This window comes from Haliotis rubra, unplaced genomic scaffold (genome assembly GCF_003918875.1).
Source record: "Haliotis rubra isolate DU_JTF1 unplaced genomic scaffold, ASM391887v1 Scf107, whole genome shotgun sequence".
NCBI lineage: Eukaryota > Metazoa > Mollusca > Gastropoda > Lepetellida > Haliotidae > Haliotis > Haliotis rubra.
The window spans coordinates 641,052-882,320 of record NW_025764970.1 but is presented as its reverse complement, the minus strand read 5'-3'; the positions used below and the strand labels follow the sequence as shown (position 1 = coordinate 882,320).

General features: G+C 40.7%; 5 protein-coding genes, 1 long non-coding RNA gene and 1 other non-coding gene across 10 annotated transcripts; 3 read left to right on the top strand and 4 right to left on the bottom strand.

Moving 5' to 3' along the window:
- Positions 1-8,029: 8,029 nt before the first annotated feature.
- On the bottom strand, positions 8,030-8,101 carry Trnae-uuc. The gene has a single exon. It is a non-coding gene; the product is annotated as a tRNA-Glu (tRNA).
- Positions 8,102-15,919: 7,818 nt separating this feature from the next.
- On the bottom strand, positions 15,920-68,471 carry LOC124279522. 2 transcript variants are annotated; one of them, XM_046715349.1, is made up of 8 exons: positions 68,254-68,471; positions 24,453-24,874; positions 22,052-23,170; positions 21,531-21,684; positions 21,307-21,370; positions 20,725-20,829; positions 16,693-16,778; positions 15,920-16,202 (listed from the first exon to the last, which is right to left on the bottom strand). In XM_046715349.1, the coding sequence occupies exons 2-8, from the start codon at positions 24,802-24,804 to the stop codon at positions 16,082-16,084; spliced, it is 2,001 nt and encodes a 666-aa protein (XP_046571305.1). In that variant the 5' UTR covers positions 24,805-24,874; positions 68,254-68,471; the 3' UTR covers positions 15,920-16,081. The 2 variants fall into 2 exon arrangements, with proteins under 2 accessions (XP_046571305.1, XP_046571311.1); XM_046715355.1 differs by lacking the exon at positions 68,254-68,471 and adding an exon at positions 44,644-44,725.
- Positions 68,472-74,732: 6,261 nt separating this feature from the next.
- LOC124279505 (unconventional myosin-Ie-like) lies at positions 74,733-150,673 on the bottom strand. Of its 2 annotated transcripts, XM_046715338.1 has the most exons (30): positions 150,325-150,673; positions 145,302-145,427; positions 133,242-133,331; positions 129,007-129,101; positions 126,108-126,195; positions 124,616-124,705; positions 122,127-122,204; positions 121,635-121,719; positions 121,230-121,333; positions 120,249-120,381; positions 119,297-119,493; positions 112,234-112,401; positions 111,545-111,715; positions 110,761-110,841; positions 110,055-110,140; positions 109,598-109,679; positions 109,280-109,386; positions 108,443-108,541; positions 105,582-105,726; positions 105,149-105,263; positions 100,007-100,176; positions 99,091-99,150; positions 98,724-98,809; positions 97,679-97,828; positions 89,165-89,313; positions 88,355-88,531; positions 81,532-81,706; positions 79,797-79,835; positions 77,180-77,370; positions 74,733-76,244 (listed from the first exon to the last, which is right to left on the bottom strand). In XM_046715338.1, exons 1-30 carry the CDS (start codon positions 150,325-150,327, stop codon positions 76,168-76,170), a joined length of 3,417 nt encoding a protein of 1,138 aa, XP_046571294.1. In that variant the 5' UTR covers positions 150,328-150,673; the 3' UTR covers positions 74,733-76,167. The 2 variants fall into 2 exon arrangements, with proteins under 2 accessions (XP_046571294.1, XP_046571299.1); XM_046715343.1 differs by lacking the exon at positions 79,797-79,835 and having other exon boundaries at positions 150,325-150,671.
- A 5,470-nt stretch (positions 150,674-156,143) lies between these two features.
- On the bottom strand, positions 156,144-174,513 carry LOC124279494 (kelch domain-containing protein 1-like). Its single transcript, XM_046715319.1, has 8 exons — positions 173,940-174,513; positions 173,224-173,376; positions 172,828-172,967; positions 162,512-162,596; positions 161,119-161,271; positions 158,340-158,495; positions 157,774-157,948; positions 156,144-156,175 (listed from the first exon to the last, which is right to left on the bottom strand). The coding sequence occupies exons 1-8, from the start codon at positions 174,145-174,147 to the stop codon at positions 156,172-156,174; spliced, it is 1,074 nt and encodes a 357-aa protein (XP_046571275.1). The 5' UTR covers positions 174,148-174,513; the 3' UTR covers positions 156,144-156,171.
- A 1,390-nt stretch (positions 174,514-175,903) lies between these two features.
- On the top strand, positions 175,904-181,701 carry LOC124279477. 2 transcript variants are annotated; one of them, XM_046715301.1, is made up of 3 exons: positions 175,904-175,952; positions 179,098-179,172; positions 180,145-181,701. In XM_046715301.1, the coding sequence occupies exon 3, from the start codon at positions 180,162-180,164 to the stop codon at positions 181,467-181,469; it is 1,308 nt and encodes a 435-aa protein (XP_046571257.1). In that variant the 5' UTR covers positions 175,904-175,952; positions 179,098-179,172; positions 180,145-180,161; the 3' UTR covers positions 181,470-181,701. The 2 variants fall into 2 exon arrangements, with proteins under 2 accessions (XP_046571257.1, XP_046571264.1); XM_046715308.1 differs by having other exon boundaries at positions 175,916-175,944.
- Positions 181,702-182,787: 1,086 nt separating this feature from the next.
- LOC124279499 lies at positions 182,788-188,014 on the top strand. Its single transcript, XR_006899387.1, has 2 exons — positions 182,788-184,896; positions 184,945-188,014. It is a non-coding gene; the product is annotated as an uncharacterized LOC124279499 (long non-coding RNA).
- A 29,387-nt stretch (positions 188,015-217,401) lies between these two features.
- On the top strand, positions 217,402-226,497 carry LOC124279943. Its single transcript, XM_046715826.1, has 3 exons — positions 217,402-218,070; positions 222,885-223,116; positions 225,907-226,497. The coding sequence occupies exons 1-3, from the start codon at positions 217,741-217,743 to the stop codon at positions 226,302-226,304; spliced, it is 960 nt and encodes a 319-aa protein (XP_046571782.1). The 5' UTR covers positions 217,402-217,740; the 3' UTR covers positions 226,305-226,497.
- The last annotated feature ends 14,772 nt before the right edge of the window (positions 226,498-241,269 follow it).

Below are 241,269 nucleotides of genomic sequence, written 5' to 3'. Positions count from 1 at the left end.
ACACACCACCCAAATATCCCTGCATCAGCGTGGCTTGCTTTTTGACTGGATTTTTGGAAGAATCGTCCACACTAGCGGACTTGTATTTCATGTTAAGATGTTTTCTCATTGAGCTTGTTGAGCTCCCTGCATAACTCAGCATAATGCTGCTAAGGCGACACGTGGTTTTGTGTTTTGAAGTGTCAAGATCAAAATGGGCCCATACGTTCGACCTTTTCTCATCCATGACTGCACACGTGATCACGTTTTGTTTAAAGAGTTTGGAAACTCTTTGAGTTTTGGGCCATGTTTTGGTACTAGGGTTCTTTTCTCCAAATCATTTTCTGCCCCAGAATTCCCCAGAATTCAAGCAGGGTTTTCATTAACCTGTCCCATTTATCTGGCCAAATGCATGACTGCAAACAGACATGGTAGACCGTGTGAAAACCGTAACCCAGGACAGCTACATTTAGGTTCGTCACCTACAGCAAGAGACCACCACGACAACCTATTGAGCATCCACATTACCATCGTTGTTAGCCTAGATAGGGAGGCAGGAACAAAATGGTTCAAATTTAGCTGCACAAAAGTACCGAGATGAAATTCTACATACACATTATGCAGAGGGCAGTAGGTTAGCATAGCGGTTACAGCAATTACTTGTTACACCGAAGCCAAGGTTCAATTCCCTACATGGGTACAATGTGTGAGACCAGTTTCTGGTGTCGTTCCCCCCCCTCCCTTGACATTGCTAAAAGCAGTGTACAACCAGCTAACTCATGCAGACTGCAAACACTGATAATGCCAGACCACACATGACACAACTGATTACATTACATGACAACATTATTCAGGACAGATTTGTGGCAGGGGTTGGACAGACGTGACAGTGTCACCCACTGCTGCAGATGCAACAAACAATACAGCAGATTCAGCCAACACTACTACAGATTCAGCCAACACTGCTGCAGAATCAGCCAACACTACTACAGATTTAGCCAACACTGCTGCAGATTCAGCCAACACTGCTACAGATTCAGCCAACACTGCTACAGATTCAGCCAACACTACTACAGATTCAGCCAACACTGCTGTAGATTCAGCCAACACTGCTACAGATTCAGCCAACACTACTACAGATTCAGCCAACACTGCTGCAGAATCAGCCAACACTACTACAGATTTAGCCAACACTGCTGCAGATTCAGCCAACACTGCTGCAGATTCAGCCAACACTACTACAGATTCAGCCAACACTGCTACAGATTCAGCCAACACTGCTGCAGATTCAACCAACACTGCTACAGTTTCAACCAACACTACTACAGATTCAACCAACACTACTACAGATTCAGCAAACACTGCTACAGATTCAACCAACACTACCACAGATTCAGCCAACACTGCTGCAGATTCAGCCAACACTGCTGCAGAATCAGCCAACACTACTACAGATGCTACAAACACTGCTGCAGATTCAGCCAACACTGCTGCAGATTCAGCCAACACTCCTGCAGATGCAACAAACACTACAACAGATTCAGGCGACACTGCTACAGATTCAGCCAACACTCCTACAGATTCAGCCAACACTACTACAGATTCAGCCAACACTGCTGTAGATTCAGCCAACACTGCTGCAGATTCAACCAACACTGCTGCAGATTTAGCCAACACTACTACAGATTCAGCCAACACTCCTACAGATTCAGCCAACACTGCTACAGATTCAGCCAACACTACTACAGATTCAGCCAACACTGCTACAGATTCAACCAACACTACTACGGATTCAGCCAACACTCCTACAGATTCAGCCAACACTAATACAGATTCAGCCATAACTGCTACAGATTCAGCCAACACTACTACAGATTCAGCCAACACTAGTGCAGATTCAGCTACAGATTCAGCCAACACTGCTGCAGATTCAGCCAACACTGCTACAGATTCAGCCAACACTGCTACAGATTCAGCCAACACCCTACAGATTCAACCAACACTACTACAGATTCAGCCAACACTGCTACAGATTCAGCCAACACTACTACAGATTCAGCCAACACTGCTACAGATTCAGCCAACACTACTACAGATTCAACCAATACTGCTACAGATTCAGCCAACACTGCTGCAGATTCAACCAACACTCCTACAGATTCAGCCAACACTGCTACAGATTCAGCCAACACTACTACAGATTCAGCCAACACTGCTGCAGATTCAGCCAACACTACTACAGATTCAGCCAACACTACTACAGATTCAGCCAACACTCCTGCAGATTCAACAAACACTACTACAGATTCAACCAACACTACTACAGATTCAGCCAACACTCCTACAGATTCAGCCAACACTACTACAGAATCAGCCAACACTCCTGCAGATTCAACCAACACTACTACAGATTCAGCCAACACTACTACAGATTCAGCCAACACTGCTGCAGATTCAGCCAACACTACTACAGATTCAGCCAACACTACTACAGATTCAGCCAACACTCCTACAGATTCAGCCAACACTGCTGCAGATTCAACCAACACTCCTACAGATGCAACAAACACTACTACAGATTCAGCCAACACTACTACAGATTTAGCCAACACTGCTGCAGATTCAACCAACACTAATACAGATTCAGCCAACACTACTACAGATTCAGCCAACACTACTGCAGATTCAGCCAACACTACTACAGATTCAGCCAACACTGCTGCAGATTCAGCCAACACTGCTACAGATTCAGCCAACACTACTACAGATTCAGCCAACACTGCTACAGATTCAGCCAACACTACTACAGATTCAGCCAACACTACTACAGATTCAGCCAACACTACTACAGATTCAGCCAACACTGCTACAGATTCAGCCAACACTGCTACTTCACAGATTCAGCCAACACTACTACAGATTCAGCCAACACTGCTACAGATTCAGCCAACACTACTACAGATTCAACCAACACTGCTACAGATTCAGCCAACACTGCTACAGATTCAGCCAACACTACTACAGATTCAGCCAACACTACTACAGATTCAGCCAACACTGCTGCAGATTCAGCCAACACTACTACAGATTCAGCCAACACTACTACAGATTCAGCCAACACTACTACAGATTCAGCCAACACTACTGCAGATTCAGCCAACACTCCTGCAGATGCAACAAACACTACTACAGATTCAGCCAACACTACTACAGATTCAGCCAACACTGCTGCAGATTCAACCAACACTAATACAGATTCAGCCAACACTACTACAGATTCAGCCAACACTGCTGCAGATTCAGCCAACACTACTACAGATTCAGCCAACACTGCTGCAGATTCAGCCAACACTGCTACAGATTCAACCAACACTACTACAGATTCAGGTGACACTGCTACAGATTCAGCCAACACTACTACAGATTCAGCCAACACTCCTACAGATTCAGCCAACACTAATACAGATTCAGCCAACACTGCTACAGATTCAGCCAACACTACTACAGATTCAGCCAACACTACTACAGATTCAGCCAACACTGCTGCAGATTCAGCCAACACTGCTACAGATTCAGCCAACACTGCTACAGATTCAGCCAACACTGCTTCAGATTCAACCAACACTACTACAGATTCAGCCAACACTACTACAGATTCAGCCAACACTGCTGCAGATTCAACCAACACTACTACAGATTCAGCCAACACTACTACAGATTCAGCCAACACTCCTACAGATTCAGCCAACACTACTGCAGATTCAGCCAACACTACTACAGATTCAGCCAACACTGCTACAGATTCAGCCAACACTACTACAGATTCAGCCAACACTGCTACAGATTCAGCCAACACTGCTACAGATTCAGCCAACACTGCTGCAGATTCAACCAACACTCCTACAGATTCAGCCAACACTGCTACAGATTCAGGCAACACTCCTACAGATTCAGCCTACACTGCTGCAGATTCAACCAACACTACTACAGATTCAGCCAACACTACTACAGATTCAGCCAACACTCCTGCAGATGCAACAAACACTACTACAGATTCAACCAACACTACTACAGATTCAGCCAACACTCCTACAGATTCAGCCAACACTAGCTACAGATTCAGCCAACACTACTACAGATTCAGCCAACACTGCTACAGATTCAGCCAACACTACTACAGATTCAGCCAACACTCCTGCAGATGCAACAAACACTACTACAGATTCAGCCAACACTACTACAGATTCAGCCAACACTGCTGCAGATTCAGCCAACACTACTACAGATTCAGCCAACACTGCTACAGATTCAGCCAACACTGCTACAGATTCAGCCAACTACTACTACAGCCAACACTGCTACAGATTCAGCCAACACTGCTACAGATTCAGCCAACACTACTACAGATTCAGCCAACACTGCTACAGATTCAGCCAACACTGCTGCAGATTCAGCCAACACTACTACAGATTCAGCCAACACTACTACAGATTCAGCCAACACTGCTGCAGATTCAGCCAACACTGCTACAGATTCAGGCAACACTGCTACAGATTCAGCCAACACTACTACAGATTCAGATTCAACCAACACTGCTACAGATTCAGCCAACACTGCTGCAGATTCAACCAACACTGCTACAGATTCAGCCAACACTGCTACAGATTCAGCCAACACTGCTGCAGATTCAGCAAACACTACTACAGATTCAGCCAACACTACTACAGATTCAGCCAACACTGCTACAGATTCAGCCAACACTGCTACAGATTCAGCCAACACTGCTGCAGATTCAACCAACACTACTACAGATTCAGCCAACACTGCTGCAGATTCAGCCAAACACTACTACAGATTCAGCCAACACTACTACAGATTCAGCCAACACTGCTACAGATTCAGCCAACACTGCTGCAGATTCAGCCAACACTGCTGCAGATTCAACCAACACTGCTGCAGATTCAGCCAACACTGCTACAGATTCAGGCAACACTGCTACAGATTCAACCAACACTGCTACAGATTCAGCCAACACTGCTACAGATTCAGCCAACACTGCTACAGATTCAGCCAACACTACTACAGATTCAGCCAACACTGCTACAGATTCAGCCAACACTGCTACAGATTCAGCCAACACTGCTACAGATTCAGCCAACACTGCTGCAGATTCAGCCAACACTGCTGCAGATTCAGCCAACACTGCTACAGATTCAGCCAACACTGCTGCAGATTCAGGCAACACTGCTACAGATTCAGCCAACACTGCTACAGATTCAGCCAACACTGCTACAGATTCAGCCAACACTGCTACAGATTCAGCCAACACTGCTACAGATTCAGCCAACACTGCTGCAGATTCAGCCAACACTGCTACAGATTCAGCCAACACTGCTACAGATTCAACCAACACTGCTACAGATTCAGCCAACACTGCTGCAGATTCAGCCAACACTACTACAGATTCAGGCGACACTGCTACAGATTCAGCCAACACTACTAATTCAGCTAACACTACAGATTCAGCCAACACTGCTACAGATTCAGCCAACACTGCTGCAGATTCAGCCAACACTGCTGCAGATTCAGGCAACACTGCTACAGATTCAGCCAACACTGCTACAGATTCAGCCAACACTGCTACAGATTCAGCCAACACTGCTACAGATTCAGCCAACACTGCTACAGATTCAGCCAACACTGCTACAGATTCAGCCAACACTGCTACAGATTCAGCCAACACTACTACAGATTCAGCCAACACTGCTACAGATTCAGCCAACACTGCTGCAGATTCAGCCAACACTGCTGCAGATTCAGCCAACACTGCTGCAGATTCAGCCAACACTGCTACAGATTCAGCCAACACTGCTACAGATTCAGCCAACACTGCTACAGATTCAGCCAACACTGCTACAGATTCAGGCAACACTGCTACAGATTCAGCCAACACTGCTACAGATTCAGCCAACACTGCTACAGATTCAGCCAACACTGCTACAGATTCAGCCAACACTGCTACAGATTCAGCCAACACTGCTGCAGATTCAGCCAACACTGCTGCAGATTCAGCCAACACTGCTACAGATTCAGCCAACACTGCTGCAGATTCAGGCGACACTGCTACAGATTCAGCCAACACTACTACAGATTCAGGCAACACTGCTACAGATTCAGCCAACACTGCTGCAGATTCAGCCAATACTGCTGCAGATTCAGCCAACACTGCTGCAGATTCAGCCAACACTGCTGCAGATTCAGGCGACACTGCTACAGATTCAGCCAACACTACTACAGATTCAGGCGACACTGCTACAGATTCAGCCAACACTGCTACAGATTCAGGCGACACTGCTACAGATTCAGGCGACACTGCTACAGATTCAGCCAACACTGCTGCAGATTAAGCGAACACTGCTACAGATTCAGGCGACACTGCTACAGATTCAGGCGACACTGTTACAGGCACTATGAAGATGGCAGGCAGTTTTTGACCCCCGTGTAGACATGCATGTACAGACTGCTCATGGCCTAGACTAGCTAATGTCAAGTTGGTACTGTGGTAACATGATTTATTCATTGGGATACACAGTTCTTTATATACATTTATTTAACAGTTCAATTTCATTCAAAGTATACATTATTAATACTTTTACTTTGAAAATGAACATCATCATAATTTACTTTGAACAACTCTCATTTGGTATAAAATAGTTCATGGAAGACGTTATATCGAAAATCTAAATGTTTGGTGCCATAGGTAGATTTTGTACCAGGTAATATGGATTTCCAGATGCCTGTTTCATGTTTTGGGTTTGATACTGAGATGAAACTATCATAAAAAGTCTTAATCCTTTGCTTGGTTTGAGCAATTCATTCAAAGGAGAATACATTGTTAATTCTGATATATTTACATTTATAATGCTTCATACATGTGTAAGATGTTTCAATGCTTTTTTAATATTAATTAAATAATCAAGTGTGGCAGACTCAAATATATATATACATAGTTTTATACATGTATGTATATAGTTTTTAGTCAGGAAGATTATGTTAAGTATTAAGGTGGGTGGCATTGTTTCCATTTAATTACTTAATCTATTACACAATAAAAACATCTGCAGGAATATTAGGAATGTTTTATATGGTAGAATGATAAAATCTTAGTTATGTTTTATACTTTTTTTTACTCTTAGTCCATAGCTCTACATAGTAAGCCTTGTGACTGTCAGTCTAACCTCCACTAATTGTCACACTGCATGCTTTAAACACTCTTTGCTCCAGCTCTCAGTCATTTCTATTGCTTTACTGATAGGCCAAGCTGGCCACAGCTTAACTACAATGTTCAGATTTTAAACTCAGATGACGTCTTGTACTGTAGAAGGAAAGATATAGCCAGAGTCAGGGGAATTTTATGACGATTTAAGATCTGTGAGTGTGATCATTCAGAAGAATATCCTCCATTATGATCAGCTAGGGTTCAACCAACCTGGCTGCTTAATAAATAAACCAGAAATAAATGTATCGGCCTCACAACCCACAGTCGTTTGTATTCTTTAACGGACGCAAACAAGGCGCTGTTATACAAGTATAGTACCTTTAACATCAAAACTTTGTTTTATGTTCAACAAATGGAATAAAACTGTGGTCATTACAAATATCTTTTACCTGAACCAGTTGATGATGAGATCTGGATGGTGAAAGTGATGACTAAGCCAGAGTGCTTGCATAAGGTTTCTCTAATGTCTTCATTGTTGATTGTGTAACCCTGTACATATCTGTGACAAGCATCAACAGTCTCTTTCAAAAAAAGATTTGTTAGTTCATAGAATATTGTAATATCAGCCCCTAAAAGAAGTAGACAATCCACACGTTTACTCATGTACATATATTTTGGGATGTTTCAGTCAACAAGTGCATGATTTAGAAATGAGTTATTTACATATGATAATTATTTTATTTTATTATGATGATAATTTGTAGAACTCCGTAAATTTGGACAACAATTACGCGATTTTATTATACTTCCAAAATAAAATTTAAAAGTATGTTCCATTGCCGGGAATCGAACCCGGGCCGCCTGGGTGAAAGCCAGGAATCCTAACCACTAGACCACAATGGAAGCTGACAGAAGTTGGGCAATTTATGGAATATAAATTAAAATGAGAACATCAGTCTCGCTCTTCAAGTTTACACTTCAAGATCGTGTTGGTAAATTTAAATGAACGTATAACATAATAAATGGCTCGTGTTTCAATTAATGTAGCTATAAAAATTACTGGCCAAAATTACTACATGCTAATCGTACAGCCTACAGGCCCACATCTCACCTGTTCACTTCGAATCGTACGATGAAACAACAATATCGTGAAATATTGATCGAGGCCAATGGATAAATTTCAGTTTTTCATAATTACTATCAAGGCAACTGAATACTCGAACGAACTCTCACTATTTTAGTGATTCAAAATAATCTCGGTTAAAATCATAAAATCGCGCACCTTTTGTAAAGGGAGTTAACTCTGTCGAGAGAGCTGACCGTGGTACCTCAAAACTCGCCCAAACGAGAGCGAGATCAAACCTCATGAACATAAACCGTTCTCCAGCTGTTACGTCTCTTCCAAATGTTTCGATTCAACGAGAACATTTGATATTTTGTTTGTGATCTTATATCTGTTGAATCAGAACGTAAAATTATGTTATTTTCAAAGGTCTGTTTGCCAAATCAAATTTTCTTTAGATCAATGAAATAATGTGACCAAGTTAAAGACGGTATTTAGTTACTAATAATTTCACATTATAAATCAATTACGAGTGTAGGAAATTTCCCCATCAGGACAATTCCCCACAGGACATTTCCCCATCTTGACATATCTTTTTATATTGAATCGGCAGTCACGAAGCTCTGGTATGGTGTTGAGCAACTGATGCCTGTCATCATCGTCACACGTTTATTACTCAAAATAATCCACCATCGGTGGTACATGAGTATAACAAAGGAGTACATACGATATGTACAACAAGATGACTAAATGATGCATCAATTAAAGTGTTTACAAACAATCTTAATGAACTTGGATACAATTTTAAGGGTAGATATTTTACTTGAAAAAGTTGACGGAACTTTGACAAATTTGGCCAGGAACTATAAGGTTCTTTTAACAACGATTTACGTATGTCTGCAAAATAATTACATTTAAAGAAATAGTGAAACTCATCTCCAATCAAACGTGAGTCACAGAAGTTACAAAATCTTTGTTCTTTGGGGTATTTTGCCATCTCCCAGTTTCTATGGGAAGTTTATGGTTGCATGTTCTACATTTTAGGATCGGTTTAGAAATATCATATGAGAGAAGTAGGTATTGTTCAAAGTTTGGAGAGCGCTTCAGAACTTTATAATATATTCCTTTGGAGGAATTTTGCATATCGCTCGTCCATGATTGTAAAAATTGGTCTTTTAAAATAGATTCAACATTTGAAATGATCCATGAATTTGAGTATAGATGAGGGTTGTCAAAACGTCAGGCAATCCGCATTTACAGAGAATATGTTTAATATGACTTAGCCAGACACAGTTATTTGATGTTTTGTTTTGTATAGTAATATATTGAAGAATGAAAGCTGCTATTTTGTTATTTGGATGTGATAATGTCAATTTACACCAGTACGAAATTAGAAGTAGAACTAGCAGTTTTAGATAAATAATAAACTCATCATTATTTGATTCTAATTTAATACCGATCTAGGTGGGATTCTAGGTCATTTAGAAATAAGGAAAATAAAAGGGGAAACAAGTTTTCTCATTGTCCAACTCCTGAAAGACAATCAAAGAAATCTGATCTTACAGATTCTACCATAACGCAGGATTTTATATCATTATACATATTTTGTATTAAAGTCAGTATTTTACCCTTGATACCAGTTTGTCTTAATTTGGTCCTTAGTCCATTTCTCCAAACTTTATCAAATGCTTTAGACAAATCAATAAAGGCACAAAAGAGTTTCTTTTTACATTTCTTCAAATGATTTAACAAATTATGAATAATAAACACATTATCTGTTGTAGAGGAGCCTTTTCGGAAACCGGATTGGGCATGCGATATTATATCATTATCATCACAAAATTTATTTAATCACTCGTTTAGGATGCTAGTAAAAAGTTGACCAAAGCAGCTTATGATAGAGATAAGAGGCAACTAATTTGACTGAGTGGTTTGGCTCACTGCCTAGGTTGAGGCACAGGTCAGTCACTGGACATCATAAAAATGTAATATTGCTGATAATAGACAAGAAGCGAACAAAAAATTTGATCAGTCATTGTTACTGATACACCATATTCAATTCAAGTGCTAAGAAAATTGTTTGAAGCAGGGACACTTATTGAAACGTAGTTCAACAGCTTGTTTCTGCATACCCATGAAAGTGTCAAGTCATATATTAATCTTTGTGGAGGAAAGCTTATAATCATTACTTTCTGACTGGTGTAGATGTGCGCCAGTGTTTACAGAAGCAGGGCACTTAGTATAAGGTTTTCTGCTGAAGTAATAGTTTGGGATATTGACTGCTGCTTAGAAACTGAAACTGACATAAGCATTAGAAACTGAACACAGGACACTAGGGTCTAGGACAATTGCCATCCGGACAATTCCCACCCCAAAGTAAAAATAACCTGAAGAACATAGTTCAGTTTCAACACTTATTCATTTTGACATAAATACCATATAACAATATTCCATATAGAAACAAACATCAACTATTACTTTCTTCATGACATGCTTTTGTATGGTTGCACTAATCAGGTTTTATTGATCTTATTTAATACACAACAAATAATAGCTAAATTTTACTGATATTGACATGTTTACTGATATTGACAAGTACTATAGTGTGAACTGATATTGACATGTTTACATGTTTACTGATATTGACAAGCACTATAGCGTGAACTGATATTGACATGTTTACAGATATTGACAAGCACTATAGCGTGAACTGATATTGACATGTTTACAGATATTGACAACCACTATAGCGTGAACTGATATTGACATGTTTACTGATATTGACAAGCACTATAGCGTGAACTGATATTGACATGTTTACAGATATTGACAAGCACAATAGCGTGAACTATTTAAGACAGTAGCACCTAAGCTCAAATAAATTGGTTTTATTAACATTTGATCTGCCAAGCACATGCTCACAATACAAATTCGTCAATGTTATTTGAGTAAATAGGTCTTATGTTTGCACTTAAGTTCAAATTTCATCAAGTTGATATTTTATCAAAGTCAATATTACATCAAAGTAAAAAAGTCATCGAAGTCTAATTTCTTTAATGTCAAAATTTCAATATTTTATCATTTTCAATATTACACCAAAGTCAATATTTCAATATTTCAAAGCCTGGGTGGGAATTGTCCTCATCATTACAGTGAAAATAACTGAGTGGGAATTGTCCTAGGTGGGAATTGTCCGGGTGGGAATTGTCCTGCTCCCAGGACATTAGCCTATCCAGTCTGGGACAAATGGAGAACAACACTATCATTACAATTATGGTTCAAATTTTATATCATAAAATAATTTTCTCCATAAAGATAATCCTGACAATTGCCTTTCCCAATAAATCCAAAGACTTTTGAATTATTTCATCTTGTTTACTAACAGACATCCATGTCTAAACCTGTGTATTACTTACCGATACATGCAGAATGTGTAAGCCTGCTTATCAACACAGATGCAACACGAGTAAGAGTCTTTATGAAACATACCACTTGTTTACTAATAGAAATCAGCCTGTGTTAGAAATAGTCTTCAGCAACCCATGCTTGTAGTACAAGGCAACAAGTGGGATCAGGCAGTCAGGCTTTCTGACTTGGTTGATATGCCATCATATCCCATTTGTGTAGATCAATACTCATGTTGTTGATCACTAGATTGTCTGGTTCAGACTTGATTATTTGCAGACCACGGCTCTATAGCTGCAATATTCCTGAGTGCGGTGTTAAACGAACAAACAGAAATCCATGTTAAGGTCTGTTTACTACAGACATGTAGCATCTTGTGTACTTCCAATACAACAGAAATAAGACACAATTCCACTGTGGGAAAGAGGACAAAACAATGTCAGATAACTGTTGTATGTACATCTTTAATATGCAGACACAATAACACAGACATTACATACCAGTCTACAACATAACATTCAACAACACTTCACATAGCATTTGTATTTTATCATGAAACAGTTACTTCAAAGAAACATATATTTATACATACATGCTTAAATCACTGTATAATTTCCTTTGCTGCAGATTCCTGTTGCCTAAATGGCTTATTTCCATGTCAAGATATGAATCATGGGTATTGCAGTGGGTAGCTATGAAATCAACATGATTGTACTTCAGATGAATGGTATCCTTATTGTGATAAAACAGTTATCCATACCATACAGAAGCAGACAAATAAAATAAAATGTTTTATAGTTTCAATATACATCTTGAAAGTAACATATGTTATATTTGGGATTACACTTTCTGAGTAAAGTACAGATTCTAGTACTTTTTGGGTTGAGTCTCATCCAGGATTCAAACCCACACCCTCAGAGTCAGGCACCTAATCGCCAGCACACAAAGTCAGACGCCTAGACCGCTCAGCCACTGCTGCACTTACTTTGTACATAAATTTTAGGGGTGTCATTCAAATTGTACATGCTTCTCCATAAAAATCATCACCCGCCCCTAGCCATAACTGACAGTACACTGTACTCCTGTCCTGGGGGAAGACCGGGTGAATAGTTTGGCATGGTAGATAACAACTTACACACAATATAAAACAGGAAAACATCATCTATTCTGCGACCATTCTCTCAAGTTAATGTGAAAAGTCAACAGGAAGTTCAAGTTATTTCTAGTATTAGCACAAGTGATAAACCAGATTTGTGACGTGATGTTATTCTTAACAAGTCAGTGAATGTTCCTTCACTGTCAAAGGAAACTATCAGTGAGTGACTTACCAGTATATATATAATGATAAACATGCCTTTGTGCTCATAAACAGCAGTACTCAGCAGTACTCATGCTGGCCACGAGGTCCGAGTCTCTGTTCCTAATCTGGAATATAGGCTGTTTGATGCCATATTGTGTATAGTGAACACTAAGGTATAATTGCTATTTGTGTTCTGTGTGCCGTCAAAAACTATATTGCATAACTTCAGGTGGACAAACAGGAGCTTATGATTATAAAATACAACATCACTAGATATGATGATTTACAATTTCATTTAATTGGATTTGTTTATTAAAATATTGCTACTTTCTATTTATATACATGGTATGAAGTAATGGAACTTAATCAACCTGTTAGACTGATACTATGGTTTTGAACCACTGAGTTTCATTTTCAGTTCAGAAAGAGCATATTCACTCTGGTACTTACACAGTATGAAACTCCCAAATATTTCAGCCAGACCACAGGGCTGGTTAGATGTAAAACTTGCCAGCCCTGACAATAAACTTACCTGCCCACAAAATATCTTCATATATATGTCTAAATTTTAACCCAACTGTCGGGCAGGTGAATGTGAGAATCTGTCAGTCCCGCCCTGGGCGGTTGGGCAGGCAGGTATTTCTAACGCTGGTCCTAAATCAATCCATGTATTTGACAGTCACAACATCCAGTAACACCACTGCTACAAACATTGTGTCATTCTGGCATAATATGGTCAGCAGGAGAGATTTCAGGCTAACTCAAAGTTTAAGACAAACAATTTGTAATCAGGTACGAAATATAAATAGTAAGTAAAAATTATTATTCAGACACAACAGTTGGGTGACAAATGCTTAAAATAACTTTTGATTATATTCTCAGGAAAGTAATATACAAACAATATTATTGAGAGAAATGTGAAAGATTTGTTTGGGCTTAAATTGTCATAATACATAAAACATTGTACAAAATGACACTGGTTACAAAACATGTATTTAATACTTGTGATTGGGTCTGTACTATTGACTGGACCAGGTAAAGCAGTGGGCAACAGACTGACCAACAAGTCCTGTCACAATGATGTACAGTCATCCAGCTTAAAGTGTTCACTTCTGAAAGTCCTATTCCTACTCAGCAGTCATTGTAGCAGACAAATGTTAATTCTAATGACAACACACTGGACAAACCTTTATCCACAGCACCTCCAACAAGTAAGTTGTATGCTTTAGTGAAGTGGAATCTCAAAGCATGGGAGACAGTCTTACATAATATAGTCAGAGCTTTTTGAGTGAGTAAGTCAGTATGGTTCTACACCGCTATTAGCAGACTTCCAGCAATATAATGGCGGGGGACACCAGAACACCATGGGGGACACCATGTGGGGAATCGAACCTGGGCCTTTGGCGTGACGGGCAAAAGCTTTAACCACTAGGCTACCCTACCGCCCAGAGCTGTTTGATCACGTCAGGCAGTGTGTATAGATAAGGAAGAGAGCCCCTATGCTGTCACCATCACTGTGCTGGCCGAGTCAGATTGGGCTTGTTCTTCAGATAACGCAGTGAGGTTGTGTATAGTTCAGGAAGAGAGCCCCCATGCTGTCACCATCACTGTGCTGGCCGAGTCAGATTGGGCTTGTTCTTCAGATAACGCAGTGAGGTTGTGTATAGTTCAGGAAGAAAGCCCCCATGCTGTCACCATCACTGTGCTGGCCGAAGTTAGATTGGGCTTGTTCTTCAGATAACGCAGTGAGGTTGTGTATAGTTCAGGAAGAGAGCCCCATGCTGTCACCATCACTGTGCTGGCTGAGTCAGATTGGGCTTGTTCTTCAGATAACGCAGTGAGGTTGTGTATAGTTCAGAAGAGAGCCCCCATGCTGTCACCATCACTGTGCTGGCGAAAGAGTCAGATTGGGCTTGTTCTTCAGATAACGAGTGAGGTTGTGTATAGTTCAGGAAGAGCCCCCATGCTGTCACCATCACTGTGCTGGCCGAGTCAGATTGGGCTTGTTCTTCAGATAACGCAGTGAGGTTGTGTATAGTTCAGGAAGAGAGCCCCCATGCTGTCACCATCACTGTGCTGGCCGAGTCAGATTGGGCTTGTTCTTCAGATAACGCAGTGAGGTTGTGTATAGTTCAGGAAGAGAGCCCCCATGCTGTCACCATCACTGTGCTGGCCGAGTCAGATTGGGCTTGTTCTTCAGATAACGCAGTGAGGTTGTGTATAGTTCAGGAGAGCCCCCATGCTGTCACCATCACTGTGCTGGCCGAGTCAGATTGGGCTTGTTCTTCAGATAACGCAGTGAGGTTGTGTATAGTTCAGGAAGAGAGCCCCCATGCTGTCACCATCACTGTGCTGGCCGAGTCAGATTGGGCTTGTTCTTCAGATAACGCAGTGAGGTTGTGTATAGTTCAGGAAGAGAGCCCCCATGCTGTCACCATCACTGTGCTGGCCGAGTCAGATTGGGCTTGTTCTTCAGATAACGCAGTGAGGTTGTGTATAGTTCAGGAAGAGAGCCCCCATGCTGTCACCATCACTGTGCTGGCCGAGTCAGATTGGGCTTGTTCTTCAGATAACGCAGTGAGGTTGTGTATAGTTCAGGAAGAGAGCCCCCATGCTGTCACCATCACTGTCCTTCAGTGACATGACTCTATCGTCTCGCCAGGTTCTCCTTTTATCTGGTAAACCTCTACAGGCAGGGTCCCGGGGATTTCTTTCATAATTGCCCGAGGATTTTCTTCATAACTGCCCAGGGATTTTCTGAGGAATAGCCCTTGACTTTGAATTATTTTACTTGTACAATTGTGAAATATCACATTAATAAAAACTTTCAATATATTGTGCCGATGCCTGATTTCCAACCAGCAACCCTTCGCATGCTAGCTTGGTGGTTTTATCCACTAGACTATGAAGGATCACTGTGAAGAATGTTATTGTATGTCAGTATGACGGGTAGTGCAGGCAGCGCACGTTGCAAGCCCCATCCCAGCTGATTTCAACAGTAATTACCTAATATGATAATTATATCTAAAGTACTAGTATATCTTCGGTCTTTTTCAAACAAAACAGAGGAGGAGGTTTTGATCCTTCACAGTATGCAATGAGGTTGTCTGTAGTTTCAGGAAGAAAGCCCTGATGCTGTCATCAATGACGTTGCTACTGTCACGGTGCTGGCTGAGTCGGATGGGGCTTGTGAGGTCTGCACCAAGTTCTTTAGGCGAGACAGGTGTACCAGAGCCCTGAAACAAAAGGACATGATGTCTGTCAGCTGTACTCGTCTATGATGAGCTGATAACTTCAAGTGGTTAAATGGCTCTTTGATCTTCCAAACTTCACCAATATTTTTAGCCAATTCAGGAAGTGATGGCAAATTATCCTACCACATACCCTCAGACAAAAATTCTGAATGCATGAAAGTAAAGTATAAAACACTAACAAATTAATGCCATGTTTCAAAAGTGTCTGGAAAGAGAATTAGTATGTATTTATTGATGAATCATATTTATTGGAAAATATTTAATTCATTTTTATTTGGAGTTAAACATCACAGATGTGGCACATAGACTTCATCTGCCACACCAAAACATCAACTTCATTGTGTCACTCAGACAAAAATGTTAATTGACAAGAAAAGACAATATCTTCTATATATTTTCCATGGCCCTAAGGGTTTGAAGTTTTCCCAGTTTCCTTGTATATACTACAGGTTCCTGCCTGTGGTGTACATACTTCTCCAGTGACTGTCCCCCGGGCTCTCCCTGGAAGTTGTAGTCCTGTAGAGCCGGCAGGTCCAGAGGGTTGCTCATAGTCTTGCTCTACAACACATACACCACTCTAACATGCCTAGCTTATGGAATACATGAATGTCTGTGGAACATTCACAATTTGAATACAGATCTACGGTATTATCAGTGTATTTAAAACACTGCTTCAACCAGGATGAACTATCAAAACCTGGACATCATATAATGATAAACAGCAAAAGCATCAGCAAAATTATTAAAATCTAAATATTTTAGATATTTAAATACTTACCTTACCTTAGGTCTTATGCATATTACCTCAAGCTTCGCTTAAAAGAGATCAGACAGTAGTTGATTCGCCATTCACTTGAATGGCTGCCTCAAGTATCGACGAGCGTACAGGAACGGAAGTGATGTGATCTCCCTTCCCGCGCAAGCACGGACTATCCAAAAATCACTTTTACTGACCAGGTCCGAAGAGCCCAGAGAGGGGAGGAGCATCCAGCGTTGGGAGTGAGTTACCGCCCTATGGTAAGGTAAGTATTTAAATAACTAAAAGGCGCGACCAAAAGCAGATGAATCGTCTCTGTATGCTTGACCTTTGCTATCACTGCTGGCAGCAGAAATGGTGGTGGAAAGGCGTATGTGTCCAGACCCTCCCACGACAAGGACATTGCGTCGACTGCCCATGCCGCCGGATCTGGAATCAGAGACACATACAACGGAAGCTGTTTGTTGAACCGAGTCACAAACAGGTCGATCAGAGGGCGGCCGTGACTGTGACATAGAAGGTTGAAAGCTTCTGGATGTAGCATCCAGGCGGTTGGCGACGGCTTGCCTGGCCTTGAGTGAGCGTCTGTTAGGACGTTCTTGCACCCTGGGATGTGCCGGGCTCTGGCTCTGATGCCAACAGGAAGGTCTGCTCCAACAACTGCTTGGACCTGGTCATTCCCTGGTTGCGAATCAACGACACAACTGTAGAATTGTCCGACGCTATCAGGAGCCTGGTGTTCCGCAGCAGAGGCGTCCAGTGTCGAACCGCTAGAATGACTGCTTGGAGCTCCAAGTTGTTGATATGCCAGCCTAGCTCGGCGTCGGACCACAGCCCTGAGGTGGTCTGGTCGTTGAGGTGTGCACCCCAACACTGAAGAGACGCGTCTACGAAAAGTTCGTGATCGTGAACAAACTCTGTCAAGGAGACTCCTACGCAGACGTTTGACTCTACAGTCCACCAGCGTGGAGATGCAGAGGCAGAAGGAACCCAGACTGGAGGTCGTCTGCCTGGATGTAAGGCAAGAGGAAGCGCTGTAACAGCCGGAGCATCAGACGACCTCTGAGCGTCAAGTCCTGGGCTGAGGTGAGGAGACCTAAGAGGGACTGCCACTCCCTGAGCGTGAGGGCTGAGATAGACCTCGGCTGGCGAAACTGACAATTTTCCTCCAGCGATCCTGTGGAATCATGACAAGGTCGCAGTGAGTCAGGAACAAGCCTCCTATGAACGTCAGTTCCTGGGACGGCTCCAGGTGGGACTTGTCTGTGTACGACTGTCTCTACCCCTCGTAGTCGATTTGTCACCTCAGTATTAGTAAGCTCTGCATGTTCCTTATAAACCTCCGGAATCTGGTCATCAAGAGGAAGCGAGACGTGAAAGGGGCTCTCAACAGCTTTCTTTTGAACTCTTCCTGCCAAGGGCAAGGCTCAAGGAACACCATCCACCGAACGACAGTGTGTTGGAGGTGTGCCAATAAATCACGTAACACTTTACCCTGCCATTGGAACAGGGTGGTAAGGTGTTCTGTCCTCGACGTGTTGTCTTCAGTCAAGTCCCATGCTGCAGCCGAAGTTGCAGAGGCCAACGCCAAAACAGGCTTCAACATCCTCTTGAGCTCTGCGTCAGTAGCCAACATCTTAGAGTCCTGCACTCGGTAAGAAGGCTGTGGAGAACCTGATAAACGTTTGAGGGATTCATCATGAGCCACGCCTCCATCAGCGAAATCCAAGCTATGTATTTTGTAGTCCCCTTTGCGCGACTTAGGAGCCTTAATAGTAGTATTGAGAGACAGTTTAGCAAAGTCAGCATCCAAAGAGGCCACAGCATCGGCCACCATCGGGTGATGCGGTAGGAGTAACACGGGAGAAGACCTAATAGCTCTTGGGTCATCAGAGCCTGAAGAGGGACAAGGACAATCTGGCAGTCTGTCGGCAATCCAGTCAAACACAGCAGATAGGGGGAGGTAAGTACCCCCATCATCTTCCTCTTGTAACATCTCCTCGTTATAATCGGGTGACAAATAGCGCTCCTCAGTGTCCTCCCAGGACGTGGTAGTAGCATTATACTGTGGGCCAGAAGCAGCAGGCGTCGGCCGCTCAGATGACAGCTGAGAAACAGCACTAAAGGTAACTGTAGGGGAACGTGGTCGTCACGGTGAGTGGTGAAAAGGAGGCGACCTTGAACGGGACCGACTGCAGCGAGTAGGTGACCATGAACGCCTCTCCCTATCATTGGAACGTCTGGGAGAGCGAGACCTGGAATCAGACCGACGATGGCGATGATTAACATCAGAACTAAGACGAGGACTCCTAGAACGATGGCGCTGTTGAGGAGACCTAGGGCGAGATCGCTTAGAACGACGGGAGCGCTGAGCTTTCTGGAGTCGGGAACGATCTTCCAATAACTGACGCTGTAAATCCTCTTCTCTAGACACCGTAGACACAGGTGCCTTCTTGGGGGTACGGTAGTCGGCGTCGGCGTAGGTGTCGGGGAAGGTGCTGGTTGATGCAACAATCCAGCAATGTCAGAGCTAGGTGCCACGGCCGTCGGCGCTGGAACTGCACTAGGCAACGCAGAAGTGGGTGCTGGGACGGCGCTAGGTAACGAGGGTGTCGGCGCTGGAATGGCGCTAGCTTGGGCTACAACTGCTGCAGGCAAGAGGAGCGTCCTTAGAAGCTTCTGCACCTCCGGATGCGATAAGGCGTCTGGCTGAGATAAGTCAACGAAGGCTTCAGACTGGCGTTGGGCTTCAGGCGCAGGAGTAGACGTCTGTTCTGCTAAAGGAGAGGAGCGTCTGTCCGGCGTCCGTGGAAGAGTAGATCGGGAGCCCAAAGAAGAAGCAGGTGAAGACATCTTCGACAACCGTTTCTTCTTAGCAGCGGTATAAGCCTTAAAATCAGCGACGGACAACGGAGTGCAAAAATGACAGAACAGGCAACTGTAGCGCAGTCTGGGCACCAAGGGTGGGGATCCTTAGCAGACTTCTGCACCTTGCAGATGCAGCAAAACTGACAGGTCAGGCACACAAAAGCTGTAACACACGGAAAAAGTGAAACGTAAATAATACGTAAACACACAGAAAAAAAAAACCTGCAGAGAAAATGGAAACACCCCTGCAGCAAGAATGGGCACGCCCAAGCAGGTGGAACAGTAAAGTAAACAACCAAGATGGCTGCCCCCACTGAGCCGAGAAGAGCGTGAAACAAGCACAAATAAGGCAATAATATCAAGATACACAAAACCAAGCATGAACATTATGGTGAAGAGACATAGGAGAATACAATACACCAAACATGCCAAGTGGAGTGACTCTCGCGACGTGGGAACACACCCCACACCGAAGTGAGAAACACGAGGCAGCCAGGTAAGTGAAGTTTACTTTAATTATGTTCTTCACCCACACAGAGAAGAATATAGGATATAAAAAGCATACATACCAAAAACAAACAAGAACTTTAATATCTGAAAGTATCTGTGGGTAGCAACCTAGCGAAATAAAAAACGTCTGACAAGCAGTACGCTTGAAGTAAAAGTGATTCTTGGATAGACCGGCTATGCTGGAGGGGAGATCACGCGTCACTGTTCTGTACACTCTACTTGAGGCTGAATCAGCAACTGTCTGATCTCTTTTAAGCAGAGCTTGAGGTAATATGCATAAGACCTATGGTAAGGTAAGCTAAAAATTACTGCTTTCTATAAACACCTTCTAATGTCTCCAAGATATATTTATTCTTGTGTAAGTCTCACCCCTGTTGCAGAAGTGGACTCCTCTGCCTGGAGTTTGAACAGCATGTTCTTGAGGGCCTCGATACTGCCGGGCTGTTCACTGCCAGTCAGGGTAGGAGAGGGAGTCTGTAACACAGCAAGAAGACAATGTATCAGTTTACCTCAAGTATTTCATGAATCAGAGTGATCAGATAGTGTCTAAACTCTTGATTATCAAGTACTACAATTTACAACACCAGTGATGCTTCATTTGAAAATCAGCAAATTCAACATGACCATTGTTCAATACAGCTAAATAGTATACTGAGGACTTTGAGACTTTCTCAGGGGACTATGGTATTTCTATATAGGAACCCTATAAATCCTTAAATTTCAAAATTAGGGCAATGATAAGGATGTACTGACTTCAATGTTAAATTTCAAATTTACCATCTCCTTCAAATTAACCAAGCAGTGAAGTGAATGATGTTAAATGCCATATTCCACAGTTGATCTTCACTTAGTTCCTACTTAAATCATGCTCATCCCCCAAATAATGCTATCAGATCCTGCGTAACCCAAACTAAGTCCCTACTCAGATGCTGCTAAATAAGAAAAACTTACCTTCTTCACGCTACGCAGTGCACTGCCAATCTGTTTTCTGTCATCAACATATACTGGGGATTTACTGAAACAAACAACAGCACCATGAATCTGTTTTTAAGAACAAGTTACTCTGACATAAAGTAAACTATACAGAAGTATGCTATTACAAAGTACAAAAATACTGAATGCTTTCACTCTTATACTGAAATAAGATCCTAATGAAAGGCGTAATCAAGACCTACTATGCTCCAACAGGGTGTTCCCAGGACCGGTCGCCATCCAACACAACATCCGTGCTGGGGCTCTGATGCAGGTCTGCACCAATGTCTGGTTTAGTGGGGCTGAACCTCACACGGGCTGGGGTGAATGTTGGCTCCTCACTGAGACTAGACATGTCTGCAAGAACAGAAGGGATTGAGCATGACCCCTCATATTTTTTACTCAATACCAACGCTCAAACCAAACATAATAAAAACAACCCACAAATATTGAAAGGTTGTGTGTTGCCAATAACCACCAGCCATGTCAGATCAACTATAGATGTAAATATGTAGGTAATAAATAGATAAATATGACAAAATATTCCTCAAGGGCGAAAAACCAAAACAAATGTCATTTTCAACAATATTAAAATCATTCATATCAATGTAATCTAATAATTATCATCTTTTGCCAGAATTGTTGAAATATTTATCTTTTTTTATTTACTTCAATTATTTACTTCGGTCACACAAGATTACTCAGGGTAATCCAGTAAACTTACTGAGGTTACTGTCTTTGAGTATAGGACTAGCACCGGTAATATCAGAATGAGGTTGATGCTTCCCATCCATTACATGGGACCCACTCTCCATGCTGGAGCATCTTGGACCAGCAGCCATCTTGGACTTGCCTGCCCTATGAGGAGAACTCCGAGTTTCTACCTCCAGCCTCTCCAAGTACCTGTCCAGTGAGGTCTTCAGCTGGTCACTCTCAGCAAGGATCTCCTTTCCTAAAGTCCTGTCCTTAGAACTGGTGGCGGCGGAGTAAACTTTAAAGCCAGGATTCGAATTCTGCAACGAGTTATCACTTTCATCCAAAGATCTTGCTCTTGGAGCTAGCTCTTTCCCTCCACCAGTTAAGAAGCTGTGCTTGTCAGAATACTTTGAAATTCCACTGGTTGCCAGATCTGAGAAATTCAGGCCCGGCCGAGAGTCAGTTAAATTTGATTTATCATGACCTGATTTGTTGAGGACAATATCTCTTCTCCCATTCAAAAGCAGTGAATCAACAGTGATATCTGATTTCTCTGCATCATGAACCCAACTTGGAGCTGGTCGACCACCAGACGTCTGTCTCCTCAAGTCTTCAAGAGAAGCATCCAGAGTATTCACCCAGCTGGGTATTGACTTACCAGAGGAGGCGTCAAGTTCACCCACCCAGTCTGGAGCAAGATGACTAGATCGAGGATTGCCATGTCTTAAATGCACGGGTAATGGAGAAGCTGAACGACTCCTCAAACGTTTGAGAATTTCTGTAGGTTCTGCATGTCTAGATGCTAACCCAGAATTGGAACTGGAAGATCGTTTACTCATGTGTTTGAGGATGGAGGTAGGAATGGCACTATCAACAGATGACCTCCGGGATGACAAGGCTGGTTTGTTAGTCTGGACAGGTATACTACTAACTGTCCGTGTTCGACTGCGAGGGGTGTGATATGAGTAAACATGTTTCCGTTTTCCATCTTCATCAACAACCATGTTCCTATTGGTGTCTGTGGGCTTGATGCTAAGGAGGACGTCTGTTGTCATACTTCCGATATCGCTCACACAATGTGTTACAGTTGAGCTGTCATCGTTGATCCTATCCAGCAGGTCAGCAGATCTAGACAGGGCATCCTCAACTGAAAACATGATAATGTATTATAATAATAATAATAATAATAATAATAGTTCATTTATAAAGCGAATATTTCCATGCACAATGCATGCTCAAAGCGCTGATGTCAGGACAAAAAGGCTTTTTGGAAAAGGTGGGTCTTTAGCGATGTTTGAAAAGTTGAAAGTTCTGTCATTTCTCTCAAATGTTGTGGGAGATGATTCCATTCTGAGGCTGCAGCATAAGAGAAAGTTCTTTGACCAAATTTAACTGTTGTGACTGTAGGAATACACAGAAGATTATGTTTCTTGGAGCGGAGGGATCTTGTTGGTTTGTATGGAGAAAGGAGGTTGAACAGATATTGAGGTGCACCAAAACTTACTAAGTAACATTTGTACATTATACCTGTTTTACACCGTTGTAAAGGTTAGCATTAAAACAATGTGTACATGCACACTTTGTTCAGTTAGGGACAATGTTCTCAGTGACATGTAGGAAATCATTATGTTTTTACAGTGTATGAAATAAGCCAAAAACCTAGCCAGACATCAAATGGATTTTACCAGACCAGACAATCCAAAGAAAATTACTGAGATGTATGGAGGTGAGGTGAAATGGGGTTTAACGTCGTACTTGAGAATATTTCTCTCATATGATGACATGCATGAGTGTGAACTTGTATGTGTGGCTGCTTGTACTAGCCCAGACTTAAGTTGTTTTTATAGTGCTAGCCCACTGAGATACCATGCTGCAGTTAAGCATGAATACCCCACTCACATTATACTGACTCCGAGCCAACCAGTCCTTGTTGTACCCATTAATGTCGAGCGCCAGGCAGGGACCAACAAGTACCACATTTTAAGGTCTTTTTGGTAAGACGCGGGTGGGGATTGAACCCGCGACCTTCCGCTCTCCGGGAGGACGCTCTAACCACTACACGGAGTTGGTTTTGAGATGTATGGAACATGTTTTCTAAACAAAATTACCAGACCATCGGGCTGGCTAGCTGTAAATGTAGACTGTCCGTCAGAAATCTAGCCCGTCTCCAGTGGTCGGAATGGCCTTATTTCATACACTGGTTTTGATTAGAGGATGGGACACCAGGAATGAGCTTCTTAAATCAGGCAAATTTGGGGAGTTGAACTCAAGACTTCATTTTAATAGACAAACACTTTGAATAGAAGGGTAGGTTAGTAGAACAGAGATTATACTGAAAGCCTGATGCAAGTTTATAGCAGTATTGTCACAGTACTGAAAATTCAGAAGATGAATGACAACAACCTGTGATCCTGAATGTATTTCCTTACCTTCCCGCTTTAGACCTGTCTGCTCCATTTTTTTCTTTTCTAGTAGTTTTTTCAATTTTCTATGTCGCAGCTCTTGCAAGGAGTCCTTCAGGTCATTGTCTACTGCTCTTGATCTGTGGGAAGCCATCTTAGATCGCACAAGCAGAAGTTCATAGGCATCTTGCTGCTGTTTGGTCCGTAACTTGCCATCAAACTGTTGTAGATAAGCAAGAAGAGCCTCTGACGCTGACATGAATTCCCTGTTCCCAACCAGGATCTTTCCAGTAGAGCAGTGTATTCTTCTCTCAGGAAGAGAAGTCAAATCACCAGGGCTGGCTGCCATGTTGGAACAAGGGGAGATAACTGTTATCATCAAGCACTTGCAGATTATCTACAAGCTGTGATCTGCTTCACACCACTGCTCCTTGTGTGTTGCAACCAGACTGAAAAGAAACAGGTATTTGCACTTATTAACAAAGTTAACATAGTAGTGCAGTTATGTCACACAAATGTACACAATACAAATCATTGCATTGTGTGCTTATTTATAGACTGTTGACATTTGACCACTTTCTACATGGCATTGTGTATTCATATAGATTGCTGGATTTAGCAAAGTTGTATGTTGTACATGGGACAGCAGGAATGGACTTTAGATTGGGCATCAAACCATGATCTTGCAATGTTTTACATGTTACCACCAGGTTAACTCACTGCCCTTTAACACAGTCTAGGGAAAGACCAATGACAATCTGATAAACTGCTGGACATGTTTAAGCCCTAAACACAAGAGACTGCATGGTACAAGGGTGTGTTCTTGCGTTCCTACAACTGATATGATAATCACTGTTTGTTTGTACATTTCAGCAGGGACTAAATATTCTCAAGAGCCCTCAGTAGTGTTTGCCAACAGTTAACTTGTGTGAGATCTCATCTCCCCATCAACACCAGTGCTGCCTTCTGTAATGATCCATTGACCTCTGTCCAGAGATGCCAACCCTAATTCAGCCCAATTAGTATTTTGGCCAAAAACTGATGCAAAAACTAGTATTTTGGGGCAAACTGTCCACATGATCACTGATACACTCCACGTTTGGAAGTCATTATCTGACAGTCCACTACACCCTTTCAATACTTTACAGGGCCCTCATAGTACCAGCCAGGGCCTGTCAAATTCCACTTTGGAAAGTGAAGGTAAAACCCTGTATGTAACACAAGTGTCAAGGTAAAACCCTGTATGTAACACAATTGTCAAGGTAAAACCCTGTATGTAACACAATTGTCAAGGTAAAGCCCTGTATGTAACACAATTGTCATGGTAAAACCCTGTATGTAACACAATTGTCAAGGTAAAACCCTGTATGTAACACAATTGTCAAGGTAAAACCCTGTATGTAACACAATTGTCAAGGTAAAACCCTGTATGTAACACAATTGTCAAGGTAAAACCCTGTATGTAACACAATTGTCATGGTAAAACCCTGTATGTAACACAATTGTCAAGGTAAAACCCTGTATGTAACACAATTGTCAAGGTAAAACCCTGTATAACACAATTGTAACACAATCACAAGGTAAAACCCTGTATGTAACACAATTGTCATGTCAAGGTATGTAAAATTGTCAAGGTAAAACCCTGTATGTAACACAATTGTCAAGGTAAAACCTGTATGTAACACAATAACACAAAACCCTGTATGTAAGGTCAAAAACCCTGTATGTAACACAATTGTCAAGGTAAAACCCTGTATGTATGTAACACAATTGTCAAGGTAAAACCCTAAAACCCTGTATGTAACACAATTGTCAAGGTAAAACCCTGTATGTAACACAATTGTCAAGGTAAAACCCTGTATGTAACACAATTGTCAAGGTAAAACCCTGTATGTAACACAATTGTCAAGGTAAAACCCTGTATGTAACACAATTGTCAAGGTAAAACCCTGTATGTAACACAATTGTCAAGGTAAAACCCTGTATGTAACACAATTGTCAAGGTAAAACCCTGTATGTAACATAATTGTCATGGTAAAACCCTGTATGTAACACAATTGTCAAGGTAAAACCCTGTATGTAACACAATTGTCAAGGTAAAACCCTGTATGTAACACAATTGTCAAGGTAAAACCCTGTATGTAACACAATTGTCAAGGTAAAACCCTGTATGTAACACAATTGTCAAGGTAAAACCCTGTATGTAACACAATTGTCAAGGTAAAACCCTGTATGTAACACAATTGTCAAGGTAAAACCCTGTATGTAACACAATTGTCAAGGTAAAACCCTGTATGTAACATAAACCCTGTATCTAACATAATTGTCACGGTAAAACCCTGTATGTAACACAATTTCAAAGTCTACTGTTTATTTATGAGTGAGCGTTGTTTACACCACACTCAACAGTATTCCGACAATAAAACAGCATTCCCTAAATAATCAAGTCTGGTCAGGCAGTTTGGTTATTGATAGCAATGATCCAAATCAACCAGGATGAAAGCTGATCAGCCATGTCACACATTAGATTCTCATTTACTGGTTTAAATGCCAATCACAGCTACCAGGGATCCACACCCTAGGAATCCCCACTACGGTTGTCCATTAAGAAAACATACCTGACAATTGTTGTACAAGACATTTATGTAATATGTATTCAGTCGTTCAGACTGTACAGCAACTGTAAACATTACTGGCAAATAATATCTACTGTCAAATGAATTCCTGCAAGTGTCTCCAACATTCAACAGGTAATGTAACGTGAAACTAAGTGATAATTCACCGCAGGTGCCCTCTGTGAGACAGGTATTGCACACGGAAGGTATCCCACTACATGGAATGTGTAATCTACAGCCTCACAGATGACTGACTCCTCTGATCCCACGGTAAACATAGTAAAGTGAAACTCTTTAACCTTCAACGATCAGTAAACCATGAAATGTTATCATATTATCTTACAACTGCTTACTGTAGTTAAAAACATGAGATAACACAAAACAAAAAGGAATTTGATCAAAACAAAAAGGAACTTTCTTGTACAATTCCAGTATACCTGTGAGCAAAAATAAAAAAAGAAATAAATACTGTGTAGACTAATAGATAGTCTACTGAAATGTTTCAGAACACTAAACATCCACTCTTTAAACACTCTCTCCAATAAAGAATATTTTCTTTCTTATACAGATTTTGGGAATCATTATAGAGCTGCCTGGACTTGCTTTAATACTCTAGACTTGTTTTGCTGTCATGAAATTAGTTTACATATATTCCACAGTCATGTTGTAGGACTATATGTGACATACTGCAATCACATTACTGAATTCATTACTGACAACTTAAATCCTACATAAAATATATTTACGTATTTGCATTAACACATAACGGATATATTAACATGATTGACCAAGACAAATACCAATCAATTACAAAAGGAGCTTACTTAACTTATTCATAAGGAAAAGATCAATCTGTTGTAACCACGGTTATTGTCCAGACACATAATATTTTAAAAACATCATTTTTGCAGACACAATTATGAAACAATAAAGTTATAATATTAAATGTATTGAAAGCAATATTATACTTATTTGATGGCTCTTCAAACAATATAAACAAGTATTAGCATTAATTAAATAGCAAGTATTACCGGGGTTTTCCGAAAGCAAGCCCAAGGCTTCTATACAGAAAATAGGGGTTTTGACAAGTCGACTTTGACACCAAATAGACGTTTTTGTTGCCAATAAAATCCATCTTTGTTCCTGTCGTCATGTCTATATAGCATGGCGTTTCATCCATGTTGAGGATATGAGCAGCATCATAACCCAACGTAAGCTGTTCTACGCCGCGAAGGTGATCCTGTATGATTGTCTTGATAACAACATGATCTCGGTTGTCTTGCTGACCCTGATGTGTGACACGTCTGCTTTTAATGTTGTGGCATTGACAGAAATTGTAGATCCACTTGTCACTAAAACTAATCGAACTGGTGCCAAGTTCAAGTTCACGTTCAAGTTGGAGAGCTTGTTACCGAATTCTCCAATAGTTTACGATCATTCTCTCCTTTCCCTGTTCCTTGAACCACGCATACAGACATTGTTTCAGTTCACGGAGTGCTGGTTTACGCCCTGCGTCAAGAAATCTCTTTGACGACTGTGCAGGCTCCACAAATTTTGACTCGTTTTTAGTCCATTCTCTAAGCTGTTTCCTATCAATTCCCAGACTCCTTGATGCAGAGGTCAGATTACCACCATACTCAAGCTTTACCTTCTTCACAACATCAAGTTTTTCTTTGATAGTGTAGGACCTCCGCTTGAACATACTGACTAAAGAGATGAGACAACAGGCAAAATACGAGACAGTTTTTCAACGTCACTAGTAACGCCAGTGAATATGTATAATGCTTGTATTTCAAGACCACCTTGAGGTAAATAAGTCCTTCGGTATCACCTGTATAGTCAGATCGCCACCTCTCTTCAGAAAGTAGTTACACACTTTGCTCTGTATTTTAGGTACATGTCCAACTATGAGATGACCACGTTTTACGGCTACAGCGTAACGATCTGCATAATTTAGATCATCACGTTCAGTTTTCAAAATTTCATCCTCTTCAGGTGTCAAAAATGTTCTATAAACGTGAAAATCACGAATAACACTTTCAACAGCGAAAACAGATATGTTCGTCATGTCAAATATAGGAAGAAATAACATAGACTATTTGTCTTGTAGAAAGGGAAAGCTACTCTCATTTTAGTGAGTGAGTGAGTTAATATTTAACATCACATCGGCTACTCTCATTTGACACACTTTGGAATTAAATAGAAGCCCAAGTGCTTCTATTTAGAAAAAAATTCCGAATAGTAGCCCATGGGCTTCTAAACGAGAGGGCTTGCTTTCGGAAAACCCAGGTACATGACATTTCACAATTTAAGTTGGCATGCTTACAAGGACACTCCCCACTGATATATACTGCTGATGAAAATGGTAGCAAACATAATTTTCACACTAACCAAGCTAACTATATAAACTCTACAAACTTTGGGTACTTTCCTTGTGGTCTGTACTGCACCCACAGCTGCCTGAGTTCTAGTTTAGTCTGTCGAACCAAAGAACATCTGGGTATGCCAGCTTGTCTACAAGCCCGCTATCAACTGTCTCCCCTCAGTCATACCGATATACACATGATAACACGTTCACTCACACACCTGACAACCACTGTCAACAACTATCAATAAATTTTCACCTTCAGAAATGTAAAATCAAATAAAATATTACATCCATTGATGAATCCAAGGCACTAAAATTTCACTTTTGTCAGAACAAACATACAAAAAACATAAACATACAATTTTCCTGTAAGCAGAGGTGGAGGTGATCCCCTCCAGCAGTTCTCATACTGCCCTGATAGCGGTAGAAACGTCAGATGTCCGAGCATGCCATTCAGAGCTATCTACCCAGTAATAACAAGTTAATCCAGGGGATTAGAGACTTCCATAGAGCGTACCGCAGCTAAAATGGTGCTTCATTTTATCAAGAACTGCCAAGTGGACAGGATTATCTGGCCTCTCATAGCAGAAGGCAACTGACACAGCATTAACCTTACGATAAGGGAATAAGTTTGTCCACGTGCATTCACCCCCGGTTAGAAGTTAATCCCTGGACATAGTGCACGTTTGATGGCAGTTTACTTATTTCTGTATGGGATCTCCCACACAGGTACCACGACAGAAGACATGCATACGAAATGTACACACACTTTTACAGCCATTTGTGAAGAGTGGACAGATCAACAGAGGCCTTTACACTGCATATTGAGGTGACGGCACTCAATGAACATGTATTCTGTATGATAGATCACCCTTACCTTATGCTCGGGAGTAAGGAGTGTTTTTCAGTTCACAAGAGTTCATGCTGCATTTTAATTGCATTAAGGGACCGTTCATAATTTAAGGCTAGGGGTGCTGTTTTGTTTTGTTTTGCTTTTTGTGTTTTTTTGCAGTAATTTTGTACATAAATAATCTTAAAACTTATGCTTAAAAATTATGGATAGGGGTGTGTGTGTGTTTGATTTTGTACATGACATGCAGGAGGGGTCACTTACTTTGTACATAAATTTTTTGGTGTGTGTGTGTGTGTGTGTGTGTGTGTGTGTGTGTGTGTGTGTGTGTGTGTGTGTGTGTGTGTGTGTGTGTGTGTGTGTGTGTGTGTGTGTGTGTGTGTGTGTGTGTGTGTGTGTGTGTGTGTGTCATTCACACTGTACATGCTTCTCCATAAAAATCATCATCATCCTAAGAAAGGCAGATTTAACCCCTGATAACTACATATCTTGAATACAGATCAGTCTTTCTCATAACATACTCTATTTGCTCTTTCACTTACTCATATTCTTCAATAAAGAAATAACAAAAAAACACTGAAAGCAATATATATATTACAGCTGGGTTAAAAACTCAACTGAGCTTATTAAACCAATTAAAAGTTTACTAGACTCAGGCTTGGAACTAGTGGCTAAAGCTGCAGATAGTAGTAGTTTTGTAGTTTTGTCTACTGTGCACATCATATGTACATTAGTACATAACACTAGTTTTGTCTACTGTGCACATCATATGTACATTACTACATAACACTAGTTTTGTCTACTGTGCACATCATATGTACATTACTACATAACACTAGTTTTGTCTACTGTGCACATCATATGTACATTAGTACATAACACTAGTTTTGTCTACTGTGCACATCATATGTACATTAGTACATAACACTAGTTTTGTCTACTGTGCACATCATATGTACATTAGTACATAACACTAGTTTTGTCTACTGTGCACATCATATGTACATTAGTACATAACACTAGTTTTGTCTACTGTGCACATCATATGTACATTACTACATAACACTAGTTTTGTCTACTGTGCACATCATATGTACAACATTACTACATAACACTAGTTTTGTCTACTGTGCACATCATATGTACATTACTACATAACACTAGTTTTGTCTACTGTGCACATCATATGTAACATTACTACATAACACTAGTTTTGTCTACTACATATGTACATTAGCACATCATAGTGTTGTCATTGCACATATATGTATTAACATAACTAGTTTTGTCTACTGTGCACATCATATGTACATTACTACATAACACTAGTTTTGTCTACTGTGCACATCATATGTACATTACTACATAACACTAGTTTTGTCTACTGTGCACATCATATGTACATTACTACATAACACTAGTTTTGTCTACTGTGCACATCATATGTACATTACTACATAACACTAGTTTTGTCTACTGTGCACATCATATGTACATTACTACATAACACTAGTTTTGTCTGTGCACATGTGCACATCATATGTACATTACTACATAACACTAGTTTTGTCTACTGTGCACATCATATGTACATTACTACATACACTACACACTAGTTTTGTCTACTGTGCACATCATATGTACATTACTACATAACACTAGTTTTGTCTACTGTGCACATCATATGTACATTACTACATAACACTAGTTTTGTCTACTGTGCACATCATATGTACATTACTACATAACACTAGTTTTGTCTACTGTGCACATCATATGTACATTACTACATCTACTGTGCACATCATATGTACATTACTACATAACACTAGTTTTGTCTACTGTGCACATCATATGTACATTACTACATAACACTAGTTTTGTCTACTGTGCACATCATATGTACATTACTACATAACACTAGTTTTGTCTACTGTGCACATCATATGTACATTACTACATAACACTAGTTTTGTCTACTGTGCACATCATGTACATGTACATTAGTTTTGTCTACTGTAACATCTAGTTTTGTTTTGTCTACTGTGCACTGTGCACATCATATGAACATTACATACATAACACTAGTTTTGTCTACTGTGCACATCATATGTACATTACTACATAACACTAGTTTTGTCTACTGTGCACATCATATGTACATTACTACATAACACTAGTTTTGTCTACATAACATCATATGTTTACTACATAACACTAGTTTGTCTACTGTGCTCATATGCATCATATGTCTACATTACTACATAACACTAGTTTTGTCTACTGTGCACATCATATGTACATTAGTACATAACACTAGTTTTGTCTACTGTGCACATCATATGTACATTAGTACATAACACTAGTTTTGTCTACTGTGCACATCATATGTACATTACATAACACTAGTTTTGTCTACTGTGCACATCATATGTACATTAGTACATAACACTAGTTTTGTCTACTGTGCACATCATATGTACATTAGTACATAACACTAGTTTTGTCTACTGTGCACATCATATGTACATTAGTACATAACACTAGTTTTGTCTACTGTGCACATCATATGTACATTAGTACATAACACTAGTTTTGTCTACTGTGCACATCATATGTACATTACTACATAACACTAGTTTTGTCTACTGTGCACATCATATGTACATTACTACATAACACTAGTTTTGTCTACTGTGCACATCATATGTACATTATTACATAACACTAGTTTGTCTACTACCTCTTCCAGCCTTGAGTGTTTAACATGAACTGTATAACCATATTGCCCATAAAGTATATATCTAAGCATTAAAAAACATTTGCTGTGCAGACAAAACTGGGACTGAAATCAGCCCTTTGACTGACAGCAGGGTTCCAGATGGCTTTGTTTGGAAGAATGTCCTGCAGATATTTTCCAAGTATCATAAGTCATGATAACTGAGTGGCCTATCAAATGTTGCTGTCAAAATGTCCCAATGATTTTTGTTTCCAGCAAAGTCACTCCATCTAGTAGAGTGTATTGCCAAGCCTTCCATGTACCACAAGTAACAGATTGGTTCTAGATCACTCACTGCATGGATTTCACACTGAAATCGGCCTTGTTCAATAATCACGGTAAACGTAGGTTTTAGACTAGGATTTGGACAGATGTATCACCTGGATCACCGTGAGGAGATAGGCCACTGATCAGCAACATGAATACCCTTCCTATTTACAGAGACAAGACAGAGCTACCATGGGCAGGATCAAGACAGAGTACAAAACCTCCATCCCGCGAAGGGATCCCAGCACTACAATGATCAAAAGTCTATGCTATGTATGGCAGTTACTATCACCATAGCGCAAGATCGCTGTGGGGAACATGGCCGTTATGTACATTGCTGAGATCCTTCACTGTGTCAAAACATTTTCAACTTTACTATCTCAAACTTGTCTTTTTGCATCACTTTTAGTGTTAATACATGGGCAAGTATTAGTTCACCTTACCAGACTAGCATCACTTTTAGTGTTAATATATGGGCAAGTATTAGTTCACCTTACCAGACTAGCATCACTTTTAGTGTTAATATATGGGCAAGTATTAGTTCACCTTATCAGACTAGCATCACTTTTAGTGTTAATATATGGGCAAGTATTAGTTCACCTTACCAGACTAGCAACTACAGTGACAGATTAGTCCTGCCATAAACACACGTCATTAACCACCCTATCGTATTAAATAACACAACTATGACATATCTGACAACTGTGCAGTGCATCACAGATACATACAAAAGTAGAGTTGCAAGATTGACCAATATGGACTATTTGTCAGGTACACACTCTCACCTGTGCATTCAACCTGCCTTCATCCCAGACTACAAGAGGCAGAGCAAGTAAGACCTATCGCCGTGACCACCATACCCGACTACCTTGTGCTCCACCCAGTACGGACATACCAATAGCAGTATTCTACAGATCACCAGCCATGTTATAGGAGTTCAATACACTAGCATGTATCTCCGCACACCTCCTTTCACCATGCCTGAGCAGCCAGTCCCAATAGCGAATTGCTCTCCCTATTGTCAAGCTGTCTTCAGCATAAACCAACTGCCACCCCCATGCTGGGGCAATATAGGGGTGCCTACCCACTCTCAGCTTACACCACGCAGTCCCTATATGTATAAAGTTAGTGCTGCTACAATAGCTGTTCCGTGACCACCACTAGAACTGTCTTGATGGTTCAACTGATATGTCATAGATTCTTAGATTGAGTTCAATCATAAAATCGTGTGTAGGTTTATGACTCTCTGCTGTGGAGTGGGCCATACCTTATGAATTGTATTTGTGGAGGCTGCCTAATGTAGCAGTAGTGGGTTTATTCATTGAAGCTGGACTCCCTCTGAAGGGGCACAATATATCCTGGGATAGCATGAGGAATGAAGGATGTCGAGATAGTTATCTGAACAAGATTTATGGTATCATCAAAGTAAAACAGACTGACCCGAGCAAGCTGTCCTTGTTCAAACACTCCTCACTTTGAGGAATAAAACAAGGTGACCGGTGTTATGGTATCATCAATGTAAAACAGACTGACCCGAGCAAGCTGTCCTTGTTCAAACACTCCTCACTTTGAGGAATAAAACAAGGTGACCGGTGTTATGGTATCATCAAAGTAAAACAGACTGACCCGAGCAAGCTGTCCTTGTTCAAACACTCCTCACTTTGTGGAATAAAACAAGGTGACCGGTGTTATGGTATCATCAAAGTAAAACAGACTGACCCGAGCAAGCTGTCCTTGTTCAAACACTCCTCACTTTGTGGAATAAAACAAGGTGACCGGTGTTATGGTATCATCAAAGTAAAACAGACTGACCCGAGCAAGCTGTCCTTGTTCAAACACTCCTCACTTTGAGGAATAAAACAAGGTGACCGGTGTTATGGTATCATCAATGTAAAACAGACTGAACAGAAATCCACAATATACAAGGTTTAGTAACGTATATTACCTTCTAAAAGCCAACCCCCAAACTTGACCCTTAAAATCAGTGTCAAAATGGTATGTTTCGTACATAAGCCGATCCCCCGCATTGGGGTCCTAATTGCGGCAAACACAGACCACAGACAACTGGAAGTTGCTAATAATTATAATTTTGGTCCACATTATTCAAAGAATTCACAATCATATTGCATCTACTCATGCATCGAAATGAAGTGTACTTGACAGAAAATGGATAACATATTTTGTTTCGCTAAATATCATACTTATTGTAGCTGGATGATCAAATGCCAACAAACTGGCTTGCTTATTTTACCCCATTCAACAATCACGAACTGATTACCGCCTTGTTTTCCATGGACTGCTAGTTTACAGTAACATTGGTAAAAGTGTGTGAGTTTAAATGGCTTGCTTATTTACCCCATTCCTTGTGCGTACAACTTCCGCTTACCACGTTCATGAGGGTCCGTATAACCTTTAGTGTTGATTATATATATTTTACATTTATAGAGCAAAAACTGTAATTAAAATTACACAATGCTAGGATATATTTCTTTGGGTTAAATAATAGTATTCTGTATTATATTTTACTGATGACTGCATCAGAATTCATCCCATTATATTATTGTGCATGTCTGAACTTGAACGCCGGGAAACGTGTGCACAGCTGATTGCTATTTCACGGTAATCTTACATACACACGGTAATCTTAATCCCTGCAAATAATACAATGCCCAGCAAAAACAACTTAGAACTTAAAAGGTAAATAATCTTGTCTAGTGATGTTTAATTGCAAATTTGATTGTCTTTACTGACAATTTGTAGTCGTCTCCTGTTGTTTGTTCACACGAAGTGATACAGTGTTGTTTTCTTACCCCTGGAAAAAGGTTTCATGAAAGCGTAACCCATAGATAAGTCAACCCGTTCTACAGACTGCTTCTTTTGGTCATCAAAATTCGGCTTATAGATGGTAATATAGGGTAACTAGATTCTTAAACCTGTCAATAAATTTAGCTAAACCTGTAGAGGTTTCCAATTCTTTGAAGAGAATCGTCCTTGGGGTACATATATGCATTTTCTGCAGCTGAAAATGTCATGTGACAGTTGTATCAATGTTTTAATAAAAATAAATAAAAAAATACAATAAATAAAATATTTTTTATCTATTATACGGCCCCCACCATGTGGAGTTACCTCCCTGCTACGCATGCGCAGCCAACCATTCCTTCTGCTGGATAAATCAGTGAACAGAATTGCGGGTAGGTGGGAGGCCCTACCCCAAGGACGATTCTCTTCAAAGAATTGGAAACCTCTACAGGTTTAGCTAATTCTTTTTCATAGAGATCGTCCATGGGGTACATATATGCATTAACTCAGACTCCCAAAGGCCGGAGGCTAGGGAGGAGGGAATTCTGTCAAAGTCCACATAAATAGCAATCATTAGGAACAAAGTAACAGACGCCACAACACTCACCTGTCACGTGTCCCGAAAGCTTCCGCAAGAGGCATGATGGGAGGGTAACCGACAGGGAGGAAAGTACTGAGACCCGACCTCACAGGTTAAGCAAAGCAATTCACACACAGTGTGAAAGTAAAAAATCCCACCCACATCGTGAATCTATTAAAGAGCACCGTAAGGGGGAAAACCAACTCACAACTGACTATAATCTCATGAGAGAAATCAAAAGTAGTTAGATATGATAACAGCGGATATATCGATTATACACAATTGAAAGCAGCGTCATCTGTCCAGATAACCAAGACTCACAAGGTCAGAGTGGTAGGACACTGTCCACTGGAGAGAACAGAACGGCCAAAACGCGCTCGATCACGAGAATGTGTATCGAGCTGATAGTGCCTTATAAAAGTGCTAGGCCTGCTCCAAATATCGGCAGAGCATATCTCTTCAATCGGCAAGCAGCACAATTGACCGATACAAGCCAGCATGATTGGGTCTGTTTGCTAACGTAACAGCAGAACAGATGGGTACCCGTACGGATCCCTTGTGTTCGTTTGATATAGACCTTGAGGGTCTTACGGACATCCAACGGGTGAGTGCTCGTTGCAGAGGTCCCCGATGTGGAAGTCTGGGTAAGAGTGGGAAGTTCGATAGGAGCTGTCACATGGAAAGCGTGATCGATCTTCGGACGGTAAGTATCCGGGAGGTGAATACTGACACGATCTGGATGGAACACAGTCAGCGCCGGGTCTGCCGACATAGCATGTAAGTTGCCAACCCTTCGCCCAGATGTTACTGCCACCAGAAATACAGCCTTCCATGTTAACAGCTGAATGGAAATAGCCGATAGACGTTGAGAACGTAGGACCGGACAGCCAATCTAGCATGATTGACAAATCCCAAGGTGGGCTGGTTCGCCTGACAGTAGATCGAACCCGATCCACGCCAGCTAAAAAGCGCTGCATAAGAGGGTGCTGCAGAGGAAGAGCACCATCGACAGGGGTGTAGGAATGAAATAGCGGTGGAGTAGCCACGAATGGTCGAAGCCGCCAAGCCTTCTTCTAAACGAGTTTGCAGAAACTCCAATACTCGTACTAAATCCGCAGAAAAGGGATCTGCAATCCCCCTATCTGAACACCAGCGCGCATAGCGGGACCACCTATCCTCATATTGAACGTCTGTTGAATCCCAGACTGCCTCCGTGGTGCAGTGGTTAGAGCGTCCGCCCGGAGAGCGGAAGGTCGTGGGTTCGATCCCCGACCGCATCATGCCAAAAGACGTTAAAATATGGTACTTGTTGGTCCCTGCCTGGCGCTCGGCATTAATGGGTACAACAAGGACTGGTCGGCTCGGGAGTCAGTATAATGTGTCTGAGTGGGGTATTCATGCTTCACTGCGGCATGGTATCTCAGTGGGCTAGCACTATAAAACCAGCTTCAGTCTGGGCTAGTACAAGCAGCCACACATACATATGCATGCACGTCGTCATATGAGTGAAATATTGAACTAAGATCAGTGATCGTCTGTGTGCGCATGTGTGCAGCAGTGTGTATGTGGGTGGGTTGGTGTGGCTTTGGGTGTGGCATCGAATGGAATCCATATGCTGCTGAAACAATTGTGTGATAAATGACATATCAAAACCACTGGATGGAGACGGAGAGTCAACCTATGCGAAGTAGACTTTGATTTAGTTTGCTTAGCCTTTTTGGCCTTGGACGGGAGAACCTCCTGGGTCAAGTCCCCTGCCGCCTCACGCAATTCCTTGTAAAAGAAGGAAGTCAGCCGCCCGTCTCTTCTGGGCCTTGGGGGAGAAGCCCATACACAACTCAAAGATGTCAGGGTTATGCCCTGCCTTCTCCAGGCAGCATAAACATTTATCATGCTTATCTGAACAGGGAATATTTTGCCCACAGGCAGCACACCCCCTAAACGCCTGAAAGCAAACACGCAAGCATGTAGCTAACGGCGTAACACAACAGCATAAATATACATGTACAAAACATTGAAAATTATGTGAATGCGACAACGCGACATGAAAACTTGGTTAATAATGCAATATTTCAACCACGTGGCACGCTAAACTTCCCGCCATGGAATAGCAACACGTGCATAAACCACGGGAAAGCTAGCGTAAAAGTTTAATACAAAGTCACATAAATGAGAAATGACAGACTGCAAAGTCCATACATACAGTAGTTGAAGTCTCAGACATTCTTCTACAAGAAGTAAATCAGCTTGTAACTCTTGGGTAAATACGTGTGAACGCTAGAGTGACAGCAGAAGCAATGAAGATACGGGCCTAGGTGCTTACCTGGTTGGCTTTGCATGCGTAGCAGAGAGGTAACTCCACGTGGTGGGGGCCGTATAATAGATAAAAAAGATTTTTATTTATTGTACAATATTTTTATTAAAACATTGATACAACTGTCACATGACATTTTCAGCCGCAGAAAATGCATATACGTACCCCAAGGACGATCTCTATGAAAAAGAATGAAACTGGTCTGTCTATCAAATGTGATATTGTTCTGCAACTACAAAATATAATTATGGTTACCTGACTGGTTATTTCACCTGTGTTGACATAAAATGTAAACCAAGCTTTATCACTATCAGTTAGGGATGCCACGATACATCGATTCAAAACTGTATCAATATTTAGTTTTGAAAGTAACGGTAAATATGTTTATGTATCGTTTACATTTTGCAATTGTATTATGGTTTTTTAATGCTATGAGAGTTATAAATGATTATTTTTCATGCACAAAGATGGGAAATAAGAACTTTTTAATCTCAAGGAATAAAAAATGTTGATCTTTTCAAGGACAATAATAAAATATGAAATATTAATGTTCAAAATGTAACAAAAATTTACGCAATATTGAATAATGCCACGAAAATAGGTATCGTGATATGTATCGATTCGTGACATGGGTATCGTGATATGTATCGATTCATGAAACTTATGTATTGTGACATCCCTACTATCAGTATTGGTTGAAGATATGCCATAAATGAATTCTTGTTTCATTTATAAACAGTCATCTCCTGCTGATCCTATTTCATTTCTGTAGACTTTCTTCTTGTTTGTATTACCCACTTCTTGGAATTACAGTAATGGCTGCCCACATGTGTGTGTTTTTCTTTGTCTGAATCTGTCTAGGTTTGGAGCCTAATTATGCCAACCAACCACGCTATCAACATCTCCTACCACATTCAGCATGTTCTTGACATAAAAACACATCATACTGTCAGCCCTGAAAGAATCTTCATCGTGAGTGAGTACTCCGGTCATATGACAGTGTGTCAATCTGATGTGACAAGAAAACCCAACACCATGGAGGTCTCAGATGTGTACCATTTTGGTAAACTCCACAAGTACCGGTATGTTTCTGATAAACCAAGAAACAATTGTGATGAAACAGGATTCAAACCCACAACATGGCATGTCCAAGGAACACAAGAGAACTGTGGCACCTAAAATTTCAACCACACTGAAATTCTCCACTGAGGGAATCAATGTAACAATAATGAAAGCAAACAGTCATCAAAATATATGGGAATAGACTGCAATAATGCTCAACCAATCTAAATTTTTTAAAATCATCATGTGATGCCATAATTTAGAATCACTAAACCTGGACTCTGGTAGTATATATTAACAGACTACTTTCAGGATCAATTTACATTTTGTACCAGAGGAAGGATGTTTTGAGATTTTATCACTACATACTAATTACAGGTTTAACAACACAACAAGGCCGAGAAAAAAAATAAATTAAGTGGTACCATTCATATCCCCATGCAGTACTTGTACTTCCTAAGTTTATATTCCCTCCCGTATTGCAGGTGAATTACAACCCTGAACAGTTAGTCTTCAGATGTTAGATAGCAAACATGGGGAGAGACATGTAAGCTTTGGGGCACTGAGCAGATACTGGTTAATTCTTTGAGACAAGCAGACAAGCATATGATTACTGGTACAATCAACCAGGTACTAGTAAGTCACACTCCGGCACAGTGATGACTGATCATAACATCACTGCCACAGGCTAATTTGCATATCACGTGACCGGACTTTTCTCTTGTTTGTAAACAAGCGCGCATATTCATAAGAAGAAGAGACTGGTCTTACGCAAGCTTTTCGGCGCGCTCTTCACAATGTTTTACATTGTTACATATATATTCTTCCACAACTGCGACAGTAAGGTTTATGACAGTACATATTTAGATATCAATATGGTTGCATCGTTTGCTCTCTGTTGGCTTCGATGACAGAACGTGAAGCCGTTACAACCTATGTAAACAAAGGATCGCTACGCAAATCGAAACAGTGTTACATGTTTTAGGATATTTTCTTAGTGAAACTACACCACTCTATCAAAGATGTTTAATTAGATGTGTAGACACATCAAAAATAAAAGAGTTTCAGAAATATGTACATTTCATGGACTGTGTCAGATGTGACGAATCGTCACATTTTTCTGGCCTGTGGCAGAGGTACTATGGGTAGGAGAGTGCAGGTAAGTGTCACCTTCAGCTAGAGAATCTGCATACATGGGTTCTTGAGCAGTTTTAGTTACTATTCTTATGTTTTTATATCAATATAAATTGTAACATAATGAATTGTATGTATTATGACACAGGAGTTGTAGATTGATATATATTGTATCGTGATCCTTGTATTGCTGTATCGTTACACCACTATCACAAACACACAAAGCCATGATCTGTGCTCTATACGATATATATTGTATCGTGATCCTTGTATTGCTGTATCGTTACACCACTATCACAAACACACAAAGCCATGATCTGTGCTCTATACGATATATATTGTATCGTGATCCTTGTATTGCTGTATCGTTACACCACTATCACAAACACACAAAGCCATGATCTGTGCTCTATACGATATATATTGTATCGTGATCCTTGTATTGCTGTATCGTTACACCACTATCACAAACACACAAAGCCATGATCTGTGCTCTATACGATATATATTGTATCGCGGATCCTTGTATTGCTGTATCGCTACACCACTATCACAAACACACAAAGCCATGATCTGTGCTCTATACGATATATATTGTATCGTGATCCTTGTATTGCTGTATCGTTACACCACTATCACAAACACACAAAGCCATGATCTGTGCTCTATACGATATATATTGTATCGTGATCCTTGTATTGCTGTATCGTTACACCACTATCACAAACACACAAAGCCATGATCTGTGCTCTATACGATATATATTGTATCGTGATCCTTGTATTGCTGTATCGTTACACCACTATCACAAACACACAAAGCCATGATCTGAGCTCTACACCTGTCATAAGTCTATGTTGAAGTGTGGGAGTTGATATTTTCCAGTAATGTCCCAATGTCATCTGACATTAAATAAGTCAGCCTGAAATACCTAACTGATCAACTTGTATTTATACTAAAACTGACATTAAAGAGTACAGGTTTTCTTTGAACTTTAATATGAAGAAAAGTAGATAAAATCTCCTTGCTCAATCATATCAGTGACATGTTCTAGTGTCATCATATAAGGTATGAAAGAAAACACCTTAAGCTCCATTTCAAAACAATATCACAATGGGGACACCAGAAATGGGCTTCCTACATTCTACCCATGTGGGTAATTGAACCCGGGTCTTTGGTGTGACAAGCGAAGCTTTAACCACTAGGCTACCCCACTGCTCCGTATATTCGAAGCTTCTTCACATTTTCTATTCCTTTCATTATCAAACACCTAACTATTTCAGTTGGTCCAAGTGGCACAAACATTCTTTTCTCCACTGAGCATCCACTATGCCTAAACTCGTCTAATGTCCCTTCCATTAAGCACAATATGTCAACTATCAATACCTCTTCAGCAAGGAGCTAAATGCCTTCATTCCATCACAAAGTGATAAAACTTGAATAATATCCCCCAATCAAACCCAGAATACTCATAGATTACACCCAGAAAACCATTAGGCTTGATAAGATTAATGAAATATTAATTAGGTAAAGCCATATCTTACCTGGTAGCATACAGTGTACAATATGTCTGTAGACGACAAGCCTTGCCGCCCCTTGCCAACTTAGAGCGACTAAATGCAAGTATATCGTCTGGATTAGGTGGGATTATAGGAATAAAGCTGGGGATTAACCCGACAACATTAGCTGGTCGTCAAACCAATATCATGACAGGCAGGGTGAAGAAGTCACTTATCAACCTCAAATAAACACATAGTTTGAAAAGCTTTTATACAATTCAATTTCTCCACCTATGACTGTAAACACTCATGACTGGATTAACAACAACTGAAGGATTCAGAGTATAATTACACATCATTATGCACAATTGTGACATTAATGAATAAGCAGGGAATTGACTTTGTACAACCGGTTTTCAGAAGTCGCCAATGATAATAAGTTTTCTGGTTAATGTGCCAAAGGAACACCGAAAGTCATATATCAGTCTATGCCTTGTTGGTCTCGGACATAGAAAACAGCCATGCATGACTAATAGAATCCCTGCCCCCTTTACAAGGCAGAACCCCTGCCCCCTTCAAACATTCAGATCACCACACTAACTTCAACAAACTGTTTCAGAAATACACAAATCTGTTATGGCAACACCCTGAGAAAACAAAACTTTCTCCAGAATGTTGCCCGACGTGTAGTGCTCCTTCCAGACTTTATGCAAATGATTATATGTACAAAGGGATGCCTCAAATATGCTACTCACACTTTGATAAGGATCACAAAAATTCACAACTTCACTTAAACATAGATTTATAATTTGAAATTGTATCCATTTGAAACTGGATAAATAATAACATGATAACCTCTCTTTAGGCAGACAGCCACTTTATTCTAACCTTATGTACTTGATACATGAGTAACCATAAAAATGGTTTTCATGTCACCAATCAACCATTTTGCAAATCATGGAACGAGTCATTGACAAATAAACAAAACCTGTCAATAGTAGGTATGGGATCCACATGATGCAATGGCATACTGAAACCTAGAATCCATGCTTACAATAAGCTTAGATATTTAAACCAAATTTGACCTCACATTATAGTTTTCTGTTGAATACATGATTTGAGCCTTAGTAAAATGTGAATAGTATATATAATGAACACAGGTTTGTCAGGTCTGATATGAGAGCTGAAAGCACAGACACTCGAGAACTAAGCAGGGGCATTTGCTATATTATTACCAAATAAAGTATCAGATAATAAAACAAAAGTATACCTATACCTATGTAAGCAAGTCTGTTTCACAGTCCCTCAGTGCATACCACAAGTGAAATCTTTCAAAGTCTTTTGACATGAAGAATCCAGGGGTTGAACCACCAACTTCTGCTCTCAGGCAGATGCTCTATCCACCAGACCACAAAGGCAGTCAGTCTGATCAGAGGAAGTTCATAGCATGGCTAAGTGAGCTTCTGTTTGTGAACACAACTCTTAAACATGGTGTATCACAAATAACCGCATATCAGAATAAAGGCAGCCCGGACATCTTCTCACTCACAGTTGAGCTAAAACATGATTTGTCAGCTTCAACCAGCTACTAGCCCTCTAAAACAAACTCCCATTTAGCAGGAGAGCATTAAGATAACTACATTACAGGTAATGTTATACGCACACAACATGCACAAATATAACAGTACACTGTACAGACCCATCATGAATTGCCTGTAATTCTTTTCAGTGTGGGTGAATGCTGCTCATGTTTATGTCTTCAAATGTACAACTATTTGATTACAGTGATGGACATTAACATGAGAAATAATATATTCTTCAATGTCTTTATATCAACTAGATGTCAGACGGAAAATATATATACAGTCAAGCCCCGTTTACTCGGACCCCGTATATCTGGAAACCCCGCCTTCTGGACGATTTTTAGGTGAAACAAAACTTACCTTACCTTAATTGTACTCGCTTTGCTGGAACCTGTGCTTCCAAACCCGGATGGATAATTTTCAAATCATTCTCATAGATTCCCACTGAAAAAAGATACTGTTATCCGGACGGAAAGATCTGAAACCATCCGTGCGCATGTACATGTGTATGTATCTGTTTACCGCACGACTAAGTGTATTCTTTAGTAATCTCTCTCATGAAGGCGTTTGATATGAGTTGATTAATTACCCATCAAAACACTAGGGACGCATGTCACTTCAGTTGATTATTAGGATTTGGCAGGTGTGAGAACATCTCATCAGTAACGAAAACACATGTTAATTAGGATTAGGATTAACTACATTGTAATTGTACTGGATATAACATCTCATCAATATGCATCGTCAATACGTTTTGTTTGTTTGATCCAGTTAACCGGATGCCTCATTATCCGGACGATTTCCGAGTATAACCAAAATGTCCAATAAAACGGGATTCGACTGTAAATGTACACATTAACTGCTAGTGCTAGTGAAAACACATTGAAGCACTAGTTGATTAATGTGAAAGGTACTGACTTCAAACTTCATTTTTCAACTAGCACACATGCACATAATACCTTAGGTTGTTCACCTAATTGTTCAAAAGTGCAGCACCTGTTTAAAAAAAACATGCTTTATAGGAACTTTGTCTACGTTTATACATGGAATTTCTGAGGATTTGTGAATAAGTGAGTGAGTTTGGTTTTATGCCGCTATTAGCAATATTCCAGCAACATCACGGCGGGGGACACCAGAAATGGGTTTCACACATTATACCCATGTGGGGAATCGACCCGGGTCTTCGGCGTGACGAGCCAACGCTTTAACAACTAGGCTACCCCACCGCCCCATTTGTGAATAAAATAACTCTCTTTACTAGATATTTGAATTAAATAAAGTTTCAAGTTGCACTCACCCCATGTTTAAAGTTATAATCCCCGAGTAGAAATTTAAGTTGAAATTTCTTGAAATCTTCATCATTCTTTATTTAAGCGTTTGAACTGAACCCCTCACAAATACAAGGTGTTTGCAGTATGTGTTGAGGCCAGCAACTCTCAAGTGTAACAACTATGTGATCTCAGCTACATGGCAAACTTGAAGTGCTGACAAAACACCAGTCAACTCAGATACCCATAGACTACGAGACCTGGCTCAATAACTACAGTCAGGTGCCAAAATACCCATCGAGCTGTCGGAACATGTCCACCAGAGCTGATAGCTTCATTTATGTGGTATTATTTGTGTCACGCTAAGCAAACCTCACCAGGGACACTGAGATCAAGTTGAGGATTCAGGGACAGCTAGATGTGACGTGATATGACCAATTCACAGATATGTGAGGCTGGAGTCTCAGTTGGCAGGTTTACTTACATAAAATAGTCTCATAAACCCTGGAGATAGGAGGCAGTGTCAACAATCACTATGAAACGAGAGCGTGCGAGTGTTGTTACTTCCAGACAATATCAGTTGGTTGGTTTGTTGTTAAAGCCGCTCTCAGCAATATTCCAGCTATATTGTGGCAGTCTGTAAATAATTGAGTCTGGACCAGACAATCCAGTGATCAACATCATGAGCATCTATCTACACAATAGGGATGTGATGACATGTCAACCAAGTCAGCAAGCCTGACCACTTGATCTCATTAGTCGCCTTTTACGACAAACATGGGTTGCTGAAGACCAACTGTAACCCGGATCTTCACAGGTCCGTAATATCACAGCAACATTTAATGGTAGTGTGAAAATAGGCACACATCCGGACCAGACAAACCAGAGATTAATATTGTCAGCAATAACCCACTCTGTTTGGGGGTTGGAACAAATGCTATCAAGTCATTGAACCACCTGATTTGTCTGATCAATTGTTGGGAACAGTATAGGGAGCTGGGGACATAACCTGGAATCACCTACGGGACTATCTGTGAAGGACTTCATAAAGGTTCTTCACACAATGTCAAGTTCAGTACTAGATTGAAAGGCCTCTGAGCAAGTAGGGTACCAGAACCCTGATTCTTCAATCAATGGGATGGAGATGTGATAGGTGCTATTTCTATACAATTTTCTGTTCAACGGTCCTCAGTCCTCATTTTTGGTTAAAAAAAGAATCCTAAATCTAATTGAAAAATTAATAAATGTCAGCTATAAACACTGATCAAGCGAGTTAGAAATGAAGAATGTCTTGGGTCCTTGAGTGTCTGTGTAACAGTTCAAACTACAATAATCTTGGAACTCCTTAACCTTTCTTATTAAACAAGTTCAACAAGGCTCTGACACAGACACTTTGACATTCGATCTTGCTTTAACACACCAATTTATAAACATTACAAAACTCAAACCAGACTGAATCGTCCCACAAGCACAGAGTTCCAGGTACAGTGTGTATTTGAGGACGAAACACAACATGAATCATGATAATTTGGTGCTGCTTGTATACAAATATGTATTAATTGTTTGTATTTAAATTACAGAATAGGGCAACAATTTTCTATTGTATCTTTTTCAACTTGTGTACATGTATTTCTCTCCCAATCCTAATACTTTCTGATTGAGTGAAGGCAGCATACATACATGAACTACTGTAGTGAACAACACATTATAAAGCTATGTCCAGCGTATTGTTAATTAGACATGTGTATCGCTGTTGTGAGTTTATGCAATGTTTCATACTTGGTGCAGTTAAGAGATTACGTTTATTGCATAACCAAAGAAATGTATGAACACCCAATGAGAAAGATGTCTCCTCAAAGGCTCAAAATGTGACCTGGAAAACTGAAGATACTCTTGATAAAGGACCCTTCCTATACCTATTACTTGTACTACCATACTCTCCACCACACAGAGGTGGACTGGATATGTGGACCCACAAAGTCAACCGTCTCTACCTAATTTATAGACTCTCCAAGCCACTATCAGTCTCCACAAATCACTGGGTTATCACAGCAGGGCAAGAGGGTTATGCCACTGTGTACAACGTGATGTATGTCATACTACTGCTGGTCCCTCTGTGCTAAACCTCAGCCATCTAACCATCTTCATTCTCAAAGTTAGTGAGTTTAGTTTTATACCACTTTTAGCAATATTTCAATAAACATCACGGCAGAGGACACCGTATATTGGCTTCACACATTGTAACCATGTGGGGGATCGTGTTCTCAAAGACTACGCCATGCTAATCTGTGTTTGTGTCTGTATGAGAGCTGTATATGAAGGGTAAGTTCAAGGTGACACTTGAGGTGAAGGTGTTGAATACAGGCTTGATGAAACCAAGGCTCATTATCCAACTTACAAACTGGTCAGCTAGCATTTCCAACAGGCGATATTTAGTAAGTCACTTTCTATGCCTGGATCAAAATGATTGTGATGATGAAATGGATGGATAGGAAATATCACAAAAATAGATATATATAAACTTGTCAGATTATATGGGCAAACAGTTACCATGGTTATGCTATGCTGCAATTAAAGTCTAAATAGAAAATTATTTCAAGATTTCCGCCTACATTAGTCAAATATAAACTTATATTAATTCATAGTCATGACAATGGGGCACTTTCAGAGCAATCAACAGGCTTCTCCGAATTACACAGTTTGACAAATAAACAGAAGAAGGACATGTCCAATGTCACTCCACCAGAAAACCTTCATGATGGAGGTCAGCCTATTGTTTACTAGGGCTGGGACGGGTAGGAAAAAAATGGAATCGAGTACCCGCATGTACTTACCCGAATCGGAATCGAGTACCCGGAAATGTAAGGAATACAGCGCTTCCGTCAACTTTCTGAATATTCAATCACGATTTGACAGAGATTATTATAGAAAACTTGAAAGGGTGGCAATAAGACATTAAATATGATCTCAAGCTATATAACATACGTCTGGTTAACCAATATGAGTAACACCATTGCTTACATTGCTCGTTAAAAAAACTTTTCGTTCCTACTGTTACTGTAACTTGACTACTCACTGCTCATGCGCAGATAAATTACAGTCGTTAATAATAACCTCCATTAATCGGACAATACCAATGATGTAAATGTGTGTTACGTCAATAATGAAAAAGACAAGTTACTATCTGCCCTTGTCATTACAGAATTCTCTCCCTTTCCGGGTACTCGATTCCCAGAAATAGGACTCGATTCCAGCTGTACCCGACCCGGATTCGAGTACCCGAGTACCCGTCCCAGCCCTATTGTTTACATGATGTAATCACGGTTAAATATAGTGTCAGTGGAAGATCTGACAAATTTGTATTGCTTTAAACAAACATGAACACATTGTATGTTAAAAAGGTCAAGATGCCACAGATTTACGTCAACAAACCTTACTCCTGTTTTCACCCTCATTCCATCATCAAATCTAACCAGAAAAAAACTAAATCCAACATACACGTCAACATGAAACATTAAATGCAAATATGGACAGAATTAACACATTGTTCTTAATCTAATTACCCAAAGACCATTCAGATGTTAACTCATGGAACAATACCTTCAGGTGGATTATCCTGCAATGAGATTAGGATGAGGAAGATTATACTGATGAAGAAACTAGAAGGTATGTTGTTTACACTAATCCCTTAATCACAGTCCTTCACACATCCAGGATTCAAAGTGTGGCACATATTTCAGTGCCAACCACAAATCTATCCCATACTTTGTTAGGTTCCACAAAAACAGATCATTCAGCTTTTAACAACATTAAAGAACAAATAAACTTAGTTTTTTGGTCATCATTTTAACTATTACATATGAAAGATTTGTGGTTAGTCTTATGCGGAACACCAAATTCATTCTTTAAAAACTTGTGGTTAATTAATACCGAGTGATTAAAAGTTACCAAAAAGTCGCCTGCTTCACTCTCACCCGCCAACGAAACCACAGACAGGTTACGTAACTCTGTCGCCAGAGCACTGCAGTGATGTCATATGAGGAACGATTTTCAGTTAGTTGTATATAAAGTGTGTAGCAAGCTCGTCATTTTGATGATTTCTCGACATCAACGAAGACATGCCGAATCATTGCCTTGTCGTCAATTGCTCCTAGGGGTCGGGCGATGGTGTCACCATGCACAGATTTCCACAGGACCCCGCAGTTCGTGCTAAATGGGTAATGTTTGTGAGTGCGAAGCGAGCGTTGTGGAAGCCTGAAACAATATCTTACTTGTATTCAGATCGCTTTACGGAAGTTAATGAATCAAAACTATTTACTAGTTGTAGTAAAATATGTATATGATTGATGACCATAAAGATTTTCCATGACACAACTTGTAACATAACGATTTCTTCCTCGGAAGCGAGGTTGTGATCGAAATAACAATAATACTGTAAGTAATATCATATTGACACCCACCTCGCTTCCACGAGAGAAATTGTTATGTTATAAGCTATGTCATGCAAAATCCTACTGGCCATCGATCTAATACATATTTTACTACCAGTAGAAAGTAGTTTTGATTTTGTAACTCGGTGAAAACAAACCTAAATAGCATTTATCCTCAGACTGGCAGATGTTCGTGACAGGGCGCCGCCATTTTTTAAAATCGTAAAGTCACGGGCTAAAGTCTGTTAGAATTAATGAGATTATGGTTTGTTTTCATCAAGTTAGAAAATCAAAACTACTTTCTACTCGTAGTTAAATATGTATTTGAAAAAAGGATTTTGCATGACACAACTTATAACATAACGATTTCTTCCACGGAAGCGAGGTGGGGGTCTAAGTGACAATACTGTGCGATAAATTTCTTGCTACATTTCCGTGGTTAACGTCCACTCACCAGTACGTAGATACTAGTGAATGTACGTCTTTATATTTGGTCTTATAATCCTAATTAGTTTATTATCATACTTGTATGCATTTTGAAACTAAATAAAAAGCAGACGATCTGATGATACTTATAGTGAATTCAAAACAGGACTGTAATATCTAGACATTTTATAGTTTGCCAATGTGGATCATAATTCACACACACGCCCTAGTGTATATTGTCTGTCTCATTACACTTCGTGGCGAAAACAATGATTCTGTTGAATGCTACGACAAATGAATAAAAACAAAATGCAAATATTCAAATTAAAACAGACTTAAGTTATAGGATCAATGTCGGGCTATTACCTTGTTCGAGGAATGTATCCATTAATATCCACAAAAACGAGTGATATGACATTCATCTGCAGCTGTTCCAAGTGATGTGTCTTTTAACAGTCTAATATACGAAAGAGTGATATATCGTTTCAGGTATTTCACATTGGTGTATAGTTTCATTGGTCACCCAAGATAGCACACCTGGCAACTAATTGCATAATATCCGCCATTCTTTTAAAAAAAGTAATTTAGTTAGCCAAAAATGAGCAATCAATCAATGTATTGGCGGTTAATCCTTTGAGTTTGAAAAAAGGACTTTGTATTGTTTATTCCGCAGACACAGACACGAAAGAGTGTATTCAGTATAGATTAGTAAATCTACATACATAAACACTACCTTTTGACAAATCCGCTGAGCAAGATAAAAGTAATTAATCAATCAGCGTGTTATCGGTTAATCCTTTGATCGATGTTTATAATGTTGAGTATTTACTCCAGACACAAGAAATGCCAAATGGGAACCTTTGTCGGGTAATCTAAGTGGTGTTACCACTAATTATACCTGTTATAAATTCATTAACTGACCATCAAGTGAATGATGACAAATAACATGTGTAGGTTTATACCACCTAACGCGGGTTACAACAAGGGAGTATTAATTGCTGTATTGCATGCAATTTTAATTGCATGTGAAAACTTATGGACCGACACTGTTTTGAGAATACAAACAGAACTTCATTGTTGCACAAGAAATACATATAACCATTTGCCTGTGTGCTAAAACTGTATGTACCTATTTACCTAAGTAAATTTTCAGATTCTTCTAGCAATGGCAAAGTAGGGTTGTTTAGTTTACGGATTCAAATAAATCAAATGTCAATTTTTAATACCATACGTAATAGATGTCATATTTTTACATGACATGATTAAAAATCGAGGTAAAAAAACACAGAAATGGGATCAATGTGGATCAGTCATTATACCATCCAGGCATTAGAAAACCTGAAAAAGCCCACACTGCCTTGATACTTTATTACAATCAGACAAGAACTACTGGGGATATTTTCAAATAACTGCATCTGATGGGCATCCACCCTTCTTAATGTCGCACTGTTTAGGTTGAAGAAATTAACTGTAAACCGTGATGAGCGAGGCTGATCTTCCTTTTCGGCTATCACTAGCGTCTGGCTCGAACAAATAAGTCCTAGCGACACCAAGCGATTTTGACAGAATCGTCCATGAAAATAAGTTGTAACTCGGAAACTAGGCAAAGCAGGAGACAAAATTATATGACAGTAGATTGTGAGAACATATAGCTTTTATTTTTCACAACAGTTGCCACGATTTCAGGTTTATACAAACCTGTAAACAAGATAATTTACCCCCTGAAATGTACATGAATTCTGCATCGGCCCTCAAAGCTATTCCTCATATGACGTCACAGAGACGCACCGCTCTGACTGGTTGAAATTTCGTTCGCGGGTGAGAATTGTGCACTGTTGTCAAAAAGGTCGATTTAAGTTAATTAAAGATCGAAATGAGTAGTTTTAATGACGGGGTTTCATTTATAACGATGCCAATTAGTGATTTATGTATTTGTACCCCCCTAGAGTATATGCGATCTTTAAACAAAATACAAAACCACTAGATTTTTCAGACTTTGTTAGGTTTCAGAAGTAATAAATAGATTGAAAGTGTGATTCCATGGCATTTTATACTATATTTTAAATTAGCCTCATTTCTAGCACTTGTTTATCACATGACCCCTCTAAGAAAGCACATGGTTTGGAAAAGCATGCACATCAGTCTGTACCTGACCACCATGCTGGAAAGTTGCTTCACCTCACTGTCTGCGAATCACTGCATGTCAAGGAACAAATGTAAGTTACTTTCAACTCATATCACTTCTAACCTTATTGCATTATTATCATTTGTATTTATAATGAATTATTGGTAAACAATTTTGATAACAGTTCAACGAAATGTTGTTCAAATGTTCAGTCATCCAAATGTCCTTGTACAATTTCAAAACGCATTGTAGAGTTTATTAATGCCAAAAGTAAATACAGTGTACTCTGTCAATACCGGCACCAGTTGGGACCAAATTAAAATGCCGGTTTTGACAGAGTGCCGGTTTAGCTAGGTTCGCTTATGACGCCTGCGCACACGGAAGTTCGCTGTCGTACTGTCACTTTAGCATTAACGAGATGTTTGAATAAGAAACAAGGCAGTGTCTTAATGCACATTCATGTTGTTTAAATCAAATAAAAATGTCTGAAATCTCTTATTAAATTTCACCTGATCATATATTATCGACAGAATTAAAATTATAAACTATTTTTCGCAATGTTATTGGAAAAAACGATTCTTGTTTATGCTTCGGCAGCGGGTCTACAATAGCATTGTCAAAGAGCAAAGTAACGATGTTTCAAACATCGAGGAAATCATTAAATAAACTGAAATCAACAATAACATTCATAAAAATTGTCAAACGTACATATAAAATTACTATTTCCATACTTTTGTGCGATCATGCAATGTAAGTCAAGTCACTGACAAATTACATCTCGGCTTTCACCGCCTCCGTCTTGACGCCCGGATACGATGCTTAATGCGAAAGTATATGCATGAAGCATTTTTGTCATAGGCCATAACCCAGCACGATATGTCCAATACGTTCCATAATTTACTTATAGGTAGCGATGTCTTTCTTAATATGTTCAGAATAGCATTATTTTACCCAAAACCTTTCGTCTTAATCTAAAAATTTTCGTTTACGAGGACGGTATCCATTTCCATAATATGATTGGCTGCTTAGGTCACGTGTCTGATTTTGACCAATCAATACCCTGATAAGCAGAGTGTAGTGGAAAAAGCATCGTTAGAAACCAATCTTTATCCAATAAAATCGCTTCTTACAAATGTGAAAATACTCTCGGCAAGAGTACAGTGATATTGTTGATGTTCAGAGCTTTCGAACGATACCCACCATCAAACGATTCGCCTCTATGTAAGTGACTCGTGCCACTCACTAATTAACAAGAAACTGATTGACACTTCCCGTTTCTGAATAATCTCGGGGGTCAATACCCGCGAATCAACAAAATATAAACACTTGATTGTTTATACAGTCAAACTGCCCATTACATGTATTAATTACTCAGGGTAAGTGTTACGTACCACTCACTGATTAACAAGATACTAATTAACACTTCCCGTTTCTGAATAATCTCGGGAGTCACAGCGAATTGTGTTGTTACATCATTTGGACCTAACTGCATCAAAGGGTTGAGGCGTCTTTCATGTGCCGGTTTTTACAGATTCATTTTCATAACAACTTGTTCGTTGGGACTGAAAAACAATGCCGATATCCTGAATAGACAGATGCCGATGTTTACAGAAGTTTCTAAATGATAATAACGTGCATTTCTGCCGGGACTGAAACTTTGTGCCGATGTAGACAGAGTGCCGGTGTTTACAGAGGCCGGTATTGACAGAGTCCACTGTAAGTTTAAAGTGCATTAATGAGTGAAGATTATGGAATTGTTTTTGCTTCTATTGTAGTTTTTATTAACCTCATCAGTTTTCATCGATGCTCATCAGTTGTGAAACCGTTCTCAGCCTGATTCGTTGTACAACTGTTCACCAGCCTATGTAAACGTTTAAAGGATATCATGTGCATGTTTCAAGGATAAATTGTAACCAGACAGTTATAATAAACTCTGATGCGAGTATCGGATCTTTTTGTTCTTGCATCTACAATATAATATGCTGACTAATATATTTCTAAGAATTTACTTAAATATATTTTCAGGCATTGATGGACAGAAGAATGAAATAAATGGTGTACAGGTTCTAGTTGCTGTGGAAGTTGCTGTAGAAGCGGCAGTGGCTGAGTGGGTTAGATTGCTGACTTTATTGGTGGCAGTCAGGTGCCTGACTCTGTGAGTGTGGGTTCAAATCAAGAGTGGGACTCAACCCAAAAAAGTTTCTAGAATCTGTGCTTCACTGAGATTGTGAAATCCCAAATATAACATGTGTCACATTTGACCACTTTCTAAATGGCATGGTGTATCCATGACATAAATAAAGTGAAATATTGGAAGTCTAAAGTGTGAGGATTATCCTAGACGAATGTCTTAAGAAGGAGGATTATAAGCCTGATTAACGAGACAAAATCTTCACTCAAGATTGATCAATCTGACTGTATTGATTGTACTGCACTTAACACCCCCACAGATTTTTCATTAGTTCTTAAAATATACTATGAATTGTGAACACGAACCTAGTAACAAATAGCTGGGAATAGATACAGACAAACATTGGGATTGAGGCGATATCTTGTTGCTTCACAGCCAGTGCCGAGTTCGTTGTTTTAACACTTACTCATGTCTAAGCAACTGGCAGCAAAGAAGTGATTTAAAGCAATCTATAATTCTCTGGGCATGTAGAAGTCTTCCCTCCTGGCACATGTCTCTATCGTGAGCCTGTTGGCTTACACACACACCGGGCAACCAGCACTGGGTTTACAATCTCACAGCCCAAGTTCTCCAGTAAGGTTGCTCCAGACTACAAACTTTAAAAAGCAGAGCTGGGTGGGCAGATTAAATGTTGTCACGCATCTTGAAGCTAAGGGTTCAAACACAGTCTTCAATATTAATCACCTTTTTAAGCTTAAGAATGACAAAACTAACAAACTGTTCATCTTTCCATGTTTAAAATCCCTTTTTCAACTTGAGCTATCTTTAATGCCAAATACAATCAACTCAACACCTTCACATGTCTTCTCCATAGCCCCAAACTAGCCATATTCATCGGACTGAAATCTTTTGATATTTTCATTCAACATAACTCCATAGTTTCTGGTTACAAAACTTAAAATATAACATCAGGACATATTGCCCTGGTCTGGTGAAGTTTGGCTACTTATACCTACTTTTGGTTCATTGCTATTGGATACCTTGGCGAAACATAATGCTGTTCAGTATTTTTCAATAACCTAAATCATCTAGCTCAAGAGACCAGCTCACCACTAGACTGATGCTAGAGCAAGTTTCAAACAAAATATTCAATGTTTGTTCTGGAAACAGAAAATGCGCAACTAGCAGACAGACAGATCTCATAGAGCAATACATGTATGGATGTGTGTGGCTAATATGCCAGGTTCAGAGTACCATGCAATCAAAATACCTTGCCACAGATGTAGTATACACATCCTATTCAGACAGAGTATATTGAGTGTAAGCTTGTTAGTCAGTGTTTTATCCTCTCAGTGACCAGTAACACACAGGATAACTCCCAACAAGCACCATCTTTTAACATCGTTTGGAAACATGTGGCCTGGAGATAAAACCTCCACCCTTCACCTCTCTGGCACAAGTTCTATCCACCCACCTAAGAACTACAGAATGTACACACAGTAAAACGTAAGAAGAGAGATATGGATGAATCTCATAATCCAAATCTTGTTTGACACTAAATGGGAATAGAATGCTTGGGTTCTTGCGATTTTCCAGCGCAACTCTTTCAAAGAGTTCAAACATTTCTAAATATGTGTTATTTTAAGTAAAAGTTAGATTCCTCCACAAACAGAACCTGAACATCTATTTACACTGTTTGGGTTTTGCTTATACATGAAAGTTACATAACTTATCATAATGATCATTATGAGTAAACAGCTTACCTCCCCCTGTCTGGCATAACTTATAACAAATGACAATTGTTTGGTTCAAGGATCATCAAAGTCTCTATTATCAGAGAACAAAAAACAATCATCATGACTAGATCAGACAATAGACACATCATGTCAAAAAAGAAATGAAAGAAAAAATTCATGATATTCCATGACAAACTTTAACATCAAGCCGATTATGAATGAAGACATTTCAAAGTAAGATCATTTTTCTGATAAACATGCCAACACACACATTTACCCGCTTCAGGGATTGTATTATCCTTTATTGAAACCCAGTCAAAGGTCCTCCTGAGGTATGCCGACAGAAGAATACAAGAGATTGTAGTCTAAAGTTATCATTCTACACCATAATGATTAATAAGTCATTATCTGTGATCCAAGGTGACTCCAGCGTGGGTTCCACCTGGGTGACTGTCTGATGGTGAAACATTACCCCTAATGAGTATTCTGAGTCAGGGATCGTGGAGGAGCCACAAGTGTCTCCTGTGAAACATTGACAGGGTTTGTCAGGTATTGTAGGAGCATTTAATCCTCTCTGGATCATATTCATAATCTATCCAGAAATGGGACACTAATTATATACATTAACCATGTTTATAGGTACAATATTCCAAAATATTCTGAATACTGTGTTTAGGTAGCCACAGCATGACTTAGTATTGACTAGACTTAGTGTTGACTAGACTTAGTGTTGACTAGACTTAGTATTGACTATTGACTAGACTTAGTATTGACTAGACTTAGTATTGACTAGACTTAGTATTGACTATTGACTAGACTTAGTATTGACTATTGACTAGACTTAGTATTGACTATTGACTAGACTTAGTATTGACTAGACTTAGTATTGACTAGACTTAGTATTGACTATTGACTAGACTTAGTATTGACTAGACTTAGTATTGACTAGACTTGGTATTGACTAGACTTAGTATTGACTAGACTTAGTATTGACTATTGACTAGACTTAGTATTGACTAGACTTAGTATTGACTATTGACTAGACTTAGTATTGACTAGACTTAGTATTGACTAGACTTAGTATTGACTAGACTTAGTATTGACTAGGTAATATGTTACAATTCGAGAAAATACCAAAAGATGTTAAATTATGGTACTTGTTGGTCCCTGCCTGATTCCTGGCATTAATGGGTACAACAAGGACTGGTCGGCTTAGAGTCAGTATCATGTGTCTGAGTGGGGTATTCATGCTTAACTGCGGCATGGTATCTCAGTGAGCTAGCACTATAAAACCAGCTTAAGTCTGGGCTAGTACAAGCAGCCACACATACATATGCATGCACGTCGTCATATGAGTGAAATATTGAACTAAGATCAGTGATCGTCTGTGTGCGCATGTGTGCAGCAGTGTGTATGTGGGTGGGTCGGTGTGGCTTTGGGTGTGGGTGGAGACATCGAATGTCACTCATTCAACAGATGACAGGAACAAAACATGATAAAAAAATCCCTTCATTTTTAACCCAAACCACTGTAACCAAAATACGCTAGAAGAGCTTTATGAGTGTTTTTAAAAAATATTTTTAACAATAGCTATCTCACAGTGTGTCAATGCCTTAGGAATGTCCCATGTGATGTAGCTCATATCACATAGGTACAGTCTTGGCAAACCTCAATCAAGACACGGCCATCAATTAATGTATGCAACTCCATGTTAGAACATGCAGTCATGCAAGAATGCATACTCTTATGAACATTTGCCCTGACCATATGTACACTGGCATACATGATAGTCACATCAACATATGTGTGGTTGATATCGCCAACAGCAGCAGCAGTGGGCGGCCACCATCTGTACCTTAAAGTGGGGAGAATTCATGAGAAATATATAATATTCAAATGAAATAAACAGGGCTGGCTACTGACTTAGATCATAGAGACTGATCGAGACTAAGAATCGATAACTGTTAATAATTCTTCCTATAGATGATATTTCTGATTATTGATTTATTTAGCCAGCAATAAGAAAGACAATCAACTATTTTAGCATTTATTGAATAATGTGGAAAAAGCAACAAACAAAAAAAGATATTATCGAACACACAGTTTTAATGACTCTTCCTATCGATGATATTTTAGATTATTGATTTATTGAGTTTAACTTTAAAGGTCACATGCAACCAAAAAATCAACATAATTAAAACACAATTATCACTAATTCATGACATATAATATACATTGCTGGTTATGAAAAAACATAAACAAAATTATAAGCGTACAATCGCAAATCAAAAGTGCAATATTGTGTACTTCGTTTTACTTCCCAAGAAACGAAGCAGCCGGGATACTGAACCCAGTCAGAGCGGGGGGGTGTGCACTCAAGTGTAACGGCTGGTTCATTTGCAGAAGCCCTCACGGCTCATTGTGTGTGTATATATAGAGATGTTGGGTTTTGTAAATACATGCTCATTTTTTGTGTATAAACATTTTACAATCAACAGACATCATAACATGTCAAGTGTTCAAGTATCACACCTGCCTGTCTGTGTAATTACATAATGTGACAGAGACCGAACTCGGGCCATAAATCAATGCATTTTGTTTATGGTGTATAGCCTGATTGGTGTTAAGTTCAAATTGCATGTGGTCAGTGATAGCAGCTGTGTATTGAATATTGTCATTAGCAGACAGGCAGGCAGACACACAGGTGTCAATAAAACAAGACATTGTGTTTTGTCTGTGACAACGACATATCTATATCACAGTTAGAAATTCTGTCAACGCTAAATAATGACATTGCTTTTAAGTATCGAACTGAGAAAGTGACTCAGTAAGAAGAACGTTTGGTGAAATAGACAAATGAAATTATATAAACAGTTAATTTATTGTCATAACATATAAAAAGCTCGTGCCAGTGAGATATCAACAAAACATTAGAAAAATAGCTCACACCAAAGCCTTCACCGAGTATTTTTACCGGACAACCCGCTTCCAAGCTGCGTGAACCTATTTCACTGCGCACGCTGTTGAAACCAGTTTACCACATGTCTGTACTTTCATACAATAACTATTTCTCTCTATGTCAATCACTTGTATATGTTAAAAAGTGATCAGTGTCATCAGTTACACATATATGTAAGAAAGAAACCGCTGTCAGCAATGGAGACAAAAGTTTCATATTATAGATATAACAGTAACTTAATAATTCCGCACATGACACATTTCTACACTGACTAAGATGAAATCCTCAGCTGGGAAAGTATTGGAATTACTTGGTATCCCCTGAAACAATCACATTCAAATATAAGGTGGCTGCTAAAAGGGAGGGATTTACAGCTAACACCCCACACCAAGGCAGATAATCTGACTTAATCCACACTGTCTCAGGTGGGCATTCCACATGCTAGCAAATTAACACACCTGTTTGTTACTTCACTGATATATGTCCATGCCTACCTATATCTGTAATGATATAACACTGCTCTAATACATACTCAGTGAATTCACTCTGAATATAAACATTCAAATGTTAAATGTCAGACGGTCAGCAAATGAGGTCCATTTTGAAATACATGTGCTTAGCTCATAGTTTTAGCTTAGTCAAGCAAATTAAATTTCAAATATACTTTATTTAAATGAAGTTAATTATATTGTCAAGATTTTCCAGTACTGCTGAATAATTTTTATAATGTTTTTACTGTCTACATGGACTTGAGTATTATTATAGCATCAGTGTCACTGGAATATTCACTTATATTTATGCAAATTTTCAGGTTACAGTGACAGGTTGATACAAAGCTCATTCAATAAGTCCAAATATTCTGTCCTGCAAAGACAAGAACCACAGAAAGGTAATCTCACAACAAATGTCATGTCAATTTCACTTATATGTGGGTGGGGATAATAGAAAGATACACATTTTGTCTTATCAGGCTCATATTATGAAGAACATGGGAGATCCTTCTCTACACCTGCACCTCCTATTGTTTTTGTTTTCATAATATTTCTAGTTAGGCAAAGAAAGTGAAGGAATTTAGCTGACGTAATTTTTTAAAAGATGTCACCTAATACTGTCCATATGCATTAAAGAACAAATAAACTTTGTTTTTTTGTACTTTTTTAACCATTACATATGAAAGATTTGTGGTTAGTCTTATGCGGAACACCAAATTCATTCTTAAACAAGAGTCATCAGAAGATGACATATCCCCCCGGCCCCCACATCTTTGAAAGAACAAATCATCTGACAGTTACTCAAAGTCCAGCTTGATTTTACACTAAGTGCAAATCGTTTCCATGGAAATGATGAAAAACATAAATGACAAAAATCTGCAAATAGCAAAAGGCACCACTTCAAGATCTGCCTCACATAGCTGCCAAGTTTTACTGAAAGATATTAAGAAGTTTTTGAAACGAAACCCACCCCTCCCTTTTGAGACTAAGTCTAAATCGTTTCCATGGAAACCTAGAAAAATAAAAAAGACAAAAATCTGTAAATAGCAAATCGTTTGCATGGAAACCGAGAAAATAAAATTCACAAAAGTCTGCAAATACCAAAAGGCACCACTTTGGGATCTGCCTCACATATCTGCAAAGTTTTGCTGAAAGATATTAAGAAGTTTTCGAGTTGTGCTCCGGAAACGAAGCCCAACTCTCCCTTTTGGGACTAAGTCCGAATCGTTTCCATGGAAATCGGGAAAAACAAAAATGACAAAAATCTACAAATAGCAAAAGGCACCACTTAAGGTTCTGTTTGATATATCTACCAAGTTTTGTTGAAAAATATTGAACGGTTCTTGAGTTATGCTCCGGAAACGAAGCCCACCCCTCACTTTTGGGACTAAGTCTGAATCGTTTCCATGGAAATCGGGAAAATAAAAATGACAAAAATCTACAAATAGCAAAAGGCACCACTTAAGGTTCTGTTTGATATATCTACCAAGTTTTGTTGAAAAATATTGAAGGGTTCTTGAGTTATGCTCCGGAAACGAAGCCCACCCCTCTTTAAGACTAAGTCCAAAACGTTTTCATGGAAACCGAGATTAATAAAAATGACAATAATTTGTAACTAGCAAAAGGCACCACCTTAGGTTATGTTTGACATATCTACCAATTTTTGTTGAAAAATATTGAACGGTCTTTGAGTTATGCTCCGGAAACAAAATGACTACGGACGAGGCGACGACTATATCCCACTGCATTACATGCCGGTGGAATAAAAACTTAATTAATACCGAGCGATTAAAAGTTGCCAAAAAGTCGCCTGCTTCACTCTCGCCGAATCGTTTTGCTGTCGCAATTGCTCCAAGGGGTCGGGCGATAGTGTCACCATGCACAGATTTCCACAGGACCCCGCAGCCTGAATCGTTTCCAAGGAAATCGGGAAAAATAAAAATGACAAAAATCTACAAATAGCAAAAGGCACCACTTAAGGTTCTGTTTGATATATCTACCAAGTTTTGTTGAAAAATATTGAAGGGTTCTTGAGTTATGCTCCGGAAACGAAGCCCACCCCTCTTTAAGACTAAGTCCAAAACGTTTTCATGGAAACCGAGATTAATAAAAATGACAATAATCTGTAAATAGCAAAAGGCACCACCTTAGGTTATGTTTGACATATCTACCAAATTTTGTTGAAAAATATTGAACGGTCTTTGAGTTATGCTCTGGAAACAAAATGATTACGGACGAGGCAACGACTATATCCCACCACATTACATGCCGGTGGGATAAAAACTTAATTAATACCGAGCGATTAAAAGTTGCCAAAAAGTCGCCTGCTTCACTCTCGCTGAATTGTTTTGCTGTCGCAATTGCTCCAAGGGGTCGGGCGATAGTGTCACCATGCACAGATTTCCACAGGACCCCGCAGTTCGTGCTAAATGGGTTATGTTTGTGAGTGCAAAGCCTGAAACGATATCTTACTTGTGTTCAGATCGCTTCACGGAAGTTAAAAAATCAAACCTACTTACTAGTTGTAGTAAAATATGTATCTGATTCATGACCATAAACATTTTCCATGACACAACTTGTAACATAACGATTTCTTCCTCGGAAGCGAGGTTGTGGTCGAAGTAGCAATAATACTGTAAGTGGTATTATGTTGACACCCACCTCGCTTACACGAGACTGACTGACTGACTGAGTATGGTTTTATATCCGCTTTTAGCAATATTCCAGCAACATCATGGCAGGGGACACCAGAAATGGGCTTCACACATTGTGCCCATGTGGGGATTCGAACCCGGGTCTTCGGCGTGACGAGCCAACGCTTTAACCACTAGGCTACCCCACTGCCCCCGCTTCCACGGGAGAAATTGTAATGTTATAAGCTATGTCATGCAAAATCCTACTGGCCATCCATCTAATACATATTTTACTACCAGTAGAAAGTAGTTTTGATTTTGTAACTCGGTGAAAACAAACCTAAATAGCATTTATCCTCAGACTGGCGGATGTTCGTGACAGGACGCCACCATTTTTTAAAATCGTAAAATCACGGGCTAAAGTCTGTTAGAATTAATGAGATTATGGTTTGTTTTCATCAAGTTAGAAAATCAAAACTACTTTCTACTCGTAGTTAAATATGTATTTGAATCATGACCAAAAGGATTTTGCATGACACAACTTGTAACATAACGATTTCTTCAACGAAAGCGAGGTGGGGGTCGAAGTGACAATACTGCACGATAAAATTCTTGCTACATTCACGTGGTTGATGTCAACTCACCTGTATGTAGATACTAGTCAATGTACGTCTTTATATTTGATCTGCTGATACTTATAGTGAATTTACAACAGGACTGTAATATCTAGACATTTTATAGTTTGCCAATGTGGATCATAATTCGCACACACGCCCTAGTGTATATTGTCTGTCTCATTACACTTCATGGCGAAAACAATGATTCTGTTGAATGCTACGACAAATGAATAAAAACAAAATGCAAATATTCAAATTAAAACAGATTTAAGTTATAGGATCAATGTCGGGCTATTACCTTGTTCGAGGAATGTATCCATTAATATCCACAAAAACGAGTGATATGACATTCATCTGCAGCTGTTCCAAGTGATGTGTCTTTTAACAGTCTAATATACGAAAGAGTGATATATCGTTTCAGGTATTTCACATTGGTGTATAGTTTCATTGGTCACCCAAGATAGCACACCTGGCAACTTATTGCATTATGTATGCCATACTTCAAAAGAAAAGTAATTTAGTTAGCCAATAATGAGCAGTCAATCAATGTATTGGCGGTTAATCCTTTGAAAGAAGGACGTTTTTACACAGACACAACAGAGTGTATTCAGTATACATTAGTAAATCTACATACATAAACACTACCTTTTGACAAATCCGCTGTGCAAGATAAAAGTAATTAATCAATCAGCGTGTTATCGGTTAATCCTTTGATCGATGTTTATAACGTTGAGTATTTACTCCAGACACAAGAAATGCCAAATGGGAACCTATGTCGGGTAATCTAAGTGGTGTTACCACTAATTATACCTGTTTTAATTTCATTAACTGACCATCAATTGAATGATGACAAATAACACGTGTAGGTTTATACCACCCAACACGGGTTACAACAAGGGTGTATTAATTGCTGTATTGTATGCAATTTTAATTGCATGTGAAAACTTATGGGCCGACACTGTTTTGAGAATATGAACAAAACTTCATATAACCATTTGCTGTGTGCTAAAACTGATGTACCTATTTACCTAAGTAAATTTTCAGATTCTTTTAGCAATGGCAAAGTAGGGTGGTTTAGTTTACGGATTCAAATAAATCAAATGTCAATATTTAATACCATACGTAATAGACGTCATATTTTTACATGACATGATTAAAAATCGAGGTAAAAAAAAACACAGAAATGGGATCAATTTGGATCAGTCATTATACCATCCAAGCATTAGAAAACCTGAAAAAGCCTACACTGCTTTGATACTTTATTACAATCAGACAAGAACTACTGGGGATATTTTCAAATAACTGCATCTGATGGGCATCCACCCTTCTTAATGTCGCACTGTTTAGGTTGAAGAAATTAACCGTAACCCGTGATGAGCGAGGCTGATCAACGTTTTCACTATCACTAGCGTCTGGCTCGAACAAATAAGGCCCAGCGACACCAACCAATATCATGGAGGGGCACACCTGAAATTATCTTTACACGTTGTACCCATAAGGGGAATCGAACCTGGCTCTTCAGCTTCAGAAGGAGTGCTTATACCCCACTGCTCCCAGAAGCAGCTATATAATGTTTTCCCATGACCTAATCCTAACCCAGAGACCCTATAGAATATGCTCGGCCCAAACCTAACCCTAACCCACTACCAATGTGGAAAAACACATTCTATAGTTACACCAGAATATGTATGTTGGGCTTAAAAAAGAATGTTGTGGTTCCGATTACCTGACACAACCCTTGAATTCTGGTGCCGACCCTAGATTTTTTAAGAGGTACCCTGCCGTCATACGATTCCGTGGTACTCACGTTTCCATGGTATTTTTTAATGACATAATTTCTCGCGAGCCGCTCACCAAATCGCGCAACCTACCGATTGTTTACATATATCAGTTGATCGTCACGGCTCCGAGCAAAAAAATGTTGAGAGTTTCGTCAATTTGCGTAAGTACAGCCATCTAATATTAAAAACTTTGCACTTTTTGTGCGATCTTTACAAACATTTTCTATAAACTTCTTCAGCTTCAAAGTTTTCCAAACATCGCTCGTCTGCTAGCTGACGTAATAAATAAAAATAATCACGTGACCTAGTAGGGGAATCCTGCTCTATTTTAAGAAGTATGAAAGCCTGATAGGGTCATCTCTTAAGTTGTTTTTTTCACCATTGTAGGGCATTCCTGCGCGACGAAAATGGCAGCATCGATCTTACAGCCCTACTCAACTTCAAACTGCCTACCTAGAAGTAATTGAAAAAGGGGTTTCTGTGTATAAGGCTGCTAAGATACATTCTGTACCTGAACAAATTCTTAGGGACCGGGTGAAAGGCATCACTTCGCCAGAATGCTCGTCTTCAGGTCCAGGACCGCTATTAAGTCAAGAAGAAGAGGCTCGTCTTGTCAGTCATTTGAAACTTATGGCGTCTGTCGGATATGGCTACACCAGGGCACAAGTTATCTCCCTTGGGACGGAGTATGCTATCACTTTGCATAAAAGAACCAAGCAAGACAATAATCTGTCTTTGCAGTGGTTTTATAGCTTCATGGGCAGATGGCCAGAACTAAAACTGAGACGTCCTCGTTCACTCACACAGCTTCGAGCTACAGCAACATCAGAGGAAAATGTAGAGAAGTATTTCTCGCAGCTGGAAGAAGTCCTTGACAAGTACCAGTTAAAGTCAAGCCCAGAGATGATCTACAACGTTGACGAGAAGGGGATAAATTTAACACACTCAGCACCCCAAGTTGTTGGATCGTCTACTGAGGTTCCCATCGAGATCTGCCCTGAAAAATCGGCTACTGTAACAGTTCTTGGGTGCAGTAACGCTATCGGCCAGAAGATCCCACCCTTCTTCATTTTTCCTGGGACTCGTATGTGGGATGACTTGCTCGAAGGATCCACCGTTGGTACATCTGGAACAGTCAGTGAGAGTGGTTGGTCCAATCCCGATATTTTCCAACGTTGGATGGTTGAACACTTCTCAAGATACGCCAATATCGGAAACGAGAAGAAAGTCCTGCTAATCTATGATGGACACCGTTCACATATAACACCAGCACTCATTGATTTTGCTGTGTCAAAGGGGATTATCTTATTTGTGTTGCCACCGCACACAAGTCATGTACTTCAACCCATTGATGTTGGTTGTTTTGGACCATTTACCAAGATTTTCAGCGCCGAATGCAGGAAATATAAACGCTTTGAATTCGGAACCGTCCAATAGGTACAGCGTTTGTGGACTTGCATGCAAAGCATATGAACTCTCTCTCTCTTCATTCAACTTGCAGAGCTCATTTCGAAATGTGGGATATTTCCTTTCAATCCAGCGTCTATTGACAGATCTTTCCTCAAGCCATCGACCTATGCTAAGGAACAAGCGGAAAAACATCAGAGGAATCACACACAGACCTCGCCGATCCCGATTTCTTTGATGAACATCTTCCCGTAGTCACTCTTAAGTCTCAGAAACCACGCCGCTCCATACACAAGATCGGGCGGTCAAGCTATCACAGAGCCTGCTATATCTACACAGGTCATGTGATTCATGGAGGAATCACACACAGACCTCGCGCCGATCCCGATTTCTTTGATGAACATCTTCCGTAGTCACTCTTAAGAAGTCTCAGAAACCACGCCGGTCCATACACAAGATCGTCGGCGGTCAAGCTATCACAGAGCCTGCTATATCTACACAGGTCATGGAATATGTAAATCAGACTAAAAAGCCATCTGCGACTCATGTGAAATCTTCAGCTGCCCGAAACGAAGAAAACATCAAACAGAAGAAATCTACTGCCAGGAAAAAACAACAGAAATCAGGTCGCTCATCAGTCGCCAATAAGTCTCATTCTTCCCCGACAAGCTGCTTATATCCAGCGACGATGACCGATCTGATTCAGATGTGACTGACAGCGAAGACGAGAAGTGTTGTGTTTGTGGTAAATTTCAGCCCGAAGAATTGCGTCGTTGTCCACAAGTGGAATTCACCAAGTGGGGTCAGTGCACGTTTCGTGACTGTGAGCATTGGGTGCATCTCAAGTATTGTTGTACCACCTCGTTCCTTCGCCGTCACGACGGATTTTACTGTCCATGTCATATTGAAGAGTAATCACAGTGTAAATTGTGCAAACCTCATGAAGAATTCATTACGTATTCCATTGTTCAACAGTACATATTTGGAGAACAGGAAATTTATGCTGAAGATATATGTGACTATTGTGTTAATTCTTTAAAATTGGTGACTGTGTTACAATTTTCCAACTTCGTTTATTATTGTAAGCCTACATTAACTCTTCTGGATTGGATGTCACCAACACATGAGATTGTGGCATGTGCTGTGCGCCCGTAGTTTCATCTGTGAGGAATACCACAGAAACATATGACGTCACCGTTGTGCACATTGTGCACAATGGCCGCCTGTCGTCTGATACGGTTTACAATGAAATTCAGAATGACACTAGGGTTTTATTGACATTAAATGATACACAGGTATGTAGTTTAACACTATATTATGTTTATATGACTTGTCAATGTCAGCGATCCTACTCATTGTCGTACATTTCTTAATACCACGGAAACCCATGACGCCAGGGTATGAATAAAATTCGGATACCATTGTTTTTGCCTGGCACCAATGGACATCGTGGTCATTCTGATAGAGAAAGTTGACATGATGGCCGCAAGCTTGCTTAAATAACAATTAGACATTGATAAATGTGTTATTAGTTCATACTTTACAGTTTACTTTTTAAAAACAAAATGTAAAAAAAAAGAATTCCTACCTACCCTAAATTTAAAAGAGGTGTAATTGGAACCACATTTTTTATTTGGCCTCAGTTGTAGTCAATTTTCAATTCGCCTTTAATATTTTTTTTATGCTTAAAGGCACACACTAAGTGTCCCTGACTCAATGTACTACTCTTGGCTTGCTGACGCCGACACTAGTGACAGTGTCGCTGTTTCAGATTGATTAAATGTCAGAAACTGTTGATGTCTCTCCGACATTGTTTGCAAATTCGTGCAAAACCACGCCACCTAGCCAATGTAAAGAAATGACCACAAACATACGGGTGAATGTGCACAAAATAACTTTAAAGGCAGGTGTGAGCGGTCAATGACACTGAAATAGGGCAAGATATTAGAAGAGTAAAATGTGTTTGCTTACATGTCAAAACACGCGTTCCCAAGAGCATCTTGACGTTTGTTCGCTAGCTCGGTTGTTTGGGAAGAAAACGCCATGTCCCATCATTCCAAAGGACCAGTATTTGTATCAGTGTTCAACTTTTTAAACCCAACTGTTTACAGTTGTGTAATTACGTCCCTCTTCCTTACTTTCCATTCACTGTCAACACATATTTCATATTGTCAACACAAAACGGATATTCAAACATAGCGCACTTCCTTGTGCGCATGTCACATGATACCGGAAGTACCATGTGCTTGTTTCCAATGTAAACAATCGTTGGACTCTCGCTATGTTACAGAGCGATATCTTTCCAAGCTATGAGGGTAACCATCTGTGTTAAATATAGTCGAGATTCATTTTATTTAAGGGTAAATGTAATCAAAGAGAAAACGGAGACCATGTTTATGAAAGAAAACATATGGTCCGCATTTGTCCTTAGCTTACATTTCACTACTGCAGTAGTTAGCGAGATCTACACGTTGCGTTATGCGACTTGGCGTATTTCAAGATCAAGTTGTCATTCACCAGTTTGTTTGTTTGTTTGTTCGTGAACTACGAATGTTCCTTAAGCGCCCTGAAACCCATAACAGGAGGACATACATGGAGTCGATTTACACCCAGCTTAGATTTTACCTGTCAGTGATCCACGTCATGGGACGTTTATTAGGCAGATTTTGAATAATTATGTCCTAATGGTTTTGATATTTGCTCATGTTGTCAGCAACTGAACTGTCTTGTTCACATTCAGTTAAGCCTATTCTTAAGAATAAGGCAAACTATAGCATTTAACCACAGGGAGGCTTAGATTCTAGCTGAACTGAAAATGACATGTAATTTTCATTGACCTGTTTCCTATTCAATAACAATAATTATGTGTTACTCCGCCCTGATGGTATGGTTTATATTGCCCACTTTTTCAACCAGTGGTCCAGACACATTTTTTTAAGCTGTGAAATAAGTGACATGCTGTTGACTGGAGGTACCACTTATTATATTTCCTTTTAGAATGGACATATTCAGAAACTACAGTCTGTATTTTTTTCATAATTGTTTTTATGAAACATATTCGTGAAGATAAAATATGGAAACCCAAACAAGTGATTTTGTCATGTTTTGTATATTTCTGGTTGTTTGCTTTCCATTACACGCATGCTTATTCTGCTTCAATGTACAATATGCCCAAGAATTTCGGGATAAAAGGGTTCTTCTTTACCACGAAACAGAATGGCAAATCCATTTGAACAGAAATCACAAACACAACCATTTCTATTGATGTTTATTGAAAATGGGAATGCATAATGAAGATAATATAGAATGATATCAAAATAGGCTTAACAGGTGTACATAGTTTAAATAGTCCAAGCCAAGCATATACACATATGTATAAAGAACTGAAGCTATAATATACAACTTGAAAGTGGTCATGGTGAGTAACAATAATAATGTTTACATCATGATGGGTAATATCATGTCCAGTGTTCTATACAAACCAGGAATTCATGGGACAACAATCACTCATCAATATAGAACTTTACACAGTTCTTGCATAACTGTTCTTTACAGTTCTGTCAAGATTTTCTATGACCAAGATGTTTTCCTACGATTTTATTCATTGTCAATCATCTGTACTTGTCACTTCATTAAGCAACGTTAAGTGAGATGGGCATATATTTGATAGAATCTAAAATCATAGAAATCATGACTAGCTAGTAAACTATTTCAGCAAATAAACTGTACAAAAGCAAATCCCATCTAAAACAATATAACCCAATCTAAAACAAACAAGTGAAGCAATTATCATTCCTTATTTCATCTTACAAACCCTGCTAAAAAAGAAAGAAATGTATCACTTACCGCCATGTATCATCTGGGGATACACGGCCATGTCGTGTGGCATGTCACACCCATTCCTAACACACCCATTTCTGGATTTTTCCTGAATAGCTGTGAACCCTGTTTCTAGTAATGATGTATACAAACAATCTCTGAACTGCACAACAGTTGTTTACAGGAAGCGATAACCGGGTCTAACATGAGACTCCTGAGTTTGAGATATCAAAGTTTCAGACAAACCTCTTATACATATATATATATCAAGGTGAGGTAAACATTATCATAATAACCCTGTCAAAGATGTTTCAAGTACCTAATGAGAAGGTACCCATTATTCATAACTGGGTACCTGAGAGATGTAGTCTGATGGGACAAGTTGTCTATACAAGTTGTCTAGTTGTCTATACAAGTTGTCTATATACTAAAACAATGATTAGTCATTAGTACTATATGGTATTAATGGACAAGGGACTTTTCACTTTTCCAATATAGTCTCTAATAGTGTTACACAATAAGTTCTTAAACACGTCACAATGTCACCTTAAAAAACACCTCTTTAACCTTTACTTTGAAGAGAGGCATATATAATGATCAACTGGTAAAGGTCACATGGTTTAAATTGATATCATACCACACAAAAGAATAATTTTACACTCAAACACCCCCACTACATATTGTTTAACAGTCACAATGAAGGGTGAATTTTTTAACTTATAAATTGTAAAAGTTAGTTCAATGAAGATCTCAGATCTATACAGAAATATGTATTGGCATAGCAACCCTGTTGTCAGGTATTGGGATTCCGTTTTATCGCAGAATACACACAAAACAAGAAATGTAACAAAATAATTACCTCCTGTTACCATCATACATTTACTGTATTCAACAGTACATGGGAATAATTATTAACATATACTATAAACATTCCCTGGGCTCTGGAAAGACAATTTACACTGCTTGATCATAACAATACGGCAATAAAAAAACAAATCGTAGCAAATATACAGAGAAAGGTATATACATAGGAAATATTCACTTATATGAATCATATATTTTGTACAAAATAAATTTATATCTACTAATTATAATCATAATACACGGTGTATAGGAAACAAAATAACATTTACAGATGACTGTAAACACTACACAATTTTATTGCTGTCATTTCTGAGGCTAAATGCATCAGACTGGTAGTACAGGCAAACATGCACACAATCAGCTGTATATTATTATTTGCTTGGTAGATCATATTTCCGCTTGACTTCAGAATGAATACAGACAGGTACATGTTTGTATATGAGTACTAAGTGGAGAAACCATGGTGGATGTAGCTGAGATTGTACATGCATTGAACACATGAATAATTCATGTCAATGTGACAAGAAACCTATTTCATAATCTACAGTATGATTGTCTCTCCTTGTTCATGCCCACTGGAAATGGTTGATCACTTAAGATCACAAGACTTGTGATTTAACATAAAAACAAAACAATTACATTGTATAGTGATATATATAGTGATAACTGTTACAAGTTTATGAATATCCATACTTATCAAATATTAATGGTCCAGAAATGTTTACTAATATTGAAATGACCATGGTTAGGTAAGAAGGCAGAAAATTCAATATTAACATTGGATGAATCAGACCAATTTATTTTTAGCACACAGCTGATATCTTAAGGCCCAGACAGGACATTTGTATCAAAACACATACAGAATTAAAATGTTATTAATCAATATATTGACATATCTTGATACTTTTGAGTTGACATATTGACACTAAACTTGTCACTCAATAAGGGACCGTTCATAAATTATGGCTGGTGTGTGTGTGTGTGTGTGTGTGTGTGTGTGTGTGTGTGTGTGTGTGTGTGCACAAAATAAGTGACCCTCACCCTGCATGTCATGTACAAAATCAATGACTCCCCCCCTCCCCTTCCCATAATTTCTAAGCATAATTTTAAACATATTTTTATGTATAAAATTGCTCTTTCCCCACTAGCTCCCCAGAACAAAATGGGTGAGCCCCTCTTAAAATCATCATCACACTTTCTAGCCATATATTATGAATGGTCCCTAACACCTGTGTTTTAAAGCGAAGCAAAACATTTTTACACTAAAAAACACTTTGGATCTAACACTGGAAGGCACAGTCAACATGTTCAGAATTGTACATTACATGCAAACATTCACTATTGATCTCTTTAAAATATTTTCCAAAAATATGCTCATCCATATTTCAATATACACCGTGTTCAGTCATATGGGCGGAACAGACTTGTCTTGTATAAAAAAAATATCTGAAATAGGATATTTACCTTTTGTAGTGTGCAAAACAAAATATACAGAACATGACCCATCTAACATTTCAAGGCACAAAAATATGGATGGAAACGTTAAGAATATAGAAGTGATTTTCTGTAAATGGTTGTAAATATGCAGTGTTTCAGTTGAAATATAATATATATTCAACATACATACATCAGCCAGATCTATAACATCACAGACCATCTCATAACAAATACAGCTGCAAGTTATCTCCTTCCTAGCCATAAGTTATCACTTGGTCAAAGAGATCAGATAGAGTGGCTTCCCTTGAACTGACCTTCACCTGAGTTGGACTGAAGGGGATTTGACAGGCTTCTGAAGTTTCTGACGTCCAATCCTATCTATGTGACTTCTCGTCAATTTGTGTTCATATTATCTAGTGAGAACATCACCTGTTACATGTGTGTAGGATAATATTTGTAATCATCTATGTAATACTTTGGGGAACAATTCCGGTATCACCCTTTCAAGAAATTAATATTGAGATCATTTGACTTTCATCATTGTCAGATATCACACACGCACATTGTTTGTAAATATGAACAAAAAGACAAAGTCATCAATATCCCCCGCAATGGCAAAATACTCTTCATGATTTTGTCTACGAGTTATGATTATGTCAAATATTTAGGTGTGAATATAGAAAATTGGAAGGAGAGTATTGAAAGGTTTTTTAAAGTTCTGCTCCAGAAAGGAGCACTATCACCAATTTCAGGCTAAGTCAAACTTGTTGCCATGGAAACGCCAAAAATATTTTATTAAGAATTCCAAAACTACCAAAAGGCACAAGTACACTACCAGATCTATCTATGTGCCAAGTTTGGTGAAGACACATTGAACGGTTTTAGAGTTCTGCCAAAAAAGAGCACAACCAAAAGGCAAACTTGTTGCCATGGAAACGCCAAAAATATTTTATTCAGAATTCCAAAACTACCAAAAGGCACCAGTACACCACCAGATCTATCTATGTGCCAAGTTTGAAGAAATAGAACAGTTTTAGAGTTCTGCTCCGAAAAGAGCACTACCACAATTTCAGGCTAAGTCAAACTTGTTGCCATGGAAACGCCAAAAATATTTTATTCAGAATTCCAAAACTACCAAAAGGCACCAGTACACCACCAGATCTATCTATGTGCCAAGTTTGGTGAAGAAATAGTGAACGGTTTTAGAGTTCTGCTCCGGAAAAGAGCACTACCACCAATTTCAGTCTAAGTCAAACTTGTTGCCATGGAAACGCCAAAAATATTTTATTCAGAATTCCAAAACTACCAAAAGGCACAAGTACACCACCAGATCTATCTATGTGCCAAGTTTGGTGAAGAAATAGTGAACAGTTTTAGAGTTCAGCTCCGGAAAAGAGCACTACCACAATTTCAGGCTAAGTCAAACTTGTTGCCATGGAAACGCCAAAAATATTTTATTCAGAATTCCAAACTACCAAAAGGCACCAGTACACCACCAGATCTATCTATGTGCCAAGTTTGGTGAAGAAATAGTGAACAGTTTTAGAGTTCTGCTCCGAAAAAAGAGCACTACCACCAATTTCAGGCTAAGTCAAACTTGTTGCCATGGAAACGCCAAAAATATTTTATTCAGAATTCCAAAACTACCAAAAGGCACCAGTACACCACCAGATCTATCTATGTGCCAAGTTTGGTGAAGAAATATTGAACGGTTTTAGAGTTCTGCTCCGGAAAAGAGCACAACCAATTTTCAGTCTAAGTCAAACTTGTTGCCATGGAAACGCCAAAAATATTTTATTCAGAATTCCAAAACTACCAAAAGGCACAAGAACACTACCAGATCTATCTATGTGCCAAGTTTGGTGAAGAAATAGTGAACAGTTTTAGAGTTCAGCTCCGGAAAAGAGCACTACCACAATTTCAGGCTAAGTCAAACTTGTTGCCATGGAAATGCCAAAAATATTTTATTCAGAATTCCAAAACTACCAAAAGGCACCAGTACACTACCGGATCTATCTATGTGCCAAGTTTGGTGAAGAAATAGAGAACAGTTTTAGAGTTCAGCTCCGGAAAAGAGCACTACCACAATTTCAGGCTAAGTCAAACTTGTTGCCATGGAAGCGCCAAAAATATTTTATTCAGAATTCGAAAACTACAAAAAGGCACCAGTACACCACCAGATCTATCTATGTGCCAAGTTTGGTGAAGAAACATTGAACGGTTCTAGAGTTCTGCTCCGGAAAAGACAAATGTGCACGGACGGACAGACGGACGCACGGACAGAGTCCATTTTAATACCCCCCGCAAAACGCTTTGCGGGGGATAATAAACAAATTCTAGTCCTACAGTACCTCTACTTCCAAACAAACAAGATGTAACTCGAATATTCTTCCTGCACGTACTAAATCCAGCATGCAGTTATTGGTGCCTATCAGATTGGAAATCAGCACAGCAAGACATGTCTAGTTGTTCATGACTTGTTAGTCCATGTTGAAGTCTAGTGCAAGGCAGTAGTTGTTTTGTAAATGGTCCAAATACGATTTGAGCTGATACTATCTACTCAATGTGGTTCTCTGTTTGACAAGGGAGAACAAACATTTCTTAGACAGAGATTGTGACATTTCTCATTTCATGTTCATCCCCTTATCAATGTGGGACTGGGAACATATCCACCAAGGTCACTGTTGTTTATCCTCAGCTAGAGACAACTCGATACAAGACAATACCTCATCAGCCTGCAGACTAAACCATATATGTATCTTTAACATAATACTGTTCAATATCACCATGTTCTGGACATCAAGGGAACCATGGACATGGCGTGCCTGATAGATCATCACTACATCGGGGATGGCAACAGGAATATCTATTTTCAGCTGAAAACATAATATTGTGTCTTTGAATGGGGGCTTCAGAATGATCAATTTGACATAAAATCGGCTTCCACGGATCAGCGGAAAATTACCATCCCTGCTAAGTGCTATGTTAAACGGACAAGCCCACAGAGGCGTTTTAGTGTCAGAGGTCTGGATAAGTGAAATTTTCAAAGACATGGTGTAGCAATATGAACATACCATATCAAAGTAAATCTTTATAATTATACTAGGTCTTCAGCCGATGGCCAGGGGTTGACCTGGATCTCATAGTAACAGATCTCACTGAATGTTGTAGTTTATCTCATATGGTGGCAGACAATGGAGATTTCTCTTACACTCTCATAATGACTAGCACTGTTACATTTTCACAAATCTTCCCTGTCTTACAAAGGCAGGGAACATGTGGGCAAACCCTGTAGGGGAATCAAACCAGTGCTACTGACCAGTAAAGCTTGCACTCTCTCATGTGAACTAAATTTCCTGAGGCAGTACCAGCTTAACATTTCAATTCCACCCAACTCGTTACAATATGGTGATGCAACATGAATGCATACCTCAAGCCCTACTCAGAAGCAAAACACATGCACATTGTTTGTGAGTCAATGAAAATTACATTGTGAACCTAAGCTTATTTCTATCAGGTTCCAATTTGTTTCAGTTTTTTACAATGGCGAAAGATAAATTCCGTGTAGCGGTATCACAAGGGGAATAATCTGGTGGTTTCATGCACCCCTTGTTAGGTTTTATACCACTGTTATGTTCAGTCAGAATATCACATGGGGTCACATCAGGTCTGTATGGGGTATTTCTCCAGCTGTTGTCTAGCGGTAAAGGGACCTGTCCACCTGTCTGTTCTGAGCAGTGAATGAGCCTGTGTGTTGATGTGTAGTTACAGCTTCTCTACATAGTTGGCAGGGAACAGGCCATCCTTCCCCCTGAGCTTGCCATGCCACCAGCCAGCTGGGTCTGGAACACAACATGGAGTTTGTCAACACATCTCACTAGCTGACGGCTGCCAGTCATGCACCAACAACACACAGACACAGCCTAATTGATTGAAGCTTACCTCACTCATAAATGTCATTTTCTGATTGGCTGAGCCATCAATGTACCCCGCTTACAAGAGAGTAACATTTTCTATGTTACCGACTGAAAATGCCGAACTATCGGAATTCGTTTGGCACTTTGTGTTAGCAGTGTTTGGACTGTTGCTTAAACTCCAGTACACCTTTTTATGATCCCATACCTATGTTTCAAACAGTTCAAAATTAACACGGAGGTGTTCGATAAGGAAAATACGTTGTTCACTGGTCCCTCAGGGCCCTTCGGGCTCAGGGAACATAAACAAACATCGAGGGTACATCAACCAATGTCCCCCTCATGACCAGTGAACAACTTATAATGTACATATTATACTCAAGATGTAGATTATCACCTTGATCTCTAAAATAATATTGACTTCATTTTCAAACACATTTTCAGACACTCTAGATGACTTCTGCTCTCTGATCATAACTGTTTCTAGCAGAAGTTGAACTCTTATAACCTTAGAGTGCAACTTGAAATTTCAGATGTAAGAATAAGTCCATCAAAGCATAAATTTGATTTCTAACTTCTAAGAACATTGAAAACATGATGTCTAACAAAAATAATCACCTTATTTTGATTATTTGTTTAAAAGTAAATAGTGTTTGACAAGGGTCTAGGGTCCCACGTGCCCACAAGAGACAAATATAGTGCTGACATACCAGGACACAAAAGAAAGGCAAACTTTGGATTCAGATCCCAAAGGTGCATGTCTTGCCAAGGGACATAACTCTGCATAGAAAACTGTGATGCCTTACACAACAGGACAACCTTGTAAGTGAAATATTACTTCAAAACCTCTGTAGAATTCTTACCTTCTTTGACCAATTCTATGATATCTCCCTCGTTGAAGCTGAGTTCATCTGTGTCTTGAGCATCATAGGCATACAAACACTTGCATTGAGGCAGTGCAGGTTTAGGCTTCAGGTTGGGCTTGGGGCGGGGGCGGCCTCCACCAGGGTTGGGCTTGTTGGTTTTACTCTTACGTTGATTGCTGCGTAATATCCTGTAAAATGAGAAAAACAATTTGAATACCCAACTGAGCTGAGATTGAAAAGTGCACACTAATCTAGTGACCAGGAAAATAACAACATCTATCATGGTTTAAACACATATGAGCAGTTATGAACTGGAAAGTGAGTAATATGAATTCATAATTAATAGTAACATAATAATGTGTAAAGTATACAAGATGTATAAGTGAGTAGAGGGAGTTCAAATCTGCTTTAACATGATTCTCTTATTTCTACATTCGGCCATGTTCCAGCTATATGTCCACAGCTTATAAATTATCGGGACTAAACAATCCAGTGATTGACAGTATGAGCAATGCTGGGGAATGTCGAACCAAGCAATCATGTCTGACTGCATCATCAATTAAGTTGGTTGGTTGGGACCAATTCTAACCCAGATTCTTCATGGGAGCTTCGGTATATAGTCAACTCTTTATGACAAGAAGTAGGGTGCTGGAGACACACATTGAGCCTAGGGTGCTATCACATGGAAGTTTACAGGTCCATTTACCATCAGAGACCATCTCCTGCACAGCAGAGGAAATACAACTGAGGTTGGGACTCAGAGATACACATAGTACTGAAAGATCATTTCCACGCTGCTTCTTATCTATGCTTTATCATAAATGACTCTGGATTGTCACGACTAAATTCTCATTCTATGTTGAACATTGTGCCAGTAACAAGAACATGTGCAATGATGTGTTGAAACGACACAGGTGAACCTGAAACAAGAGACAACTACAGTGAGTTAGTGGTGTACATACACAACACTGAGCAGGTTGAGATGAACTAGAACATTGCTGGAACCACTTTCACTAAACATAACAGCTTGGATGAAAATATAATCTCCTTCAAGGGGACAATGTTAATCCTCTCCACCACTATTTGGTTTAAAGTTTGGTCTAATGACTGACTGACTGAGTTTAGTTTTACACCGCTTATAGCAATATTCCAGCAATATCACGGCGGGGGACACCAGAAATGGGCTTCACACATTGTGCCCATGTGGGGATTCGAACCTGGGTCTTCGGCGTGACGAGCCAACGCTTTAACCACTAGGCTACCCCACCGCCCCGTTTGGTCTAATGCCATTTTGTACAGTATTTCAGTTATACACTACAACATGCCCACTTGATGAAGGAGGAAAGTCAGAAGTGATGGTTACCACTCTGGTAACATCCAATATACATGGGTATGGTGCTGATAAATTCAGAAATATGACCAAGATCATCTGAGATTTGAACTCATGATCACTGGCTCCTGACATGTCAAAGGGACACAACTACGCATCGCCCAACGAGGTGCCTTAGACAACAGGGCTATGTGTGCCCTTCCCTCTTATTGATGTTGTATGTATAGATGCTTGTTAATGCTGCAGTCCAGCTATATTTGGATGTCCTCAAAGCATGATTGAAGGATAATCATTTGGGTACAGTAACACAATCAGCCAGGTAACAAGTCATGGAATCCTCATGGGAAGCATGCATGGGGTACTGGGGACATATCCTGCTTGGGTATCCTTCACAGGGGAAGAAAGCATGGGTATTGGGGGTACATACCAGGAATCCTTAACAGGATGATCATGCTGTATGCTACCACATCTGTATTTATACATGGTAGTCTGAAGCATACCACTAGCAGCTAACAGTATAAGCAGAGAGAGTTTGTGTCTTGAGGTGTTACCTGCCTAAGCACTACCTACAATCAGGGTGTGTGTCTGTCACCTGTCCAAGCACTACCTACAATCAGGGTGTGTGTCACCTGTCCAAGCACTACCTACAATCAGGGTGTGTGTGTCACCTGTCCAAGCACTACCTACAATCAGGGTGTGTGTCACCTGTCCAAGCACTACCTACAATCAGGGTGTGTGTCACCTGTCCAAGCACTACCTACAATCAGGGTGTGTGTCACCTGTCCAAGCACTACCTACAATCAGGGTGTGTGTCACCTGTCCAAGCACTACCTACAATCAGGGTGTGTGTCACCTGTCCAAGCACTACCTACAATCAGGGTGTGTGTCACCTGTCCAAGCACTACCTACAATCAGGGCTGGTGTTTGCTGTACTTCAATTCATGATGATTTTCACAAAAGTGCTCAATACAGCAGTCTTAATTAAGGCAGCATAAATAAAAATAACCGTGTCCAGCTATGTCACACTGTAACCACTCCACTCTAAACAGCCTTTATAACAAGCATAATGGAGGGCCCCTCAGACCTGCAATCCCCAGGTGCAATATGACCAACATGGCATCTCAATATATAACCCAAGTACAGGCCTGTATGATTAGGAAGTGTGGTTGAAGCACATGGAAAAAGAAATACAAGCACAACATCATGCATCACACCAACACCACAACACAACATTAATACCACCGTTCTACTGCAAGTGCTTGTCGTCTCACTTGCACAACTTACTCATTTTTCCTATTCTCCTGACTCAACTTAGTAGCTTGCCTTAAATGGAGAACAGTCAGGGATCAAATGTGACACATTTTTCATCATACATCCACACACAAGGTCAAGGACATGTCAAATATACAGATGTAAAATAAGTAAGATGTGCGGCAGGCTATGTTAGCATCAAACTATACAACAGTTGCCATTATGGTTTCTTCCTGGTCAGGGTCATTAAGAAATAGTTGAAATTTGGATTAGTACTGTCATACTGAGAAGATGAAACCAAAAACAAACAGTGATAATTAAAATAATTATTAATAGCTGAGCCTTTCTTGCACCCCATGCAGTGATTGATAGTGAAAACTTCAATGCCAAGAGTTGAAACTGGAGAGCACAAAGACATGCACTAACATAACAATAGCACCAAATCTCTAATCTAATCTAACCAAATCGGATGTTACAATATCGGAACCCTCTACCTATATCTCAATCCTACCTATCTACCAATATCTCACTACAATGTTTCTACTGATATCTCACTGACCCCTCTACCAATATCTCAGTATGATCCCTCTCTTGCAATACCTCAATCTGACCCCTCTACCAATATCTCAGTATGACCCCTCTCTTGCAATACCTCAATCTGACCCCTCTACCAATATCTCAGTATGATCCCTCTCTTGCAATACCTCAATCTGACCCCTCTACCAATATCTCAGTATGACCCCTCTCTTGCAATACCTCAATCTGACCCTACTACCACTATCTCAGTATGATCCCTCTCTTCAAATACCTCAATCTGACCCCTCTACCAATATCTCAGTATGAACCCTCTCTTGCAATACCTCAATCTGACCCCTCTACCAATATCTCAGTATGGTCCCTCTCTTACAATACCTCAATCTGACCCCTCTACCGATATCTCAATATGATCCCTTTCTTGAAATACGTCAATCTGACCCCTCTACCAATATCTCAGTATCAACCCTTTCTTGCAATACGTCAATCTGACCCCTCTACCAATATCTCAGTATGACCCCTCTCTTGCAATACCTCAATCTGATCCCTCTACCAAAATCTCAGTATGACCCCTCTCTTACAATACCTCAATCTCACAACTCTACCAATATCTCAGTATGATCCCTCTCTTGCAATACATCAATATGACCCCTCTACCAATATCTCAGTATGAACCCTTTCTTGCAATACCTCAATTTCACAACTCTACCAATATCTCAGTATGAACCCTCTCTTACAATACCTCAAACTGACCCCTCTACCAATACCTCAGTCTGACCTCTCTACCAGTATCTCAATCTGACCCCTCTATCAATATCTCAATCTGACCCCTCTCTTGCAATACCTCAATGTGACCCCTCTACCAATGTCTCAATCTGACCCTGTCTTGCCTCTCTACCAATACCTCAATCTGACCCCTCTTGCAATACCTCAATCTGACCCCTCTACCAATGTCTCAATCTGACCCTTCTACCAATATCTCAATCTGACCCCTCTCTTGCAATACATCAATCTGACCCCTCTATCAATATCTCAATCTGACCCCTCTCTTGCAATACCTCAATCTGACCCCTCTACCAATATCTCAATCTGACCCCTCTCTTGCAATACCTCAATCTGACCCCTCTATCAATATCTCAATCTGACCCCTCTAACAATATCTCAATCTGACCCCTCTCTACCAGAACCTGTACAGATGCCCCATGAGGTAGTTTGGTATCATAGAGCCACTCACCCAGCAATCCCGGCATCAGGCGTGGCCAGAAAGTCATTGTTGTTGTTGTTCGCCTGCTTGAGATTCTTAGCCAGATGTTGAGCCCCTTCCCGGGGCAATGATGGCGTCTTGTCCGATGAGTTGGGCCTCCGACTCAGTATCTTCTGCTGTATATCAGTGCTAGACTGACGTTTTACTGCAGCAAGGAACACATATATTGACACATCACATCAAGAACACCAAATAACCCAACAAAAACGTATTTACCAAAATACCCAAAAATGTAATTTTTGGAGTAAAATTGATATTTTATACTTATCCTGACTCATGCTCTTTTTGCTTGTCTTCTTCTTCTTGCGAACATAGTGGAACACTTGTATCTCCCTAATTGAAGCTCCCTTCAATTTAAAATCACTAATTAGTATTCACCACGAGTTACCTCCTTTCCACAAGCTGGGAACGAGGGCCACCTCCACCCATGTGCCTCACTCTCTCCCTCATATACTGAGCCCAACATTTGAATTTACAGGGAAATCCAAAGTGTTATTTGGGAGGATGGGAGGGCTGACCTCATGAGTCAGGATAAGTATAAAATATCAATTTTACTCCAAAAATTACATATTTTCCTTATCCTGACTCATGCTCTTTTGCTTGTAGCATCCTACGGAACGGAGGTGGGAATACTAATACTTTGGATTTTTAATAATTAGTGATTTGAACTGTGATGATTGTAATAACCCTATGGGAACTTCATAAAGGCACTGAACTGATGAATTCCTGCTGCTAACTTATCAGCTGCCATATAAAAGGTTATTACCATGTACTTTATTATGATAAAGTATATATAACATTAATACAATGCTTAAGACTAATAGACTTAAGCTTGTTAATATGCTAGTATAAACTCCTTAGAGTTTGTTAGCTAAAATACTTTAAGATATAACATAGTACTAAGCTTAAGATATGATTAAACTTAAGCTAATTATATAATAGCAAACTCTTTAGAGTTTGTTAGTTTATATACTTATATGATATAGATATAATGCTGAGCTTAAGATATGAATAAGCTTTAGCTATATATATAATAGCAAAAACTCTGTAGAGTTTGTTAGCTAATATATTTTTATAATATGAGTATAGTACTGTGCTTAAGCTATAATTAACTTAAGCTACATATATAATAGCCAAACTCTGTAGAGTTTGTTAGCTAATATATTTATATAATATGAGTATAGTACTGTGCTTAAGCTATAATTAACTTAAGCTACATATATAATAGCCAAACTCTGTAGAGTTTGTTAGCTAATATATATTATAATATTAGTATAGTACTGAGCTTAAGATATAATTAACTTAAGCTACATATATATAGCAAAACTCTGTAGGGTTTTGTTAGCTAATATATTTTACAATATGAGTATAGTAGTGTGCTTAAGATATAATTAACTTAAGCTACATATATAATAGCAAAACTCCAGTGAGTTTGTTAGCTAATATATTTTACAATATGAGTATAGTAGTGTGCTTAAGATATAATGAACTTAAGCTACATATATAATAGCAGAACTCCGTAGAGTTTGTTAGCTAACATATTTTACAATATGAGTATAGTATTGTGCTTAAGATATTATTAACTTAAGCTACATATATAATAGCCAAAAACTCTGTAGAGTTTATTAGCTAATATGTTTATAGTGTAACCATAGTACTAAGCTTAAGATAAGATTAGACTTAAGCTAAATGTATATAGCAAAATAAACTCCTTAGAGTTTATTAACTAATATACTTTTTATGTTAAAAACATAGTACTGAGCTTAAGTTATGATGAAACTTAAGCTATATATATATAATAACAAAACTCCGGTCGAGTTTTGTTAGCTAATACCTTTATAATGTAAACATACTGCTTAAGATATGATGAAAACTTAAGCTAATTGTATAATAGCCGAAAACAACCCTTTAGAGTTTGTTAGCTATGATATAAACCTAGTATTGAGCTTATGAAGGAAAACTTAAGCTACATATATAATAGCAAGAACTCCGTAGAGTTTGTTAGCTAATACATGTTATAATGTAACCATAAAGCTTAAAAATATGATGAAACTTAAGCTTAAATATATAATAGCAAAACCCTCTTTTAGAGTTTTGATAGCTAATATACCTATATGATATAAACATAGTACTGCGCTTAAGATATGAATAAGCTTAAGTTACATATATAATAGCTAAAACTCTGTAGAGTTTGTTTGCTAATACATGTTATAATATAACCATATTGCTTAGAAATATGATGATACTTAAGCCAAATAGCAAAAAAACTCTTTAGAGTTTGTTAGCTAATCTACTTATATGATATAAACATAGTACTAAGCTTAAGATATGAATAAGCTTAAGCTACCTATATAATAGCAAAACTCCTTAGAGTTTGTTAGCCAATATATTTTAATAATATGAGTATAGTACTATGCTTAAGGTATAATTAGCTTAAGTTACCTATATAATAGTAAAACTCCAGTAGAGTTTGTTAGCTTAATTAACTTAAGCTATGTATAAAATAGCCAAAAACTCTGTAGAGTTTGTTAGCTAATGCATTTATCATGTAACCATAGTATTACTCTTAAGATATGAATAACTTAAGGTAAATATATATAATAACAAACTCTGTAGAGTTGTTAACTTATATATTGTATGATGTAATAATCATAGTACTGTGATGATAAAAGGAACTTAAGTAAATTATATATAGCATGAAGCTATTTAGTATTGTTATAAGATAAGTAAAAATCTGTTAGATTGACTTATCTTCTCCGAGGAACTGTCAGCTGTTGTGCGAGGACCATGGGATCGAATTGGTGTATACCTGAGACGTCCTCGGTGGTGATATCTCTCAGATAATGGTTTGCAACCACCATATCGGATTTCCAGAAATAAACCCTCCATTATTTCAATCACATTTGTGTAGAACAATTCTAGAAGTTAGCTTATAATATCATGAGTATTAAGCTCATGGAGGGTCGGAATAGGTCCATCCGCGATATGCACGTTAGTATGACAGTTCTGATCCAAATGGAGATATAGTACATGAGACTTCACTCTCACGTAAGTTGATGATAGAGGAAATAATCTGTTGCATTTTTCCTCCTGTTTGGTTTGGTGGAGATAAATTTACAGTGCTCTTGCTGGCCATCTTGATAGAATCATCGTATCATGGGGTCCAAGTATGTCATCCAGAAGCGTGTTCATAAACCTCACTTGTGAGGTGTTGGAGCACTATATTCATATCCCCAGGTTGGTGAAATTTCCGTTTTATTCTCCAAACAGAAGTTTAGTAGGTTTACTAACCATCTAGTTGTGTTAGTCGCTTGATGAAATTCAGCTGTAGTCTGAAACGCTGTGAATTTAGATCCACTTGTATCTTTCGTCTAGGTAATTCGCTCTTAAGTCCTTGACGATGTAGGTGCACAACCAGGTGTGTCTGTCCTCGTTGAACTTTATGTAAATCGCTTCTGACTGCCGATCCCTCGTCTTAACTTGACAGGGGAGGTCTCTAACTTGAAGAAAGGCAGTCTAATCATGAATGTTCAGGTTAACTGGACTGTAATGAGGCTTGCTCGCTTCACTGATATATAGTTGTCACTTGTGACGTAAGTCTTGAACTGTGAACAGAGATCGACCTCTGTGTAGGTCGTTGTCCCTCATGGGTCCAATCAGAACAAGGCATTTTGATTCTGTATAAATACCCGCTGTGATGTCACCGTGTAGCGGAAAAAACCCACCTTGAATAAATTCTTGTCGCCGTTGATATTAGCATAAACGCCGGTCTTCACCGTAGCTTCCCGGTTATCCGAGTGACCACGCGTTTCGAGGGTTAATGGTAACCGCTGAAACCTCCTAGCAAATATCTCGCTCTGTAATTTTATGCTGGGTAGGTTATTTTCCTGGTTGTCGTGAAAATAATTTCAGTTTTGAATATAATTCCGACTTCCCCTTATATATAAGGGTATAAACAACTTGCAAGTTGTGAGCTTGTAGACTGTATACATGAATGTATCGTCATAATTGTAGAATTAACGTTGAACTTGTTGTACATATTTCTTCTCAGAAACTTTGATTATTAAGAGTTATACTCGCTGTAACAAGGCTGCTGTTCAATTTCGATATTGAATTGTCTGCAGATATGCGTAATGGTCACGCATGTAGATAATCGTGATCGTCGTCCGAGATTGTATATTAGCAATTTATACGGAATAGTTGATTTCTGTGAAGATCTATGAAATGTCGTTGACTAATAATACAGCGGCGTTCTGTGTTGTAAATAGCCTAAGCAATTATCTTCGGCGTAGGCTTATAGACGGCATCTGGCATACAGTTGATAATCAACTTATGCGACGTCTTGAACGGACTGACGAGTAGCTATATATGACGAAAGTGGCTAGTATATGGAAACCTTGGAGGAGACTTCCTCGGTGAACGCCGAGACTTCGCGGTTCTCGAAGTATCCCTTCTAGATCTTCTGGGTGAAGTAGACTTGGAGCCACTTAGCCTTCGCGACCATCGCGAAGGTGTCGAATCAAAGCCCGATTAGTATATATATATATATATATAAATATATATATGAGCTTTGCTTCGCGTGAACAGCCTCTGTGTTTAACAGGATGTGGGATCGTGGCGCTTGCCTAAGTAGGGCTGCATGGATCATCTTATCATATTCAGAAGTCGTGTTACTAAGTCTGGTGATAAGTGTCTAATTGATCGTTCTAGATCTATTTAGGCCAGCTTAACATACGCCTCGTCCATGGATTCAACAGAACCAATATACGATTGTAGTTCTTATACTTGATATCGATGATCAACTTGTCTATGGGTTGATCTTCGGGAGACTTGTGAGGGGAACGTTGATAGTTTCTCTGCTAAGCTCTTGTATAGTCCCTCGATGTCCTTCTAGATGATGATGATCTGGATTCAGGTGTCCTTTCAAGCGCATGCCTTCGCGAAGCTTCCTCTGCGTCGGTCGGGGAACGACGATATGACCTTCAGCGAAGGCTTCCGTGATGTCTGATGGTCCGAGTCCACATCTAGGGATGAAACCGCATAAGGTGATGATCTATCCTGCCTGTACATCTAGGTTCTTCTAGGTTCTTTCCGCCTTCGAAGGCTGTACATCTAGGTCCTTTCCGCCTTCGCGAAGGCCTTCGCGAAGAGCTGTACATCTAGGTCCTTCGTCAAGGTGGTCCGTGGACTTCCTTCGCTAAGGTGACATCGTCTGGCTGCTCTACGTTGACGGGGGTGCCTCTGGGGTGCTGTCTACGTTGGAGCCTTCGCGAAAACTTCGGACCCTGCTACCGCAGATATTGGTCCTCCATGATGTTCATAATTTGTCGCATCATGTCTTCTGGGATGGTCTGCGGCGAGGTCGCCGGTGCTTTATCTGCGGTGTTAATGGAGGGTCCACGGAAAATCGTCCGACATCAGTGTAGAGGCATCAGGCTGCATGGTGATCTCTGCTGATGTCGTTATTAGCTGTCACCGGTGCGTTTCTTGTGGCGACGTCGGGATGATGATCAGCTGATCATCGTAGAGTCCAGGTCATCGGTTGGAACAATCTCGGTTGAGAAAGTCCTAGTAGACTTCGTTGATTTTCCCTCAGAGGTCGGCTGCTGCCCTGGGTGTGCAACGCCTGCGTTGAGTGTTGGTAATGATGGGACCCTCAGGACGATCATCGCATATCTGCGTTGGTACATCAGGCTGCATGCTGATCTGTGCCGACATCGGTCAATCTTTGATGTACAACCGGTATGATGACCGGCTGATCATCATACAGGCCCAAACCCGATGGGAGCGGTCTCGGTTGTTGAGATGTAGTAGAAAACCCTCTAGTCTTCTGCTGCGGCGATGGGATGTCTTGGGAAGCAGGATGCTTCTTGGAGATGGCGGACTCACGTCCACACACCTCTCCACCACTCTAGCGGAACACCACATCGGAGGGAGAGTCGGCCAACAGCAGTAGACTGGCGAGGGTTCCGTGTATCAGTCATACTAGACTCTGCATCACGACCTATCTGCTGTGCGTGCCAAGCGCCAAAGTAAATATTAATAAAAGGTAGAATTGGATAAATTAGTACCGCAACTGCAGTGTGAATATAATAAACATGGGGCCGTTACATCATATTAAAGGCGGATCAGCAGCAGCATAAAAACGTAATCTGCAATAGTACAGAATTTTCATCAACGTAATCCACTGGAAACAAACACGGGCCCGTGAATAAACTGTAGAAAAAGCGACTAAATATCAATATATAATCGTTGAAGGATACTAGCTAAACCTCTATAGATGTCTATACGAGGTAACTAACTAAATATAAATCAAAGGATATAGTGTGTCGGGAGACACAGGCGCTCTCACGTCCAGCTCACTGGGCGAAGAAGGAGAGAGTGAGGCACATGGGTGGAGGTGGCGCCCTCGTTCCCGCGCTTGTGGAAAGGAGGTAACTCGTGGTGAATACTAATTAGTGATTTTAAATTGAAGGGAGCTTCAATTAGGGAGATACAAGTGTTCCACTATGTTCGCAAGAAGAAGAAGACAAGCAAAAAGAGCATGAGTCAGGATAAGGAAAAATAATGACCTTTCAGATCCTAGTGCTTCTCAATCTGTTCCCTATGAACCATCTGTATTAATTTGATCAAAGATACTAAAAGAAAACAAACTACATGATACATTTCTTCTTGAAACAAATCAATAATATCATGAGTATCCACTATTTCTTAGCAACAATATCTGTAGCATACAGCTAGGCAGTTTGGATTAACAGATGAAACATTAAAGTATCCTGTTTCTCCAGCTTACCTTGACTTCTAGATGGTGGCGTAGATGTAGGTGGTGGCGGGGCTGGCCCTGAGGGCATACGCGGAGCAGGTCTACCAGGGGCAGGGCCTCGTCGCGATGCAACACCTGAAGGTGGAGGAATGTGGGAGGGGGCAGGGCGCCTTGGGTTGCCGTTACTCACGTGCTTCCTACCAGGGCCTGAAAGTCAACATCATGCATGTACAGCACAAGGCACAAGTACATCAGTTAATGTCTTTAGGTAAGATGTGGCCAGGGCCTAGATTTTTGAAGCTCTCTTAGCGCCAAGATAGTCGTAAGTGCCATACATTAACGTTAACTTACGACTATCTTAGCTAAAAGAGCTTCGGAAATATAGGCCCAGGGCCTTGAAGCACCAAACTTCCCCTCTCAGGCACACTTACTCACTACATCACTGAAGCAGTCATGTGCTAAAGTTTATGACTTTTGCGTGAACTTTGTCTTCTATCAATCCTTTGAAATTGTTTATAATTTGATGCCAACAGACGAACACAAGTAGACAGCACTTCAAAAGAAAAACAACCATGTGAAATTTCTACGGGAAACAAGTTTCAAAGCTGATAGTTTACAATTAATTTAGTCTCAGTAATGCAAGTACAGTTCGAAATGATTCAAATATTTCACAAACTCTTGTACTGCACCGAAAGATTTAATAACCAAATCCTACTGCGTTAAGTTCAGGACAAAATCATGTCTGTAACAGTTTTCCTAATCCCAAATAATGAAATCTCATAAAAGCTTCTGATGAGTTTAGGAATCTGGATGTCAAGCCAACTACCCCTATTCACTTACGAGAATCACGAGGAAGTCCCTGTCCTATGCTGACTGTGAGCACCTTGGACGATGGCTTGAGAACAGCTTCATCTCCTGACCCACGAACAAACCGAACAGATCGAGTTCCTCCTCCACCCCAGCCTTCTTTCTTCACAGGAAACTCCAAGCTACAACAATACAAGATGGCATAACGTGACTATACAGAAGCTACAACAATACAACCTTGTTCCAGCAATGTGACAGTGGGGGACACCAGAAATGGACAGAGATCATAATCCAAAGCAAGGAAAGTTATGTATCCTTGAGAGCGTCATGAAGGAAAGTGTTAGACATTTGAGATGGGAACTAATAAAATCATTCCAAAGAGTAGCTTTTTTTGACAATCAATTATATAAACTAAATTAAATCATGAATCTGTAAAAGGACTTCCAAGTTTAACTGTTTTAGACCAAAGGATATCCACATTATTACTCCAGGCAATGCATCAATGTTCACTTGATTTTGATTCTCAGCTCCTTGGGGAGTAAACAACCCAAACAGCCTGTGAAGCCCAAGATGGTTACCATCTAATCCTACTGGATACCCATTCATTGCCTATTTCAAATAGTGAGTGAGAGAGTTTTACGCTGCTTTTAGCAATATTTCAGCAACATCACAGCGGGTGACACCAGAAATGTACCCATGTGGGAATCAACCTGGGTTTTCGGCATGTTAAGTGAACATTTTAACCACTAGGCTACCCCACTGCCCCCATAAATAAGTCACTTGCCTCTGGAGACACAACATGTTATTGTATGTGACCAAAATGAAGCCAGAGAAACTCCTTGGAATCAAGCTACAAATACAGGTAACCATCTTACTACAATCCACAACCAACGTGAGTGAGTGAGTGAGTGAGTACGGTTTTACACAGCTTTAAGCAATACTGTAGCTGGGGACACAAGAAATGGGCTTCACACATTGTACCATGTGGGGATTAGAACCTGAGTATTAAGTGTGAGGAATGGACGTTTTAACCACTAGGCTACCCCCACAAGCAATGTTGCTTAACTTCGCCTGACTAGTTATCTGGGCAACATATACAGTGAGTGAGTTAAAATTTAACGTCACAATTTTATACATAGTAATTAATGGTAAATTGTAAAAACCTGTCAACGAAGGACAGTAAAATAACTAGATTATCACAGAATTTAAATTTAAAAATTAAATCTAAAACAGTTTAACTATAGATGACAATACAAGGTAAAAACAGGCTATATATTGCCAACAACTGAAGGTAGATCACCATACTAGGGACCATGGGGACTTACAGTACATTTGCTTCCTGCATGGACCCTAGCTGTATTTACACCATCCCTTCAGCTATTAGCAATTTTAGATAATCTAGCCACAAATTAAACGAACATATAATCTAAGTTACTAATCTAAACTACATATCATTAAAATACACATCTATCTACAGAACATATTAATCAAAATTCATTACCGGTAATTAAATCAATTTCTTTTAACAAACCAAGAATTAAATGAAAATGAACAGTAGTAAAAAGATCCTCAACACTTTTAACAGTGAAATACTTATTCCTTATCATGGAGAATTCAACACAGTCAAGCAGGACATGCTTGACCGTGGTTCTCTCATAACAAGGGATACAAAAGGAACAATTACATTTATTGTTAGTAATTGTTAGTAAACTTACCTCTGGATTATGGTTGCCTTATTCTGTGGTTTCCACAGACACATACAGAATGAAATGAAAATTTTAACACTAAGTCATAGCTATCCCTTGTGGTATGCCCTTCCAACTGACAGAGTTACCTCCCCCTGACCTAGATGTCACTGTATAGTAGTTTGAAAATCCTCACAAATTTTATGAATACAGTTTACAAAAAAACACTTATCTTCTAGAGGAAAGGAGGGAGGAAGGTGAAGTTTATACCCCATAATCCAGAGGTAGAGTTTACTAACAATTACTAACAATAAAATGTAATTGTTCCTAATTGAGGCGCAAACATTCCCTCTGGATTATGGTTGCCCTGAATCCCACATACGGATGGAGGGCTATCCCTAGAAGAATAGTCCTGAAGCATACCATACCACTAGTGAGTTATTCTCCATGATCAAAATCCTCTAAGGATAACTATGACTTAGTAGTAAATAATTCACTGGTGAAATATAATATTGGATCATTGTCCACTGGACTTCCGTCAAATGTTGAGTAGTCTCTAATTATCAATCGAATTATACTACTCTTCAGATGAATTAATATTGATAATTTCCAATTGACAACTTCCCGAATTCTGTCATCTCATGACGTAACTTCCCATTTATGGCGCCACTTCGGTCAATATTAGGTCTATGACGTCACTTCGGGTCTATGACGTCACTTCGGTTTATGGCGTCACTTCCGGTTGATTCTCCCAATCCTTAAGATTAATTCCGTAATAATTAGAGACTACTCCTTTCAATACTCAACCACCACCTGAGTTCGGTTAGTATCTATAATAGGGATAATCGTAACTGTGACCTACCTGATAATACTTCTGTCTGTCTCTATCTTCTCTCCATCATCGTATAATCCAGGTGTGTAACATGCTTGACACATGATCCAATCCCTGCTACCCTTTTAATAGGTACTAGGGAGGAGGAAAGGTGTTGTGCAGCTACTAACGGACCCAGGGACTTAAGGCCTTCCATTGAAGAGGCTACATCTCTTAAATAAAAATTTATAAATGTGTTTGATGACTTCCATTGACAACTAGCCACCACTGTTCAACTGAAACTGAACCCCATGCCGCTACTGTTGATGCTAATGCCCTAATCTCATGTGGCGAGAATCTAACATTAACTGATTCTTGATCCAAGTCTCCATAAGCATAGGCGATTGTCTTCCTGAGCCATGAAGAAATTGTATTCTCAGATATGTCCTCAGTATTAACATTTGTTTTACAGGAGAGGAAGAGATGACGACGATTCCGCCTAAAACTAGATGTGCGTGTATATACCATCTGAGAGCTCGGATCGACAAAGTAGTCTTGATCTGTCAGATCTAGAGGCAGGGCAGGCAGAGCTGGTATTCTGTAGACTCTGTGTCCCAACAAACCATGAGACGTCGACTGATTCTTGGCTGTAAATTCAGGCACTGTCCTACAAGTCATCATCTTATACCCTTCCGAATGCAATAGATTTAAAGTCAATAGCGTGCAGTTCTGACACTCTTGAAGCCGTGTAGCAAAAGCCAGTAGAAAAGCAGTTTTAAAACTCAAGTATTTTAAGGAAGTGTCTTGCATAGGTTCAAACGAGACTTCTGTAGAGCCTGTAGTACCAAACATAGATCCCACTTAGGGAAATAATGACGCGGCGATGACACATCCTTGATCTGGAAAGATCTAATAATCCTGTGTAAAGAATGATCAGATCCTACAGATAGTCCCTGTAAGTCCATGACTGAAGCAATCGCTGATCTATAGCCTTCAATAGTATTGTGTTTAATCTTTTAACCATCCTGAGATATATAAAGAAAATCTGCTATGATAGGTATGGTGACTGGAATATTGAGTAGTCGTTGCTCTCTTCTCCACTGGATGAAGACATTCCACTTGGTGTCATACAGTGCTGCCGCTTGAAGGTCTGATAGACTTCGGAGATAGCGAAATTGCTTGTTCATTGAAACCCCTGCTCCTTGAGGGAACTATAGATAGTCTCCATGCACGTGAAGAGCTAGTAGGTTTACATTTTGTGGTATCTGTCCGACTTTGGCTGACTGAAGAAGATTTTCCCAACAAGGCAGTCGTAAGGGTTTGTCCGTCAATAATTGAAGAAGGTCCGTGAACCATGTTCTGGCAATTACGGCCATGCTGGAGCTACCAGATAAACTACACAGTTGTGTTGGGCTTATCTTGGCTAGTACTTCCGGTATCAATTTGAGCGGGAGGAAAAGCATATGCTATCAGATTTTCCCATGAGATTGACAGGGCATCCACTGCCCAGGCTGTCGGATCGAACAGGACTCACAAATGTAGGTAGACGATTGTTCCTTGCTGTCGCGAAGAGATCTATGGATGGTGTTTCCCATTTCTCCTTGATGAGTTTGAAAGCCTCCATATTCAAAGTCCATTCTGTTGATATCACTCTGTCCTGTCTGGAGAGAGTCTGCCAAAAATATTCACCTTTCGGGATGTGGCGAGCTTTTATATGACTTTTCATGGAATCTGCTATTTTGAAAAGTTCCTTCGTAATCTGTAGTAGAGCGATGAGATTTGGTTCCTTCCTGTTTGTTTATATAGGCTACTACTGTGCTGTTGTCTGTCACTAACATAATGTTCTTCTGATGCAGGTTCCAAGACCAATGAGACAGAGCTTTTACCAGCTTAACATCTCCAGACAGTTGATATGGAGATTGCTTTCCTGTTGAGACCACAGCCCCTGAACTTGATGTTACGTTGACATGGCTATCCCGAAGTTTGAGGTCCGCTGATATAGAGTGACGTCTGGAGGAGGAAGACAAAATGTACTCCTGGAAGCACGTTGCTGTCCACCGTCCACCACAAAAATTCCTGACCGAATCATGAAGGAGGAGATACCATAGTTTCTAAGTCCAGATCCCCTGAACCCATTGATCCATATTTGCGGTTCGGTTAAGATGAATCCTGCCCCTCATCGTGAAATCTTGGATAGACGTAAAGAGATCCCAGCAGGGACATCCATGTCCTAATTGATGGCCTTTGCTTGCTAACAGATTGAAAATCTTGGTCGGATCTTGTACCAACGATCCTGAGGTGTAAAAATTACCGTGCCGTTTTGGCATCTAGGATGGCTCCCAGATACTTGATTTTTGATGTGGGGACTAGTTCTGACTTGACCGGGTGTACAACAAGGCCTAGATGTGTGAACACGTGGAGTATAAACTTGGTCTGTTTTAAAAGAGTCTGAGTAATTATATTCCGTGCAGGAAATCGTCCAAGTAACCCGTGGATAGCTATCTGGCGATGATGTAGGAACGCCTAAAATGGGATTGATGATCACCGTGAACAGCCAAGGAGCTAGAGAAATTCGAAGGTAGAACACGGAATTGAAATCTCCGTCTGTTTACCCATGAAAACGAAGGTACTTCTGAGACCAAGGATGTATTGGTACATGAAGATAAAGCGTCCTTCAGGTCTATGCTGATGAATTTGGAATTTGGTTGGATAAGAGTTCTCAAATTGGTCAGGGATTCCATCTTGAATTTGGGAGGTTTCCTTAAATATTCCTTGTTTAACACTTTCAAGTCTATGATCATCCTCTTCACCTCCGTGTCTTTCTTGGGAACTAGAAATACGGGGAGTAGAACCCGCATGACTGGTCTGATGGTGGAATCTCCACTATGGCCTGCTTGTCTAACAGTTGTTGAATGGCCGTTACTGCTCCCGCTAGAGGCCATCCCCTTGCAGGAAAAACGTCTCCCTACCGGGCTGGTAGGTTACTGGAGGTAGACTCTCCCATGGTAGCATGTAACCTTTCTCTATGACTGATAGAATCCAGCTGTCCGAGGTGATCTCGCGTCCAATTCTCCACATATTGTGCTAGCCGAACCCCTACGGGAGATTGGGATACCGGTAGAATAAATTCGAAGTCTGTTTCCAAATCGAGGGGGCATTTCCAAATCGTAAGGCTGAGTAAACTGGACTATTTGATTGGAGTCAAAACTTCCTAGATCCCGCTTCTGGTGCCACGAAAAACCTGGTGCCTCTACCCCTGCCCCTAGAGGATGAGTAGCCCGAGTTGAAGATGGTGCTGGCGAGGAGAAATTCTGACCTAGAGTCTCCTGCCCTGTCAAATGCTGAGCGTTGCAGTGGCTCCTGGCGTCTGTGAGAAGGTTGGCGGGAAATAGTAGCAGATACATCCCTCCTCGGTCTGGACTGAGGTTTATTCCTGCTTTGTGACAGTAAAGCTGAAGCCAATCTCTGATTCAGATTACGTGATGTAAAGGCATCCTTAACTTGAATAGCCTGACCACATTGTCCATGAAAAGAGATTCTGAGTCCAAGGGCTGTTGAAATAAAACATCTTTAGCTGTCTCTGGTAGACTTCTAATTGAATCTAACTTGTGAAGTCTCTCCATGGCTGTTAAGCGTCCAAGTGTACACAGCTGATTGTGAGAGTTCGTCGGCTATAGATTGATATACCACATCTAGGAATGAGTGCGCCATGGCTACTTCTTCGGCTGACATGGATACTAATGTGTCCTTCTTTACTCCTTCGTAATCTTGGAATAATGGTGGTAATAATGCTCGGACTCCCGCAGCAAACCAGTTGGTATAGGATAGTATGTCCAAGGATGAACGGGCGGCCCCATCCATGTCCTTGAGATCCTTGGATGAACAGGAAAATGGAAAATCCCTGGCAGCTCTAGCATCCTGTAGCTGTGCGAAATCCTTGTCCATATCACGGAGCATAAAGTGGAATCAGTCTATTGTGAATAGCATACACTGGCTTTTGAATAATCTTGGGTAATGCATTAAGTGAAGTTAAGCCTTGGAGAGGTTCAAATTGTAAGAATCCAACATGACTTAAGTGCCGATGAATGAGGAAGAGATAGCTTGGGAACCCTTTCCGTGGCAGACATCCTGACGATCCCAGCTCCACTGGTAACTCCCGTTCGGCTCCTCAGGCTGTGGCGGGACCGTGCTTGGATAAAGTCCATGGATTAATTCAACCTTTTCCCTAAGAGACCATCCAGGAACAAAATCTTCGGCCGTATCCATAGGCTGGACTGTCAATAATCCCTCCTTCATAACGTAATTCTGGTTGAGAGAGAGGATAAATAGAAGTAGCTTCAGAATCCGAGAGGTCCGGTACAAGCGGTAAAAACGGTGGCTTATCAATGTCAAAATTATCCATGGCTCCCCGTGGAAATCCCGGCTTTGGCACGTGGCTACTGGACTGCTGGTCCTGGATACCGCTAACCCCGTGGCAGCCGTGGCTGGATTGATTAAACCCAAGGTGGGAGGCGCAAGCGAGGGGCATGGAGTCAGTCCCGCTAGGATATGACTGCAGCACATTCCCGCGTGGGATAAGGTAGCAGGCTTTGAGATGACTGGGATCAAGCGTGACAGCCTTTCTCCCAGGGACAAGGGACCGCGGCTTGTTTTGCCTGGAGCGCCAATTAAAGCCTGCCTGGGGTCAGCCAGGTTGACCCGTCCCTGTCACATGAAGCCCGTGGCTTCTGCCCTGTGGGGAACGGCCTTCTGATCGGTTAAGTAAGGTGATACCGGCTTTCCCAGGTAGAGCACCCCGAGTTTCACAGAAACTGACTCTTGCCCCTCGCTCTTGCCATCGTCAACCCAGTCAGTCGACCACCGGTCGTCTTGCCGTACATAATGCCATCATGAAACAGATTTTGTAATGAATTCATCTTGGTCTCATTTCTCATTTCCATATCATACATGGACTGACTAACTGAGGCTTGCAACTCTGATTTAAGCGATGCAAATAATTCGAGATAGCAGAAATGTCCAAATGGGATGCATCCGATTTAGATCTAGATCTAGATTTGGATTTTGATTCAGATCTCTGTGAAGATGGCGGGGGATCCCGGCCGGATTTTTACTTTTGCTAGCCTCCGACGACGGGAGCATTTACGTTTCTTAGTCTGAGATCTTGCAGAATCCATACTTAACCACTCAACCTCTGATAACTCTGAACACAGAAGGCAGCGATCTTGCAGGGTACAATGATTACCAGTAAAACAAGAAATGCAGAGAGAATGGGGTCTAAATCCGACATGAACTTCTGACATTGCACGACTTATTCTTAGCCATAGCTTAAAAGTTAGACAAAGGAAAAGAGGCGGAAAATATATATCAAGTACAAGCGTAAAATAATATAAAATCTGATGTCCAAAGGACGAATGTCGACAACACTAACCTATATAGGGATGGATCAGTGTAGAAAACAAGCTGATAAAGTCAATTTCTCACTCCACTCTATACACGTGTACAGTGTATACCATACAGAAAATTTGTGAGGATTTTCAAACTACTATACAGTGACATCTAGGTCAGGGGGAGGTAACTCTGTCAGTTGGAAGGGCATACCACAAGGGATAGCTATGACTTAGTGTTAAAATTTTCATTTCATTCTGTATGTGTCTGTGGAAACCACAGAATAAGGCAACCATAATCCAGAGGGAATGTTTACGCCTCAATTACAGCGGATCTTCACCTTTTAACAGATATTTGTGAGTATAAGGCGTATGGCCAATGCGACATCGTCGCATAATGACCTCCTCAAATCTGGACTGACAACCCAAGTAGGTGTAACCAATATAAGGTTTTATTTGATGTAATTTATTGATACCTATCTGGGTGTCCCACTTCTTCTGCATCAAATCACGGATGTAGGTTCTAATGCTAGCTTTGTAATCAGAGAATGGTATAAGAAGTGGTGTCACAGATTTATTGAGTGCTGCCTTGGCAGCAACAACATACAAAGAACCTCACACCATCCAAATCCTACATCCCATCAATTATGTTTAATGACCGACTCACCTGTCATTGAACTGGGGCTGAAGGGTTTTGCCAGTTTTGTCTTTGTATCGCTTGGTGAGAACGGTGAGAAACTCGGTCTTGAACATGGACTGTAACAGGCTGCTGTAGTCACCCTGGATGTGGAGGATGAAGAAGTCGTCCTGCATGGTGCTGCAAGTGAACAACACATCAACATATCACAAATGCAGGACATTTACCATACAACCATTTACCAGAACCACAGATACGGTGCTCACAAACCATATATCATATCAAGTTAATCAGGGATTCAAACCTACTAACATAAGGAAACTCTAGCCTTCTTAGGGATGCATCTATACATACAAACCAGGAACCTTGTACCGCTGTGCCACTCCCTCAACACAGTACATTTTAAAGATGACATAGTTCAATGGTTTTCCCTGGAGAATTTAGTCACTAACTGAGGTCCTTATTGTTCTATCAGTCCAATATTGTAAGATACCAATTAAATATAGCTGTTATGATACATATTCCTGCTAACAGATCACTTAGCTTTCCTGTATCTGTGACAATAGACAGTGTAGGAAACAACTGGCAGCCCAAGCACCCAAGATGGGTTAACCCTGGGGAGGGCTGGCAAGAAATATATCTTACCAGCCTGGGCTCATACTTATGGAAGATTTACAGTTACACATAACACATTCTTGCTACAATGGCATAATATTGATAACTCTAGTTTTGAGACTATTGTTTACTTGTTTCAAAGCACAGTGATGAAACTGTTTCTTTTGTTGGGCATTTCAATAATTTTGAAAGCAAAGATACTTAATAGGTTTTTGTAGTATTGCTGAGCTGAAATGTGAAATTAAAGTTGGTCTGGCAACCTTTGGGAAGGGCTGGTAAGTTTTCAGTGTCTGGTAGAATTTTCTGTTAAGTTTCCTACTCTGCAATAAATACTGTCTATAGAAAGAGATTAGTTAAACAAAAATAATCTATTATTCTCAAAACAATGTAGAATGTAAGTTTGCCCTTCCTTCCACATAATGCAACTAACACCCCAAAATTACACAGATGTCCTTCGTACCTGAGAGACACACCCGAGATTGCATCTATTGGTAGTTCCCGCTTCTTCACCAACACCTTCTTCCCCTTGTCTGGCCCCTTCTTCACCTGAAGCACAGTTAGTCAGTGAGTGAGTGAGTTGGTTTAATGCTGCTATTACTGGTATTAGTTAAATCAGAGCATGTTGGGTTTATAGAAAGGAAAGAAAGAACTGACGAAAGTGTGGTATGGGCAGGTAGCCAAATGTTTCTGGCTGGAAGCAACTCTGGACAGCGTCTGGACCACCTGTCCCTTGCATGTAGAGAAAGGACATAACTCTTGTCTTGTTATTTTGTTAAGGTGGCAAAATTAACACAGAAGCAGTTCACTGTGTCCTGAAAGCTACTCACTGTTTCTAACCCTATCAGGTAAAAGTTCTTGGTGGTAAGGAGCAGGTCTCTCTTGACACTCTGAAACATAACGGAAAATCTTGATATTATGTGCTGTAACTACCAATCTTCTGCTGTTGGAATCCTGACAGTGACAAATATTACAAACACTGGCCTCTTGGTGTTTCAGATATCATTTTTTCACATGAATTCTGAAAGACCGAGAAAGGAAAACTGGTGTACACTAGTGGTGGTCCGATTAATTGAAAAAATCGAAGATTGGTTGCAGTGACTAAACGACCAAGCAATCGATCATGTTTTCTCATAATCGAACACAAAAAATTCTGGAACCCTTTTTGCATTAACAATATTTTTCACACGGTTGGTTTTGTCTGTTACATTTCATGAACACTACATGCTCGTCCCAAGTCACAATTGAATTTATTTTAAAGCCGACAAGAAATTTATGTTCCTAACATACTAGTCATCCTTTAAAGATGTGCAATTTGCAAAAAGCGCCCCAAGGAACTGCATCTTCTTTCTTTATTTTTTGTGCATTAACAAAAATAACCAGGAAAATTTCATAAATGATGCTAACCAATTATTTTCGCTGATTGATCGGTTGTAATGAACCAATCATCAATTATGAGATTTTAACCAATTCCCAACACTAGTGTACACAAAAATGGATTTTTATCAGTATTAAGTGTGTGAGTGAGTGAGTATGGTTTTAAACTTCTTTTATGAGTTTAGGAATATTCCTGCAATATTACATTGGGGGGGGGGGAAAGAGAGAGGACCAGAAATGGCCATCACACATTGTACCCACATCAGGATTCGAACCCAGGTCTTTGGCATGATGAGTGAACGCTTTAACCACTAGGCTACCCCACTGCCCCTGATCAGAAAGACACAATACAGCCTCTAAACCACATACCTTAAACCTTCTGTCATACTTCACGACTTGGTGAGCAAATTCTATTCTCTCACGCTTGCCAACAAGAGCCCGTAGTTCAGGGGAGTCATCAAGTCCGATGTAGTCCCCAACAAAATTCCTGTTGAGACTGTACTTTCGTCTCTCCTTCTTGTTCAATAGAATATCAGATGCTGAAAATATAGGTAAAATTCACCTCTTTAAATAAATGCACACAAAAACCTGCATACACAGACATGAACAAAACCTAGACAAACCTATCCATGGTTTCTCACAAGGATCTCCGTACAAGAAGAGTGCTTCTGCAAATTGTACAGACATGGTTTCCATAAACATGAATCTGATAACCTGATCATCATTGATAAAAACCATTCATTGAAATTCATTTCATTTCTCTCCAAATATTCTATACAAAAAAAACTCATTGAAAAGGGTAGATCTAGTTTTCTGAATGATTTGTGTATCCTCAGTAACAAGAACTGAAAAGAACATTATGCGGCCTGTATATCAATAATAACACAACATCAAAACACCATTTATGGATTGACTGTGTATTTTCCCCCCAGTTCACTGAGGTATAAATAAAAAACAAAACAAAAAAACCCCTGTAGGAATCGGCGTAGCAAATTCTTATCAAAGGTTGAAAGTACTGATATGTTTTATTCGGCCTCTGACCTCAAAGGATGATTTGGACAAATCCACATATGCATCAGTGTCACTAAAAGTCCTGTGACTGATGCTACAGACAAGCAGACAGGGAATGCTAGACTAACAACTAGTCTCTGAAATGAACATATTTTACTGAAAAAAGTTCATAGTAAAAGAAAATATATATAATGAAAAGGAGCCCTGAGACTTTCTTCATTTTCAGAGACTAAACAAATCTGCAGAGGGATAATTTCTTGGAATTTCACAACACATGCAAAGATTCTTATCACCCATTACTGCTTTAATTGTGTGTGACAGGAATATTTACTGCCCCACCACCTCTGGGTCCCTACTGCCAGTGGTGTGGGCCGATTTAAAAGGTAATGAGTATCAAGTGTCGCCAAATCTATTTTGAGAGCAAGCAGGGATACCAGCTAAGGGTAGCATCTCTTGATATTCCTAGGCTGGACAACTGGATCTCAAAAAAAAATAATCCAAAGTTATTTATATTCTCCAAAATCAAAGGTTGTGTCTGCACTATATGTAGAAGTTTAATTGATGTGCATATATATAATGTAACAAGCAGAAAAATCATCAATATCCCCTTATTGGCAAAATACTTTCGTCATGTATATGTCAGTTAGTTATGACTATGTCTACCACTACCACCAATTTCAGTCAAGGTCAAACTTCTATGGATCATACTTGACATATGTTCCAAGTTTGATGAAGCTTGCATGTATAGTTTGGAAGATCTGATGACTGACTGAGTTGGTTTTAGCAATATTCCAGCAACATCAGTGAGGGGACACCCGAAGGGCTTCACACATTGTACCCATGTGGGGATTTGAACCCGGGTCCTCGGCGTGGCAATAGCGCTTTAACCATTAGGCTACCCCACCGCCCCCCGGACAAGATGACATCCTCATGGTCACAACAGCCTAAGTCATGTTTCCATGGAAACAGGACAAAAAAAAAACTTCAGTATCTAGGTTCTAACCATCAAATGGCACATTTATGGATCATGCTTGATTTGTGTACCAAGCTTACCATGTGTACCAAGTCACGTTTCCATGGAAACCACAAAATAAAATTCATATCTGGGTCTAACCGTCACATGGCACATTTATGGATCATGCTTGGTATGTGTTCCCAGTTTGATGAAGCTAGCATGTATAATTTAGGAGCTTTGCTTCGGACAAGATGACATTCTCATAGTCACAGCCTAAGTCATGTTCCCATGGAAACAACAAAAATAACATTCATATCTGGGTCTAACTTAAAAGGCACATGTAGGGATCATGGTTGACATGTGTACCAAGTTTGGTTAAGCTATCATGAATAGTTTAGGAGATATGCTTCGGACAAAGTGACGGACGGATGAATGGAACTTCGTTTCTATATTCCCGCAAATTAGATTGTTTAGGAGGATAACAATATGCCATCAGATCCCCATGACAATGTCTTTTTAAAGTTTATGGGTAAAGTCACAAATGCCTACATCGTTGAGGTACACTGCTTTGAGCCCTAATGATTTATATTTCTCTGTTTGTCTCTTCATCATGCAAATCAAGGATGACACAACACCAACACTAGCATGGCTTGTATTTTTCTACTGACTTGTCTGAATAGGGAGAATTCCTGGATGGAGAACAAAACAATACATTTTCACCACTTAAGTACTTTTTCAATCATTGTATTCAGATTTGGACCCGAATGCTGTGTATATTTGCTTTCATCCTCATCAAAGTTCCAATTCATTTTACCCTGAGATGGAAAACTTTTGAAATGATCCCTCTCTAGCCAGTGTAAAAATGAAACAGTTAAAGAAAATACTCAAGATTTTATAAGTCATCAGGTCTCTAGTGTAATCACACATGTATATCAGTGAGGCAGTTTGGAACAGCAGACAGGGAATTCCTGTGACTGATGCTACAGACAAGCAGACAGGGAATTCCTGAGACTGATGCTTCAGACAAGCAGACAGGGAATGCCTGTGACTGATGCTACAGACAAGCAGACAGGGAATTCCTGAGACTGATGCTACAGACAAGCAGACAGGGAATTCTTGAGACTGATGCTACAGACAAGCAGACAGGGAATTCCTGAGACTGATGCTACAGACAAGCAGACAGGGAATTCCTGTGACTGATGCTACTGACAAGCAGACAGGGAATTCCTGTGACTGGTGCTACAGACAAGCAGACAGGGAATTCCTGAGACTGATGCTACAGACAAGCAGACAGGGAATGCCTGTGACTGATGCTACAGACAAGCAGACAGGGAATTCCTGAGACTGATGCTACAGACAAGCAGACAGGGAATTCCCTGTGACTGATGCTTCAGACAAGCAGACAGGGAATGCCTGTGACTGATGCACAGACAAGCAGACAGGGAATGCCTGTGACTGATGCTACAGACAAGCAGACAGGGAATGCCTGTGACTGATGCTACAGACAAGCAGACAGGGGAATTCCTGTGACTGATGCTACAGACAAGCAGACAGGGAATTCCTGTGACTGATGCTACAGACAAGCAGACAGGGAATTCCTGAGACTAATGCTACAGACAAGCAGACAGGGAATGCCTGTGAATGATGCTACAGACAAGCAGACAGGGAATTCCTGAGACTGATGCTACAGACAAACAGACAGGGAATTCCTGTGACTGATGCACCACAGACAAGCAGACAGGGAATTCCTGCGGGACTGATGCTTCAGACAAGCAGACAGGGAATTCTTGTGACTGATGCTACAGGCAAGCAGACAGGGAATTCCTGAGACTGATGCTACAGACAAGCAGACAGGGAATTCTTGAGACTGATGCTACAGACAAGCAGACAGGGAATTCCTGAGACTGATGCTACAGACAAGCAGACAGGGAATTCCTGTGACTGATGCTACAGACAAGCAGACAGGGAATTCATGTGACTGGTGCTAAAGACAAGCAGACAGGGAATTCCTGTGACTGATGCTACAGAACAAGCAGACAGGGAATGCCTGTGACTGATGCTACAGACAAGCAGACAGGGAATTCCTGTGACTGATGCTACAGACAAGCAGACAGGGAATTCTTGTGACTGATGCTACAGACCAAGCAGACAGGGAATTCCCTGTGACTGATGCTTCAGACAAGCAGACAGGGAATGCCTGTGACTGATACTACAGACAAGCAGACAGGAATGCCTGTGACTGATGCTACAGACAAGCAGACAGGGAATTCCTGTGACTGATGCTACAGACAAGCAGACAGGGAATTCTTGAGACTGATGCTACAGACAAGCAGACAGGGAATTCCTGAGACTGATGCTACAGACAAGCAGACAGGGAATTCCTGTGACTGATGCTACAGAACAAGCAGACAGGGAATTCCTGTGACTGATGCTACAGACAAGCAGACAGGGAATTCCTGTGACTGATGCTACAGACAAGAAGCAGACAGGGAATGCCTGTGACTGATGCTACAGACAAGCAGACAGGGAATGCCTGTGACTGATGCTACAGACAAGCAGACAGGGAATTCTTGAGACTGATGCTACAGACAAGCAGACAGGGAATGCCTGAGACTGATGCTACAGACAAGCAGACAGGGAATTCCTGTGACTGATGCTACAGACAAGCAGACAGGGAATTCCTGTGACTGATGCTACAGACAAGCAGACAGGGAATTCCTGTGACTGATGCTACAGACAAGCAGACAGGGAATTCCTGAGACTGATGCTACAGACAAGCAGAGACAGGGAATGCCTGAGACTGATGCTACAGACAAGCAGACAGGGAATTCCTGTGACTGATGCTACAGACAAGCAGACAGGGAATTCCTGTGACTGATGCTACAGACAAGCAGACAGGGAATTCCTGTGACTGATGCTACAGACAAGCAGACAGGGAATTCCTGAGACTGATGCTACAGACAAGCAGACAGGGAATTCCTGTGACTGATGCTACAGACAAGCAGACAGGGAATTCCTGTGACTGATGCTACAGACAAGCAGACAGGGAATTCCTGTGACTGATGCTACAGACAAGCAGACAGGGAATTCCTGTGACTGATGCTACAGACAAGCAGACAGGGAATTCCTGTGACTGATGCTACAGACAAGCAGACAGGGAATTCCTGAGACTGATGCTACAGACAAGCAGACAGGGAATTCCTGTGACTGATGCTACAGACAAGCAGACAGGGAATTCCTGAGACTGATGCTACAGACAAGCAGACAGGGAATTCCTGTGACTGATGCTACAGACAAGCAGACAGGGAATTCCTGAGACTGATGCTACAGACAAGCAGACAGGGAATTCCTGAGACTGTAACTGGGATTCCTCTGCAGTCTGCAGTAGGGAAAATAGTGCCCACTCTTGGGGAGTGGATTCATTCTTTGTGATCACTTGGAAATGAAGGCAATGAGAGCATTGTGTGCCATGTGACCAGTTCAGTAATCAGAAAGTCTGTTGTTCTGATGCTGTCAAGGAAAATTAACAGAAACAGAAGACATACCTTCTTCCCTGAGTTTGAGATACTGTTTGACGGCATAGTGTTTGCGGTACGCTTTCTGAATAACCCTGGCGAAGCCATCATACTTCCTCTCTCGCACCTCTTCCAGAAGAAACAACTGAAAACAAACACAGCAGAGGGGTAGTCAGTGCAGAGCTTACAAACATTGTAAACACAGTAGTAAATACAAAATTCACCACACACAGAACACAGATGCATCAAAATTACATGTGCGTCACTCTTGGAGGCTGGTCAATCATCATCATAAGTTCATATTACGAGCAACGATCCTCGGCATCTTGGTATGCTGACATGCCATGAATCAAGTTACTTAGAATGACCACCATTGGGTCACTTCTCATGACCTGCATCGGTTGTTGTGTACCGATTCCTACCTGGAACTGTCAACATATTTAACAGAGAAGACTAAACTCACAGATTCTGGATTCTTGATGAATACTTTAGTCTTCCCCATCTGAAACTGATCCCGATCCATGTTGACGGAATTCATGAGGTGTGTGATACCCTGACGCGGATCTCCCCGCCATGACGGGTATGTCTCTGGCGTCAGGACGTTGTATCTGAAAAACACAACAGTGAGTGAGTGTCGCTATGTTAACACGGCTATGATACAGACAAAGTGATCTCCCCGCCATGACGGGTATGTCTCTGGCATCAGGATCTTGTATCTGAAAAAACACAACAGTGAGTAAGTGTCGCTATGTTAACACAGCTATGATACAGACAAAGTGATCTCCCCGCCATGATGGGTATGTCTCTGGCGTCAGGATCTTGTATCTGAAAAACACAACAGTATCTGAAAACACACACAGTGAGTGAGTTGTTCTGGCGCCATCTTGTTAACAACACAACAGTGAGTGAGTGTCATGATACATGTCTCTGGCGCCAGGACAAAGTGATCTCCCCGCCATGACTCTGGCGGTCAGGGCGCCATCTGAAAACTCTGGCGTCAGGGTGTATCTTCTGTATCTGAAAAACACAACAGTGAGTGAGTGTCGCTATGTTAACACGGCTATGATACAGACAAAGTGATCTCCCCATGCCATGACCATGCAGCCCAAAGTGATCTGGCACAGGATGCTTGGATCTGAAAAACACAACAGTGAGTGAGTGTAGCGTCGCTATGTGGACACCCTTGCTCTGGTGTCCTCTAAGAGAAACTGCAGTGCCTAGGATGACATGGACACCCTTGCCCTCTCAAGAGAAACTGCAGTGCCTGCGAGTGCCTTGGATGACAGTGCCTAGGACACCCCTTGCCCTCTAAGAGAAACTGCAGTGCCTAGGATGACATGGACACCCCTTGCCCTCTAAGAGAAACTGCAGTGCCTAGGATGACTAGGACACCCCTCTGAGAAACTGCCCTCCCTCTCTAGAGAAACTGCAGTGCTGCAGGACACCCTGCCTTGCAGTGCCTAGGATGACTAGGACACCCTTGCCCTCTAAGAGAAACTGCAGTGCCTAGGATGACAGTGCCTAGGGATGACTTGGACACCCCTTGCCCTCTAAGAGAAACTGCAGTGCCTAGGATGACTTGGACACCCTTGCCCTCTAAGAGAAACTGCAGTGCCTAGGATGACTAGGACACCCTTGCCCTCTAAGAGAAACTGCAGTGCCTAGGATGACATGGACACCCTTGCCCTCTTAGAGAAACTGCAGTGCCTAGGATGACTAGGACACCCTTGCCCTCTAAGAGAAACTGCAGTGCCTAGGATGACTATGGACACCCTTGCCCTCTAACAGAAACTGCAGTGCCTAGGATGACATGGACACCCTTGCCCTCTTAGAGAAACTGCAGTGCCTAGGATGATATGGACACCCTTGCCCTCTTAGAGAAACTGCAGTGCCTAGGGATGACTGGGACACCCTTGCCCTCTGCAGTAAGAGAAACTGCAGTGCCTAGGATGACTTGGACACCCTTGCCCTCTAAGAGAAACTGCAGTGCCTAGGATGACTAGGACACCCTTGCCCTCTAAGAGAAACTGCAGTGCCTAGGATGACTTGGACACCCTTGCCCTCTAAGAGAAACTGCAGTGCCTAGGGATGACTTGGACACCCTTGCCCTCTTACATAAACTGCAGTGCCTCTTACATATGCAGTGCCTAGGATGACTGGACACCCTTGCCCTCTAACATAAACTGCAGTGCCTAGGGATGATATGGACACCCCCTGCCCTCTAGAGAAACTGCAGTGCCTAGGATGACTGCAGGACACCCTTGCCCTCTAACATAAACTGCAGTGCCTTGCCCTCTGGATGAGTGCCTATGGACACCCTTGCCCTCTAAGAGAAACTGCAGTGCCTAGGATGACTTGGACACCCTTTGCCCTCTTAGAGAAACTGCAGTGCCTAGGATGACTGGGACACCCTTGCCCTCTTAGAGAAACTGCTGCAGTGATATGCACTAGGCCTCTTAGAGAAACTGCAGTGCCTAGGATGACACACCTTGCCCTCTTAGAGAAACTGCAGTGCCTAGGATGACTGGACACCCTTGCCCTCTTAGAGAAACTGCAGTGCCTTAGGATGATGTGGACACCCCTTGCCCTCTTACATAAACTGCAGTGCCTAGGATGATATGGACACCTTGCCCTTGCCCTCCTTAGGATGAACACTGCAGTGCCTGCCTTGGATGACTATGGACACCCTTGCCCTCTAAGAGAAACTGCAGTGCCTAGGATGACTAGGACACCCTTGCCCTCTAACATAAACTGCAGTGCCTAGGATGATATGGACACCCTTGCCCTCTAACATAAACTGCAGTGCCTAGGATGACTTGGACACCCTTGCCCTCTGAGAGAAACTGCAGTGCCTAGGATGACTAGGACACCCTTGCCCTCTGAGAGAAACTGCAGTGCCTAGGATGTCTGGGACACCCTTGCCTCTTAGAGAAACTGCAGTGCCTAGGATGACTTGGACACCCTTTCCCTCTTAGAGAAACTGCAGTGCCTAGGATGACTTGGACACCCTTACCCTCTTAGAGAAACTGCAGTGCCTAGGATGACTTGGACACCCTTACCCTCTAAGAACAGCCCTTATGGAGAACAATGTCTTTGTAACACATGTTAGGGCATGCACAATTCAGATCCACCCTCTCGAAGTAAGGCAACTAATTGCCAGCACATGATATCTTACACAATCAGCCACCATTGCTTGTACATCAAGTATTCATAATAATGTCTCTGATGTTTTCTTACTTGATGTCCCTTAACCTAGCAATCTGTTCATGTATTTATGATTAACTTCTAATTCTCTCACAAACAGATGTAGATGCATCAACCAACCTCTTGATGAATTTTGCGAACTCTCTCCTGAAGGCAAAGCCCGCTCTTCTGACCCGGATGTTTTCCTTCAAGCCCAGGTACTCCACCTGATGTTTAACCCTGGAAGACAACATTGCCACATCAAGTCCAAATATATGTGACAATGAAAGACCATTGATTCATTGAGACATGTAGACTAACGAATATTTTCAGAATATATTTGACAGAACTGCTATAAAGGTGATTGAAGAGAAACTGGCTTGATACTCCTGCAGTGACAGCTCAGCAGTTGACATCATATATCATATTGAACATCAAACACACCTATCACAATCACCAGCACAATTCATGCAATACTGTTTTTTTCTAATTTGGTAAATCTTCTATTCTGATAAGTCAGAGGAATCAAATCACAATAACCTCTGCTGACATAAACATACAAGAAAGAGGCAACTAGCGGGACCGGGTGGTCAGGCTCGCTGACTTGGTTGACAAATGTCATCATATCCCAATAACTTAGATTGATGCACATTCTGTTGATCGCTGGGTTGTCATGTCTGGACTCAATGATCTACAGACCGCCACCACCATATCTCCATACTATGGCTGACTGTAGTGTTAAACTACAACAACAACAACAACAACAACAGCCTAACACGGACAATGGCTGCACTGCCATGATGCAGTTAACATTGGAAACCTCATATTGTGAATTTGAATCAAAATTCAATTAAATCTCTAGGTAACCTGGCTGTGCACTGAAACCACAGTAGGTAAATCACCTAATTCATAAGCAACAGATTTGGAATCATACCATAAAGTAAAAGTGCTCTACTAAGGGGAGATAACTATTCTGACCTGCTTTCTTCCCAGTCTCTTGCTTTCTTTGTTTCATTTGGCTTGATACATCGGATGTAGTGAGGTGTACACTTCATTAGTGTCGTAACTAGCTTATTGGCCTGAGTCTGTGGACGAGAAACATGATAAATAATTAATAATGAGACAAGGATCAACACTGACTGGAACTATGCTAACTAAAACCTGACTGGTCCGATGTACGTTTAGACATTGTCAGAGGAATACAGATTTTGCCTTTCTGATTGATGAAATGTTTTCACTTCTGTCATTTTTCACAGAAACTCAGAGAAACAAGAATGTAACAAATAGGAAACTCACTCTGATCTTGCTGCCTGCTGTGGTCGGACGACCTTTTGTCTGAGAACTCACATCCTCAGGAAAGAGACTTGCAATAAATGAGCTGGAAAACACACAAAAACATTTTATGTCGGCTTTGTTGGTTTCTTAGATGATTAACGCCACAGTCAGCAATGTTCCAGCTATAAGAAGCGGTCTGTAAATAATCGAGTCTGCCGTGATCGTGAGTGTGTTAGTATTGCCGTGATCGTGAGTGTGTTGGTAATATAATCAAGAACACAATAAAGTATTGCCGTAACCGTGAGTGTGTCAGGGGGAAACAATGCCACTTTGAACAGTACTCTAGTATCACAGTCAGTCGGCTGAATGTGGGAGGACAACAAAAAGCAGGTCTCAGTTGTTTATCAGTGTGGTAAAACCCATGAGCACAGGTAGAGTGCTGATAAATCTAGAGACATAACCATGTACATGTACTTACTTTTGACTTGATTTCATCAGCTGAATGAGATCAGTGAACAGAACATCACGATTCCTTTCACAGAAGCCGTTTGCTTCGTAAGACACCTGAAACAAAAGAACTTAAGTTGACTGGCTTTGTTAGCTCAAAAGTGAATCAAATTTACTGTAGTTACTATGTATCTATGAAGAATGTATCAAAATGAGAAGAGAATCTTTTCAGAAAGCAGCCCACATCCCTATGTTTTCCTTACAACTATAACGTATGCTCAACCAACCTGACAGTGACATATTCAGTAGACTCACAATACATTCCTTTGGTACTATTCTGTAAATAGTATCCCTTTTTGTTTCAACTTATATTATTTCATATATAGAACATTATAGGGAGACAAACTGACCAGTATAGGCCTTAACGGGAACAGGTAAAGTGTTTTGTTTTTGTTTAACGCAGCACTCAGCAATATTCCAGCAATATGGTGGTGGTCTGTAAATAATAGAGTCTGGACCAGGCAACCAAGTGATCAACATCATGAGCATCGATCTATGCAATAGGGAACCAATGACATGTATCAACCAAGTCAGTGAGCCTGACCACCTGATCCTGTTAGTCGCCTCTTAGGACAAGCATGGGTTACTGAAGATCAATTCTAACCTGGATCTTCACAGGTCAGATCAGGTAAAGAATGTTTGACAATATTGGTATAGTCCGGGTATTATCTGCTCACCTTGCCAGCATAGTGATGGATGACGAACCCTGTGTTAGATCCCTGATAGTGCTCGTGAGATCCTACAGCACCTTGGAGTTTCTGAATGAAACAACCTGACTTCAGTCTAGCAGAATCAAGCAGAATGTCAGGAGAAAGAGACACCACATTGACCCCATCTAGCGTACTAGTTCAGGAACATAGATGATTTCCACATTCAAATACAAAACAATGCCATATTATAAGACAGATGAACATCATATGTGAACAGATAATTCATAGTGAGCAAGTGAGTGAGTGAGTTTAGTTTTACACTGCTTTTAGCAATATTTCAGCAATATCACGACAGAGGACACCCGAAATGGGCTTCACACATTGTACCCATGTGGGGAATCGAACCCAGATCTATGACGTGACAAGCAAACACTTTAACCACTAGGCTACCCCCCGCCCCAGATAATTAATAAATAATTCATATTAAACAATGGGAAATTCTAATAAATACTCTTCATTTATTCATCAATCATCAATACAGAACACATCACTCAACAGTCAGTACAAAGCAAATGAACATGATATGGTTTGATCAGTTGGATTACTTACAAACCCAGTTTTCCTGGAGTTAAATAATCAGAATTTCAACGTAAAATGTTTCAGATTTCGGAATCGTGAGATAATACTTCATGTATCTAGGAGTAGAGTTTCTACTGAACTATTCCTAGGAATCAAAAGTTACTATTCAAATGATAATAATTATGAGGAATCAAATGGTACATCAATCTCGACTTCAGAGAAAGAGTCTAACCATGATCAGTTTCTGATCGGCTCCCTCGGACACTGCGTGCATGGTGGCACAGATGTCATCCACCACACACATGAGTCCCGGGGGGCTCTTGGACTCAATCAAGTCACACACAATCTTGTTGTTGAAGTAGTCTATTGGCGTCCACTTGATGCCCTCCTGGACATACTCCTCCTGGAAATCAAAGAAAGGTCAGTGGTGTACAGGTTGCCAAAGTGATGACACACAGATAGTATAATGAAGGGATCTGACAACACTTCAGTCTAATGTCACCTGAAGAACAGTGTGGCACATGAAGAATGAGCTACATATATTTCACCAAAATGCTTTAATTAGACAATTTTCACCTGTATACCTGTTACCTGTAACTAGTATAGAATAAGGAAGAACTTAGGCTACAGGTTTGCCTAATTGTAAGTACTTAATGGAAATAGTAGTAGCAGTGGTAGAAGTAGTAGTGATGGTGGAGGTAGTAGCAGTAGTATGGACTGAGGACAAATTAGGCCATCCCTAACCTAATATATAGTAGGTACTGACTCCCATGTTCTTCTCTGTGTATCTAGCTTGCATAAACAAAACATTTGTCTTGTATCACAACTTAGACAAGCAAGGCAACACCCTCTCACTGTACTTCATCAACACACACGACACACTATTTGAAGCATGCACCAAGAAGACAAGGCCTGCTGTACCTGTTCTGCCTTCAGGGTGAGTTCTATGAAGATCTGCTGCAGTTTCTCATTGACATAGTTTATACAGAACTGCTCAAATCCATTCTTGGCAAAGATTTCAAACCCGTATATATCCAAAATCCCAATGTTGACCTCTTCTGTCTGCTTCTGCATAGCACAGTTGACCGACTGAAACAGTGAGTGATGATAAGGTACAACAGTGTCGAGGATGACAGAGAATCTACCAATTTATCTGGTTACCTGTACTTTTTACACTTAAGAACAGCTTTTTACTGCTTACAAACCCGAAAGATTGGAGGATATTCTGGATGACAAACAGCATCTTTGTGTTGTTTGACACCAGATATATCACCATGAGCCGGTAACAGTTGATGCTTCACAAGGTTTTACTGTTTAACGACGAGCGTTGATATATTTGATATCAAAACAATGCAAGGGAGACATTCTATTTAACACCCAAAATAGATATTAAGTGATTTCAGATTGTTCATAGTAATGACCAGTGTCCTGTGTAGAACAGATAACCAGCTTTAGTGACTCAGAGATCAGTGATGTCATTTGACTGTTATATTATGGCAACAAATGAAATCACAATGCTTCACAAAGCACCAAGTTTAACTTCATTGTAGCAAGATATCTAAGGAGATATAACTTGATCTCACTGAAGCAATACCTTACATTGTGATATAATGTAATTTTTCAAGTAAAATTGATATTTTTATACTTATCCTGACTCATGATCTTTTGCTTATCTCCCTTTCCTTTTTGAATGGTAGTGGAACACTTGAATCCCTTGAAGTTCCCAAAGCAGACGTAAAAATACACTCACCAACGAGTTACCTCCCTTCTGCCCTTTTCACGCGCAAACAGTCATGTGACCAGCCTTACTTGTCTCTCCTGATTTTCTGCCCATGCACTTGGATCTGCTGTGAAATCCAAAGTGTCTTCAGCGGTTGGGAGGGCTTCTCGTCATGAGTCAGGATAAGTATAAAAATATCAATTTTACTTGAAAAATTACATATTTTTTCTTATCCTGACTCAAGATCTTTTGCTTATAGAAAGATCACTCATGCTAGCCTGTCCTAGACTGTGCGCATGGACTTTCAAACTAATACTTTTCCTTAGTAAAAGTTATCAACAAGTCAACGTGATAAAGGGTGAGATTTTCCAACTCAACGCCTTTGAGGAACCGTTAGTTGCTGTGCTACGAGAGGCCCAAATTGGTGAATGCCTGAGATGTCTTCAGTGGCCATGTCTCGGATGTAGTGGTTGGCAAACACCGTGTCCGATTTCCAAAAGCAGCCTTCCATAATTGCTGGTATAGAGCAATTTCTGTGCAGAGCCAGTGTTGACACCAGTGCTCGGACTTCGTGTGGGTTGGAAGCTCTAGGAGGTTCTAGTCCTCCTGCTGCTGCAATATGACGGCTCTCATCCAGAACGATATCGTCAATCTTGAGACTTCTGCTGATGTCTCTGTTGATAATGGGATGAACAGGCGCTTGAATTTTCGTCTCCTTGTCTCAGTCTTTTGAAGATATATCTTCAGGGCTCTGACCGGACACAAGGATAGGTCTTCTATATCCTCTGGGCCGAGGATTGTAGATAGCGCTGGTACGTGGAACTGTCTATCTGGCTGACCAGGTAGTTGGTTCTTGGCAATGAAGTCCCATCTAAGTCCTAGATGAACTGCAGCATGTTGCCCCTTGTCGAATCTGGTTCGACCAAAGTCCAGCGCATGTATCTCTGATATTCGAGCTGCCGTGGCTAGCGCAAACAGGAATAGAGTCTTCTGTGTCAGCAGCTCGAAGGTAGTCTGGTCTAGAGGTTTGCAGGCATCACTTGTAAGATGACATAGAATTACATTCAGATCCCAGGCCGGAACTCTGAACTTCTTTTGCTGGTCCTCCAGTTTAAAAGATCTCAGCAGAGCAAGTAATTCTGCTACTTTCGTCAACTTGATGCCTGTTATCATGGTAATCACTGTACTGATTGCAGCGAGGTATGTCGAACCTTTCAGATGTCTGGTCTGTCTAAGATGACACAGGTATTCCGCCACTTGAGGATGAGTAGCTTTCATCGCAGTAAAGCCTTTCTGTCTTGCATAAGTCTCAAACTTCAGCCACTTGTCATCATACAGGTTACGAGTAGATCTGCGTAACGCTAGCGTTACTGCCTTGGCTGCCCTGGCGGAGTATCCTCTTTTCTTCAAACATGTTTTGATACGGTCCACACGTGTAGCTGGAACGCTGTCGGGTTCCTGTGGACTTGCTTGATGTGCGGACGTACGAGTAGGTTCGGCCAATCTGGTAACTTGATTGTTGGACATCTGAGATCTTCTATTAGGTCTAGGAACCATACTCTCGCTGGCCAGTATGGCGCGACCAAAGTCAGTTGTAGCGTCTGTGTCTGTTTGATCTTCAACAGTACTTCCGGTAGTAATATCGGGGGTGGAAACGTGTAAGCGTTTAGTCCTTCCCAAGATATGCTCAGTGCATCTGTTGCCAAGGCTTGAGGATCTGGAACATGTGAGACAAACGTCTGTAGTTGTTTGTTGAACCTCGTGGCAAACAGGTCTATGCAAGGGGATCCTATTTCCCTTATGATGAGCCGGAACACTTCTGGATGGAGCATCCATTCCGTAGGTGACGGTGCAGTGGTTGGGATAGAGCGTCTGCAAGTACGTTCTTGGCTCCGGTTATGTGACACGCCTTTATCCAAATGTTTGCTTCCTCCGTGATGTGGAACAACTGGAATGTGAGCTGTAGCAGGCTTGGAGACCTTGTGGATCCTTGCCGATTTATGGAGGATGCCACTGTAGAGTTGTCTGTGCTGATCATCAGCATTTTGTTGTTCAGCGAGCTTGACCATAGTTGTAAGGCGTTGATCACGGCTTTCATCTCCAGCAGATTGATGTGAAGATGCTGCTCTATTTTGGACCACCTTCCTGATGCAACTTGATGTTGAGATGCGCACCCCAGCCTTGCATCGAAGCGTCTCCGTAGAGATGTGAGTCGAAGGCCGGCTCTTGTAAATAGGTCCCTCCGCAAACGTTTGACCTGTGCGTCCATCATAGTAGATACCTCTTGAGGTTGTCTGGCAGCAAGAAAGGGTCGACGCTGTTTAGATGTTTTGTCAGGAACCATTGCAGTGGTCTTAGTTGTAACCTTCCTGTGCGAGTCAAGTCCTGCGGCGAGGTTAGTAGACCGAGTAGAACTTGCCATGATCGTAGTGTTAACGGAGAGATGATTGCTGGTGGAATCATGGCTTGTATCTTGACCCAACGATCTTCTGGGACGACAATACGATTCTGTGTTGTGATAAACCTTATCCCCAAAAATTGCAGATCTTGTTTTGGTTCCAACTCTGACTTCATAAGGTTCACCAGACATCCTAGTTGAGTAAGCAACTTGATTGTGAAGTTCAGCTGTAGTCTGAGTTGACTGGCATCTTGGTGAACCTGAATACCGTCGTTCAAGTAGAAGGCATTGCGTAGACCTTGATGATGTAGATATGTGGCTATAGGCTTGGTTATTCGTGTGAATAGCCACGGAGCTGAAGATATTCCAAACGGTAGGACGTTCCATTGGAAGTGATGCCCTCTGAATAGGAATCGTAGATACTTTCTTGATTCCTGATGTATCGGGATGTGAAGGTACGCATCCTGCAAGTCTATGCTGGCCATGCAATCTGCTGGACGGATGAGTAGTCTGAGTTGAGGTAGGTGGATCATTCTGAACCTCTCTGGTTTCAGTAGATGGTCTTTGTGGAATTTGAGCATGTTGTAAATCAGTCTGAACTTCTCCCTGGAGTTCTTCTTGGGTACTACAAAAATTGGGGAGTAGAAGCCTGGGGTGAGATGATGCTGATCTATTATCTCTACCGCCTCCTTCATAAGTAGTGAGTTGATGGCATCTTGTAGTTTGTCTGCCTGTTCCTCTGCATAGTCGAAGACCATCGGTGAGGGTTAGCGGAGGTGTGGCCTTTGAGTTGTACTCTGTATCCTTCTCTTAGTACTTGGGAGACGTAGTCGGCCTCTAGTATTCCTCAATTTTTCCAGTACCTTTGTAGACGTCCACCCACTGTTGACAGTTTTACAAGAACGGCTGGGGGTGGAAGACTCCAGTTGTTCTGGATCCTCTTGGAGTGCGGCCTCTCCCTGACTTTCCTCTGTAATTTCCGGATGGTCGACGAAAAGATCCTTTGCCGCCTCTGAAGCTGGAGTACTTCTTCTCCTTTGCCTTCTGTATGCCGGAATATTTGGACTTGTTGTTATACTTTTGCGAAGTATGACAGATGACGTTGGCCAGAGTATCTATGGATTTTATCATCGTAACTTCTCTAGAGTCGTGCGTAGCTTCCTTAGCTGCATCGTCTATTTGTCCTCCAAAGATAGTAGGTGCCTCCCATGGAGCTCTTAGTAGCGGTTGGGTGAATCTATCACTCCAAGAACAGGATGCAAGTAGCCCTTGTCTGCGTAGTAAAGTGAGACCTGCAGATATAGATGCCAGATGGTCCGATAAAAAGTACTGGTCCTTCTTCTGTGTTATGAGGGCCGAATATATCATTCTATCCTCTTCCAAACTTGCGTTCTGGAATTTATTGATCAATGCTTCATTGATGGCTCTGGACCTGGCCAACCCAAAGAAGGACCTCCTTGTAGCAGTATCCAGTTGAGATAACTTTTTATCTTCCACTTCATACATCTTGTTTTGGGAGTTGTTGACTAACTTTATGTTGTCATCCCATTCAGGCGCCTTTGTAAATGGATCCATATGATGTAAGGGGAATCTCTTTACATTAATGATGGCAGATGCTGACTCTGGTACTTGGATGCTTTCGCGAAAGCTGTGCGTGCGTAGGTTAGAGGGTACCTTGGATATAGGTTCAATCGGCGGGATAGTGACGGAGTCGTTACGCATCCTATAAGTGTAGATTTCATCTTTATCATTAGAAGGAGACTCCAAGTTCAACCCGTTGGCAATCCACGCTGTAACCTCTGAGTCTGGGAAGACGAAGTCTGCTTGCTGATCCAGAGTCTCCTGATTATTAGAGCTAGGCCTCTGCGACTCTTCCATCTGCGAACCTGTATCCCTTCTCGAACCTTCATCATCCTTTCGCTAACCTCTATCTGAAGATTCCTCCCTATGGGAACTTCTATCTTGAGAGTGCTCTCTTCGCGAACCTCTATCTGTAGATTCATCTCTTCGCGATCGTCTGTCGCTGGATGTATCCCTTCACGAACTTCTGTGATGTGAGCCTTCTCTTCGCGAACCTCTGTCTCGTGATGAGTGACTTCGCGAACGTCTGTAAGAGATATGAGATCTCGATCTAGAGCGGTTAGGTGTAGGAGATGGATCCTTCAATGTTCTCGAACGTTGAGGGTTCGAGGATGTAGAGCTGTGAGTAGACATCTCATCTCTTCTATCCTCCTCTAAGATGACAGAGTCGTCCGACTGTGGAGACCTTCGCAAAGGTGTACGTTTGCCAACGTAGTCTTGAGACGTAGTTCTATGAGGAGTAGGTTCGCGCAGGTCGGTAGGTTTGCGCACGGTGTCGGTAGATGAGAGGCTTCGCCGAGCCTTCGCTTCTTCCTAGAACCTACGTTCCATCATGGCCATCATCTGGTTGGTGAATTGTCTCATAAATTCGCCCGGGCCGAAACTCTGCGTTGGTTGCACCTGCTGCGGTGTAGACAAAGCGTTTGTGAACGCTGATGAGTTCTGCGCCTCAACTTCACTCCGTTGAGAAGTAGGTGGTAGTTTGTCAAACAGCTGGCCTGCTGTGACCGTTGCAGGGGACGATGTAGTAGTTGTAGAAGTCGTTTGAGTCGCTGATCTCGTAGGTACTTCGGGTAGAAGTAACGGGGTCATCAAAAACATCTACTTCATGTGGAGGTAGTATCTCTTCGTTGAAGGATTTCTGCTGCATTGACGTACTAGCAGTCGTAGATTTACCCTTCGATCTGGTAACAGATGCTTTCTTCTGCGATGTAGTAGAAGATGACGTCTTTTTCTTAGCTTGAGTCAGAGTCAACTGCGTTGTAGCCGATCTCTTCTTGGCCCCCAGCAGACTGCCCCTGCAACGTACTAAACATAGCACCAGTATTATGAACTTCAGCAGTAGCAAGCAACTTTTTCGTTGGCTGATCTCCTGTTTTATCAACCGTGACTTGAGATGACTTCCTCACCCGATCCATGGCACGTCTATAGATATAAGACAAATATTGATTAAATTGAAGATTTGATAAATCAACACAATAACTACAGCGCAAGCTGGAAGAACATGGTTTTGTGCACAAAGGGCACTGAGGGTGAGGATCAGCCACGGATAACCTGTGCCTGCAAACACTGCACGATTTCATGAAATGTAAACACAGTTACATTATGATGAATTTATGACATAAATACAAATAATTTTTACAATTTTCTTACAAATAATACATAGTAGTTATTGCTAAATCCATTTTCAGCATAATTTTGAAGAATAGGACCTAAATAAAAAGGATATAAAGCTGTATAAGGGACTCCAGTGCTCGCCCAACCATCCGCTTGGGCGAAAAGGGAGAGAGTGACAAGTAAGGCTGGTGACTGTTTGTGCGGGGAAAAGGGCAAAAGGGAGGTAACTCGTGGGTGAGTGTATTTTTACGTCCACTTGGGGAACTTCAAGGGATTCAAATGTTCCATTACCATTCGAAAAGGAAAGGGAGATAAGTAAAAGATCAAGAGTCAGGATAAATAAAAATATACGGTTTAGCAACAGTCAGCAATGTTTGATGCCAGCAGCATCCTAAGACAAAGGGACCGCCTCCATGGTGTGGTGGCTAGAGCGTCCGCCCGAGAGCGAAAGCCGGTCGCGGGGTTCATCCACAGCCACGCCATACCAAAAGACGTTAAAATATGGTACTTGTTGGTCCCTGCCTGGCGCTCGGCATTAATGGGTACATCAAGGACTGGTCAGCTCGGAGTCAGTATAATGTGTCTGAGTGGGGTATTCATGTATCAACTGTGGCATGACATCCTTGACCAGGCTACATGAGCAAGATATGGTACATGTGTGTACTCACCTCTACTAGATAGTCAAACACACGTGTGTAGATGGCTTTGGCGAGAGCATCTCTGGTGAACTCGGCCTGTTCTTTGTTGAGTTTCATTTCAATACTCTCCGACTTGCCTCCCCATTTACTGTCCATGACACGCCCAGTCAGCTTCGTGCGAAGCAACTCAGCATCAATGCCCAGTAGAAAAGCCGGGAAAGCAAGAACTGAAAATAGTTTAACAAAGAAAGTGCTACCTGCCAAAACTATTATTATATGATATTTATATAGCACACATATCCAGGCAACTAGTGCTTGCTCAAGGCGCTGGTATTTTCACCCTCGATCATTGGATGTCAGTCTCAACGGCACATCGTGCTATCAATCTCAACTCCCTGGGGATCATACAACTACATACAAACTACTGCTCATTTTAACTAATTACTAAAAATAAAACCTACTGGAATATCATTAATGATAAATGACCATCTTATTTCAATACAGCTTTTAATTACAGCATTTTTATCCTTGATAAATCAATAAATCTACCCTAAATTTTCCAAATTTAAAACTAAAACAAACATGTTTCACTGATATTCAGACATCACATTCAATGAGACCAGAGATTAATCAACTCTTACATCAGCAACAGGCAAACAATGAAAAGGGTACATTAAATATAGAAAACATGGGGCCTGGCGTTCCTAAATGATGATAAATAGTTGTTTAATTGTTTTGTTTAGGTGTCAATTTGAAGCACATCTGGTGTCAAATTCAAGCTGTAAGTTTGTATATACACTATCAGTTTGATAGACACATACCCCACACAGACAGACAGACAGACGGACGGATGCACAGACACACAGACAGACAGACACACAGACAGTCACACACACACACACACACACACACACACACACACACACACACACACACAGACAGACAGACACAGACAGACGGACACAGACAGTTAGTTACTTACAGTCATCATTTGCTATGCCAGCATAGTTGCCGTCCTCCTGGAAGCTGATGTTGCCCAGATGTAGAATGCCAGCCACAATGGAGAGGACATCGTTCTGGACATCTTCAGGAATACCGATCACCTGCATAGCCCGCTGGAGATCAACGGAGGGAGATATAGGAAATATACCTGCACAGCACACTGGAGATCAACGGAGGGAGATATAGGAAATATACCTGCATAGCCCGCTGGAGATCAACGGAGGGAGATATAGGAAATATACCTGCACAGCACACTGGAGATCAACGGAGGGAGATATAGGAAATATACCTGCATAGCCCGCTGGAGATCAACGGAGGGAGATATAGGAAATATACCTGCACAGCACACTGGAGATCAACGGAGGGAGATATAGGAAATATACCAGCATAGATCAACGGAGGGAGATGGAGATCATAGTCGGAGGATCAGCGGAGATATAGGAAATATACCTGCACAGCACACTGGAGATCAACGGAGGGAGATATAGGAAACATACCTGCATAGCCCGCTGGAGATCAACGGAGGGAGATATAGGAAATATACCTGCACAGCACACTTTTGACTTTCAGGATGGTTTTGGTTCAGAAAATCTGTAATCCTGATTATTCTCATTATTATCCACTGTGTTTTTGCTGCATGATGTATACAGGATTAATTTGTTTGTAAATGCCATGCACGCATTGGTTATGAGACACACAATCCACATTGTTTTACACCGCTTGTAGCAATATTCCAGCAATATCACGGCGATATCACCAGAAATCGGCTGCACACATTAAGTGAGTGAGCGAGTGAATGAGTGAGTGTAATACCACTTTAAACAGATACATCACATCAGGTCACATTAATGTTGCAGGAAGGCCAAAGTGAGTCTCCTCGTAGCACCAGCAAAGGTAGCTGGGGACCACCTCTAACCCAGAGTCCCATAGGCTACACACAGAGGAAGTACACCCCACGTACCAGAGTGTCCTGGAACTCCTGGACGTCATCCATGCCGTCCACCTTGTAGGTACCACTCTGGTTCAGGTAGTAGTAGTAGTCTGGAGTTGTAATGCCTAAGTTCTCTGCAACACATAAACTACTGTAACAATATGGAGCATAGCATTTTCAAATATGATTGAAAAAAAATAATATTCATACCCACGTTTTTTATATCAAATGACTGCTAACAAGTCTGAAGCATTAATCTAAAAGGGTGCATATGAAGAATACAGGAATATTCAGGTACCATATGAAGAATACAGGAATATTCAGGTACCATATGAAGAATACAGGAATATTCAGGTACCATATGAAGAATACAGGAATATTCAGGTACCATATGAAGAATACAGGAATATTCAGGTACCATCTGGTCCAGCTTACCTTTGAGCTGTGCAGTAGCCCCTGCACATAGCTGATAAAATATATGAAATCCTCGCTCACTTGGGTTTTGGGAAACTACTCGAGACTGTGAGGAAAAGAAGGAACAAAGGCATCAGTATTGGAGGATCAACTTGTCTATCAGTGCCTAGATCCACTGCAGCTACAGGAGGCAGGTATAGGGAGAAACGTTGGATGCATCTACAATCTCGTCTTGTGTACAGGCAACGCTTTTCCCATAAACTATACATGCAGACAATGAGTTAAAGATATTAACAGGAGAACATAATACCAGAAGGTGCTTGTCAACAACTCTATACCTCAATACAATAATCCTGTTATTAAACTAACTGTATATCTGACCTGTCTGTAATCTATATTCATTTTAATCAATATTTCATTCAATTTGGTCGTAGTCTAAAAACAGAAGACTATTTCTTGAGCTTGTATACATACTGATTACTGCAATACTTCTAACACATCAAAAACACAAACCTTTTCAAGAAGGAAGTTTGAGATTTTCCCACCATCTGGCTCACCTCCTCGACTAAACTGGATTTCAACATACTTGCCCTGAAATCAGATTTAAATATGATATTTTTAACTTTGAATATGTCATCAAATACCGTTGTTTGGTAATACATGAACAACTTGAGTGTATTCTGAGTGATTGCATCGCTAAACAAAGAACGCCATGTTTGTACTGAGACTCGAGAATACTGAGTTTAACAGACACTTAAGACACAGTGTTGCAGCTTGAAGCTGGACACTCCTTGTCTGATCTAAACGAAGCGAGACATCAGGTGGGGCGACAACTACCATCATCTTTCAATGCTTTTAGGGATGACATGGTGGAGTATCAAACCGCAAACCTTCTGCTGTTTGAGCAGACACTGTATCCACTGCCCTATGGGGTGGTTCCCTAGTACATGATGATTGACAAGAAGCATCTTAAAGGAATTTTTGTTGTTGTTGTTGTTGAATGCAGCACACAGCAATATTTCAGCTAATTGGCGGCAGTCTGTAAATAATCAAGTCTGGACTAGACAATCAAGTGGTCAACAGAATAAGCATTCATCTACTGGAATATGATGACACGTGTCAACCAAGTCAGCAAGCCTGACCACCCGATCCCGTTAGTCACCTCTTATGATGAGCATGGGTTACTAAAGACCAATTCTAACCCAGATCTTCAAATGACAGTGACTTCATTTCGGATTCAATTTCGAATATACCCTTGTGTCTCTTTACACGCTATAACAAGCAAAAACAACTTTTACGTTAGCACTGAATTGTTAGGTGACTTTCCACAAGTACAAATAAATTAATGAGGGGAACATGTAAGATTTCGTACTGTGATGCTGAAACCAAGACACTACAGTCCTGGCAACCGAGACATGCATTTCTCGGTCGGGCTTGTACAGATTTAGCTTGTGTTGTTATCACAGGACCCTCCATTACCGCGATAGTTAATGTTGTCGGTATCGGGATTATGAATGCTTATTGACATTTGGCATTTTTTATATAATTTCAGTTGACTGATGTTTAATCTTCAATTCTGTCGCAAATAATGTGACAGATAGTCGCAACTTGTTCAATACGATCACAATACGATTCTTACCATATGTGTCAAACGTTTACTTAGGACAAGGAGTGAATCTAAATAGTTTTAAAACATTTTGGAATTTCGGAATTGAGATCAGTAACATCATCATGTTTTAACCAAAACATCTGAGACTTCTATTCATTTTGAATACACGATAACAGAACATTTTTGGTGCTTTTCAAAAAGTGATTTGTAATATCACATTGATTAAGTGATAGTTATTATGGGTCACAACGTTTAAAGTTATGAGTGTGGGTTTTGGCTCGCATCTCGCGTCATATATGTTCAATGGCAATAGCATTTTTAGTGATACGCCTTTTGAGATAGCGCTTCAGAATGACCTGCCCTTGGCAATCTTTTGTTTTGACTTCCGGCTTTCATCATATTGTGTGTTCGAGAAAATCCTGTAACATTCTGAGAGAATAATGATGGAGCCTAGCTTTGCTAGAATGCTCAAGAACTGTGTAAGAGCAATATAAAGGCTGCTTGTTGAGTTGCGCGGATGGACTTTTCACATGACTGGATTTATACACATCTGTCTGCCATCATCAAGTGAGTTAATATTTTATATTTGTGACCCAACATTTTAGATTTGTGACTCAAATGCATTGTACTAGATATCTGTATTGTCATTCATTGTAGCTTGCTCATTGTTTGCTCAATATATTATTGAATATTTTAGACTTGTCTGTGTTCTATTTTGCTGGTTCAAAGGGGACTTTTAAACCTTTTGTCACGGCAAATTATTAACCGTAACAACACCATACGTCACTTCAGGAAAATATGCAAATGACTTTATAGTTGTCGCAGGATTACTCTTGGCGAAGTAAAGGGTCATATTAGTTTCAAAATGTTCCAGAATTTACTGCAAAGATGAATACTTTAACTTTTCTAACATGAAACATGACATTCCTATGAAACAAATCACTTTTTCAAATGCGATGAATTGTTTTTACGTAATTTGCATATGTAAACAACTGACCTAAGCGTGGTGTTTCTGCTTTCCTGAGAAACCTGTTTATTCACGACTTTCAAGTAACCACCACACTTGGGGATTTTACGGGACGCTTGAATCACCCTGCGCCGTGTTCGCACCCAATCGAGTTGGTTTCACGGTGATTGAATTATTAGGGTCAAGCGCTTCAGTTAGTGCCACTGAGCGCACCAGTCACGCGTATAAAAGACGATAGGCCGTCTCATGAACACGCGTTCGTCTCTGACTGTTCATGGGTTAAATGAAGTGGGCTGATCTGGTGATTGTGCATCATTCTACCCTGGACATCGGACAGCTGCCCAAAGTCACAACTTTGGCCATCTCCAGCCATTAGGCCACTCAGGTCGTTCATCATATATACAGATCAGTGACATTGATACTTACAAATCTACTGGAATTGTTGTTCCGAACAGTCTTTGCATTTCCAAATGCTTCTAGTAATGGGTTGGATTCTAATATGACATCTTTTACATGCTGAAAAAAACACACGCATACAAATTATGCAAAAAGATCCTCCACTGGAACATATGGTTGATAGCCTCAGTAATAATGCATTACTGTTATGATGAAGACGTGTAGTAGACCGTTCCTAATTTATGGCTAAGGGGGAGTGATGATGATTTTAACAGGGGCTGTCACCCATTTTGTTCTGGGGAAGTAGGGGGTCATCAATATTAAAAAATATGAAAAATTATGGTTACAAATTATAGGAGGGAGGTGGGGGGTGTTGTTCATTGATTTTGTACATGACATGCAGGGGGATCACTTACTTTGTACACAACTATTAGGGGGGTCATGCATATTGTACTTGCTTCTCCCAAAAAATCATCATCATCCCCACTAGCCATTAATTATGAATGGTCCCTATACTGACAGTCATATTTCAATCAGTGATCTTCATACAACAGAAGCCTTTTGTGAGGCACTCTGTGTACCCCATAATACATAGTACATTGTACCCCATAATACATCGTACCCCATAGTACATCGTACCCCATAATACATTGTACCCCATAATATATTGATTTCTCTCCTTTATTGGACATAACTCATACTTAGTAGCCTAATGAAGTCACAGACTGCTGTACAGCAATGTGTTTACAGATACCACAGCTGCTACACAATGTTAAGTGTCACCTGTCGGCAATGTGTTTACAGATACCACAGCTGCTACACAATGTCAAGTGTCACCTGTCAGCAATGTGTTTACAGATACCACAGCTGCTACACAATGTTAAGTGTCACCTGTCAGCAATGTGTTTACAGATACCACAGCTGCTACACAATGTTAAGTGTCACAGCAAATGTGTTTACAGATACCACAGCTGCTACATACCACAGCTGTGTCACCTGTCAGCAATGTGTTGTACACCCGATATCTGTACAGCAATGTGTTTACAGCTGCTACACAATACCCTGTCGGCACAGCTGCTCACAATGTTAAGTGTCACACAATGTCAAGTGTCTGTCAGCAATGTGTTTACAGATACCACAGCTGTGTTGTACAGATACCACAGCTGCTACACAATGTCAAGTGTCACCTGTCAGCAATGTGTTTTACAGATACCACAGTTTACAGTCACCTGTCAGCATACCTGTACAGCTGCTACACACACAATGTTAAGTGTCACCTGTCGTGCAGTCCAGATACCACAGCTGCTACACAATGTTTGTCACCTGTGTTTACAGATACCACAGCTGCTACACAATGTTAAGTGTCACCTGTCAGCAATGTGTTTACAGATACCACAGCTGCTACACAATGTTAAGTGTCACCTGTCAGCAATGTGTTTACAGATATCACAGCTGCTACACAATGTGTCACCTGTCAGCACACACCAGCTGCTACACAATGTATTATCTTGTTGACGCTCACCTGTACTCTGTTTCCCCCTCCAGACACTTTGGCAATGTAACTCATGATGAACTTTGCTGCCACTGTCTTGCCGGCTCCACTCTCGCCACTGCAGAAAAAGTGATAAGATGCTAGAGTATGTGTAGGGCAGGAGCTTGTGGACATGGTGGAAGTGAGTGAGTGAGTTTGGTTTTACGCTGCTTTTAGCAATATTCCAGCTATATCACAGTGGGGGACACCACAAATAGGCTTCACACTTTGTACCCAAGTGGGGAATTGGACCCAGGTCCTCAGCGTGATGAGCGAACGCTTTGACCACTAGGCTACCCCACCGCCCCCATGGTGCAGGGATACATTAGAAATACTGACATACTGGAATACTGGAGATACTAGAATACTGGGGTTTGAGAGGTATTGGCAGTGTTGCAGATACAGGATGTACAGGCATACTGGGGGTTTGGGAGATACTAGGGGTGCTGGCATAATTAGGGGTTTGGGAGATACTAGGGGTGCTGGCATACTGGGGTTTGGGAGATACTAGGGGTGCTGGCATACTGGGGGTTTGGGAGATACTAGGGGGTGCTGGCATACTGGGGTTTGGGAGATACTAGGGGTGCTGGCATAATTAGGGGTTTGGGAGATACTAGGGGTGCTGGCATACTTGGGGTTTGGGAGATACTGGGGTGCTGGCATACTAGGGGTTTGGGAGATACTGGGGGTGCTGGCATACTGGGGTTTGGAGGAGATACTAGGGGTGCTGGCATACTGGGGTTTGGGAGATACTAGGGGTGCTGGCATACTGGGGGTTTAGGGAGATACTGGGGGTGCTGGCATACTAGGGTTTGGGAGATACTAGGGGGTGCTGCTGGCATACTGGGGGTTTTTGGGAGATACTGGGGGTGCTGGCATACTGGGGTTTGGGAGATACTACTGGGGTGCTGGCATACTGGGGGTTTGGGAGATACTGGGGGTGCTGGCATACTGGGGTTTGGGAGATACTGGGGTGTTTGGGAGATACTGGGGCTGGCATACTTGGGAGATACTGGGGGTTTACTGGGAGATACTGGGGGTGCTGGCATACTGGGGGTTTAGGGAGATACTAGGGGTGCTGGAGATACTAGGGGGCTTTAGGAGATACTAGGGGTGCTGGCATACTGGGGTTTAGGAGATACTGGGGGTGCTGGCATACTGGGGGTTTGGGGAGATACTAGGGGGTGCTGGCATACTGGGGGTTTAGGAGATACTAGGGTGCTGGCATACTGGGGGTTTAGGAGATACTAGGGGTTTACTGGGGTTTTAGATACTGGGGGTGCTGAGCATACTAGGGGTTTACTAGGCATACTGGCATACTGGGGTTTTGGGAGATACTGGGGGTGCTGGCATACTGGGGGTTTGGGAGATACTAGGGGTGCTGGCATACTGGGGGTTTAGGAGATACTAGGGGGTTTGGGAGATACTAGGGGTGCTGGCATACTAGGGGTTTGGGAGATACTGGGGGTGCTGGCATACTGGGGGGTTTAGGAGATACTAGGGATGCTGGCATACTGGGGTTTAGGAGATACTGGGGGTGCTGGCATACTAGGGGTTTAGGAGATACTAGGGGGTGCTGGCATACTGGGGGTTTAGGAGATACTGGGGGTGCTGGCATACTGGGGGTTTAGGAGATACTAGGGGTGCTGGCATACTGGGGGTTTAGGAGATACTAGGGATGCTGGCATACTGGGGGTTTAGGAGATACTAGGGGTGCTGGCATACTGGGGTTTAGGAGATACTAGGGGTGCTGGCATACTGGGGGTTTAGGAGATACTAGGGGTGCTGGCATACTGGGGGTTTAGGGAGATACTGGGGGGTGCTGGCATACTAGGGGTTTAGGGAGATACTAGGGGTGCTAGCATACTGGGGGTTTAGGAGATACTAGGGGTGCTGGCATACTGGGGGTTTAGGAGATACTGGGGGTGCTGGCATACTAGGGGTTTAGGGAGATACTGGGGGTGCTGGCATACTGGGGTTTAGGAGGATACTTTAGGAGATACTGGGGGTTTAGGAGATACTGGGGGTTTGGGAGATATACTGGGGTTTAGGGAGATACTGGGGGGTGCTGGCATACTGGGGGTTTAGGAGATACTAGAGGTGCTACATACTGGGGGTTTGGGAGATACTAGGGATACTGGCATACTGGGGGTGCTGGCATACTGGGGTTTAGGAGATACTGGGGGTTTAGGGGGTTGTGGAGATACTGGGGGGGAGATACTAGGTGCTGCTGGCATACTGGGGGTTTAGGAGATACTAGGGGTGCTGGCATACTGGGGGTTTAGGAGATATACTGGGGTGCTGCATACTAGGGTTTAGGAGATACTGGGGTGCTGGCATACTGGGGGTTTGGGAGATACTAGGGGTGCTGGCATACTGGGGTTTGGGAGATACTGGGGGTGCTGGCATACTAGGGGTTTGGGAGATACTAGGGGTGCTGGCATACTGGGGGTTTGGGAGATACTAGGGTGCTGGCATACTGGGGGTTTGGGAGATACTGGGGGTGCTGGCATACTAGGGGTTTGGGAGATACTGGGGGGTTTGGGAGATACTGGGGTGCTGGCATACTGGGGTTTAGGGAGATACTGGGGTGCTGGCATACTAGGGGTTTTTGGCAGGGAGATACTGGGGGTGCTGGCATATACTGGATACTGGGGTGCTTTTGGGAGATACTGGGGGTGCTGGCATACTGGGGTTTGGGAGATACTGGGGGTGCTGGCATACTGGGGTTTGGGAGATACTGGGGTGATACTAGGGGGGGAGATACTTTGGCATACTGGGGTTTGGGAGATACTGGGGGTGCTGGCATACTGGGGTTTGGGAGATACTGGGGGTGCTGGCATACTAGGGGTTTGGGATTTAGTAGGGATGCTGAAAAGTGATGAAGTACCTGATAATGACACACTGGTTCTCCATCTCTATCAACATGTTCCGGTACATGTTGTCTGTCAGGGCATACACATGAGGAGGGTTCTCGTACTGGGCCTGGAAACAACATGGCATACATCACACAAACATAGACGCAGCTCAATCTAGTTTCAGCAATAAAGTGTAGTGTTTCCGAAACACTGATCTCTGATAACCTTTTCCTCATTCATATCATACATCATGCAGATGTTTCAGTAACTCAAACAGCTATAGAAATGCATAGTTTCTGAAACCACGGTTCTCTGATAGTCATTTCAACTTTAAAGATCACATATACTCTAGGGGATACAAATACATAAATCACTAATTGGCATCGTTATAAATGAAACCCCATCATTGAAACTACTCATTTCGATCTTTAATTAACTTAAATCGACCTTTTTGACAACAGTGCACAATTCTCACCCACGAACAAAATTTCAATCAATCAGCAGCGCGTCTCTGTGACGTCATATGAGGAATAGATATGAGGGCCGATGCAGAATTTATGTACCTTTCAGGGGGTAAATTATCTTGTTTACAGGTTTGTATAAACCTGAAATCATGACAACAGTTGTGAAAAATTAAAGCTATATGTTCTCACAATCTACTGTCATTTAATTTTGTCTCCTGCTTTGCCTAGTTTCTGAGTTACAACTTGTTTTCATAGACGATTCTGTCAAAATTGCTTGGTGTCGCTAGGACTTATTTGTTCGAGCCAGACGCTAGTGATAGCAAAACGATGATCAGCCTCGCTCATCATGGTTACGGTTAATTTCTTCAACCTGAACAGTGCGACATTAAGAAGGGTGGATGCCCATCAGATGCAGTTATTTGAAAATATCCCCAGTACTTTGTGTCTGATTGTAATAAAGTATCAAAGCAGTGAGGGCTTTTCAGGTTTTCTAATGCCTGGATGGTATAATGACTGATCCAGATTGATCCCATTTCTGTGTTTTTTTACTTGATATTTAATCATGTCATGTAAAAATATGATGTCTATTATGCATGATATTAAAAATTGACATTTGATTTATATGAATCCGTAAACTAAACAATCCTACTTTGCCATTGCTAGAAGAATCTGAAAATATACTTAGGTAAATAGGTACATACAGTTTTAGCACACAGCAAATGGTTATATGTATTTCTTGTGCAACAATGAAGTTCGGTTCGTATTCTCAAAACAGTGTCGGCCCATAAGTTTTCACATGCAATTAAAATTGCATACAATACAGCAATTAATACTCCCTTGTTGTAACCTGTGTTAGGTGGTATAAACCTACACGTTATTTGTCATCATTCACTTGATGGTCAGTTAATGAATTTATAACAGGTATAATTAGTGGTAACACCACTTAGATTACCCGACAAAGGTTCCCATTTGGCATTTCTTGTGTCTGGAGTAAATACTCAACATTATAAACATCGATCGAAGGATTAACCGATGACATGCTCATTGATTAATTACTTTTATCTTGCACAGTGGATTTGTCAAAAGGTAGTGTTTATGTATGTAGATTTACTAATCTATACTGAATACACTCTGTCTTGTCTGTGTAAAAAAACAATGTTCTTCTTTCAAAGGATTAACCGCCAATACATTGATTGATTGCTCATTATTGGCTAATTAAATTACTTTTGTTTAAAGAATGGCGGACATTATGCAAGTAGTTGCAAGGTGTGCTATCTAGGGTGACCAATGAGACTATACACCAATGTGAAATACCTGAAACGATATATCACTCTTTCGTGTATTAGACTGTTAAAAAACACATCACTTGGAACAGCTGCAGATGAATGTCATATCACTCGTTTTTGTGGATATTAATGGATACATTCCTCGAACAAGGTAATAGTCTGACATTGTTCCCATAACTTTAGTCTTTATTCATTTGTCGTAGCATTCAGCAGAATCATTGTTTTCGCCGTGAAGTGTAATGAGACAGACAACATACACCAGGGCGTGTGTGCGAATTATGATTTACATTGGCAAACTATAAAATGTCTAGATATTACAGTCCTTTTATAAATTCACTATAAGTATAAGCAGATCGCCTGCTTTTTTAAGTTTCAAAATGCATACAAGTATGATAATAAACTAATGAGGATTATATATAAGACCAAATATAAAGACATACATTGACTAGTATCTACATACTGGTGAGTATTGTATTGCAGTATTGTCACTTTGACCCACACCTCGCTTCCGTGGAAGAAATCGTTACCCGGTATGTTACAAGTTGTGTCATGCAAAATCCTTTTGGTCATGATTCAAATACATATTTAACTACGAGTAGAAAGCAGTTTTGATTTTCTAACTTGATGAAAACAAACCATAATCTCATTAATTTAGCCCGTGACTTCACGATAATAAAAAATGGCGGCGCCCTGTCACGAACATCTGCCGTCTGAGGATAAATGCTATTTAGGTTTGTTTTCACCGAATTACAAAATCAAAACTACTTTCTACTGGTAGTAAAATATGTATTTGATTGATGGCCAATAGGATTTTGCATGACATAGCTTATAACATAACAATTTCTCTTGTGGAAGCGAGGTGGGTGTCAATATAATACTACTTACAATATTATTGTCACTTCGACCACAATCTCGCTTCCGAGGAAGACATCGTTATGTTTCAAGTTGTGTCATGGAAAATCTTTTTGGTCATTAATCATATACGTATTTTACTACAACTAGTAAATAGTTTTGATTCTTTAACTTCCGTGAAAACAAGTAAGCAATTCAAAACAACGCATCGATTTGGCATGTTTTCCTAGATGTCGAGAAATCATCAAAATGACGAGCTTGCTACACACTTTATATACAACTAACTGAAAATCCTTCCTCACATGACGTCACTGCAGTGCTCTGGCGACAGAGTTACGTAACCTGTCTGTGGTTTCGTTGGCGGGCAAGAGTGAAGCAGGCGATTTTTTGGCAACTTTTAATCGCTCGGTATTAATTAACCACAAGTTTTTTAAGAATGAATTTGGTGTTCCACATAAGACTAACCACAAATGTTTCATATGTAATGGTTAAAAGAGTACAAAAAAAACAAAGTTTATTTGTTCTTTCTTACATGTAACACAAATATTTCAATAATTTAGACAAGTGTCAACTGGGAAGAAAACATATTCTTATTAAAATTATGGCTATCTGACTTTTATTTCCTTCATTTACATGATTTTTTTTATGTGTTTAATTCTCCCAATAATTAAGACATTTTTATTTTCAACTGATCAATGATCATGATTGTTGTCGGACGCTGAACAAGCCCAGCATGTCATGCTGACATGTCGACATGTCAACCGAGAACAAAACGAGGAGGCCATGTTCCATGCTGTTGTCACAGCCAGCACCACAGGGGTTCAGTCACTGACTCATCACAAACAAGCTTAGGGGGCGTTTTGTACAATGGCACCCAGTTGTGCTGCATGTGACAACGTTTCCTTGGTTTCATTGGTTCAGTACGTCCATACAATGTTGTTTATCAATGCAAAGAGACTGGTAGATACAAGGATGTTTATTTCCATGAAATACTGTGATGAACATATTAATTTTATTAATAACATTTCTCATGACCATATTTCAGATGTAAAAGTTGTTCAACTATTCATGTTTAACTTTCTCAGTGTCCAAAACAGTTGGTCCTGCTACCTTGAACATTATTCCAATTATCATGATTACATGACAGCAAGTGAGCTAAATGTGTGATAATGGCTTGAATGTCTATAAAACAATGATGTAGTACCTGTTCTGAGAGTTGTCATGGATTCCTCCACGTGTTCTATGCATGTATTTCAGTCGTTCTACTTACCGCTCCCTGGTACCTGTTCTGAGTGTTGTCATGGATTCCTCCACGTGTTCTATGCATGTATTTCAGTCGTTCTACTTACCGCTCCCTGGTACCTGTTCTGAGTGTTGTCATGGATTCCTCCACATGTTCTATGCATGTATTTCAGTCGTTCTACTTACCGCTCCCTGGTACCTGTTCTGAGTGTTGTCATGGATTCCTCCACGTGTTCTATGCATGTATTTCAGTCGTTCTACTTACCGCTCCCTGGTACCTGTTCTGAGTGTTGTCATGGATTCCTCCACGTGTTCTATGCATGTATTTCAGTCGTTCTACTTACCGCTCCCTGGTACCTGTTCTGAGTGTTGTCATGGATTCCTCCACGTGTTCTATGCATGTACTTCAGTCGTTCTACTTACCGCTCCCTGATACTGTTCAATGTGTCTCTCCGTGTAGATGTTGAGCTGTTTGAATGGATTCACCGACACCAACACTGGTCCAATATATGCCTGGCACAGTCAAGGAAACATGGTAACCTGTAGACCATCTAACTCCCATGTCAACTATCACCAGTGACTACTGGGGCACCAGCATGTACCAGAACCCCAGAGCAAGCTCATGTGCAGCTTGCTACAAAGGAGGAGGTAGCATTAGGGCCTTAATGGTCCACTGAAAATGTCCAAGTTAGAAGTGCTGGTATGAAAAGTAACAGACATGTTTAAGTTGTTTACAGTTATCATTTGTTTTTCCTCAGATATGATCAAATTAAGTATGGCAAGGTGAGTGAAAAAGGATGATGTAAGTTCAACTGGAAATGTAAGTAGGAACAAGTGTGTGATAATTTATGCGTGAAAAATAATCCTGTCATGATTCACTCGCGTCTTCAGTGAATCTACCCGTGATCCTTTATGAATTCAATTCAGTGGTCACTAGAAATGAATATTTACTTACATTGTAAGATATTTTTTCACAATAGTGTGTTGTTAAGTAAGATATGGAAAGTGGAATATATCCAAGCCACACAGTAGTGTAACTTTTGCAGAGCATTTATCAACATCTATGAAAATCAGCGTAGCTGAAAGACTTGATTATGTTACAAATGCTTCCTAAACACCTGCAACAGTAACGTGGTTCTTCATAAAGAGGATGACTATTGACGAAGACTAACAGGATACAGAAGCCAAGGGAACTCTGTATCAGATATACTGGTAGACAACATGCTAGATATACTGGTAGACAACATGGTAGATATACTGGTAGACAACATGCTAGATATACTGGTAGACAACATGCTAGATATACTGGTAGACAACATGGTAGATATACTGGTAGACAACATGGTAGATATACTGGTAGACAACATGGTAGATATACTGGTAGACAACATGCTAGATATACTGGTAGACAACATGCTAGATATACTGGTAGACAACATGCTAGATATACTGGTAGACAACATGCTAGATATACTGGTAGACAACATGCTAGATATACTGGTAGACAACATGCTAGATATACTGGTAGACAACATGCTAGATATACTGGTAGACAACATGCTAGATATACTGGTAGATATACCGGTAGACAACATGCTAGATATACTGGTGACAACATGCTAGATATACTGGTAGACAACATGCTAGATATACTGGTAGACAACATGCTAGATATACTGGTAGACAACATGGTAGATATACTGGTAGACAACATGGTAGATATACTGGTAGACAACATGGTAGATATACTGGTAGACAACATGGTAGATATACTGGTAGACAACATGCTAGATATACTGGTAGACAACATGCTAGATATACTGGTAGACAACATGCTAGATATACTGGTAGACAACATGCTAGATATACTGGTAGACAACATGCTAGATATACTGGTGGTAGACAACATGCTAGATATACTGGTAGACAACATGCTAGATATACTTGGTAGACAACATGCTAGATATACTGGTAGACAACATGCTAGATATACTGGTAGACAACATGCTAGATATACTGGTAGACAACATGCTAGATATACTGGTAGACAACATGCTAGATATACTGGTAGACAACATGCTAGATATACTGGTAGACAACATGCTAGATATACTGGTAGACAACATGCTAGATATACTGGTAGACAACATGCTAGATATACTGGTAGACAACATGCTAGATGAATACTCATCAGTAAAAGTTTAATGCTGTAATATTGACGACTTTGGCTGGTCCAAATAACGCTGGTATTTAAAACCTTGGGTTTTCTGGAATTGGTCAACAACAACAGTCATTGATCAAGGTGCGTAATTTACACAGACTGGTCCCCAAATAAAGACCTACTCCCTTCCACAAACAAACATGGAGGTTTTCCTTGAACGTAATCAATAATACATGTCCTGAAAGATTGGAATAATCATCACTGCTTTTAAACTGTTACCCCTGATAGCAATGTTCGTTGGGCCAACATTGGCCAACGTAGGCCCAATGATGGCCAATGTTGGTCCAACATTGGTCCAACGGACATTGCTATCTGGGACAGTGCAATTATCAACAAAATTTATTACCGTGAAAACAAATTAAAAATGCTCTAATACATTGTATTACAATGCGTAATTATTTGCTCAGATGGGCTGTCACATTTGCTGATGAAACTTTGTGTGCATGACAGTCTGGTCATCAGGCATTTTAATACCGACCCACTTTTGGATGCCCCTCACACTCACAGTATCAGAAGAAGACTTTAAATGAATATATTCTTCGGTGTTTAATAATAAGGTATTGCCAAAGGGGTGTAATGCTGTTGGATCGGTTCGAAGGACAAGGCTACCACCTTGAAATAAGTAGCTCAGGTGAATAAAAGATGAATTGGTAGTAGAAATTTTGTATATATTTCTTTAACTACATGTCTCGACATATAATTTATGGCAAAATTTCAATTAGAATAATATTATTATGAGTGAGTTAACTTTTACGCCACTTTTAGCCATATTCCAGCCATATCACTGATGGGTTCACCAGCATTGGGTTTCACACTTTGCAACCATCTTGGGAATCGAACCCTGGTCCTCGGCATGACGAGCGAATGCTTTAATCACAAGGCTACCCTAACGCCGCATTTGAATTAGGAAAAAACATAAATTCAAGCTTTTCTTGGGCATTGGCAAAATATGGTATACCAGTTCTTCAAAAACCTATATAATGCCAATGCTGTACAATAACTGGAGAATTATATTGTAAAATATGAGGTCATCTACCCATCCTACTTTCCAAATTAGCAGTGGGAGGAGAAACTTCACATATTTCTGCACTCACATCCAAAGAACATTGCCAAATGACTTTAAACAAGCTAGAAGCAAGTAAACAGTGAATCAGGCAAATGTCATAACCCACACAATACCTCCCTGTCACACAAGCAGTCATATAGGGTCTGACATTTCCATGGAGCCTGAGCATTAGCCATGATAACTGCTTACAATCTCACATGCCTCTGTGGTAAGTCCGAGAGGCTTGATCCCGACACTGCCAGGTCAGGTGTTCACAGAGTATATACAACATGGGGCCTCACTCTATCATCACCATATTTCACCATGTTTGAGGCCTAATGAAGACAATTAGCTAATTAAAAGGGGCACATGTTTGTTTTGTAACGCAACACTCAGCATTATTTCAGCTATGGCAGTATGTAAATAGTCTCTGACCAAACAACCCAGAGACTGACATTACGAACATCAGTCTGGGCTTTTGCGACTGGAGGACATGCACTGCCAAGTGTGTTCCTGAAACAGCCTAGAGACATAATCAGGGTGAACCACGACACAATCCACGATCAAAATTCATGGGATCTACTGATCGAGTTGCACGCTCTTCCATTCCTGGGACATCAATTATGTTTATCAACTTCCATTTATTGCTTCACAGACCTAATAATCCTTACAAACACACAAAGCTTTCTGACGTCTACACCCAAATGGTATTATCTTATAACACTTGAAGCAACAACAAGTAATAGCGAGTCCTTCATTAGAATTTGATGTTGTTTTTGTAATATGCCATCAGCTTATAGGAAGTAGTGTTGATAATTAGTTAAATCATCGAAAATAATTGGTTAGTGTCATTATCAAATATTCCTAGTTATGTTTGTTAAAACATGTAGTTCTTTGGTTTTTTGCACAAAATGTATTTGCAAATCTAACATCTTTAAAGGATGACTAGTATGTTAGTCTGATTATTTCAATTAATGGCACCACCACTAATAGGAAGGATAATAGGTGTCATAGATTCAACAAGACAGAGGTGGATCCATCAACAAGTGATGAGAAAGTGTGGCATAACAGGACAAAATGTTGCATGTTTCAAACTCTCACCATAGTTGGATTGTTTCCATGGAAATGTCGAGGAAATGTCAGTCAACAGATAAAACTACCTCAGCTCATTGATATGATCCCTTATCAAACAAGAATCCATCAGCGTTGCTACTTCCTTCATAAAAATGTAAATAAACAGAATTCTCCCAAACCTGAAACTGAATGCTGTATATGTACATACAAATTTAAGTTTAAACCATCAAATGAACTATTTCCTTGAACATAACAAGACAAATACAAAAGTGAAACAAAGTATTGTGGCCAGCCCTTGTGTTGGTACAACGAGGCAAAGAATTTGGAATTAGCACGTAACTTGTTTTCCCATGATGCCTTGAAACAGAGCCAAGAGCACTAATCATCCCTTGACGTGTGGTCCAGTTGACAAGCAGGCTAAATAGCCAGCCCATGTTGGACAAAAGGAAAGTGAAAACAAATGTTATCTCAAACCATGCCGACAGCCTGTTTCGTTTGTTCTCCAAACAAGGGACAATTTTTCACCTCTGGTTTACAATACATAGAAATGAAGCCAATATTGACATGAGGGCAATGACAGATTACAGATAATACATACACAAAGAAGAGTTCGGGCAGGTTGTAAACAAATAGGCTGAAGCTTGTTTCATTTCCATGTAGATTCTCTAACTAACACACACTAACAGTCTTCTGTGGGGGGCACAAAGGCGTCTACATCTACAATCTGTAGCAGAAGACTGACTGACTGACTGACTGACTGAGTTTAGTTTTACGTCGCTCTTATCAAAATTCCAGCAATATCACGGCGGGGGACACCAGAAATGGGCTTCATACATTGTGCCCATGTGGGGAATGGAACCCGGGTCTTCGGCGTTACGAGCCAACGCTTTAACCACTAGGTTACCCCACCGCCCCTGTAGCAGAAGACAATACGGGTGTTAGAGGTACTAGTTGTGCATGACACGAAATTGAATAGGCCAATGAAGTGATTGAGTGAGTGAGTGAGTATGGTTGCTTTCAGTACTGGATCTGTACATGTTGTGGTAGGGCATGACACGAAATTTAGTCCGTTGAAGTGAGTGAGTGTCCCTTGCTGTGATATTGCTGGAACATTGCTATAAGAGGCGTAAAACCCAACTCACTCATTCTGATGACACATGCAGTCTCTTAGGTCTCTCACTGTGGCCATCTGAATCTCATATGTGTCAGGTTTTGAGACTTGATGCCAGATATTTTGTCCCTCAATTCCCTCAAGAGACTACAGAAAACCCACATAAGGTGAAGTAGGGAGTTTGAGCAAAGTGGTTTTAATGCATTTGACCCCATAGAGAGACAATAGTTTCCTTGCTAATTCTCCCACAGATAGACGTGCTTCCTCCAATGGGGTCTTCCTGTCAATATTCCTGTTCACATTCTGACTCAGCCATTGTCCGTATCATACTCCGGGACACAACAACCAATCTCGTATCATATGAAATAATCCTTAACAATGCTGAATGTTTAATGCTGATACATATGATACTTTAATCATACAAAAAAATGAAATGGCGAGTGGGTGAGTGAGTGAGAGGGTAGGCTGAGGTTAACAACTGTATGTGACATCAGTGATTGATGTAGGATGAAATACCCAAACGAAGCAGATCTTCGATGATCATTGATGAATACAGGTAAGATAACAATAAGAAAGTTTTGATACACATAATAATGAAACTCTACACCAGATCCTTAGCTACCTGAGCCCTAGTATATCATACTATACATATATGAATCAACATATGCACTCCTTGTCTTAAAGTATGGGCTTTTCAAAATCAATGGTCCAAACTTAACAAGATTTCACTGCACCAAGCTACATGTGATACTTTAGGTCTGGAAGTCTTTCCACAATGCCCACTGAAGACCTCTATTGATGAAAGACTAAATGCATTAAGTACTCTCCAATTCATCAAATATTTTTCCAAACGACTAACAGGACAACCACCAGATTGTACAAATGGTCTGCCAGCAATGGTCGACAGCTGGCACTGATTGTGTTTTTTATGTCTACATAAATGTCTTCCCACCTGATAACATTGCATTCATCGATTTAAGGTGTGATAAAATAGGACTTCTAGTTCATTTATCTGTCAGGGAAGTGTGTACAACATCCATCCTGTTACACAACGTTTTTCTGTTTTATTTCCCCTATGACATGAAATGTTTTGTAAATACATGGCCCACTAACAGTTGAAGTGTGGCCGGGCTGTAACAAGTGTTCAAATACTTCATGTGAATGGGAGTGAGTGAGTGAGTGAGTGTGGTTTTACATTGCTTTTAGCAATATTGCAGCAATATCACGGCGGGGGACACCAGAATGGGCTTCACACATTGTACCCATGTGAGCAATCGAAACCGGGTCTTCTGCGTGACGAGCGTGACGAGCGAACGCTTTAGCCACTGAGCTACCCCACCGCCCCTGATGTGAATGGGAGAAAACCCTGCTGTATTTGAACAGGGAATCCTTATTCTAACCCCACAGGTTCAATCATTGAAATGCTACAGTAGCAAATCCCCTTCAATTTTGAATTGGGGCCGTGGGGTAGTCGTGGGGTAGTCTAGCGGTAGTCTTAAGCCTGTTCTTATCAGCATGGAGTTACAGGTTTGTATAAACTCAGTCAAAATCAAAACACTTACCACAAGTGAAATGTAAAATTATTGCATACATAATTATAAAAGTTACCATTTTCTTTTAATGAATTTACATACTCTGTCATGGCCTGCTTTTGTATCACCACTGAACATTATTTGATTTTTCTATAGGGTTGTGATCTTTAATTCATATAAACAAGAAGACAAAGTCATCAATATCCCCCGCAATGGCAAAATACTCTTCATGAATATGTCTACGAGTTATGATTATGTCAAATGTTTTGGTGTGTATATAGAAAAGTGGAAGGAGAGTACTGAAAGGTTTTAAAAGTTCTGCTCCAGAAAGGAGCACTACCACTAGTTTCAGTCTAAGTCAAACTTGTTGGCATGGAAATGCAAAGATATTTTATTCAGAAATCCAAAACTACCAAAAGGCACCAGTACACCACCAGACCAAGCTATGTGCCAAGTTTGGTGAAGAAATAGTGAACGGTTTTAGAGTTCTGCCTCTGAAAAGAGCACTACCACCAATTTCAGTCTAAGTCAAACTTGTTGCCATGTAAACGCCAAATATATATCATTCAGAAATCCGAAACTACCAAAAGGCACCAGTACACCACCAGACCAATCTATGTGCCAAGTTTGGTAAGAAATATTGAACGGTTTTAAAGCTCTGCTCCGGAAAAGACAAATGTGCACGGACGCAAGCATGGACGAGTCCATTTTAATTACAAGCAGATTACAAAGCAATCAACAGTGCCTATCTTTTTAACATCCTACACAAAAGTTATGAAATCACAAAAATATTTTAGACTATCCAAAAATGCCATGTCAGATTTGTATCTTGCAAAACCTTTTTGGTGGCAGTTTTGGCCCTGCTTTGATCTTCAAATTTCAAGATATAACTATATACCAAGGTGACCATTTTATCCCAGCGTGTTGTCAATGTGCGGCCTGGACAAACTGAGTCCGATCTGAGTCACATCCTATTTACACCATGTGTAGCACTGTATCCCTCACAGGCCACTTCAGGCCGCTGTCAATCACAATCACAGGAAATTGATACATCGTGGCTACAGAACACTACACAAAACACAAATACACAGGTGAACAATTCTCTTAGATAAGTCACTGAAAATGGAAAATTTAATCACCTTCCACCAGAGCATGGACTAACAATGAGATGTTGTACAATGATTCTAATTTCTATACAGATTAGAATATAGCTTTCAAATTGTGTGAAAACGACAAAAGCATGTGATCATAGTTGCTAAATTTATCCCATACAGATTTCAAAACGTCATATCAGTTAGAAAATAAGGAAAAGATACAACCTAAAACTGCAGCTGTTTGTATTACCAGGTGTAACATGGCCATAGTGAAAACACCCATAACCATGAGAGAGAAGAGAGGGGAGGAGAGGGTGAGGAGTGAAGAGAGGGGAGGAAAGGGGAGGAGAGAAGTGAAGAGAGGGGGGGAGAGGAGAGGAGGAGAGAAAAAAGGGAGAGAAGAGAGGGAGAGGGAAGGGAGGAGGAACAGGGCAGGAGGGAGAGGAGAGATGACACTGTGACAGGAGAGAGGAGGGGAGGGAGGGGGAGGAAAGAAGGGAGGAGAGATGACAGGAGAGAGAGAGAGGGGAAAAAAGGGAGGAGGAAGCGAGGGGAAAGGAGAGGAGGAGAGATCGGAGAAGGCTGAGAGGAGGAGGGGGGAGGGGAAGAGAGGGGAAAGGAGGAGGGAGAGGGAGGAGGAAGGGGGAGGGAAGAGGAGGAGGAGGAGAGAGAAGAGGGGGAGATAGAGGAAAGAGGGGAGAAGGAGGAGAGCTGAGGAGGAGAGAGAGGAAAGGGAGGAGTGAAGAGAGGGAGGAGAGGAAAGGGAGAGCCGAGAGGGGAGAGAGGAGGAGGAAGAGAAGAGGGGAGGGGAGGAGGGAAAGGGAGAGGAGGAGAGGAGGAGAGAGAGGGAGAGGGAGAGAGAGGGAGAGGAGGAGAGGAAAGGAAGAAGAAGAGGAGAGAAAAGGGAGGATTGAAGAGGAGGAGAGGGGAGAACGGGGAAAGGAGAGGAGAGAGAGTGGGAGAAAGGAGAGGAAAGGGAGAGAGGAGAGAGGGGAGGGGAGGGGAGGAGAAGAGAGGGGAAAGGAGAGGAGTGAAGAGAGGAGAGGAGGAAAGGAAAGGGGAGGAAGAGAGGAGAAGAATGGCATGGCATTATTGATCATGGCAGCAGTTGCCAAACAGACTTCACACACTATATACAAGGGAATCAAACCTTCTACAAACCAACACATTACCATCAGGATAACCCATTGGTCCTCAGATCAACAAGAATTATTTTCAAAGATGCAAACAGCTTAAGTAAACCAGGGTGGGGCACAAGCTACAACTTAAAGTGGTCCAGATTGTACATAAATCTGATTTGAAACACACACTTGAATCAGGCTTCCCAAGATGTGGGTTACTAGTATTCGTTACTGGCTTAGCCAAGTGACAAAGGCATGTAGATAATGTCATCAAGCTACCATGACACGCTAGCAACAAGATCACTGAGCCTGATCCTCATCCAACGTTCTAACCCGTGAGTGAGTGAGTGAGTGTGTGAGTAAGCAATATTCCTGGAACATCATGGTGGGGGACACCAGATATGGGCTTCACACACTGTACCCATGTGGGGAATCAAACCCAGGTGTTCGGCGTGATGAGTGAACACTTTAACCACAAGGTTACACCACTGCCCCTAGATATGCAGTTGATGTACTGTTACTACATATACACAATGACATGAAAACAATGTGTCACTGTAAGAATAATTACAGTGGTACTGATATGACAATGGGTGTTTCTATACATCACTATACAATCAGGACTGACTGACTGACTGAGTTGAGTTTTACGCCGCTTTTAGCAATATCCCAGCAATATCACGGCGGGGGACACCAGAAATGGGCTTAACACATTGTGCCAATGTGGGGAATCGAACCCGGGTCCTCAGCGTGACGAGCCAACGCTTTAACCACTAGGCTACCCCACCGCCCCTATACAATCAGGACATTATTGTCCACAGTGACTAGGCCTAGTAATGACACAAACACTTCTGTATTAAGCACTTTACTCAATAAACGGTCGCTGAACAACTATAAACCAGTGGGCACCTTAACAGGCATCCAACGTGACATGCATATTTACATGTGTATAGTACCCCGCATTAACACTATTAATAACAGAAAACAATAGTGCAGAGAAGATTATTGCTCAAAACTTTCCATTTCTTTCTTGTTTGAATTAAGATTGTTCCTGACAGTTTGATATGTGAATATGCTGAAAACAAAATTAACCTATGATAATAATTATATGTGACCATATTTGTTGATATTCTACGTGACCTGGGTGATTACTGCAGCTAGCACTGGACTTGTTAGCTAAAGAAATATGGTACATTATTTTAAAATGGTATTGTAATCTAGCTGAATATTGCACATGTTTTTCACATTTTACATAAAATTAACTGATTCCACATAAGTATCCGCCAGTGGTTCCATCCTGTATCTCAATGTTCAGGAATCTCTTCTTCTCTAATGTGTCTCATGAGACATATAATAATAATATTAACCTAGGTCTGCTAATACAATATACAGTCGGGGAGCCAGGAAACATACTTCCTGAATGACTGATAACCAGTCCTCAAGAGCAGCTTTAATATACAGTATATACAGGAAACAAAACTTAAGCTGTTTTGCAAATGGTCTATGCCTTTTTCAAAACATTAAGACCTTCCTGGTTGTTAAACATTCTTGTTCCGAATATTACTGGTCTGGTTAACTGGGTATCCCAAACTGATCATCTCTGAGATGATGCTCTGTATTCCTGTTATGATATCTACATCCCGTGTAGTATTAATACAACAATATGCACATGTTAGTGTTGTTACCATGGAGACGGAAGTCATCTATAATCATTCATGAACCAATCCATGTTGCAAAACTATCATGATAATTATAATAATGATGATAACAAGGCAAAACTTCTATCAACTGAAGTCAGTAGTTATGGCTCCTTGAAAGAGTTCCTTGCAATCAGCCTCAAGCCTCTACTGCAGGTCAGTGATTCGTCACATCTCACAAAGACCATTCAACTAATTACATATGCCTTTCATCTATTTAGAAGTTTACACTTTTGGATAAACAAAATGATAACCTTTCAATGAGAAAATATCCTCACACATAAAACCTATTTCAATTTATGTCTTGCTACCCTAGCTGGATGTCGTACAGCTCCATGTTTCTTCAACAAATACCAGAACACAACCCCATTAGGCACAACAGGTACACTGGCACGTCATTTTCCAGAGAATCAAGTAATCAATACCTGCCATAAGTTAATGTGATATTGATCTCTAATTTCATCAAATGACTGAATCGAAAAGAGGTCAAGTTCAAATATTCTGGACAAAGATATAACCCAGTAACAGGCATCATGTTCTAATACTAATCAATGTATCTGTTACAGGAAATACAGTACATACTGACTGACACGCCCAGTTCTATATATGCATACAGAAGGGACACGATTTCATGGTCATACACAATGTCACACGGACACATCGAGGTAAAATGTGTTATCTTCAATGTTGACTTATGTCATACAAAATAGGAAATGTCTTCCTTGTCTGTCCCACAGTATCAGATATGAGCATACACCATGCAGCAAGACTGTCAAGAGATGTGGCTTGTAATGTATGGAGTAATGTCTCCATCTTCCATGTTCACCTCATTCATTATTATTACACTATACATGCTGGTGGTATGGAAAACAAATCCACATTGCCCATTGCTTTTCTAAACTGATATTTATTGTTACTATATAGTATGATGTCAGGATTCACAAATACATTGGTGCTTTGATAATATTCTCAGGTGATACAATGATTAATACAGACTTGCCTTAACTATTCATATTTTATCCGACATTATTACATGTCTTAATCCTGTTTTGTTTCAAACATGGATCCACACACATGGTATGACTTACTAAATTTTGCAAGCACATCTTTGTTTTTAGGCAAACAAGAAGTTTACAAATTACAATGCCTTTCAGAAAGTGGTCAAATCAATGTGGGGAAGAATAAGTCAATATCACATACTTGTTGAAAGGGTTGTCAAATGAAGATAGAATGGTCACATCTTCAGCCTTTTGTTTGTCTATTAATGAACACGAATGATTTGATATGGATAGCCAACTTCCTTTGTGCGGTGGATACAACGTTTCGGTGTAGATGCTAACACCTTTACCAAGCAAGTTTACCAACTTGCTTAAAATGGTGTTGGCATCTACACCGAAATGTCGTATCAAGGAAGCCATCTATCCATACCTTCTATCTGATACTTCAGATACTTTGCAGAAATAGGTCAGTGAAAAGTCAATTAAAACGGATAATCTACCATTAACCTATGGTGTTAAATCATAACTGTATTTATGTGACTATCAGCCTACTATTACCACAAGGCTACTGTTGGCCCCTGTAAGGATACATATATACAATCCTCCATGAATCTCTTCTTGAGGTTGTCAACAATTGCTGACTCGGAGATCTTTTGCAGGAGGACCATGTCATCCACTCCGCTGGTTTTGACATTGCGACTCTGCCAGTGGTATGTCTGGAAAAACAAAGGCCTTCAAACATGAGATTCAATTGATGTACAGGAAACAATGCCTTTTTTCAGCATTACTGTATACTTGATGACCAAAGTAATATGGTAAGTTTCATTTTTTTATATTTCTACAGATCATCTGAAAAAAACAAAAACACTCACCTACATGACAAACACTGCCATAACCTACCTTAAACTTGAAAAGGATAATTTCTCATACACTAAAGTAAAATTGTTTCATAATTTTCAGAAAAATGTTCAATATCTGAAATAACAAAAAGTGTCAAAAGAAACAATGAAATAACAGCACAGGTCCTAGTCACTGAAAACATGTGAGAATTTGGATCCCACGATACATAAAAATATACCTAAAGAAAATTAAAAGCGATAACCTCCTACCTAATTTTGGCAACAACTAATATAAGAAACTATTGCACATGAAGCTGACTTCCTGTTCCTTCTAACTGTGAGCCATGTATCACCAGACACACAATCAATCATACCAGTCAGGAGACTGATTAATCTGCATGCTCAAGGTGACAGATTTAACAAGTGTGAAAACTTCTTACACAACAAGCGTCACTAATGTTCGCTAATTAGTTAAGTGATCATGGTGATTGCTGAAGCAGCGGCTTATCTGACCTATGTAACTACTTGCAAGTGGGTGGAACTTAACATGGTCCATCTGACCTATGTAACTACTTGCAAGTGGGTGGAACTTTGGTGGTCATGGTCCATCTGACCTATGTGGAACTTAACATGGTCCATCTGACCTATGTACATGGTCCATCTGACCTATGTAACTACTTGCAAGTGGGTGGAACTTAACATGGTCCATCTGACCTATGTAACTACTTGCAAGTGGGTGGAACTTAACATGGTCCATCTGACCTATGTAACTACTTGCAAGTGGGTGGAACTTAACATGGTCCATCTGACCTATGTAACTACTTGCAAGTGGGTGGAACTTAACATGGTCCATCTGACCTATGTAACTACTTGCAAGTGGGTGGAACTTAACATGGTCCATCTGACCTATGTAACTACTTGCAAGTGGGTGGAACTTAACATGGTCCATCTGACCTATGTAACTACTTGCAAGTGGGTGGAACTTAACATGACCTATGTCCATGGGTGGAACTTATGTCCATCTGACCTATGTAACTACTTGCAAGTGGGTGGAACTTAACATGGTCCATCTGACCTATGTAACTACTTGCAAGTGGGTGGAACTTAACATGGTCCATCTGACCTATGTAACTACTTGCAAGTGGGTGGAACTTAACATGGTCCATCTGACCTATGTAACTACTTGCAAGTGGGTGGAACTTAACATGGTCCATCTGACCTATGTAACTACTTGCAAGTGGGTGGAACTTAACATGGTCCATCTGACCTATGTAACTACTTGCAAGTGGGTGGAACTTAACATGGTCCATCTGACCTATGTAACTACTTGCAAGTGGGTGGAACTTAACATGGTCCATCTGACCTATGTAACTACTTGCAAGTGGGTGGAACTTAACATGGTCCATCTGACCTATGTAACTACTTGCAAGTGGGTGGAACTTAACATGGTCCATCTGACCTATGTAACTACTTGCAAGTGGGTGGAACTTAACATGGTCCATCTGACCTATGTAACTACTTGCAAGTGGGTGGAACTTAACATGGTCCATCTGACCTATGTAACTACTTGCAAGTGGGTGGAACTTAACATGGTCCATCTGACCTATGTAACTACTTGCAAGTGGGTGGAACTTAACATGGTCCATCTGACCTATGTAACTACTTGCAAGTGGTCCATAAACATGCTATACAACATCATGTGAAAGGGCATAAAAATATGAAGTCAAACTGGACTCATAATCTCATAATTGATGATTGGTTCATTACAACTGACCAATCATCGAAAATAATTGGTTATTGTCATTTATCAATTTTTTCTATGTTTGTCAATGTACATAAAATAAAGAAAAACATATAGTTCTTTCCGGGTTTTTTTAAAATTGCAAAAAAAGCATTTACAAATTTCACATGATGTTAGGAACATAAATTTCCTGGAGTCTTTAAGATAAATTCAATCCTGACTTGGAACGACCTTGTAGTGCTTATGAAATGTACCAGACAAAACCAACCTTGTGAAAAGTATTGGTAATGCAAACAAGTGTTCAAAAATTGTTTGTGTTCGATTATGAGAAAACATGATCGAATGCTTGGTCGTTTAGTAATTGCGACCAATCTTTGATATTTCAATTAATCGAACCACCACTACTTCAAGCAGGGTCCAAAATGGGCTGATATTTTCACTCTTAATGCCAGATGTGTAATAATTGATGGTGGTGTCTCCAGACTACAGTGAATGCAGTAACCACCGGTCTCAGGTAATCCATGTTAAATTTTTAAGTTTTGGTGTGTTTTTTCTCTTGAGATATCAAAACATTTTTATCAGGATCAGGGATTGGAATTTTAATTTTCTCCCAGAATTAAAAATCTGTTTGAAATGGATTCATTTGAAAAAATATTTGAATAAATAGCAAATATGGAAAATTATGGCATAATCAAGGAAATTGTGATCACATATTTGATGAGCAAAGGTATCTGTAACACTGTAACAACGTAACAAGGAAAAGTATCATTCAAACCTTTTGTGAAGAATATACAACAAACTTAAATTTCTTAGCCAAATAAACAATCATTCATTGATTCTCCATGTTCACCCAAGCCCATTTAACAGCCAAGGTGTAAACCCAAATCATTCTGGCAACACTTTTGGGTCTTCCAAGTCAAGAACTACCAAGTAATGTCTTAGTGCACAGTCTAAAACAATAGCTCTCACATAAGGTATCCCACTGTAACATGAATTTGGCATTCTCCTGTTTTCGGTGATATATTTCTCGCTGCATGCAAATTTCCTGAAAGGAGGTCACGTCAACTAGCTGTGTGAAAAATGTTTTCAATAATGGAAATCAGGAAGGTAAGAATAACAAGAAATTAGCAGTACATAAATAATAACATGAATTTTCTTAATACTATATTTTACCTCATTATAAAGCTGTGTAAATAAGGTAAATGAGCCGAGTTTCAATCTTCGTTTGCATCGTCTGCTAGCTGATGATATTTGTCAACATTATATCACGTGACTAGTGACGTAGGATGCCGCCCGATTAAGAAACTACGGAAACATTTTCGGGCCATCCTTAAACAATTTCTGATACCTTTTTCTCGTATCCTTTCAGACAAATACAACCATGCGTGGCACGTATAGGTCAAATTACACCAGAGATGACCTAGATGATGTTTATAGACTGATGGTAGAAACAAATCTGTCCGCACAGAGAGTAGCAGATAGGTGTGGAGTTCTGGTTTCTAATCTTAAGGATCGTTTGTTGGGCAATATCAGCTTAGATCCTGTCATGTCGTGTCCCTTGCCGCTGTTTTCCTCACAAGAAGAATCCTTTTTAGCGAGCCGTTTCAGAGTTATGGGGGAGATTGGCTGTGGTTATGCTCATCAGGAGACCATTAATCTTGCAAGTGATTAGGCTGTCAATCAAGGACATAGAGACAGAGATCTTCCCTTAAGTCTCCAATGGCTGTAGTTTCGTAGATAGATGCCCGGAACTTCACAGAGTACAGTACAGAAACTAAGGAAACTTGAAGCAGCGAGGGCGAGATCAGCCATCAAAGAAAACATCAGATTTCACAGAACTGTCCAACGCCATGCAAAAGAACAACTTGCAAAGTTCACCTGAGGCTATTTTTAACATCGATGAAAAGGCACTATCAACTGATTGCTGCAGTTAACGCAGCTGGTGGCAGTGTTCCCCCTTACTTTTATTAATTTCTTGGTCATCGTATACCACCCGGTACTGGTGGCACCGTTTCAGAGACAGGGTGGTAAAATATGGAAGTATTCAGCACGTACATGAAAACGAACCTGGTCTGACCATGACTTGGTTGTATTAAATGCCTGCCCGATCTTTCTCCAGACAGACACCAGCGGTTCAAATTCAACAGGTGCGTTCATTCAGGACTACGACGACAGACTAGATACTGCACAGACATTCTTGGAATCTTGGGGTGGAGAAGTCTTGAGAAATGTTCAAACATTCATTGATTCACCAGTGTACATAACAAGCCAAGGAACACTATCAGTAAAATTGATGGCGGGAAAGTTAGCACAAATCATGACTAACATACTTTGTCTAGAATGTAAAATATTTTTAGTATGATAGCATGGTTACATATGTACGGCGAATCACTGTTACGTCGCTGAAAACAGGTGAAACTGGGATGCTGTTTGACCTTACAGAATAATCCATACCATGATTATCATTGGTCATTTTCAGTTTCCTATTAATTTCTGGTTTCATTTATGAATATGCATTAAAGGGCTACACATACCGTATAACTACATGGCCTATGTCTAATCGTTCCAGTAAGTTAAAACTCTCCAGATTTCACAAAATCTGAATCACAAACTTTATCTTTATCCGCATTCAATTAAAGACACGATTAAAAGTGATAGAAATTGTCTATTATTTGTGAAACTGAATGATTGCTGAGATTGAAACTGAGATTGCATATTGATACAAGGAAGTGACAGTCAATGCAGCACAAACTATCTCATAGCGTGTTTGAGGTGTCATTTATGGGCATTGATGGATCCAAAAATAGCCCGCCACCACTGCCGAAACTTGAACGGCAACAGGTAGCCATTGCAGTCACCTGTTATATGTCTTATAACAATTCGCTGACAGCCCCAGAGAACTTGACAACAACTTGATAGCCCGTAACAGAAGACATTGTGTTTTCGAGTATTTGGAGTATATCAGTGTTGACATCTACAATCGATTTCAGGTTACAACAGAATCTCGCGACTATCGTAACACAGATTACTCACCATTTTGCCAGTGAAGTGCTGGGTTTCAGCCCGTCTTGGCCACAATAAGAATGAAACACAGTATCCTCGCGCTGTTCTTAATCCATGTCAATTTGTTTCAATAATTTCTACACACTCGGACATGACAACAAAGTTCACTTTTCCGTATGAAGCAAAAGACGGAAACACTGTATCTCCTTCCGCTGTTGCGCAGTGATGCAGAACACCTGTGTGTGACGTCATGTTATTACCCATATATGGACTACGGACACGGAGTTTCATACCGAAGGGATTGTCCATCAGGTGTGATGTTTTATTTGGGAACGTTTGTGAGCGTAATAAATCATTTTCCCCAAATGGCCTTTGATAAACACATTAAAATCTATCGCGGATAATTTGACAGTATTTCCGTATTGTGTTTTGCCACATGGTCTATTTGTACTCCAAACCAATAACATACATGCAGTACAGTATATTCGGATTTTTGTTGTTGAAGAAAAGTTGTAGTTGAGTTGAGTTCTACGTCACATCGGCATTTTTCCAGCCATATAGTGACGAGATCAAGCCTGAATTCATACACAGTTAAGCATATAAAGTAAGGGGTTACTCTACTTGATCTTAACGGCCATCGTTGATATAAGTGATGGTATTAAATGAAGGTGACTCGGTGGATCTGGTGTTCTGTCTTGGTGACGGAGGGTCAGCATACCATGAAGACATGGATGGATTGCTCATGTTTTCTGTCACTGGTTTACGTGCTGACGTCATATACCAGATGGAATACCGTCGAATGCAAATTATAAACTACATAGCTTCTTTAGAAAGGGTTACATCGAGCCTGTGTATTTACTTTAGCGGAGGGGCGATGCAGTAGCCTTGTGCTTAAAAGCGTTTGTTTCGATTCCCCACATGGATACAATCCATGAAGCCGTTAACATCCGTGATATATATGTTTGTTAAATGGGATGTAAAACCCAACTCTTTAGAGGAAAGACGGCGGGGTAACCTTGAGGTGAGAACACTCATCAATTACACTGAAAACCTAGCCAAGTGGTTACAGCGTTCTCTCATCACGCCAAAGAACCGAGTTCGATTCCCCACATAGGCACAATTTGTTGCGCCCCATCGTGATATTGCTAAAAAGCGGACTAAAAATCATTCTTTTGCGGGGGACTGAACAATGCCAAGCTTTAGTTTGCTCTCGAAACAGACGTACTGATCTGTAATTTTCATTCCGGGTGAACATTGAGATTTTGGTATTGTGTAAGTTCTACCCACATAATGCCTTTTTGAAACCAGATCTTGATTACGGATGGGTGTGTGTACAGTACGGAGTAGAAGACAGATGTTCGAACAGTCATGCCCAGCCCAGCCCATGCAGTATGAAATATCAATTCTCGGAAGCACACCCATCCTTCAGTGGCAAATAAGACGGGAAGTTGACAAAGCTCTGAGCCAGCAAACAGTTCAATAGTTATATAAACTATTGAACTGGTAACATCAGAATTAGCCTTCAGTAACCCATGATTGTTGTTGGAGGCGACTAACGCGATCAGCTGGTCAGGCTCGCTGACTTGGTTGACACATGTCATCGTATCCACGTAGATCGTAATTGCGTAGATCGATGCTCATGTTGTTGATCACTGGATTGTTTTGTCCAGACTCAATTATTTACAGATCGCCGCCATATTGCTGAGTATGGGTCTTACAACTAACAAAGAAAAACATCATGATTGTCTGCAAATGATACTGATGCATTTTATCTCTGGAGACAAATTTGGGATGCTAAATTCAGATTTTGATGCTAAATCTAGTACGGTATCATGATTGGTTAAGTATGTCAAGCTCCAGCATCAGTGATCAGTGGGTTTCGGAGTTGTTGTTAACAGTGCGAGGAGATGCATTTTGAGAAAATTGAAGAGCATTCAAAGGCGAAATGCAAGTCAAACTTTAAAATGTCCCCCTTAAAATCCCCAAAGAAATATGCCCAGTAAATTACTGACTACACACATATGCCACATGTCCTAACATTGTGAAAGAAACACCTGTTTAATTATGGGTGTCACAAAAGTCAAATGGAAAATCAGTTTGGAATGTTTGTACAAATCGGGTGTCATTGTTGGTGGGAATAAGCTAGCATGTTTCAGCTTCAGGTGGCTTGTGGTTTCTCAGTGGATGTTTACCATAGATGACATTGGGAATCCCCTGTATTCAAGACTTGCACACATGCTAGTGAAATCTCCTGTACAATCAAGACATGTATGCATCATGGTATAAATCGCATACACAATCAATGGCATTGTACACATCTTGGGAAATCCCATGCACAATCAGTAGTCTTGCATACATCTTGGGGAAATCTGCTTTCTGAACAAAAACATTACGAAAATAATAAATATGCACCAACACTGACCAGAAGTAAAATCCTTTTATTAACAGTACTCAGTGTAAAGAATATTTCATTATGTTCAACACGAAAACAAGAATCCCAAAAGAGGAGTGGTGTTGTTCAAACCTTTAACGCCAAGGATCATCATCCTGAGGTGTGTATTTCAAGGCATGTTATAAGGGGAAGTCACATGTTCTCCACATCCTAGTCTCAGATTAATGTTCCTGTAAAGGTCACTCTACTTGTATTTCAAGGCATGTTATAAGGGGAAGTCACATGTTCTCCACATCCTAGTCTCAGATTAATGTTCCTGTAAAGGTCACTCTACTTGTATTTCAAGGCATGTTATAAGGGGAAGTCACATGTTCTCCACATCCTAGTCTCAGATTAATGTTCCTGTAAAGGTCACTCTACTTGTATTTCAGCATTAGTTAGTTTTCTTCCACCTGTTCTGTGCTCAATTCTGCCACTTATCACCTGCATGTGTATACCTAATAACTGATCAAATCTGATGTTCTGAATGCACAATCAGTGAACATTATGCCATGTTAGTTCAGTGTCTTCTGGAGACCCCCCCCAATTTAACCATTTGCCGTTCAAAACACATGCAGGTGGATATATGGGCTCAATAGAAGTGCCTTTGGCTGATAAATCAGGGGGAAATAATAAAGTAAAATAATTAACATAAATATTCTGACAAATACAATTATGACTTCTTCTATTATTGGTAAAAGTTCTTATTTTCCTAAATTCTGAGGTATTTTAACACTACATTCTGAACAATGATATAAAACTAACCATTAAGCCTCATTCTCTTCACTGGTGCTGTTACCTTTCATATAAGATACCTACCCTAAAATACATTAGTCATAGGTACGTGAACAAGAACTGGGAAATATATTATTACAATTTGAGAATTTTGCTCTTACCTTTTGCTGCTGACATAGGGCTTGTCAGCAGACCTAAATATAACCTGCCACGAGCCAAAACTGGAACTGGGATTTTAACTTGGCCAGCCTGGGACAGCATTACTAGTACTATCAGAACATATGACCCTTCTTCCCTTCATTCACTGTTAAAGGAACCCAAGGATTCCACATATTGTACACATGTAAAATTGTACAAATTGTTCTCATAATAGACATCACTATCAGCAGTAAGTTCACAATGTAATGAAAAAAAATGTAAGGTTGACTTCATGTTTAAATATGATTATGACTTCACTTAAGCATCAATATCATCAATATTACACATACAACGAGTGTTTCAGTGTTGTTGTTTCCAGAGTACTAAATATGTACAAGTATGTGTTTCTACATCAGAACTGTTAAGAGTCTAAATGATATGTTCCTCGTCATCAGATGCCTGTAACCATGGTACTAATGTTTCAGGAACATTAGATTTACACTTAATGCTTTCATATGAGTATCATGATGTGCGGTTAACACAACTGACCACTACTAACCACCAAATAAAGACAGCAGTTTTAAAAGAAATGTGGTGTTCAAAACATTGGAGTTACAGAAGAGTGTTAGATTTTACCTTCAAGTACTATAGTTAAAAACCTAAGACCTCATTTTCAGATTTATTTGACCTAAAATATCCCAACACTAAGATTTTCAATATAGGTTAAGCAAGTTGGGAATCTGAATGTTCAAAGAATGCATCAATGTTTGAAGATGAAAGAAATTGTCAGGTGGCCATCGGCCACAGACTTTGGAAGCAGCTCATACTGACTCTTTAAGCTCCCGATTATGAAACTGCAGTGTACTGTGACAAATACATCAACAAATATTTACTGCAGGCCACAAGGACCTAAATCTACAAAACACTGGCCTACGATCAAGTGCTTTTTTTTAAACTTGTCTGCAGAACAAGATTCCAGTCGTCATTAATTACATTCCCAATATTTCATAACACTGCTCTACCATCAGCTGAATGGAGGACTGAACCAATATTCCCTCACAAGGGCTTGGAAGAAGGGATGAAACAAGAAACAATCTTATCCAAGCATATTATACACAACTACAATGTACGACATAAATTATCCACATTAACAAAAAGCCACATAAACAACAAAATAACTTTTGCATACCTTTGAGAAAGGTAAAAATGTCTTGTTCTGGCTACAAATACACAATTACAATGTATAAATAGATTTACACTTAATGCTTTCATATGAGTATCATGATGTTGTGCGAGTTAACACAACTGACCACTACTAACCACCAAATAAAGACAGCAGTTTTAAAAGAAATGTGGTGTTCAAAACATTGGAGTTACAGAAGAAAAGTGTTAGATTTTACCTTCAAAGTACTATAGTTAAAACCTAAGACTTCATTTTTTCAGATTTATTTGACCTAAAAATATCCCAACACTAAGATTTTCAATATAGGTTAAGCAAGTTGGGAATCTGAATGTTCAAAGAATGCATCAATGTTTGAAGATGGAAGAAATTGTCGAGTGGCCATCGGCCACAGACTTTGGAAAGCAGCTCATACTGACTCTTTAAGCTCTCCGATTATGAAACTGCAGTGTACTGTGACAAATACATCAACAAATATTTATTGCAGGCCACAAGGACCTAAATCTACAAAACACTGGCCTACGATCAAGTGCTTATTTTTAAACTTGTCTGCAGAACAAGATTCCCTTTGAGAAAGGTAAAAATGTCTTGTTCTGGCTACGAAATACACAATTACAATGTATAAAGGTAATGTACTATGATGTAGAACAACAATGTTATGCACCTTCAGAGAACAGCCCAAGGGAAGTAGTCTCCCTTTGACAGATGCATGACAATGTGTAATGCTATAGTCTTGTAGGAGTAGTCTCCCTTTGACAGATGCATGACATGTGTAATGCTTTGGTCTTGTAGGAGTAGTCTCCCTTCGACAGAAGTGCTATGCATTGTAGGCGATGAGTTGTATTTTCTTTGATAAATAATCTTATGCAGGCTCCCAGTAAAAGGAGAGTACCCCCTGAGCAATTAAGTTACATCATGTGGCTTTAGTGGCTGTAAAGGGCTCCCCTTGATAGACAACACTTTAGCCAATGTATACACAACACATCCGCAGCACTAAAGTAGTAATAACACAGAGTCCCTTGTAATCTCCAGATCTCCTGCATAAAGCTGACAAATGACCTCAACACTGAGTTTTCTAGATAACAACAGAATCGACAGCTGCAAGGTTGTGATGTTATGTAAAAAGGAATTATTTCCAAGGTGCATTCCTCCAAGTACGGCCAACAAAACGGCTAGGATTGAGGGCAGCTAAGGTGTAAAGATGGGTGAAGATATTACGCAGTCTTCTGATGTTGATGGGATGCTTCACACCTGAACATTATGCATAGTGTTTGTAAACTTGGCTGCCTTTTTGTTGACGCATTGGTGCACCTTGAAGTTGGAAGTTCATGTACATGCACCATTTGCTGCCGCTGATCCATTCTGTTTTGTCTTCGATCCTCCTTTTGTGAAGTCAGCTGAGATTAAAAAAATGAAATACCACTTGAGAAATTCAAAAGAAAGAAATACTGTTGAAAGAAAATGATCCTGCTAGATATGATAGAACTATATAACAGCCCCTGCCAGGTACCCTACAGTTTACTAGAGCCTCTGACAGAACATGTCACTGCACCTGACAGGTGTGTTACAACCATACAGGAGCAGCTGACAGGTGTGTTACAACCATACAGCAGCACCTGACAGGTGTGTTACAACCATACAGCAGCACCTGACAGGTGTGTTACAACCATACAGCAGCATCTGACAGGTGTGTTACACACCATACAGCAGCACCTGACAAGAGTGTTACAACCATACAGCAGCACCTGACAGGTGTGTTACAACCATACAGGAGCACCTGACAGGTGTGTTACAACCATACAGCAGCACCTGACAGGTGTGTTACAACCATACAGCAACACCTGACAGGTGTGTTACAACACATACAACCATACTGCGGCACCTGCACAACCATACAGCAGCACCTGACAGGTGTGTTACAACCATGACCTGACAGGTGTGTTACAACCATACAGGAGCACCTGACAGGTGTGTTACAACCCATACAGCAGCACCTGACAGGTGTGTTACAACCATACAGCAGCACCTGACAGGTGTGTTACAACCATACAGCAGGTGGTGTGTTACCCATACAGACAGGTGTGTTACAACCATACAGCAACACCTGACAGGTGTGTTACAACCATACAGCAGCACCTGACAGGTGTGTTACAACCATACAGCAGCACCTGACAGGTGTGTTACAACCATACAGCAGCACCTGACAAGTGTGTTACAACCATACAGGCGCACCTGACAGATGTTACAACCATACAGCAGCACCTGACAGGTGTGTTACAACCATACAGGAGCACCTGACAAGTGTGTTACAACCATACAGCAGCACCTGACAGGTGTGTTACAATACAGCAGCATACAGGTGTGCACCTGACAGGTGTGTTACAAACCATACAGCAGCACCTGACAGGTGTGTTACACACCATACAGCAACCTGACCAACCATACAGGGGGTGTGTTAGCACCTGACAGGTGTGTTACAACCATACAGGAGCAGCTGACAGGTGTGTTACAACCATACAGGAGCACCTGACAGGTGTGTTACAACCATACAGAGGCACCTGACAGGTGTGTTACAACCATACAGCAGCACCTGACAGGTGTGTTACAACCATACAGGAGCACCTGACAGGTGTGTTACAACCAAACAGAGGCACCTGACAGGTGTGTTACAACCATACAGGGGCACCTGACAGGTGTGTTACAACCATACAGGAGCAGCTGACAGGTGTGTTACAACCATAATAGCAGCACCTGCAAGGTGTGCTACAATCATTCGGCACCTGACAGGCATGGTACAACCATACAACACCTGATAGGCATGTTACAGCCATACAACGACTTGTTACATACATACTGATTACAGTCCAAATGCAGCTGTACAATACAAACACCACCAAGTTGAAATGGCACATCGCTGACTTCTATATGTTTCAGACTAGGTCCCCGAACAAACTTCCCCAAATATGCATTGTATGCAAGCAACAGCCCAACATACCTGCATCCATGATGAATGTGTCTGTGAAGTGCTGTTGACACTGCATGGTCTCGTCGCTGTAGTTGCCGGGAACCCCCAAACACAACAAGTTTGTCTCCTGCGACAGCCACAGAGTGCTGCCCTCTAGCATCAGGAATCTCCCCCTCACACTTAGGCTGCAGCCATTCGCGAGTTTCTGCAGAGTGACAGGACAAAACGGTTATACTGGAAGCAATACGATAATTCATGACCTGAACAATCGTGTAAAATGAACTCTCCTTTGTTTTTACCATTTTCAGAAACATTACCGACTGTAAACTGTCCATTTCTTCAGTTTCTCACAGAAATAGAGATATGGATGCAGGGGAAGTAGAAGTTGAACAATCAGCCATATGTGACAAACAGGGAGTACTGGTCATGAAGGCGTGCTCCGTCTTCCATTCATGTCCAGCATACAGATGCTTGCTCAATCTCCTACATGTAAACAACATACATACATGTTTAATCTCCTACCTGAATACACTATATAAAAGTATGTTCAGTCTCCTACCTGTGTAAACTACATATATACATGCTCAATCACTTACCTGTGTCGAAGATATGAACATCAGCAAAGTGCTGGTTACAGGTTCCCCGCCCACCCATGATGACAGCACGCTTGCCAACACTGACAGCTGTATGAAACGACCTGGGCTCTGGTTGTCTCCCCTTCACCTCTAGGTCAGTGGCCCACTTCCTTGTGTCTGGTAAAACAAACGATGGAGCCTTACAATTGTTTAAAGACACAACTTTCAATCTTATTTAGCTTACAAATATGATGTGTCAATTATCCAACTGACCCTTGGTGGTATGCAAAACAAGCCTACAGTTACATATCTGAGTGAAGTGATAAAAGAAACAGTTAATAATTACCCACCCAACTATATTCAAACTGTAATCAGAAAAACAAATCTTAATTTAGTCTGTATGACCAGTAGTGGACTAACGTCTTTGTTTTTAGCCATGATCACATGATCTTAATCATCACAATTGGGAGATATAACAGATAGTGAGTTAAGTCTTTTACGTCACTGCCCGCAATATCATGACTTTTATACTACAAATTCACAGCCAGGCAAAGCAGACCCTGAAGCAGAAGTAGACTGACTGAGTTTTGGTTTTAAGCCGCTTTTAGCAATATTCCAGCAACATCACGGCGGGGGACACCAGAAATCAGAAATGGGCTTCACACATTGTACCCATGTGGGGATTCGAACCCGGGTCCTCGGCGTGACGAGCCAACGTACAGCAGAAGTAGAAGTAGCCATAATGATTGTAGGTGGTGAAGACGTATACTGATTGCTAGAGATGTCATACAAACATACATACATACACACATACATACATACATACATACATACATACATACATACATACATACATACATACATACATACATACATACATACATACATACATACATACATACATACATACATACATACATTTCTTGAATTGATACGTATCACGATACCCATGTCACAATTCGATACATATCACGATACCTATTTTCACTGAATTATTACGTAAATTAAGTTACATTTTGAACATTAATATTTCATATTTTATAACTGTCCATGAAAAGATCAACATTTTTTATTCTCAGAGATTAAGAAGTTCTAATTTCCCATTCTTTGTGCATGAAAATAATCATTTACAGGGTTCATAATCTACGCTAGTCCACTAGCCTGAGGCTAGTAAATCTCCCGGAGGACTACCAAAACATCTAACAATACTAGTCCGCCGGGCTAGTACAGCTTTCTGCTTGACCCATTTAACACCATAGGCCGGAAAACCGGCCAGGCAGTAGTCGCATCAATATGATATATAACGATTCAAGTCTATCACTAACTATAACTAACATATGATTCAAGTCTATCACTTTTCTCAATGTCTGAAAACACTTATTACATTTCAAATGACCATATATTATCGACAGGATTAGAATTATAAGCTATTTTTCGCAATGGTATTGAAAAACAACAATTCTCGGACACATGCTTTGGCAATGGGCCCGCATCAAAGTTGTCAAAGAGCAAATTAACGATGTTTCGAGACAATAAAAAAAATTGAATAAACTGAAGAATATATTCAATAACAGTACTCATAAAAGTTGTCAAACGTACATTACCTACAGGTCATAACCTAGCACGATACGTCCACTAAGGTCCATAATATACGTATAGGTAGTGATCTTGTGCGTAACACGTTCAGAATAGCATGATTTTTCCCAAAACTTTTGTCTGAATCAAAAAGTTTTTGTTTATGAGGACGGTATCCATTGCTGTAATATGATTGGCTGCCTTAGGTCACGTGTGTCATTTTGACCAATCACGATCCTCGTAGCAGAATGTGACATAAAAGCGTCATTAGAAACCAATCTTTATCCAATCAAATCACTTCTTACAACTGTGAAAATACTCTTGGTACAGTGATATTGTTGATGTTCAGAGCTTTCGAACGATACCCGCCATGTTTTTCATATGAAGCTTCGAAAACGGAGGTACTTCCCACTGTTGTATCACGTTACCGAGCGGAAAGCCACTGGTATTGGGAAATAGACGACCATACATATTATTTGAGAAATCTCTTTATAATAGTTTTCCGATTACGTACACATGAAAATATAAAAGAAAAACATAAGGGGATAATTATGACATCTTACAAATGGAAAAAATTGCCACATTTTCTGCTCCCTTCGTAGTTTATCTGGACATTATAAATGTGTAAGCTTGCATTTTCATTAAATATTAACTTATTTATGTTGTAGTTGTATTATTTGAATAATATGATCATATCCATCTGTCATGACTGAATTAAGCTATGCCAAAACATATTGTGTTTGTTTGTTATGATAGATCTACCACACCTCTGCCAATACTGCTTGACTAAGTCAAATTAATTTTTTGGTTAATTAAAGATTGAAATTTGAGGACTACCAAAATTGTATGAGGACTAGTAGTTTGGTGAAAGTCATTAGTCCTCATGGCTAGTAGACTTTTCAAAGAGATTTCTAACCCTGATTTATAACTCTCATAACATCAAAAAACATGATAACAATTGCAAAATGTAAATGATACATCAACATTTTTAAAGCGATACTTTCAAAACTAAATATCGATACAGTTTTGAATGTATCGATAATTGTATCGTCTTAGAAAAAGTATCGATGCATCGTGGCATCCCTACTGATGGACATCACATCCTTTTCAGGCGTCATATGGACCTGTGCAATGTTCGTTTTGTTAGTTACTTCGGCAGTATGCACAGTGTCCCCCTTTTTCAAAATCCTGGATCTGCCATAGAAGGTCAAGACGACATACTTACCAACATTGAATATGTGCAGATCATTTTGCCGAGCCTCCATGTCACGACCCCCAAAGATGATGATGTCTCTGTCGACAGCACACATGGCATGAGCTGCTCTCGGGGTTGGGAGGGCAAGGTTCATCTGCATCGGCTGAGACCACTGATTCTTCTCTGTTACCAAACAGAATATGACAGAAACCATGAACATTAGAAACACTGACATAAGAACTAACAGAAGAGGAAGACTCCCCTACATGATCTACAGGGTCAGATATACTACCAGCCCTCAACATTAGATTACTGATGGAGACTAGTGCTGATAGAAAACATGTAATAGTGTAACACAAGATCATTGATGGACCATTGAGCATCCTTCTGTACGATGCAACAATAGGGTTTGCAGACCATTGTGGCGACCACTATATGGCGGAGGGCTGTAAACAACTGAGTTTGGGCCAGACAATCCAGTGATCAACATCATGATCATTGATCTACACAAGTGGGATACAACAACATGTCAACCAAGTCTGCCAGCCTGACCACCCAATCATGGTAGTCGTCTCTTACAACAAGCACATGTATCTAAACTGGATAAAAATCCACAGGAAAACACATCAATTTTGCCTTTACTCCCAGCAATTGTTCAGTCTAAGTAAACTTAGGCTCAGTGTTATTCGTTACACTGCTATACTGAATCTAACAAAACCTAGTAGAAGGTCGCGTCAGCTAACCTTTTGGACTTGCCAATCAGAACACAGCTTACCAAATCGCGAAATTTAACATTCGCACATACCGTTTGAACCTTTACCAAAAAACTCAAACGTTTCCGAATGCTTTTCCCCCGCACAATCGCTTCCGAGTGATACACGCAACCAGTAAACAATTGCTGAAAATAGCGTTTTTGTCAATAATCAAGGATAACCATGTCTTAGAAACCCATAAGTGTATATACTGCAGGTCAAATATCTGTGTGTTATGCGGATAGATCAGAGTCAGCAACCAGGGAAGAGAAAATCCAAAAAACGTTTTGTAAGTCCCGCTGAACCCTAACAAGTAGTCGTTGTCAGATTGGTTTAATACGTTCGGCCGTCTTGCGTTTGACTGGACGGCCATAGGTCGCTCAAAGGTTAGCTGACGCGACCTTCTGCTTGGTTTTGTTAGACTCAGTATAGCTGTGTAACAAATAATACTGAGCCTAAGTTTTCCTAGACTGAACAACTGTTAGAAAGAGCATATATATGTTGAGCTGGTCATATAACATGTACAAATCAAACGAATGAACTATTTCAAACGTTTTAAGTCAACAATAAAGAACATAAACAATAAAAACGTAGCAGTACAATTCAACATCTCTCACATTATTAAATGAATTTATTCAACTTTAAGGAGATGACAAGGTTAAAGAGTTTACCAGTATCAAGCACATATAGATCGTTGAACCACCCAAATTCTGCACCACCATCAGGTAATTCATCATCCGACTCATCATCCTCACTCTGAAAACATTGCCACAATTGTTTGTAATGCCAAAGTTACTTTAGTTCAAACAGAAACAATAAAAATAGAAATGAAACATAGAACATATATTTACATATACCGGAACACAGAAGTCTTGCAATACATATATCTTAAATAAAGTATCACAACATACTGGTATACATCTATATAGTAATGTCATTTTCTGACTAAAATTGATATTTTATACTTATCCTGACTCATGCTTTTTGCTTGTCTCCTTCTTCTTGCGAATGATAGTGGAACACTTGAATCCCTTTTTGAAGCTCCCTTCAAAAAAGCGGACTTAAAATTACTCACCCAAGGTTGCCTCCCTTTACTGTTTTGGCGCCAAAATCAGTCACATGATCGCCCATGCTTGTCACTCTCTCCATTTTTGAGCCCGACACCCGGATTTATAGGAAAATCCAGAGTGCCATGAGGGGAGGTTGGGAGGGCTGACCTCATGAGTCAGGATAAGCATAAAATATCAATTTTAGTCAGAAAATTACATATTTTTCCTTATCCTGACTCATGCTATTTGCTTGTAGAATCCGATGGATTTGGTGGTGGGTCGCGCCACTTCTGGATTCCAAGCTTGGTGATTTACGTCCTGCATACCCCCCTATGGGAACTTCATGGTAGCACTGTTAATTTTCTGCTAGGGTCTGCTGCTGCTGACCTTATCTTCCAGCTTTCTCTGATGGGGGGACCACAACTTGTCAGCTTTTGGTCCTTTCTTCTGCTAACATTATGTGTGGATTTGTGCAACTCCATCTCTTTATGCTTGCATCAAGTGGAGAAGCGACCCTTCTTATGTACGAGTATTTCCTTACAAGTACAGGGTCTATCACTCATGCTGGTCTGTCTTAGATGAGCACATGGACTCCAAAGCTCTAACTCCTCAGAGCGTTGGCTTTTGCAAGTCACGTGATAAGGCCACTGTGGATTCATAGGTTGCTGCTTTACGCCGTGTGCGTCCACACACACACACACACACACACACACACACACACACACACACACACACACACACACACACACACACACACACACACACACACACAGTGGAACTTCTATGGCACTTGTGCTGATCCTGTTGTTTGTAATGCCAAAGTTACTTTAGTTCAAACAGAAACAATAAAAATAGAAATGAAACATAGAACATATATTTACATATACCGGAACACAGAAGTCTTGCAATACATATATCTTAAATAAAGTATCACAACATACTGGTATACATCTATATAATAATGTCATTTTCTGACTAAAATTGATATTTTATACTTATCTTGACTCATGCTTTTTGCTTGTCTCCTTCTTCTTGCGAATGATAGTGGAACACTTGAATCCCTTTTTGAAGCTCCCTTCAAAAAAGCGGACTTAAAATTACTCACCCAAGGTTGCCTCCCTTTACTGTTTTGGCGCCAAAATCAGTCACATGATCGCCCATGCTTGTCACTCTCTCCATTTTTGAGCCCGACAGCCGGATTTATAGGAAAATCCAGAGTGCCATGAGGGGAGGTTGGGAGGGCTGACCTCATGAGTCAGGATAAGCATAAAATATCAATTTTAGTCAGAAAATTACATATTTTTCCTTATCCTGACTCATGCTATTTGCTTGTAGAATCCGATGGATTTGGTGGTGGGTCATGCCACTTCTGGATTCCAAGCTTGGTGATTTACGTCCTGCATACCCCCCTATGGGAACTTCATGGTAGCACTGTTAATTTTCTGCTAGGGTCTGCTGCTGCTGACCTTATCTTCCAGCTTTCTGATGGGGACCACAACTTGTCAGCTTTTGGTCCTTTCTTCTGCTAACATTATGTGTGGATTTGTGCAACTCCATCTCTTTATGCTTGCATCAAGTGGAGAAGCGACCCTTCTTATGTACGAGTATTTCCTTACAAGTACAGGGTCTATCACTCATGCTGGTCTGTCTTAGATGAGCACATGGACTCCAAAGCTCTAACTCCTCAGAGCGTTGGCTTTTGCAAGTCACGTGATAAGGCCACTGTGGATTCATAGGTTGCTGCTTTACATCGTGTGCGCGCACACACACACACACACACACACACACACACACACACACACACACACACACACACACACACACACACACACACACACACACACACACACACACACACACAGTGGGAACTTCTTATGGCACTTGTGCTGATCCTTTTCTTCCAGTTTCCTCTGATGAGTCTGGGGGGACCACAACTTGTCAGATTCTCTGGAACTCTTCTCCTGACATTATGTGTGGATTTATACGACTCCATGTCTTGATGCTCGCATCAAGTGGAGAAGCGACCCTTCTTCATGTACGAGTAACTCCTTTACAAGTACAGGGTCTATCACTCATGCTGGTCTGCCCTAGATGTGCGCATGGACTCTAAAGCTCTAGCTTTCCAGAGCGTTGGCTTTTACAAGTCACGTGAAAATGGGTGAGATCCATCTCAGCACCTTTGTGGAACCGTCAATTGTTGTGCTACAACAAGAGGCCCAGGCTGGTGAATGCCGGAGACGTCCTCGGTAGCAATGTCTTTGAGGTAGTGGTTGGCAAACACCGTCTCCGACTTCCATAAGCAGCCGTCCATTATCGTCGAGATGGAGCAGTTTCCATGCATGCAGAGCGTGTGTCGATGCCAGAGCTCTGACTTCATGATGGTTGGGGGCTTGTGGAGGCTCAAGTCCTGCTGCTTTGTAGGCCCTTAAGATGACGGCTCTCATCCAAATGGATATTGTTGTACGTGAGACTTCTGTGGTTGTCTCCGTAGATAGAGGGATGAAAAGGCGCTTGAATTTTCGTCTCCTCGTGTTAGTTCTTTGTAGGTAGATTTTTAATGCTCTGACAGGGCATAAGGATAGATCCTGGATATCCTGTGGCCCAAGGACTGTAGAGAGTGCTGGGATGTGGAACTGTCTGTCTGGTTGACCGGTCAGTTGGTTCTTTGCTATGAAATCCCATCTCAGTCCTAGATGTACGATGTTACGATGTGCATCAAATCGTATTCGTTCAAAGTCCAGAGCATGTATCTCCGACATCCGTGCTGCTGTTGCCAAAGCGATCAGGAACAGAGTTTTGTGCGTTAAAAACTCTTAGGATGTCCTTTTTAGTGGTTCGTAAGCGTCACTGGTGAGATGCTGCAAGACTACGTTGAGATCCCATGCAGGTGCCTTAAACTGCTTTTGTTGGTCTTCCAACTTGAAGGAGCGTAGTAGTGCCAGTATCTCTGGTACTTTGGTCAGCTTAACACCCGTCTTCATGGTGATAACCGTGCTGAGGGCCGCTAGGTATGTAGAGAGTGTTGAACCTTTTAACCGCCTCGTTTGTCTTAGATAACATAGGTATTCCGCCACTTGAGGATGCGTTGCTTTCATCGCCGTGAAGCCCTTCCTCAAAGCGTATTCCTCAAATCTTGTCGTACAAGTTGCGGGTTGTCACTGCTTTCGCTGCTCTAGCGGAATATCCTCTTTTCTTCAAGCAAATCTTGATACACTCCATGCAACTGGAACACTGTGCTTGGTGTGCGGATGGATGAGTAGGTTCGGCCACTCTGGGAGTTGCAGGGTTGGACTTCCGAGTTCTTGCATGAGGATGGGAAACCACACCCTCGCCGGCCAATAGGGTTGGAGCTTCTTCGAAGCTTGATTTTCTTGCATTAGAGGATGGGAAACCGTAAGCGTTTAGTTCTTCCCAAGAGATGCTTAGAGCATCTGTTGCCCATGCTTGTGGATCGGGAATCGGAGAGACGAATGTTGGTAGTTGTTTGTTGAACTTTGTAGCAAACAGGTCTATCAGCAGAGATGATGCATCGGAAGGCTTCTGGATGTAGCATCCATTCCATCGGGGATGGTTGTGCTGGACGAGATGGGGCGTCTGCTATCACATTCTTGGCTCCCGAAAATGTGGCATGCTTTTATCTAGATGTTCAGGTCATCTATAATGCTGAACAGATGAAAGCTGAGATCTAGAAGATTTCTTGATCTTGTTGATCCTTGTTTGTTGATGTAGAACGCTACTGTGGAGTTGTCCGTATGGATCATCAGCTGTGCGTTCCTTAGTATGCTGGACCAGTGTAGTAAGGCGTTTATTACTGCTTTCATCTCGAGCATGTTGATGTGCAGGCTCTGCTCCTGACTCGACCATTTCTCTGCTGCCACTTCGTTGTCGAAGTGAGCTCCCCATCCTTGAAGCGATGCATCTACGTAGAGATGAGTGCTGCACTCCGGCTCCGATAAATAGGTTCCTCCTCAGACATTCGACTTCAGAGTCCACCATAGAAGATACGGTTTCAGACTGTCCGGTAACACGAAGGGGTCCAGACTGTCGAGATGGGCGTTCACGAACACTTGTAGTGGGCGCAGTTGTAGTCTTCCTCTGCGAGTCATGTCTTGAGCTGACGTGAGAAGACCGAGTAGGCTCTGCCAACTTCCTAGAGGTAACGGAGAGAGTAGTGCTTGAGATATCATGTGTTGTATCTTGACCCAACGATCCTCTGGGACGACTATGCGATTCGCCGACGTGATTAGCTGCATTCCTAGGAATTGAAGATCCTGTGTGGGTTCTAGTTCTGACTTGAGGAGATTTACTAGCCATCCTAGTTGAGTGAGAAGCCTGATGGTGAAGTCCAGTTGCAGTCTGAGTTGACAGGGATCTTGATGAATTTGAATCCCCGTTGTCCAGGTAAAAGGCACTGCGTAGACCTCGATGATGTAGATATGTGATGATGGGCTTTGTCACTCAAGTAAATAACCAGGGGGCCGACGATATTCCAAATGGTAGCACCTTCCATTGGAAATGACATCCGTTGAAGAGGAATCGTAGGTATTTCCTTGAGACTGGATAAATCGCGATCTGAAGATACGCATCCTGTAGATCTATGCTGGCGAGGTAGTCTAACGGACCAACGAGTTGTCGCAGCTGAGGAAGAAGTATCATCCTGAACTTTGCGGGTCTGCGTAGATAATCTTGGTTGAATTTCCTCATGTTGTAGATGAGTTGGAACTTTTCCTTGGAATGTTTCTTTGGTACTAGGAAGATTGGGGAATAAAACCGGGCGTGATGAGCTCCTGTTTTATCTCTTCGACTGCCTTTTTGTCGAGTAGAGTTGTGATGGCATCGTGTAGTTTCTCCATCTGGTCGGCAGCGGCAGCCAGAGGGTTGCTTGTAAGCGGTGGTACTGCTTGCAGTTGTACCTTGTATCCTCTGCGTAGGATCTGGGATACGTAGTCGTCCTGAAGAATTTCCCCAATTCTCCCAGTATTCGGAACCCGTCCATCAGCGTCCTAAATCCTCTGGCACCTCTGGGTTGGCCTCTTCCAGGGTTACCTCTGGGAGCTCCGGTTGGACGACGAAAAGAGTCTCTGCCTCCTTTGGAGTTGCCAAACTTCGTTTCCCTGGCTCTCTGTATCCCCGCGAATTTCGACTTGCCGGAGTAGCGTTGTGACGTCTGACGAAATAACACTGGCTAGTGTGTCGATGGACTTGATCATCATCACCTCCCTTGACTCTTTTGTAACTCATCAATTTCCCCTGCGAAGATGGACGATGCTGACCATGTAGCTCTGTACAAGGTCTTGGTGAACCGTTCACTCCAGTTGCAGGAAAACAGCAAACCTTGTCTTCTCAGGAGCGTGAGGCCCGCTGACGTGGATGCCAGATGTTCGGACATAAACTGATGATCCTTCTTTTGGGTCAGCAATGCAGAGTAAATCATCCGATCCTCTTCAGAGGTCGAGTTCCGGAACTTAGCGATGAGGGTTTCATTAATGGCTCTTAATCTGGCGAGACCAAAGAAGGTACGTCTGGTAGTTGTATCTAGTTGCCAGCTTCTTATCCTCTATCTTATAAGTTCTAGATCGGGAGTCATTGATGATTTTGTAGTTCTCATCTATCTCTGGGGCCATGTGATGAAGTGAGAACTTCTTGGCGTTGAACGGCAGGACGCTTTGGCTCTGGAACTTAGTTGCCTTCCCGAAGGCTGTGCTGAGGTTCTTCGGTACATCCGAGACAGGATCGATGGGTGGAAGGGTGAGCGTATCAAAGTCGTCGTTCGACATCTTATACGTGAGTGCTTCATTATCCTCTTTAGAAGGTGATGCAAGTTCCAATCCATTAGCAATCCAAGATTTGATCTCTGTATCGGAGAATATGATTCCGCCATCATCTTCTGATCCAGTGGCCTCTCGGTCTGAAGATCGTCGCCGCTGTGACCTGCGTGGAGACCTGCACGCAGGTGACCGGTTGGGATACGGTTTCTCCCTGAAGTCTTGAGGCGTATCTCTGCGCCTTCGTGTAGATTCTCTTCTACGGGATGAGGAGTGCCTGCGTGCAGGCTCCTGATCGTTTTCCGTATCTGAGGTCGAAGATGATCTTTGTGATCTGCTTCTGCGCTGCTCCGGAGAACGTCTAGTTCTGCGCGAAGGCTCCTCAATAGGCTCTTCTGGAACATCTACAGCAGTCTCATCGTTATCAGGGCTGCCAGGTTCTCTGGAAGTTGCCGTAGACGATCGTCGACCCTTCACGCAGGCTTCTATCTTCAACCGGATGCGAAGTGCAGACTGCTTGTCCCTCGTGCAGGCTTGTCGTAGATGGGGTCTTCGCCGCAGCCTTCTCCTGCCAAAGCGTCGTTCCATCAGCTCCAACATCTACTCAGTGAACTGCTGCATGAAGATACCCCGGGTTGAAGTTCTGAGACGACGACGGCTGCTGCTGCTGCAGAGATGACGACGCATCTGAGAGGGATGAGGCTTCTTTAGACTAACAACTAGTCTCTGAAATGAACATATTTTACTGAAAAAAGTTCATAGTAAAAAAAAAAATATATAATGAAAAGGAGCCCTGAGACTTTCTTCATTTTCAGAGACTAAACAAATCTGCAGAGGGATAATTTCTTGGAATTTCACAACACATGCAAAGATTCTTATCACCCATTACTGCTTTAATTGTGTGTGACAGGAATATTTACTGCCCCCACCGCCTCCTGGTCCTACTGCCAGTGGTGTGGGCCGATTTGGGGTAATGAGTATCAAGTGTCGCCAAATCTATTTTGAGAGCAAGCAGGGATACCAGCTAAGGGTAGCATCTCTTGATATTCCTATGGCTGGACAACTGGATCTAAAAAAAAATAATCCAAATTTATTTATATTCTCCAAAATCCAAAGGTTGTGTCTGCACTATATGTGGAAGTTTAATTGATGTCGCATATATATAATGTAACAAGCAGAAAAAGTCATCAATATCCTCCGCAATGGCAAAATACTCTTCATGTATATGTCAGTTAGTTATGACTATGTCAAATGTTTTGGTGTGTATATAGCAGTGAGTGAGTGACTGAGTTTTAGTTTTATGCCACACTCAGCAATCTTCCAACTGTCTGTAAATAATAGAATTTGGACCAGATAATCCAGTGATCAACAGTATGAGCATCAATCTACACAAATGGGATGCAATGATATGTGCCAACCAAGTCTGTGACTATATTACAAAGTGGAAGGAGAGTATTGAAAGGTTTTTAAGTTCTACTCCGGAAATGAGTACTACCACCAATTTCAGTCAAGGTCAAACTTGTTGCCATGGAAACACAAAATATTTTTTATTCAGAAATATTTAAAAGTACCAAAAGGCACCAGTATATTACCAGACCTATCTATGCGCCAAGTTTGGTGAGGAAATATTCAACGGTTTTAAAGTTCTGTTCTGGACAAGATGACATCCTCATAGCCACAGCCTCCATGGAAAGTTCATATCTGGGTCTAAACCCCAAAAGGCACATCTATGGATCATACTTGACATATGTTCCAAGTTTGATGAAGCTTGCATGTATAGTTTGGAAGATCTGCTCCGGACAAGATGACTGACTGAGTTGGTTTCACTCCGCTTTTAGCAATATTCCAGCAACATCATGGCGGGGGACACCCGAAATGGGCTTCACACATTGTACCCATGTTGGGATTCGAACCCGGGCCTTCGGCTTGACGAGCCAACGCTTTAACCATTAGGCTACCCCACCGCCCCCCTGGACAAGATGACATCCTCATGGTCACAACAGCCTAAGTCATGTTTCCATGGAAACAGCACCAAAAAAAATTTCATATCTGGGTCTAACCATCAAATGGCACATTTATGGATCATGCTTGATATGTGTACCAAGTCACGTTTCCATGGAAACGCAAAAAAAAAAATTCATATCTGGGTCTAACCATCACATGGCACATTTATGGATCATGCTTGATATGTGTACCAAGTTTGATGAAGCTAGCATGTATAATTTAGGAGCTTTGCTTCGGACAAGATGACATTCTCATAGTCACAGCCTAAGTCATGTTTCCATGGAAACAACAAAAAATAACATTCATATCTGGGTCTAACCCAAAAGGCACATGTTGACATGTGTACCAAGTTTGGTTAAGCTATCACGAATAGTTTAGGAGATATGCTTCAGACAAAGCGTGACGGACCCACGGACGGACGGAACTCGTTTGTATATTCCCTAAAATTCGTTGTTGCGGAGGATAACAATATGCCATCAGATCCCCATGACAATGTCTTTTTAAAGTTTATGGATAAAGTCACAAATGCCTACATCGTTGAGGTTACACTGCTTTGAGCCTAATGATTTATATTTCTCTGTTTGTCTCTTCATCATGCAAATCAAGGATGACACAATAACAGTAGCATGGCTTGTATTTTCTACTGACTTGTCTGAATAGGGAGAATTTCGAATGTCCTGGATGGAGAACAAAACAACATATCTTCACCACTTAAGTACTTTTCAATCATTGTATTCTGATTTGGACGAATGCTGTGTATATTTGCTTTCATCCTCATCAAAGTACCAATTCATTTTTACCCTGAGATGGAAAACCTTTCGAAATGATCCCCTCTCCTCGCCAGTGTAAAATGAAACAGTTAAAGAAAATACTCAGATTTTATAAGTCATCAGGTCTCTAGTGTAATCACACACGTTGTTTGTCTGGAGTGAGAGGACAGGCAGAAGCAGGAGGTCATGGCTCAGTGTGGGGTCTTGGGGAGAGGTGGGGGAGGGTCCCCATGAGTTAATATTAAACACTAGTGACAGCTAGAGATCAACTGATAACTACAAGCCATATTCTGGCTTGTGAATTCAGCAGATTGGTACAGACCCTGAAGCTGAGGAAATCTAGACTTGCCACATTTTCTAGACTTGTGTGGGCTTTCTTGTATATATTTGCTTCAGGGTCTGTACGAGAGACTAAGGCTTCTTCCAAGGACCGCTGTACTTGTGAAGAACTGCCGTCTCTGGTACCTGATGTCTGCGTTGATAGATCATCTGTCTGTGCTGTGATGGCTGCTGATGTCGCTGTAGAAGAGTATCTCGTCTTCTTCTTATTTGCTACTTCAGGAATGAGGATGGGTGGCTCGTCATACACGTCTACTTCATCTGGAGGGATGATCTCTGCAGAGAAGGACCTCGTCTTCTGTGCTGCACCGTGTGAAGACTTCACCGAAGTCTTATCTGCAGTCGACTTCTTTTTCTGTGAAGACGATGACCTGGTCTTCTTAGACTGTGACGAGTCTACTTCAGACGTTGACGATCTCTTCTTGCAGCCGGAGCTCCCCTCTGCCACAGCAACATGCTCCGTAGTAGCGACCAATTGTAAACAAGATGAAATATCATGTCAACAACGTGAAAAAAACAGATAATTTATCATATTGCTGGTCTATCTCCTAAATGCTGTATAACAGCTAAATTTTGTGGTAAAGGCCTAAAATTAAAAGGATATAGTGCCGTATAGGGGACTCAGGCGCTCTCACAACCATCCTCTAGGGCGAAGAAGGAGAGAGTGACAAGCATGGGCGATCATGTGACTGATTTTGGAGCCAAAACAGTAAAGGGAGGCAACCTTGGGTGAGTGATTTTATGTCCGCTTTTTTAAAGGGAGCTTCAAAAGGGATTCAAGTGTTCCACTATCATTCGAAGAAGAAGGAGACAAGCAAAAAGCATGAGTCAGGATAAGGAAAAATTATACCTAACAAAAGGCAGAACCCACAACACAACTGCATTGAAATCTTGTTAATTTCCTTCACGGGTGGTGAGGTAGCCTTGTGGTTGAAGTGTTTTTATCGAAGGCCCAACTTTGATTCCCAACAGGGTACAATAAGTCCACTGCTGGAATAATGCTAACAGTGGTATCAAACCATCCTCAATCACTCAAGCCTGTTAATTTCCTGATAATTACCTCTAACTGATCTGCATCTGCTGACTTGGGACCGAATCCGCCAAAGTAGTAGATCTTTTTACCCAACACCACACACTGCAGCTTGTCCCTGGGGAGTGGCTTGGGTCCATCAGCTGATACCACTGACCATGTGTTGGTGCCTGGTGAAGAAAAACATCTGGTGTTACCATGGTTACAGGTAAGGTTAAACATATCAAGAAGGCTAGATAAAGATTTTCCACAAAGTGATCTTAGACAATAGTAACGCCTATGCCCATTGACTTACAACTGTTGTAGCTCTAAGCATGCTAGACTGTCCTGTAGAATTTGGAGGAGAGCATTTTATATTGGTATTTTACAAATACTTTTTAACTTCATCTGAGTTCTAGATGAACCCCTATTCTGCATTACACTTACCAATATCAAATGAATACAAGTCATCAAACCAGCCAAAAACATTACTGAGGCCTCCGAAGAGATAGAGTTTTTGTCCGACTGCAGCAATAGCCGCTGCAGTACGTGGGGAAGGGGGGCATCCTTTCACCGGGAGTTTGGTCCATTCTTGTTTCTCTGAAGAAGATCCAAACAAAGATAAGACTTGCTGATAGAACATAATATAATATTTACCTCATAGAAATCAAAGTGATCATTTGAATAATTAGAAAACCATTAAGCTTTGTTTAATTTGACTTATAATATTATGTACTGGGAAAGATTTCCGCCCGTAACCCCCGGTGTTTTTTTTATCATTCTATGCCTAAGAATAGATATTTTTTTACAGAACGCCTACCCTAACCATAAACCTAACATGATGCTAAATCTGATCCCTAAACCTAAACACTAACCCCTTAGAAATAATCATAATAAATAGAATACATTTCAAGCAGGGGTTACGGGCGGAAGTGATAACTATCAGATACCTAATTACACCTAAAAATGTACAAATAATTTGTGGCAGTATCCGAGCCATTGATCCGAGCCATTGATCCTACTTATCCAGTCAGACTTAGTCTACGATATAATGGCTGGGTTCCACTTGGCTGTCATAAGTGTCAAAAGGCAATGTCATTTGTAAAACAGTAAACGACAGTAAATTATTTTTATGCGATGTCGAATAAAACAGTTACTGTTACCTGTATCAAATACTGTGAGGTCATTTGACTCCCTGAGTTCATCACCATGCTGAGACACGCCACCAAAGGCGTATACCTTTGACCCCGACACACAACAAATCTGTCCCTCTCTCGCAGGAAATTCATTTGATACTTTCTTCGATCGAATGACAATGTCATTGTCAATCTTCTCGCCATAAGAGGCGGTCTGACTAGTTTCGTTTCCCATGACTTTCGGGTAATTTAGTAAAAATAAGAAATAGTATCACTGTTTGTGTTTCTTTCCTACTAAAATAACACGTGATTCTCTGGTATAATCATCCACAAATGTCAAATCCGAAGAGGTGACAATGAAAACGATATATTTATTTCCCGCGAATTTCTTCGAGCCAAACCGGAAGAAACCGTCTTCAGCATTCGGAACAGCTCGTGTTATTACGATATGGCGAGTCGTCAGAGAATAACGTTGCTCACGGAACTGCTGATTGAAAAGAACCGGTCTACTGTATCTATCACTAAGCCGTGTATGTGTAATAAGAGAAGTCTTCGGTTGATGAAATATTTGAAAGAAAGCAAATTATTTGCACAATGAAATAAGTGGCCCTGTGTTGACATTTATTAAGTAATGCTGACGGAATAGACGGATTTAGAAATGGAATTAATTTTACTAATATATTCTATACAACTACTTTCAGTAGACAACTAGTTGCCGTATTTTATTTTATGTTGTAATTGTTTATTATCTTAAAGCGAAGAGAAACAACACAATACCTTAAATTACCCAATAGTAATAGTTCATTGCTCATTAATTCTGAGAATACCAATGCCTAAACACTATTAAAAGTTAAATAAAAAGTTAAATAAAAAAATACTCTCACACACACCAAAACAATCATGGCCAGTACATGAACATCAGACCGACGATGTGATGGACAAATACAATGATCGTTACCATTTCAAGAAGACCGAAAAGGGGTATCTCAAACAATGTAATCCAGCATATATCTATGCGACAGCCAGAACAAGAGATACAAACACCCTGCATTCTTTACCGTCTTGCACCATTCAGGCTAATGCCACATATTCAGTATCAGACAAGTATCAGGTGTCCATGGCAACATCAGACTCGATGCAAACAAATACATTTTTAAATGTCCAAAATTGAGACTATCATCTCATTTATGTATTGCATGGTCGAGTTTATAATATTAATTTACTCTTTACGTCTAACATGACAATTGTAGTGTCTTAGAATTTGGATGTGGTTACAGCGACAGCTCATGGGTGTAAAATGTTTGCTATATAAAACGGTGAAGTAAAATCCCCCCGTATATAATAATCTGCTTTTCCTATAAAAATTGAAGAAGTTATAGTCTTAATTAGCCTCTTGTGTATATCAATTTTTGTTTTCGACGTACATTTTAACCAACAATAAGTGGACCAACTGTGATTAACAACCTTCCGCCAGGACCAGCGTTACACGCATGGATGAACAAAGCGCCATTAGTGTGGAGGTTGATTAACTGATTAACACCAGAGACCATATACCGGTATATGGTCTCTGTTAACACTAACTCAGATTTGTTTTGATAGTAATTTGAACCTTATAACACTCATGTAATGTATACTGCCTATTAACTGCATGGCCGTGTTCTTGTGACAACAGTACAAATTAAAAGTATGTCTAACATTAGCATAATTTACGGACAATTCTGGGGATTTACTAATTATTTGCTATACCAGCGGGAAAGCAAAATTTTCGGGGAAACCGTGCAGCTACGATAGAAAACACCTTTGCTAAATGAAAAAAAAAAATCAGTTAGAACTGGTGGTTAATTTCAGGTCTAAAAGGCATTTTGATTGTTATAGTTTTAACGTTTCCCCAACGTCCCCTCCAGAAGAAATATACTCCAAAGCCAAGATCGGGACGAGTACCGTTAAGATTCACGATTTTTGAAACACTAGTTGTAACACCGCTACTATGAGCATATGGGTACCGGAACTTGGCAGGCAGGGAAAGCGGCAGGTGCGTAGGTGTGTATTTATTAATCCGAAAAATACTAACTTTTCTTGTGAATTCCTTGTAATATAAATTGCCAAAGGTAAGATTAGTCATCTGTAATTCTTTTGAGGAATAATTAGGATCGACTCAACGTATATGAGCAGCTGTCAATGCGCGTAGACATGTGACACTGGCAGGTCTTTGTCAGTGTCAGATCGAAAATATTTAGACAGTGACAGTTGCTATTATCTAGACATGTAAATTCTTTTGTTTTGAAAATGCACAAATCACAACAGAGATTTTGCAGACATATCAAGATTATCGAAATCGAACTACGTACTGTTAAAATATACAACGCGGAAGAGATCATGACATTTACTAAAACATTGCACGATATATTTTAGTTTGAGTTGTGATTACTCTAAAATCCTCGTCTTCAAACAAATATTTAGTTTAGTTACAGTTAAGTTATGCTCTGTAAATGTTTAAGTCTATCAGTTTTACAACCACTCACACCATGTAGAATTTCTGTTGACTTTGATTTGACATTCACATATAAGTATGTCTGATGCTCTAATGGTTATGAACATTTGAGCGAACAGTCTATATATAAACCAGGAATGTGTGTTTCCTTCCCTCATTGTCAAGTGGACACAAACTTGCATAAATGTTATTGAAAAGCCTCAGGATTGAGTTGCAATGTATCCTACTGTCTCCACCCATACCACTTCTTCCTCACTGAAGATTAGCTCGTAGTATCCAATTATCTAAAGAGAACGATTCTTCTCTGTCTCAGGTCCCATTTCAGTTTACATGTCAGCGTCATGTCCAAGTTCATGTTTAAAGCTGACTCACTGTCTCTGTGCAGGTAAACAAATTGGTTTTGACTTGGATCAAATGTGCCAGAGGCTTATCCCGTCTTCACAGTGAGCAAATGAATACTGCAATACACATCGTAATGTTGCTGCCATATGCATACCGCTTGTTATGTGTAGTCTGCAACTTTAGTTGAGTAAGATACTACTTGGTCTAATAAACACGGCTAATAATATTCCATATGGTTCCTCTAAACTCCGCTGAAAATTACACTTAGAGCAATGTTTAGGCTAGTAGACTCAAAGCTATTTGAAGTTGTACTATTACTATCCTGGCAAGTAAATATTTTAGTTTAATCTACATCCCTGCATTGCAATGCAGTGTAGTGAATTGTGGCTTTTGGGAGTTTTGATAAAAAAATTGAGTAATGCAGGTACACAGGGAAGTTTTGTTGTTTTTGGAACATCAGTGTTCAGAGTTTTAATTCTTGACTCTTGAAATTAATGAATTCAAGTGAAGAGTTGATAATTAGGGACCCAAGAAAAATGTTTGCTCTTAATAGTGACAAGTCAATATCCCAACACAGTATAGTATGACCAGAAATTATTGAGAATTTTAGGAATATGTTTAATTAGATTTCTAGTATAAACAACCTTGACCAGCTATTAAGTGCTTGGTTTCATTCAAGAGATACAACTCCGTTAATCCTTTTTCATTAGTTTGTGAAGAGTTATCCCCCTTTGTTTACTTGCTAGCAGACGACATTTTTCAGTGATCCTCAGTATGGATGATTTAGAGAAGAGGAAGTTGATTTTAGAGTATTATAACAAGGACATTAGATCAGCTAAAGTGATTTCAAGTAGAACAGGCATCCCTTTGTCCACTGTTTATCGTGTTTTGCAAAATATTGCAAATGGATATGGCATTGAGCTCCAGGGAGGCGCAGGTAGGCCCAGAAAATAGACTGTCGGTGACAGGAGGCGGATTGGTATTCTTGTTTCTAAAAACAAACGAAGGAGTTTAGAAAACTTAAGGCTGGATATGATTGATAGAGGAACTGTGGCTGTTTGTAAAGAGACAATTAGAACTGAGCTGCATGCAGTGGGTTGGCAGAAAAGTCGAGGAATTCCATCACCGATCATGAAACCTGAACAAAAGGAGCGAAGGTTGAACTGGTGCTTACAGCATAGAAATTTTAACTGGGACAATGTGATTTTGTCAGATGAAAGTTCTGTGTGGCTGTTGCCTAATACACTGAAATTCTGGACCAAACAAACTGAAAAACCTTTGTATCAGCGCCCAAAGTACAGTCCGAAATTTAACGTGTGGGGTGGCATATCTGTGTTGAAGGGAATATGAACAGTGAGAGGTACACAGATATTCTCGAGGGGCATTTACTTCCATCTGCTCACGTGTTCTATGGAAATGTTTGGATTTTCCAGCAGGACAACGACCCAAAACATCGTTCAAAGCATTCACAGGCCTGGTTTCGGACCCAAAAAATGACATTATTAGATTGGCCAAGCTATAGCCCTGACCTAAATCCAATAGAAAATGTTTGGGGACTTATGAAGGAAAGTGTCAATAAGAAAAATCTGACAAATATTGCTGAAATGAAAGAAGAGGTGGTCCAATATTGGGACAGCATGGACCACAACTTTCTAACTTCTTTGATCAGTAGTATGCCCCTCCGCATTGAAGCCTGCATTGCTGCCCATGGTGACTTGACAAAATACTAACTGTTCACCTGTCTTTGAATCTTGAGTTCTGTTCTGCTAATATTCACATTTAATACGTGAGTAATGAGTGAAAAAAAAAAAAATTACAATCTTTAAATTCTTAATAATTTCTGGTTGTACTGTATCTACAGCAGCTGACTAACATCTTGTCTCTGAAATGAACATATTTAGCAGAAAATAAAAGTTTTTAATTTAAAATTATAAATACAATGAAAAGGAGCCCAGAGACTTTCTTCATTTTCAGAAGCTGTGAAATTCCACATTTGTAGACTTCTTGGATATATTTGCTTCAGGGTCTGTATGACAGGCTACTACCACAGTAGTATATGAAAGAATCAGGAGTTCTTTAACTTCTTTTGGGTAATATACATAGTGGAATACATTGGGCATAAGGTATGTGAAGATGCCAAAGTACATTGATGGGGATATGGGGAACAGGTCTATGTCATGTCCACAATGTTTTCTGTCCGCTGACTCCTTGCTGACAAATAATTTAAAAGGCCATGAAGTAAAGAAAACATATTTAGAATGTAACTTGCAATGTTATTATATGTTTGGATTGATGAAGTCACTAAGTGTTTTAGACAAACATGTGTTCTGAAATGTTAATTATTTATTTCAGATACTTCTTATAGGACCAAATGCCTGAAGTAATCAAGATTTTCAGCAAATCTCTAAACAGGGGACTTTCAGGGAGGTATGTATCACTGATTTGTCAGAAATGTTTAGTAATGTTTGCAATGTTTTCTGACACTACCTGTAAGGTGCATGAAATGATAACATGTATATTTGCTTGTGACACTACATTTTAGTGTGTGTTTTAATTAAAGGTTTGTCAATCATTGATTATGGTGCTATACATTGACAGGGGAAACGTTATCAGTGGAACTACACTTGGATTACCTGGCAGCTAAATTTTCTGAATTTGTGATATTTTTTAAGAATTAGCTACTGAAATAGAAAAGTCACTGTCTTCCCTATCATCCCTATGAGTATTATGCCCATCAACAAAGACACATGCACTAAATTCTTTAAGCACAGGTAGAGAGAGGGTCATTATCTGGGCTCAGTTTGAGAATTTTGAATTTGCACTAGTGCAATCTGAAACTGTAAATTGCACCTTTTATTTATACCATATTGCATCGAGTGCATGTTAATATTTTTGAGGTATCAACTGTGTTAATTTATCCAGAAATAATCATACAGCTTATCTTATTCTTTAAAAACTCAACCAAACAGTAAAACCCAAACTGTATTATGACAAGACAAGGTGTAAGCCACTTAAACAGGAGGGTAGTGTTGCTATTGATTCTTGGGCTGTGTATTCATGGAAGAATGTGTATGTGCACGAGCATTGCATGTGTTTCACTCTACTGTGTATGAGGATCCCTCCTCTGAGTAGTGACTCTGATGGGTGAATGATTGAGTCTGGTTTAATGCTGTTTTTAGCACTATTCCACCATGTGAGCAATATGACCATTACCTTCACTACCTTAAGTGTTGTATTCATGCATTATAAAGTTGTTTCTTTGTGTAGAAATACCTTATGTGACATTACGAATGACATTTTGTTATGAAGTATCCTAGCTGGTTTCTATATCCTAAATTTCATATAATATTATTCTTTTATCATCAGTACACTCTTTCTAAGTCTGCTTTCTGTGTACAGGTTGATAGGTGTGGGGAATGGATTCCAAGGACCAGAATGGGGGGTGTAAAGGGCCTGCCACATCTAGGAAATCCCGCCGGAAAACAACTCGAAAACGACCTCAATCTGCTCCAGCTGTCTCCAAAGCTACCTCAGGTGGAGGGGACCACCCGACTGGGGATCGGTACCATGCAACAAGTTTTCCCCTTTTCTCAGGATCTTCTTCCCTTCTGCAGAAGGAGCAGATACACCAGGACAAAGACCTCAAACATATCCGGGGTGATGGCAAGAGCAAGATATTCCCATTCCAGATGTTGCCAGATTATTGTAAGCTGAAGGTCTTTTCATTTCTTTCCAACATTGAAAAAGCCAGAATGTCTGTTGTGTGTCGGTCATGGAGTATTTTGATGAAGACGCCACGGCTGTGGAACCATGTCTTATTCTCAGCCCTTCCTCTTGGATGCTTGGAATCTGCTGGTCACGAGACTACAAACCAGTGCTATAAGTGCTACAAGAACAGGGTATTTCTGTTTGCGGATTATTTACTTCGCTTGCGACCCATCCTTCACAGTTTCGAGTTCAAACTTGACATTGCCGATGCCAAGGTGAAGTACCTTCAGTTGATTGAGAATGTTCTCCACAGCTCACACTGTGCTGATCTCCATTATGCTGATATTAACTGGAAGGAAACACCAGCTCTGCCCTTTTGGCTGGAATCGGCCAGATGGTCACAGAGTGATGAAGTCATACAGAACCATCGTCACAGGCAGCGTTTGTTTGTTAATTTCTTCAATGATTTCACACACATGGCTCCCAACTTGCAGACTTTGATTCTGCCATTTGACTGGTCTGAGAATTCTGTTGAGTATTTAAGTCGCTTGAAAACTTTACACAGTTTGGTGCTAGAGAAATACTTTGTCTTTCAGAACCTCAATCAAAAATTGTTAACACGTCTGCTGGAGAATTTACCGAAGCTGTCTCGGCTAATGCTTGAAGTATGGACACCGAGCGGACAGGGTCTCCTTACATACAGCCTTGCATCAAAATCAGTCAGGTATCTTGACATATCACAGAGTCGGGGGTTTTATGTCCAGAAATTGAAAATGCCCAAGCTGAAGAACTTCCGCGTAGCTCGTCATCCATGGAATGGCCCTCTTGTGATGGCGGAGAATGTGAATCTGCCATGTCTGTACGATGTATTGGTGGGTGGAGCTCCAGAACTAGAGACTGTCAATGATCATCGTCTGTCTGAAGGCTGGCAGGACTGCTTGAGCAGTGAATTTGAGGATGTTCTGAAAACAGTCTGTTCATGTCGCCGACACAAGAGTGGCTGGGCTTTGTATTGAACAGTGTGTGTCCTTGTCTGTGTTGTTGTACAATTTACATTTTCATGAAGTGCAATGCATTGGAGTGGCAGACATGAGGTGGAAGTTACAGGGTCCAGTGGTTGGAAGACATGGGAGGAACGTACAACATCTTTACAGGATTGTTTCAATTTATATCAATATAAAAAGATTAGAGAATTTTATTGATTTGTCCATGTGATCAGATAAGATACATTTAAAATGTACAAAGCTACTTTTTTGTGTTGTTGAAGATATTAATAGTTTTCACATTAGTCATAGGTTCCCCATTAGCAGTTACAAAAACATTTTATAATTTTTTTAATTATATCTAAGTTTGAAACAATGACAGAAAAAAATATCAATAGATATGTTTCTAAGATAGGTATTTTTATATGCACTTAGTCTCACTTGAGAGTCCACCAGCAATTCAGGATATATATTTTATTGATCTGGGCTGTTTGTGTTTGGATGCATGTCAAAGTGTTTTGATAGCAGTGAAAGTCGGGTTTGAAGAGCATCACAATGGCAGTAGTTGAATCTGGTCACACAGTCCTCATCTACCCATCTTCTTCAGGTGTCATGTCGGAGATGAATACATTGCATTGGCAAAATCAAGGTCGGGCTAGGGGGGTTCTGGGGCTGTTGATGTTTGCTCCTATAGTATTTCTGACCCCATCAGTCCCTAGTATTCCTCATAAGGGTTATGACATGGACTCCTTCACTTTCATACTCCGTACACTGCCACAGAAACTAGCCTCGGCCAGAGCATCTTGTTCAGGGAGCATTTCAAACAAAGGTCAATACACTGAGTGGAACTCACCTTGGTCACAAAGTCGTCTCATCCCAAGCGTCTCGGTTGGGAAACATGAACAAGGTCAATACACTGCAACAGAAACTAGCCTTGATTACTAGTAATTATGATATCATCGGGGTAACATTTTACATTCTGGTACTTTCCACTCATCTTTATGGTTCAAAGTTAAAATTATTCCATGAGTCTAAGACAGTGGACTTCATAAAGGACTAAGATATTTCTGTGTGGACTACCTCTTCGACCATTAGCTGGATGGCAAGTCTGTAACAGACTATTATGATGCACAAAAGAAAAAAAGTTGTGATGCTGTTTTTTTCTTAAGGACTGTACCCGTGAAGGTGCGGGTTGGCATGAGCCTTCAGTAACCCATGCTTGTCGTAAGAGGCGACTAACGGAATCAGGTGGTCAGGCTCGCTGGCTTGGTTGACACGTCATCGGTTCCCAATTGCGCAGATCGATGCTCATGCTGTTGATCACTGGATTGTCTGTCCAGACTCGATTGTTTACAGACCGCTGCCATATAGCTGGAATATTGCTGAGTGTGGTGTAAAACTAAACTCACTCACTCACTCTTAAGGACCGTTGGTCTAGTGTCTGTTATAAGTGTTGCTATTGCCATGGTCCAGGATGCAGACCCCTATGTTCAGAGACCTGTTTCTGTTATTGACCAAGTCGCATAGTTGGTAATGACAGTAGCCTCCAGCATGGGTGTGACGTGATCGCAAGATGGGGACGAGTGACCATTTTCAACAACTGTTTGGCTTAGAAGAAAACCAGTCTTGGTTCTCAGGCTTTCTATCAACAAAGCCATTTTTAACTCACCTGACTGACAGTCAAGTGAGTTATGTTATGGCAGATTGTCTAGTTGTTTGTCTGTTGTTAACATTGACATTATGACAAAGGCTGAATAATCTGAAACATGGTTTGAATGATTTTTGGAATGGTTTCCTTAAATAATGCTGACTTGAATTTATGTGACTAAAGAAGATGAGGTTTGACATGCAGGCTACTTAAATCCAGTTCCATAGAAAGCTGTAAGCTTTGTGTAGTATGATAATGACCAAGTTTGTTCAGTTCATTGTTGAATCCACTCATTACAATGTAGTGAAAGATCTTTTAAAAATCATTCTTTACATTTATTGCTTGAGTCTTCTTCACCAATTTTCCCTGTAATTCTCTGTAGATGTTTTTACTAACATGAGGTTCAAGTGTCATAAACTTATTTCTAAAATCAGGTGAGCTATAGAGCCATATATAGACAACATTCTTCAGTCAGCTGTGGAAACATGTCTCCTTCAATGTTTTAGAACCATAGTCTGAGAACCAGATGGGGTATTTTTTCAGCCTTGATATTTTACCTAGTGAGAGTATTCCTGTTTGTGCAATCGTCATCTACAGACCAAGTCAACCTCAGGCGTTTATGCCATGTGACACGTCATCAGAAATATGTTATACAGTCCAACCATGTTAACTTCATTAACTCAGTGTAGCACATGTGTCTTGTCATGCTGGCAGAGTCCTTGTGTTTCACAGTGTTTTATTACTGTCCCTCCGCTTGTTCCAAACTAGTGATGTTTGTTCAGCACTTGGAGTTATGGAGTAACATTTGGAGATATAATGATGGCTGAATGCTCCCTGAAGGACTGACCATTTCATATCAGGGGTGGAGCAGCCTGGGATTTTGTATGGAAAGTGCATATTTTTTCTGGTACATCTGCAAAACTAAACATTTATCAAATTAAAACTAAGATATTTAGTGACAAGAAAACATCATGCAACACTGTATTTTGTGGGTGACAGTTACTTTAACAGTATATATGCAACAGTCTAAAGCAGAAGTAATGTTTTCAAGTTTTATTTGATCAAGTTAATTTTGGGGGGTGGGGATAAAATCTCAGGATGGCCGCTACCCCCTAATATCTAATAATCAGCCCTTTAAACTTAAAGGGCCAGTATGTCGACGGTTCTGTGTGTTTTGAATTAATGCATGAAATAATTTCGTGATTTTGTACTTTAAGTTCATGTAAGATTCATTGCTCAAACCAAAACACTAGAGCTCCACACAGCAAGGCCAACAACCGAGGCACTGCGCAGTATGACTGGTACAGGCCATGATTTTATTAGACACAAATTAAAGAGAAAGACCCTTTGTCCTACCATAGTTACTTCAGGCCAGCCTTGTACGTATGGCACATCTTAGCATCTTACCCAGTCCTTTTGAAATGTGGCCTGTTTTCATCTTATTGACTTTCTTTGGGAAAATATCCTTAAATGTGAAAAACTCTTCCTTTTTCCTTCTTATCGTTTATTTACATTGGTTGTACAGCTCAACCTGTACTCTACAGAGCCACTGATACAGTCACGTAGATGCGTCAAGTTATTTAGTCACGCTGCTCAGTGCTACTGTTGTAATGGCATATCCATACAATTATGCAAAACAAAATTTAAAGGACACCAAAATGCTTCCATTTGGTCCATCTGTTATTATTTAGCAACATGTGTATTCTTTACAAACAAGAAAAAGTTTGGTAATGTGAAAAACCGTTACCGATGGTCACTGGAGCAGAATGTTCTGTTGCGGAATTAGTCGAGCAGAGCCTTGTAGACTCCTAGGTTATGGGTTACTGTGTACCAGCAGAGCAGAGCCTTGTAGACTCCTAGGTTATGGGTTACTGTGTACCAGTAATGTTTCAGAACAGTCGATGTACTGGTCGGTTTAGTCAACTAGAGGCACAAGTGTGATACTGCAGAATTGCACAACTTTGTGATATGAGAAGATGTAGGTTTAGTTTTTGTAACAAGTTTTATAAGCATATCAAGTTAGAAAGGGGAAGCTTGGGGAATAAGCTTATCACAATTATCCCATAAATCATCATACATTACTATCAGGACGATGCAAGACTTACATAGAAGCATCACAGTATGTGATGATGTCTGCATTAATATGGCAGCAGTTTCATCTTCATGGACATATGGTCACACTTAGAGTTTCCACTTGTCTGCTACACAGTGGATCTCCCACACAGCTGCTGGAAGGATGGGAAAAGTGACAAGTATGAGTTCTATCGCTCGTAAACAAGTTTTACTTCCCTGAGTTTTACACCAGAATCAGGTAGGAATGTTACCACGTTAACTGACTAATGTGAATGTAGTTCCATTTCCGTGGTTTCCATGCCCTCTACAGAAGACTTAACGATTGTCATCTTAATTAGTATATTTATATATATGTCATTCAAAAATGACACATTGGGAGCTTCCTATAGGAAGATAATGCATTGTACTTACTGCAATGTGTTGCTAACAGCTTTAACCTTCTGTAGTCTGAAGTAAAACTTACTGTCATATTGAGTTGTTGATTGATAATTTTACATGACAGTAACAGGAAAGATTGTTTAATGTCTGGCTAGCCATTTTGTATTTTTCAGAATTTGTCATCAGTCTACTTTCAACAATTCACATCTGTTGTCAGAACACTACTTAGCAAAGCATGGACGTGGTAGGAAAGCTGACAAGTATTATGCAGAGTTAAGTTTTGACTTATCAGTACTTGCAATGTTTAGGAGCAGTTTTTGTTATGTGTACTACTTAATTTATTATCTTTGTTCGGTTGTGTTAGTGTTTGCTATTCCATATATGTAATGTTGATGTACTTTCATCGGGCCTTTTACTCTTGTTTTTCTAGCTTAGCTAGAAGGGTTTCTTTCTTTGAGATATTCAGTTGTCGGTTCAAAACTGACCAACCACAGTTTGCCTGATACACATGCTATGTACGGATATTTAAATGATTACCACCATTTTCAGGAGGAAGATGCTTCTAGTTCCGATTACGAGGCAATCAGATTAACTTTTTTAGGTAACAGTTGTCCTATTTATAGACAAACATATGTAACTTTTAGATCAAATTTGGTTAAATAGAGGATATACTCACATTAAGGAAAATTAAACAATATCAGTAAGATTTCCATTATTGATTAACTATATCTACCATATTTCCTCAATTATGTGCAGATGTCTTGAGTAAACACCGTGCGTTTATTAATGACATGTAGTTTATATGCATGGATATCTCCCCATTATTATTTTTGTGACTAAACACAAGTTGCAAAGAGTGTATGGAAGAAATATGTACCAGGGTGTTTAATCGAGGAAATATGGTATGTGTGGATTGAAGTTTTGCATAAGGGAAGGTTGTATTTCAACTTTGAGTGAGATGTTATTTCATAAGCCGTTTATGACAAATAACTTATTTTGTTGAGTTTCAAACTCCACATAAACTCTTGAAGGGGGATGGCAATTTTCTACTGATCCATGGATTTCCGCCAATTTTATTTCAAATTGATCATTCTGATGACACAATATTAACTTTTCAGCTGAAAATAGATTTTCCTGTTGCCATCCCTGCTTTCACAATCAGTAAGTACTGCAGTTATGAGACGTTTCATGCTTACTGCATTCAAAATGCTGGTGTGTATTTATTATTATTATTTTTTTCCCAGACCATGAGATTTGTTTAAGGTAATCTGAACTAGTATCTGTTTCTTGCACCTCGCCATATACATCTCCATGTATAAGAGATAGTGTTTGTTGATAGAGTGGCCAGCATATCATTGCCAGTGAAGTTTGTCACTGACTATAAGAATCAGGGACCCATTTCATGAAGCCATCATAGCGCCACAACCATGTAGTTCATCTAAATAAACTCGTATTCCAGCCAAGGCCTACATCGAGCATACCTTGGTAAGGTGCAAAGACGTCTAGTTATATGCTGGACTACACAACTGAGTAATTTTACTTCATCATTGACTGACAATCTACTTATGAGGAATGTCTACCCGGCCAACTTGGACACTCACACCATTATTTCTCACATATTTACAGGCAAGTCAGGCTGATGCTCTTTCCAAATCAGCTGACCCTGTCATTTTAGAAGTGTTTAGGGTCTGGTTAGAGAATATGATTGTTTGAGTCCTCATATTAGTAAGTATTTATAGTTATGACAATTTTCCGCTGATCCACCTATTTCTGCAGATTTTATTTCAAATTGTTTAATTTCGGGGTGGGGGGGTGCTCTTCGATGGCACAATATTAAGTTTTCAGTTGAAAATAGATTTTCTTGTTGCCATCCCTGTATTCATGAAACCGGACTCAAGTTATATCAAAAATACAGATCACAATGTTACTTGGAATGATTTTTCTTTATTTCAAAAAGCTCATGTCATCTTATTGGATAAGAACATCTTTAAAATGAAATGAATATTTGTCTGAAGAGTCCATTAGTGACCTAGGGCCACATTTAACCAGGTGAATGCAGTACTCAGGCCATTGTAACTCCCATACTTTACCACAGACTTACAACAGTCTTAGCTCTACGATAGCTGTTTGGATTGGGACCGAGGTCTCTTTGTGTGTGTGGTGTGAGTTCCCAAGATGTCAAGATGATCCATTCATTCAATTGTCTCATGACGTGATGATAGTAATAGGCAGCTCTGAACTTGAAGAACAAAATCAGACCTATGCAAGTCAGTGGCGAAATATCTGACCTATATTGATCAGGAACTTATTCACAATGTATTCTCAGCATTCACTCCATCGTAATTCTGTTACCGAGGATCATAGTAGTCGTAGTGCTACCATCCCCTCTTAAAGCAGGGTCATAGTAGATTTGTGTGGTAGTGTGTCAATGGGCGATAACACAACATTACTACCATTTGTCTGGTCTTGCAGCAGTGTACAAAACAGGTTATGACCTGAGAGGTAATTTCATTTGTACATTCTATTTTATGATTGTTGTGTGAGACTTATCTCACTAATGAGGACCATGGGAGTTGACTCATTAATTCATGACAGAATTGTAGTTGATAATACACCTGTTATTCAAGAATGCCTTGCAAAGCATTCACAAAGAATTTTTGTGTGCTCTGTCCCCTTTGATATTTGAACATGGAAAAAAGATGTGTCAAATAGTGCATGGATATGCATTCCTGGAGTGTTCAATTTTGAAAGGGGCTTGCAGAACGTTATATGCCAAATTCTGTACATAAACCCTTAGTTTTATAGTTCGACCAATCGCTGTCTAAGACAGTACATGGGTTTATTGTTGTTATCGTGACAACAGTCATGTCTGCGATGATGAATATAGATTTCTAATATATGGTCAATATTTATGTTATGATTTGTTGAAAATGACTACAAATGGCATAAGTTGTTGAGTACTTCTTTTTCCAAGTATAGATTTGTTTCTCCACATTTCCCCCATCATTTGATGCAGATTGCACTGACAGCCTGAGACTTGTTTAACACTAGTCCTGAGGCCTTTTATTTCCCTAGTCCTTAGTCCCTAGAGTTTGTAGCCAGTCCTGCAGGATTCATACAACAATGTTTATGTTTACATTTTCTGTACGGCGTTTTGTTCAGTTTCCAATTTGTGGCAAAGTTGAAGTAACAGGAACTTATTCAGGGTCCTGTTCCTCAAAGCGATCATAGCGCTACGATGATCGTAACTACCATACTTTAACATAGACTTACGACTGTCAGTAGCATTACAATTGCTTTGAGGAACTTGTTCAGAAATATAGTTCTGCTACTAGTCAGTGAGGAATCCCATCATTTGTTTTTCAATTGTCCTCAGTAAAATTTAGTAGGCATGGGCTGGAAGACTAGCATGAATTTCAATGGATGTTTCATCCAGCCATTTCTCATAACATGGCTCATTCAAAGTAAGTACAATGAAACTTTATGAACAAAAGCTTTGACCGCCTTACGTATAACTTGATGAAACAAATGTCTGAGCCCAGCTTACATGTTGGATGTAGCTACATGATGTGTTCACTGGTCCAACTAATGTAGTATTGCCTCATTTGTTGAAGTATCTGTTCTTTGGATGGCACTGTATAAGGCTCAGGACCTTGTTTAAGCTACCATTCTTCCAGATTTTGGAATACTGTTTTTCCAGTTGAATGACGGGTGTGTGTGAGTAAACTACATGTATTGGTCATTATCTGCATTGTGATTGTGGAAGGCTGATGTTGGATACAGATGTAGATACGGTAAACAAAGCTGTTCCGTGGCACTTCAAGTAAAATGGTGGTGAAAATACAGCGACTCACCATTTCTGTGCAATATGGGTCCACGGGACACTTATATTACTCTGTAGATGTGGTTTTAACATCACTTCTTCCTGTTCAATCACATGCCTGATATTGGAACCAACTTGTCTGGTTGCCCAGGTTACATGGAGATAAGGCACCATTGGGCCTACCATCTTGACAAGGTTTCTGTGTATTAATGGTGATTATTTTCATGCCTACCATTTGAGTACACAAGTAATACTCATACATGTTTGGCTATAGGTATTTAATTCAAGAGCCAGAAATTGTTTTTAGATTGTATTATGTAGAATTAGACCACATGTTATGCTATTGTCCATTTACTGTAATAATTGCATGAAAAGAAGATTCCTCTTTGAAGAGATATGAATAAATGGATTTATTTATCTGTTGAAGCGAGAGTATAAAACACATTACTCCTTAAATGGAACTTCATAGAAACATGTCACATTGAAAATGTACTTGTGTCGCAATTATATTGCTTATTTATATGAGAGAACTATTTTCTGTACTTAGTATCAGCATAGCTGAAATTAAAATAATTCAAGCTAGACCACTTTCATTTATTGTTCTACCAAGTTTTTTTCTAAGACATACTAGAATGTTGTTAGGATGATGAGTAATTTATTTTGCTATGTGTTCAGGAAATGATAGTTGTATTCAAAAGAAACATGCCTTTTTTCAAAAAGAAGTTTTCAGCCCTTGAAATATGTTTTTTACTATTGATGATAACCTTGGCACCAAATCAGTAGACACACTACTCAACATCTGTAATGCGAGTTCATGTAGTAACTCAATGATTGTTTGTCATAAATAGTAGTATTTGAATTTTTCATTAAAATGGCATTTTTCAGCTTCATGTTAAGTTTCCTTTTCGATAAATTATTATATGAGATTGTTGTAATATGTCTTATATTGGTGCCCTTATTTAAAGTTGAGTAGTATATTATTGACTTCAGATTTGACTGTATTACAGTACATAACATACCAAGGCTAACAGCTGTCGACGTCCTTGAGGATAATGTTGAGTTTTGAAAACAGGTGCTTGTTTACTTTGTCGATTAACCATGTGCAAGTACTCTAGTATTCATATACTGTTTTTCTTTTTTTAAACCTCATCATGCTTGAATGTAAGTGAGTGAACATGTCCGGATCTGTTGGGGGTCACAGTGTTTGTATGGCAAACTTCCATTTCCTTGCTTGTAGGTTCATTGATTCAGAACTTGAAGACATATCTATCGTATGACTTATTCTTCATAGTTGTATGTACTGGGGAAAATAACAAATTAAGAACCCATTTTGTATGTTAGTATAAATTTTGAAATACCATTTTCATGCAACTGAAAATGTCTACATTTTTTAAGTCTTGTTCATTATATTGATGTTTTTGTTATTCTGTCACCTTACAATGTTCTTCATCGTTTGAAAAACATTTATACTTCATACATAATAAGTTCGTACTTAAGAAGAAATTTGAAGCATTGAGTTCACATTTAATAGTATACGTATTATAGTACTTTAATACTTTCTACCTTCTTTACAATTGTCAAAATGAATTTGTTACCGGAACAGTTTTTCAGTGCCATCATAGGATATTAGAAATTACAGTGGTTTGTATTACAGATTTACCTGCAAAGTTTGCTTCTGTGTTTATATATCTGCTGCACTAGCCGCAGGTTGTGCAAGGTAATGTGTCTTATGGTTAATTGATGCTATTCTATGCCTCTTTCTGTAGCAACGTGTAAAGAAATTGAATAGATTGCCTGTGTAGTTACACTGAACTGCTCTCGCCAGTGTTACTGTTACTTCTTCCTGTTTCTATTTTCTTACACGCTCTCTCCATCCTTTGTTCCTGAAATAAAATCTACCTTATCTACCTGTTTCTCCCTTACAACCCCCTTCATCTACCTGTTTCTCACTTACAACCCCTTCATCCTCTGTTTCTCGATTACAACCCCCTTCATCCTCTGTTTCTCCCTTACAACCCCCTTCATCTACCTGTTTCTCACTTACAACCCCCTTCATCCTCTGTTTCTCACTTACAACCCCCTTCATCCTCTGTTTCTCACTTACAACCCTACATCCTCTGTCCCAAACATACAACCCCTTTCCTTTCCTTTTCTTGTCCTACAACCCCCTTCATCCCCCTGTTTCTCACTTACAACCATATATCATCTGTCCCAAACATACAACCCCTTTCCTTTTCTTGTCTTACAACCCCCTTCATCCCTGTTTCTCACTTACAAGCCCTACATCCTCTGTCCCAAACATACAACCCCTTTCCTTTTCTTGTCTTACAACCCCCTTCATCTACCTGTTTCTCACTTACAACCCCCTTCATCCTCCTGTTTCTCACTTACAACCCTACATCCTTCTCTGTCTCAGACATCCAGTTCTTCTCTAGGTTTCTGTAACAATAATACTTCTCTTCCTTCTTTGTCCAATTCATCTCTTATTCTTTGATGCCTACATCCTCTTTCCTCTACACCCATCCCATGATTGTCTAACCTGCATCTTTTCTGACAACCTCTTCCTTTTGTTGTTTTTCCATATACCTCTTTTTGTTTCTTCTGTTGCCTTCCTTACTGAAGCACAGCTGCTGGTGTTGAAGCTCATTTGTTATTTGTTTACGAACACTATCAAAAACCAAGTAAGACTTGATGTAAATGACTTCCAGACCACAGAATAATGCATGTTTTAATATCTAATGAAGACACTGGCGTGATGATAAAGTATGAGCAGTTGATCCCAGACTTCCTTCTTCCACATGGGATCACTGTCTGCACCAGTGGTTCATAACCACACGCTTGCTGTACGCTTTAACTGTCAGTCAGATGACCTCGCACATCAGTTTTGTGTGTATGTTAGACTCCTGTAAGTGCTCTTTGTTCAACATTCTGAAGAAAAAATAAAATAATTTTAGATATTTATACTGTTTTGATTCTCTCTCACGTTGACTTAGCTAGTTGCATGTTATTGTACAGCATCATTGTGAAGTTAAAAACAGTTTTCTGCGGTTGCCCAGAGTCCATCTGCAAACCATTGACTATTTTGGATTGTATACAGGACCAGTCAATTGTATGGTACAGGTCATGCCTTCAGGTGCCATGTCAACATTGTCTCAGTTCGGAATGACTTTTGTAGAATATGTCCTTTATCGATATGGGTTAGTTATGGTCTGGAATTCAATAAACAGGTGGAGAAACTGATCTACAAGCTCAAAAGAGGTGTCGCTTGACAGGAGCATTCTCCAGCAGAGATTCCAACCACATTCATAACAAGGTGCTCTGGCGGCAGAGTCATTTACACCGCTGCAATTAGCTGTGCAATTGCATCCGTTTGACCGGAAGTTGCTATTGTGGGTTTGAATCCCCTGAAGATTGTAAGCAACATATGAGTGGTTTTTGAGAGGCATATAAAAGTTGGTATTCAAGTATAAGACAAAATATTATGGATGTCAACTTCTTTATTCTTTACACAATATATAGAATAAAGAAGAAATTGACATCCATAATATTTGGCCTTATAAACATATGAGTGTTTTCAGGTTTTACAAAATAGTATAACATATACTAAACATCATTAGTGAAGGGTCACCTATATATACTAAGCAGCAAAAGAAACATCAGTTTGCAATTTTTCCTTCGCAGAAATGGATAACTAAACTCATTTAATGTTTTGATTGTATATTTTTGACAACATCTCCAACTTTCCCTGAGCAAACACATTCCTTCCCAAACTCAGAATGGAACCCAGGAAATGGTCTCAAAAACGCAACCTGATCTCGGAGATGGTACGGTGTTCTCCATGTTTTTCATGCAACTCATGCTGCACGTGCTGTTCACAAGGACCAGCCCTATAAATTGCACCCCCAAACCTGGTTGAAACCACAGGGGCATGTCACGCTTAGGAACAGCGTTAGAAAGACCTGTAGGTATATAGACCCTATCCTAGTACTATATAAAAGGAAAGGGATGTAACGACGGAACCACCACCTCCTCAATCAAAGTTAGATTTCACCACGTAAACTATTTTTAAGGCCTACATAGGTGCTGTCAACGTGGCTGGAATTAATAAACGAATTTAAAAGGTGAGTTTTCGCTGTCTTGGGTGATCCATGATTTTGGCTTGGAATTGCGGAGGAAGCTGTTTTCGGTGAGTCGTGGCGTATAACTTTTGAAATAATGATCTGATTGTGACCATTTATAGCTCATTTTGTAGGGAAATTATGTCGCTTTTCATTCGTAGGCCTTAACGGGGCCTTAAAAATAGTTTACGTGGTGAAATCTAACTTTGATTGAGTAGGGGGTGGTTCCGTCGTTACATCCCTTTCCTTTTATATAGGTCTAGGGTAGGGTCTATATACCTATATGTCTTTCTAACGCTGTTTCTAAGCGTGACACGCCCCTGTGCCAAACGCTAGGAAGACTTGAAGCTGGCCACACTGCACAAGCCGTTGCCAATCACTTCCAGGTCGACGTTCGGACCATCTACAGGCTGCAGCAACGTTTCCGGGCCACTAACACCACAAATGATCGCCCCCGTACTGGCAGACAAAGGGTGACCACAAGATGACAAAACCGCCATGTTGTGCAACAGCATGTACAGAATCCCTTCATGCAGGCATCCAAAACAGCACGCCAGACAGTGGGAACACACGGAAGACCATCAGTACTGATACAGTATGCCAACGTCTTAACAGCAGGAACCTCCATTGCCGTAGACCTTACCGTGGACCTATCCTCACCCCTCGTCATTGGCGTGAACGTCTACAATTTGCCAAAACTGGCGATACAGGCAATGGAGAACTGTTCTGTCCACAGATGAGAGTCGGTACTGTGTATCAACTGCAGATGGCAGAACAAGAATATGGCGACGACGTGGCCAGCGTTACTCAGACCAATGTGTTATGGAAACTCATGGGGAGGTGCAAGCATCATGGTATAGGGTGGAATAGGCCTGAACCAGAGAGTGGGTCCTGTGGTGTTCCAGAACCTTGGTCCAGAGAGAGGAGGAGACATCACAGCGGTGCGCTACATCGACCAAGCTCTCAGACACCACGTCATACCACATTTACCACGTCACCGAAACAACATTTTCCAGCATGATAACGCTCGGGCCCATACTGTCAGAGATACACGGGACTTCCTACAGCAGAACGGTGTCAACATTATGCAGTGGCCAGCCCTTAGTCCTGATTTCAACCCAATTGAACATCTTTGGGATGAAATTCAGAGGAGACTGAATAATGTCATACCAAGGCCGAACACAGCCGATTTGTTGCGCCAGGCCTTTCTCAGTGTGGTTCAAGGTGCCAATGGCCTTCATCAATCGATTGGTGCACTCCATGCATAGACGCTGTGCTGCAGTTATTGCCGCTCGTGGTGGTCACACTAGATACTGAAGTCAAGAGTCTGAATGGACTTCAAACGTTCACGTAATGTCGTGAGATTGTGCTGAGTTATTCATTGATGTGTCAGGATATTGTAGACAAAAAATGTTTTTGATCCGCTTATTATGTCCATTTCTGTAATGATTTGATTTCAGTGCCTATCTAATTTTGAATTCGAACTGACGGGTTTTTTTTAGCTGCTGAGTATATTTTGATGATTTAATTTACAGCAGTTTACATCAATGTTGATAATGGCATTGTAGTCACCTAGACATTAACATTGCACTTGTCCTCATTTTGTCCCAAAATGACGTTTGAATGAAGATGAATTTTCCTGAAATTTGGTGTGTTGTTAACATTGCTCAAAACAGCTCACGAGCACATCCAGTGATGTGTCAATGCACGTGGAAAATGTGTAATGAAAGTTTTCAAGTGACATTGGTCTTTACACTTGAGATCCTGTATCTTTATTCACAGCGTGCTTTCAAAATGAGGCGTTTTCTGAGTGTTGAAGAACGAGGCCAAGCAATAGGAATGCTTCATACAGGACAAAGTCAACGACAAGTTGCCAGACACTTTAATGTGTCTCAGAGTGTCATTGGTAGACTGTGGCAACGATTCCAGGTGGCAGGAACTGTGACATATGCCCCAAGGCCAGGTCGACCTCGTGTCACCATGCAACGTCAAGACAGGCACCTCAGAAACGTCGTTCTCCGTAATCGATTCATGACTGCAACTGATCTTCAACCTGAACACTTTAACATCAACAACACCGGGACTAGTGTGTCCACCATACGCCGTTGTTTACGCTCTGTGGGCTTTTGAGCTCGGCAACCAGCAGTCAGAACTGGAATGACCCCTCGTCATCGTCAGGCACGGATGACCTGTTGTTGTTTTTCCGATGAGAGCAGGTTTAACCTCTCATTCAATGATGGTCGTTGACGGGTTTATCGACGTCAGAACGAACGTTTTGCTGATGCAACAGTAGCAACCCATGACCGATTTGGGTGAGTGAGTGAGTGAGTTTAGTTTTACGCCACACTCAGCAATACTCCAGCTATATGGCTGCGGTCTGTAAATAATCGTGTCTGGACCAGACAATCCAGTGATCAACAGCATGAGCATCGATGTGCGCAATTGGGAACCGATGCCATGTGTCAACCAAGTCAGCGAGCCTGACCACCCTATCTTACGACGAGCATGGGTTGCTGAAGATCAATTCTAACCCAGACCTTCATGGGTAGGGTATAGGCATCGAACCTGGTGAACGCATGGGACGCGTTTGGTTCAGCGATGAATCGCGTTTCCTCCTGCAACAACGGGATGGGAGACAACGTGTCTATCGACGTCGACACGAACGTTTTGCGCCGAACTGTGTTCGACAGGTGGACATATTTGGTGGAGGTGGCGTGATGCAATGGGGTGAGATAACGGCTACTGGGAGGACTCCTCTTTATGTTGTGGAAGGAAATCTCACAGCTCAACGATATAGAGACGAGATTGTTGTTCTATTTGTGGTACCATTTATGCGTCAACTTCCTGCGTATCGTGGGCCACCCCAGTTTCAAGATGACAATGCCAGACCACACAGGGGACGAATTGTGAATGACTTCCTACAGCAGCAGGGTATCATGAGAATGGAGTGGCCAGCTTGTAGCCCGGATCTTTACCCACTTGAGCATGCTTGGGATTAGTTAGGCCGCAGAGTTTACAGAAACCACCCTATTCCACAGACTCTTGCTGACCTACGTCAAGCGCTACACAGGGAATGGCAGACAATACCCTAAGTATTCTTTATGAACTTAATAAGGTGTATGCGTTCTCGTTGTGACACAACTCTGTGTGCTAATGGTGGTTACACCAGATAATGACGTTAACCGTTTCATGTGAACTTTGATTTGGGGGGTTCTAATCTGTCATTTTTTTTACATTTGTTCTTACGTTTAATAATCAAACTTTGATCCATGACAAACCTTGTTTAGTGTTCTATAAATTGTGATTTGGCAGATTAAATTATATAAGTGACCCATCACTAATGAAGCTTAGTATATATGTCTGGGATTTCATAACTTGTAGGGGCGGTGGGGTAGCCTAGTGGTTAAAGCGTTGGCTCGTCACGCCGAAGACCCCGGGTATAGTCTGGGACAGGGGTATACTCTGGCCTGTTACACCGGGTTCGAATTCCCACATGGGTACAATGTGTGAAGCCCATTTCTGGTGTTCCCCGCCGTGATGTTGCTGGAATATTGCTAAAAGCGGCGTAAAACTAAACTCAGTCAGTCAGTCAGTCAGTCATAACTTGTAATAGCCCTGCTGGCATTACGATCGAGCCTTGAAACTCCAGTAATCCTAGTTTGGCTATGGTTCGGCTTTTTCTTTACCCATTTGACCCACAGACACCTCTTCCTGGGATGAGATGGGAAACACCTATTACAGGATCGGAACAGGCTGGTAACGGCACCTCATTTGAGTCAATCTTTGATTGATATTTGAACAGCAACACCCAAGCTGTTTTCAATGCTGTTGCAGTGCTAAGTGGCGTCAAATACTGAACTTGTTAAGTTGCTTGCTATACCTTTCTTTTAGGGGTCGCTCAGCCTCCAGTTAGAAGGTATAGGCTTTGTCAATTAATTAATTAATTTTTAAAGTGCATACTTAAACGTGTAGTTTCAGCTGTACAACATCAGCTTGTTAGCATATTTCCTATGATGGGTCGCTGCATGTGTTTATTGGTGAATATCAATTCAACTGAATAAAAGTCTGAATAATTATTATCCCCAGCAAGTGTTTATTGTCCACACTTGCTTCATGATACACAGTCAGGTGTTTTACCTGTAATATAGATTGTTGTGAGAACGATTTTGCAAGGATGTGATATACTGTTTATGTACATATTAAATAAGGTGAACACCACCAATCGTTGAGGAAAAACAGAACAAACACACTTCGTCACGCCTAGGCATCGATGTGAATGTTAGAAAAAAATGACCCCAATTACAGCATCGATGTGGTTATTTGCACTGTGAGTGAGGCTTGATGGCAGGTCAATGACATCGTAATGCAAGCCCCGTGAACTGGGTAGGATAGATAAAGTCTACACATCGACCAAACCCAACTTACAGGTCACTAGGTTCAGCAGGAGAATCAGGTTACACGGATCTTGGGACACCATGTCCAGTGCTGACAGGGATAGCCGGGATGGCTGTGGACAATAAACAGCCGGGCAAGGAAACATATACACGGATGAGTTAGCAACTGATGCTACATTAACAGTATAAGCGACTGTTTTCTGTGCGCCGGAGAGTTGTTGCTTGTTTTGAAGCAGGGTGTGTTGAATCACACTATGTATGTGGCGTTTCATTGAACTTGAACGGATTTAGATGTGTTTGCCCATTGTCCATTACACCGAGAACTTTTTCTCTGTCCCTCCTCAATTCAGACATTTGACATGTTGATTTCGGTGCAATGTCTACACATCTATGTAAAACATAAGAACATATATTTGTGCCTCCTTTGCATTTAAACATGAATCGACAATTTCTGTTTACCGACTAAAAGCAGGACAGTAGGCGTTACCAGCATGATTCATTCATTGCACGTTACCGACATCCTCGCGCGATTTTAAAAGTGCTTATTCTCCAACACATAGACATTAGTAAGCAGATTCAGTGCATTCAATGTATTCACACCATCAAAGTTTATCAGTGTGCTAAATAATGTTGATTGTATACACATGGAAGGCTGCTAGTTCAAGGGGAATAATCGCCAAGCGATCTTACCTGCCGCCATGTTGGGATGCTGGTAACGTGCGTTACCAACATCACATTACAGTCCGTTTAAGATAAAGTGATACCGATGAATTGCAATCTAACACAAAAACAAATAGACATAAAAGAATCAAACCAACGCGGACTGCACTAAAAACAACAGACCAACTCTAGAAAAAAATTGCATAACATGTGTCACAAAAGAAACTGTCATCATTTATTTGTTCGTTTTCCCAGTTTGTTGCAAGGGCGCATTGGCAATAAAGGAACAGCGCGAAAAGCGAGATGGGTTTGAGGTGAGCATTGACGATTTGTCCACCTTGAGAACGGGCGTTGTCGTCCGGACAGAGTAACTGTCGACCGACAGGCCATGCAGGAAGAACACCGGGTGTCAGTATAAGTGTCCTCATTATATCACTGTTAACTGACACTAAAGACACGTCGGTATATGTACCCCAACGGACAAGTTAATGATTACTGTTTCCGACATCAGTGAGATTATTGCATTCTGTATTATATACAGTACAACCCGAAATTATTGAGAATTTAAAGATTGTAATTTTTTAATTTTTTGCACTCATTACTCACGTATTAAATGTGAATATTAGCAGAACAGAACTCCAGATTTAGTATTTTGTCAAGTCACCATGGGCAGCAATGCAGGCTTCAATGCGGCGGGGCATACTACTGATCAAATAAGTTAGAAAGTCGTGGTCCATGCTGTCCCAATATCGGACCACCTCTTCTTTCATTTCAGCAATATTTGTCAGATTTTTCTTATTGACACTTTCCTTCATAAGTCCCCAAACATTTTCTATTGGATTTAGGTCAGGGTCATAGCTTGGCCAATCTAATGATGTCATATTTTGGGTCCGAAACCAGGCCTGTGAATGCTTTGAACGATGTTTTGGGTCGTTGTCCTGCTGGAAAATCAAACATTTCCATAGAACACGTGAGCAGATGGAAGTAAATGTCCCTCGAGAATATCTGTGTACCTCTCAATGTTCACATTCCCTTCAAATACACAGAGGGGCGTTGCCCCTAACACAGATATGCCACCCCACACGTTAAATTTCGGACTGTACTTTGGGCGCTGATACAAAGGTTTTTCAGTTTGTTTGGTCCAGAATTGCAGTGTATTAGGCAACAGCCACACAGAACTTTCATCTGAGAAAATCACATTGTCCCAGTTAAAATTTCTATGCTGTAAGCACCAGTTCAACCTTCGCTCCTTTTGTTCAGGTTTCATGATCGGTGATGGAATTCCTCGACTTTTCTGCCAACCCACTGCATGCAGCTCAGTTCTAATTGTCTCCTTACAGACAGCCACAATTCCCCTATCAGTCATATCCAGCCTTAAGTTTTCTAAACTCTTTCGTTTGTTTTTAGAAACAAGAATACCAATCCGCCTCCTGTCACCGACAGTCAATTTTCTGGGCCTACCTGCGCCTCCCTGGTGCTCAATGCCATATCTAATTGCAATATTTTGCAAAACACGATAAACAGTGGACAAAGGGATGCCTGTTCTACTTGAAATCACTTTAGCTGATCTGATGTTCTTGTTATAATACTTCCTCTTCTCTAAATCATCCATACTGAGGATCACTGAAAATGTCTGCTAGCAAGTAAACAAAGGGGGATGACTCTTCACAAACTAATGAAAAAGGATTAACGGAGTTGTCTCTCTTGAATGAAACCAAGCACTTGATAGCTGGTCAAGGTTGTTTATACTAGAAATCCAATTAAACATATTCCTAAAATTCTCAATAATTTCTGGTCTTACTATAGTTCATGGTACCGTTTTAAGGTAAAAATGCATCCCTAAAACCATGAGAGAATTACATCAGATTCCGTATTAAGATTTGCAGTTTTACTCATGAGTCATAACGGTTAGGCACGGTATGGAGACGGAAAGTTTCCATAGAATGGCGTTTAGCCGTAGGCTATGGGAAGAGAGACGGAACACATTTGTTGTGAAAGATATAACAGATTAATCTTATATTGAAATGGGACGTTTGGAAGCAGGGGAGTCCCAGTGTGCCGTTGCAAGACACTTAAACGTCCACCACAGCACCATATCTCGATTATGAGATCGATATACCCGCTTCAGTTCGATCCAAGATCGTCCAAATAGTGGAAGACCAAGAGTGATCACTCCTGCTCAGGACCGATTCATCCGGGTCACCGATATGCCACAGGAACGGACACTGCAGGACAGGTGCCTGGTCTTCGAAGAATTTCTTACCAAACCATCAGATATCGTCTGGGGAAAGTGGGTATTCAAACATATCAGCCAAAAGTTGGATCCGACCAGACACGACAACACCAACAACGACGTGTCCAATGGTGCAACAGGGTACAGGTATGGTGAGTGAGTGAGTGAGTTTAGTTTTACGCCACACTCAGCAATATTCCAGCTGTATGGCGGCGGTCTGTAAATAATCGAGTCTGGACCAGACAATCCAGTGATACACAGCAGGAGCATCGATCTGCGCAGTTCGGAACCGATGCCATCTGTCAACCAAGTCAGAGAGCCTGACCACCCGATCCCGTTAGTCGCCTTTTACGACAAGCATGGGTTGCTGAAGATCAATTCCAGACCTTTATGGGTCGGGAATAGGCATCGAACCTGGTGAACGCAAGGAACGCATTTGGTTCAGCGATGAATCGCGTTTCCTCCTGCAACAACGGGATGGGAGACAACGTGTCTATCGACGTCGACACGAACGTTTTGCGCCGAACTGTGTTCGACAAGTGGACATATTTGGTGGAAAAGGCGTCATGGTGTGGGGAGACATGTCCTACACGGGTAGATCAGAGCTTGTGGTGGTTCAAGGCAATCATACAAAACATTCGCTACATCGACCAAATCCTGAGACCTCACCTCCTCCCGCTTTTTAACCGCCATAGGGAGCTGTTTCACCACCACAACGCTCGACACCACACCGCTCGTGTAACAGGTGCCCATCTCGCCAATGCAAACATCAATGTCCTTCTCTGGCCTTCCACATCGCCGGATCTGAACCCGATCGAACATCTATGGGACGAACATGATCGACGCATCCGTAAAACGTCACTATCGTCCTAAGACACTTGAAGAAAGTGCCAACGAGTTGCAGGAGGAATGGCAAAGAATTCCCCAAGCAAAAATCCGACGACTTGTACAATCTCTTCCAAGGTAGTGTTGAGCAGTGACGGCTGAAAGGGGTCGTGTCACCAGGTACTGACCTGAACGCCCCCATTTGTCCACATATGTGCAGTGAGTGAACTAAGTTAATGCTGACAATGACAACAATCCATATGTTCACCCCTGTGTCGAATTTCATTCATCAATGTTAAAGCTTAATCGACGTATGTATACTTAAATACGTTAAATATATTTCCTTATTTTTTACCTAGGCGTTTCTTTTTTTTTTGAAGAGTGTACTTTGTTTTTGTCGACAACAATTATGTGGTGAATTCAAAATGTCAACACCAAACAATAATCAGACTCGATCACCTGCAGAAGCGGATTCCTTGGAGCCGAAAAGGCAAAACACAAATGACGATTGTGTAAATGGATGGATAATTGAAAATCACCAGCTTCGAGTCTGGACCAGACAATTCAGTGATCAACATGAGAAGCAGTGATCCACGTAATTGTGGTATAACGCCACCATGGACGTTACAAACTACGTAACGCCATACGTAACGCCAGTGACGTTAGAAAACTACAAATATGCTGAACATATTGCATCTTGATAAGAACATTTAGATTATTTATCTGTCTCGAAAACCTAAGCTGCAGTACCGTTTATGAAACCCGCTTAAGCCTTGGTACTTGAACCATTAATGGTTCAGATTGCACCTTCATATTGGAATGTAATGACTCATTTCATACGCTTAACGAGCTCGTTTGTATGACAAGTTAGAAAAGGCCGACATCTGGCTTGATGCGAGACTATAGTTTCTGAAAGAAACGATGAATGTTGCAACACAATATATTGATTTTATTGATTAATTTAATATTGATTTATTACTATGAAGTTTGCACAATAGCTATTAATGAATTTCCAATTAAGACCTTGATTGACGTTGTAAATGGGTGCCACATGAATATTGTTCAAATGAAAGTTGCAATCGCAACAGCATTTTCTTACTGAAGGAATATAATATACACTGATTTAATAAGGCATGTAATCAGCCTGGCCTAACGTAGGGCCATTAACTCAAAGGCTTATCAGGGGTGCTGGAGCTCACCTTCCCTTATCGATGAACTTGACAATGTCGTTCTTGAGACGATTGGCTTACAGAGGGCACTCATTTTCCACAGACATAACATAGCGATAGTTAGACAGACTATAACGATACTATTGTACAAAGACACATTGGATACAAGTGATTGCACTGATGGCCGACCTACAGCCTTCTGCGATGCAGATATCCTTGATTGTCTCGTTAAGAATCTGTCACGAGACTGTTTACAGGACGTGTTTTTAATCTAACTGTGGTGGGTGTACAGGTATAGTAGGATATACGTACCGCTTTCACCAATACCTGGTGATGCATTCGTGACATTTCCATCACTAGTTTGCCTTTTACGACCAATGGAATTTGTTTCGACAATGAGACTGTTCATTGTCTGGCGGTGGTGTCTGATATTCACGTTGTCTGACATGATGACACATTTGAAGAGGGATTCTATTTACCATATTCTATTTGAGATTTTCAAATTTAGAACCTTATATAATTCTACATATACTTAAGCAGATCTAACCAGTTCTTCAAGTTCAGCTTGATTATCACGCAAGAGGTCATTTCTGTTATTAAGTAACCAATGTTGACCTTCTGTTACGCTCACTTTACGCTCCATGTATTAGACATCTTGACTCACTTTACGCTCCATGTATTAGACATCTTGACTCACTTTACGCTCCATGTATTAGACATCTTGACTCACTTTACGCTCCATGTATTAGACATCTTGACTCACTTTACGCTCCATGTATTAGACATCTTGACTCACTTTACGCTCCATGTATTAGACATCTTGACTCACTTTTACGCTCCATGTATTAGACATCTTGACTCACTTTACGCTCCATGTATTAGACATCTTGACTCACTTTACGCTCCATGTATTAGACATCTTGACTCACTTTACGCTCCATGTATTAGACATCTTGACTCACTTTACGCTCCATGTATTAGAGATCTTGACTCACTTTACGCTCCATGTATTAGACATCTTGACTCACTTTACGCTCCATGTATTAGACATCCTGACTCACCTTACGCTCCATCTATTAGACATCTTGACTCACTTTACGCTCCATGTATTAGACATCTTGACTCACTTTAGGCTCCATGTATTAGACATCTTGACTCACTTTACGCTCATGTATTAGACATTTTGACTCACTTTAAGCTCCATGTATAAGACATCCTTACTCACTTTACGGTCCATGTATTAGACATCTTGACTCACTTTATGCTCCATGTATTTGACATCTTGACTCACTTTACGCTCCATGTATTAGACATCCTGACTTACTTTACGCTGCATGTATTAGACCTCCTGACTCACTTTACGCTCCATGTATTAGACATCTTGACTCGCTTTACGCGCCATCTATTAGACATCTTGACTCAATTTACGCTCCATGTATTAGACATCTTGACTCACTTTATGCTCCATGTATTAGACATCTTGACTCACTTTACGCTCCATGTATTAGACATCTTGACTCACTTTACGCTCCATGTATTAGAGATCTTGACTCACTTTACGCTCCATGTATTAGACATCTTGAAGTACTTGTCCACATCTAACTCATTCGCGTTGTCCGTAATAATAATAATAATAATGGATAGCATTTATATAGCGCAAATCTCCGCAAAGGACTCTTTGCGCTTGCTTTGTTTTTCCCTCGTTCACTGGATGTCAATCTCAACGGCACATCGTATTGTCAATCTCAACTCCCTGGGGAGCATACAACTCTTGCAGCAACTAGGCGCACCGAGTTATTGTGGCATTCCCATCCTTACGAGGTACCCATTCACAGCTGGGTGGACTGGGACACATAGTCACAGTACTTTGTCCAAGTTCACTGCACGTTGCTGTACCCGCAACTGGGTGTTTGCACGTATTTATGTGGCCACCATCTGGTCATATACCAACGGATTCGTGGGTTCTTTTAAGTGCACTGGGTTGTGTACTGTACACTAGGGGTTGTGACAACACTGAAAGAGTCTGCACACAAAGTTGACTCCAAGGTTTTTACACCCGGTCACAGGTGGGCTCGATCCCGTCACCTCAATCTCGCTGGATCACTAGCCTGGCGCTTTAGCCAGTTCGCCCACCGCGCCCCCATATATATATATATATGTTGTTGGATCAAAACATGCCATCCTTCGTTCCTATTAATATTATCATCACTTTTTTGTCAAACGTGATTGGTTAGTATTCGGTTTAGTGTGAAACGTCAATGGCCATTCGAGGTGTTATATGCAGCTGGCAGGCTGCTCCCCATAAGATCAGAGAGGTGGTCAGCAGACTGGCTGAACATTCTTCCGATGTGTGCAAAGGTGGATCCAGAGAGAGAGAGAGAGAGAGAGAGAGAGAGAGAGAGAGAGAGGAGGAGGAGAGAAAGACAGGGGTGTGCACCCCTACCCACCCCTTTGTCCTGAAAGTATATTAAATGACCACTGAAACTCTCCTGAGATTTTGAGGTAACGGTTCAAACGGTATGCGCGAATGTTAACTTTCGCGATTTGGTAAGCTGTGTTCTGATTGGTAGGTCCAAAAGGTTAGCTGACGCGACCTTCTACTAGGTTTTGTTAGACTCAGTATATCAGTGTAATGAATAATACTGAGCCTAAAGCCCTATTTATACGGCGACACTTGCACATGTGTGTATTTTTTGCGTATGTGTAAATTTGCTTACGTGAGTATATTTGGTCGTATAAACGCAATTACACATATGCAAATTTTACTACCCCAAGCAAAAATACTCCTGACCTGGACAAGGTGCAAATGTTTTACTACTGGTGAGTAAATGCTTATTTTTTGCTACCCTAAGCAAATGTGGTCGTATGAACGCATAGCAAATTTACTTAGGGTGAGTATTGTTTTTGCAACCCTTTTCTTTACATCCAGTGGTTCCTCAACTGTATGATCAAAGGGAGAGAGCTCATCCTTCAGTCAAATGCAGATTAATTCCTATGTTTCTCGCCGCATTCTAAAATGTTTCCGCATCCGGCATCAGTGATACGGTCACCAACAACTCCAGCACCAAAGACTTGATGGTTGCTTTCCTCTAGAATTTCAGTCATGCGAACGTCCAAGCATCAGACCAACACTGATGTAATAAAGGTAATTAGTCAGGCAACCCATTAGTTAGACACTTAAAAAAAACTAATTACACGGTTGAGTGAACACATTTTGGATGGCTGTTACCCATTGGGGAAATGGACTAATCCAACTTTTACCCCATTAGTCAGACATAAAGAGATTATTGAGATTAGATTAGACCAATTTCATTATCTTTTATATATTATTTACCCACATTCAACATCTTTTGTAATTTTCATTATATTTGTCACTGTCATAATATCACACGAATATAATATAAGTGAAATCGTCACATTCAAAAGCACTACAGACATAGTATGGAGGTGCAAAGTCAAATTCAGCCAAGCTCTACGATCTTTCCAACAGCATCCAAATACTGCACTGGAGTCTTGCTTCCGTGCTCCTACTGCTCTCACAATCGGCCAAGTCGGTGGTTGATCTCCCTGTAAACCTTCTTGCGTGGCCCAGGAGCTGCACCGAAGTCAATCTGGCTGATCTCGAACTTGTCGGCCTTCCCAGTCTTCTTGAGAATCTATATCAGTCTGAAGACATTCGGGTGATGAGTCGAAAGGTTCAGACGGCTGTTAAATCCCTCAAGGCAGCTGCTGGTCCTCGGGCCGAAGGTCTCAGGGTGGTCCCAAAGACAGCCTAAACAGAGAGTCATCATCCCCGAAGTGACCATGTAGTCGTTGAAGGCATAGGCCCTGGAACATCAGGGCAAGTGTTCATACGCCAATCCAAGTCACCCTGGACGATTGCAAGAGGAAGCAGAGGCGAGGCAGGTGCACTACGAATCCGCTTCTATAACTTCGGGGTCGTCACGGTGGTTTTGAACGAGTCCGAGGGCTTGCACCTTGCGCCATTCTGCCGACATACTGTGCATGTCTTGACAGTGCATCTCCAGTGCACACAAGTCGTCCTCTTCTTGCTGTATACATGACGATCAAAGAGCACCTGAATCGTGCCTCTCTGCGATGTGATGAACTCTGCCGTTATTGTGCAGTACAGACATTTGGGGAAAACTGAGTTGAGAAGTCTGTCTCAATTTTTTTTCTTATTTTTTTTTCTTGATTTACTCACAATAATGATTAAGCCACACTTTCAACTATGCACAAGAAGACTCTTAATATTATGTGAGTAGATCAATTAAAAGGGATTAAACTTTAAAGTCAATGCTGACCTATAAGAGTTTGATCTTATTGTGCTAGAGATAAGCCATTTAGGCCTATTCCATTATCAATGTAGGTGAGCACTTGGTCCACCCCAACTCTACTGTCTAACTTGTGGGGTGTCTGACTATTGAGGTATCACCGGGAAATGCCAATCCCTTCTTGATATCTCACATCTTACTCCATCCAATTCTAGGGCAGAAATGATCTATCATCAAGATTTACTACCACTTTGCTTACAGAACTTAAAGTCCGATTAAAGTCTGATTGGCTGAGCGCTCTTCTATTATTTTCAATGTACCCCGCTTATAAGCCAGTAACATTTCAATGTACCCCGCTGTCAATGGCAACTCATTTGGTACTTCGTGGTAGTAATTCTTTATCTCGAATAACATTGAATCACGTATGATGTACGGAAATTGCCGATGTTTTGTGAAAGCAAATCGATGGAAGGGAGATAACTCTAAATCTGTTTTTCTTGCCAGCAAAATCTAGCGATGGCTACAAAAAGATTTGTACCCGTGTTTCAAACAATTAACATTAAGGTAAGATAAATACGTTGTTCACTGGACCCTCGGGGCCACTGGGTTGATGTACCCTCGATGTTTGTGTTCCTTGAGCCCGAAGGGTACATCAACCCATGCCCCCCGCGTGACCAGTGAACAACTTATAATGTTTACAGGTGCATTTCTATCTGTAATAATACATACGTCATATGCTCATACCATTAGAATTACACATACAAATACATGTTTCATACAAATGTTTTCACCAAATTATGATATAGTATCATGTAGTCAAGTACATGATACAAGTCAACAATACAAATATACAACAATAAGCAAATACATTACTTATGCATAAATAATTAAATGGATTATAACATGCGTACCCTGTGGGTGACACGAGAGTGTTGCTACCGGCGGTCAACCCTCCGCTTACTTGGGGGCGCCAACGTTACGGCTATAAAGTTTCCGAGTCCCGTGCTGGGATTCGAACCTTCTGATCCGAAGTCGGACGCCTTGTCCACATGACCAAAGAGGTTAACCTCGTCAGCAAGCTGACAAGGTTAGGATGTCATCTGTGGGATGACTCCACGCCCTGCTACATGAGTGTAGGGGGTATTCTAAGTATGTTTACACACTTCATCAAAACGTAGTTGACAGTTGGAACTTCACTGTCTACATGCCTTAAAGTTAATAATTTGTTCAGTCAGGGGAAAATGTTTAAAACATGACAAAGCCTGTATGTACCTGACAGTATAACGCTGGGGGCGACACCTGGGCAAAGGTCAGAAATGTCAGGGGGACTTGACATCGAAAATAATGTTATGACATCCCATCTCTACCCATGAAGATCCGGGTCAGAATCTTCAGCAACCCGTGCTAATTAATCGGCTAACGGGATCGGGTGGTCTGGCGCGATGTCTTGGTTGACACATGTCATCGGTTCCCAATTGATGCTCCTGCTGTTGATCACTGGATTATCTGGTCCAGACACGATTATGTATAGACCGGTGCCATATTGCTGGAATAGAACCAACCGGGCCAACCAGCCAGCATTATATCTCTCCACTGGTGCAGTTTAGGTGCAACTGTTGTGTGCAATTTGCCAAGCGGGATTGTTAAGTCGTTTTTCACTAACCTGTTAGTAGAATTCACAACCCTTTTCTCTCAGTGCTTTATCTCCCACCATTCCCCACCCACCCCATGACACATGTCCAGGTGAGCTAACGATACTGACGTAATACACGTTCGATTTCCGTATTATCGTTCACTTGGTGGTACTTAAGATGTAATAAATATTTGGAACACCTAAACCTATTGGATATAATCGTACGTAATCGAAGCATATGCAAGGAACAGCGAGGTGGAAATTGTAGCTATTCAAACTGTTGATGGCAATAACGTCTTGATATGCACGTAACAAGCCGGGTGAGGAAACAGTTCAATATCATATTGAACGCTTCTATTGAGTAGGAGCATGAGTTGAAAGGGCTTGGCCTGCTTCGTGCTGAACTCAGAAAATATCATCTGAGAAAGGACTACTGTGAAACCTTACTAACTGCAATGAATTTGAATTAAGGTCTTTTTGGTCGATAGTTTTCTGCGTCTCAGCTTTACGTCATATAAAACAGCAGTTTTTCGCGATTTCACTTAAATCTTGCGCCTTTAGTTGTTGGTGAATATGATTTTACGCCGCTTTAGGCAATGTACCTGCAATATCACAGCGGGGGACATTATAGGCTTCATACATTTTACCGATATTGGGGATGGAACTCGGACCTTGGGAACCCTTTAACCACTGGACGACCACGTACCACCAATGTGTGTTCTCTGTAGCCTATATTTAGTATCACAGCACTCGATCCTTTCTATAAAGGATGCATTTCTCAGATCTTTACCACTTGGGTGAAACAGGCTTTACGATTGCCAACCATGAAACAATCAGGGAAACATTAGATTTGAACTCACGATCTGGTAGCTGGCAGGCCTAAGGGAGGCAATTCTATGCAGCGCAATAGGACCGGCTTTCTATCTTTCAAAATTAAATATACCAATAATATTATCACGGTAGGTCTACAACACAGTCAGTTAAAAAATTTGGCATATTTTCTGTATTCTGTTTGGCGAAGCGGTGTTGCACGGACTTATCGCCCCACGTGGCAGTTTTCGCTGGTTGTGTTTTGGTGAATACTTCGTTGGTCGTTAATACGGATAGTGATAATGACAGGCATTGGGATGATGATTTCCTAAATACATTTGAGGAAACATCTACCGATGCAGAATTTGCCGAAAGCTATAACTCAATGGTGTCAAGCGTAAACACCATGACATGTCTGAGAATGACTGTCTACTTGATATCCCAGTCAAGCCTGTAGATGTATTTTCGCCAGTTGATCCTGGACTTACTCTTTAAAAATTGACTCCACTCTCTTTGGCTCGTGACATTCAGAATAATTTAGGAGATGTTGAGTTTCTGAAAAAACTAGAAAAAGGTGACTTAATGATCCACTACAAATCAGCTGATCAGTTGAAGGGTGCCTTGGCCTTAACATCCATTTGTGACATTCGAAAAGTCATTTATAATGTTGACTTTGATGCGAGCACTGAGGAAATAATTGAGCACCTTAAGGATCCAAAGGTCATAGAAGCTAAGCGTTTACTGCGTGGGAAGGAACAAGACATTACCACTTCTGTTTTGCTTACACTTGCAACCCCTCATCTTCCTGAACGGGTCGAAATGTACTTTCAGTCGTTCCGGGTACGTCCCTTTGTTCCCCCAGCTGTGAAATGGTACAATTGTCAACAATTTGGCCATGTTTCATCTCAATGAAGAAGTAAGAATCCTGTATGTACCAGATGTAGTGGGGATAATAAGGTTGACGATTGTAAGGCTGAGGGTGTTTCAAAATGTCGTAGTTGCGGAGGTGATCACAGTGCTGCCTATAAAGGCTAAATATCAGGAAGCCGTATATGTCCAAAGAATTGGAGTTGAAAAGAAGGTGTCTTATGCCGAGGCCCCTAGAATAGTCACAATCTTTCACCCACCTATGCATCCGCTGTGACAAGCCATGTTTCCCCTTCAGTAAACAATACACCCGTTGATGTGTCTACATGTACACTGAATCCATATTCTGTACCATATTCTGTCTCTTGTTGTTCTTGCAAGTGTCCTGCTCATAGTTCAAATGGGGGTAAAGCTCACTCAACGATATCAGCATCTACTGAAACTCTGGCTCCAACTGCTATTCTTGGTAGTTCCCCTGAAAAGTTCCTGACATTTTTGTTCGATGCTTTTGCCGGTTGTTTCAATACAACTAAGAAAGAAGAGCAAATAGAACGGATGTTTCCTGCTGCAAGAACCCAGTGTTCCTTAATGTGTCAAGAGCTACATTGCATAATGTTGACAATGAATAATGGATTGAGTTCTCGTTTTCCTCACTATCTTGCATTGGAACGCTCAAAGACTTGTTGCACATGGAGACAATCTTAAACACTTTTGATCAAACATTTCACAAAGGCCAGACATTATTTGCGTACAGGAAACATTTCTGTGGCCTGAAAGTAATTTTCAAATCAATGGTTGTACCAGTTTGTGAAAGGATAGAATAACAAGTAATCCTAATGTAAACAATCCCAACAGAGGAGGAACATGCGCTATTTTTATCAAATCTGATGTATATTTTAAAGAACACATTACCGAGAACAGCCAATGAAGTAGAAATATATTATGGTGACAAAGGAAAAATATAGTAATTAATATATACGACACTGGAAAACCTAGTGTGAATGATTATTTAAAATTGTTGAGTCATCAAATGGTCCATATTTATTTTGTGGTGCTTTCAACAGTCATAATGAATTGTGGGGTTATGCTGATATGGTTATCCTTAATAACGGTAAAAATACTAGAATGGATCCTGGAAGAGGGACATTTTCTCCTTTAGATCTTCTATCTATGGTTTCCTCTTCATTGGCAAATAAGTGCAACTGGGATGTTTTCCAAGATGATGCACGTGGTAGCGATCATTTCCCAGTGTCTGTAGAGTCCAATGCCGTCATTGGAAAATCATATACCCAGGCGGAAGTTTAAAAAGGCCAACTGGGTTGAATTTTCCTCTCTGTGTGATAAGCATACCACTCTCAACTTGATCAATGATGATATAAATATCTCATAAAGCTCTTCAAAAAAAAGAAACTAGACATAGGACTAATTTGAATTTTAGGAAAATATTTGACATAACCATTCCATGCTGAATCCCAACATGTGGGGGAATGGTTGCCGACGACAAAACGTTTGAAAAAAAACCCGTTGAACAAAAACGTAACGTTAAGTTAACGCCTGTAGTAAATCGCTAAAATGCACCCTACATGAAATGCACGTGCATTATGAAATTGTGTATCACCCTGAGCTGAAGCCTATGACTGTAGGCTTTAAAAAGCCACATCAATGGTACTCCACATGCATTGCTTTAAGCCACTATAGACGACAAGAGAATGAAAACACTGACAGAAGCTCAACGACACAACGTCATCGGCCGTTTACAAGGGCGGGCATCGCAGCATCAGGTTGCAAAGCACTTCAGCGTGTCCAGACAGACCATCTCAAACCTATGGACCCAATACAACAATACTGTGAGTGTTAATGACAGACCCAGGTCAGGTTGACCTAGAGTTAAAACCGCCGCCCAGGATCGTTACATCCGGTTGAGACATTTTCGTTCAAACACCATGGCCGCATCATCCACAGCAATCCAAATCCTTGAACTGCTCCGAACCCTCGACCAGACATTTGGCTATGGGAAGCCAGACTTTTTGCCAGAAGACCAGTGCAACGTCACGTCGTTCCCTTCATCAACATCAACGGTTGCTCGACCTCACGTTGCACGTGTTTTGACAGGACTTCCTCCAGCAGAACAATGTTCGTTCTTGCCCTCCTCGATCACCCGATTTGTCCCCCACTGAACATCTATGGGATACTCTTGATCGACGCTTGTGCCAGCGTATTCCGCCACCTCAGACACTACAAGAACTGCACACTGCACTTCAACAAGAGTATCAAAACATTCCTCAAGACAGCATTCGGCATTTCCTTCCTTCTATGGGTCACTGCTGCCAAGCTGTTATCGATACTCATGGTGGTTACACCAGATACTGACATTTTACTCTGACCAAGTGGCTCTAATGGCCCTCTGTAGTTTTACCAAACACTTTCTGGATAATCATGTTTTGGAAATTTGTAAAGTGATGATTTTACTGTAATTGAGCAATGATGTCGTGTTTGAATCAGTTATATGCATTCAGTAAGTAAACTTCAAAACAGCATGTCAAGTTTTTATTTTTGAAGAGTATAATATAACTAAACAGATTGTTGAAATTGCTCAGGCATCTATTGGAATGTCTTCTGCAAATAAACATCCAGCTTTAGCCCCCAAACCCTGGTGGAATCAGGAATGTGAAAAGGCCAACAGAGCTAGAAAAAGGCTTACAATAATGATGTGGCAGAAATGACAGGTCTCCTATTCCTGCTATGGGCATATTTGGTAACATAGTGACGAATAGTTAAAAGGCGCACAGGCTGGAAGAACAGTTTAAGAGTGCAAGTAGTTCTGAAAATTTCTTCAAGGCTTTCAAGATTTGAAGGAAACCCCACGAAGCTGAGTTTATGCCAGATAGTTCCCGGGCTACGGCTGATGTTTCTTCAGATTTATATACACCAATTACAAATGATGAGGTCAAAGGGACAATCTCTAAAGCCCACAACTCTTCTCCCGGAGCAGATAATTTGTGCTATGAGTTGTTTAATGTCTGATTCTGCTCTTGAAATTATTCGCAAGCTTTTGAATAAGTGCTGGCATGCTGGATCTGTTCCCAAGGCTTTGAGGCATCCCATAACCATACCTGTACTGTAGCCAGGTAAAGACCACTCTCATCGTGTAGGCCAATTTCTCTTACGTCGAATTCATGCAAACTTATGGAAAGAATAGTTACCAACCGCTTGACTTATTATCTTGAGAAAAACAAGGTTTTATCCAGAATCCAAGCAGGGTTTCGAAAAGGTCGCTCATGCACTGACAGAGCATATGTTGTGTGTATTTCTTGATATTGAAAAGGCATATGATATGATCTAGCGAAAGGGTTTGCTTTTTAAATTGCAAAAGCTTGGAATAAAAGGTAACATGTTTAGATGGATTCAGTCATTTCTATCTGAAAGGATCGTTCAGGTTCGTATTGGTTCAGAACTTTCTGGTATGCACATCATAGAAAATGGTACTCCACAAGGAAGTGTAATTAGTCCAGTTTTGTTTAATATCATGATAAACGACTTTTTCATCGACCTACCTGTTAATGTTGATGCTGCTCTGTTTGCAGATGATGGTTCATTCTGGAGACGATTTGGTAACTTTCAGTTTGTTAAAGAATCAATTAAAAATGTTTAGAGTTGATTAATGTTTGGTGTTCCAAATGGGGTTTCAAAATATCCCATTCAAAATCAGTAGCTATGATGATCACTCGCCGGGAAATTCCTTCAAAGATGGAGCTATCCCTTGTGAACCATAAGCTAGATGTTGTATCAGAATTCAAATTCCTGGAAGTGTATTTTGATCAGAGACTTACATGGTCAAGACATATATCATTTCTTTGTAGCCGTTGTAACAATGTCCTTAATCAATTGAAGTGTGTGTCTAAAACACAATGAGCTGATAAATCTACTATGTTATTACTATATAAAGCACTTATCTTGTCGAGGATTGACTATGGCTGCCAAGTCTACATGTCAGCTTCAAAAAGTCACCTCATCAAACTTGATCGCATTCAATCTAGAGCTGTTAGAATTTGCACTGGAGCTTTTGTAACTACTCTAGTCTCGGTTCTTCTGGTTGAGTGTTCTGACTTGCCCTTGTTTCTCAGACGCCAAAATATATCCCCGAAATACTTTATGAAGATGAAGACTGGACAGCTATCATTCAGTGTCGGATGTACTTAATGATTGTGTGGACTATGTCTTGTGTGACTGGCCGTCTCATGGTAAGATTCTGTTTGGTTTAAACATTCTGAAATTAGCAGCACAACATGGAGTTGTTCACTTGAGTCCAGTAAATCCATCTACACCTTCTGAAACTGCTCCCTCGACTATGCTATGAACTCAGTTCCATCGTTCAGAAGAATATGAACCCAAATATGGTGAGAGCGATTTCTGAGGATTTTATTCGGGAATGATATGCAGATTTTACACACATTTAGACTAGAGTAAATGGGTCCAGGAATGATATTGTTTATGAAATTTTGAAACTGGACACATATTTGAATACTAAATATATCTCATGTGATATTGTATGGGTACCAGCTCAAGTCGGTTTGCAGGGTAATGAAACAGCGGATAATCTTGCCAAGTCAGGGTTGCTAAAGGATGAGGTTGATAATTTTGAATTGAGGCCTTGCCAAAGAGATTTCGAATGTGCCATTGGGAAGTCGGTCTCCATCCAATGGCAAAACCTGTGGGATGTTTGATCTACTGGAAGACATGTATACAGACTCTGTCCTTCAGTATCACAAAGTTCGCCGTCGTAAGAGACGTGATGAACTAGACTTCGTCTTGGTCACTGCGCACTTAATGCCCACAGAAGTATTGTTGATAAAGAAGTATCACCTCTTTGTGACCAATGCAGGGATAAGACGCCTGAAACTGTACAGCACTACCTATTGGAGTGTCCCCGTTATACTAACATCAGACACAATCTTAGAAGGGCCGGGCTCGAGAAAAGCAATACATTCTCCCTTGCTGCAACATTGGGCCCCAACATCCTATACGGTTCAATCTAAAGGGCTATGTATTAGAGTACGTTACTGCATCAGTCATGTATGAGACAATCTGAGCATATGTCGTCCAGTAGAAACATTAAACCAAATATATGTATTGCTTTTAAATCGTTTTAACATTTCTTTTTCAGTTTGATGTTCTGCTTTTTATTGAACGAGCATCATATTTTTGTGTGCGTTTTTGGTTTTTTTTCCAAACCAAAAATTGGTTACTTGATGTTTTGATACATTAAGCAGAAGATCCTGTAAGTTCATCCAAATATTTAGATAGTGAATACAATTTTTGTGCAAGGTAAATATGAACATTTGCAGTGGGTCTAATTATATTTATGATAGTTCAACTTCAATTAACGAAGGGGCGGTGGGGTAGCCTAGTGGTTAAAGCGTTGGCTCGTCACGCCGAAGGCCCGGGTTTGATTCCCCACATGGGTACAATGTGTTAAGCCCATTTCTGGTGTCCCCCCTGTGATATTGCTGGAATATTGCTAAAAGCGGCGTAAAACTAAACTCAGTCAGTCAGTCAGTCAATTAACGAAAGAAGATATCCGCTTGCTTGTTGGTAGTTTATTGATTTTTCAGATATTTCACAGTTTGTCATCTGTGACAGGTCGTTGACATTTACCGCTGTAGTTGACTCCGAATACCGTTAGTTTAATAACAAGAGGAAATGCCTGGCATCTGGTAAGGGTCTATTGCCACCATTTTGTGCTGAAATAGATTCATCAAATCTGAGGTCATAACTAGAATTTCTAAAAAAATGCTGTTTTAAGTTGATAATAAACGCTCAATCTATTCTAATCATTGATTACAAGTTTTTAATGTTCAGCGTGATGGCAGTGTGTTGATAGTTGTATTGTTGGATTAAGGCAGCGGCCATTGGGTTAATGCAAGTATGAAACTCGGTTCAAGACAAACAATCGTTTGGGTCAGTAGACAAAGACAATGATAGATTCAATCGGACGTTCACACACTTATGTGTATAAAACATGCACTCATTCACTTGAATTAAACTTTAGGACAAAATAGGGTCCTCAACTTGCCACAATACGCATTAAGACACGAGCGATAATGGAAATACGGTTAACAGTTGGGTGCTTTAATTATTGGCGGATTTCCCAAGAACAAAGTGTGAATGATGTATTCCTGTTGTATACTTCAGTAAACGCACTCAAACACCATACCACATAACAGTATATTTCCAGTTCCCTTTCAAGAAATAAGGATGCGTGACGATGTTTTTAAAATTATCTTTACCATGTCATTAATTGTTTTAAATGGAGCGAACGAGGAAAAATCAATAAAGAAACGTTTTATTAAGTAATTTGAAGATTGTTAACCACAAGCCACGATCCCTTGAGAGACTAGGTTTTATCCTTAAAATTACTCTCATTGCAATTAGTGTTTAACTTTCGTTGGGGAAACTGAATCAATACAAGAAATATCTATGTTGTTCTCTGAATAAACAGTCGTTTGTTTCCCTCTCACTCCCATTGTCGGCCTTGTGTTAAGCTGCTGCTCATAATGAGTACCTAGCAAAACCATGTATGTGTGACTGTGGTGATCGAATCGATCTGTTACATAGAGGTTGCGAAGGAGCGACAATGTTAATGTCACCGACCTTGAAATCTACTTGTATCAAGGAATACGCATGAAATCACACGTGACCGAATCTGCGTCGTTTGAGTGGCAAGAAAGCGCCATGTACATGAACCACTTAATATATTTGGACATCCCATAGTAAACCATACCAATAGTACAAAATAATAACACAAAATTGTTTTACGTTTTATAAATACTTTTTGAAAAGGCTGGTATTAATATACATTATTCGTGCATATTGCATACACTAAAACGAGATCAAACGATGATGTTGAATGGTTCAGTTCTTCGAGCTATGTTCTTCGTTTACGGTTAAGACAATGCAGCATCGCCAAAACGGTTCCCGGTCTCTCTGAAGCGGTAACCAATGGGAATCTGTCTGTGGTTCAGATGCATTTTACCTCTGTACAAATACGTTTGTCGTCGTTTCTTCTGCGAGACAGAACCTGGATTTACTTGTGTCATGATTGGCGTCGAAGAATAATACCGACTATCATAAATAACAATATAACAAATGCTTATTGTCGACTTGACAAAAGTTCAGAGCAACCCTTGTTCCATGGATACAAAAGGATTTACTCGTAAACCAGTGTCTTTACATCTTAAGTTGATATTTCTGAACATTTGAATATCTTAGAACTGGGACAACTCGGACAAATATCATCCATTCGTCCCACAAAGGATATCCGCGCGTTGACATACCCATAAAACACGAGGAGTGTCGAGATTAACTAATTGAAAACTTGAAATCAAAACCAGATTCACCAATGTCACAGAATTCGGCTCTGAGCTTATTAACAACGTTAGTGCTGTTGTTGACGGTGACGAAAGGAGCCGACGGTGCCAGTGGCTTCAGACAATACTGGTACTCGCCCTACGGCCTGTCCGAATATGGTCAGAATGTGAATCAGGGTACCAGCCTGGGCCTCCTTACGGCGGTGCAGTGTTCCCGGTTTTGCTCTGATGACCAATCCTGCCAAGCTTTCCAGTTCCACAAGACTGACCCTTCGTCCAGGAAAGGGATCTGCTACACGTTCAAATCACTAACCTACAACAGCATCATGACTCCCACACCACAACAGAAATACTTCGAAAAGGTAACTATGATGCCTCCTTCATATATTTTCTCTCTCATAACCATGTTCATATAACTGTACCATTGGTAGAATCTTGGGTTATCCGGGGTAATAATGTGCTGTGCCTTGATTGTTAGCGCTATGAGCATACCTAGTGCGGAGTTTGGCGCTATATAAATGGACACATTATTATTATTATTACCATCGCACAGGATTTTATTAGTAACATACAAGCACAGTCGATGACCCGTTGATAAGGCGATGGATCAATGAGGTTTTAACTTCTGAGGTGGGTGTCATTAGTTTGAGAGCCTTTGATTTACCCTTGACTTGTTAGAGGTATCAAATGTACAGTGACTCGACTCTGACCTACCGCGATATTAAAGAAAAACGTTGTTACATCTAGATTCTACCACGTGGTTAGTGGAGGAAGTTATAACATACAATCATCGTTGACAGTAGTATTAACTTGCCGTTTTACACACAGACACGCACGCATGCACGCATGCACGCACACAAATGCACATAAATGAACCCCCTCCCCTGCTCTCTCTCTCTCTCTGTCTCTACATCTCCAACCACCCCACATCGCCCTCTCTGTCCCTCTCTCGACCCCTACAATTGAATGAATGACATAAAATTATGTTCTGGAGGTTTTCTTTTTGATATCGTGAATCTAACAAGGACGGTTGATAGTGCTAGTGAGTGAGTCAATTAGGCTTTACGCAGTTTTTAGCGATATTCCAGCAATATCACGGCGGGGAACACAAAAAATGGGCTTAAAACATTGTACCCATGAGGGTAATCGAAGGTCATAGGCGTTATGGGCGAACACTTTAACCACTAGGCTACCCCAACGCTCCGCGGTTAAAGACACCAGATAGGATTTCTTTGTGAAAAAAAATAATTCTCATTTCAACTGACTCTTAATTAATGCTTGATCTGCATTTAGAAGTTGGTGAGTCAACAATGAAGCATACAACTTTATGGATACGATAAACAAGATGTTGTCATCCATCAATTTGTATGCTTCATTATTGGATCTTAATTAAGATTACCACGTGTTTTTATGTTTGTTCCATGGAATTTCCATAGGACCACTTTTTGTGGTAAAGCTTTAGTTTGCAGATTGCCATCCATGGCTTAATGCGTTTACTAGCCTTCCCTGTTGGATGACAGAATTATTGAGTTTGAAATCGATATTGAAGATCTATACACAAATTGATTCTGAAACTGTTTAGATGTTTTGGCCATCAGGAAGCAATCCACTTCTACAGGGAACAGAAACACAAATAGACCTCGAGGTGGAGCGAGGTCTGACACCCGTATGAACTGCGTATTTACGGAGTGCATACATATGATCAAGGTAAAGGGCAGTAGTGTATTATTTCTGTCAGGGCAAAAATATAAATACACCAAGCTGTTGGTTTAGCACAATCATTACTTCAGGTTGTTTTCTAAAATTCGGAAAGATCCTGACCGGACGTAAACAATCGTGAATATAGATCAATGGAAACCATTCTCACGTCCCGAGTACCGTCCACGTTTGTGTTGTCACGCGCGCCACAGGGGCAAACAATCATTTTATTTCCGTTAGAATCTGTTACAGCCATCTTTTGTCTGGTCTGACACTGAGTACTGTAAGCAGTAACAGTTGGGCACACACCAGGAGGAGTTCTGCGAGACTAAGTGGAACCAGTCTGAATACATCACGTACATAGTACTGTGAGATGTTGGTTAATATTTGCTATTGATAAAAGCTTTTGAGGCCTATTCAGATTCTCAGCGTGCTATTAATAACGTCTGTTTCCATATGCTTGATGTCCTGAAATATCCTGCATCTATTTTTTCAATGTTCGGAAAGAATACATGCTATTATTTAACAACTTGGCATGGTCGCTTTCCAGCTTCTGGAATGGTAAAACATGCAAACGAAGTGTCTGGTTAATATTTCTATTAGTTCTAATACAGGTCAGAACGGGTCCCAATGGAGACTGTTCTACTGACACATCCACACGACAACCACATAGAACGCCACTTGTTCTGTGGGGACACAGGTTAGAGAACGGGCCCCAATGGAGACTGTTCTACTCACACATTCCAACGACAACCCTCACATGAACGCTGTTTACTCACACTGTGGGGACAACCACACAGAACGCCACTTTGTTCTGAAAACGGGTCCCAATGAAGGCTGTTCTACTCACACATTCCAACGACAACCACACAGAACGCCACTTGTTCTGTGGGAACGGGTCCCAATGAAGACTGTTCACCTGAAACTCTAACAAATGTCACAAGACTGTTTGCCGACGACACTTCAATTGGTGTTGCAAGAAAAGATGTAAGAACCATAGAAGCTACTCTTAACTATGATTTAGCAAAATTGAATGAATGGGCTGACAAATGGTTAGTTAAGTTTAACCCAAACAAGACCAGATTCATGTTTTTACAAATGGAAATTGTCCACAAGTTCCTGACTTGATTTTCAATAATGAACATTTGGAACGTGTACATCAACATAAACACCTCGGTGTCATCTTTTCAGATAATACAAAATGGTCTCATCATGTATCTGCTGTAATAGAAAAGGCCGCAAAAATTGTTTCCTCATTACGGACGCTAAAGTACGTATTACCTAGATATATCCTTTCTAGTATGTACGAAATGTATATTAAGCCTATTTTTAGAATATGCATCTGAGGTCTGGGATAATTGCCCTAGCTATATTTGTGATAAATTTGAAATGTTACAACTTGAAGCAGCAAAAATTGTAACCGGATTGCCTAAATTCGCTTCAAGTGAAACTGGTTGGTTACCATTGAAAGTTTACCTGATTACCTGATAGATTTACTTCCACCTTTTACTGAAACCATTTCCGGATACAACTTGCGTAACAAATCAGATTTGGCTGTTCCTAAATTTCGCACCTCAATTCTCCAAAAGTCATTTATTTATGATTCTGCAAGTTTATGGAATGCTCTCTCCTCTACAACAAAATGAACAAATTCATTATCATCGTTTAAATCAAAGAAAGACAAATATACTGCACACGAAGTTAAGACATTCGTGTAGTTCATTACATGCAGATCTGTTTCGTGTTAATCTATCAGAGAGTAGAGCTTGCAATTGTGGTGCTCCGGTGGAAGATGCTAACCATTTTTTCTTAAAATGTCCAAAATTTGTCAGTTGCCGTTTTGAACTATCAAAATTCAGTTAGACATTGATACCATTTTTACGGCAACTCTGCTCTGCCAAATACTATCAATGAAAACAGGTTAGAGAGAACGGGTCCCAATGGAGACTGTTCTACTGACAATCCACACGACAACCACATAGAACGCCACTTGTTCTGTGGGGACACAGGTCGGAGAACGGGCCCCAATGGGGACTGTTCTACTCACACATTCCAACGACAACCACATAGAACGCCACTTGTTCTGAAGGGGACTCAATGAAGACTGTTCTACTCACACATTCCAACGACAACCACACAGAACGCCACTTGTTCTGTGGGGACACAGGTTAGAAAACGGGTCCCAATGAAGGCTGTTCTACTGACACATTCCAACGACAACCACACAGAACGCCACTTGTTCTGTGGGGACACAGGTTAGAGAACGGGTCCCAATGAAGGCTGTTCTACTGACACATTCCAACGACAACCACATAGAACGCCACTTGTTCTGTGGGGACACGGGTTAGAAGGGGTCCTGTATTGCTTGATTGCTTGAGGCAACTTGACATGGTTGGGTGGTCTGGCCATTTTAGGCAATGTTACATGAAACCTTAATTTTACATCGTAACCAAAATATCCCAGCTTTCTCGGTAACTGGTGCAACTTAGTATCGATTGCTCTTCAAGCTATTTTCGGGGCGGTGGGGTAGCCTAATGGTTAAAGCGTTGGCTCGTCACGCCGAAGACCCGGGTTCGAATCCCCACATGGGCACAATGTGTGAAGCCCATTTCTGGTGTCCCCCGCCGTGATGTTGCTGGAATATTGCTAAAAGCGGCGTAAAACCGAACTCAGTCAGTCAAGCTATTTTCTACACATCCTGATATTGAAGCAAGCACTCGTAAAAGTTTTCACGTCATTGTCGATTTTTCATTGACGACAAAATTACTTATTATTTCTGCTGTTTTGTCGAAGGTGGAGTTTTTTTGACATATGCATTTCCCATATCATAGTTTTCTTTGTCCAAATGAGATAGGAAGAGATTATATGTACATTTTATTTGCGCTTGCTTATAACCGCGCTGATTTCGCACGTTACCACTGAGGCTCTTTGAAATCATGTACAATGTTAATACAGTTTGGTAAAGAACTACAATTACTCGCATCTATCTTTTTAAACTAATTAACCACATACGGAGACCAAGTTTATGATGATTTCTATGGAGAAGCATGTACTATGTGAATGACACCCCCACCCCACCCTACCCCACCCCACACACTATAATTTATGTACAAAGTAAGTAAGTAATGTTCAAAATAAATGATACCCCCCTAGTTCATGTGTACCAAGTTGATGCCTAGTAACATGACCCGGCTTGCTGACTGTAGCAACATCAGTAATCCGCCCTTGTCTTAAGAGGCGAATCATGGAATCACGTCAAACACTGGATTATCTGGTCCAGACTTGATTATTTACAGACCTCCGTTATGTGGCTGAAATATTGCTGAGTGTAGCGTTAACACCAAACAAAACATTTAATCACTGGAGTTTCTGGTCCAAACTATTTCCATATACAGACCGCCGTCATATAGTGTGGCGTTTATAAAAAAAAGAATTTCAACTTTGATATAACTAAAAAGTATTACAATATCTATTTCAGAGAGACTGTTTCAAGGTTCGCTACTTCTCATCAGGAATCTTGTACCCGTCTGAGATGCGTCTCATACTGTTTGAGGACAACATCAGCCATCTCTTCGATATCATAGCCTTTGACCAACAAATACAATTTAGGGGTATACAAGCAAAGCATCATACTGAAATCTTTCCTGGTCTAGTGGGTGAAGTGGATGGAGCGTTTCAAGGGCCCAACAGTTACACCTACATCGTTCAAGGTAAGTTCAAATCGCAGTGGTTGTAATTGTTGGGAGTTTGTTGTTTGTAGTTTAACTCCGCACTCAGCAATATTACAGCAATATGGCGGCAGTCTGTAAATAATCGAGTCTGGACCAGACAATCCAGTGATCAACAGCATGAGCATCGATCTACGCAACTAGGATACGATGACATGTATCAACCAAGTCAGCGAGTCTGATCACCCGATCCCGTTAGTCGCCTCTTACGACAAGCATGGGTTACTGAAGATAAATTCTAACCCGGATCTTCACGGGACATTATAGGAAGCGGGGCCAGTAACCTATGTTTGTGCTACGAGGTGCTGGGATGGACAGGCCAAGTGGCAACGTGTGTCGATGTTCATATTAACAATCACTGGTTTGCCTGGTCCAGTCCAGCTATAATATTGCTGCCCAAACAACAACACAACGGTTCAAATCTCGCGCAGATTACCTCTGATTGTGAGCGTTGGTGCGTCTGTACCTGCACACACCTATGTGACCTTTAGTTCGGTTCACAACTGATCCGGGGTTAAACCATCTCATGATTAAGTTGCAGAACGTTTTGTATTTCTCAGTTCAATGCTGGTGTAAATTTACCTTACCAAATTGAAATGAATTTTGTTCCCCCACCCAGGATTTGTCCAAGGATCTGTCCAATAGAATAAATCAAACTTCACCCACTTTTTGACAAGTACGAACACACTACATGTTGCTATAGGTGCTTTGAAAACCGATTTCCTAGCATCGGATGAAGTGCCTGCGTCAGTCCCTGCAGATCTGGAACAGCGGTATCTCTAGCTTGACCTTGGCGTCCCAGATGGTCCTGCTAGTATATCGGGGCTCCTTGCGAGCTATGGAACTGTTTTGATGGCGTAGTTCTGTAAATGTGTCTAGCGTTGCCATCATTAGATGACTGGCATGGAGGTGGTTATCAAAGTATTGCACGACGGGAGTATCAAGTACTTCCTGTTGGTAACGTTGATTGATTGTCTCAGGTACTGTAATGAGATACAGCTTGCAGTTATACGAGGACCAACACAACCCAACACCACCACAGAGCCAATACCAAAGTATTCAGCTGCATGGATCATCTCCTGGTCACGACAACGGCCGTCGGTAACGTGTAGATGATGGCGACTTTCATGAGACCAATGAACCCCACGCCAGGTCTTCAAGTTTTGTTGCCAAACGCAGTCATCGGACTACGTTCCCTCAGAGCAGCAACCAGCAAACTCCTTCCGATGGTGTTGGTGGAGAGCTCGACTCCCAGTCTCCATTGCCGGTTCCCGGGCATGTTTCATGGGATACGAGACGAACTGGCTCACCTGAGCTTTCCCGGAAATCGACTACTAACCATGTGGTCAATGTTCGCGTTAGCACTGATGACGCGACAGAATGTCCACGTCTTGCCATGTATAGTACTGTCGTCAATGACATCTGTTCCGATAACGGTATTGCCCCAATATATACCCCAATGTGTCTAACGCCGTCCACTTCATGAACATGCGACCCATAGCTTTTAAGAAACTGCGTGAAGCACGTGCTTTACATGTGCATTGAAGTATGCCAGTCTTTGTTTGGACCAAACCTTTTTAAAATGACCTTGGATCCAGGTGCCCAATTAATGTTTATGTGTATATACATAGACGTTTGGTCTAATTAGATCGAATGTACGCTCTGTTAATCCGACACCAGAATACCCTGTTGGCTACCCGGACAACAGGTAAACACAGCGCTCACCTCTCCCGATGATGATGAACAGGTGTTCCAGCACCGCGACAATATGGACGCCCCAGCACCATACAATTGTTACCTTCTCCGCTGTGTGGTTTACCTGAGTGTATTTATCCATAACGCATCGTGATTAAGTAATTTGTTTGATAAGCTTGGTTCAGTCACAATGCCAAATTCGTCAGTGTCAAGACTTCTTGCGGTCACTGGTTGATATGTACCGGAAGGGGATTAAATCATGTCCAGCCAGTCGTGATAGTTTTCAGAGTGCTTTCTAGACACACGTGGGGTTAATGTACAGTTTCCGATGAAATCGAGTGATTTGCATTAACAGTTATCGAATCGGGTAGACAGCCTACAAAGGACAATGGCTAGCCCAGAAGTGTTATAGAAGCCAGACATTTCTACTAAGAGTCCATCCTAAGATTCCGGTTATTTTCACAGACATGTGTTTATGAAACACTATGAAATAGTAATATGAAGGTGACAAACGCACGTGTTCACCTGGGGGTATACTAGAGACATATGGGACAGGTGACATTGGGGAACTGCACCTGATTATCACTGATGGGTGCCCACCCATGGACTGTTTAAACACGTAGCATGACATTATATCTTCTTTTTATATATGCCTTTGCATGTTTGTGTGTGAGAGAGAGAAAGAGAGTGTGTGTGTGAGAGAGAGAGAGAGACAGACAGAAAGAGATAGAGAGAGAGAGATAGACAGAGAGAGAGAGAGATAGAGATAGATAGAGAGAGATAGAGAGAGAGAGAGAGAGACAGAGAGAGAGAGAGAGAGAGAGAGAGAGAGAGAGAGAGAGAGAGAGAGAGAGAGAGAGAGTCGCCATTCAAGGAATAATAGCACGGGCGGGGATTTAGCTAGCCAACCGTCCCAAGAGTTGGTAGCATGGCATGACAATGACAAGAATTAAACGTACCTAACACTGAAAACACATCAGATAAAGGTGTGTGACCTGACGAAACAAGCCACATTTTCGCATTTATCTATTTTCACTGTTCATTGTAATATGATATATTTCCGTCTGTTTTTTTAAGGAAATCAAGTCAAATGCTTCTCTTCGCTCTATCCAAACATCACCAAATTTGAGGCTTGTCCCCCGGGCGTGCCACCTCAAAACATTCTCGCCCCCTATTTCACCAGTAACACGAACCTGGATGCCATCGTCTCGCTTGACAATACCACCGACAACGTCCACATCATCAGTGACAACACCGTCTACGAAATGAGTTGGTCAGGCAGCGAGTACACAGAGACCGGAAGTTACGCAATCACGGACACCGGATCCAGCAACTATTGGGCAAAGGCACCGGAGAACGTCACAGCTTTGTTCCGTTTACATCGACCGGATGAGTACATCTTTATTGAAGGCTACAAATTTGTCGTTTACAATGCTGTTTTCAAAACCTCCACAGGCATATTTTTCTTCTGTTAATAGCTCTCCATGAACACCGAGTATGTCCTGTTCTGTAAGGCGATACCTGAATGTTGGATACTTTGACTCTGAAATATCTCTCCGCCATATCATATGTTGAATGTGGACATGTGAAATAACTCATTTGTCAAAGGGGCTGCAAGTCACCGTGAAGATTATCGTCCCTTAGATGCCAGGATCTGCTAGGTATTGATTCGAAGTCGGTATTCGTAGTTGTTATATACCATATCTGTGCTCGTAGACGTCATCGGAGTGTTACCTGCTAACATTGCCTCAAGATGGAACACATGTGTTCAACTGACACTCCGTCCAAAACAGCCATCAATAAAACACATGCAGTGATGTGTTCTGATATGTTGAAATAAACATCAATATTAGTCTAAGTAAGATTGGGTTGTACTTCTTAATTTAATCATGAGTATGATACTATTGAACATTGTACAGCGACATACCGACGACTGTTCAACTAACACGCACGCACGTACATAGAGAATACTACACTCGGTCTCATTACATACGAATTATACGAAACTCGGGTCCTTCCTATGGTATCTGACCGAGCGAAAGCGAGGTCAGATAACATAGGAAGGTCACGAGTTTCGTATAATTCGTATGTAATGAGACCTTTCGCTCGGTCAGATACCATAGGAAGGACACTCGTTTCGTATAATTCGTATGTAATGAGACCGAGTGTGGTATTTTATTTATTACCCACGTCTTACATGCATTAAATTGACAAAATAGCGTATTTTTGTTAATATTTTGGTTTCAAACCGAAACCGGTTTCATAAAGAGGTTGCGGAAGAGTTTTGTACTGTAGTGCAATATTTGCATGACGTCACTGTAATGACGTCACTGCCTTGGTAACCGACGTCACGATGCATGTCAGTTGTCATCGCCTCGTACAACCTCCTACAGTAAACTACTCCGTAGCACCCCGTTTCTTGGTTTGCAGTTGCTTCATTCGGCTAACATCACTGGTGGAAACAATGCGTTTACGTTTTTCGACGGGTATAATGTCTCAGTTCGACTCACAATTAAACAGCGACACGGCAACGTTCGCGATGTTTACATTCCCACAATGCATTAAGTTGTAGAATGAATGGATTCACGTGTTTGTTATGAGTGAAAATATAGTTACGTCAGAATGTGACCTAATTGAGAGGTCATCGGTTATCCAATCAAATCGTTAGAATTTCAGGTCAAGTTGTTACGACACAGGTCAACGCGATACGACACTCGTGTGACGTACGAGATTAGTATGCAACTACCCATACGTTGACCACGTGGGTAATAAACCCGTGTACGAGACACCAAGGACTGTTGACGCAGAATGTTTTTCAGAGACAGAATATTTTTATTTGTTACTGCTTCAATTCATACAACCAATCACATAAGAAGTAGGAAGACATGTTTTTGATAAATTCACGGAGCATTCGGTGAACAATTGTTGAGTGTGAGCGATGCCTACACTCCAGTATTTAATTCAACAAATTAGTTTTGTTAAAAGAACCCATTCACTTGACACAGACACTGCGTGACCCCACTTACTGTGTGTTGCTCTAGTCCAAGAAGTGGAACACTGAGAATCCTTTAGCCCAGCTTCTGTTGTTTTACCTCCCGTAATAAAGCTGACTGTGTTTTACCACTTCACTGTCACTCGTCCTGATATTGATGGAATATTGCTAGAGGCGGCGTAAATCCATACTCACTCACTCACTCAGCACACAGAGGAGACTTTAGATGCACAGACCAAAAGGCACACAGTTGAGTATCACGTTCTGTATCACGTGTATCGTCATTACCTGGGTCTGTGCACGATACGTTCCTTCATCCTCCTGGAACCCTACAGCAGCTGTGATGTCCAGTCGCTATTTATAACCAACCAATCAGTCAACGGCCTGGCTCAGATCAACGGGAAACCAGCGAATGTTCTGACCAATGGGCTTTCGGCTTACTTCATGTTGTTCCTTCTTTGCGTTATAGCCTTCTGACTGACCTACATATTAATTTAATGTCTACAAACACAGGCAAACTGTAGCGTTAATAGGGTTGCGCAACAGAGAGAAAATTACCAGTCTTCCTATATGCGAGCAAAGCGAGCAAAGGTGTGGCAACGTACTTCCTCGCTTCGGTTCGAAAAATATTTTTAATGTCAGAATATAATATCGCCACCATCAAAGGTAGACACCCATTTCCTCACTGGGTTGTAATCTCAGATTCCCAACCTCAACGAAGTGAAGTAACAAGAATAAGCAGAAATTGAAAAGAAATATCATATTGCCTAATTTTACCATTAAACTGTTGCGGATTATTTATCTTATCTGCCGTCGTATTTGTTAGAATTTTCGTAACATTTATTTAAAAAAAACACTTCTGATGCAGGGGTGAATGAAAGCAAGGGATGTAACTCGACGCAAGTATTCCATATGGCGGACATGTGGTTCAACAAGTATATTTAGAGTTAACTCCCCTTCTCTCGCATATAGGAAGACTGGTCGTTTTTCTCTCTTTTGCGCAACCCTTTATGCGCCACAGTTTACCTGTGCTACGAACAAGTTTATGCGCTGAGTAGGCATTAGCTGACTTTCAGTTTCAGCTGACTTAAATACACATACGCTCATACTACATTATGCTAATTCATCACAAATCAGTGATGTATTGACTCATATTATCGAAGTACATAGTTACCTTGAAATTATCCTCAGATACGAACATATTGCTTCAGATAATAGGATAGACCAATCACTACGGATGAGTGAGTGAGAGTTAACATTTAACGTCACCTCGGCAATATTTCAGCCATATAGAGAAACGTTGTGCATAAACAGTACATACGAGTTGTTAAACAACTAGTCATCGAAGACTGTAAAATAACCAGAGGATCACACAGGGTGTAAAAACTAGCATATAAATCTAAAACTATTTTATTTACGAAGACAGTGCAGTATAAAAACAGGCTATAGGTTGCCAAAAACTGAAGGTAGATCACCATCCTAAACTACGGATGAACCAGAAGTCAGTGTACAGCAACTATTGGCGACTTCTAAGCATGGGGCAGTATTTTCTTCTTTGAGAGGCATTTTAGAAGTTGTATAGATGAAGGGAAACCAAGTTCTATGGATAGTGTACATCAACCTACTCTCTTCAACACACTATTACCATCTTAGTGTACATCAACTCATCTATTGTATAAGCTCATTCTGCATATTGTTTTAATCAAATCACTAAGTAGCAATCCAATGTATATCAACCTTGTCAATTGTATATCCTCACTATGCAGCTATGTATATATTCTCCATGTTACAACTCTTTGTATCACTTGCTTGATAACCGAAACGTCGCACTCATTGCAATAAAGACGTTGACTATCCATAGAACTTGGTTTTCCTTCATGGAGCAGTATTGTTTGTGTAAAATACGAATATAGGGAGAATGTAATAAAGTTCAAACCAAAGTGTATTTAGTTTGTATCCAACATCCAAAACACGCCTGGTCATGTGAAAGGACGAATGACAAATAATACCATTGGATCTGGAATAGTAGCTGCGTCTCCTTCAGGAACCGCTCCAGAACTAGGATTAAATACTGTGTCCTTGAAGAAATCGAAAACCTCAAGCATCGGTTGGTAATGAAGGGTCTACAAACAGTCCCAGCCAACAGTGTCGACAGAGAGAAATGTTCTTCATATTGTTATGAAAGGTTCGGTCTAAAGAGAAACACTAACCCAGTGTAACCAATATATCTCTCACAAAATCAGAAGTCCTAAATGTTATACAATATTTCCATTTATAAAGAAACTCCAACACTTTTACCATTTTCTGTGACCACTGGATTCGGCAGCTCGTGGTATAAATGTCACCGCGTGTGTTTGGTAAGGGTCTTCACAGCTTTAAGAATATACACTGCTGTGACAGACAACGTCCGAACAGGGGGCAGTGGAGAAGATATATGAGTTGAATATCTTTCGGGATAGGCTGTGGTAGTTATTGATGTTAGAATGCACAATTTCAAACTCATTTTGTTCCACTGGCGTGCAAATAAATTTACGAATACGAATTTGCAGCACATGAGGCAAAACAACAGTGAAACATATTAAAGTGGAAGTAGTGAACGAATAATACTGTCATCACAAGCGGAGTGACTTTCGAGTGCGGCCTGGATGTGCTACTGCGCTAATTGATTGTGGAAAGACAGTGGAATGTATTTTTTATATGAAATACATTATGTAAGGGAGGTAATCGCTTAGCAATCAAAACATACCTTACTATTTATGTAACACAGGAAATGAATTGAAACCAATAGTTTTCGAATTATTTTAAAACATGCCCGTGCTGATCAAATATTTTGCGCAAGTACTTTATTATAAATATCATTTGACGAGCAAACACTTCACTGCTGTGTTGATGCATCTTGTCAAACGTTTTCTTGTTGGTACTGGGCACATTATTTTTCATCTTCTCCAAATGTTTTTTTACCCCAAAGCCATATCGAACATCGCCGAGTTTAATTTTTCAAGAATATTTCACGAGTACTATACGACCTCACATAGTTGTCATAAACAGTGTCATGATTCAAGTCAGCAGATCCGATATCAATATCAACTTTTTCTCGTAAAATGCATTGAGCACCAATAAAGTTGTTTAAACACTATTGTTGTAAAAAACAGATTTTTCGGTATTCCGACATTGGTACAGTAACAATAAGGAACGTGTGTGACAATCGAGTCCCTACGGACCGCCTTGCTTTTATCGATTGGTATGCAATACGTGTGCTGCTAACCGCGTGGCAAACGATGACACCAGAATGTTATGGAATAATTGTTTGGTTGTGATGTAGTCAATGACAACGTCTCAAGAATTACCAAAGTAAACACAGCAAGAACTAACGTTATTTGGTGGAACACTTGAGGACGCTGCAATGTTGTGTCAGTCGATTGGTCAGAATTGATGTGACACTGTCTGATACTGTAGTGGGATAAACTGGGATCAAACAGTCACACTGTACAGGACGATAAACTGATGTGACACTGTTTGATACTGTGAGTGGGATAAACTGGGATCAAACAGTCACACTGTACAGGACGATAAACTGATGTGACACCGTTTGATACTGTGAGTGGGATAAACTGGGATCAAACAGTCACACTGTACAGGGCGATAAACTGATGTGACACTGTTTGATATAGTAGTGGGATAAACTGGGATCAAACAGTCACACTGTACAGGACGATAAACTGATGTGACACTGTTTGATACAGTAGTGGGATAAACTGGGATCAAACAGTCACACTGTACAGGACGATAAACTGATGTGACACTGTTTGATACTGTGAGTGGGATAAACTGGGATCAAACAGTCACACTGTACAGGACGATAAAGTGAAGTGACACTGCTTGATACAGTAGTGGTATATACTGGGATCAAACAGTCACACTGTACAGGTCGATAAACTGATGTGACACTGTTTGATACTGTGAGTGGGATAAACTGGGATCAAACAGTCACACTGTACAGGACGATAAACTGAAGTGACACTGCTTGATACAGTAGTGGGATAAACTGGGATCAAACAGTCACACTGTAGAGGACGATAAACTGATGTGACACTGTTTGATACAGTAGTGGGATAAACTGGGATCAAACAGTCACACTGTACAGGTCGATAAACTGATGTGACACCGTTTGATACTGTGAGTGGGATAAACTGGGATCAAACAGTCACACTGTACAGGACGATAAACTGATGTGACACTGTTTGATACTGTGAGTGGGATAAACTGGGATCAAACAGTCACACTGTACAGGGCGATAAACTGATGTGGCACTGTTTGATACAGTAGTGGGATAAACTGGGATCAAACAGTCACACTGTAGAGGACGATAAACTGATGTGACACTGTTTGATACAGTAGTGGGATAAACTGGGATCAAACAGTCACACTGTACAGGTCGATAAACTGATGTGACACCGTTTGATACTGTGAGTGGGATAAACTGGGATCAAACAGTCACACTGTACAGGACGATAAACTGATGTGACACTGTTTGATACTGTGAGTGGGATAAACTGGGATCAAACAGTCACACTGTACAGGGCGATAAACTGATGTGGCACTGTTTGATACAGTAGTGGGATAAACTGGGATCAAACAGTCACACTGTACAGGTCGATAAACTGATGTGGCACTGTTTGATACTGTAGTGGGATAAACTGGGATCAAACAGTCACACTGTACATGACGATAAACTGATGTGACACTGCTTGATACAGTAGTGGGATAAACTGGGATCAAACAGTCACACTGTACAGGACGATAAACTGATGTGACACTGTTTGATACTGTGAGTGGGATAAACTGGGATCAAACAGTCACACTGTACAGGACGATAAAGTGAAGTGACACTGCTTGATACAGTAGTGGTATATACTGGGATCAAACAGTCACACTGTACAGGTCGATAAACTGATGTGACACTGTTTGATACTGTGAGTGGGATAAACTGGGATCAAACAGTCACACTGTACAGGACGATAAACTGATGTGACACTGCTTTGATACAGTAGTGGGATAAACTGGGATCAAACAGTCACACTGTACAGGACGATAAACTGATGTGACACTGTTTGATACAGTAGTGGGATAAACTGGGATCAAACAGTCACACTGTACAGGTCGATAAACTGATGTGACACCGTTTGATACTGTGAGTGGGATAAACTGGGATCAAACAGTCACACTGTACAGGACGATAAACTGATGTGACACTGTTTGATACTGTGAGTGGGATAAACTGGGATCAAACAGTCACACTGTACAGGTCGATAAACTGATGTGGCACTGTTTGATACTGTAAGTGGGATAAACTGGGATCAAACAGTCACACTGTACAGGTCGATAAACTGATGTGACACTGTTTGATACTGTAAGTGGGATAAACTGGGATCAAACAGTCACACTGTACAGGACGATAAACTGATGTGACACTGTTTGATACAGTAGTGGATAAACTGGGATCAAACAGTCACACTGTACAGGACGATAAACTGATGTGACACTGCTTGATACAGTAGTGGGATAAACTGGGATCAAACAGTCACACTGTACAGGACGATAAACTGATGTGACACTGTTTGATACAGTAGTGAGATAAACTGGGATCAAACAGTCACACTGTAGAGGACGATAAACTGATGTGGCACTGTTTGATACTGTAAGAGAGGATAAACTGGGATCAAACAGTCACACTGTACAGGACGATAAACTGATGTGACACTGTTTGATACAGTAGTGGGATAAACTGGGATCAAACAGTCACACTGTACAGGACGATAAACTGAAGTGACACTGCTTGATACAGTAGTGGGATAAACTGGGATCAAACAGTCACACTGTACAGGACGATAAACTGAAGTGACACTGCTTGATACAGTAGTGGGATAAACTGGGATCAAACAGTCACACTGTACAGGACGATAAACTGAAGTGACACTGCTTGATACAGTAGTGGTATAAACTGGGATCAAACAGTCACACTGTACAGGACGATAAACTGATGTGACACTGTTTGATACAGTAGTGGGATAAACTGGGATCAAACAGTCACACTGTAGAGGACGATAAACTGAAGTGACACTGCTTGATACAGTAGTGGGATAAACTGGGATCAAACAGTCACACTGTACAGGACGATAAACTGAAGTGACACTGCTTGATACAGTAGTGGGATAAACTGGGATCAAACAGTCACACTGTACAGGACGATAAACTGAAGTGACACTGCTTGATACAGTAGTGGGATAAACTGGGATCAAACAGTCACACTGTACAGGACGATAAACTGAAGTGACACTGCTTGATACAGTAGTGGGATAAACTGGGATCAAACAGTCACACTGTACAGGACGATAAACTGAAGTGACACTGCTTGATACAGTAGTGGGATAAACTGGGATCAAACAGTCACACTGTACAGGACGATAAACTGAAGTGACACTGCTTGATACAGTAGTGGGATAAACTGGGATCAAACAGTCACACTGTACAGGACGATAAACTGAAGTGACACTGCTTGATACAGTAGTGGGATAAACTGGGATCAAACAGTCACACTGTAGAGGACGATAAACTGAAGTGACACTGCTTGATACAGTAGTGGGATAAACTGGGATCAAACAGTCACACTGTAGAGGACGATAAACTGATGTGACACTGTTTGATACAGTAGTGGGTAGTGGGTAGTCACACTGTAGAGGTCGATAATAGGTAGATTTGATACCTATTACATCCATTTACACTCAACCGTGTGTGTCCGAATCCATTTCATTTCACGCGTTTGCTTTGGTTCCAGATATCGTAGGTTTGGTCCCATACAGGTTTCATTCATTAACTGTTACGCCGCAGAGACCAACGGTATCTTTTTAAGTGTTAACCTTAAACCCCAACCTTAAACAGCAAGAGAGCGGCGAAAACAAATACAGACAGAAAATAAATAAAATGTTGTTCACTAATTGTGTAACTTGTTTTATGCAATTTTTAAATTATGACCATAGGCTAAAAATGTATTTTTGATACTCATGTAGTTTCTTTTTATGCTTTTGCAAGGGTAAGAGTAGTCTATGTTATCACATCGGGGCATACACGTACACAGCGGCAGGGAAATCTGAAATAAGACCATTTTAATATTTCACATCGGAAAGGAAATTCAGCGAACGTTTTTACAACTGGTCTACAGCACAGTCACCATTAAACAACAATCAGAGTATTTCACGATGGTTTCCTAAAGCAAGGTTTACATGTTTCCGGGTATGAAGTGCACAATCGATGTTGTATTTACGTGATGTATGCAGTAACTGGGATATTTAATTAGAAACGACAAAATCCTTTCCACATCTGTAAAACTTCTCGAGTCGACTGTACAATTTTGACTTTATCACGAGGTATGTGTTTGGTTTCGCATTCAGCAGTATTTCAGCTGAAACAATCTGTAAACAATCGAGGTTAGACAGGACAATCCCGTGACTGACACAATGAGATATGATGACAGAGCATGTGTTTATGAATCACTATGAAATACTGATGATACCAGGTGTTCGCGAGAAGGTGAGCGTATCCTGCTCCACTGGTGGCACCCGCCATAAACATATGCGAAGGCCAGTAAACTGTTCACCTGAAAGTATTCAGAAACGTTTTGTACAATTCGAAATGGGGATTTGCATCGGGTATGAATTTTTGCCACTGTTGCATCAACTTTCGAAATGTCCTCCACATGTCTACCATAAAACCTTGAGAAAACTGTCCTGAGGCCTTTAATGCTTCAACCTTGATCGAACAACTTCTGAGCTAGAGTCGTATGGGGCTCTTTGAAATCTTGGTTACAAGAGCTTGCGCGATTTTACCTCTAGATTTGTCAAATGTATACACCAGAGGCTGGAGCTGTTTGAATATTGCTCGACATGAAAGAAAAGTTGACCATTGGGATTTGAAATCATCCCTTTTGTCATTCATCCTTTTACCTCCTGTTTATTTTTTGTTACTCTGAGATTTTTATGCATATATCTAAGGCCTTTCTGGTAGAGCTAAGATTAATGTTAACCAGCTCGACATGAAACACATCTGGTTTTACCGTCCCTGGAAACAACCAACTCGACATGACACCATACATATCTGGCGTACCCGTGTCTGAAGGCAACCAACATATGAACTCACCCATTTCAACATGATGATCTACAGTCGGGTCTACAACCTTGACGGCGGGGCATGCCCAGTGTCCACTACAACCCAAAGGTTGGGCAAGTAATACCTTCTTCTAATGCACCGTGTTCTATATCGACAGAGAACATGCCCAGTGTCCACTACAACCCAAAGGTTGGGCAAGTAATACCTTCTTCTGATAGTACCTTAGTGACGTTGCCCAAGTCCTGTCCTAAGGTAAGTGATGCAAATCAAATTTCGGATTATACGTTTGAAAGTGGGTCTGGTTTAACGAAGTCGCATTGAACAATGTCAATTTCATGTGGAAGGGAGGCTAAAGATCTGCTATAGGAAGAGGACAGTCCGGGTCATTCGTAGTTCCAAGATCACTTACTAATTATCATAACTGTAACCGATAACAACGACAACGACTTTATTAATAACAACTTCTTGTAAATTGCAGAGAGCGACGTTTCGGTGTAGATTCTTACACCTTTTTCACTTGACATAAGTGTCAGCATTACAATTTTCGTTATTGACTTTCCATATTCTAGAATGCTGATCAAATAAGTGGTAAACAATTCTATAAAAGAACTAAAACCTTTACTTAAACATGCACCATCATCACTGCCCACTGCAAAATCTTACTAGAGAACACTTAAACATATATGTTTAGTGACAAACCAAGTGTATACAATGTGCCGTTACTGCCAACATCTCCAACTACTGGGACCGCACAGTCATGGTTCCATTTATCAATTTGTTCACACGGCAATGCTGAAATTATAACCATTGACTGGTGTATTGACTTTGTACACATTGTGTCAGAATGTTTGTTCATGTGTTTTTCACTACACCATAACAGCAACTTGCTGTTTCTATCATCAGACAGGGGCGGTGAGTTAGCCTCGTTACAGCGTCCGCTCGTCCCGCTTAAGCCCATTTCTGATGTCCCCCGCCATGATATTGCCGGAATATTGCAAAAGGCGGCGTAAAACCAAACTCACTCACTCACTATTATCAAACAAAACAGATTGTTATGGAGATTACCGTGTTTGTCTTGGTGTTCACAAACAGAGGTTAGGTCTGGGGAACGTAACTATTGACATCAACAGTCTCACAGAATATTACTGACAAGAGGTATATATTCAAATTTAAATTCAGATTCAGATTCAGTTTATTATGAAGTGCATATGGCACAGTATATGATCATTTCAATCCGTTTCTGCTCTTGAAGGCCTATTTAAAGTATAACATAACAGATTTTACATTTTGATAGTTTGTGGTTGCCATAAGGCCAATAAATTGTTGTACTGTAGGTAGAAATAAGTATTAATTGGTAAGATTATTGCTTTCGTCATATAATAGTCAAATGGTACAGATGACCGATATTGTTTAAGCTACAATGTGCACGTACTCGTTGAGACTTTGCAATAATAAGTCTCCCGGTACCAATATATATATAATGTACATGATATTAATTACATGTTATGCTGATTGGTTTTCTCGTTGATTAAGGAACTGTAGGAAACAAACACATCGAAACCGATGATCCGCCGCACATCACCTCATTAACTGTCGCAATACTTCTATTATTCATTCATTCTTATTGATCTGTCATCCCGTTGTATAGATAACATAAATACGAAAGAAAATATATTCGATAATCATTTGGGCTTTGCTGACATGAAACTGTTTTGTTACGTAGTGAAATGGGTGTGGTCAACTTGGTATGGATAGAAGTAACTGTTGTACCGGATATTCAGATAGCCACACATAAGAAATGTCTGGTTACTTGATAGAGACTAGGTATCGCCATTGACTACAGGGACTTTGCCTTTTGTTTCAGGGTATGTTTCAAGGTATGAATGTTTCAGGCTATGTATGTTTCAAGGTCTGTATGTTTCAGGGTCTGTATGTTTCAGGGTATGTATGTTTCAGGGTCTGTATGCTTCAAGGTATGTATGTTTCAGTGTATGTATGTTTCAGGGTATGTATGTTTGAGGGTCTGTATTCTTCAAGGTATGTATGTTTCAGGTCTGTATGTTTCAGGGTCTGTATGTTTCAGGATTTGTATGTTTCAGGGTCTGTACGTTTCAGGTCTGTATGTTTCAGGGTCTGTATGTTTCAAGGTATGTATGTTTCAGGGTATGTATGTTTCAGGTCTGTATGTTTCAGGGTCTGTATGTTTCAGGATCTGTATGTTTCAGGGTATATATGATTCAGGGTCTGTATGTTTCAGGGTATGTGTGTTTGAAGGTCTGTATGTTTCAGGGTCTGTATGTTTCAGGTCTGTATGCTTCAAGGTATGTATGTTTGAGGGTCTGTATGTTTCAGGGTCTGTATGTTTCAGGGTATGTATGTTTCAAGGTATGTATGTTTCAAGGTATGTATGTTTCAAGGTATGTATGTTTCAAGGGTATGTATGTTTCAGGGTATGTATGTTTCAAGGTATGTATGTTTCAGGGTATGTATGTTCAGGGTATGTATGTTTCAGGGTCTGTATGTTTCAGGGTCTGTATGTTTCAAGGTATGTAGGGTCTGTATGTTTCAGGGTCTGTATGTTTCAGGGTCTGTATGTTTCAATGGTATGTATGTTTCTGTCTGTATGTTTCAGGGTCTGTATGTTTCAGGGTCTGTATGTTTCAGGGTCTGTTCAGGGTCTGTATGTTTCAGGGTCTGTATGTTTCAGGGTCTGTATGTTTCAGGTATGTTTCAGGGTCTGTATGTTTCAGGGTATGTATGTTTCAGGGTCTGTATGTTTCAAGGTATGTATGTTTCAGGGTCTGTATGTTCAGGATCTGTATGTTTCAGGGTATGTATGTTTCAGGGTATGTATGTTTCAAGGTATGTATGTTTCAGGGGTATGTTTCAAGGGTATGTATGTTCAGGGTCTGTATGTTTCAAGGTATGTATGTTTCAGGGTCTGTATGGTTCAAGGTATGTATGTTTCAGGATCTGTATGGTTTCAAGGTATGTATGTTTCAGGGTCTGTATGGTTCAAGGTATGTATGTTTCAGGGTCTGTATGGTTCAAGGTATGTATGTTTCAGGGTCTGTATGTTTCAGGATCTGTATGTTTCAGGGTCTGTATGTTTCAGGGTATGTATGGTTCAGGGTATGTATGTTTCAGGATCTGTATGTTTCAGGTTCTGTATGTTTCATGTGTGTTTCAGGGTCTGTATGGTTCAAGGTATGTGTTCAATGGTTTGTATGTTTCAGGGTCTGTATGTTTTCAAGGTCTGTATGTTTCAGGGTCTGTATGTTTGGGTCTGTATGTTTCAGGGTCTGTATGTTTCAGGTCTGTATGTTTCATGTATGTTTCAAGGTATGTATGTTTCAGGGTCTGTATGTTTCAAGGTATGTATGTTTCAAGGGTCTGTATGTATATGTTTCAGGGTCTGTATGTTTCAAGGTATGTATGTTTCAGGGTCTGTATGTTTCAGGGTCTGTATGTTTCAGGGTCTGTATGGTTCAAGGTATGTATGTTTCAGGGTATGTATGTTTCAAGGTATGTATGTTTCAGGGTCTGTATGTTTCAAGGTATGTATGTTTCAGGTTCAAGGTATGTATGTTTCAAGGTCTGTATGTATGTTGTTTCAGGGCCTGTATGTTCAGGATTTCTGTATGTTTCAGGGTCTGTATGTTTCAGGGTCTGTATGGTTCAGGGTATGTATGTTTCAGGGTCTGTATGTTTCAGGGTCTGTATGTTTCAGGGTCTGTATGTTTTCAGGGTCAGGTGTATGTTTTCAGGGTCTGTATGTTTCAGGGTCTGTATGTTTCAGGGGTCTGTATGTTTCAAGGTATGTATGTTTCAGGGTCTGTATGTTTCAAGGTATGTATGTTTCAGGGTCTGGTTTCAGGTATGTTTCAGGGTCTGTATGTTCTGTATGTTTCAGGTCTGTATGTATGTTTCAGGGTATGTATGTTTCAGGGTCTGTATGTTTCAGGTATGTATGTTTCAGGGTATGTATGTTTCAGGGTCTGTATGTTTCAGGGTATGTATGTTTCAGGGTCTGTATGTTTCAGGGTATGTATGTTTCAGGGTATGTATGTTTCAGGGTCTGTATGTTTCAAGGTCTGTATGTTTCAGGGTCTGTATGTTTCAGGGTCTGTATGTTTCTAGGTATGTATGTGTATGTTTCAGGGTATGTATGTTTCAGGGTCTGTATGTTTCAGGGTCTGTATGTTTCAGGGTATGTATGTTTCAGGGTCTGTATGTTCAGGGTCTGTATGTTTCAGGGTCTGTATGTTTCAGGTATGTATGTTTCAGGGTATGTATGTTTCAGGGTCTGTATGTTTCATGTATGTTTCAGGTATGTATGTTTCAGGGTCTGTATGTTTCAGGATCTGTATGTTTCAGGGTCTGTATGTTTCAGGGTCTGTATGTTTCAGGGTCTGTATGTTTCAGGGTCTGTATGTTTCAGGATCTGTATGTTTCAGGGTCTGTATGTTTCAGGGTATGTATGTTTCAAGGTATATATGTTTCAGGGTCTGTATGTTTCAGGGTCTGTATGTTTCAGGGTATATATGTTTCAGGGTCTGGGTATGTTTCATGTTTCAGGGTATGTATGTTTCAGGGTATGTATGTTTCTAGGGTCTGTATGTTTCAGGGTATGTATGTTTCAGGGTCTGTATGTTTCAAGGTCAGTTTCAATGTATGTATGTTTCAGGGTGTATGTATATGTATGTTTCAGGGTATGTAAGTTTCAGGGTCTGTATGTTTCAGGATCTGTATGTTTCAGGTATGTATGTTTCAGGGTCTGTATGTTTCAGGCTATGTATGTTTCAGGGTATATATGTTTCAGGGTCTGTATGTTTCAGGGTCTGTATGTTTCAGGATCTGTATGTTTCAGGGTCTATGTTTCAGGATCTGTATGTTTCAGGGTCTGTATGTTTCAGGATATGTATGTTTCAAGGTCGGTATGTTTCAGGGTCTGTATGTTTCAGAGTATTTATGTTTCAGGGTCTGTATGACAGCCGTTTCTTCTTGAGGATCTGTTATGTTTTCACTTTGATTCCCCATTTTGACATGAGCCATATGTTTCCATGTATTTCGGGTCAACGATTAACTTGCCTTTGTGTTGGTGACATTCGCCACCTTTGGAGCAGGACACGTGGAAGTGTTTGTGAACACCTGGTATCATCACTGTTTGATAGAGATCCACAAATCCAGGTGTACACACACACGCGCACACACTCTGCTTCAAGCAAAGAATATTCAGGTTTTGCGGCTTTTATTAAGTCCGTCGTTTTTTCATTATGAACAGA

Coding starts and splice junctions, on each gene's coding strand:
- LOC124279494 (XM_046715319.1), bottom strand. CDS start 174,147: ATGGGAAACGAAACTAGTCAGACCGCCTCTTATGGCGAGAAGATTGAC. Junction 172,968..173,223: donor CTTGTATTCATTTGATATTG/GTAAGTGTAATG, acceptor TTTCTTCACCAG/GCACCAACACATGGTCAGTG. Junction 162,597..172,827: donor CAGATGCAGATCAGTTAGAG/GTAATTATCAGG, acceptor CAATGTTTTCAG/AGTGAGGATGATGAGTCGGA.
- LOC124279477 (XM_046715301.1), top strand. CDS start 180,162: ATGGATTCCAAGGACCAGAATGGGGGGTGTAAAGGGCCTGCCACATCT.
- LOC124279522 (XM_046715349.1), bottom strand. CDS start 24,804: ATGATAACAGTTATCTCCCCTTGTTCCAACATGGCAGCCAGCCCTGGT. Junction 23,171..24,452: donor GACAGGTCTAAAGCGGGAAG/GTAAGGAAATAC, acceptor TCATGTTTTCAG/TTGAGGATGCCCTGTCTAGA. Junction 21,371..21,530: donor GAACACCCTGTTGGAGCATA/GTAGGTCTTGAT, acceptor TGTTTGTTTCAG/TAAATCCCCAGTATATGTTG.
- LOC124279943 (XM_046715826.1), top strand. CDS start 217,741: ATGTCACAGAATTCGGCTCTGAGCTTATTAACAACGTTAGTGCTGTTG. Junction 218,071..222,884: donor AACAGAAATACTTCGAAAAG/GTAACTATGATG, acceptor TATCTATTTCAG/AGAGACTGTTTCAAGGTTCG. Junction 223,117..225,906: donor TTACACCTACATCGTTCAAG/GTAAGTTCAAAT, acceptor TGTTTTTTTAAG/GAAATCAAGTCAAATGCTTC.
- LOC124279505 (XM_046715338.1), bottom strand. Junction 126,196..129,006: donor AACCAGTGTGTCATTATCAG/GTACTTCATCAC, acceptor CTTTTTCTGCAG/TGGCGAGAGTGGAGCCGGCA. Junction 109,680..110,054: donor CTGATGAAATCAAGTCAAAA/GTAAGTACATGT, acceptor TGTGTTTTCCAG/CTCATTTATTGCAAGTCTCT.